Source organism: Equus przewalskii, chromosome 2 (genome assembly GCF_037783145.1).
Source record: "Equus przewalskii isolate Varuska chromosome 2, EquPr2, whole genome shotgun sequence".
NCBI lineage: Eukaryota > Metazoa > Chordata > Mammalia > Perissodactyla > Equidae > Equus > Equus przewalskii.
Genome location: NC_091832.1, coordinates 35940473 through 36219529, shown reverse-complemented (window position 1 = coordinate 36219529; position 279057 = coordinate 35940473). Strand labels below are relative to the sequence as shown.

General features: G+C 56.7%; 3 protein-coding genes and 1 long non-coding RNA gene across 48 annotated transcripts in view; 2 read left to right on the top strand and 2 right to left on the bottom strand.

Moving 5' to 3' along the window:
• The window catches only part of PADI6 (peptidyl arginine deiminase 6), a 21759-nt gene extending 1656 nt beyond the window's left edge, over nt 1-20103 (top strand). Inside the window, exons 3-16 of the mRNA XM_008541923.2 lie at nt 1166-1238; nt 3304-3371; nt 3983-4097; nt 4886-5011; nt 9065-9243; nt 9494-9597; nt 13341-13452; nt 14756-14863; nt 15074-15228; nt 15761-15917; nt 16022-16145; nt 17280-17350; nt 18503-18664; nt 19631-20103. Of these exons, the coding sequence (XP_008540145.1) occupies nt 1166-1238; nt 3304-3371; nt 3983-4097; nt 4886-5011; nt 9065-9243; nt 9494-9597; nt 13341-13452; nt 14756-14863; nt 15074-15228; nt 15761-15917; nt 16022-16145; nt 17280-17350; nt 18503-18664; nt 19631-19864 (1788 nt within the window). The 3' untranslated portion in view covers nt 19865-20103. The remainder of the gene's footprint in view (nt 1-1165; nt 1239-3303; nt 3372-3982; nt 4098-4885; nt 5012-9064; nt 9244-9493; nt 9598-13340; nt 13453-14755; nt 14864-15073; nt 15229-15760; nt 15918-16021; nt 16146-17279; nt 17351-18502; nt 18665-19630) is intronic.
• Nucleotides 20104-21398: 1295 nt separating this feature from the next.
• On the bottom strand, nt 21399-46603 carry RCC2 (regulator of chromosome condensation 2). 3 transcript variants are annotated; one of them, XM_070601388.1, is made up of 13 exons: nt 46395-46603; nt 45069-45357; nt 39483-39576; nt 36067-36210; nt 32791-32922; nt 32372-32460; nt 31084-31198; nt 29026-29192; nt 27689-27869; nt 27283-27388; nt 26318-26390; nt 24510-24587; nt 21399-23767 (listed from the first exon to the last, which is right to left on the bottom strand). In XM_070601388.1, the coding sequence occupies exons 2-13, from the start codon at nt 45348-45350 to the stop codon at nt 23663-23665; spliced, it is 1566 nt and encodes a 521-aa protein (XP_070457489.1). In that variant the 5' UTR covers nt 45351-45357; nt 46395-46603; the 3' UTR covers nt 21399-23662. The 3 variants fall into 3 exon arrangements, with proteins under 3 accessions (XP_070457489.1, XP_070457469.1, XP_070457478.1); XM_070601368.1 differs by having other exon boundaries at nt 46513-46563; XM_070601377.1 differs by lacking the exon at nt 46395-46603 and adding an exon at nt 45655-45797.
• Nucleotides 46604-90227: 43624 nt separating this feature from the next.
• Nucleotides 90228-243812, top strand: ARHGEF10L (Rho guanine nucleotide exchange factor 10 like). 43 transcript variants are annotated; one of them, XM_070601109.1, is made up of 29 exons: nt 90306-90471; nt 140554-140633; nt 145729-145914; nt 146730-146763; nt 157045-157136; nt 158844-158927; nt 162634-162803; nt 167386-167502; nt 170266-170374; nt 172896-173002; nt 175252-175329; nt 176330-176509; nt 177465-177581; nt 179019-179111; nt 179838-180011; nt 184360-184505; nt 186228-186242; nt 186483-186664; nt 189604-189719; nt 190188-190315; nt 191745-191845; nt 199764-199885; nt 205146-205232; nt 206526-206752; nt 208336-208490; nt 214727-214875; nt 233818-233992; nt 241336-241458; nt 242734-243812. In XM_070601109.1, exons 2-29 carry the CDS (start codon nt 140597-140599, stop codon nt 243270-243272), a joined length of 3843 nt encoding a protein of 1280 aa, XP_070457210.1. In that variant the 5' UTR covers nt 90306-90471; nt 140554-140596; the 3' UTR covers nt 243273-243812. The 43 variants fall into 43 exon arrangements, with proteins under 43 accessions (XP_070457312.1, XP_070457277.1, XP_070457356.1 ...); XM_070601073.1 differs by having other exon boundaries at nt 191742-191845; XM_070601096.1 differs by lacking the exon at nt 90306-90471 and adding an exon at nt 91333-91551 and having other exon boundaries at nt 191742-191845.
• LOC139080507 (uncharacterized) lies at nt 135907-151347 on the bottom strand. Its single transcript, XR_011535064.1, has 3 exons — nt 151053-151347; nt 143184-143287; nt 135907-137213 (listed from the first exon to the last, which is right to left on the bottom strand). It is a non-coding gene; the product is annotated as an uncharacterized lncRNA (long non-coding RNA).
• Nucleotides 243813-279057: the final 35245 nt, after the last annotated feature.

The following is a 279057-nucleotide window of genomic DNA, read 5'->3' as shown; positions in this document are numbered from 1 at the left end:
CTCCCACCTCGGAGAGCAGGCCGTCCCTCAGCCTGGGTCAGGCGTTGGCGGTGGAAGCAGAGCCCTCTTGCAGAGCGATTAGAACCACCAGGGACTTCGTGACACTCAAATCCAGGCCACACCCCCTCCCGATTAAGTCGACCTGTGGGGGTGGGCCCTGGCCTCTGCAGTTCGCAGACCTCCAGGTGACCCCAAGGTGAAGCTGAGGGTGTGACCGCTGGTGAGGCCCGTTCAGGACGGGGGACTCCTGTGGGCGGAACCTGCTGGAGTGGCAGAGGGTTAAGCTGGGGTGACAGATGGGCGGTTACACCCCGTTCTGCACTCAGTGCCCAGGGCAGGCAATTCCCTGAGACGAGTGGTAACTTGGACGAGACCTGAGCACTCACGCGAATCGAGGCTGTGACTGACGTGACCCAGCTGAGCCCAGAGGGCGGGAGGAGCAGTCACTGCCCAGGGCTCAGCGTCCGGCACCATCAGGGGCGGCCCACTGAGCGCGATGCTGGACCTCGGAGGACGAAAGCTTCCATTTAGGAGCAGGTGTCAGGTCACACATGTCAGTGTGGCCCTAGATAATGGTTGGTTCTCTGGTTTGCGGTGAAGGCCTTGTGGTCAAGGCCAATGGCTGCAGGGCAGGTCTTTCCAAACTGCCCAGGGTATAAAGGCCCCTCGGAAGCAGAGGCTGGTGTGGGACCCAGCAAAGACTGAGTCCCAGTTCCAGGCCCCACTTCCTTTGAGCGAGTGGCTTCACCTCCTGCAGGCCCCACTGCTTCACTGCCCACCTCTCGGGGCGACAGGTGAGACCCCAGGAGGGCAGGTGGGGAAGACAGGTGAACACTTGACTGTAGAGCCGGACAACCTGGCTCTTGAATCCAGTGTCCCGTTTCTGGCTGAAGACGGGGGGCAAGTCCCTTGCTTTCTCTGCCCTCGGGGGTAGAGCCCCCAGATGGGTTGCCGTGAGGCCTCAGTGTGGAAGCGCTTGGGGGACCCTGGCATGTTGTAAACAGGGGTCATTGCAGCTTGGTGACCCTGTACCCGCTCACAACGAGACACTGGAAGCTCAGAAGCTGTGACATGAGACCGAGGTCAAGCAGCTGGACTCGGGTCCACAGCCCTGCCCCTGTCCCCGCCCTCCAGGGTCTCCTGGGTCACGGTGCTGTCTCCACAGGTCTTGGTCTCGTACCACCAGCCCAATGAGGAGGTCCCGGTGGCCACAGCTACGCTCTACCTCACTGGCATTGGTGAGTGCTGCCCCCATGGCTAGAGGGAGGGGGGCTCCCTGTGTCCTGGAGGGACCCGCTCGACACAGCCACTCACATGGTCCCTCAGAGCTCAGTCACTTCTCTGCCACCCTCCCTCCCTGCTGACCTAACTCTGAGAACAGAGGCCATCGGAATGTGTCCCATCGTCCACCCCCTGCCTGTGGCTGGTGCCCACCTTCTGCCGCCTCTGCTACAGTGATGACGTGTCTGGTCTAAAGTTAATCCTGTCACACTGGATCCTTTCCCCTCTCATTCGAGAACATTCCTTCAATTCTTACTGTTGTAGGAAGCAATTACCCCTCCCCCCTCTCTTCTGGAGTGTTCTGGAACAAACTATAATGTCTATTGTCTTGATAAGAACAAGCTGTAACGCCTGTTCTCTTAAACCTGATTCTGTACTATCTTCAGACTCCACTTCCCCACCTCTCTGCCCCTTAGGAGCCACCTCTGCGTCCTCAGTTCCTCCTCCCTTTTCTCCTGAACCTAGTCAAGTCAGATGCCCACCCCCAACACTGCCCTCATCAAGGACCCTGACGATTTCTTCTTCCCGAGTCAGCGGTCGGCTCCATCTGCACCACCTCCGCCTGTCAGCATTTTACACAACTCGCTGTCCCTTCCTGGTGCATCTCAGCAGAAGCCATTCAGGGTCCTCTACCTCGGTGTCCCCTACCTGGTGGGCTGTTCCTCAGATCCCTTTGCTGGATCCTGTTTCCCACCCCTGCCTCCATCCCTCTAGCTGGTCAGGCCACAACCCCTGGGATCATCCCTGCTCTTCTCTTCGCCGTGTCAACCCATGAGTCTTGTCAATGTCACCTTCAGTTTAGCTGGAACCCAGCTGCTCACCTCCCCTGATGCTCTCTACCCGGTCTGAGCCACGGCCATCTCTTGCCTGGGTCCCTGACAGGCCCCCTGGGGTGTTCCCCACTCTGTCCTTGCCCCTCCAACGTTCCAGTCTTGATTCGGCCCCCGGAGCGGCATATCTTTAAAAGGCTATCGGATAACATCTCCTCGGGTCCAAGCCTCCCACTGCTTCCACGTTATCAGATTAAAGCCAGCGCCACTGTTACTCTCAAAGCCACCTGGGCCCTGTGGCCCCTTTCTCTAGCTCACTCTGCTCCAGCCACGCGGGTCTCTTTGACCCTTGAACTGCCGCCTGGACTTCCTGTTCTGATTTTTTTTTACCCCGGATATCAACACAGCTGCCTTTCTTGCCTCCTCTGGACCTCTGTTCACATTGCAGTTTGCGAGATTGATCACCTAAAACCGAAGCACCCCACCCCCCGCTTCCTTGTTTCCTGCAGCACTTTACCATTGGGCGTCATGTGAATTTTACTTATTTCTTCGTCCCCTGCTGTGCATACACACATGCCCCTAAATTTGAAGAAGATGGGGCCTGTCCTGTATGCTGCTGTGTCTAGGACCTGGAACAGTACCTGGTCCGTGGTGGGCATCCGGTCCCTGAGCATCTGTGCCAGATGCTGAGTGTACAGCAGCAAACAAGGTCTGTTCCAGGGCCCTGACATTCCAGTTGGGATACAGCATGTCAGAGGATGAGCTATGAATGATGATAAAACCAGGGTGAAGCCATCCAGTGGTCAGCTGTGGGGGGAGGGGGGCCACAGACAGGAAGAGGGGCCTGCTTGGGCTGATCCTGGATCTAAGCTCTAGAGAGGCTTGGAATTGGTGTGTACTGAGCCCTTCCTATGTCTTAGAGCGTCAAGAGCTTTCCAGAAGGCTAGGCAGGTGGGCCTTCCAGGTAGGTATCACCTGAGTAGAGGCCAAGAGGCAGGAGGTGACGTCACGACCACAGTGGCCTTATCTGGTGAGCTCCCGAGAGGCTGGGGGAGACACGTGAACACTTGGGCCTCTCCAGGCTTGCTCATAAGCAGTCTGCCTCTGAGGAACTTCCTTCTGCTAAGCCGACAGCAAGCCCAAAGGGCCAGGTGGCCCCAGTACCAGCCTTGGGCAGCCTGGGGGTACCTGCAGCCTCGAGGCTCCATCCACAGGTCTAGGTGCTGAGACCATCCCCCCCACCCTGTTGCAGCTGTCTCCCTGGACGTGGATGTCTACCGCAGAGGGCAAGTCGAGATGGCAAGTGACAACCGGGCTAAGGTGAGGCTGTCAGGGGGCGGGTGCAGGCCAGGGGCCTGAGCCAGGTCTGCCCACAGACCCCCTATTTGGACTTCAGAGTGTCTTAAGTCAAACTGCTGCAGTACAAACCAGAACTGCTGAAGTCCATTCTAGCTTTTCCAAAGAACTCGAATGTGTGACGACACTGGGCTCATGTCCTAGCCTGGCTGCGTCATTGACTAGAAAGAGGGTTTGCTGCCCCCTCCAGATGGGACGTGCCTCCTGCAGGCTGCCTCAGTGCCTGCTTCCCCTGACACTGAAACAAGACGGGAAGCCGGGAAGCCACACTGGCACAACTTGCCTGCCATGCCTGAACCACGTGCCACCCAGGCCACAAACACATGTGAGCCACGCCTGAGCAACACCACAGACATGCATGAGCCACACCTGAACCATGTGTGAGCTTTTCTCCCTTCCCGAGAGGCCCACGTGTCTGACCTTCCTGGTCCCATAAGCGCTTGAGTTGGCGAATTCTGATCAAGGTCCCTGTGGCCCTGGAGGAGGGCTTGGCTCTGCCCCCGATGTGGGGTAGCATCTGGGAAGCGGGATTTACCCAGCTTCTCTCTGAACAAACATTGCCGTCTTCTTTGCAGAGAAGCTGGGTCTGGGGCCCCAGCGGTTGGGGCGCCATCCTGCTCGTGAACTGCAGCCCGGCTGACATGGGCCAGCTCGCAGACAGGAACACCACGAAGGCGTTCTTCCCAGAGGGTAGGAGAGAACTGGCCACGGACCAGGGACGGCCACCTTTCCTCCTTGGGCTCTGCCTTGCCCTGGGGCATCACTGCCCCACCCCGCAGCAGACACAGGTTCCAGGCTGAGGTCCCCTCTCTGGGTTGATCCAGTCTCTTGTCATGGCTTAAAGCTTATAACTGGGAAGAAACGGCCACGTGGCCCCATGGGAAGAGCACGAGCTCTGATGTCAGATAACAAACAGTTACTTCCTAGCTATCAACTTGAGTGTGTTAACTTCCCTGGTCTTGTTTTGCGATATGTAAAATGGGGAGGATACAGTTGGCCTCACAAGGTGGCTGAGAAGACTAAATGAAGACACAAAATGGGTATGCGGGACTCTTCCTAAAAATCTTCTCGTAGCCGGGGCAGGAACACTGACACTGTCAGGCTCTGGTCCTGACCTAGCTTCTAGGTCTTAGCAGCAGAACGGGATGGCCTGGTTCTTACCACGGCTGGAGGAGACCCCTCGCTGAACTGACCGTGCCAGGCCCTGTTCTAGGTGTCTGTGGGGACCGTGGACTCCTTACAACCGCATGGGGTAAATGCCAGCCTCGCTCAGAGTGGACCCTGGGGATGGCAAGTTGCCTGTGGCCAGTAGGGAGCAAGTAGCACAGACAAGATGCGGACCTGGGCCAGAGCGGGAGCCAGGGGGTCCTCACAGCTCCGACATACAAGCCCCCACCCCAGCCCCTGCTGCTCCTCCCTCCACCCCGGGGGCGCTGGCCTCCAGAAGCCCCTGAACCTTTGCCTTGTCTTTTGCCCAGAGATGAAGAATCTGTCCCAGATGACGCTGAGCGTTCAAGGGCCCAGCTGCATTTTAAAGAAACACCGGCTGGTCCTCCACACCTCTGAGGAAGAGGCCCAGAGGGCGAGAGTCTACCGGCCCCAGAGTGAGTGTTGAGCTTTGTCTGCTCTCTCAGTGTACCAGGGCAAGTTGTGGCCACACCTCCTCCCAGCAGTGTCCCCGTCAGAAGCCTGCTGGGCACCTAGAGCCGCAGGTCAGGGTCTGTTGTGGCTGGCCTTGTGTCCCTGGGATTCTCTGGCTGCCAGCTTCACCACAGGCTAAGTCTCTGCACGTGGGGGAGGTATTTTACCTCCAAGCCCCTCTCCCCAGTGGAGGCGATGATGGTGCCTATCCTGCAGGATTTTCACAGCTGGAAGAGAAATTCCTATTAGCTGAAATGGCAGCTTTGCCTTATACAGATTAGATGACATCTTCTCCCAATTACTCCCACCAGAAGGAGCCATCTTTTCTTAACTGACACCCCACTACGTTAAGTTTCTAGAATTCAGAGGCCAAGGAGCCAGAGTAGCAGCTATGTCAGCGCATCCCTCCCTGGCACCACACCTGCCCGTCTTCGGCCCTAACCAATCTGGCAGACAGGTGATGTGTCTTTATTCTATAGATAAAGGTGTAAGGCCGTTGGTACATAAAGTGGACATGTCCAATTCCCGCAAATTGTCCTTGAACAAACAAGTCTTTTGACATCGCTTAACTGGTTCAGTATTCAGTAACTCTAAATTCCTCAAATTGAGTCTTAAGTCTTTGTCTCTGGAGGCATATGCCAGGATGCTGCCTTCTTTTAAAAGCCAAGCTGAGCTTCCGCTGGGCCATTGGGAGCCCTTGGTTTGCGCTGGACCGTCTGTCCACCTCGTAAGGCCGCCTCGCTGCTGCCTCCCTGTGCTCAGGGCCTTAGCTCCACGTCTTCCACTCCATCTCCTCCGCAGACCAGAGGTCACGGCTGGACTTGGAAATGACTGGAAATAGCCAGAAAAGGCCGCCCAGGTTGGACGTGGTCCTTCTATATATAGGCTAGGAGTGAGCCTTAAAAACCCGAGTCCAGGCCTGGTTCAGGCCACGATGGCTACTCTGGCCTCATGATGCCCACCGAGTGCAGACCACTGAGGTGGGCCAGGCAGTACTTGGAGCCCACCCAGGAGGGCAGCAAGTCAGGGAGCCTGCTAAAGATGCTGCACTGCATCCCGTGCATCGAGCTCCCTACTGCCTCCCACTTATCCAAGGTTCCAGGGCAGGAATACACTGCACACTGTACGTCAACATGCCCTCCAGGTGATCCTGAGGGGAGCTGCAGTCTGAGGACCACCAGTTGAAAAGATAAAGCAAAGGGGCCTGAGAAGAAGTTTCCAGAGAAATGGAAAGCACGAGGTTCTAGAAACAAAAGGAAGCCTTTTGCAAAGGCAGTGATCGGCCATGACCAGTCTGTTGAGAGACCAAGATGCCAATCAATGGTGATGTCTTGGTTTTCAAATTAACGGTTCTTAGTGAGTCTGATAAGAAGGGTGGGGCTAAAAGCCAGACTGAAGTGGGTGGCACAGCGAACACTGGCCAGGGAGGGGTTTTCCACAGAGGGAAATGTGTGGAGGTAACAACTGGGGGCTGGCACGGGGGGGCAGCATCTGAAGGCGGCAGAGCAGAGTACAGCTGTGTGCAGACGGGACTGATCCAATGGAGAAGTGGACCCAGGGGGAGAAAGGTGTAGGCACGGGTGATAATACTCAGAAGAGAAGACAGGAAGTGGGAGAGCTAAAGGACCCGAATGGAATAATAGTGTTTCTGAGGTGTGTTGGGGCCTCCCTCTGAGGTTTGGTCATCTCCTGAAAGGAGTTCTTTCAATGTGGTGGTTTCTCAGCTGCTCAGACACAAGAGTTTCACAGACTCGGTTTGACCAGAGTTGAGGTCTCCAGGTGGGAGCTGACGGCCTGTGCAGGGAGCGGTTACAGTAACGCATCTCGGGATGGGAGGAGGATGAAGAGGAGAGAGTGGAAGGCGGGAATCCACAATGGGAAGGTTTGGGGCTGGGTTGAAGAATCGCTGAGATGGGAGTGTAGATGAGCTCAAAGACTGGAAGATGTCAGATCTGTTCTAGAGGTGATTTCTGGGCCATGAGCACTGAAATCGGCATCTAAGATGGCGCAGAATTCCAGTTCATTGAAATAAGGGTAAAGAAAAGAGCAAACAGTCTGGATGGTCTGGTTGGTTTGGTTATGGTGTAAATAGCAATGACCACAAGAGTGATGGAGATAAGCCAGCACCAGAACAATCCACAAGGATGGTGAGGATGGTAGTGAGGTGCAACAAGGAAGGGGGCAGGTGGCATTATTTGATAGTATGCCCTTCAAGGGGTCTAGGATTCTTTTTTTTAAAGATCTTATTTTTTTTCCTTTTTCTCCCCAAAGCCCCCTGGTACATACTTGTATATTCTTCGTTGTGGGTCCTTCTAGTTATGGCATGTGGGACGCTGCCTCAGCGTGGTTTGATGAGCAGTGCCATGTCCGCGCCCAGGATTCGAACCAACGAAATGCTGGGCCGCCTGCAGCGAAGCGCACGAACTTAACCACTCGGCCACGGGGCCAGCCCCTAGGATTCTTGAAGAATGAAGGGATGGTCTGGAAGTGCCGAGGAGGAACAGAGGGTACCTGGCCCACCTCTAGGCCCAGTGGTATGAGCAAGGCAGAAAAAAAGAAGACAGCTCAAATCAGCGTTCACTCTCTGCCCTGAGCTCCAGCTCTGGGGGAATAAACACGTTACCTGCTCTCGAAGCCTAGGGCAGATGGAAAGAGAGATGGACAGACAGCCAAGGACCAAGCAGGGGCTTCTGGTCTGGAGGTAGGGAGAGTTAAGAGGGAGCTGAGCTGAGAGCTGAGTGGGAGCAGGGCCAGCCCTGTGAGGACGAGGTCTGGAAGGGCCTTCTAGATAAAGGTAACCATGTTGTGCCTGGGTCACAAGGCTTCTGGCTGCCTTTTCTCCCGCCTTTTCTGTGTAAGGGGGATATAATTACAGCACCTGCCTCAGCGGGTGGTGAGGATGCAAATGAGTCCACAAGCTTCCATCGCGGTTCCTGGGATATGATGAACCCACCATGGAAAGTCGACCATGCTTGAAAACAAGCAATGAGGTCAGAGAGAAGGCCCCCAGAAGACCTGCTGGTAAGGGGCCTGGGGCCGGTGGCCTTGGGATGCCCACCCCACCACCGCCCCGTGGTGAGTCACCTTCAGGCAGAGGGGCCATGGGGAGCCCAGGGCCCTGGCGCAGTTGAAGGTGCTGGGCCTGTAGCAGCTCTGGAGGGGCCAGGTGGTGGCCAGCCACAGCCCAGTCCGCGCAGGGGGAACCCCACGGCACACCAAGCACGCCAGCTGCAAACCTCTGCGGCAAGTCACAAGGCCTGTGCCGCTGCGCTGGGGAAGTGCAGGGATGGGGGTGCTGGTGGAAGACACCCCCGTGTCCAGTGTCACCCCCTCGAGGCCTGGCTCGGGGCCTGCAGTGTGACCTCCAGACAGGCTCGAAGCAGAGTCCATGCCAGCGCCCTCCCCACCGGGGCTGTCCGGCTGGCCCAGCCCACAGGGCCGGCAGCAGAAGCACGAGGACCGCGGCAGCACTCCCAGGGCCGTGCAGAGGCTTCCTGCAGAACCGCCAGAGCCTGAGTCCGCCTGGAGAAACACAGCGCCCACTGGGGCCACGGTGCCGCCAGCCAGAGCAGGAGTCCGGGGAAGCGGAGCAGGGCCCGGCCTGTGTCCAACTTCTCCGATGAGGCTGCCAAGCCCGCCTTCGCATGTGGTTTCTCACCTTTAAGGCTTTTTTGTGACATTCCCCCAAAAGCTGGACGAAGCGTTGAACTGCCACTACGAGCCTTCAGAGAGCCCCTGGAAGGCAGGCGTGCTCATCTGAGTTCCAACTCCCGATGTGTAATAGTTCTCTGAAGCGTATTGGTGGGTGACCGGCCCTCATTTGTGAACAAGTGTCTGGTTGGCCACTAAGCCCTAAACTCCAGAAACGTAGGGACATAAAAGCCAGCTTGGCTCCCGCTCCCCTGGAGCTCCCGGCCTGGCTTCTGACCTGAAGACGAGCCACCAGGTGTGGCTTGACCATCAGGGGTGGGGACTGGCATAAGCCCACTTCAGCTGCTCTGTCCCTTCTCTCCTAGAAGATGGCTCCAGCACCTTCGAGTTGGTGGTGGGGCCCGGCCGGCACACCTACACCCTGCCCCCCCTCGAGAGCCCCTTGAAGGAAACCTTCTACGTGGAAGCTGTGGAGTTCCCGTCCGCCAGCTTCTCGGGCCTGATCGCCTACTCCGTCTGCCTAGTGGAAGAGCCTCCGGACCCAGTATGTCCCTGAGTCGACAAGACATTCCTGGAGCAGGGAGGTGTGGGAAGGAGACACTCACGGCGGGAGGAGAGGGGAAGACAAGGCTGGTGGGCAGAGCTGGGGCTCCAGGCCACCTCTGGGAGAAAGAGCTGCAGGGGACAGGTGAGGGCCCGGGGGTGGGCTGGCTGAGCAGCTGGAGGCCTGGAGGGAGCCGGCGGAGGGTAGATGTGGAACGAGGTCACCAACAGGACCTTGTCTTAAATCGCAGTCAATTCCAGAGACCCTGGTGTACAAGGACACCGTAGTATTCCGGGTGGCTCCTTGCATCTTTATTCCCAGCACCCAGATGCCTCTAGAGGTTTACCTGTGCAGGTGAGAACCCCTCAGGCTGCTCGTGTCAGGTCGTTTCCATGCTGGTACTGTCTTCTGTCTGTCTGCATGGTGGGTGGTGAGGACGACTAGACTTCTCACTAGGACAGTGAAATCCTTCGACTTGAGCTGCCTGGTCCCCAAGACAGTCGTTCGCTGCGTGTGTGAATACTCACAATGCCAGGTCCTTATGGGGAGGCAGACAATAAACAGCGTGGCTTCAGGGAGCATCAGGGGCTCTAAGGCAGGGTAACGGGGAGGAGAGGCAAGGACGAGAGTGTGTCCAGAGACAGCAAGGAGGCCTTAGAGCCGGAAGAGACAGGTGCGAGGAGGAAGGCGCCAAGGTGAGCAGGGCTTGGGGGCCTGTGAACCCGGGCATAGCCTCTGGGGCCGTAAGAGACCCCAAATGCAATGGTTTCAAGTCAACTTCCTCTGACCTGGGTGCCCGCAGGTAGGAGGGTGGCACTGCTCCCCCACTGTCACTTAGGGACCCTGGTTCCTTTCAGTCTTGTGACAATGCTCCCCCTGAGGCAGCACCTTCCTCAAAGGGGAAGGGTCACAATCCAGACAAAGCTGCCCATCTGTCGCTGCTGGGGTGTGGAAGTCTCCAGAACCACTGCCTCTCGAGTGCCAATGGCCTGAGGAGGCACAGGGCCACACCCGACTGCAGGGTGGCCGGGAACGGTCTCGAGCCAGGTGGCCATGTACCCCGGGAGGAGGGGAGGGAAGACCCTGGTGGGCAGAATGGATGGGGAGCTGTCAGGTTCTGTCTACACGACGACTCCGGCCACGTGGAAAACCAGGGGCACAAACGAGAGGCAGGAACCAGGTCAGCTGCTGCAACTATGCAACCAGACACGGCAGTGGCACGGGTGGGCGGTGGGGCACAGTGGTTAGAGTCAGATTGCTTAGAAGGCAGACCTCCCACCTGGTTAGTTGACGCAGAGGGTGCAGAGAAACAAGGGTACCCCTGGTGAATGGTGGTGCCATGGTTCTGGAGACTTAAAGCTGGACGCCCCCACTGGGGTTCTACGCATCTGGAGCCCAAGGGAAAGTCTGGAAGCTGGAGGCTAGTCGTAGGGCCCCTGGCACGTGGAGGGTGTTCAGAGCACAGACCTAGCTGAGCTCGTCTGAGGAGTGAGCGTATGCGGGGAGACCCTGAGAAGTGAGCTCTGAACAAGAATCCAGCAAAGGTGGGGCGGGCCCCGTGGCTGAGTGGTTAAGTTCACGCATTCCGCTGCAGCGGCCCAGGGTGTCACTGGTTCTCATCCTGGGCACGGACATGGTACTGCTCATCAGGCCACGGTGAGGTGGCGTCCCACATGCCACAACTAGAAGGACGTGCAACTAAGATATACAACTCTGTACTGGGGGGATTTGGGGAGATAAAGCAGGAAAAAAAAAAAAGTGGTGACAGTTAGCTCAGGTACCAATCTTTAAAAAAAAAAAAAATCCAGCAAAGGAGCCTGGGAAGGAAGAGGAAGTTAAGATCCAAACCAGGAGCGTGGAGACCCGGAGGCTAAGGGAGGGTGATGCTGGGTAAGGGCCTCCTGGGTGACACCCCGAGAGAAGACTAAGTTGTTCCCAGTTTGGGAAGATAGAGGTCACTGTGCGGAGGGAAATCGTGCATGGTGGGTGTGAGAGCATGAGGGGTTCAAGTGCAGGAAGAATGGGCAGGGCGGGCTTCGCAAAACTCCAAAGAGATGGTCTGAACGAGAGAAGCTAGAAAGGGCTCTGGGGCTGAGCGAAGGCTGGTTTTTTTGTTTTGTTTTTTTAAGATTTTATTTTTCCTTTTTCTCCCCAAAGCCCCCCGGTACATAGTTGCACATTTTTAGTTGTGGGTCCTTCTAGTTGTGTTATGTGGGACGCTGCCTCAGCGTGGCCTGATGAGCCGTGCCATGTCCACGTCCAGGATCTGAACCAGCAAAACCCTGGGCCGCCAAAGCAGAGTGTGCGAACTTAACCACTCGGCCACGGGCTGGCGCCCCAGCGAAGGCTGTTTTTAAGGCAGGGAGCAAAGAGTAATGCTAACAGGATGACCTGGCAGAGAAGGGAGGATCTGATCGGAGGGAAAAGGCAATTGCAAGAACCGAGCTGGTAGGATGGGCGTATGATGGGGATCCAGGTCGAATCGGCCTTCATGGCTATGGGGGCAGCTCACCTGGACGTCCCCTTGACTGGGGAAATGTTAGTGGGATGGCTGTCCGGTGCTAAGGACTCATTTAGGTTGAGTTCGAGAGAGACCAGTCACCGTGGGCTTTTCTGTGACTATTTTCAGTGACTTGAGTCGTAGGGAAGAATAAACATGGAACTGAGTCTAACCGGGCTTGAGGTTTTGCCAGGTGAATAGGCTCAAGGTGGAGGGACAAGGGTCTAATTTCTACGATGCATCATAGACTCAGAGCTGGGTAAGGAGGAAGGTGAAGAAACAGCATGATGGGAATAAAAGCAGCCAAGGGCCAGAGGCCCCGTGAGGTCAAGCTGCCCGCCCAGGGACTAGACGGAGCGAGAGGAGAGGCAGGTGAGGCACCAGGAGTTCCATCAAGATCTGCGAGGCGGCGCGACCGCTGGGAGGGGAGGCTGAGCTAGAGTAGAAAATCAGACCTTGTCAAGTCAAAGGGGCCACGACGGCCTGGGTGCAGCAACACATGGCAAGGGGGACCTTTACACTTCCACCAGGCCCAGTGGGTAAAGAAGAAAGTACAGCTCTTCCATGCGGGCTGCTAGGGAGGGGGTCCTCAGAGGAATGCCAGTTTTCAGAATGGGAAGGTAAAAGGAAAGAGTTCAAGGAATTTTGCTGATAAGATATTCAAACACAGATCTTCTTTGTCTTTTGTATCTGAAAACAGAAGTTCACTCACAGGAGGCACCTGCTGAAACCCTAGTCATCTAAGACTCTCCCATAGGAGTGGTATTCAGGCATGGCTTGACCCAGCTCAGCCAAAGATGGCCCATGAGACTGGGGCTGTACCCTTTTCCCCCCGTACCCATCCTCAGACTGTTCCAGACCTTGCTGGGCTGGTCAGCTCCCTGTTGCCTCGTCTGTGTAGACCTGAGAAATAGGTTCTTTAGAACAGTAGCATAAAAGAGTAGTGTAAGTTTTGGTCCTGGAACTGGACTGGAATCCCAATTTTGACACTTCCCAACAGTGAGACCTTGCTGGCATCAACTCCTGGGTATCTGTTTGTAAAATGGGTGGTCTTAACGTCAGCCTCAAATGTTACTGTTTGTCCCCAACAAGGGGCAGATGGCTCTTGTGGTCCCGTGAGCCTACTGCGCGTGACAGCACTGAGGTCCCAGGGTTCAAGACCCACCCCTGCCACCCACGCAAACGTAACCACCTCATTGGCCAACTCAAGGGGGCACCCAGCTGCTTGGCCTCTTGGGAGCATACGGCCCCTCCAGGAGAGAGCGAGCCCTCTTGGGTAGGCTGAGGCGGGAGAGCCTGGGGTAGTTCCCAAAAGGCCTGGGGCAGCGTGACTGCAGGGTGGGGACAGCAGGGACTGACACTGGCAATTCTTGTCCTGACTCTGCCATGAGCTAAACCGAGTGACGTTGGACAAGACACACTCTGAGCGACCAGCTTGTGCTCCGTGAGGTGGGGGGACAGCCCCTCTGCTTACCTCACGGGCGGGGACATAATCTCTTCTGACCAGAGGAGGTGTGCCCCTCCCCTGAGACAGCAAGGTCGCGACAGTGGGGGAGCCTCGAAGGCACCTCCAGAGCCGGCTTTTCTCCCGCGGCAGAGAGCTGCAAGTCCAGGGTTTTGTGAACACAGTGATGGAGCTGAGTGAGAAGAGTAACAGCCAGGTGGCATCTGTCTACGAGGACCCCAGCCGCCTGGGCAGGTGGCTCCAGGTAATGCCCCACCTGGGGAAACCCACCTGTGGGGGCGGGGCAGGGAAGATGCGGCATGTGGTGCCTACGATGAACTTTGCAGGCTTCAGTTCAAGCTTCCGGCCAAACTAAGCCTAGACAGAGGCGTCTTTGCCTTTAGGACTTCAGCTGGAAGCTCAGCCAATAGGACTTGCCCAAGTCTTAGCCACTAAGGGATAAAGCTTAGAGTCCAACTTCCTCCTATTTCATGATGCCCCTGTTCAAGGCCACAGAACAGCTCATCCTAAGCCCCAGGCGTCGAAGGGTCTGACATCTACAGCTAAAGGCTGTCGGAGCCGGGCCCTGCTCCAGGGTGCAGCCCGACTCTGGCAGAGCGGGAAGCCTTGAGGTCTGGTGCTCCGTTCTGCCCCATGTACAGCTGAGTGGTTACCATGTGCTAGGCATCATTCTAAGCTCTAGAGGCTAAAGGGACCAGACTGGTCCTGCTTTGGCAGTGAGAGAACTGAGCGCCAGGAAAGCAAGCCTGCCCGATGATACAGTGAGTTCCTAGACCGACTAGGCGGTTTGGGTGGTCAGGAAAACCTTCAAATTCGGGAAACAAGGAGCTGGCGAGACAAAGATTGGGGTTCAGGGGGTAGATTAGAAGCAGGAGCCCTTCGGGCGCAGGAGAAGCTGACTGAAGCTCACCATGTGGGGTGTTCTTGGAGGACGTGAAGAGAGCCCAGTGAGGCTGGATCAGAGTGAGCCAAGGTCAGAGGTGGGTGGGAGCCCAATTAGGTAACGGGACCTTTTAGGCCAAGGTGGGGAATAGAGAAGAATCCACAGCCAGACGGGATGACCTGGACAGCATGAATCAGGGGTATGAATGTTCTGATTTCGATTTTGGAAAGACTCTCTGGCTGAGAAATACAGAGAACAGGTCTGAGGAGAGGGCAGGAGCAGAAGAAACTGGTCGTAGGGCATTGCAGGACTTCGGGGAAGAGCTTGTGGTGGCCTCCCCCGAATGGGACGAGGGAGGAGTTCCCTTGGAACGCATTTTGGAAATAAAGCCAATAAGGCCAGTTCCTGGATTGGGTGCAGAAGATGAGAGAAGAATCCAGGTGACTCAGTTCTAAACTTGAGGAAGAGAACAGGTCAGGGAAAGCTCCCAAGGAAGGGTGATGTCTGAGCTAAGTCTTGAAGGCCGAGCAGGAATTGGCAGAAAGAAGGGGCTTCTGGAGGCAGCGCGTGTACAGGCATTGTTGTGGCTGGCGAGCCAGACGCAGGCAGGAAAGCAGCTGGCGGGGCGGGGAGAATTCTCGCCTTGTTTTCCTGTCTCCTCCAGGATGAGATGGCCTTCTGCTACACCCAGGCCCCCCACAAGACGATTTCCTTGGTTCTCGATACCCCTCGGGTCCTCAAGCTCGAAGATTTCCCCATGAAATACTCACTGGTGCGGGGCTCGGTTTGGCTGATCTGAGCTCAGTCTGGCCTGCCAGGCCTGGTGCCTGCCCAGAAGGGCTGGGCGCCAAGGGAGAAGGGCCCAGGTGGCCTCTGGGGGAAGCGGCTGAGGGAGGCGACCTTAGAGTCGGGGTTAGGAGTAAGCCTGGGGCTTGAAAGCTTGCCCCTCCTAACGTCCCTGTCCTGGCTGCTCTCCTTCCAGAGCCCTGCAGTTGGCTACAGGATCCAGCACACTGAGGACCACAGGGTGGCCAGCATGGACTCCATTGGGAACCTGACAGTGTCCCCACCTGTCACGGTCGGAGGGAAAGAGTACCCCCTAGGCAGGATCCTCATTGGCAGCAGCTTTTACCCCAGGTGAGGCAAGGAGCCAGGTGGTGGCCAGACGCCTTAAAACTAAAGGGACCCTGGTAGTTTACCTGGCTCCCCCCGACTCCCGTATGACTCGGCAAGCCACCTGCTCTGAACCATTCCTTAAGCTGTCAGGGAAGGACATTTGAGTCGTCTGATTCATGTAGAAAGGTGGAAAAAGCAGACACACTCCTCATTCCTTGAGTGGTGATTCTAGGGTTTAAATTTAAGCACCCCAAATTCAGCTGGCCTATTGACCCAGCAGGATGTCATTTCCACAAGATGTGTGGCTAGACTTCTTGGTAGCCATTAATTTAAAGCCAGGAAATACTTGTGTCCCAGAGTTCAGTCTTTATCTAGAATCACTTGGCTCAGTCCTAAGTTGGGCCAGAGTTAAGGGGATCCCATTAACACCCCCCAGGGGACCAGTCACGAGAGCCAGGGCAGCCAGTCACCTGAAGGTAGCCGGACATTCACCGAGTTGGCAGCCAACCTGGGCCATGCTGGCTCAAGGGCTGTCCTTCCATCTTCTCCTCAGCAAGGAGGGCCGGGACATGGGCAAGGCCCTCCGGGACTTCCTCTATGCACAGCAAGTCCAGGCGCCGGTGGAGCTCTTCTCAGACTGGCTGATGGTCGGCCACATAGACGAGTTCATGTGCTTCATCCCCACCCAGGACAAGCGTGAGGGTGACAAGGTCTGTGCTGGCGGCTGGAGAGGGTGCACCCCGCCTTCATTTGGGGCCCCTTGGAAGCTTCTGGAGGGGAAGCTAGCGTCTGACCCGAGTTCTTCGTTTCCCAGGGCTTCCGGCTGCTCCTGGCCAGCCCTAGCTCCTGCTACCAGCTGTTCCAGGAGAAACAGAAGGAGGGCTATGGTGACATGCACCTGTTTGAAGGGGTCAGGGCAGACCAGCTCCTTTCTAACGGTAAGGGATCCGGGGTCCCCCCGCAAGAGAGCAGAGGCCAGTTGCGCCTTCCCCAGACGTCCTTCCTAGAGAGGCATTTTTCCTTCATTCTTCTTGGTACAAAGGATCCCAGGGAAGCATAAAAGTGTAACATGTACCACATTAGAACATCGTCTTCTACTTTGGGGCTGTTCTAGGGATGCTGGGAGCATGTAGGCTGATCAGCCGCAAGTTCCGGGATGGCTGAGAGGCTGCAGAACGTGTGCAAAGGGGACTTGATGAGCACACGGATGGCTCCACGTGTGGCACAGAGCTGGATGACAACAAGACTTCGTTCTGGATTTATTCAGGGAATGTTGGGTTAGGCACCTGGGCCCTGGGACCTCAGGGGTCTCCCGGTCACCCTTAAGGAAAACACAAGTGGACAAGCAGAAATTGTAGCTGGTGCGACAGCGGTTCTGTTCTAAACGCGGTAGGAACCCAGGAAGGGAGGGAGGTATCAGGAAGTTCTCTAGACCCTTGATAGATACTCAGCGCGGTCTGAGGACCAGCAGTTCAGCGTCACCTGGGAGCTTGTTAGAAATGCAGAATTTTGGCCCTGCTCTAGAACTCCTGAAGCAACCATTGGGGGGGTGGGCGGTGGTGGCCAGGAATCTCATGTCCTGGAAGGTTATGAAGGTGACACTGAGCATGACCCACGTATCACACACCACACGCCAAGACTCTGTTACCCCGGCTGATGACTGAATCAAGCACCCCTGTCCTAGAGAGGAAGCAACTGAGGCCAGAGATATGTAGCCTGGTCCAGATGACAGGCAGAAGGTAGCCAGGTTGTACAGGTGACGTAATGCACAGAGCTGCCCAGGTGAGAGGCGAGTGGGGCTGAAGCCGCCTGCTAACCTGTTTTAGGCTGCCTCCCCCTCCAACCAGGGACAGAGTGACCAGTGGCAGTCTTCCCTGTGCTTTCATGTTTCATGGATCCCTGTCAGTCCCCAGGTGTAACATTTGACCGAGGTGGGTCCCTCGGCCACCAACCATAGTCACTGGCCCGATACCCGCAGTGGGCCGTGCCTAGGGCGGAAGTCTGCCCAGCCCTCGACAGTGTTGTCTGCTCCCTGGCCCACAGGCCTGCCCATCCCCTCCTCCTTCCTACAGGGAGGGAGGCCAATACCATCCATCAACTCCTGGCTGATGAAAACATGAGAAGGCAGAACGACTATGTGCAGGTATGGCCCGAGGATGTGGGGGACCTTCTCTAGAAGGCAGGGGAGGCACTGACAATCTAGACAAGTGCCTGATTGGACAACTACTATGGCCTAAGCATTGTGAGACCCCTTACTATCATCCTCGAAATAACCCTGTGAAGTAAAACCCATCTCGAACGTGAGGACAGTGACGCTGGGACTGTCACCAGCCCAAGCAGCTGAGCTGGGGAGCTGGGTTTGAACCCAAGCGTGACTCCAGGTTCATGCTGGACCCACTGCTACTCGAGGTGTCTAGTGTCTGCTGCTCAGAAAACGGGGCTCAGCAGCCTCCTGGCAGGAGACCCTCACCCCCGACTTCTCGAGAAGCTGAGTGCTGGAGCCTTGGAACTGGACCAGGGCCTCCTCCCTGCTTCCCGGAGGAAGCAGCCATCAGCTCAGCGTTCAGAATCTCCCACATCTCTTAAAATGTGAATCAGTGGCCGTGAGAAGCAGAAGAGTTCCCAGAAGAGATTAGCCAGCTTCTAGTGGGGGAGCCAAGGCCTAGAGAAGGGCAAGACCTGGCCAAGGTCACACGGTCGGCGTAAAGCCACTTTGCCCACTGGGTCCTTAGTGCTCCTGGCTGGGCTGTGTTCTGTGCCACAGTGCTCTGGTGCCTCGACCTTTTTGAAAACAGGGAAGTCCTCCTGGCACGGCAGGGTGGGTATCGGCCAGGTACGGGGCCAAAATGGCACCCCTGAGCCCCGGGACCCCGCATCCTGGGTGTGGTGGTTGTGAGCCGTGTCAAGACCTGGGAAGCACTCGGATGCCAAGCATGTGTTGTTCTGAGCAGGGAAGTGCCCCGAGGTGCCAGGGCTCACGTCCCTTCCTACTGGAAGCAGAGTGCCTGGTCTGAGGACTTATTCTTGCCCAGGTCCCCCGCTCTGGCCAGGACTGAGGGCCAGAAGAGCCACAAGTAGAGCCAGGATTAGTAGCTGTCCCAGGGCTGACTAGCCATGGGATCCTGGCCCCTCAGGATCAGACCTTTTCTCTGTGCCCCGACTTCCCTCAGAAAAAGGGAAGTGTGCCGGCTTTATCAGAGGGCCAGGATGCCACGAAGGTTGCTGGCACAGAGTGAAGACGGGCTCCTCCGCGACCGATGAACCCACTCCCTTCCTGGCCCTCCCCGCCCCACAGAAGTGCATCAACCTGAACCGCGATGTCCTGAAGGCGGAGCTGGGCCTGGCCGAGAGGGACATCATCGACATCCCACAGCTCTTCTGCTTGGAGCAGCTGACCAACGTCCCCTCCGACCAGCAGACCGGGAAACTCTTTGCGAGGCCATACTTCCCCAACTTGGTGAGGGGCGCGGAGGGGTGTCCCCGGTAGGGGTGGGGGCGTTCTGCCAACTCTGGCTGGCCCCTTGACGTACACGGGGCTGGACCACAGAGGTGGGGGCACAGCAGACAACCGTGCCCAAGAGGAAGTGAGGTGGACGAGTTGGAGGAAGACCCTTCCAGGGAGCGGGTGCGCAGGGCCCAGGCTGGGTGACTCACCAGTTACTGTGGGCCGGGCCCTGGGCTAATGGCCAATCACTAGGTAATCCCCAACCTTAAGGGGTAGAAGCCACGAGGCCCACCTCACAGATGGGGCCTTGTGCTCACCCACTGAAGGTGACCCCGCTATGCCAAGCCTATTCCAACGATGGCCCACAGCTGACCTTTCCCACGCACAGCTGTGACCCACCACGTGAGAGTGAATTCTGAGACACTTGAGCTCAATTCCTTGGACACTTGCAGACCCCTGAGCCCTAGGGACACGGGCCCTGCATTCATCCATCATACACGGGCATCTTTTAACTTTCCGTGACCCTCTGGGCATGGAACAGGAGCCTGTCACAAGCCACAGGTGTGGGCAGTCGTGGGAAAAGCTCCTCTGAGGCAGATGCTGGAGATGTGAAACACGACAGACGTCGACTGCCAAAGCTGAGAGTGGGGACACCGTTCCTGGAGAGGCACACAGGAGTCTGTTCAGGACTAACGGCCAGAATAAGAGAGAAACAGTGCAGAAAGACACCAGGGAAGGTGGCAAGGCCAGACCTGGCCGGACAGGATTCTGGTTTTGCTATTGAGAAACACACTGGGGGTGGATTGGAGGGTTAAGCAGAAGTGAGTTGGCTTTGCTCTGAGGTCGATTAGAGATCCACACAAAGGCAGCTGGCTTTTCCCTTACAAGGAACCCAGTGGCCCTCCCTACCTGGGGGGAGGAGCAGGGCGGCTTTCTCCCATGGCTCTGACCCTGCCTTGCCCACCTTGTCTCTGACAGCTGCAGACGATTGTGATGGGCAAGAACCTGGGCATCCCCAAGCCTTTCGGGCCCCAGATCAAGGGTACCTGCTGTCTGGAAGAAAAGATCTGCCAGCTGCTGGAGCCCTTGGGCTTCCAGTGCACCTTCATTGATGACTTTGACTGCTACCTGACTGAGATCGGAGACTTCCGCGCCTGCGCCAACGTCCGCCGGGTACCCTTTGCCTTCAAATGGTGGAGGATGGTGCCATAGGCCCGGACGTAGAGCTGCCAGCCCTGTCGCGGCATGAATGGCCCAGTCTCACCATGCCCCAGCGCTCTGATTCCTTGCCTGTTGGAGGACTGGAGAGTCGAGGCCCAACACCCCTTCCTCATGTTCACCCGCCCTGGGTATCGAGGGGGCGAGTGCTGCCAGCTCGGACCCCACGGGGAGCTATGTTCAGCTGAGAAGTGGTTACCAAATGTTCATTAAAGCTCTAGCTGTCTCAACGCACTTTGGCTGCGGCCTCGTTTTGGAGACGGGGTGGGGACATCTAAGGACAAAAAGCTGAGCCACTGGGGCACCTGTGGTCAGGCTGTCCTACTTGCCGGGGGAGGGACCAGGCTAACATTGAACGGCTGCTCCTTCCTCACCCTTAATGTCTTTGTCTGTAGCAGGAAGTGGTTGAACTCAGATTATTCAAATTCTTCTCTTGCTGAAGCATCTGAGACTAGCTGGGTCTAGAGTCTCCAGCCGAATGTGAGACTCCAGGCTGGGGGAAGGGAGGGGGCTCCCCTTGGGCCTGGTAGGAGCGCAGCGGGCTGGTCCAAGAGGAGAGTGGCAGGGCGCCTTGTGAGAGAGAGCGGCGTCAGCTGGAGGCTCCGGTCCCTTCGGGGTCTGCAGGTGCGGCCTCCCCACAGGACGAGGCACAGCAGGGGTGGGCCTAGCCAGACTCTCCTTAAGCCTCAAGTGCCCAGAAAAGGAAATGCCTGCTCTAGGACCCAAAGCCACCAGTTGCCATCTGCCTGCCAGCCCTGCGTTAATGGCACAAAGATGCTATCACAGCAAAGGATTCTCAGGTTGGACAACCACTGCCGCCCCGACCCTGCCCCGCCCCGCCACGGACAGACAGGAAGCTCTAAGCAGCCAAGGCCCCTGGAAACCAGGAGGGCAGGTCTGATGACACCAGAGGGTCCACAAACGGTGACCAGGATTGGAGATGTCTGTGGCCATGTGTGGTGGCCCATGCAGAAGACGGCTCAGTGCAGAGCTCAGCCCAGTGAGCCTGGAGGAGCAGCGGCTGTCCACTCGGGCAGAGCAGTGACCGTCTGGCGGGTCTGAACACGGCTGGCCTCCTGGCGCCCCCTGGTGGGCAGCTGGCCACACTGCCTGTAAGGGCCGGTGCTGGCCTGCAGGGTCCCAGCTGGGACCAGGGCTTCAGTGGCACCAGGGCTCCCTTTTGAAGAGCGGGAAGGAGAATGTTTCTGGGTGCCACTGTTTTGGTGCTTTCCAGGCCTGCTCTCATTTCATCCTCTCAAAGCCCCACTGTGATGAACGGGAAAAAGTGAGTTGGGCAAGTGAGATGCTGCCGCCTCCCCAGGGTCAAATGTTTCAAGGGACAGAGTTGGGAGCTCCACTCGCCGCCACCCCCAGCACGGCTTAAGCCTAGAAGCTGAAAGACCCCCGGCCCGGCCCCCGGGGCCCCTTTGCGTGAGCTTCCACTCGGGCGGGAAGGAGATGAAAAAGCAGAGCCACCGTGTTCCTGGTCCCGATCGACCCAAACAGAAGCACGAAAGCCGAGACAGAGTAAACAACGATGTCATTTATTTAAAATGTTTACTCCAAGAAATATATATATAAAAAAAAAATAAGACAATTACAGCACTAAACCAGGCACCTTCGACCAAATCACAGCCTCTCCTTGGGCTCCCCTTCACTCTAAGCCTCTTCTTCCTGAGCTGGAAGACATGTCAGATGCCCGAGGGGTCAGCACAAAGCACACGCCCAGCCCGTGTCACCGTCCCTTTCTCTCAGAGTGCAGGCCGCAGCCCAATTCCTGGTTCTAAAGGATTTTCTCTACCAGGAAGTGCACTGTAAAACTCTAGGCCAGAAGGAGTGATCGTGGGCGAGGGGCAGGCTCCCCAGGCAGGTCCATCCCTTTCCTGCGCCAGTCCCTGGCAAGGGTTCCAGGAGGAGCTGGCAGTGGGCTTCAGACTAGAGCACGGAGGATGGAGCCCCGCGCAGCCAGGGCAGCTCCTGCAAAGGCCAGGAGCCGGGCCACAGCTCCCTCAGCCCCCTCGGTGACCGCACAACCCAAGGGAAGCTGTGCGGGCACGTGCACCTGAGCTGCGTTCCAGGACAGAGACCTGACCGGGGAAACTGATGGGTTCCACACATGGAAGCTTGAGTCAGAGATGGTGGTTGGGGGGTGATTTGGACAAATTAGGTTCGTTTAACAGAAGCTCTGGAGTTGCAGAAGCTTCTCCCCTGGACTATTGACGAACGCAGGACAGGAGCAATGAGCATAAGGTCAGACTAACTCTTAGAAAGATGCAGGCCAGTCTCCTTACTCGAGGCCTCGGGACTGGCCAGGACAGATACTGTTCCACACCGGGCAAAGGCAGAGCCACCATAAGGACTGACGGGGGGACGAGTAGGGAAAAAAGCAACAACGACTAGATCATTTTTGGCATTTTAACATCGAGACAATGACAAGTGGTAACAATAGCAAAGCAAAAGAATAAAAATAAAAAAGACCAGTATTTAACTTTCCCATCCACCCAAGTCTCACACTGAATTCTATCCCCGTCTCCCCCATAAGCACCACTGAACTAAAAGATCTATTTTAAAGCACCCAAACCAGTCCAGACCCTCTCAAAACCAAGAGCCCCAGCCAGAGCTGTCGCCTCTTTTGGGTCCAAGTGAGAGGAGGGTTCCGGGAAAGGCACCTCGTAACTCACGCAGGGCAGCGCCATGCCAGCGGCGAGCTCGGCGGGGACCGGGGCGACATCGCGGCATCCGCGCCGACACTTGGGCAAGGGGGACTTCTTCAGGAACCCCTCCTATTTGGTACCACAGCCAAGCAAACGTGACTAGAGAGCTGCGTGAGCAGAACAGGAGGCCGCGTCCAGGATAGACCGGGCCCTTCCGGGAGGACCCAGCCGGTGGGGGAGCAAAGATAAGCACAGGCGACAGAGGCAGGTCCCCGGGGGCTGGCCCTTCCTTGCAAGGACTCCAAGATGCACTTCTTACTGCTGGCTGACCAATCTCTAATGGCGAGTGCTGGCAAGGTGGGCCTGGCTCATGGCAGGAGCCTTAAAGCCAGGTCCTGAACCAGATGCACTGTCCCCACGTCTGCCACCCCGAATCCCCACTGATTCCACGATCACCTGATTTCCATTTGGACTTCTTTTACAGCTAAAGTAAATACAAATGGCTAAACACAGACCCCGGAGCCCCCACCAGGGGGGAACCGTAGATTCCATTAATGCCGCAGCCGGAAGGCGGCGGGGGCTGCCGAGGAGCCAGGGGAGAATCAGCACACACACCAGCCTCAGTCAGGCGACAAGAAAAGCGGGTGGGAAGTGACCCAGACGCTCCCACAGCACACGCACGATTCTGGATAGAGACCGACCACCAGGGACCATCTGCCTGGATGCTGCCGGTCCCAGAAAGGACGTTTTTTCTGAGTAAATGGTGACTCCTCTCCAGGCAGCACCCACTCGGATCACAATGCTAATAAGTATAACTGGAAAGGGGGGTTTTGAGAAAAAGGGGAAAAAAACAACTTAAAAAACCTACATTGCTCAAAGTTTCTGCCTCTTTTGTAGGAATGGTAAGTCAACTATGAGCAAATACTTTAATTAAACATTAAGAGAAAAAAAAACACTTTGGAAAGCATACAGAAAAGGTAGTTGACGTTGGATCACTGATGAAACGGAACCTCAGGGAGGCTAACGCAAATGCACCTTCGATCAGCTTCCGCTCTTCCCGCTTCCTCCTTCGACCTCCCGTCCCAGTGCACACGGAATGACAGCTGCCGCGAGGGTGAGTTGGAGGAGATGCGGAGAATCAGAGGGTCCGCGGGTTATACTCTGGCAGTTTCTTGATCTTCTCCTTCTCGGTCTCGCTTTCGTCTCTCGCTATCACCAAGGAGTGCGAGTAGCCCATGGCGACCTGGGGGAGCGAAGAGCGCTGGGTGTGCAAGGACGCCCCGTGCCAGCTGCTCGCTGAGTCTAGAGCAGACGAGCGCAAGGCCGACACTAGTCAGCTGGGCTGGCAGACGGGGTCAGCAGGGAGGCCTGCTGAAAAGTGCATGAAACCCTTGCTGAAGGCCACCCGTGTCCACGGACCCGTCACAAGCCCGTCCTGGCTGCCACGGGGAGACGAGGCAGAGGGTAGCCTACCGGGCAGGCTTCAACACCGCCGTCGGGGGGACTGGCGGGGACCCGGGACCTGGCTCCCTGCCCCCTCCGCCTCTCTGGAGCGCAGGCGCCACGTGTGAGGGCGCGAGCCCCATCTGCACCTCAGCAGACAACGGCTGGCAGCTGGTGGACGGAGCAGCAGGGGCCTCGCCTGCCATCTGCCCCATGGCCTGGCGGTGCGTAGTCGAGTGAGGGTACGAGGCAGACATGAGTGGTGCACCCCCGAGCTGACTGCCCTGTGACTGGACTGTGGCCAGTGTCATCCAGGGTGCAAATGGCCACCGAGCCCGCCCAGCAGGCCTTGAAGCTTTCTCCTGCTCGTGGCCATGACCCACCAGAAAACTCTGGTGTAAGGTGGCAGGGAAGCTGCTCAAGAAGATGTCACACACGACTCGAATGGGCCCCCGAGACCAGAGGCAGGACGAGCGAGGTGTGCTTCAGCACGTGCCCCGCTCCCAGCACCTCCAGCCCTCCCGGCGCACGGCCTCACTCACCTGCTCCGTGAAAACGCCGTCCAGCGTCTTCACCTCTTGAGCTGCCGTGGAAGACTTGGGCTTGTGGTCCCCATAGCCCTGGGGGGCAAACAGAGGGGGCGCTCAGAACCGGGGGCCCTGTGGCACAGTGCGCACGGGGGACGAGGGCGACATTCCTGGGCTTCCGTGACCCAGGAGCAGAGCTAACGACCGCCTGTGACGAGCCTGTCGTTCTCGCAGGAGGGCCAGGCCGCCAGCAATTCAACCCCAAGCAGGCTGCCGACGAAGCACTAGTTCTCAACTGGAGGGAGCCTGGGACGCCACAGCGTAACCTGTGGGGACCTATGTGACGACGGGTACCTCTTACAGAGTGTCACTGATGAGGCGACACCATCGTGGGCACAGGAAGAAATGGCAGCTGCAGCCCTTCAGGGCTACAAGGTCACAAAGGACAGTGGCCGTCGACGTCCCTGCCCGGTGGTCTGGAGACCAAGTAACCACCATCCACTGTTAGTAGTGACTCTGGGACACCAGAGTCCCCACCAGAAGCGGAACGGACTGGTCAAGGACTGCTTAGCGGAGTCCTGTGCAAAGGCGTGGGGACGGGCAAGTGAGGCCGCCGGAGCCCTCGGCTCAGCTCAGGAGCCCCCAGGGCGGGCGATGAAGGGCCTCCTCCAGCTTCCCCTGCCACCAGGCCCACCTCCAGCTTCCCAGTGAATGTCCTCCAATTCCTCGCCCCCAAGAGGCTGCCCCTAAAGTCCCCCTCATTCCACTCTAGTTTCAAAATTGGTATTCACAGTCTATTTCTGATGGGCCCTAAACACCATCTGTCCTTATCTAAGGACAATCCACAAAAGCTGGGCCAGGTTCTCAGGCTCTTTCCAGGTTCCACGTGGGGCCTCCCTGAGTGTGCGCATGTGGGGCTCCCTCTGAAGCCTCTAGACCGGCTGTGCGCAGGGCACCAGGCAAAGGCACCTTCAGCCCCCGAGTCCTGGCGATGGCTCACGGGATCAAGCCCTTCCTTCTCTCTCCACCAACCCCATCAGCTCCCACCCACGAGAGAAAGAAAGACGGAAGGGAAACGGACAGCTTCTCTCAGAAAGTAACAGAAACAGCCAGGCTGAGGACCACGTCACAACCAGGACGGCAGACCGTCAGCACGCGCCGAGCTGCTCTTCCTGAGGAAGAGGGCTCATCAAGCACCAGGCCCTGAGAATCAGCCCTTTGGCTGGAGAAGATCTAAGTACGAGGGAGAAATCGAGGGCCGTCACTGCTAACCACTCAACTGAGATTAAGGGCAGACACACAGGCCAACTTGATTTAGGAAAAACTTGACTTAAGACGACTATCCCCCAGTGACCTCAGAAGCAGGCAGGATGGCGCAGTGGTCTGCGCAGTGCGAGTGGCTAGGCTGCTGACTGAGCCAACACAGGCCTGGGAAACAGGAGCCTGGATGCGCACTCACACCACCGCCACCAGGTTTAAAACAACATGCTCTTCCTGTGGCTTTAAACCCTCCTGGGGAGGGGGAAGAGGAGCAACCATCCCCCTTCCTAGCACCCGTGTAACCACGACAACAGTTTGCAAACAGAGAGAAATCAGATCAGAAGCGTCCAATTTCTCTGTTTTACGATGCAGACAGAAAAGACATGCACAATTACTTGACGAGCACAGAAACGTCTTTGAAAGCTGATGTGACCCAAAGATTAGGGAACACTGCAGACCTCAGTGCAACAAGGGACAGACGAAAGACACTCACTGAGCCTATCTTTGGGAGCAGCAACAGAGCCCGGATCGGGGCTACCCCCACCACACAGGCGCCCGCTTACCAGCTCCCCGAAGGTCGGCGACGGGCCCCAGCTGATGGTGCTCTCGTCCGCAGCCACGAGGATGCTGCTCTTCCTGCAAACAGGCAGAGGCTGTCGCGGTGTCCACACCCCAGCCCCGTCCCTCACCCAGCCGCCACGGACGCTTCCTGTGGGCTACCGGCTCCAGAGCGCGGTGCCACTACGAGCTTTAAAACCGAGTACGTCCCATCGAAAGCTCCATGACACTCTCGTTTCCAAGTAACACAACACAGGGCCAGCAGGCTCCTCCTGAACCCCAAGGCTCATCCCGTGCAGAGCCAAACTGCAGAGCCCTCCATGCCAGCAACCACAGGGCCCTAGACCTCGCTGCCCTGCCCCAACCCGGGTTCTACGGCTCTTGGGCGGGAGTGTCATTTTTGGGTGAACACGCACAGCGGGAAAAGAAGAGACCAAATCAGAATGAAGTGAGAGCTCGCAGCAGAGGGTGGAAGCTGACGCTCACCTGGACAACGGCTGGAGACTTCAGCAGACTGAAGCCACACTGTGCGCCCGCCACACTGTGCACCCACCACACTATGCCCCCCACAACCTGGCGGTTGATTAATATAATCAAACTCCTCACCAAGAAGTGCTAGATAGCTCAATAGGTGTCCTCAAAATAAACTGAAAATCACTGATTTGACGATGATTTCTTCTTCCCAATGTGTCGGAGTAACTAAAATTTCCTAATTATAATTTTGAACCTGCAATGAGCAGAGCACACCAAGCCTTTGAAGAATAAAACCCCTCAATGACTTGCTTTTGGTGAAGGCAGGGGAACGAGCCGTCCTGTCCAGGCTCTGCCAAGCCCGCCTGCCTGAGCACAGTGCTTCCCCTCCTGGCTCCAACTCAGGGCACCTGACGCCCAGACTGAGCGCCCGGGGCCCTCTCAAGAGGAGAGGCAGCTCCAGGTGCCTCCAACACACCCAGGCGACACTGCCACGTACCCACAAGCCAGGCTCCGGATTCTCCAGCCACAGAGGTCCTGCACGGCCTTCGGGTACATGGTAGATTCACGAGATGTGTTCGTGGCCCCCCAGAAAAACAGACCACCTGGGGACAGACAAACATGTTCCCACTGAGAGCAGACGTCTCAAGAGCCAAATTCTCATCTTCAGCAACAGCAAGGAGAGGAGACGGGACGGGGGCCCGAGCAAGGCGCTGGGCACGTGACCACAAAGGATTCTTCTGTTCAAAAGAGCCCAGGGACGTCAATGAAATCGAGGTTCCTGGTCCTGGAACAGGACAGTGGTGATGTGGCCCCCACGAGAGCACTCATCTGCCAGGGAGGGAAAGACTCTGACTAGGTTCTGGACACGTTCCTCCCGAGGCCCAGACAGGGAAAGCACTAACCCACTTCGCTGACTGCAAAGGAGCAGGTGTAGCCGGCGTAGATCTGGGATGCCCCACGCCCAGGAAAGTCGAACAGCTTCACCAGGCGGGGTACCATCTCGTCCTTCTGCTCGGCGTGGCCCAGCCGGCCGTAGCCACCGAAGCCCCAGGAGAAGACGCGCTTCTGGGAGTCCAGCACCAGCTGTGGGGACAGAGAGGACTCAGGGCTGGACCCACTGAGGGACAGAGAGGACTCGGGGCAGGACCTGCTGAGAGGAAAGGCCGACACGCCCCAGGTGCTGCTTTAATGACCACCCCATACACACAGGTGACCTCCCTCTGGTCACTGGTGACGTGAGCACATCGACGTTAACAACTTAAAATCTACCTTCCTGAGCTAGCCCTGATGGCCTAGGGGTTCCAGGTCAGCATGTTCCATTTACAGGGCCGGGGTTTGGTTCCCAGTCACGGAACCACATCACTCATCTGTCAGTAGCCACGCTGTGGCAGTGGCTCACGTAGAAGAACTAGAAGGACCCACAACTAGAATATACAACTACGTACTAGGGCTTCGAGGAGGCAAACAAAAAAAAAAAAAAAAGAGGAAGAGTGACGACAGATATTAACTCAGGGCAAATCTTTCCCACCAAAAAGAAAAAATCTTCAGGATCCCTTTGACGTCTAATGTGTGAACCGTGTGACTGGAGAACCACGAATACAATCTGACAGAAGAGGCCTAAATGAGATCTAGCCTCCCCTGGCCAGTGTACGAAGGCCGGTCTGTTTCTAGACTCGAAGGGCTGGAATCCTGGGCCCAAGTCACTGTGAATGGGACAGGGAAGAAGATTCCAGGAAGGAGCTATACCCGAGGCCCCTCAGCCAGTCGACCACACGCCAGGACAGCAGTGCGGCCTCCAGACCCCCAGCCCCGTTCTCTTTCAACAGACGAGAGAGGCAGGTTTACCCACAGACGTCCTCGGGCAAAATATCCACAGAAAGATAAAAAGATGTACATATAGAAACTTCACTGCTGTTTATCAAGTAACCTTTAAGGAAACCACCTTCATGATTAAAACCTATTCCACTCCCCCAGTACGGGAGATTGTCTGGAGACCCAGAAAGATGGCCACGACATTGTTAGACAAAAACAAAAGCAGAAAAATGCTTACTGCATCACCCTAACCCAAAACCCCTGTCCCTTCACTGTCTGCAGAAGTGATGGCGAGCTGCTTAAACGCCAGGCCCGAGGAGGCCAGGTGTGCAGGGCCACGTGGGCTCAGGTGCTGGCAAGGAGCGCAGATGCCCCTTCCACTGAGGGGACGCTCAGGAGGTGAGAAAGTCAGGCAGTGGGGCCATACCGTGTGGTTGGCGCCGCAGGCCACGTCTCGGACGACCACGTTTGGGACGGGCAGGATCTGCCCATCTTTCGTCTTCTCGATGAAGATGGCCACGCGCCGGGGCACCAGCTCGCAGTCGTACTCTATCCGCTGCGCCCGGGCAATGAACTTCCCGTCCGAGTTGTGCCCTGCAGCGACAGAGCCAGCCGTCAGCAGCAGCTGCAGCTCGGAGCACGCGTCCCAACCTGGCCAGCCGGGCCTCACCAGGACACTTTTGTCAACCAAGGCAGCACTGTCCAGTCTGAGACACAACTTATTAGTGACTCATGAATTCGATTTTGTGGCCTGAAACTAGTTATTTTAAAAAAATGAATAGAACCGAATGAGAAGGCTGTTATTTCGTGAAAACTCTTATGTGTGGCTCCACATTTGGAGCTATTTCTTACTGCGGGCTGCAGTCCAAAAAGCTGGAAGCTACTGATCCTAAAGGGATGTTCTATAAGGTAGTCCGTGCCCCTACCTCGGGGGGCCTCAAAGAACGCCTGGATGGGCCAGGAAAAGTTCAACGTACGATTATGGACGTGCGTTCTTATGGGTTACACGTAACCTAAGTCTATCGTTCCAGTTGCTGAAACACTGGTCAGCGGCACATTCTCGTCTCCACCTTGCCTGGCCCAGTCAACGCGCTGAGAGAGCAGGGCGAGCGTGTGCTGGTGACACACTTCTCCGAGGTCACACCCGTGCCCTCATTCGGCAAGGGATCTCCTCTGGATTTGGACAGTGAGACTGAAAAGAGGTTTTAAGGCAAGCTGGCAAGTTAAGAATTACCCGGTTCTATAGATAAAAATCAAGCCGAGTTCTCAAACTGCCTCTAAATGAGTGTAAACTAAGCCAGTGAGACTCTGCATGAAGTGCCTAGATGCTGACTGGTCCACACAACCGCTAAGCGTCAGCCGTGATCATCGTCACCAGATCGCTTAATTTCCCTGAAGGAAAATCAACCTGCTACGACGAGCGGTTTGTTTGCAGATCTGGGGCAGCCACAGGCAGCAGGGGAGCTGCACAGGTCCGGAAGCAGACCAGGAGCACACTTCCGGTGCTCTGCCCCGGGGCTGGGCTGCGCCAGGCCTGTGGCCATGGAAACGGTTTCTCCGACAGCCTCCGGCAACTCCCTGGCAACCAGCAGTGAATGTGCGTAAGGGGCTGTGCTCTTCCTCACTTCGGACTCGCGGTATATTTAGTTTCACAAAGTCACTGTTCCCCAATGTCTAAGGCCAGTGAGAGGCTGCTCATTCTATTTATAGTCTCCCATCTGCCTGCGTTTAATGACGAGACCCAGCAACCCAGATCCGGGGGTGCGGTAGATCCGGAGTGGCATGCAGCAAGGAGCCAGCAGAGGGCACCCACTCCTCACCTCCTACTCGGAAGGGGCTGGCGTGGCGGGGAGGCGCCAGGAGGGGAAAAAAACACTTTGGTGTCAGATGGGAAAAGAAAATGGAGCCCTTGTAAAATGAGGATGGAGAGACACTTTCCACTGCCTGAGAACTGCTTTCTGAATCTCTTTTCTACTCAACGACACGTAAGTAAACGTGTTTCGGGAAGAGGACATTCTGTTTAGGGATGCGGGGCAGGGAGGTATGGCAGTCCCTTTGATACGTGGTGGCTCCTCACGCGTCTGCCTGATGACCACCCACGCCAGGGCGTTCAGAACACCTTCATCTTGTGTCATTTTCTCAATTTCAATAAAGGCAAATCTTTAAGTACAAAACTAAAAAAAGGTGGTTGATTTTTCCTTCGTTTACAACTTGGAAACCCTTTTATATATATAAACGAATTCTCAAATCAGGAAAAAGAACCTTTTGTCAGAATTGAGCCCCGACTTTCTCATTAAGGCGAGTCACTGTAATGTGCTCCGTGTCTGAGTTATGACATGCTGTTTCACTAAATGTGAGAGCCACTTAATGGATCAAGGCCATTATCTGCGATCAATTACCCACGTCTCACACGCGTGTGCAGCCCCACACTGACTTCTGGCTCTAAACACACGAATAAGAGAGCTTTTAAAACATCCTTCCATACCCAGCTGCCCGTATTCAGGGCACCCGAAGGAATAGAGGTTCCCCTTGCAGTCCATTATCATACTGAATTCAGCCCCACAGGCCATTTTGGTAATTGGCTGGCCGTTGTACATTATCTGAAAAGGAAAGACAGTACATTTTCAGAATTTTTTTTAAAAAGATTGATAAAAAGTCTACCTCTCTGCAGGTTGGTATGAAAGTAGTACTCGGTTACAAAGGAAATTTAATGGACTCAACCATTCTGAAGGCAAAAGCTCAGAGCACATGTAAACACACACCCTCACGGGCCCCACCTTCCAGCACGGAGCCAGGGTCAGAGACAGGCCAACAGCACCCAGGTCTCAGTGCCCCTCAAAACGCCCATGCTGCGCCCCGCAAATCCTGGAGCCCAGCGAATGCTGGACTCAAGCGACCAGTGTGGGCACGAGGGCGACAGAAGACAAACCAGCCACGCTTAACCCCAAATCTCACCTCTGTCACTAGTGTTGCCATCAGCCCCAAATTTAAAAAGAAAAGCCTGCATAAGCATTCTTGCCAACCCGCCAAACGAACTGTTTTACATTCTCCTTACTGCTAGAGATACTTGATTTATTAAGTCTTAATTGAAGGTGCGACTAAGAAATAAAGCCGTTCAAAATTCGGAAGTTAAAAGGAAGACAGCAAAAGCCCTGAGTAATTTACTGTGGGATGTGGAAACAAATCTAACTTAGAAAACTCGCTGCTGCCCACCGACGGGCCCAGCACGAGCAGCGTTCCACTGCACAGCGGAGGCCAGCCACACGGGACGCCTCAAGGCCTTCCAACCACAGACAAGCCGGGCCACTGTCTCTGTCTGAGACCAAGAAACGGAGTCCCTCCCTCCACCATCTAAACCACTAATCAGACGCTTATCAGCATCCTGCTGCCTCATGTCAGCAGCTCCTTCTATCCTACTCCCCAACTTCGTCTTCAGTCTCTCTAGAACAAGGACCATGACCCATCTGTGTTCTGAGACCTGGAGGGCGACTTCACGACAGGGTCAAAACTCAGAGTGTCTGCAGATAAAGACTAACCACATTCGGAACATTCGTCCCTTTCTTGAAAATAAAACAGGCTTACAACAAGGTTTCTACAACAAATTATTCCACAGAGAAAATGCGTTTCCAAGATGCTCTTCAACTGTGACCACACACTAAGCCTGTTCCACTCAAGCACACAGACACCCTTTTTGACAAGGGATCAGCTAACCCAAACAACAGGGGGCAAGCCACAACCCCACCCCCGGAATCAGCCCCGAGGCCGGGTGGCACCTGTGCAGGGCTCGGGACCGCGTCCGTCTGGTTGCCGAGGCCCAGCTGCCCCATCTTGTTCTCTCCAAACGCAAACACGGAGCCCGTTTCTGGAAGGAAAGACGGACGTTACAAACGGGAAAGAACTGCTGAGAGTTTTGAGTTAGATTTGAAATCAAAGGTACCAAAATAATAAAAACAGCTCATTTGTCAGGAAAAATGCACGAGACAGCATTCCAAAAGGTGGTGGAGCAGAAGCTGAGTGTGCAGAGAAACCAAGGCACTGGCCGGCCTCCGCGGCCCACAGGTGAGGCTCCCAGCAACCGAAGGAAGCCACTCACCTGGGCTCTCGGGGGCATCTTTCTGATTGTGACCAAAGCCACAGGGCAACTCCACCCCGGCGCCCGAGGTGGACCAGCTGGCCTCTTGCCCTTCCTTACCTGTCAAGGCCAGGGTGTGGTTCCGCCCACAGGCCGCAGACACAATCACTTCGTGGCTGAGACCCTCAATGAGTCTGGGGGCTTCAACCCTCTTGGTGTCGCCATGTCCCAGCTGCCCCTTCTCATTTCGACCTGCAGACCAAGAGCAAGATCAATTGGGAGGGGAGGGACACTCCTGAACCAGGCAAAGCTGGGACCCTAGAAGGTGCCTCCCAACTCAAGAGCCGAGAAGAGGTGGCAGCAAGCTCCGGCTTCTCAGTCGAGGGCCAGCCACTGGAGGGCTGCCTGAGTGGGCTCGGGTGATGGGAGGACATGCAGTGCTGGCCCCAGAGACGTCTCCACAGACACCCGCCTGCCACTCCTCCTGACCCTCTTTTCTGGGGCAGCAGCAGGGACCCAAGTGAGCGCTTTCCGCAGCTCTGCCACCCAGGGAAACGGAAGAAACGCTCAGTGAGGCCTGGTGTCACACCAAGCAGTCAAGCTCATGGAACGCAGCTCTCACTTCTCACCTACCCGCCAGACAATTCCCTCGTTCCCTTCACTCCGAAAGGTGTTTTAAGACAGTAACCGTTTCTGACACCTGCCTTACAGGAGTTTCATTACCTCAGTGTTCTGGGCATCTACTGTGGACCATTTGGTTTCTCCCCATCATTCCTCTTCCTTTCATCTACCCTGCAAATGGTGCTCACAGAACAGTGCCAACCCCACCTCCCACGGAGCACCCTCCACAGGACCCTCAGCCACGTGAATCCTGGCAACAGAACAGGGACACACCTGCTCTGGACATCAGCCCTCCCAGCTGACGGGGCCACCGTCACCTCTGGAGCTGTGCAGGCTGCAGAGTCGGGGGCAGGAACACCTGATGTGGCCAACCCCTGCCACTGAGCCCTCTGCCACGCACAGGCCCTCTGGCAAAGCCCTTCAGCTCCCAAGCAGCCATGGCGAGTTGGGTGGGCCAGGAGGGTGGACGCCCGAGTCCTACCTAGTTTCTAACACAGGCCACAGCAGTTCCAAAGAAACAACTCAATGGGCCACTCCCAGGTCCCTCTAGCTGAGACAAGAACCACACTTGTGACCCAACACTTTGGGAGATTTGGGGAGATTTTACAGGGCCAAAGTCAGGGCGATTTCCCATAGGGGGTGGGTGCAGAGGGGCTGGTTTCGCCCGTCCCAACGATGAACTTTTGATCTTTTGGTCACGAGAAACGCGGACAGCAGAGCCCCAAAGAGCACCAATCGTCCTGGAGGGGGCTTGAGGAGGAAGTGAACTGGCCATTTACATGAGGAAAACCGTCCTGGGACCAGCGAGGCGATTACGGCCCTCAGGCAGGAGGGGCAGACGCAGCTGCTAATGGGAGCTGCCCAAGTTCAGTGCGAAAGGCACTTTAAACACAGAACGAGCCCTGGGCGCAGGTTTCGGCCACACGAGAGGCCCGTGCGCTGGCAGGTGCAGGCCCCTCGGGAGTAGTGCGCTGTAGCACGGACGCTGCCTTCAGAGGGACTAACAGTGGGCTCGTGACATCCTCACTGGCACGTCACTTCCTGGGGCATCAAGTCTGCTCACCGGGACACACACATTTGCTCTGGGGCTTGGTTAGGTGCCGAGCCTTCAGAAGCTCTCCCAGGCCTGAGAAGCAACACAGGGCCATTTTTAGCAGCACCACTGTAAGTGAAATTCAGGAAAGAGATCAGAAATAAGCTACGTGAAGTCGGGCCCTCGACACAGGCTGCTGGGCTCGGTGCTGGAAGTGTGCGTGGACGGTGCTTAGGGGGGACACACCTCTCTGCCAACAGGAGAAAATGAACACGATGGCAATGTCAGCAAGAGACTATAAAGTATAAATGTGGGCCAGCCACACTTGTTAGCTTATTTTCAACAGAATTACAAAATTAGCAGAGTGCAGCGAAGACAACAGATGTTAATATATTTGGGCTTTGGTACAGCAGCTCATGAAACTGCAAAAATGGCTTAAACAGACTGAAATAAAAATGCAGTCACATGGGCGAAAAAGTAGCCAAAGGACCAGAAACAAAGGGCGGGACAAGTGCCAACAGACCCAGCCGGAAGGAGAGTCCAGGAGCCTCCAGAGGGCATGGGGTAAACTGAGGCTCAGTCATCACCTGGATTGATGACGTGGGAGAGGACAGGGGCAGAAGGCAAGGAAGGCTCTGCAGAGGACAGGGGGACGGCCGGAAGGGAGGCTCCAAGGAAAGCACAGGGAGCCCTCCCAGGTGCCCGGGCAAGGGAGTCCAGCAGCGAGAAAACAGATCAACTCGGGAAGGGTCAAGTCGACTCTTGGGCACGTTATAAGAACAAACAGACCAATGTGACGAGCCACGGAACTGGCAGACCTGTGTGACCCCCAGAAACAGAGGGGCAGGACTGCAGAGACACAGGGCTGTCATGACACAGCTGTTATGGGCTGGGAGAGTTTCACGTGGCAAGAGCAGAGCTGACATCACACTGTGCCGCAGAGCGAGCAGCAGGCATGTCTGCCGGAAGGACGGCATACCCAAAGCAGGAATTCAATTCTAGGCACCTCGATATCGGAAAGACCCACATTCAGTCAGAATGTTCAGGAAAAGGTTGCTTAAAAAAGAGAATTCAGGGGCTGGCCCCGTGGCCGAGTGGTTAAGTTTGCGCGCTCCGCTGCAGGAGCTCAGTGTTTCGTCAGTTCGAATCCTGGGCGCGGACATGGCACTGCTCATCTAAACCACGCTGAGGCAGCATCCCACATGCCACAACTATAAGGACCCACAACGAAGAATATACAACTGTGTATTTGGGGGCTTTGGGGAGAAAAACTAAAATAAAATCTTTAAAAAAAAAAAAAAAGAGAATTCAGGGCCGGACTGGTGGCGCAGCAGTTAAGTGCACACGTTCCGCTTTAGCGGCCCAGGGTTTGCCGGTTCAGATTCCGAGTGTGGACATGGCACCGCTTGGCAAGCCATGATGTGGTAGGCGTCCCATGTAGAAAGCAGAGGAAGATGGACACGGATGTGAGCTCAGGGCCAGTCTTCCTCAGCAAAATGAGGAGGATTGGCAGCAGTTAGCTCAGGGCTAATCTTCCTCAAAAAAAAAATAATGCAAAGAATGAGGGGGTATGTACAGACCAAAAAATAGCAGAAAAGTGGAGGAAGGCAATGTGTTCATAGGGCACAGGCAAGACTAGCTGGGGATTCGAGAGAGGGGATGGGGGCTGCAGGTAATGGTGCCTGAGCAGATGGAGGACGTCACCCCCGGGGTTGGGGGGGGGGGGTGAGCCCAGCGCTTACCCCAGCTCCACAGCTTCCCTTCTGTGGTGATGAGGAGGCTGTGGGCAGCACAGGAACCAGACACCACCGTCCGCACCCGGACCCCCGATAGGCACCCGTATCTGTGGGGCCCCCACAAGTTCTGACCGAGGTTGCGGTAAGCAGCTGCAAAGAGAACAAGAAAGCAAATCAAACACCCATCCAGTGGTGCAGGGAAAATTGAGAGCACCCCCAAAAACATCATTAGCCACCAAGGGTCCACGCCCTTATGTCCAACTACAGGGGCTCCCCGGGGGGCCACACCGGCCTGGTATCGGGAAAAAGTGCCCAAGGAGAAAGTGTGCACCTCGGACCAACTGCCCCGGAGCCAATGCAGACCTAGCCAGTGACCAGTCGATGCCAATGCTGCTCCTCCTGTCTCTGGCCCTGACCCACGGGGACCTCGGACCCTCATGCAATGCTACTGAGCGTGCCCACATGCGAGTGGCCAGAAGGCCAGGCGCTCTCCCTCCCGCAGGCCTGTTGGGGGAGGGGCCAGCTCATGAAAGCTGGCAAGGGACCCAGGTGTCGGCCACAAGGCTCTTCTGGAGCTGACTGAGCGTCCCCCTCCTCCACAAGACCCCTCCCTCCCCGCACATCCACCAGCATCAGCACACTCCCCTCCCTCACTCCTCCCACCGTTGGGGTCCTCCTTTCTCAGGGGCCCACTGTGTTGGCCAGGTCATGACCCCTTGCCTTTGCCCCTGTATTCGCTCCCCCAGAATGTTCCCCTCACCTGCTCCCTGCTTGTTCTTCAAAATTCAGGCCAAGCACCCCCTCCTCTAGGAAGCCCTCCCTGCCCATCCCCCTTTTAATTCGTTGATCCCTGCACCCTGTGAGTCCTACCACAGCACTGACCCTACCAGCTCCTGTGCCTGCCTTCCCACTGTCCTAGCACCTGAGGGCCCTGGCTCCTTCTGGCCAGAGGGCCTCACAAATGCGGCCTGGTCCTGGTGCTTAGTAAGCACTCTGTAACTAAGTACTGCATAACTAAGTACTCCATAACTAAGCACTCCATAATGTTAGAGTGTTAGAGGCAGCATGGGAGAGAAGAACAGGCGCCTCCTTCAAAGTCTCCACTTCACCCATTCGTGGACAGGGCATGGCCAATTTTTTGCTTAATATTTTCAACCTGGGCTCTCAAGGACAGAAACACGAGCACGTTTCTAGGCCTGTGGTGACGATTATGAAACGCCAGCCACGGCCACATCAATTGTGCGGGGTTGACCTGGATGTAGGAACGGAGGAAGAGGCCGCTTTCTCCATCAATTAGCCGGCTCCAGGGAAAAGACCTGACAGTGCCCAGCGTCAGTCCCCAGCCAGCCCACCCCGCCAGCAGGGGGCGCCAGGCGCACCCCCTCATTTAGTTACGGGGCCGCCAGGCAGAGGCGCGACCTCCCCCACAGACTCAGGATTGCAGGTCAGGTCTCTCAGCACCACCCCCGAGCTGCTCCCCCTGAGGACACCCCTCTGCTACCAAAAAGAGGAAAAACAAAAATGTCCCGGGGAGAGAGCAAACCCAAACTGAGAGCCCTCACAGGTGACGCCACGGTCTGTCTACCAAGAAGGGAAAGGCAGGCGGCGTGGTTGACCCGCATCGCCTCTGAGCACCACGTGGTGCAGGGCACCCCAGGAGTGCACGGTGCCATGGGGACCCGGCTGACTGCACCTTCCCTGCAGCAGTTCCACGAATGCCAGAGCCCAGGGCGCCATCGGCTCGGGAGAGGGTTCCCCGCCTCCCAGAACCCTGTCCCATGGACCCCAGGAAAGCAGATGCCAGCAGCAGCCCTGGGCTTCTCGGCCAGGCTGGTGCCCATCAACTCCTGGGGCCAGTCCTGCTTGGAGAGGGAGCACACATCACTCCCTCCCACGTCCCCCTGAATTTATAAAATCCACAGTAACATGCATCCAAGAGCCACAGGCCCCCGGCGCACTGGGGGAAGGCAGACTTCAAGGATGGGAAGAGACTGGAGGGCGAGGGTGGCAGGGGAAATCGTCCTTCTCCTCATGTTCGGCACCAGTAGGAAAACAAATCCCCCACTTTATGTCTCCTGGCACCAGCAAGGGGGCCTAAAGACAGTTACAAATACTTTAAAAACATACAAAATTTTCATTTGGAGGGAGAAAATGAGGGCAGTGAGGTGGGAAGGGAAGACAAGGCACTCCTACGTGAGCCCAAGTAGGGCAAAAGTCACTGTTTTTAACCTACGAGGCGGCTCCCCACTTTCTGCAGCTCCGAGGTGGTGGGGAGCTCAGCTGACACTGGGTCGGCCCAGCCGAGCAGCTCCACCCGCCCCGCACCCCAGGAGGCACCCCAGGCTCTGACGCCTGCTCTCCTCTGGAACTTACTTCCCCTCCCCGGGCCTGAGTGTCTGTCACTGCGCGGCGGCCACTCATTTGAAGAGCAGCTTTGAGAACCGATGTAACACACACACACACACACACACACACACACACACACACACACGGCTGGGCAGACTCCTCTCATGGGGGGGCGGGGGCTCCAGGTGATGCCAGCTGCCAGGCAAGCGGCAGACTCAGGCCCCGATGGCTGGGTCCTGAAGGCGGGGCACCTTGCACAACAGAAGACAATGGCTCGGACCCATTTCTAACTCAGCTGGACTGAGCGCTGCCGAAACTCCTGCTGTTCTCATGGATAAGATGATCCCCACCTCCTGCCTTGAGGCACGAGGAGTGTCAGTGTGCAAATATTTGTTCGCTGGGCAATGCTGGAAAGCACTTTGGCAATCTTTCCAAATGAAATTAAGACGCCATAAAATGTGGCGCCGTGCCAGCCTCACATCTCTTGGACGGGCCAGTATCCTCCTGAGCAAAGACACCAGCTTTCTAAAAGCACCTGGGGACAGAAAGTTACTTCATAGGACTTCTTGGCTCCCCCCACCCCAGACTGTTACTTGCTCTGTCAAACCAGTTCCTGCACAATTTGGCAGCTTGCAAAGAACTGTGGACTGTTCCGAAATGCCTAACAGTCTGACATCTGGTATGTGACAAATGTCTAGGACATTCTGACATCCCACAGGACCCGTCTCTTCATTTTAATGAAAATAGGTGACATGAGAAGGAAGATGGGAAGAAGGTGTCAGTATTCCTTTGAGGCTACTATTTATATTTTTTCTGTTCCATCTTAATGGCATTGGTCTTTTAAAGACAGAATTGTGAAGTGAGAGACTCGCATAAGACCAGAGTTCAAATCCGGCTCCATCACTAGAGTCGCTGTGTGGCCTCAGGCACGTCATCTGGCCTCTCTGAACACTTCTCTAATGAAGAGAACACCTATCTGGTGGGCAGCCACCAGACTGACACTGGCCCCCAGTGCACACACAGGAAGCACCCAATCCACAGTAGCATCTTACGTTTCCAGGAACAGTTTCTCATACCTTGTTGCTTAGGCACTTCTTTCCGACCAATCAAGTCCCAGTTGGTGGCCCCAAAAATCAAAAGCTGCCCTTTGCACTTAGACCCTTCAAGTTTCTACAGAGACAGAGAGAGGGAAAAAGAATTAGCTTGCAATGCTGCTTCCAGCTTTCCACGTCTGTCCAATGACAGCAAGAAACAAAAGAAAAACGACTCATTCATGGCGCTTTCACCCGGCGCCCACCCAGAGGCCAGCGGCCCAGGGCATCGCCGCCGCATCAGCCCACCTCCCAAACCTGCCCCCCAGCTCAGCTGTGATGCCCGGGCTTGTCTTTATCCTTTGACTTCTCTTTAAAATATCTCTCGCAAATCACTATAGAATAAGCCGCCAGCATTGTCCATGCTCTGCAGACTGCCTGCACAGGGACAGCAGGAGGCCTGTGGGCCACACACAGGTGTCACACCAGCTGTCCGTGGGGCCCAGCGACAATTTCCCACCGCATGCACGCTGCCCCGACGGACTTGAAGCCTTAGGAGCTGCGTCGTCCCTGCTCAGACTTCTGCCCAACCTCCCTCCATGTGCGGCCCGCGGGCCAAGCCCATCCAGGGGACTTCAGCGCACCGAGGTCAACCCCCTACCCGAGGGAGGGAGGCATGGGAGTGCGAGGCTTTGGCAGGGTGGGCGGGTCTGCTCCGGGCAGCCTCCGATGGGCTCATCCTCACTGCTGGCCCTGGAGCCAGGGACCAGGGGTGAAGGGAACAAGGGAACTCCCTGGGGCCGGCCCGTGCAAACGAGCGGCCGCCGTCCCCAGCCAAGACTTGTCACTCCTCACCCTCAGTTTCTCGACACAGAAGGTCACTAGGGCCACACACTCTCAGACCGGCAACAGGGATACGTGCCACTTAAAACAGCCACTGGCCAATTCCGGTGGCGCTCGTCATAAAACAGTCTCAGCATTCTGCTTTATGTCTGAAATGCCCAAGCAGACTTTGGAAAGTAGACTTTTAGTCAAGGATTCAATTCTGAACCACCTACTCGGTTCCAGTCAGGCAAGGGACGTAGTAACTTCCCGTTCTGCTTTCACCCTTTCCATCATCATCCCAAGACATTAAAAGGAAAGGAAGAGGTTTCCTTCTGTTTACAGAATTGTTCTTGGAAGAAAAAAAGGCCAAACAGCTCCAGATCCAGGCACGCTAACCTCTGCGCGGTGACTGCCTGGCGGGACCTGGGGGCACTGTTAGCATGACCACGTCTTCCCGATGCAGGAGTCCATGTCTTAGGGAACGCTGCCCGGCCCAGGGCCGCCAGCCCAGGCACGCCTGCAGAGTAGGGCCTGTAACGCTCGCCTGCTCGGCCACGTTCACGTGGCTGGAAGATGGTCCATCTACAGGACTCATCCCGCAGTCAGAAGCAAGGGGAAACAAACCCGCCAGGAAAGGAGGCTGGCTCTGCCACACTTCAATTATTCAGAGAATGACCTTAATCAGAGGGTACTCCTACCCCGCAGCACCCAGACTCGGATTACTTGAAAGGGAGCCTGGTTTCCCCTGGTTATCTCCCTTTCTTTAACTGGCGGCCCTGGCTGGAACATTCTATAGGTCTACTGCAGAAGGAGAACAGCCATCAGTGAGTGAGTTCTGTCGAGTTACCCGCGGAAGGAGCAGCCCTGGGTCTCTGCCCGCATCACCGACTAGCTCTCCACTGTCCCTCAGGTCCACGTGCAGGCGGCAGCACAGACTCAGGCAGGAACTAAGGCACTGTGGGATGAGCTGCCAGGCCAGAGAACACAGGGAAAAAGATCCTGGAAAGCCTGTAACTCGGCCGGGGCATCACCCCTGCCCTGGCAGACCCCCTCCTGAGCCCCTCAGGCAGGCAGAGGGCTCTCAACCACTCCACACGAGATGTATTCACGACAGCGACAGGTGCCCGTGCTGCTGGCTCCTGCAGGACTTGCAGCTCCACCAGACTGCCAGACCTTGCTGCAACCACCCTGGGCAGGCGCAGGGTTTCCCTTGTGACCTGGAGACGTCAGCATTTGCACGGGTGGTCAAGCAAGGGCTTGTGGATACTGGCCCATCAAGCCAGCTAAGCATTTACATAAAAATCCAGACATAACCTTTGAGATATAAGGTGCTGGCAGAAATGAGTCTACGCCAGCGACAGTGGTCTGACTGCCATGCAAGGCACTGAGTGTTGTCTTACTTAGGTTTGTATGTCCTGGGCCCTATTTCCTCACGCTTCCGATGGAGATACCTGACTGCATTTCAGTGCTGTTATCTACACAATTGCTTGCTGTAGGCCACTTACCCTTGTTTCTTTATCATTAAATTTGTCCCTCCATCTTACATAAAATAAGGAAGAGAACTAACACAGCTTAAATCACAGCCCATGTCCCTCTTTGTCACAGGCCTGAACTGCCATTGGGTAGGAGACCCCCCAGTGCCTGCTGGGTCCATCCAGGACTCCAGTGACGGCTGTCAGGACTGAGAGCTGGAGGTGATGGGACCCTCCAAGGTGTGATCCACCTTCACTGATGGGCCGAGACTGTGTCTGGATAAACTCGGTGTCTGTAACATCGCATGTGTCTAAAGGCCACGTGGAGAGGCTGGGAAAACAGTGAGTGAATTTCATTTTACCTGCTGCCTCCTGACAGCCCGGTCACGTAAGCTGGGCCGGGATGAATGGCCACGGCAGAAAAAAGCACTGAGCTTCTTCAATCAACAAAATGGGGTTTCTGCTCCAAAGCCATTTTTGAATTATTGCCCAAGTGCAAGGAGCATGTTTCTGAGGCCGCGAGTCAACCTTTTAACACACATCCATTTAGAAGGCTGCTACTCTCGGCGAGGGAAGACGGGTCAGAGAAACGCCAGCAGAAACAAATTCCCTCGTGGGCTATCAACTGAAACAGACTGCAAGCTCGGTTTTCAGTGGTATTTACTTGGTCTTTTCAGATGGGAGCGATCTGTCTCAGGTCCACAAAACCTCAGCAACCTAACACTGAGAAAGCTACAAAGACCCGGACAGTGTACGACACTCCCCTATTTTCTCGGATTCAGCCAAGGCCGCCTGCTCTATCTTCAGGGTTAGGAAGTTTCCAGGGAATGCCGGCTGCAGCAACCCCCAACAAGCATCAAATGCTCACCCCTCACAACTACATATAAACCTGAGGTCTTTAGAGAGAGCATTTTCCGAGACTGAAATCATAAGAGTGTTTTATAAAAACACACATCTCTTACTCAAGGCCACTTCGCCCCTTGACCACACAAGTCTCTGGGGTTTGCCTTCCACAAGCCCAGTGTCTGCAGGTCTGAGTGAAAGAAAGGCAACATGGTTTCAGACGATTCCTGGCAGCTGCTCTCACACAACCACCTTCAGGCAGCCGGGAACAGTGGCGAGGCTTGCAAAACTCTCACTAAAAAGCTCCCTTCTAAAACAAGCTGGGGGTTGCCGTTGGCCTGTGGCAGCAGACAGGATCCCCAGAGCTGCTGAACCGGTGGAGACCCTGCGCCTCCCCTGGAGCCCAGGAACCTGGGGCCAGGGATGTGGGGCAGAAGGCCCACCAAGGACCAGGGGCAGTGCCCACCTAGGCCTGTAGAAGGCAATGGGGCAGCATGGGCCCAGCCTTGACACTGGACCAAACTCGACGATGCTAATAAGAACTTAAAACTTGGGGTGTGCACTTTCCTCGAAGCAGGAAAGAGCATCATCTGTTGACCCTGTCTCCTGGACGCGCTGAGCCGAGGAGGGCGTGCTGACCAGGCCAAAGGAAGCTGCTTGACGGGCCTTCCTGTTTTTTAAGGGGCAGGGGAAAGGGAAGTCTGTATACCCACATATATGTACCCCAGGAATTGAAGGGAGAAGTGACTTGTAAACATAAAACAAATGTCAACTGCGATGGACTGCTGTGCCTACTCACAGAGAGCACGGGAATCTCCTAGTAAGACGAAGAAAGGTGCCATTTCCATCAGACAAGCCAGCTGCGCGCTGTGCTATGGAGAGCCTGGTGTCCCTTGGGCCCTCTCTCTCCCCGGGTATCCCTTTTTAGGTACATTTCAGCATCGGAGTGAGACTCTTCTACTTCCTGACAACAAAACACATCCTAACAGTCGGACTGGAAACAACTGAGAACCCACAGCAGAGGCAGAGCCCCCCCTTTCAGTTTTCTCTCCTAACACCCGTGCTTGGGGGCAAGTGTGGGAGTCTGGCGTGGAGGATGAGCCGCGCTAAAGCACATAGTTCCCGTGCTCCAGTTTCTCAATACTGCAGCCATTTCCCTGCCACCGGCCTGGTCGCGACCCTAAGGAAGACGTTCCAGGCACACGGGCTCTCCTCCGCCATCTAACACGTCGACCCCATCGCTGGGAGCGCAGGAATAAAGCATTTTCGCACCAAGGTGCAGAGGCGTTGAGGCCGTCGCCGGAGAAAGCCTGAGCCCTGTGATCCGGGGTTGGGCCCTCAAACGGATGAGGAGCTGTGCCCGCTTCCTCATCTATAAAGTGGATGCAGAAACGCATCGCTTTAACCATTTACACGCTGCCTGCGCTCCACTAGGCGAAAGCACGCCGTCCTGTTAACCCTTCCACCCCCACCGCGGAGAGGAAAGGACCTCTCCAGAAGGCCAGACTCTGGACCCTGCACCAAAGCTCTCTCTTCTGGGCTGATGAGAACCTGGGGACACACGTCCCACACTAAGCCCGCGGGTTCTGAGGCTCACAGACCCCAGGGTGAGACCTCCGGCTCCGCAGGGTTTTGCGGGCACATGAGTCGGTCACGATCTTCGCTGAGGTTTGAAGGCCCAAGTCTCAGGAGCAAATTCAAGCCCATTCGGACCAGGAGGGATGCTTCCTCCTCGGGGGGGCCCGCACGGAGCGCATCCCGAGCACCCGCGCCCTCGGACCACAGCGGAGAACAAAGCCCAAGCCCCTCTCCGCCGGGGGCGGCCCGACCTCCGGGGAGGTGGGGGGGCCCTCGGAGCATGCGCCCTCGCCCCCGCCCCGGCCGCCCCCGCCTCCCCAGCGGCGCGAGACGGTGCAGGGCCACACGGGGCATGCGCGGCGGCCGCCAGGCCCCGCCCCCCCGGAGCGCCGGAGCCGAGGCGGCGGGAACCTCAAAGCCCCGGCGCAAACCGCCGCGCCCCGCCGCGCGCCGGCCGCCCCCTCCCCGCGGCGCCCGCGCGACCGGCGGCCGCGGGGGGACCAAGGGGCGGCCGGGGGCACGCGGCGCCACCTCTGCGCCCGGCGCGCGCGCCCGCTCCTCCGGCACGAGACAACTTGCAAAGTCTCCTTCCCGGGGCGGGGGAGGGGCGGCGGAGGGATCGGCTCGAGCGGCGCCGGGGGCGGGGCCATGACCCCCTCGCGCGGGCTCCGGCCGCCCCTCCCCAGGCGGGCCCGGGGCGCGCGCCCCAACCGCCAACGGCCGCGCGGGGGGCAGCGGCGGCGGCGGCGGCAGCGAGGTCGGGTAGGCCGCGGCCCGCGCCCGCCCCCGGCCCGCGCCCTTTTGTTGCGCGGCGGCGGCGGCGGCGATGATTCAGCCCGCGGCCTGCGCCCGCCCCGCCGCCCCCGGCCGGGACCCGCCGCGGCCCGCGCCCCCTCCCCGGCCCCGCACTCACCACGCGCTCCTTGGTGTGCTCGGGCTCGGTGATGACCACGGCCGCGCCGCCCGCCTTGGGGGCCGCCGGCCGCGCCGCGCGCTTGCCCCCGCCGGGGGCCCCGTCGAGCTCCAGGCCGTCCTCGTCGCCGCTGCTGCCGCCGCCGCTGCTGCTGCTGCAGCGCTCGGGCCGCTCGCGCTTCCTGCCGGCCGGGCCGCCGCGCTTCCTGGGCCCGGCGCGGGCCGTGCCGTTGCCCGAGCTCGGCTCCTCCCAGGCCGCCGCCGCCGCCTTCTTCCTGGGCATGGTCGCGCTGGAGGAGACACGGGGCAGCGGCGCACAATGGACGGGTTATAAACTGCGCGGGGGGAGGGGAGCCAGCCGAGCCACCGGCCTCCACTTCCTCCCTTGCCCTCCCCAAAGTGGCGGCCGCGGGGTGGGCGGAGAGGGGGCGAGCCGGGAGGAAATCGCGCCCCTCCCGGGCCCCGGCGCGCCTCCTCCGGGGAATCCCGCACGGGTGCCCGGGTCCCTGACCGCCATCCGCTCAGGGAAAGGAAAAAAAATGGAGACCTCCCCCCACCCGGCCCATGCTCAAGTTAGGTTTGCCTACATCGCATCACATTTGCAGCCTGGTCCCCAAAAAAGTAAAGGGGAAAAGAAAAGAGCCTCCGGTCCTCCAGGTTCTAACGAGAGAAGGCTTCGGGACACTTCAAAGATCCTCCTTTGGCACCCTGGTGATGGAGGAGCTCCCCCCTCCCCGGCCGCCCCACCTGCTGCTTTTGTCTCCGCGGCCCCCTCCCCAAGCCCACTTAAATGCACTTCTCTCCGAGCCCCCAATTCCCCCCCAGCCTGGGGGTTCCGACTTCGGGCTCTAATTAGCCGAATCCCTCGGGATGGGCTGCCCCCGCCGTGGGGGGGAAGGGGGCAATAAAGCCGGCCCCCAACCCCAAACACCTGCTGGCACAGACAGGAAAAAATAAAAACTTTAATGGTGCCCAACTCTCTGCCGGCCCCTCCCCGAACGTGGGGCCCGGCGATCCTTCCGATCCGGGGCTGCAAAGTGCCCGGCTCCGCCGCTACTTTCCCCCGGTCCCTGCGCTTTCGCCTGTCTGCTTTTTTTTTTTTTTTTTTTTATTGATTTTGAACAATAGGATCTCTGTCTGTCTCCGATTAAACCACGTGGATCCGCCTTCCTTCCCCTTTTTATTCATTCAGTCCCCCAACCCCCCTTCCCCAGGTTTTTTTTTTTTTTTACCTTTTCTCCTCAAGGGAAAAAAAAAAGGAAAAAAAAAAAAAACTTTCCCAGACCCCGCAAACTGATCATTGTCGATTTTGATTTTCAGCCCCTACCTGGTTGGAGTGATGAGAAACCGGAGAGAAAAAGGAAAAGGAGCAACTAAAAGACGAACCGAAGGGCTTTTTTTTTTTTTTTTCCTCCCGGCCCAGACGAGGGCTCCAGCCCACTCACCAGATACACTTAAAATGTAAATACGAGCTTCCAGAACAAATGCTACAACACAAAACAGAAACACATGTGCGGCCGGGCGGCAAGCGAGCGCGCGGCGGGGCGAGCGGCGCGGGGCCTGGGGCGCGCGCGCCCCCTGCCGGCCGGCGGACCCCGCGCCCGCGCCCGCGCCAGGCGGCCCGACCCAGCGGAGCCTGCGCCCGGCGCCGCGCCGCCTGCCTGCCTGCCTTCTCACCGGTCCTCCGCGGGTCCCCGCCGCGCCGCGCGTCTCGGGCCGTATGCGCAGCGCGTCCTGCGCGCCCGAGATTTCTTAGGGGGTTAGGAGAAGGTTAGATTGTTTTTCCCGGGCACGTCTAGACAGGTCACCTGAGGACACTGGCTGGAAAATACTTTGCTCACGCATCTGCCAGCAAGGGACGTGCCCTAATTGAGTGATTGGAGGGAAAGAGGAATGCGATGTGAATAGTTGTCTCCTGTGCAGAGAGGAGCTGTGTTCCGTTTGCCTACGGATGGATCCAGCGTGCAGTAAGGTGCTGTGACGGGGGAGGGCTGCGCCAGCGTCTGCTGTATTCGTGAATTACCTAGCCAGTAATTCCGAGGCCCAGGATGCACTGGAAGCTAGTTTTGATGGGAATTTTTCATTTTTTGACAAATATTTCCTGGGCCCCCAGTCCAGGCAAGACACCCAGTTCTAGGCGCTGGGGGTACAAAGCTAGAGAACACGGTTTCTGCCCCAGTGAAGGCACAGTCTAAGAGGAAAGATAGATAATCAGCAAGTCATTGCAAGTGTCGTTAAGTGATGGCGTTTGGGACATGCTACCCCAAAATATGGCACCTTGGCATATTGAATATTTTAAACTAAAGGAGTTTTGAGAAAACAGCAGGTCTGTTTTCTGCCTAAAGAAGCAACTTCCTTGTGTCAGTGTGCCTAAGAAAAAAGGAAGCCGGTAAAAATTTTTAGTAGGAGACCAAGTGTCACTCTGACACCTCCCCCCAGCCCTTCTTCTCTAAACTGGGCCTTAAACCCTCAGGTGACAGGTGGCCTCTCTGTCCCAGGAGGGAAGGGACATCCCGATCTCCAAAGACAAAGGGTCACTAAGAAGAATCCTAATAAACAAGCTTTGCTAATTTTCCCCCAGTCTGTTACACGGACCTCATACCCCTTACCCTATCCTAGTCCTCAGGACTGTCCACTTTTCATGAAACCTAGCAGAAAAATACACAGATCTGTCTCTTTGGGTCTTCATTTCCTTAGGAAGCCTCCCGTGTCACGTAAAAGTTATATTAAAATAAATTTGTAGGGGCCGGCCCCTTGGCCGAGTGGGTAAGTTCACGCGCTCCACTTCAGTGGCCCAAGGTTTCGCCGATTCGGATCCTGGGTGCAGACATGGCACTGCTCGTCAGGCCATGCTGCGGTGGCGTCCCACATGGCACAGAGGCACCCACAGCTAGAATATACAACTATGAGCTATATGTACTGGGGGGCTTTGGGGAGAAGAAGAAGGAAAAAAGAAAAAAAAAATGATTGGCAACAGTTGTTAGCTCAGCTGCCAATCTTTAAAATAAATTTGTCTGCTTTTCTCCTGTTAAGCTGTCTTTGTATAATTTTCAGACCCAGCCAGGAGCCCTAAGGGGATGGAGGGCAGCTTTTTCCTCCCCTACACTGGCAAAGCAATGCCTGTGTAGGACCATTATGGCAAGGGAATCCATCCTATTCGGGGTCAGGGAAGAAGGAAGGCATCCCTGTGGAAAGGTAAGCTGAGTGGCTTACAGATGGATAAGACTCACCAGATGAACAGGGGTGGGAAGGCTATCCCAGGGCGGGTGGAGGGAAGAGCACACGCAGGAGTCCAGGGATCTTGAGTGTCCTAAGGGGCTGGGCGAGAAGAGCAAGGTGGCTAGAGCCGAGGGAGTAGACAAGGACCATCTCTTGTCGAGCCTGGTAAGCCATATCAAGGAGTGATTTTTTTGTTTTCTTTGTAAAGATTGGCACCTGAGCTAACAACTTGCCAATCTTTTTTTTTTTTTTTTTTTTTGCTTTTCCTCCCCAAATCCCTCCAGTTGTGTATTTTTAGTTGTAGGAACTTCTAGTTGTGGCAAGGAGTGATTTTTGCTAGAAGATCTTGCTGGCTCATCCTGGGAGGGAGGTGAGCTACTGGTCTCCTCTGCTACATTGTGAACTCAATATCACTTGGTCTACCAAAGATTTTTTTTTTTTCTTTGAGGAAGATCAGCCCTGAGCTAACAACTGCTGCCAATCCTCCTCTTTTTGCTGAGGAAGACTGGCCCTGAGCTAATATCCGTGCCCATCTTCCTCTACTTTATATGTGGGACGCCTACCACAGCATGGCTTGCCAAGCGGTGCCATGTCTGCACCCAGGATCTGAACCAGCGAACCCTGAGCCGCCGAAGTGGAATGTGCGAACTTAACCGCTGCGCCACCGGGCCAGCCCCCAAATCTAGAGAATTTGATCAAAGTCGGAAGTCTGCATGTCCAAGGAACCAGGAGTGCTTCTGTGAAGGAATGTGGAGACTGAGAAATCATCTGGTACATTTCGGAGGTCTTCAGAAAGGTCAAGAGAGGGAACAGAAGCAGCCTTTGAAAGCTTCTTAATAGACTGATATTAAAAAAGATTTAGGAGATTAAACCTCAATGCTTTGATATAAAACATAAGTAGAACCAACCAGAAAAGAATCTCGCCTAAATATGACATCAAGTCCCCTTCAAGAAATGGCGTGCTGGTGCTCGTCAGGCTGCGGCGGTTGGTTCACTGTTTATCCTCCAAACGCCCTGTGTGGCCCATTAGGAGCCCTACCAACAGCACCTTTAGATTTCAGCCAGCGAGTCTTTCTCTTTTTTTGTCCTTCCCCATCATAAAGCTTTTTGCCAGCGTGAAAGCCACGTGCGTCAGAACGCCTGATGCAAGAAGACGCTAATATCAGATTGCATCATATGATCCTAGGTGTGGTCCTCCCGAAACTGGTTTTTCTTGAGATTGTGCTGCAGTCGAAAGCATTTTGGGTATCACAGCCGAGAACTGGCCCTACCGGTCAGATGGCAAGAGTCATGTCTGCATCTCTGCACCTCAGTTCCTCGCCGCCCTTCTCCTGGGGAAAGCCAGTGTGGCTTTCCTGGCTGAAATGGGTGTGCTGCAGACATCCATCAGTTAGGCATGTCATCCTGCTGCTTATGTAACCGACGTCACCTAGGGAGGTGCACCGACCAGGCGAGCTGGAAACAATCTTTCTTCCTCTGAAATGTGCTGTGAATTGGATCTCCCTTGAATGCAGCCATTTCTCTGGGGACAGACTGGTTTGGTACAAAAGTGAAAGAGGAAAAGGGAAAGAAGGTGGCTGAGATGTCTCGGGCACTTACTAGGTGGCTGGCACTGTGTTATAAGCACTTCACGCACAAAAGTGTGGAAATGTGGGTTCCCTCCCAGCCCGCCATCCCCAGGACCCGCAGAAGGCTATGCGGCCTCTTCCAGTGTTCAGTGAAGTCACATGTCAAGTTAGACGAGGCCACATTTAAGGTTCCTCCCAGAAATGGAATGGTATTTAACTTGGCCCCAGAAAATTACACGTCCAGTTGGCAGATTAATTTCCTGGTCGCGGGTCTATAAAAACCCATCACTGATCGTGGGGATGACGCTACTGACCAATGGAGAATTGGTCCTGGCGGTCTGTGTTTGTGAGATTGGGTGCGGACAGGATAATACAACTCAGATCTTCACCATCCAACATGGCAGCCCCTGGTCACATGAGGCCGCTGAGCAGTAGAGATGTGGCTAGTGTGAACGAGAAGTGCTGTGATGTACTTATACTGGACCCCGAAGTCTTGGTGCAATAAAAAGGAATATGGACTATCTCATTAATAATTTCATTGTATCGATCACACGTTGAAATGGGAATATTTTTAACATGTTAGGTAAACGTAGGATTCAAATGAGTATCACCTGTTTCTTTTGAAGCTTTTCGATGTGGCCACTGCAAAATTTAAAATAACATGTTTAAAATTTTGTGGCTCACGTTTTATTTCTGTTGGACAGTCCTACCTTCGAAAGCGTAGCTGGAAAACCAGTCATTTGCCGTGGACCCAGCACTCGTGGCCGCCGATCTCTGGTTGCCCCCGTCTGTTAAATGGTGAGAGAGAGTTTGGGCTGAATTTCTCTTGTGGTTACTTCTGGATTGAATACTCCCTGATTCTGAGAAGAGTAGTTTGAGGGGATCCTCGTCATAGTGTTTGGAAAGATGTTTTCTGGGAGACGAAGATCTTTTAACCCTGTTTCTGCCAGGAGAGCCTTGAAATTTTAGAATCCCAAAGGTCCTTGAATATTATCATTGGACCTTTAAGCCCCCCAGGCTGCAAGCCCGTCACGGGCTGGGCTTGTGGTTCATTCATCTTTGTTTTTATAGCAAGCACCCAGGGTGGCCTGACATGTAGTAAGCTGTTCATATATGTTTGTTGATCTATATGATATCCAGCTGGAGAACTGAAGCCCAGAGAGGCTCTGAGACCACCTAAGGCCACACAGCTGGCTTGTAGGAGAGCCAGGAAGAATACAGGTCATTTCAGGAAACCCTTGGTGTGGGCCCTGGACCAGCAGCAGCTACATCACTTAGATGTTTGTTAGAAGTGCAGAGTCTCAGGCCGGGCCCCAGATGGCCTGAATCTGAGTCTGCATTTATAACAAGACCCCCAGGATCTCACAGTGTAAGAAGTGCTACTTGAAGTCATGCCACTTTTTTCAAGGAAGGCGTCGCTGTCTACGCCTTGGGGAAGCTACTCCCAAGTGTAATTCCAGGAAGAGGAGGTACAGGAGGCCAGACACCAGGACTCCCATGCTGGCCTGCTAAAGACGAGGATTTAAGAGAATTCAACAAATATTTACTGAGCCTCCACTCTGCCCAGCACCCAGAGCCAACGCACCACTTCTCTTCCTGAGGGTTTGAGGGACTTCCTCTTGCGTAGCCCCAGTCACCTGCACCTCAAGAAACAAGCCGCTAAGGCAGCCCTGATGGCCCAGTGGTTAGAGTTCGGTGCTCTCACCGCTTCAGCAACCCAGGTTCATTTGCCGGTCGTGGAACCTCACCACCCGTCTGTCAGTTGCCGCGCTGTGGTGGTGGCTCACATGGAAGAACTAGAAGGACTCACAACTAGGATATACAACCATGCACTGGGGCTTTGGGGAGAAAAAAAAAAAGAGCACGATTGGCAACAGATGTTAGCTCAGGGCCAATCTATCCCTACAAAAAAAAAAAAGCAAAAAACAAGCGACCGTTTCACAATTTTGCCCCTCGCTGGTCCCACTACTCCTGCTTGAATACAAGAGAGTCCAGGAGAAATCTGAAAGGAAAACAGGCTCACTTTAGGAATTAAGTCTAACTTTTCAGACCCAGGAGAAACAGGATCGAACTCAGTTTCCTCGATGTCTGCGTGTTAGTTTGTAACCACTAGCCCCTCCGGACTCTGTGTGGTGTTTGTGCTCCTGTTACACTTCTGGCCTGGCATAGAGCCACGGTTTGTGGACCTGGTCTCTAACCAGTTGCTCTCCGGTCGTTTTTCAGACTGTCTCTCATCCCAGCGTGCAGATAAAAGCCGTGCACTGCACAGCTTCCTTTGTCCCCTGGCAGCGGGCAGGATGAGTGCATGGTTTTAAGACTAGAGAAAGAGACAGAAGGACAAGCGGATGGCAGGCCCTACAGATGTGCATCCCGCATCCATCGTGGAATGCAGCCTAGCAGCCAGGTGACCTTCTGGTGAAGTCAAGAGACAGAGTTTGAAGGGACAAGAAAACCCAAGGCTCTGGGCTCAGCTGCAGAACTGTCATTTGCCTGCAAATTTAGCCATAAGGCAGGAAGGAGTGCAGCCTGTTTAGTGGACCAGGTGGCACTGGTGGCTGGGAACCGTTGCGTTTCAGGCCGCGTGACGTCGTGGAAAACTGTAAGAGCCCATTGGAAAATAACAGCGAAACGGACTGAGTCAGCCAGATTAAGCGAAGGAATTCCTAAATGGAACCAAGACGCTCTGGCATTTATTGAGCGCTTACTGTGTGCCGGCTTTGGGCCATATGCTCTCCCGAGAAAAGCCCCTTTAATCTTTGCAACATCCATGCAGCATGGATACTGCACTGGTCCCTGTGTTAGTTTCCTGGGGCCGCCGAACAAAGTACCACAGACTGGGGCGCTCAGACAACAGAAACTTATTATCTTACAATTCTGGAGCCTTGAAGTCTGAGACCGAGGCGTCGGTAGGGTTGGTTTCTTCTGAGGCCTCGCTCCTTGACTTGTAGTTGCTCATTGTCTCTCTGTCTTCATGCGGTCCTCCCTCTGTTCCTGTCTATGTCCTAATTTCCTTTCCTTATAAGGACTACCAGCCACCTTGGATTAATTACGACCCACCCTAATGACATCATTTTAACTAATTACCTCCTTAAAGACCCTATCGCCAAACACAGTCACATTCGGAGGTCCTGGGGGAATTCAACTTCAATGGTTGAATTTGGGGGGCAGGGAGGACCCAAGTCATCGCATAATAGTCCCATTTTACAGATTGGAAACCCAAGAGTCAAAGAGGTTAAGTAACGTGGTCAAGGTCTTGCAGGCGGAGGTGGTGAAGCCGAGACGTCAATGGAAACGCAGACCCCCACCCCTCTCATTCTTGTTTGTCAGGCAGACTCAGCCATGGGACCTCCGGCGGGCAACCTCCGTGAACCCCAGGCCCCCAGGATGGGACATGGAGATGGGAGCGGCCACCTGGGACGGGGAAAGGCGTCAAGGTCGTCGGTCCAGCAGGCAGCAGGCTCCCTGGCACACAGAACGGGTGCGCTGGAGCTCGCCCCATCCCCCTCCCTCCCTGGGGTCCTCAGCTCTCAGGTGGGGCCAGCAGTCCCTGCCCTGCCTGCCCCAGGGCGGCACTTTAAAGGGGCTGTGAAAGGGCTTCCTAAACTGTAAAGTTCTGCTCCCACGTAAGAGAAGCTCGGCACCAGGGGACAGCGTGGCTTTAAGTGAACACAGCACCCACCTACATCTCCTCTTTAGCCCTCTCTGGTGACACTCAGCAAGGAGGTCATCCACTCCAGCGTCCACTGAGCCCGGCAGAGCCTACCTCTTTGTGCCTCAGTTTCCCTGTCATGCCGTCATCAGAACACCTTAACTGAGTACCTGTTTTACTGTTCACTAGGATTCGTTATGAGCTATAACAATGAGTGTAATAATCTTTGCTGCTGACTTCAGGGGCTCCACCCGAGCCATTCCTGCACTTACCCCACTGTCCCCCGCTGGCCGTCTCCTTGCTCCTCTCTGCTGTGTCCTCCTTTGTTTTCTTAAACAGCCTCTCGCTCTTCCTGAGACCTCTGCGTCCTGTTCCTTGTCTTGCTGTCTCTGCAGGAGTCTCAGTTGGGTTCTGAAGCTGGAAACAGAGGGGGCGTCTTGGAGGGAATAGCAATAGCTCCAGTAGTCTGTGGGCTTCGGGTCTCAAGCGGAGGCACCATCTTAAAATACAGTCTCCACTGTGGGCAACAGTGATGCTGGGCAGGGAGCTGGATGGTGCCAGGGCCCAGCTTCTACTCCAGGGCCGTGCTGCTCCTGGGGGTAGACCACATGGGCTGGCAAGTCTGCAGTGTGGGCTGAGTGCCTGCTGTGTGCAGGACTGTCCCAGGCCAGGCATGTCACCTTCCATAGCATGACCTTAGATTGGGCCCCTCGACTACAACTGACACAGAGGTGTGGGCTCCATAAGCCTCAGCTTCCTGTCTTCACGCAGCAGTTCATGCAGTAGGAACAGCATGTGCAAAGGTCCTGAGGCAGGAATGCATTCTGTTCCTTTGGGCCGAGTGGAGAGAGAAAAAGAGACTGACTAGAGACCAAGTACTCTTAAGGGGCCAGCCCTGTGAGATGTGCTCTGTGTACGTACAGCAGCTGATCTTCAGAGCAGGCACGAGGAAACTGAGGCTTGGAGAGGTTCTGAGGCTCAAGGTTGCTCACCTGGTAAGTTCCAAAGTAATGATTGGGACTCTGCAATTCTGAAACCAACATTCTTTTTGCCACCCCTCACTGTTCCCCAACCCTGAGACCTGGCCTCTTCTCAGAACCTGGAGCAATTATGTTAGGCCTTGGCTGTGGGCAGCCCTCCTGGAGCCCGGGCATCTTCGCTGCAGAAGGAAGCGGAGAGATCTGTGCTCCAGGGGTGGGCACCACGAGGTGGTTTGGGCTGGTACGCAGAGGAGCACTTTAAAATTCCAATTCTACACGTTCGTTTCAGTGCATATTAGAAATATGTGTGTGTGTATACAACTAGCAGTTAAATTCACGCTTTCTGTAATGAATGATATAGGTTTTCCCGTAAGAACGATTCATTTCAGTTTAAAATAGGTGTTTATTTAAAGAAAGATGTTCAGTCAGGTGTTCTATAGACCTTGCAGAAATGGGAAGACAGTGCACAAACCACCTCGTCTCGCAAGACCAGGAGCTACTGCTCCCTCCCCTCTCCCAGCGCTGACGTCCTTCCGTCTGTGACGGACCATGGACTCTGACTGTCTAGAATAATCTACCGGGAACGAAAGTCAGGGAGTGGACAAGAAAGCAAGCCCATTTAAATGTGCACATTGAGGGCCGGCCCTGTGGCCGAGTGGTTAAGTTCGTGCACTCTGCTTCGGCGGCCTGGGGTTTGTGGGTTCAGACCCCAGGCGTGGACCTATACATCGCTCATCAAGCCATGCTGTGGCAGCATCCCACATAAAATAGACAAAGACTGGCACAGATGTCAGCTCAGCAACAATCTTCCTCAAGCAAAAAGAGGAAGATTGTCAACAGATGTTAGCTCAGGGCCAATCTTCCTCACCAAAGAAAAAAAAAAAGTACACATTGAATCATGCAGGTCTGGACCTGATCCATGGAAAACTTCCTGGCTTTGAATGTGTGGCCAGGTGTGCAACCCGTCATCAGACACCAGCGTGATTATGGGTTTAGGAAGCAGGAAGCTGGCACCAAAGGAGGACCAGCCTACAGGTGGGAACCTGATCCCGGCCTGTCGTGTCTAGTGTGTGTGTGTGAGATGTAGTCATTTCTGTGTCCATTAGGTTGCTCTGGAAAGTGTCCTTTTCCAGCTGGAATCCAGTCCCCTCTTTTGAGGAATGAGAGAACTAAGACCAGGGATGGTGCGTCTCTCCCACTAGGAGCCGAGTGGAGAGCCCCGCCTTGACTCTCCCCCACGGGGCCGGGAGCCACCCTGACAACTAAACCACTGGTCACTTTTTATCTTCTGGGTAGTTTAAACCACTGTTATCACGCGCACATTTTTCAAAAGTGCGTTTATTACCAAACCTCATTAAATTGCCTGAGTCCTGAGCTGATTCCGCCTTGGGCGGAAGGAAGGAATTTGGCTAGACACAGAAGCGTTCTCCTCCCACACATCATTACCTAATGCTCTGTGTCCCAAGTAGGGTCCTGGGGACCTCTGGGCAACCAGTCTGACAGGGAGCGGTTTCCAGATGACTCACCGGCAGCGGAGAACACAGGTGACCCCAAGAACACAGGCAGGGCCCTTCTAGGGAGGCTGAAAAGGGTGGACGGGAGTGAGAGGCAGCATGGGAGGGAGATGGAGAGCGCAGACTCTGGAACTGGCCTGCCCGCGTTCAAATCCCAGCTCTGCCACTTGCTGTGTGATTTTGGACAAGTTAAATAACCTCTCTGTGCTTCACTTCCCTCCTCTATGAGTGGAAATGATGACAACAGACGCTATGTTGGAGCCCCATTCTGTGGCCTCAGTGAACTGGTCTTGGAATGGTGCCCAGCACGTGGTGAGTGCTGCTGGGTTGCTATGATCATCAACCTTGAGAGGGCAGCCCCTGGATCCACGGAGCCTGGCCAGGCCGCAGTTCCAGCCCTACTAGCACCCTGACCTTGGGCCACTCACTGCACTCCTCCAGACCTCAGCTGTCTCCACCCTGAAGTCAGGGTTGCTACAAGGAGTCAAGGGCTCGACGCGGAGCCCAGCCCAGTGGGAGCCCTCAGGAAAGAGGAACTTACGTTCGCTGAGACTCTCGTCAGTCCGGGTATCCTGGAACCTTCTCGGCCTCGCCGCCCCCGGGGTGCTCAGATGGACCCTCGGGAGCCAACGTCTCTGACCCCATGGATGGGAGAGGCGGGCAACAGAGGAGTAAAGTGGAAAAGGCCCAGGGTTAGGACCAGGAGCCCAGGGTCTGAGCACCCCCCCCCCGCCCCCCCCCGTGCTTCCGGCACCGAGTGACCCTGGGCAAGGCCCTCCCCCTTCCCCAGCCTCCCCCACCACAGGTGCAAAGCACCTCCACCCCCACTTCAATCAGAGTTATTCCTTTTTAAAATAATAACAAACGTCTCTTGGGTCGTTATCACCTACCGGGTAGTTTACAGGCATGCCTGCGTGCATTATCTCAGTTAACCCTTGCAAACCCTGAGGTAGCTACCTGCTACAGAGGGGGAAAGGAAGCACAGAGAGGTGGTGCAATCTGCCTAAGGCCACACAGCAAGCTAATGGTGGAGCTGGGATTTGAGTGACTCCTGAGCCTGGGCTTTTGTTTATTTACTTAGAAATTGATCTCGGTACAATGTTGGACAGTTCTGTGCCCTTTTATAGCCCGTGGGTAGAGTTGCGTAATCGCCACCCCACCCAATCAAGAGACAGAACTGAGCCATGGTCACAGAGGTCTCCCTGCTGCTGCCCTTTGTAGCCACACCCACCTCCCTCCCACCTGCCCACCCTGACCCTTGGCACCCACGGATCTGTTCTCCATCTCCGTAACTTTGTCATTTCAAGAATGTTACATAAATGCAATCAGACACTTTGGCGGCTGACTTTCTCGCTGGGCGTAACCCCTCGAGATCCACGGGAGAGGCCACTGTCTCGGCGGTCACTTCCTTTTATCACTGAACTGTGTTCCGAGGTCGGGATGGACCATTCACCCAAATAAAGGACACTTTGGTTGTTTCCAGTTTTTGCCCACGACAAACAAGGTTGCTGTGTACATTTGTCTATAGGTTTTAATGTGCGCGGAAGTTTTTGTTTCTCTGGGATAAATGCCCAAGAGAGTAATTGCTGGATCATAATGTAAGCGTATATTTAGTTTTTGAACAGAAACTACCAAACTAATTTCCAAAGTGGCCGTACGGTTTTCTCATTGCCCCCAGCAGTGTAGGAGAGCTCAGTTTCTCCACACCCTCGCCAGCGTCTGGTGCTGTCACCATCTTTTTTATTTCAGCTGTTCTAATAGGGATGTTCTGAGGTCTCACAGGGGGCTCGATTTGCATTTCCCTGGTGGCTAGCGATGCTGAACATCTTTTTCTGTGTTTCTTTGCTATCCGTAGATCCTCTTTGGTGAAATGTCTCCACGACTTTTGCCCATTTTCTAATTGGATTCCTTTTTTACTGTTTTTTTTTTTTTTTGAGGAAGATTAGCCCTGAGCTAACATCTGCTGCCAATCCTCCTCTCTTTTGTTTTTTCTTGTTTTGAGGAGGATCAGCCCTGAGCTAACATCCGTGCCCATCTTCCTCTACTTTATATGTGGGACGCCTGCCACAGCATGGCTTGCCAAGCGGTTCCATGTCCACACCCGGGATCCCAACCAGTGAACCCGGGGCCGCAGAAGCAGAACGTGTGCGATTAACTGCTGCGCCACCAGGCCGGCCCTTGCTGTTGAGTTTTGAGAGTTCTTATCTATTTTAGATGTGAGCCCTTTGTCAGGTATGCGGTTCACAAATATTTTCTCCCAGTCGGTAGCTTGTCTTTTCATCCTCTTAACAGGGTTTTCCGTAGAGCAAAATGTTCTCATTTTGATGAGGTCCAGTGCATCAGTTTTTTTTCTTGGTGGATCCTGCTCTGGCATCATGTCTGAAGAACCCCAGCCCTGGGTCCCAAAGACATTCTCCTCTGTTTCTTCTAAAAGATTTATAGTCTTGTATTTTGCCCTTAAGTCCATGATCCATTATGAGTTAATTTTTATATATTTTTATATGAGGTGTGAGGTTTGGGTCAAGTTCATTTTTTGGCCCTCGGATATCCAGTTGCCCCAGCATCATTTATCAAAAGGCTATACCCTTCCTCCGCCGAGCGTGGACTTGCAGCCACGATGCTTTGCCACCTCTGTGATTTATGTATTTGGGTTTCTTGCAGGATTTTGTTTGAAGGAAAAAAACTCCACAGCTAAAATAGTTTGAAAACCGTTGAAGCAGAAGATGCAGATGGTCCCCTGGCTCTGACGTCTTATAGTTAGTTTGCAGCCCTTGGGCAGTGCGTGAAGTTCAGCGTCCTGCTCGAAAGTCCCCCAGAGAGGGGACTCGCAGGTTCCAGCCTCAGCAGGATCCAGGCCTCTTGCCCGCCCCCTTGTCTCGCCATCTGGGACCTGCTCCCCAGCTGGGGCCTCTCTCCACAGAAGGAGGGGGTCCTCTGACCGGAGGCTCATTAGGGGGCCACATGCCATCCCTGGCCGGGGCATAGGCCTGCGGGGAGGCGGGCAGCCCGCTTGAGAAGGAGCAATGATGAGCTGCAACGTGGCCGAGGGGGTGGAGATGGAGAGGCAGGAAGCAGCCTGGAGGACTCGGAAGGGGGCTTCCCAGCGCGAATTTCAATACTTGCCCCCCACCCCCCGCCCCCCGCAACGCTGGGAGAGAATTGCAGCCGCTTGGGGCCCCAGGTGATGCACGAGAAGTTGCAGAGGGCGGAACGCCCCCCCACCCCAGCCCCCCAGACATGTGTGGATGCACCCGGATTAACCTCACGGCCCAGGGACGGCCCAGATGCCTCTGCTCGCTCCCTGCCTTCCTTACCAACTGCAGTGAGACCCGAAGGTCACTTGTCAAAATCTCTTCTCTTAGACAAGAAAAGGCAGCTAAAAATAAGACGCGCGGAAGGTCCCTGCTCACATCAGTAGGACACTTTAAGGCTTTAAGATTTGCAGAGCACGTTTGTCTGCTCCCTTGGGCTTCACGACCCTCTGGTGAGGCCATGGGTCACAGATGATTATATACATTTTTTAAAAAATTTATTTATTTATTTTTATTTATTTATTTTGAGGAAGATTAACCCTGAGCTAACTGCTGCCAATCCTCCTCTTTTTGCTGAGGAAGACTGGCCCTGAGCTAACATCCGTGCCCATCTTCTTTTACTTTATATGTGGGACGCCTGCCACAGCATGGCTTGCCAAGCGGGGCCATGTCCACACCCAGGATCCAAACAGGCGAACCCCGGGCCGCCGAAGTGGAACATGTGCACTTAACTGCTGCACCACTGGGCTGGCCCCTATACTCATTTTATAGTATGGGAAACTGAGGCTCAGAAGGGTCACGTGGTTTGCCTTTTCACTTTCCTGTCACCCTCCACTAGATGGGAAGCCTCGAGAGGGAGGGCTCAGGCTGGTCTTGTTTACTGCTGTGTCCGAACTTCCAGAACCTCGTAGCTGCTCAGTAAACACTGCAGGCGCTCACAGTGACGCCCACGATGACACGGCTCCCGCGCAGATGAGCTCGGCTGCACAGTCCTGGCCGTTCTCTTTTTGTACCAAGATCCAGCAAATAACAAACGATAGGAAGGAGTTTGTGATAAACGGTCCAAGACCCTCAGGAAAAGGAGAGATATCGACAGAGGCCTAATTCGGCCTGCAAGTTAAGAATGCTTTCTACCTCTGAACTCATTAAGCAAAATGTGAGCCCCCCTCCCCCTCCCCGGAAAGAACTGCATTGCGTTCCTTGGAAGAGCTGGGTTACAAAAAATTCCACTCGGGGCTGGCCCCGTGGTACAGCAGTTAAGTTTGCACATTCAGCTTTGGCGGCCGGGGGTTCGCCAGTAGGGATCCAGGGTGTGGACATGGCACTGCTTGGCATGCCATGCTGTGGTAGGCGTCCCACATAGAAAGTAGAGGAAGATGGGCACCGATGTTAGCTCAGGGCCAGTCTTCCTCAGCAAAAAGAGGAGGATTGGCAGCAGATGTTAGCTCAGGGCTAATCTTCCTCGGGAAAAAAAAAAACCAAAAAAACACCCCAAAAATTCCACTCAATTATTAGTTTAGAATTTGCCAACAAACGCTAAAGCATCTGGGAAAATTTATTTTTTCTCTTGTTCCGTGAGTCCCCACACTGTATCCGTAAGTGTGCCTCTTGCTTCACAGAACCTCGGGTATTTACTGTCTGCACCTTTGCAGAAAAAGTTTGGCGACCCCAGCTCTAGAGGGAGGGAAAATTGAGCTTAACGCAAGCCTTGGGCGTGACCGGGGCATCCAGATAAAATGATAAGGACGTGGGTGGCAGATTTTGTGTCCCTGGGCAGGGGCGGATGGGGTGGCAGGAGGAGAGGCGAGCAGCTACACGGAGTGGGGGACAAGGCTGCTACCTCCCCAAAGACCCTGTAACCGTGACTGCCATTTACAAAGCAGCCGTCGCGCACCAGGGCCCTTCCGAACAGCTGACGTGCCGGGAAAGTGTAGCTCGTACCCTGCTGGCCTGTGAGGAAACTGAGGCAGAGAGAGCTCTCAGCCAGTGAGAGGCAGAGCGAGGACTCTGACAGCGGAGTTTGCGTGTCACCTAACTGGGCTAAGGGATGCCCAGACAGCTGGTAAACAGAATTTCCGGGTGTGTCTGTGAGCTGATTCTGGACGGGATTAGCGTTTGCATAGATAGACTGAGTGAAGAAGATGCCCTTCCCAGAGTGGTTGGATGCCATCCAAACCCTTGAGGGCAGAGGGAGGGCCCAGTGCTCTCCGCCTGAGCTGGGACGTTCTTCTCCAGCCCTCGGTCGGCAGTGCTTCTGGGTCTCAGGCCTTCAGACTTAGGTTGCGACTTGCCCGGTTGGCCCCCCCAGGTCTCAGGCTGTGGCTTTGGACCGGCCCATACCACGGGCTGTCCTGGGCCTCCAGCTTGCAGCCGACACATCATGGGACCTCCCAGCCTTCATAACCAAGTGAACTAACACTTTACCGTAGATCTCTGTCTGCACGTCTCTATACATCCTGTTGGTTCCGTTTCTCTGGAGAACCCTGACTGAAAGACTAAGACACGAGGCTGAATGCCACCTGAGCCCGGTCTCTCTCCTGGACACGAGGTCGGCTCTAGAAGGTGGGGCTGTCCCTTCCCACCGCTCCAGGTTCTGCAGGACCTGCTCTGCTGTGTCTTGCAACCACAAACAAATACTTCCTTTTTTTTTTTTTTCCGAGGAAGATTAGCTCTGAGCTATCTGCCAATGATCCTCTTTTTGCTGAGGAAGACTGGCCCTGAGCTCACATCTGTGCCCATCTTCCTCTACTCTATATGTGGGACACCTGCCACAGGTTGGCTTGACAAGCGGTGCCATGTCCACATCCGGGATCCAAACCAGTGAACCCCGGGCAGCCGAAGCAGAACGTGCGCACTTAACGACTGCGCCAATGGGCCAGTCCCCAAACAAATACTTCTTAGCTGTTTGTCATGTGCCTAGGACTATTTAAAGTCCTTCAAACTCCTATTCACCCTTCAAAGCCCTTTCCAAGTTATATCTTCCCAGAAGCCTTCTCTGGTTTATCCACAGTGATGATGCTGACAGAGCAGGCTCTGTTTTCTCGTGTATTTTTGCATTTAAGGCTCACAACAGCTCTTATGACCTGGCACTATTTTTACCAACTTCAATTTACAGCTGAGGAAACTGAAGCTCAGAGAGGTTAAATAAATAGTCCAAAGTTGAACAGCTGGTAATGCAGGATTTCAACACAGGTCAAACTGATTTCAGGGTCAGTGATCTCAACCACACACTCTGCTGCTTCCAGGTAAGAAAGAATACTTTCTCACGTCTATGTTCAAAAGTTTCACAATCCCCACCAGGTGCTTCGCAAATTACCTGTCACATAATCTTTATAACAATGGGAGGGGCGTGTGGGATCCCAGAGCCTGTGCCCTTTCCGCTGCCGCGTCACAGTTTCTCCTGGTACTGGGAGACACCTCCCTGGGAGAGTTCTCCAGGCGTGACGGGGCGTGACGGGTGGATTCCGGGGTTGCCACTTCCTTGCAGCCAACCAGCTTCCCTGGAGCCACCGCCTTCCTCCTGCCCAGCTCAGCCCGGGACGCTCTGGGTCCTGGCACCGGGGAGTGGCGTGGCTGGTGGAGGGAGAGCGAGGGGAGGGGCCTTCAGAGACACACCACGTTCAGACCTGCTTTGCCTGGCATGACCCTCGACTGGGTGGCCCTGACTTTCCAGCTGCCAGCCTGGCTGTGCCAGAGGGAGGGAGGATGCTTTGGGCAAACCCCTGCCTGAGAGGACCCGCCTGCCCAGGCTCCTTCAGGGCGGCATGTGAGAGGCACGCACCAGGGGGTGGGGACATTGGAGCACTTCTTCCGGCCAGCAGCTCTGCTCAGAGAAGGCTAGAAAATCTCTCTGTTCAAGGGTCCCCCTCAAAACACAAACCTCAGCCCGCAGCACAGACCTGCTTCAGCCTGGCACGAATCCTTGCTACGTCTTGCCTTGGAGAACAGCTCCTTTGCAAAGCATTTCACCCTTGTGTTAAAAACAACTTCTGAATCAATGACTAAACAAATCACAGAGCTTTTTTTTGTGTTTAGGAATATGCTATTCAGGCTAGATTCCCCAAAGGAGAATTACTGGGGCAAAGGGCATGAACATTTTCAAGGCTCTTGATGCAAATTGCATACAAGAAGAATAGCAGTGCTGTGCACCCTGCCTCAAGTGGAGCAGGACAGGACCCTATTCGGTTCCTGGTGTCATGGGCAGATGCGTTTTGAATCCCTGACAGTAAAGCCCCCACGTATCACTACCCTCAGCACATCTTTATCGAATGCGTGAAGGGGAGCTCCATGGCCCTTAGCACAAGCCGTATAAAGGCTTTGACGTTTTTGCATATTTTAACTTGTTTATTCAAGCGTCACAATGATCCTGTGAAGTGGGGACTCTTGCTGTGCTCGTTTTACAGATGGGGAAACTGAAGCCCTGAGGGTGAGAGGCTTAGCAGGAAGTGCCTCCCTGGCACCCTGCCCCACCATGTCCAGCCATTTCTGCCGCTCCAAAGGCTGACCTTGCTCAGCAGGACCCCCGGGCTCCGCCTGGGTTCCAGCCGCTGTGCAGGGTCTGGGGAACTGTCCCCAGGAAGAAAGCGGCAGTGGCAAAGGGTAGGGAGGTCTCCTTATGAGTTTTCCTCCTCTGGGTCTCAGGGACCCCAGGCTCCTGCTGCCTGCGGCTCATGCCTGAAAACTGTCGCTTCCTGTACTTGGTCCAGTTTCATGCTGGTTCATGACCGGGGCTTGTGTGGCACCAGTTACTCCATCACAGCCACCAGGGAAGCTCGCCTCGCTTGTGATGTTTCTTTCTTTTTTTTTTTTTAAAGATTGGCACCTGAGCTAACATCTTTCGCCAATCTTTTTTTTTTTCCTCCCCAAAGACCCCCAATACATAGTTGTATATTCTAGTCGTAGGTCCTTCGGGCTCTGCTATGTGGGACATTGCCTCAGGATCCGAACCGGAGAAACCCTGGGCTGCTGAAGTGCAGCGTGCGAACTTAACCACTCGGCCACAGGACCGGCTCCATGTTGTTTCATTTTTTTTAATTAAAATCGCAATAAAATATACATAACCTAAAATTTACCATTTTAACCATTTTTAAGTGTACAATTCGGTGGCATTAAATACATCCACATTGTTGGGCAGACATCACCACCGTCTACCTCCAGGACTTTTTCATCTTCTCCAACCCCTTAATCACTCCTCCCATCTCTCCTCTCCCAGCCCATGGCCACCACCACTCTGCCTTCTGTCTGCGAATTTCACTGCTCTAGGAACCCGGGATCAGAGGATACGGTGACGTTTCTTGAAAGTCTTTTTAAAATATGAACACAATACAGAAGATCAGTGAAGGAAAAACAGAAAGATTCAGGAAAGGGGGAGAAGAAAGATCGCCGAGGACCCACCACTGTGTAAAAGATGGTTTCCGTGGACAGCTGCTCTTTCCGGGATCCATTGCGTTTCACTGCGAGGGGCGCTAGCCAGCCGAAGCTGATGGAAGATGGGGAACTCGCAGTGGCCAGGGCTGGGCTCTTGCTGGACCTGGTGAAGACAGCTCCTGACCCAGGACAGTGCGACCTGTTTTAACCAACCGCATACAGACCTAGGGACTCACTGGGCCCTCTCCAGCGCACCGGGTCTCCGCACTTTCTCCGCACAACCCCGCGAGCCCCGTTTCCAGCCCCGAAAAGCCCCAACTCTGCCCTGGGGACCCCCGCCGAGTGTGCGAGTGTGTTCCCCAGCTGCTCTGCCTTCCCTTGCCCAGCCCGCTAGTGACTCAGCCAGGTGATGTTTCCCCCAGGTGGCCTTTATTTTTTTAAATCTAAGCACAAGCAGTTACCATTTGTCTGATTTTTTTTTTTTTTTTGAGGAAGATTAGCCCTGAGCTAACTGCTGCCAATCCTCCTCTTTTTGCTGAGGGAGGCAGGCCCTGAGCTAACATCCGTGCCCATCTTCCTCTACTTTATATGTGGGACACCTACCACAGCATGGCTTGCCAAGCGGTGCCATGTCCGCACCCGGGATCCGAACCAGTGAACCCCGGGCCACCGCAGCGGAATGTGCGAACTTAATGGCTGCGCCACCGGGCTGGCCCCTGTTTGATTTTTTTTTTTTTTTTTTGGTGGGGAGCTTTTGGAGCAGATCTAGGAGCAGTTCCTAAACCTGCTCTTCCAGGTGCCCTGGGTCTGGGCCAGTGGAAAATGATTTAGTCCTGCCCCCAGGAGATCTCAATGCTAAACACAGGCCTATTTGGGGCTGGGAATAAAGCTGGCAGACAAAGGCCCACTGTTTGGAGAAATCATCGTAATTAGAGCTCCCATTTCTTGTGCCTTCCTTCCGGCAGAGGCAGAGGGACGCTCAGAGAGGTGAACTGACCAGCTTTAGTTCACACAGTGTGTGATAAAGCCTAGATAATAGTGAAAATGCATCATTTTATTATTTTTATAGCAGCTAGCATGTATCGAGCATTTACTAAGTGCTGGCCAAGTTTTACGTACTATAGATTTATAATTTGGTATCATTCTCATTATAACACAATGAGGTGGGTGCTGTTTTCGTCCTCATCTCCATCTTACAGGAGATGAAACTGAGACGCAGGGGTGCCCCTCTCAAAGCAGCCTAGCCAGTCCTTGGGGGAGCTGGGACTTGAACCCGGGTCCTCCCCATGCTCGCAGGGGCTAACCTTTAGCTCACTCTGACCCCTGACCTCTGACTGGCTTACTGATGCTAACGCCCTCCCTCTTTGTGGCCACCCTGTCCACGGGTAACTAGCAATTTCATTATGTGCGGACCTGGGGCTGGGGGTTGAAGTGATCCCATCTGACCGCAGGCAGGGGCTGGAACGCGGGACCGTGGAATTCTGTTTTCTTTGTGCAGATGTCCAGTCTCTCATCGAATGGCACCGGCCCCAGAACCTCAGCGATTCCACCAGGGTCGGGCCCCCTCCTCCCCCTCCCCGGGGCAGAGTTATCTTTTGGCAAAGTCTGAGAGATCGTGTATACTTGCTCCTTCACAGGTATTGGCAAGTTTGGCCACACTCTCTGCTCGTGACTGGTGGAAAAAAACAGCCCCCACACGTGAATCTTGTCTGCTCTCATTAAGAGAAGTTTTAGATCTTTTTGGAAACAGCTTTTTCCACCTTCCAGTTCCTTCTGGCTAGCTATGAAGTTAACCCTGGCTCGCCCATCCTTCTCTTTTTAAAATGGAATCTTTCTTTCACTCCCTGCTTTTTGTCTTAAGACTCTTTTCTTTTTTTTTTTAAGATTGGCACCTGAGCTAACATCTGTTGCCAATCTGGTTTTTTTTCTTCTTCTTCTCCCCAAAGCCCCCAGTACCTAGTTGTATATTTTAGTTGCGGGTCCTTCTGGCTGTGCTGTGTGGGATGCCACCTCAGCCTGGCCTGATGGGCGGTGCCATGTCCACGCCCAGGATCCAAACTGGCGAAACCCTGGACCACCAAGGTGGAGTGTGCAAACTTAGCCACTCGGCCATGCGGCCGGCCCCAGACTTTGTTTGTGGAGGTAGAATTTACATACAGTGAAACACCCTGATTGAAGGTACTGTTCGATCAGTTTTGACAATGTATGCAACCGTGTAGCCCACACTCCTATCTAGACACAGAACATTTCCAGAAAGTTCCCTCAGTCCCTTCTCTCCCTTGTGCTCCCTGGGCGAGGGCAGTCACTGGATGCCCAGCCAACTCATGGGGCAGCTCAGCAGCTCAGCACCTGGCCCTGGGCTGGGTGCGGGTCCCGCAGGGCCCCAGGGAGGAGGAACCCCCAGCCTTAGCCTGCACGGAGCTGAGTACAGCTCAGGTGGACCAGATTCGGGGAACAGGCAGTTTCAGGGGGTGGGGACCCAGGCGATGGGAGAGGCTGATGTGAGATACAGAAATAGCCCAGCAGAGGGCCTTTCCAGCTATGGGAAGGTGCCGAAGAGGAGGTCAGAGTCTAGTGAATTCAGGAGCGTGTGTGTGTGTGTAAGTCCAACCACGGCAATGTGTGCAGTTAAAGAAAAAAAATTGCACTGGACACTTGTTAAAAACTCCAAAGAAGGGCCGGCCCGATGGCCGAGTGGTTAAGTTTGTGCGCTCCGCTTGGGCGGCCCAGGGTTTCGCGGGTTCAAATCCTGGGCGCAGACATGGCACTGCTCCCCAGGCCATGTTGAGGCAGCGTCCCACATGCCACAAGTAGAAGGACCCACAACTAAAATATACAACTATGTGCTGGGGGGATTTGGGGAGAAAAAGCAGAAAAAAAAAAAAGAAGATTGGCGACGTCGTAAGCTCAGGTGCCAATCTTAAAAAAAAAAACTGCAAGGAAGATTATTCCAGAGTATGGCGATAGTGGAGAGAGACTGAAGTCAAGTCTGGATACATCACAGGCAGCTGGGGAGGTACAGGCAAGGAGCAGGGTGAGGAGGACCACTCTGCTGCAGCAGCACCCCCGCCAGGAGGAGCCACACTTGATTTATTCCCGACGTGCATTTGCCCGAGACCCGGATCCGGGAGACGGACCCAGCGCATTTTCACAGACAGGCGTCGCAGTGGCCCAGTTTGTAAATTATTTTTGGGGAGAGAAGCTGGGAGGCAGAGATAGGGGGAGGGGAAAGTGGAAGAGCAAAAGTGAAAGGTAAGAACTCGTTCAGAGTTAAGGTGAGCATCTCCTGCAGACACCCGCCCCACATCCCATTCTTCCAAAGAGCCACCTGCTGGAAGTATTCCTTTTACAAATGTTTACTGAGCATCGACTGAGCCAGACACTGTTCCTGGCACTTAGGGAACAGCAGTGACCAATTCAGACAAAGGTCCTGCGGGGGCTTCTGTGTTACTTGGGGGAGACAGATATTAAACAAGATAAAGAAGTGAATTGTGGCGTCTTTTAGGGAAAGATGCCATGGAGGGGAAGGGGAGAAAGGGTACCACGTTGGAAGGTTTACAATTGCAAACCAGGTGTGGGCAGCAGAAATTTTGCTAGGAAGGAGACATTCTGGCTAGGGAGCTAGAGAGAGAAGCAGGTGCAAAGGCCCTGAGGCAGGCACATGCCTACTCTGTCGGGGGTCCATAGGCAGGGAGGCTGGTGTGGCTGGAGCAGAGGGAGGGGGGAGCAGGAGGGGAGGAAATGAAGTAGGAGGGGTAGGGGGTGCAGGGTAGGCCATATATATGGCTGTGACCCGAGCCTTGAGGGCACTGAGCAGAGGAGGGACATGACTCCTCTGTTTTAATGGATCACTTCGCTATGTTGAGAGGGGGCAAGGGAGGCTGCAGGGAGACGGGTTAGGAGACCACAGTGAAAATCCAGAAAATCCAGGTGAGAAAGGAGCACAGGGAGGGAGGTGAGAAACGGTTGTAGTTGAGATGGATTTTGAAGGCGGGGCCATTAGGATTCATTGGGTGTTGGGTGTGGGAGGAAAACAAAAAGACTCCAATTTTCAGCCTAAGAGACTGGAAGCATGGAGTCCTCGTCATCAAAGGAGGGGGCAGACCCGCCCGGGCAGAAGCAGGTTGGAGAGGTGGGCGGAGAGGAGCAGATCAGAAGAGGGGGACCACTTGGGAGCTTGTTATGGGACACGCTGACTTGAGATGCCGCCGGCCATCCCAGGGGAGATGCTGAACAGCATTGGCTCTCAGAGTCTGGAGTCGGGGAGGTGTGGCCTGGAGATGTAAGCGTGTGCGTCATCTGCATCGGCGGAGAGGTACTATTTAGGGCCTGGAAACTACTAGGATCTTCAAAGGAACTGAATCTCGGATAATAGCCCTGGGAAGCCCCTCAGAGCTCCACTAATCCAGTGCTTACATTTCCCAGGGAAAAAAGTGAGGCCCAGAGAGGGTCCAAGGGCACACAGCCAGCTCATGGGAAAGCTAGGAATGAGACCTCCATTCCCCGGTTGCCAAGATCAGCGCCCATTCCTATATTTTTTTGGTTTGTTATTGCATTTTTTCAGGATGAATAAGGCTCCCAGGGCTCTAACATTTTGTCATTTGACCACTACGGCAAGCTCCTGAGGTCACCAGAGAGCTGAGGAGACCTCCCCCAATCTCACGGCCTGTGAGGCCTGAAGGACTTCCAACTCCTGGGCCAGTGCTCTTGGCTCTCCAGCCTCCTGTCTGTGCCGCCTCCTCCAGGAAGCCATCCGGGACCATTTTTGTCCTTTGCTCATCTCATCAGACTCTGGGGTCTGGGTCTTTGCCACTTTGTGTCCACAGCCCAGAGCTCAGCAGCTCGTGGTGATGTGGACCGATTCGGGGACCCCTCTCCCTGGTCTAGCAGGCGGATCTAACAAGCACACTGATGCCGGCTCAACACAAGGTTGACACACGGGAAGCCACATTGTAGAAAAGAAACCATATCGTCACTTTGAATGACCTCTGACTGACCAAGCCAGCTGGATTCACACCCTCCAGGAGATCTGCCTGCTCTGTAGATTTTATGACCCCTGCTTGTGCACGTACCTCCCAGCTGCGATAAGACGATACCTTTGTTCTTTTGAGTTCCTTAGAAATGCAATGACCCCCGGACAGAGTCTGTCTGGTGCGGCCACTCCCAGTCTGTGACACCAGAGGGTCAACATTCCTAACCCCTCCCCTGTAACCCACTGGCCTATATAACTGCTTCAAGATTCTGTGCCCCCTAAGATGGTTCTTTGGGACATTAGTCTGCCATCTTCCCCCTTGCTAGCAAGCTGTCGTAAAACGCCCTTTCTCTGCCACCATCTCGCCTCTTGACGATTGGCTTCTGTCTCGCGGCGAGCGGATCGTCTCCTTTGTGGGTAACAAAACCGAGTAGGCTCGAACTCAGTACAGTAACATCCACGCCGTCGTGTGAAGCAGCTTTGCCCGGCCGTCTTCAGCCTGTGTGGAAATGACCTTGGAACCCCACACCTCGTGACCAGAGACGGCTCCTGACAGATCCACAAGAGGAAGAGATAAAGGAGAGCCCACCCTCGCGTTTCCCAGCTGCGTTTCTTAGCGATCAGGGACTGACTAAGCGCCCTGGTCCTCGCCTCCCTCCACGCATAGAGAACGCCAGCATCTCTGAACTTGTTAGATGTATAACCAAGAAATTCTTGTTTATGTTACCTTCAACGTATCATCTAGAGAAAAGCCCAGATGGACTCTACCCCCGCTTTGGGACATAAATGAAATCTAGTTGTAAGTTTTCTTGTCCTCTTCCTGCGCGTGCGCTGTTCTGTGGACGGATGTAAGCGGTCCTTAAACGCACAGCCTGGGAGCAGGTCCATCAGAGCGCTCTGCTGAGCTGTTTCCCGGGGTTGGAACGCCTCACGCTGAATGTTGAATAAACCCCTTCACTAACGTCACCGGGGCTCTATTTCAGTGACAAAGATCGTCTTCTTGACCAAACTCTATTAAGCCCTGCCTTTTGGGCTTCCATATTCGTCTCTGCATCGTCCCGCGTTCTCTGCGAGAATCCTGCTCACTCAGTCCAGCCAGAATCCCCCATCCTCCGTGTCTGATCACCCTCGATATCGATTGGTTCCCCACCCGCCCCAGGTGATGTGACCGCCCGCCCTGCCTTCCACAGGGATCCTGCTGGGTCGGTGTGATATCGTGATTTATAATAAGAAATAAATATTTGGTCTTCATTTCATTTCTGGTACAGAGCTCCTAAAATCTTTGTAATTTCCTCTATAAGAGCCATAGGGACGTCTTTTGTTATAAGAATTACTTTTGTCCTCAGTTCCTGAAATAGCTCCAGAGCAGTAAAGGTGAAATGGGTGTCGTTTGTTATTCATAAGGAGCCGCTTCCAACCACACCCAAGTTTATGTTAATAAGGTGACTTCCGGAAAGCCCCTGAGGGCGGCGGCTGGTTGTCCGGGGAAGCAATTGTGTGATTAGAGGGTCGGACCTTTCAGCCCTGCACCTCCGGGTGGGGAGAGGGGCTGAAGGTTGAGTTCAGTCACCCACAGCCAGTGATTTACTCAGCTCTGCCTATGGAATGAAACCTCCACTAAAACCCAAAAGGATGGGGTTCAGAGAGCTCCCAGGGGATAAACACCTGGAGATTCGGGGACAGTGGCACCAGAAGGGGGCCTGGGAGCTCCATGCCACTTCCCCCACGTCTTGCTCTATGCATCTCTTCTGTCTATTTTTGAGTTGTGTTCTTTTATAATAAATCAATAACGGGGCCGGCCTGGTGGCACAGCCGTTAAGTGCTAACATTCCACTTCGGTGGCCCGGGGTTCGCCAGTTCAGATCCCGAATGCGGACATGGCGCCACTTGGCAAGCCATGCTGTGGTAGGCATCCCACGTATAAAGTAGAGGAAGATGGGCATGGATGTTAGCTCAGGGCCCGTCTTCCTCAGCAAAAAGAGGATTGGCAGCCGATGTTAGCTCAGGGCTAACCTTCCTCAAAAAAAAAAAAATCAATAAGATCATAAGTAAAATGTTTTCCTGAGTTCTGTGAGCCGCTCTGGCAAGTGAGCCAAACCCAAGGAAGGGGGCGTGGGAACCTCTGATCTACAGCCGGTTGCTCAGAAGCATGGGTGACAACCTGGACTTGCAGTTGGCACCTGAAGGGGGAGGCAGCGGGCCGTCTTGTCGACTGAACCCTTATACTGGGATCTGAGGCTACCTCCAGGTAGAAAGTGTCAGAACTGAGTTAAATTGTCGACACCCAGCTAGTGTCCCAGGATTGCTTGGTGTGGGAAAAACCCCGCACATTTGGTGACCTGTTCAGGAAGGAGTTCCTTGAGCACTGTGTGTGGTGTGAAGGAACACAGTGCCGTTTTTACTATTGTTTACCCAGAATCCCCCTCGCCCCTGATGTTTGCTCTTCGTCATATCCCATCCGCTGACTGATGCAGGGTCGGTGAGCCGAGGAGTCGAAAGAAAGATTTCTTGGACTCTCAAGGTCTGGCAGTAGTGCTCTTTTATTTAGAGAATAGTGTGGAAAAGCATGGGGACAGGACCCACAGGCAAGAGGAACTGCTGCTGCCAACATGGGGGGAGAGTAAGGCTAAATTTAAGGCATAGGTATGTGAGCCGTCTCTTTACAAGACAAAGGAAAGAACATGTAAAAAGGTTAAAATGGTATCAGTGCAGGTGGGGTCTGGCCACTGGGTGGTCCCACAACTTTTAGATAAGAGTCAAATCGGATTAAGTAAAGGCCAGAAGCCACTACCCTAAATACTATCTTTAGCTAAAGACAAAGGAGGATATTGGGGTGGGGGGGTGGTGTCAGTTACATGAGGTTGCCAGACAGTAACCAACTTAAGCTCTTGCCTTTGGCATTGATTAAGAGTTTCTAGAGATAAGGTCATCTCCCTTATTCCTGGCACAGAGAGGGAGGCATATTTACAGATGGAGGTTTCCCTTACAAATGTAAATGTTTCCCAAGAAAGGGCAAGGGAACTCCGCTCCTCCAGCCTGCTTCTCATCTGCAGTTTTAAAAGTAACCAGCCTAAAAATCCTCCTCACTGACTACCCGCCTCCTCCCAGCTCTGGGGCTGTACATTCTGCTTTTCCTTGTTATCTTCAGATCTGAGCCTGTAGGGGAGGAAGACGAATCTATCCTCTAGGGCCTTCCGGCTGGACTATGAATTAAACTGACGTGAGACAGAATAACAGGAGAAAATCAAACAAAGCTTTGTATCATGTAAACATGGGAGACACCCAGGAAAACTGAGTAACTCGCCAAAATGGTGGAGCTGCCAGCTTAAATGTCATCTTCAGCTAAAGACAAAGGAGGATGTTGGGGGTAGTGCTTTGGGACTTCAAAGAGGAGCAAGGCCATTCACGTGGAGAAGGAAAAGCAAAAGTTTGGTAGACAGAACTTTGATAAGAGTGGGCTTAGCAAGGACCCTCCCAGTCTACCGATACCCCGAGTTATCTATGGTGCCGGCCTATCTGTGGTGCCGTCCTGTCGTGGGGACAGCCTCCTATCTTAAATACTTTTAGACAGGGGGAGGTCAAAGTTTCTTTCAGAGTCTTTTGTTCCTAAAAATACTCAAGCCAAAAAGACACATTTTGAGGTGGCCAGTTCTGATCCCCCACGAGCCCAGCCTCTCTCCCCTACTGCAAAACCCCATTGCAGTGGTCCCTCCATCTATTGCAGTGGTCCCCCTAAAAAAGCCTGCCTGATGTTCTTTAACAAGGGCCATGAATAATTTTTTTCTTTTACAGTGGAAACCACTTGGTAAGAGGGATATCTGTCTATGACCATCTTTTTGTGGGAATAACCTCCCTCGGGGGCCGGACACTTGTGCTTTGCCATTTCTATAAACAGCGCCAGGCCTGGCCTGGCTCCTGGGACCTGTAACTGACTCAGGAAGATTGGAAGGGGTTGGGCGGATGGCTCCACCCGCCCCGTCTAATGCTCCGTGTTCACGCCTTTGAGACGATGCACCTGCAGCCCGTGGTGAAGGAGGAGACGTCCAGTGGCCGTTCCCATCCCAAAGGCCAAGGTTTGGGTGTGAGGGTAGGAATTTTTGCCTCTCATTGTGTATAAACCCAGATCAGCTTCCTTCCACGCAGGACCATTCTCTTTGCTAACGAATTTTCCTCCCCACGTAGCTTCTGGAAATTACCATCTTTCCTGGGTCTGCAAACAGCCCTTCCTCGTGCTTGTGCCAACGCAGGGTTTTCAGGCACCACTGACATTTGGGGCCAGGTAAGTCTTCGTTGTGGGGCCGTGCTGTGCACTGTGGGATGGTTAGCAGCCATCTCTGGACCCCACCCACTAGACACCGGTAGCACCTCCTCTCCCAGTTACGACAACCCAGATGTCTCCGGATGCTGCCAGATGCTCCCTGGGAGCAAAGTCGCCTGCTCCCAGGTGGAGAACCACTGAGTTACTGGAAAGACTTGTTTTCAGCTGTGGCAGCAGGCGGGGGGCCGGAGGGCCCCTTGAGGGGGAGACGACCAGAACCAGATGTATAGCTTTGATCACTACACTGAGGCCCACTTGACGGCCACATGTTTCACATCCAGAGGGGGCCTCGGAGACGCTTTTTCCACTGTTATATACCGTCCTGGGCGTGGGGGAGGATTCTGAGAGAATCGCCAGCCTTCCTCCGGGCACGGAGAGGTGATGACATGGAAGCCAAGTCCTGGTTAATGAAGAAAAATCCAATTCTACAAAGGGAAGGGGAAGAAGAGCGAGTCTGGGATCTGCTCCTGGCCCAGCTCTACATGGCTGTGTGACCTCGGGCTAGTCATTTAACCTCTCTGAGTCATGAGGATCCAATGTGCCAGGGATGGGAGGTGCCCAGAGCGTGTGGCCTGCAGCTGGCTCCCCAATAAACGCAAATTTTCCATTTTAGCTCCGGACGAGGATGCTGAGCGTGACTGCGGCGAGTTTCTTAGGAGCCTCATGATGTCGAACCTGGAAAAACGAAACCAAGTGTCAGGGTTGTCCCCGCCCCATGGTAGACGGGAAGGCAAATTCATATTAACTAATTATGCTTTGCAAGCAGCCTTGAGAGCCAGACGGTGCCTATTTCTAGAAAGGAGAAGAAGCAGAGGGTTAGAGGGAAGCCCCAGAGGTCATTTCATGACTTCTTGCTTCACGCTGAACTGGCTCAAATGTTCTTAGAAAGTTTGATGTTTTCTCAAAAATGTCTGGGGAAGATTAAACACACACACACACACACACACACACACACACGGTAGCTTTTAAAGGAAGCAGGCTTAACTGCTAAATTCCATGTCCTTTATTTGCAGAGCCAGCATGTTCTACCCACCCAGGCCCCTGCAAACCCCTAATAAATCTATATAATAATGATGGGCTGGGGGGGGTCACACCCAGATTTGCAGATGGCGCAGTGACCATGGGGAGAGTGGAAGCTGCTGGGAACAAGCACCCAAGAGAGAAACAGTTAGGTCCCGACTTGACTCACATTGACTGAGAGGAGTGAGCCAGACCCGCCGGATCATGAGCCACCCAGGGCAGGTATATTGGAGGCCCTGTTCTCCTTTGGGTTCTGATTAGATGGCCCAATGTTTTGGTTTGTTCTGGAAAGTCCCAGATTTGAAGATCTGAAGGAGCCAGATTCCTTCCTTCCTTCCTTCCTTCTTCAACCTTTAAATTAGTTGCATTGCCAGGACACAATTTACAGTTGAATGTAAGAATTATTTGCATTCCTACCGGTTTTCTACGATTTGCAGAGTTGTAAATTACCTTAAAAAGACTTTGAGGGGCCGGCCCGGTGGCGCAGTGGTTAAGTTCGCGCGCGTTCCACTTTGGCAGCTTGGGGTGCACGTTCCACTTTGGCAGCTTGGGGTTCGCCGGTTCGGATCCCAGGTGCGGACATGGCACCGCTTGACAAGCCATGCCGTGGCAGGCGTCCCACATATAAAGTAGAGGAAGATGGGCATGGATGTTAGCTCAGGGCCAGTCTTCCTCAGCAAAAGGAGGAGGATTGGCAGCAGATGTTAGCTCAGGTCTAATATTCCTAAAAAAAGATACAGCTCAGACAACATTCTTGGCTTTTCTATCACGGGCAGTGTGGCCCATGCCAATTGCCTTGGCCAATTAAACCTAAATTGCTTTGGCCTCAGTGAATTGAATTCCTGAATCAGCTACCCATCGCTCAATGCAGATCACCTCCTCCAGGAAGCCTTCCAGGACTGCCCAGCCTTGGTCAGGCATTTCTCCTGAGCCCTGTGTTTATTGCTGTCATAAATGGTCCATTTCCTGTGAGGGGACTGCGAGCACATCAGGGCACGGATGATGCCTTATCCATCTCAGCATCCACGTCCTCTCCGTGTTCTTTTCAGTGAGGCCAGCAGAGGGAGCCTCAGCACCACGATTCTGCCCAGCTCGGTCCAGTCTCGGGGGTGAACAGCCCGGACCTTCCTGTCGTCAGGCGGCCTCAGGACCAGGCGAGGCTTCCCTTGTTCTTTGAGAACCAGGTCCCCAGTGCTTAAGAGGCCGGGGCTTGGGCCCAGACGTTCCTAGCTGTGTGGCCTTGGGCTTTGTGACAAGCCCATCTGACCCTCAATTCTCTGGTCTATAAATTGGCTACAATGCCTCTTGGGAGTCTGTATTTAACAGGATGATCGTGTGACGTGCTTAGCCCAGCCTGGCCCAGGGGTCACACGTCCACCACTCACCAGCTGGGTGACCGTGGACTAGGGATTTCACCTCCCTGTGCCTCAGTTTCCTCATCTGTAAAATGGGGGTAATTTTAACTCCTTCCTCCTAGGGCTGTGGTGAGAATTAAGTGAGTTAATATATATAAAACACTAAGGGGGTTGGCCCAGTGGCGCAGTGGTTAAGTGCACATGTTCTACTTCTGCGGCCCGGGGTTCGTCGGTTCAGATCCCGGGTGCGGACATGGCACCACTTGGCAGGCCATGCTGTGGCAGGCATCCCACATATAAAGTAGAGGAAGATGGGCACCGATGTTAGCTCAGGGCCAGTCTTCCTCAGCAAAAAGAGGAGGATTGGCAGCAGATGTTAGCTCAGGGCTAATCTTCCTCACAAACAAAACAAAAAACAAAAAAACAAAAGGCCAGTGCCGGGCATGTGGTCGGCGCTGTTATCATTTCCCTTTATTCTTCTTCCATTCTTCTTCCTTGGGACGACGGTAATCATCAAGCTCCGGCTCCCACCTGGCGCATCGCGGCTGGGCATGCGCCCAGGGTAAAGTTTGCTCCCCGCTGCGTTCCTGGCTCCCTGCTCCCCCAGAGCCCTTCGTCCTGGTGGGGGAGGCTCTGTGTCCTGCTTTCCCCAGCAAGGGTCAGTTGGGGCTTCTGAGCGGGGTGGTGTCTGGACACTTGGCTCCCCTGAGCCCGGCTACAGCTGAGGGTGGGAGTGGGAGTCCAGGTGCCCCCAGGATGTCCCCACGCCTACCCTGCAGAAACCAAGACGGCCCTGGGGCCCTGCTGTCTGGGGAGGGAGGTGAGGCAGCAGGGGCGCTGGTGGTGGGCTCAGCCTTACAGTTAAACGGGGTGGGGGGGGGTTCCAGGGGGCGGGTAGCGTGGACCACCACTCTCTCCCCTTCTCCATCCACACAACGGGGACCTCTCAGGGCAGGCTGGTGGAGCCTCTCCATCCTGTGGAGCATCTCCATCCTGTGGAGTTAGACGCAGGGGAAAGCCAGTACTCTGGCCCTGATGATCTCCCATTGAACCCTGACTCTGCTTCCTACCAGCTGTGTGACATTGGGCAAGTGACTTAACCTCTCTCAACCTGTTTCCTCATAGCAATGCTGGGGGGACTGACAACGTTATACACTCGTGTGTGTTTTACCCTTGCCGTTGTTATTAACGTTAGAAACCAAATGGGTTTCTGTGTAATCTTCAATTAAACAATAGGAGATTATATTCTCCGGGCAAGCGCCTTGACACTAGCGGTGGGCCTGACCTTGAGCTTCCCGTCGCCTGACGTTCCTGCTCCTGTCTCTGAGTGGGGGGTGGAGCTGCTGCCCTGCGGGGTGGGGGGAAACGGCTTTGCAGCATACCCACCAGCCACCAGCTCTCTGCATCTGTGGCTTCATTGATTCCTCACAGCGATGGTGAGAGGCCAGCAGCATCCCAATTTATACATAAGAAAACTGAGGCCGCAGGAGGTGGAGCGACTTGTTCAAGATCGGCATCTGCAAGGCCAGGTGGCTCGGGGCCGCCTCTGGGGTGGAGGCGCGGCCTTGAGAACACAGCACAGCCCTGCCCTTGACATAGTCTGTAGACCGGACGGTCCTGCTCAGTGCACACCGCCAGGGACCACCACGCACATTGCGGAACCTCCTGGTGATCTCCGGCCTTGGGGCTGACCCTCTGAGCTGCAGCTGCGACGTCCAGTGAGTTCCATGAAGACAGTCCTGTGAGGCCAGCATTGCAGCTGGGAATGACCGATTATGCCCATCACCGGCCCCCAGGGAACAGGGCCCCCTCCAAGCCCTTGGCTCCAGTGCCCTCTGACTTGCCTTGTGTTTCTGCAATGTCTTGAGGGTGCCCCAGCTGTTTGTGCTGTGAATTTAAGTCCCGGGATGGGCCCAAGCTGGCAAAAGATGGACACCATAGGAATCTAGTCAATGTGTGGACAGCTGGGCAAATAGATGGCAGTAAGCCGTGCCTCTGAGCCCCTGGGTAAGGTAGCTCGTCCTTAGAATACTGATACTGCCTGAGGGCCTGAGCTGGAAAGGGAACAGGCGCCAGTTCTATACCCGACAAGGTGGGTGTTGGTAATTCGAACGGGGACTAGAGACAGGATGGCCTAACAGCGAAGGGACAGGCCTGTGTTCGGATCCTGCCCAACCACCGTATAAGTGACAAAAAAGGCCACCGTGCTTCATTTCCTCCATCATTGTGGAGTCTGTCTTTCTGCTCCTTGCTCTGACCAAGAGAATGTGGCGGAAGTGAGGACCCGTGACTTCCAAGCAGGGTCTCGGGAGGCCTCGCCCACTTGCATGTTCTGTCTCCTGGACCTTCGGAACCATCACGTGACACGAGCCTGGGCTGGAGTGCGGGGGGAGGGACCCCGTGGAGCAGAGCATCCCAAGCGGGTCCACCCTGGACCAGCTGACGGCAGACTCACGACCCAGCCAAGTCCAGCTGAGACCAACGTAGTTCAGCCCCGGCCAGAAGGACCGCACAGCTGACCGTGAACCGTCACAGATGCTCGTTGTTTTAAGCCTTTAAGCCTGGCTGGGTTTATTCTGCAGCGGTAGTTTATTGATACAGCCGCTTATAGTTAAACGATCACAGGCAAATTGCTTACCCTCTCTGAACCTCAGTTTCTTTATCTGTGAGATGGGCATGATAATAGCCCGTGTCCCGAGGGTTCATGTGAGGAGTAAATGAAACGCCATAGAGTGCCGAGCACAGTGCCCGACGCAGAGAGGGAGCTGGGCTGGGCCGGGTTGTGCTGCTGTAAGACACAACCCCCAGATCTTTATTTTTTTTTGTAAAGATTTTAGTTTTCCTTTTTCTCCCAAAGTCCCCCCTGGTACATAGTTGTGTATTTTTTTTCAGTTGTAGGTCCTTCCAGCTGTGGCATGCGGGACGCCACCTCAGCATGGCTTGATGAGTGGTGCCGTGTCCATGCCCAGGATCCAAACCGGCAAAACCCTGGGTCACTGCAGCGGAACGAGCACACTCAACCACTTGGCCACGGGCCGGCTCCACAATCCCCACATCTTAACGACTGAAAACAACAGGGGTCTACTTCTTGCTCTTACTACTTGGTTTTTTTTTTTTTGAGGAAGATTAGCCCTGAGCTTACTGCCGCCAATCCTCCTCTTTTTGCTGAGAAAGACTGGCCCTGAGCTCACATTCGGGCCCATCTTCCTCTACTTTCTATGTGGGACGCCTACCACAGCATGGCTTGCCAAGCGGTGCCATGTCCACTCCCGGGATCCGAACTGGCGAACCCCAGGCCGCCGAGAAGCGGAATGTGCGCGCTTAACCGCTGCGCCACCGGGCTTCCCCTTAATATTATTTTTTGAATAACATGATTCTTTTTAAAGATTGACTCCTGAGCTAACATCTGTTGCCAATCTTTTTTTTCTTCTTCTTTTCCCCAAAGCCCCCCAGTACAGAGTTACATATCCTAGTTGTGGGTCCTTTTGGTTGTGGCATGTGGGACGCCACCTCAGCATGGCCTGGTGAGCGGTGCCATGTCCGCGCCCAGGATCTGAACCAGCGAAACCCTGGCCCGCCGAAGCAGAGCGCGAACTTAACCACTCGGCCACGGGGCCGGCCCAGGGAGAGGCCTTTTAGATGTGTCACTGCGTCCTCGTCTCCACTTTATGGAGGATGTGGCTCCAGGTCCACGCCAGAGCCCGAGTTTGGATCTGGGCCTCGAAAGCTCACTTTCTTCGACTGTCGTTGCCTTCAAAGTCCCCCAAAGGCTGCCCTGGTGGCTTTTGGGTGGGAGCCCCGAGTTAAGGCCAGGAGCCGGACAGGCTCTCCATAAACAGGGCCAGCCCGGCCAGGCCGTCCCCGGACTCCTCTTAGTTACGATCAGAAATCAGAAGAACCGTCTGATTCTTTTCGCACTTTCATCCCTCCTGCCCCTCCGGTTTTGTAATACATCTTCCTCTGAGGGTCCCAGTGTCGTCTGAGGCGAGCCAAGGGCGCAGGGTTTTCTTACCCTGGCCAGACTCAATGCAGGCTCTTCCCCTTTGAAAAGCCATTCACAGCAATCGCCATCGTTGCTTGCGCTCTTGCTGTTTACTTGCATATGCTAGGTGCCTCGTGAGCATTTTCTTATTGAAACCTCTCTACAACCCTCTGTTATCCATTCCCCTTTTACACAAATGGTAATGGATGCACAGAGAGGTTAAATGTTCTGTCCAAGGTCACACAGCCAGTGAGGAACTGGGATTGGAGCTCGGGCAGCCTGGCCCCATGTCTTCACTTTTCACCCCTAAGCTATAAAGGGCTTTCACATCCTTGAGCTCATTTGATCTTCCCCTAAACAAACACACACACATGACAACAACAACAACAAACCTGAGAGATGGGCCAAGTGGGTATTATTACTCCATCTCGACACATGTGGAATCTGAGGGCTGGGAACACGTTCAAGGTCACAGGACTGGTCACCTGGTTTCTAGAATAATGCCCTTTCCAGACTCAGGGCTCGGGGAGGACACGGCACAGGTGGTGGTGTCCCCACCCCCTATGGCTGTGGAGCAAACCGCCCCATAACCACAACTTCATGGCATGAGACAACCGTTTATTCTGCTAATAGGCTCAGGGATCTGGACAAGGTACAACGAGGACAGCTTGTCTCTGTAACGCCTGGGGCCCCAGATGGAAGACTTGAGGCTGGAGGTGACCCGAGAGCTGGGCGCTGGGGCATCTGGAAGCATCTTCCCCGACATGTCAGGCGGTTGGTGCCGGCTGGGGTGGGGACTCAGTCTGGCTGTTGGCCGGGGCGCCTGCACAGGACATCTTCGTGCAGCTTGGGCTCCCTGGTGTGATGGCGGCCTTGGGGTCACTGGTGTCTTACATGGTGGCTCCAAAGACGAGTGTCCCCGCTGACAAGACCGAGACCCCATGGCCTGTTCTGACCCGGCAGTTTCACTTCTGCAGCGTTCCGTTGGCTACAAACCAGCCACGAGCCCGCCAGATCCAGGCACAGACCCCGTCTCTCCACGAGAGTGGCGAGTCAGCGAATTGTGCACAGGCTTAAACACTGCTCCAGGGGGGTGGCGTCCCTGTCGGCCGGCCCCAGGGCCACAAACAGTTGGGACAGAGAGCGTGGAACCCCACTGGGGTAGCGCAGAGGCTCGGCTTAGCATTGACCTCCGACACGGGCATTGACCTCCGACATCCCGTCATCGCCCCTTGGCAGAACTCTGAGCGTCCTGGGTGTCTAGCTGTGGGAGCTTCCTGTCTTCATCTTGGAGGACATGCCCCTGGTGGCCAGCAGGGGGCGCCCAATACCCCCTTGGGGTTCGCAGGTTAGGAGGGGGCGCTGGTGGAGGAGAGAGGACCACACTGGGGGCCTCACTGAACGTAACCGTCCTCCGCTGCCCAGCAAGGAGCCCTCGAGGCGACTCCGGCCGTGTCCACACTGTGTCGGCCGCTCCCACAAACTCCACAGTGGGCTGTGGATGCTTTTCCTGCTTCACACCAGCTGCTGGGGTGGGCAGGAGGGCCGTCCAGCCCCGGAGGCCCCGCGGGGAGCACCGTAGGCAGGGGGCCAGCACGGGCTTGGCAGGCGGGGGCACACCATGTCCCCAGGCAGACCACGTCCCCGGTCTGGGCTTTGGATTCCAGGATGCAAGAGTGAGGGGCTCGGGCTGCATGTGCCTCCAGTTTCCGGAACCCCAGGGAGCGCCTGAATTTCTTCTCAGGTGCGAGTCTCCCCTTCCAAACCTGCCTGCAAGCTCCTGGGCGGCAGACCACGTCTTCTAGACTCCGGGCAAGGCACTTCCCCACTCCGGGCCTCGGTCTCCTCATCTGGAAAACGGGGACGCCAACAGCACCTGCCTTGGGGGGTTGGTGGGAGGCAGAGAGCCTTACGAAAGCAACTGGCGCTCAGTAGGTGGTCAAGGACAGCTTCTTGCCTTCCTGCTTTGCTGCGGGTGCTCCCCGAGCCCACGGAGTGGGTTCGCGAGTCATCGGTTCCCTCGGGCCTCCTGGGGGCTGAGGGCGAGCAGCCGTCACAGTGCTGGGTGCTGAGATCCAGGAGCAGCCTCCCGGGGCCGCCCTCCTGTGCCTGCAAAGGGAGCTGAGCGAGGTTTCCGAGGATTCCACTCCTCTTTACAAAACAACCTGCTCGCCCCAGGCCCCCTGCTGTCCTGTGTGGGTACCATGTTGGGTTGTGACGGTCGGTGGGCATCAGGCCCAGGGTCCTTGGGAGGCACTGAGGTCCAGGGAGAGGGTTGGGGACCTCTCACAGGAGCCGTGACAGCACCTCTCCTAGGAATGGACACCTGCCGTGACCAGGCCCGTCACCCGTCCCTGTGACGGGGGCACCGCCATCTGGTTTGGGGATGAGGAACTGCCTTTTCCGTTGGCCTTCCTGCTCTTCGCCCCTCTGCACTCAGGAGCTCTGAGACATCAGGACGCCGGTAACTCCTGCCCTGCCCCCTTCCCCCATCCCCTCCCCCCGACACCCCCTCTGCAGAGGCCAGGCCCTGCTCGCCCTCCCTCCCCACGTGCCCCATCACGGCGGGTGCAGCACCAAGGAGCGTTGACTCGGGACCCTTGGCTGGCTGACATTTGCCTAGAGAGCAGGGGCTGTAGTGTCATGGGGCCCCAAGCGAAGAACTTTCTTGGCAATAGAAATCACTTACCGTTTTTAAACATTCCTTCCTCCCAAGTTTGATCTGTGATTTTTTTTTTCTTTTATAAGCACTCTGGGTGATTTCACAATGTTCCTTCTCTTTCATGCTTTTTTTGGGGGTGGGGTGGGATGAGGAAGATTGGCCCTGAGCTAACATCTGTTGCCAATCTTTGTCTTTTTTTTGCTTTTTTTTTCTCTCCAGAGCCCTGGTACATAGTTGTATATGCTGGTTGTAGGTCACTCTAATTCTTGTATGTGGGATGCCATCACAGCATGTCTTGATGAGCGGTGTGTAGGTCTGTGCTCAGGATCCGAACCGGTGAACCTGGGCTGCTGAAGCAGAGTGCGTGAACCTAACCACTTGGCCACAGGGCCGGCCCCTGGCCTGTGATCTTGAGGCCGGTTTGGAAGTCTTTGAAGAAGCATCTCTTGAAAGCACAGGATTCAGAGAGTGAGGCCTCAGGGAGTGGGGCCTCTGGAATGAACTGTTTTTCAGTGAATCAGTCTTTAAACTTCCCAGGACTTGGGGGAGTCTCTCCTTTGGTGCAGCCAGGGGGCCTGTCGTCAGGGTCGCCACATTTAGGCTTGTGGGCCCAGCGCTGCGTGACTCCAGGGGCACTGTCCCGACAGGCTGTATGTGACAGCAGCCCTGCCTGTGGCCCTGCCAGTGCGGGCCTGGCCCCTGGGTCAGCACCTCTGCCTCCCAATGAGGGGGAGGGAAGACCTTCCATGTCCGCCTTGCCTTGCCTGTCCTCTGTACCTGGGCACCTGCCTCAGTTTCCCCGGGCTGAGCCTTGATACTCTGCTCATCCCTCGCAGTAGAGAGGGGCTGGAGTCTCCTTCCTGGGCCCAGGCGGCTGGAGAGATGGCCCCAAATCGCAGTGCCACCAGCCTCCTAACACTGAGGAACACTGCCACCTGATGTCGTGGTTGAGACCCCAGCCTGGGCTGGACTGCTGACGTGCTGACGTTTGCCCAGATCAGGCCCAAACTAGAACAAAACAGACGCTTCAAATCCCTCTCTGCCTCTTTCTCTCTGTGTATCACGGGCAAGACTCCATCTTTCTGAACCTCAGTTTTCTCGTCTGCACACTGGGGGTAACACTCATAAACCTGTAACAGGTCTTCGAAGGTGAGTCTTGGAGGCACAGTGATGGGTGGAGCAGACACTCACAAGGCCGCTTGTCAAGTCCTCTTGCCCTTGGGGGACTTTATCCTTCAAGATAAGGTTTCCCACCTCTGTCCCGCCTGGACTCGCTTCCCCTTCCTCGTCGGCTCAGGACAGTCAGTGTAGCCCGGCAGCTGAAATCTTGAACTCCAAAGGGAGAGTTTAATCTCTTCTATGCTTTTTTTTTTTTTTGAGGAAGATGAGCCCTGAGCCAACATCCACCACCAATCCTCCTCTTTTTGCTGAGGAAGACTGGCCCTGAGCTAACATCCATGCCCATCTTCCTCTACCTTATACTCGGGACGCCTGTCACAGCATGGCTCATGATGAGTGCTGTAGGTCTGCGCCCAGGATCCGAACTGGCGAACCCCAGGCCGCCGAAGCAGAGCGTGCGAACTTAACCTCTGTGCCACTGGGCCGGCCCCAATGTATTTTTAATAAGTTGACTTGGCCTAGTAGAGGTTTTCAGTGGATCTGTTTAAATGACAGATAAGAATCATTGGCCATTAGCCTGGCCATCATTAATGTAAATGGGGCTTCCATGTATTCACTTTGCTTTCTTAAATTTCTTACATTTGTTTATTCATTCAATACACGTTAATTAAGCCCCTACCATGTGCTGGGCATTGGGTTAGGTGCTGAGGATACTGGTGAATCAGACAGGCTCCTGCGTGGGGTTTGTAACACAGCTGAGGGTACAGATAAAATGCAGGCAAACACACTGATATGTTACATAATTACAAATTGCATAAGTGCTTTGGAGGAAACGAGCTCATTTGCTTGTTAAAGTTTAAACGACACAAAGGTGAGTTTCAGTGTAGCCCGCGGAATCTGAGGTTTTCTAGGACACTGTGAAAAAAATGGGAGTAACCGCCCCACAGTCTCCATGTATCTCACTGGCCTGCCCGGGCTCCGGATGTAAATGAGAGCTTTATATAAATGAGCTCCTTCAGTCCTCACACAGCCCTCACAGTTGAGTGTCATTATCCCCATTTTACAGATTAGCATACAGGGGTCAAGGGGTCAAGTGACTTGCCCGAGGTCACATGGCTGCATTTGTTTGATCCCTCGCTGCTGTCATTATAGACCTTGTCCCTGCAGTGCTGGCCCGGGATCACGCTATACTATTTGTCTTCTTGTTGGCCTGGGCTTGGAGCTCCTAAAGCCCCGTGGCTGGAGGACCAGGAGGGAGCAGCAGAAGGGAACTGACCAGCGGGCTTGTCCCCTCACCCCGGCGCGAGGCCTCCCCTCTGAGCCGGGGCTGGAGGTTGCTAGTGTCAAGGCCCAGCCCAGAGGCTTGTCTCACAGCAAAAGGGAGCAAGTGTTGTCTGTGGCCAAGAAACATTGGCAGGCCCACTTGGAAAACGGCCTCGGCTTCAGTCTTGTTTGCAAAAGCTGGATGAGGATGGTGGGGGGGGTGGTGGAAGCCCCAACTCTGCATCCACGCAGCACCTGGTGGCCAGCCTGTCTCATAGCCCTGATCTTTCACACTTTAAAGGCTGTGGCAGGTGGCTTAGGAGGTTGGGAGCCAATACAGAGGTCCCTAAGCTCAGAATCTGGACTCCGCGATTCCAGTACCGCCTGCCGTCGCCAGGCCCAGTCCTGTTCTCTCCGAGATTTAAGAGCCTGGGCATCGGAAATGAAAGGACCTAGATTCAAATTCCAGTTCTTCCACTTTCTAGCTGTGTGACTTTTAGCAAGTTACTTAACTTCTCTGAGCCTCATTTTTCTTATCTTTCAAATGGGCGTAATAAGATCTGCCTCTCAGGCTGTTTGGGAGATTAAATAAGATGATTACATAATGCATTTCACCCAGTTCCTGGATGATGGTACAAGCAATGAGTCAAATCCTACTCTTCCAGGAACTTATGGTGTTGGCGTCTCCCCCAGCGATGTGCAGAGTTTGCAAAAGAGCGTGATCCACAAGTGTTCTTTCTCTGATGTTGTTTTACCCGCACGACTGCTTCCCTGTGTAAGAGACTGCTGTCCCTTCAAAGCAGCCACCTGTCCACAGGCTCTTCCAGGAACGTGGCTCTTTGAATCGTCCTCAGAGCCGGGGGCAGGGCTCGGAGTGTGCTTGGTGGAAGCGCATTGGCCTCTGAGTGTTAGGGATTAGCGAGGAATCTTTGAACCCATGACCGCTGATTTTGGGTGGGGATTTGGGCTAGAAAATGCTGATGAGAGAAAAATAGAATTAAAAATGCAACGGGGAGAGTGGAGAAACGTTTTCTCCCACCGGAGGCTGTGGATCTGACTGAAGCAGCTTTAAGACGGATGTGCGGAGGATGGTTCTGTTACGGGCCAGGAGGGGCAGCTTGGGGTATGGAGGCCCCAGCCCTATTCCGGGGCTGTCCTTGGGCAGAGCACGATGCCCCGCCAGAAACGACTGTTCCCAGACACCCCTTCGAGATCCTTTCATTTGCAAGTTCAGAGCCCTGGCAACATATTCTGAGGGTTCAGCCGTGTCTCAGAAACCCAGAGAGCTGCTCCGGCTCCTGAGGGGCTGAGACCAAGCGCCGGACAAGGGCTGGAACCCAGGCAGGGCCTGCCTGCCTGTCTGTTTCTATTCCCATGGTCTCTCCGTCCTTTTTATTTTTTGAGGAAGATTGGCCCTGGGCTAAGATCCATGCCCATCCTTCTCTCTTTCGTGTGGGATGCCACCACATCATGGCTGGACAAGCAGTGTGCAGGTCCTCGCCCAGGATCCGAACTCGTGAACCCCAGGCTGCCAAAGTAGAGGGCATGAACTTAACCACTACACCACCGGGCCGGCCTCCTCTCTGTCTTTTCTAAAATTGTGCTAAAATATACATGACATAAAATCTATTATTGTAATCTTTTTTAAAATTTTTTTGAGGAAGACTGGCCCTGAGCTCACATCCGTGCCCATCTTCCTCTACTTTCTGTGTGGGACACCTACCACAGCATGGCTTGCCAAATGGTGCCATGTCCACACCCGGGATCTGAACGGGGGAACCCCGGGCCGCCAAAGCAGGACGTGCCAACTTAACTGCTGCGCCACCGGGCTGGCCCCTATTGTAACCATTCTTTTTTCATTTTTTGAAGATTGGCACCTGAGCTAACAACTGTTGCCAATCTTCTTCTTTTTTTTTTTCTGCTTTTTATCTCCCCAACCCTCCCCCCTTTACATAGTCCTATATCTTAGTTGCAGGTCCTTCTAGTTGTGGGATGGGGGACGCCACCTCAACGTGGCCTAATGAGCGGTGCCACGTCTGCACCCAGGATCCGAACCCTGGGCCGCCGCAGCGCAGCGCGCGAACTCAACCACTCGGCCATGGAGCGGCCCCTGTAAGCATTCTTTTTTTCTTTTTAAGATTTTATTTTATTTTCCTTTTTCTCCCCAAAGCCCCCTGGTACATAGCTGTATATTCTTTATTGTGGGTCCTTCTAGCTGTGGCATGTGGGACGCTGCCTCAGCGTGGCCTGATGAGCAGTGCCATGTCCGCACCCAGGATTTGAACCAACGAAACACTGGGACGCCTGCAGCGGAGCGCGCGAACTCAAGCACTCGGCCACGGGGCCAGCCCCCCCTGTAAGCATTCTTAAGCGTCCAGTTCAGTGGCAGTAAGTGCATTCACAACGTTGTGCAGCCATCTCCACTCTCCATTTCCAGAACTTTTTCATTATCCTGAACAGAAACTCTGACCCCATTAAACAGTAGCTCCCTATCCTCCTCCCCAGCGCCTGGGAGCTGCCATTCTGATGAGGATCCGGGCTGCCCCAGGGAGAGAAGCCCAAGGCGTCCTGCCCTACGTGCTGACCCATATCATCCTCCAGGGAGCATAGGACATCCTGATCGGATTTGTATCCAAAGTTATAGGACCATCTGCCAACCAGACGCCACCTGCTCTACCATTTTAACCATTTTTTACCATTTTAATGACTTTTTTTCATGATCTTTCCTTTGTCTTGTAAAGAAAACTCACATACCTGTGCCTTATAAATTTAGCCCTACTCTCAACCCATTGCAGCTCTTCAGTGCCCACAGGTCCTGTCCCCACGCTGTTTTCTGAGTAAAGGAGCACTACTGCCAGACCTTGAGAGTCCCAGAAATCTTTCTTTCTACTCCTTGGCTCGCCAAGCCCACATCGATTCTACTTTCCGTCTCTATGGATTTGCCTGTTCTGGGTACCTCATGTAAGTGGCACCATATAATGTGAGCTTTCGCGAGTGGCTTATTTCACTTAGCACACTGTTTTCAGGATTCATCCATGTGTCAGCATTTTATTCCTTTTTGAGGCTGAATTATTATATGCCATTATATGGATGTACCACATTTAATTTATCCCCTCATCCACCAACAGGCATGAGAGTTGTTTCTGCCTTTTGGCTATTGTGAATAACGCCGACAGCATAATCTTATCTCTGCATCTCTCTTCGCATCTGGGACTGGATTTCTCCGCCTCTCTGGGCACATGGCAGAGGGTGGCTACCCTGCAGCTTTTGAGTTGCAAGTGCCCAGTTCCAGCCACCAGCAGAGTCCCGGTTCCAAATTTCTGAGGCAGAGACTATGACTGTCAGGTGTGCACGCCAGGGCATGGAATCACGTGGTGTCAAAGTGGCTGCCGGGATCCGTCCTTGGGAGAAGAGAATGGTTCTTGGAAAGGAAATAGGAGTTCAGGATTAGGCAACCTCCTCTTCAACAAGAAACTAAGCAGGGACCCCCCACCAAGTAGAAATAGTTCCCCTTTGATAAACCTATCTGGTTTTTTTAAAAAGCAGACTCAGAAAGATGCTATTTTATTTTCTGCATACGTGTGTGTTTTGTGTCTTCTGGCTTATTGTTTTTGAGAAATGTGTAGAAGTCTCTACAAGTCCTCCTGGGCCCTGGTTAAGCCAACGTCTTGATCTGGCTAGGGACCTGCTTGCCTTGCAGACCAGTTGGCTGGAGGTGTGGGAGGAGGGAGCGTCAGCCAGCTGTTGCTTCAGAACCCCTGGGCCGGTGTCCCCTGGTCCAGCCTGCTCTGCCCCAGCATCCTCACTCACCCTCTAGAGCAACTGGGATCTTTTTCAACTTCTGTTTTGTGAGTATGAGCCAGTAACTGTTTGACATGGGACATCTCTCTTGATATTACTAAATCTGTTTTCTTATTGATAAAATGGCTGAGAATACCCTTTCTGTTTTCTTCAGAGAGTTGGTGCAGGAGTCACGTGACGCTGGTGACGTGTGATCTTGGGCAAGCTATTTATCTCTCAGAAGCCTCAGTTTCCCTCTCTGCAAAAAGGGGGACACTTTGTTGTGAGGCTTATACGAAACTAAGCATGGAGAGGTTTTTAGTGTATAAAATATGAAAGAGCCAAACCCAGGATTATCATTATTATTAGTATCAACATCTAAGGCAGGGGTGAGCAGACTCTCTCTGTAAGGCCAAATGGCAAATAGTTCTGGCTTTGCAGACCGTGTGGTCTCTGTCGCTACTCAGTTCTGCTGTTGTCTTTCCCGTGGACAATAGCAAATGGGCGTGCCTGTGTTTCAATAAAACTTTATTTAAAAAAACAATTGATGGGCCGGATTTGGCCTGAGGTAGTTTGCTGACCCTTGATGGAAGACCGTGAGGCTTGATTGCCAGGGTCCTGTAGCAGAAAGGGGAGCAGGGCTCACGCCGGGTTTGGTGTGAAATCCACGTGTCCACCTGCAAACTGCTGTCTGTGGGTGTTTTGAGAGCCCCTCCTGGGTTCCCAGGGGCAGACGGTAAGGGCAGAGTAAGTGTTTGTGGTTAAATGACTTCTTCCTGATGTTGAGATACTTCTGCTCTTAGTCGACTCAGCAGATGTTTGGTTAAAATCTAGGGGTAGTTAACACGGACAATAAGAATGCAAACAGGGCCGGGCTCCTCAGCACCCCGGGCTGCCCAACTGAAATGGCGTGTGTGTGATCAGAGCCACGGTCACTGTCTACCCGCTGGGAGCCGGGACTCTGGAGCCCTGTCCTGACAGTCTGATTTAATTCTCATGAGAACCCTGCCATAGAGGACCAATTATTACTCCAGTGGAACAAGGGGGAAACTGAGGCTCAGAGAGACGAGGCCATGCTGGAAAGGTCAGGGAGTCAAACCTGAAACTTTCTGACTTCAAAGTATGTTCTTTTCCACCTTCTCTGGTTAAAGGGTCGTAGTCCACGTGACCCTCCCCTGTGCCCGTGCCCAGCCCCTTCCTGGGCCAGCTGGCAGCCATCGGCGCTCAGCCCCTCCGCTCTGCTCCCCTCTTAGAGGCCCCCACTTTTGTTGGCGCTCCTCCTCCCTTCCTCCCCCTTGGCAACTTCCTGGTCCTCCCAGGCCTGGCTGATGGATGGCCCAGCCCGGCCCAGCCCTGACTCAGTCTAGCCTTCCTGTGGGCGGCCGGGGCCGCCTCCTGTCCTGCTGCCTGGCAGGTCTGTCAGGTGAGTGACTCACGCACTGGGGCCCTTGTACGCCCAGCACGCGGAGCTGGTGGACTCGACTCCTGGGCTCCTGCCCGCCCTGCCAGCTGCTGCGACAGACGGAACCCTTCCCTGCCGGTGGGACCTGCCCCGTCTCTGTGCTCCTCTCCCCGAGGGCAGAATTGGACTGCACGGAATCCAGGTCAGGGTTTGGGTTTTTAAGCATCTCTCTCCCTCGCGGAGTCGCAGGAGGATCCTTTGGAGGTCATTGGGCGTTGGGGGGGGGGGTCTCGCCATCATTGACACCCTTGGGCTCCAGGCCCAGGGACGGACACCCTGCTCCCTCCCAGGGGACAGTGGGGCTTGGGGATGCCTGGTGCTGGGCTCCAGGAGGAGAGCTCTGCTGGGAGCTTCAGTGGGGGAGACCCTGAGCCTCGTGGCCCCCTTGTGGGGCAGGTCAGGGCATGTGGGGCGAGGAAGGCAGAGGGAGCCTTGTGGGGGTGTTCGTGCGGTGGGAACTTGCTGCACTCCCTTCCTAGGGTCACAGGGTTTGATGGTTGCAGCTTCAGATGGCCTCAAAGGACACCTAGTTCAATGGCATCGTTTTATAGCTGGGAAAACTGAGGCTCAGAGGACAGGGAGGCACTCAAGGTCACACGGGGAATCGGTGGCAGAGCGGGAGCTGGAACCCAGAACAGGTTGCGGAGTCCTGCCCAGGGCTCCCTCCATGCTCCTCAGCGTCCGCTCCTCTGCTTCTGCGCCGCCCTGCCTCCGCCATCCCGACAGCCGCCTCCCATCCCAACAGTCCCCTCTCATCCCTACAGCCCCCTCCCATCCCCATAGCTGTCTCCCATCCCGATAGCCCCCTCCCATCCCGACAGCCGCCACCCATCCCGACAGCCCTCTCCCATCCCATAGCCTTCTCCCATCCCCATAGCCCTCTCCCATCTCTTGCCATCCCTGCCCAGCTGGAGGGAGGAGTGCCACGCGCACAATTTTACAGGCGTGACGTTATGGGCTCGCTGTTGGAAGCATTTTAAAGGTCACTCAGGCAGCCCGGGCTGTGAATCCCTGACAGGTGGCTGTTTTAGCCACAGCTTGAATATCTCCGGTGATGGAGCGCCCACGGCTTTGGGAGGGGGGCAGCCTCTTTCATCTGTGTGGCTGATGTCTGGTGAATGATGAGAGAAATCTTGTTTGGTGCCCACTTTGTGCCAGACACTTTGCAAACGAAGCATGTTACATGTATTAACTCATTGAATCCTCCCAACACCCCTATGAGGTAAGTATTATTATTATCATTCCTGTTTATAGCTGAGGAAACAGGCCCAGAGAGGGTAAGTAACTAACTCAAGATTTCACAGCTTGAAAAAGAGGAATTGAGATTTGAAGCCAGACAAGTGTGGTTCTAGAGTTGACCGAGCTTTTTGCTCCTTGGCTTTTCTGCTGCCCTGTGAGAATGGGGCTGCGGGGTCGGGGTCCGCCTGGGCCCAGCGAGGCTGAGGTTGTAAGGGAGACATTTATATGGCTGTGTGTCCCTCTGGCTGGCCTCCCAGGGTCCTGGGGCCACAAATGTCACTGTTGATGCTTTTCTCCCTTAACCTGCTTCAGCTCTGTGTCAGATCACCCTCTGCCTCATGCAGCCCCCCAGCTGCAGAGTCCAGGACAAACGGGTAATGACTTCCAGGGTGGTCTCTGTTGAGCGACTGAAGGAGGGTTAAAAGCAGCTGTCCCAGGATTTCAACCCCAGACACCGCTGTCAGGGGTTTCCATGGAGTCCAGCCGGCTGGGAGGCAGGAGGTTGGGTGGGCACGGCAAAGCGAGCAGGAGGGGCCTGGGGCCTGAGTCTGTTTGCTTCTTTCCATTATCACCTTCTGGAGTGGCCTCTGCTGTGCCGCACCTTGCTTTGTCTGTCTATGAAGGGTCCTTTATTTTGTTTTAAAGCCTTTTTTTTTCAAGATTTAAAAATTTTTTCCTTTTTATCCCAAAGCCCCCCAGTACACAGTTGTGTATTTTCAGTTGTGGGTCCTTCCAGTTGTGGCATGTGGGACGCCACCTCAGCATGGCCTGATGAGCGGTGCCATGTCTACGCCCAGGATCCGAACCGGCGAAACCCTGGGCCACCGAAGCAGAGCACGTGAACTTAACCACTTGGCCCCGGGGCCGGCCCCAACAAAGGGTCCTTTGGTGATGAACAAGGGCAGTGCCTCATCCTAAGGTGCTTGACAGTTTACAAAGCAAGTCCATGTTGATTGTCCTGATGGATCTCGCACTAGCCTGGGGAGCGGGTAGGGCATGAATTGTGATCCCCATAATGATGGTCCCCAGAGAGGAGGGATGAGGCTCAGAGAGGTGAGGTGACCTGCCTGAGGCCACACAGTTAAGAGATGGCAGAGAGTCAGGCCCTCCCTCCTGGCTCCTAACAGAGTGTGCTGCACGCCAGGCCAGCCTCTCTCTCAGGGGCCTTTCCTCCAGAGGATCCTGGTTCATCTGGAACAGAAGTGGCTGCTTCCCCAGCTTTCGGCCCATGAGTTAGGGTCTCCTGAGGCTCGGCGGGGGGCCACCACCTCTCTTCTGTCCCTGTGAAGGCTGAACTCCTCTGGGAGTAATGCCCCCAGTACTTCCAGCTGGGTCTCCTTGGATAGTGGGAGGGGGGTCCTCGGGGGGGCTTCTGGTCTGGCCCCATTCACATCCCTGCCACCTAGAAGGTGAGACGAGTCCCTGGTGTCTCATTTCAAGGCTTCCTCTCCAGGACAGTCGTGTGGGCAAGAGGCTCTCAGGGTGATTCCCTTCTGTCCTCTCCTCCTAGTAATAACAACGATACTAACAGCGATATTGACTACTGGTATAGCCACCATTCCTACATTTCCATTTATGGGGCACTCACCGCATGCTAAGCTCTGTGCCAGCCATCCTGCATGCCATAGATCCTTTATTCCTCCTGACAACCCCCATTTCACAGATGTGGAAACTGAGGCTCAGAGAGGTGAAGTCACTTGCCCAGAGTCACACAGCCAGCCAATGGCACTGAAATCCTCAGTCTGAAAGCTCACATCTCCCAGAGTCACCATCCGAGGTTGCATGCTGAGTTCATGTCACAGGCAAGACCGGGTCCTGCCCTGTTGACTCTGGATTTCAAGCTCTTCCCACTTGGTGCCTCTGGGCTGGGCTGGGCTGGGCTTCTGTGGGACTTGTGAACCATAGGTTCTGATCTTGTTCTGTCTCTAAATACTACAGGACCTTGGGCAAGCCACTCAGCCTCCCAGGGCTTGGGTCACCCCATCTGGGCGCAGGGGCTGATGGTTTCTTCTCTGTGTTCTCACCGAGGGCTGTGTATTACAGTCATGGCTGGAAATGCCTTTAAAACCTTGACACAGTATGCACGCAGAGAAGTAGTATGAAGAGAGGCAATTGCCCAGCAGCTTCTCCAGTCCCCTCTGTGCCGGGGATAGCCTGGCATTTAATCCCACAACGCCCTTGGGTTGCAGGAACACAAGCTGGGCTCTAGAGCAGGGAAGCTGAGACAAAGGGAGGGGAAGTGACTCGCCCGCTTGAGGTCACAGGGCCAGTAGGTGGGGAAGCAGGGATGTGAACCTGGTCTGCGTGTTCCCAGAAATGAGCACCCCCCACCACGATGAAAGACAGCTCCTTGGGGATGGGGCTCCCCAGGGTCCCCAGGACCGGAGCAGTAAGCAGATTCAAGGTGGTCAGGGAGCAGGTCCCCAGGAGCTTAGCAGGCGGGACAGGGCAGGTAGGGTGGCGCTGCCACCAAGTGAGTCCTTGGCTTCCCTGCTCACGACCCCTCCCACTTCGCCCTTCAGCAGGAGAGGAGACCCCTCCCCCATCCTTTCTTGTCCCAGGGACAGAGGCAGCCCTTGTTCCAAGGGGACCAGGAAGATAGGGAGATCTCCTGGCCACGCTGGGACCTGCTCTGCAGGTAACCCTGACCCCTCCTCCTGGCCAGCCAAGCCGGGCTCAGCCTCTGCACAGAGATGCCCTGGCAGACGGAGCCAGGCAGCGGGGTTAGGGGGCACCTGCCCACCTCCTGCCTCCTCATCTCACCCTTTCCCCGGTTCTCCTTCTGAGCGACGTCGGGAAGAAATCTGATACCCGTTCGTTCTATCTGATCTAAAGGGTTCCAGCGTCATGGCTTGTTTGAGACGGGCTGGGGTGGGGAGCGGACCCGGGCGGGAGCCAGGAGGCTGCCTCTGCTCCCATTTTGTTCTTCACTCCCTGTGCGACCTTGAGCAAATCCCTTGCCCTCTCCAGGCCTCAGTTTCCCTCTCTGTGAACGGAGGGGGTTGGCTTGGGTCATTCCTTGGGGCCCTTCCAGCTCTGAAAGTCTCCCAGTTGCTCACATGGGTGGGTTCCCTGCCAGCTCTGCCTCCTCCCCACACGGCCGCAAAGCAGGGGGAGCGCAGGAATGTGGGGGAGGCCCGAGTTTGCTCCTGACACACGGGGACTGGCCAAGACGGGAGCGATCTCCAAAACTCCCTCTCGTGTTCTGTCTGGCCGATTTTGGATTAAACCCAAGACGCCAACGTTTGCCCAGCTGCGGGGAGAGCTGAGGTCCCTTCCACCTTGTTGTTAGTGGAAAAAGGAGGGACTTCGGGTTCCAATCCCAGCTCTGTCCCTTCGGATGGTGAACCCGGACAGGTCACTCGGTCTTAGTTTAAGCATCTGAAAAGGAAAGTAACAGTACCAACTCGCTGAGGTGTTAGGAGGGTTATGCGTTATCCCAGGCACAGCCCTGGGCCTGGCGCATAGTAGGTGTTCAGTGAAAGCAAGGGCATGTCCCTGTACCAGTGCCACCCCAAATCCCCATTTCCAGCGAACAGCTAAGTCTGACGCATGACAGGATGCCTCCCTGGGCGGACGGGGACCTCAGTGCCATGTTCCACGCGGACGAATGGTGTCCCCAGGTGTGGAAGGGAGGACGGGGGGCTTTCCAGTCTTTCCTCTTTCTTAAAGTTGCCCTGGAAACTACAAAGCTGGGCCATATCAACGCCTGCTCTCCTGGTGCTGCTGGGTTTCTGCAGCTCGGAGCCTTGCTTTCCCCGCAGGACACTGGAAGCCCTAGGCTCTGGCAAGGGAATACTGGGGAGTAGGGGAGCCTGCTTCACACCAATGCCTCCCCTAAATCTGGCTGATCAGGATTCACTAGGTATGAGGGTTTGTGGGTCAGCGTGAGATCTTTTAGATTAACTGGAGCACAAGTCCCCTAAAGCCGAAGGCTCCTGGTGGGTGCTCCAGAACCTGAGATAGCACCCGGAGAATGGGTCGGGCTTGGCTCCCACCAAACCCCAGGGCCCGGCACAGCTCTACTCCTACGCCCAATCCTGGAGCCACAGGGCAGGGGCTTCTACACTGGGCACACTGTGTGGCTGCCCCTGATTCAGAGACATGTGGTTTGGGATTGAGCAGACGAAATTCCCTGCAAAGTGGTGGTTTCTGGGAAGGGGGAGTGTGCTTGATAAGACTACCCCGCTGCTGCTTTTATTACGTTATCTCAAAGTTCATCACCCACATGGCGCTCTTTTTTTCCATCTCCCAAAAGTCAGCATATTCTTCTCTGATTTCCTGGAATCCTGGCCAGGGATTTTCCAATTAGCAGAGAAACTGCATCCAGCTTCCTCCTGCTTCGCTGAGGGGGTGGGCGACTGGGAGTGGGTAAGGTCCTCTAGTTCTTTTCCTCTTGTTTTTCCGTTGTATTCATCCATCCATCATTCATGCATCCATCCCTCCATGTGTCCATCATCCGTCCATCATCCGTCTATGATCCATCCATCTGTCCATCCTTCATTCATCCATCCATCAATCCATTTATCCATGTATCCACTCATCCATCCTTCATCCATCCATCCATGCATCCATCTATCCATCCATCATCCAATGATCCATCCATCTATTTGTCTTTCCATCCACTCTTCCATGCATATATCCGTCTATCCATCTAAAAGACTTTATTGAATGTCCACTCTGTGCCAAGCACTATATTCTGGAGATACAACTCTGTGCAAAGCAGACATGCTCCTGCCCTCAGGGAGATTACAGTACAGCAGGGATGACAGACAATTTCATAAGGAATACAGCACTTTGTGCCACGGCCTTATCGTCTCTGTTTATCAGTTTCCTTATCTGTTGCATGGGATGATAATAGTACCTACCTCATGGGATTATTGCCAAGATTTGATGAGGTCATAGGGGTAAAGGGCTGGCCCAGTGCCTGGCATGTAGTGAGTGCTCAATAAATGTGAGCTACAATGATAATGACCATCATGATCATGACGTAGGTGATGATGATGAAGAGTACTCAAAGCAGCGCCTGGCACCAGCTAAGTAACTGTATGTATCTATGAGTTGTTTAGGGGCAGGCTGGCTTCCTTGGCAGCAAAAGAAGGTAACAGGGGACTGGTGACCAAGCCAGCTTCTCAGGGTGGGGCAGCCTATGAGCAAATCATCTCAACAAAGGGGCTGTGGGTGCTGGCCATGCCACCTGGCGCCGGGGTGTGTGGGTCTGAGGGCATCTTGGGGGAGCCTGAGCCAAGGCAGCTGCCTGTCTGGTTTTCCCAGTTAGGAGCTGGTTGTGAAGTGAAATAAGCCATGAGACCGGGAGCTGTAGACTGCCTTCGCGGGGCTGGGGGGTGGCTCTCTGGAAAGCTCGCAGAAGCTGAGGGGAGGCAGGGGGCACGGGCGGCCGAGGTGGGGATGAGCCATCGTGTTGGAGGGTCCGGAGAGGGGGCTGTGGCTGGAGCTCTGGGGAAGCAGCCGGAAGTGGTCAGGGGGTCCCTGGTGGTGCCCCATGGGGCTGATGGGGACTGAGGCATTCCAGTCTTGTTGACCACGGTCCCTCCAGCTCCTGAAATGGCACCAGGCCATCTTAGGCACTCATTTGGGGAGTATCTGGGAGCACAAGTTGAGTGCACGCCAAGACTCTATTGGGGTGGTCTGATTGAACTGTCACGCTGGCTTCCCCAGAAGAAGCAGTGGGTCTGGAACCAGACAGAAGTAGGTTCAAATCCTGACACCCCCACTGACCAGCTCTGTGGGTCTGTGGATAAGACACTTCCCCTTTCTGAGCCTCAGTTTCCTCATCTGCAAAATAGGAATTGCCGTATCGACACTGAGGTTGTTGTGTAGAGGGGGGACGGTGAAGGGATTTAGAAGGTACCTGATACAGAGCAATGGCTATTGTCATTATCCACACATCTGGGGTGACACCCAGAGTTGTGACCCAGGACTGTGGGATTGGCCCAGTGTGGATGGAGTGTCTGCTGAACCCCACATTGTGAGGTTTGGGGGAGGTGTGGTGGGGTAGAGTCGGATAGATTTGGAATCCTTTGTTTACTTGCTGTGTGACCTTAGGCAGGCTACTTACCTCTCTGTGCCTCAATTCCTCATGTGAAAAAGGGGATCTTGAAAGCAGCCATTCTATAGAGTTCTTGCAAGAGTAAATGGGATCATGCATGAAGTGCACAGAGCCTGGCCTGCTGTAAATGCTCGGTAAGGGGGGGCTGTCTTCATTATCGGTGGTCTTCAGAGGAGGAATGGGGTGAAAAGGCTTTGGGAGTGTGACTGCGAGAGAAGCGAGGGACTCTGGGTCCCGTCCTAGGGAAGCGGCTTGGATCCCTCCCTGATGCGCTGGGGCTCCCTTCTGAAGTGACCCACCTCGGTGTGTCTCTGCTGACCCACTGGGTAGGTCAACAGGGCCACTCTGGTGAAGGCGTTGAGGTCTCAGGAGATGCTTGTTTCCAGGAGGAAACCTAAGAAAACCATTCAGCTTAACCTCTTGAGTTCCGTGAGGCAGGACTCGGGCGATCTTGACCAGAGGCCACACCATACGGGGGAAGGAGCGTGGACTCTGGAGTTAAATCCCAGCTCCTCCACTCTCCCGCTGTGTGACCCTGGGCGAGTCACCTAACCTCTCTGGGTCTGTTTCTTTATTCATAAAACTGGACAAAGCCCCCTTCCTTGCAGGGTTGCCTGGAGGCTGAGCAGAGAGTGGGCTTCTGTAAATGGGAGTGATTTGTGCAGGATCCCTGGAGGGCGAGGGAGTGGATGTTAATGAACGCTGGGGCTGGTCCAAAACTCCAGTCTATAAAACTCCTGCGTGCAGCTTCTGGTGCGCTGCTGATGGGAGTTTCTGTGAAGGACGCACGGGGATAAGGGCCCATTGTTCCCAGCGAGCACGGTTTTATGGCTCTTAGAAAGCGTCTTTCATCTCCGAGACCAGGGAGCTTATGGAACCGCCCAGCCCTGGGTGGTGAAACTGGGGGACGCTGAAGGTTTCTGGGGCTGGTGCCAGGCTGTAGGCATGGCCAGGCCCTCCGGCTGCAGCTCGGGGCGGGCGGGCGGGTGGGGGCTGGGTCCCGTCTGGAGTCTGGAGTGTCACTCCAGTCTCAGGGCTGGCAGCTGCAGCGCCTCCTTTCCCCAGGCCCAGAACCTTCCCTCCTGGAGACCTTCTGTCCGGACCCCCAGTCCCCGGCCTGGTCTGCCTGGCAAGGCTGGAGGCTCATGGTATCTCCTGGGCGCCCTCTCTGCTCCCCCTCCCAGTGCCACATCCGCTTCATCCTCATGACTGCTTCTAGAACAGGCCTTGGGCCCAGTCGGCTGTCAGCTGACCAGCCCCTCTCATGCTTGGGAGCTTTGCCTGGCACCCCGAGCCCCGGGCAGGGGCAGTAACCTGATGCCAGGAAGCGAAGACCTTGTCTCCTTGTCCTTTCTGGCTCCTTGGCCAGGCCCCAAGCAGGGAAACCCGATCTTACCTTGGCTCAGCAGACAGCCCCACGCCCTCTGCCTGCTTATCTCAGCAGAAGCTGCAGATATCCCAAGGGGTGGGTGAGGCTGGTCGCTACTGTAAGATGGCCTGTGCGGGCTGGGCTGGTGGGCAGAGTATCTAGAGGTGTTTGGCGCCCCTGGCCCACATTTACCCCAGGCTGTGACTTTCCCCCTTCACCTTTTCCATTGGGGGAGATATAAGAGGCTTGGAGCAGGATGTTGGGGACACCTGGTGACTTAATCAGTCTCAGAATCCCCCCTCATCCTGCACCAAGCCAGTAGCCGTGGGCAGCGGACACCACCTGAGTGTCAATCTTTCCTCTTGTCATAGGAATAAAAATCCACTCAAGTGAGTACCAGGGGAGGGGCTCTCCATGAGGACACAACAGGTCACTCTGATGGCCAGCCAAGGCTAGGACAGAATGTCTTTGTGCCTCAGTTTCCTCATCTGTAAAACAGGGCTAAAAGTACCTACTTTTATAAAATTAACTTTTTTTTAAAAGTCTGGCACCTGCCCCGGAAACCTTTATGGGGTTATTGTGAGGATTAAGTGAGTTAATACGTATAAAGCGATTAAACAGAGCCTGGTGTAAAGAGAGCGTCATGGAGGAGCTTGTTATAATTATTTCTATTATTTCTGCTGTGAACGCCTTCCCGGCCTGTCTGGTCTCTGCCTCGCTGTCTTTTACTCTGCATTCTTTATTTATTTATTTATTTATTTTTTGCGTTTCTAATCCCCTGGAACCGCAGCTTGAACTTGGCTGGGGTTCGCTGGAAGGTGGACGCAGCCCCAGCTCCGCACCATCTCTCAGGCTCGGTGTCCCCCGTCATTTGGCCAGGTCCTCCTCTCTGCTGCCTCTCAAGCGCTCAAATTCCTGGGAGAAACCAGCTGATTGGCCCAGTCTGGTCAGATGTTCGCCCTCTCCACCAATCAGCTGTGCTGGGAGGCGTGGCTACCGCGCTGGGGGCGTGCCCGGAGGCAGCTCCTGGCAGGCGCACCCCAGCCCCTGCAGAGGCTCTATGGGAGCGGCAGAAGAACCGTCAGCAGTGGTTTGGTGCTTTTTGTGTCAACCCACAGGGGCGTTTCCACGTTTCTAAGTGTTCAGGACAAGCTTTCAGAACTCCTCCTGCTGCTGGCGCTTGCAATCGTTGGGCTCACTCAGAATTTGAAAGATTTGTCAATATGAAAAATCAGGGGATTTCTTCTAGAAATCTGGATCGCTGGCTTCTCTTGGAAAATAAAAAGAAAGCTCTGGAGACACTGGGCATGGTGATGCACCTCCTAGAACCGGGTGGTGACGGCCCCCTCTTCTGGGGCATGCGCTTTCCTGGCCTCCAGGCCCTCTTCCCGTGGTGTCCCCAACTTTGAGACCTAGTGTCAGTTATCATGGCTCATCCTTCCTGATTCTCCCATTGCCATCCCCTCCCTGGTCCCCTGCTCACTGGGGTTTGTCATACCCTGGCACTTTACCACGAAATGGGAACTGCACAAAGAAAAAGAAAAATTACACAGCTCTTCAAAATTTTGCAATATGTATATAAGCCCGGTTCTGCACTAAATAGTTCACAAATATTTAATTCTCTAAACTACCCCACGAGGTAGGTATTATTACTTTCACCCATACCATACAGGGGATGAAACTGAGATGCAGAAAATTAAGCGACTTGGTCTAGATTAGCAAGGCCATCTGACTTTAGAAATAACTTCAAACTCACAGAAAACTGCAAGTACCATACAGCTCACGTCCTTTCCCTCCAAGGCATGTGAGAGGAAACTGCTGACTTGATGTTCCTTTACTCCAGATCTTTAGTATGTGTCTCCTACACGCAAGGACATGCTCCCACACAACCATGAGACAGCCACCCAAATCAGGAAATTCACACGATACACTTCTACCATCAAACCCTCAGACTCCATTCAAGTTCTGCCAACTGGACCAAAAATGTCCTTTCCTGCAAAAAGGTTCAGAACCACACCTTACCACTGAGTTATCGTGTCTCTTTAGTCTCCTTCAATCTGGGAAAGTTCCCCAGTCTTTCCTTGATTTTCGTCACCTTGGCATTTAGAGGAATGTCCCGCCATTTGGGTTTCCTTGATGGTGATGTGAGGTGTGCATCCTGGGCAGGAACATCATGAAGGGATGTTGTGTCCTTCACGGGGCATCACAGCAGGAGGCTCAGGAGGTCAGATACCCCCTGACGGGTCCTGGGAACCCACTTTGACCACGCTGCTGAGGAGGTGTCTGCGAAGTTTCTCTACTGTGGGGTTGTTCTTTCGCCCTTTGTGGTTAATAAGTATTTTGTGGGGAAGTACTTTGAGATGAGGTAAATAGCTATTCCTAGCTTTTAATTTATTTACACCAGTAAGGACTCTTGCTTTCCTATTGTGTTCAATGGGATGTAAATCCTTACAATCGTTATTTATTTTGATGCTTAAGTCGCCCTGGGTTTGGCTAGTGGGAGCCTCTTTGAGTTGGTTTCTGTGTCCTCTTGCTGTGTTCCCATCACTTCTTGAGCAATGTATTAATTTCTGGCTCAAGAATAGATTTCAGGCTCAACTTGTTCTTTCTCTGGACTCAGCAGTTTCTCGCAGGAACTCTTGTTTCTTTTAGTAGAGAAGAGTGTTTGGAAACCATGGTCTGGCTGCTCAGTGTGCTCGATGCTATGAGCCTCATATGTCCCCAGGCCTCTTGGTGGACAGAGCTATGAGCTCACACCAATACCTCCGATTCCAGTCCAACACCAACACTTCCAGTAGAAGTAGGGCTCGTTCTGCTTTTCTCCCTTGCCATATTTGTAATTCCTTCTCTAACAGTGAGAATCCTAAGAGTTTGAACTCTTTTTTTGGAGGAAGATTAGCCCTGAGCTAACATCTGCTGTCAATCCTTCTCTTTTTGCTGAGGAAGACTGGCCCTGAGCTAACATCCCTGCCCATCTTCCTCCACTTTACATGTGGGACGCCTACCATGGCATGGTTTGCCAAGTGGTGCCATGACCACACCTGGGATCCGAACCGGCGAACCCTGGGCCATGAAAGTGGAACGTACAAACTTAGCTGCTGTGCCACCAGGCCGGCCCCAGAGTTTGAACTCTTGATCACTACTATACTAGGTTGTGTCTCATAATGTTTGTGACTGTTTATGATAATATAGTGTCAAATAGTGCATTAATCTAATTTTGTCCGTGAGAGGCTGAAACATCTGTTAGGCTATACTGGATTGGTCCTTCAAAATCCTGTGTGATAGAAGAGGGCTAAAGATTGTTCCCACTTTACAGGCATTGGGCCCGAGTGGAAGACGGTGAGAGCTGTTCGTAGGGCCCTTCAGAGAGCTCGGGGTGGCAGAGCCCTGCATTGTGTCCGTGTCCAGCCCACTGGACGTGAGTGTCCACCCCCCCCCCCCCACCACCATGGTTGTTTTGGAAGAACTTTGAGACTTCATCCCCAAGAGAAGGAGCTACTCAGACTGGCCCTTCCCTGACACCAAGGCCCATAAAGTGGCAGCTCAGAAAAGTCAAGTTTCCTTCTCCCCCTGAGCCCCCAGAACCACCTCCACCTGTGGCTATGCCTCTGCCCTCAGCTTGCTCCCCAGAAATGCAGGTGTTGGGCTGTGAGGAACCTGGGAGGCCATCCCAGCCCCCTTCAAAATGCCCGTCCTACTAAACAGGGGCAAGGGTGTCACGGGGAAGAGGGTGTCATCTTGTAAGACAGACTCTATCGTCCTCATTTGTGACCAAAAGGTGATCCAGCCTCTCCTGGATAATGGCCTGTTCGTGACTGGTTAGATGATACAGTCAATAATGAGGACAAACTGCTTCCTGCACGCTCTCCCTTCGTGCGCCTGTGCGAAGGCGGTTTATGCTCTTGGGGAAGTCCACTTTCCCACCCAGGCAACCTTGGGCAAGTCACTTAGCCCCTCTGGCCGATGGAAGATATGCCCCCTGCCCCGCCCGCCTCCCTCCTTCCCAGGTCATTGTCGGTGACAGCAGAGAACAGAGTTCCAGTCTGGTCCAGATGGATCCTTCATGATCATGCTTACACAAAAAATCCTGCCCCACAGAAAGCTCAGTGAGTGGGAAACTCTAGTTAATCAAGGGTTCTGGGACGTGGAAACATTCCCATGGAACAAAATCCTTTCTGTTCCTTTTGTGGTTATTGAAACCCATTCGCTCATCTATTTAGCAAATATTTGTCTCGTGCCTACGCTTGATCAGACTCTGTCCCAGGTGTTGGGGATTCCACCATGAATGAGACAGGACAGTCCCAGCCCCCGGGACTCACAGCCCGGGGGAAGACATGGGGCAAATACACCGCACAACGCGGCAGGATGGGTGCATTGACAGGGGGACAGGAGGATGCTGTGGGAGCCAGGAGCCCAGTCTGGGGACACTAGGGAAGAGATCCTTGAGAAGGTGTTATCTACGTCGAGAGCATCCAAAAGCAGTTAGCCACGGTGTCTGGGAGCTGGAGCAGTAGGGGCATTCCAAGTGGAGGGAGCAGTATGAGCAAAGGCCCAGTGAAGCACCTCGTATGTTGCATTGTGCTGTGCAGCTTAGAACACGAAGCTGGGGAGGCAAGAGAGCAAGGCTGTGTGCGCGTCAGGGAGCCAGATGGTGGAGGGAACAAGAATGCGGGAGAACGTTGCCTGGGCTGGGGCCTGACCTGGCCTGGGAGGTGAGGGCTGCAGGCTCATTTATTCTCCAGTCTGTGTTTTGTGATATGATTTTTTTTCTTGTAAGAGCAGAACATGGAGGGAAAATAAACTGAAAACACTAATTCAGCGGAGGGACCTCCAAGTCAGTTGGGTGACACAGAGCTGAGAGGGATGGTGGCAAGTGGAGGAACACAGCTCCTCGGGGCCTGCAGAGTGTGGCCCCGGGGGGAACGAGGGCCCGGCATGACCAGATCTTCACATTTGTTAAGAGAAGCTAGGGGCTGGCCCCGTGGCTGAGTGGTTAAGTTCGCGTGCTCCGCTGCAGGAGGCCCAGTGTTTCATTGGTTCGAATCCTGGGCGCGGACATGGCACTGCTCTTCAAACCACGCTGAGACAGCATCTAGAAGGACCCACAACAAAGAATATACAACTATGTACCGGGGGGCTTTGGGGAGAAAAAGGAAAAAAAGAAAACCTTTAAAAAAATAAGTAAACAAAAGAGAAGCCAGAAATCTGGCTTTTCATGGGAAATCTGCCAATTGTTAGGTGTTGGTAACTAATTAACAGTAACAACAGGACCTCTGTGTATAAAACAAAATGCTTCTGGGGCTCCATTGGTTTTATGAGCTGGTGGATTGCAATCCTGGACCCAGAAGCCTGAGAATGTCCACTTGGAATCCATTGGATCCACTTGGATCCTCTGATGGTGAATGTGCCCCTAACATGCGCTCGGCTCTGGCGGCACAGGACGGCATGGGGTGTGGTCCCTGCTCTCCAGCCTGGTCACAGCTGCCCTCAAGCCGGAGACAGTTCCAGTCAGCATGTGTCCAGAGCCAATTTAATCAAACAACAAAAGAGCTGACAGTGCACCTTACCAATGCAGGAGGTGCTGCAGAGCTCCGAGGAGAGGTGGTCAGGGAAGAGGCCACGCGGGCGGCTTCCTGGGGATTCAGGGCCTTCTGGCAGTCTGGAGCTGGGGGGTCAGCCTTTGTGCAACCAGAGAGGGGTAGGCCTCCGGCCTGGAGGACTCAGGAGGGCTCAGGTCCTGGAGAGAAATGGGATCGCCAAGGAGGGCGGTTGGAGTAGGTCTGAAAAGCTTCGAATGCAGGTCCAGGGACTTGCACTCGGCTCTGCCACCCCAGCGGGACCCGAACATCTAAATTCTGGTCCAAGGCTTAAGGCTCAGAGCCCTGAGGTCACTCGATGGACATCTGAAGATGTTCTTGCTGCTTTGCTGGCATTCTAGAAGCCTTCTGCTCTGTTATCACAGCCACCATTTATTCACCGCTGGAATGGAAGCTCCACCAGGGCAGGGGTCATGCCTGTATTTTCACTGATGTCACCCGGATGGCTAGAACGATGTCTGGACCACAGTAAGTGCTCAACAAATATTTACTAGCTGCTTACTATGCGCCTCGTTGCCCTCGGCCTGGGGCTTTGGACAACTCTGAACAAGTCTGAGGACAGGCTCTATGGCGCTTATGTCTTGTGCGGGGATGGACAATACACAAGCAAACGGACCAATGAATACGATGATTTCAGCGACCGTGGCCTGGCGTGGCTTGTCTTGCTGCACTGTAGTGGCCTGTTCATTCCTGTCTCCTCCTGGCCTAGGAGAGCCGAGGGGGCAGGGCTGGGGTCTGTCTGTTCCTTGTTTCATTCCTAGCCCCTCGGGCTGGTGCCTGACAGATAGGCAGTATGAAAAAGATGTTTTTGCCGGCTGCATTGAATGAACGAACACAGGCGACAAAGATTCCAGCCTACACACACCTTTGCCCTTCGGAGGCTGCAGAACTCATCATTATCAACCCAGGAGTAATTGCTGATAAGCAATTGCTGATAAGCCTGCTGCATGAATGTCGTTGCAGATAGAGAGGTAGCAGGGCAGTGTCTAATAACAACAGGGATAATCTTCATTAACGAGCAGATAACTATAATTAATTGCATCATATCCGGAGGCCCTCTTTGGAATTCTGGGAGGGAGTAACTAGCATTTGGCAGCTTGGGGACTGGAAGGGAGGGGCGTGCTGGGATCTGGGCTCCACCACTTCCTTCCTGGGGAGCTCTGAGCCTCAGTTCCCTCATCAGGAAAAAGGGCCTACATGGCAGGGCTGTCGCCAGTGCTGATGCTCTCAAAGCCCTCAGGTACCCAGCCCCCAGAGTCATGGTTCCTGAGGTCATTATCGGAGGCCAGGGTGCCAGGCCACCGAGGGGCTGGAGGGCTCTGAGCTGCCTACAATGGGTGGGGGCCCATCTCACGGCCAGGGTTTCCCCTGGGGCCAACCCACGACTCTCTGGCCCTTCTGGGGAACCCCTGGGCAAACCCCTGGAAGTGAGGGGGCAGAAGCGCGCGCGCGCGCGTGTGTGTGTGCACGCGCGGGACCTTTCCAAGGGAGAAAGAGGGAAGTGGGAGAGTGGGGGAGAGCTTCTTGGGGGGAGAAACGGGCAATTGGGAGGGGACACTGGGAGTGATGGAGTGAGGGGTCCTTGGGTGACCCGGGGCAAGGCCTCACCCGCTGCGGGCCTCAGTTTCCCCAACTGCGTGTTGAGAGGTCGGGTCAGTGTGGCCCCAGCTCGCAGCCCCGACCTGCGGGTGGTTGGGGAGGGTCCTCCCCCCGGTGCCCATGCCCTGGGGCGGGGGCGCAGGCGGGGCGGCACGGCGGCCGCAGCCCGGCCAGCAGGGGTTAATCGGTGACTTCAGCCCGGAGCCGGCCGGGCGGGCGGGGACGGCGTGGCGCTGCGCGGCAGGCCGGGCCGCTGGGCGGCGGCGGCGGCGGGCGCACTCCCGGCCGGGCCGCGACCTCGCGGGGGGCGCGCGGCGCGCCATCGGCGGGGCGGGCGGCGGGGCGCGGGCTGGGCCGCCCGGCATGGGCACCCGCGGCGGCCGGGACGGCTGAGCGTGGGGCGGCCGCGCGCCTTTGTGAGCGGCGCGGGCGACGGAGGCGCGGCCGGCGGCCGGAGCCGGTGAGTGCGGCCGGGGGGGGGGCGCGGGGCGCGGGGCGCGGGGCGGCGGGGGCTCCGTGGGGTGGGGGTGGGGGTGAGGGTGGCCCGGGTCTCCCCGGGGCCGCGGGCGGCCCGGGACCAGGGTCGCTGAGTCCCTGAGAGGCCGGGGCCCCCGAGGCCGGGTCGTGCCGGCCCCTCCGCGCGGCGCTGCTTCTGCGTGGTCTTTGTGTGTCCCCGTGTCCGAGAGAGTCTCTCCAGGAGCCGGTGGCTTCTCCGTGCGGCCCTGGGTGTGTCAGCGAGTGGGTATCTCTGTGTCTCTGGGTGCGAGAGTCCCCGAGCCTGGATCTTCCCCATGTCCCTGGTGTGAGTGTCTCCCCAGGAGCTGGCGTCTTTCTCTGTCCTGTGTCTCTCGAGCCTGTGTAGTGGGGATGTGTCTCTGGGTGTGTGAGGCCCCGCAGCCTGGGTCTTCTCCCTGCGCCTGTGTCTCTCCTTGTGTCATTTGAGTGTGAATGTGTCCCCTTCCCCCCGGGGGGGCGGCCGGGAGTCTCCATGTCTCTTGGGTGTCCTGTCCCTTTGCGTGACTCCCGACTGGTCTTTGTGCGTCAGCATGTGAGTGTGTGTGTGTGAGAGAGAGACCCTGTGCCACACTTCCCTGTTGGGTCACCAGGCCTTCGGGTCCTGCTGTCACTGTGGTCCCTGGTCCCCTGCACTGACCTTGGGGGTCCTGGGATTACACGAAGTCAGGGAATGCTCCTGTTGGCTCTCTTCTGGGCCAGCCTCTCTCTGCTTAACCCCCTGCCCAGGGGGCAGAACAGGGGCAGCCTCCCAGAGGAGGGGAGTGTGGGAGGAGAGGATGCCCTGGTCAGCTGGAAGGCCATGACCGCAGAGCCCGGTCAGGCCTGGACACTCCCTGAGGCAGAGAAGTGTGTCCTGGGTGGGCCCTGCTCAGGATGAAGGCCGGCCTCCTAGCCTCCAGGGAAGGTCTCTGAGAGGGGGTCCAGGCCTGATGGAGGAGAGGCTGGGGGTAGTTCTTCCTCTGTCTCCCAGGGTAGGGTCCTGGGGCAGGGGTCAGGAATCTTCCTTTAGTCTTAGAGCCTGAGGACCCTGTATCAGGCCGAAGCAGGAAAGTGGTGGGGGGTGGGCTGCACTGCTGCCCACTGCCTTCCCCAGGGATTCAACCAGGGCAGCCCCGCCCCGCCCCCCCGAAGCCCCATCTGCTCCTCCTTGGATGCTGGGGAGAGAGGACAGGTTGTGCAGGTTCATTAAAATGCTTGGCACTTCCTGCAGGCCCTGCCCGAATGGCCAGCAGCTGCAGCGTCCATCCTTCCGTCCAGCCAGCACTGCGCCCCCACAGTGTAGGTGAGCCCTCGCTCCAGTGGGGGGGCTTGTTTATACCTCCCAAAGGGCCGTCAACCTTTGAGAGCAGGGACCATCTCTGTGCTGGATCACCAGCCCAGAGCAGTTCCTGACACACAGTAGGTGCTCATAGTACATAGTAGGCCTCGGGCTCACAGACCGGCAAGGAGGCTGCGGTCTGGACATCTCCAAGCTCTCTGTGACTGTGGGTTGGGGGCCGTCCTTCCCCTTCCTCAAGCTCTCAGGGGGAAGCTCAGAACCCTCCTCGGGCCTGTGAGGCCTCAGGTTGTGCCCATGTCTGATGCTCACTCTGCTCTGTCACAGTCGCCTTCTCGAGGGCCCCTGCTCCTTCCTTGACCACCAACACGCCTTCACCCCTGCTGTTCCCTCTCTCCAGAAAGTTGGTCCCATCCTTCACCTCTTCACTGCTCACTCGGGCATCTCTTCCTCTTTGGCCGGCCAGCCTGGCTCGAGTTCTTGTTCGCGATGCTCTCAGAGCCCGCCCTCCAGTCTGGGGGCTTGTTGATACCTCCCAAGGGACTGTAAACTTTTGAGAGCGGGGACCATGTCTGTCCTTGGTCAGCAGCCTAGAGCAGCGCCTGATGCTTTGTAAGTACTCGACAACTAGTTGCTGAGCAATTGGATGTCCGGTTATGAATGGTTCCTAGACTCTGCTGTTTCAAGTTTTGACTTTGGAGGAGTCTAGGGAGAAAGCTAGTACGTTCCTTGGGGCCCAGGTCCCAGGGTAGCGTAAAGGGAAGGCCTTCTGTTAATGAGATAAATAGTAAATTAATGAACAGAAATGTATCTGGTAAGTGCCAGATGTTGGGCTGGCTGCTTCACATATGTGATTTCTTAAACAGTGGGAAGGAGCAGAGTGGAAAGAATATAATCTTCTTAGATAAGCTTTGAAAAGATAGAGTCGGTGATGTATAAATGTGCGATAATAGTAACTTAGACTTCTGTTGCTCTTTCTTGTCCACCAACTCTTTGTTTCTACAACAGCCCTGAAAATTACGCAGGGAAGATGGGTTCATACTCATTTTACGGATGAGGAAAATGAATCACAGCTTTTAAGTGTGACTGCCTAAGGACACAGCTAGCCAGTCAAGGACTCGAGCCTTGGTCTCCCTGACCACCTGGTCCTTGCTTGGTTTTTTTTTTTTTTGAGGAAGATTAGCCCTGAGCTAACTACTGCCAATCCTCCTCTTTTTAGCTGAGGAAGACTGGCCCTGAGCTAACATCCATGCCCATCTTCCTCTACTTTATATGTGGGACGCCTGCCACAGCATGGCTTTTGCCAAGGGGTGCCATGTCCGCACCCAGGATCCGAGCTGGTGAACCCTGGGCCGCTGAGAAGCGGAACGTGCAAACTTAACCGCTGCGCCACCGGCCCGGCCCCTGGGTGCTTGCTTTCTTCTGCAAGCTTGTCTTCAGGGACTTGTTGGTATTCTCATCGCCCATCTCGTCTCCACAGTGGTGAATGAGCCATTCTCCTTGCCCTCGAGGGGTGTGCAGGTGTCCAGGAAGGAGAATCAGACCCATGGACAACTGAGTGGGCCCAAGTTCTCTTTCCACCCGACTGTGCTGTCTCGGCCCCAGCTCAGCTCCTTCCTGGCCAGGCAGCCCTGGAGAGCTCCTTGGTCTCTCTTTGCCTCCGGGGAGGGCATCAGAGCCACCTTCCTTTGGGGTCCTGGTCTGATCGAGCTCCCAGGAGTGACCGTCCTTGCCGAAGCTGTGCCGGGCCTGGCCGGGCTTTGCTGGAGCCAGTTTGTGCCAGAGCATGAGTGCCGATTGCTAAATTTTAGGGATTTTTGTGAGCTGGCCATTAAACACAGCCATTATAAAAAAACTCTAAATAAATAAATTTACAGTTAAATACATTATACTAAAAACAAGGGTGATAAAACTCAAAATACAGTGCTTCCCATTTATTTCACTATTACCGACGTGTTTGTGGGTTTTGTGTCTTTCGTGTGTGTATATACATGTAATGGACATCCTGGCACGCTGCTGCGTTTCTCTTCCCAGCTCTGTGTTCAGTGATGTCACCTCGGTAGCTTGAAGTTGGCCGTAATGAGAGTATTTACACCACAGAAACTGGGAAACACTGCAAATCAGGGTTTTCTTTTTCCCCCTGAAGAGCCAGTTGTTAAACATTTACCAGCACATGGTTGGGGATCCAGCAGTGGGCAACTCGGGCGCAGCCCCTCCCTGGAGCTTGTGTTCTGGTGTGACACCCCTCTCTGGCTGGTTTAGGGTCCTCACTGGGGCAGAGCGAGAGGGGCAGGGGTGGGGCTGGGCCTGCTGTGGTGGTAGGCGTTGTAAATTGCCCTGAATTTATAACAATTTATAGTGTCACTCAATTTATAGTGACAGTGGAGCTGTGACTCCAGAAGCTGAGTTCTGTTACCACGCACCAGGAAGAGGGGAAATGGGATGACAGTCGGGTTCAGTTCACTGAGAGCCTGATGGCCATTGGTTGAATAACAACACTCAAGGGGTTTCAGGCATGGTGGTGCCAGACCAGGGTGGCAGGGGTGCCTGAGGACAGACTGTGGACAGGTCAGATGGCAGGGCGCTGTGAAAGTATGGTGTCCCGGACACTGGCGGCTAGACTGGTCCAGGGGTGGCTTAGGCAATGGTGGGCATGACCCGTCCGTCTGGATTCAGGGACAGCCTACGAGAGTAGAGCCAGACTGTGGAATGGGCAGGCCGTGGTAGTTCCTGTGCAGCCCCGAGCTCTGGTTGGGAAATGGACCTGTGTGCAGTCATGTCCAGTGGAGGTGTATGCGGAGTATAGCAGGAGCATGGGGCAGGGAGAGGGGAAGGGTCTGGGTAGAAGGAACAGCATGTGCAGAGGCTCAGAGGCGTGAGCCGTTGGGAGTTCAGTCTGGCTCCGTATCAGTGGACCAGGAGTCTGCAGGGCTCGTGGCAGAGCAGCGGAAGGGCTGCGCCCTCCTCACGTCAGGGGCACAGCATCGTCCCGGTACCAGCAGAGGAACCTGCCCAGGCTCGCCTGCCGGGGCATCATGCTCTGTGCACCACCATCCCCGCTCCACATCTTTAAGATTTCTTATTATCCCCCTAGCTTGTTGCTGCTGCAGCCCTGGCATCTCAAAAAAGATTTCCATTTTACTGTCAAGCCAAACAAAACAGAATTGGGAAGGGGAGTCTGCTGCTCCCCCCGCCCCACCCCCCCAATAATACCAGAAAAGCCAAAGCTGAAAATGTAGCTAGGGTTTAGTTTACCCAGTGTTTCCGGTCCCTCTTACTCCTGCCCTTCATTTAGGCAGATAATTGAGGGCTGATTTGTTTAGAGACAACTCACGTTTACCTTATGCCCATACGTGCCAGGCATTTGTCAGTTCCTCTAATTTCCGTACCCATCCTGCAGGTAGGAGCTGTTCTCCCCCCCCCCCCCCCCCGATAGATGCGGAAACTGAGTCACAGGTTGAGGGACTTTCCCGAGGCCACACGTTTGTAAGTGGCAGGATTCGAACCCGGTGGGCCCTGAGATCTTTTCCAGTCCTGTTTCCCCTTTCCTTTTGAGGAGGGGAGGGAGGGAAGATTCAGCACAGGTGGTTTTCACCCTCAAGGCTGGTTCCTCGCCCTGTGGCTTAGGGGCAAGGCTTCGAATAGAACCCAGCATCCAGATGGGCCCCTTGGCCTGGGTCAGAAAGAGCTAATAATAATGGCTCGTATTTACAGAGCACAGGCACCTTGCTCCTGGGGGCTTGCTCAGTCAGTCGCCTGAGAGGTGGGCTGTGTCATCCCCGTTTTGCCCCATGAGGCAGAGCCCCACGTCAGTTATCTTGCTTGCCCAGCCTCGAGGGGTGGCTGCAGCACGGGTTAACCCGTCCTGTCTGCCCCACAGCCCAGCTGTCACCCTCCGCACCCTGGAGCAGTGCCTGTCCTTCCAGGGCCTGGCCCCACTGCGCTTTCGATGGCCCCTGGCAGCAGGACCCACATGCTGTGGGAAATAGGAAGACACTTGACCACTTGGCCGGAAGCACAGGGCGGGCCCAGCTCTTGGTCAGAGCCTGGAGCTGAGCCCCCTGCCGAGGGCCTCATCTTCCCACCAACCTGTCTGTTGAAAGGGTGGTCTTGGCCCACGCCCCCCTACCTTCTTTGCAGGTCCAGGGCAGTGCAGGTGGTCTGGGGTGGGTCCTGCCTGTGATGGCACCCAGGGCCCTGGGCGAGGTGGCATGTCTGGGTCTGGACCCCTCCTTCTTGAGAGCTGGCCTCCCTGCAGAAACCCTCTCCCCGAGGCTGCCTGATTGGTATTCTCCCTGAATTCCGGCCGACCAGCCCCCGCGACTCCCCTTGCTGCACTGTTTGAAGTGGGTGGACTTGGAGCAGAGCTTTAAAGATGCGGGCTTTTTATTCAATTTCCCTAGAAAAACAATGGTTTAAATTAAATAGAGGAGTAACAGTCACTGGAAATTGAAGAAAAATATTCCTGAACCCAGACATTACCCAGAACCTTTAAATTTCTTTCGAAATAAGAGTTTGTTTGACTTTAAATTATGCAAGTGTTGCCTGACCATTGACAAAAACTTGGAAAATACAGACAGAAGAAAATTAACATCACCCTTTATCTCGCCACCCAAAGACAACCTCCCAGTGTTGTGGGGTGTCTCATTCATTTGTTGGGGGGTTGGTTTGCTCGTTTGGCGAGTATCTATTTAGGGCCAACAGAGGGCCAGGCCTGTGCTGGGCTGGGGGGTGGATGGTACCCTGTTCCCTGTGGCCCCTCTTTCTGTGCTGGGCCTTGGGCGGCTCACCTGCCCTCTGTATCTCAGTTTCCTCATCTGTCAAATGAGGTTAATACTAGCGACTGTGTCACAGGGCATGAGGGCTTAATGAGAAAGTCCAAGCAGGCTGCTGGGGACCGGGCCTGGCCCACGTAAGAGCTTAGCAGTGTTGGCTGTTACCATGGGGTGTACCCTTGCTGTTATAGATCTTATGTGACAGCGGAGGAGACAAACAAATCAAACAAATTAATAAAGTAACTGTGTTCAAGCAATACTTCCTGAGAAGGAAACAACCTAATGTGGTGTGAGGGGCATACCTGGGGGGGCCGGGTTGGGGGTGGCGGGAGGGTATGTGAGGGGTAGTGGTGCAGAATTTGTTAGCTGGAGGGGTCGGGGCCTCTCTGAAGAGAGACATTTAAGCTGAGACCTGAATGACAAGGAGGAGCCCTCTTCCCCCCAGGCAGGGAGTCAGCACATGCAAAGGCCCTGAGGCTGGAATGACCTTGGCCTGTTTGAACAACTGAAAGCCTCGAGCCTGCAGCGGGAAGCGGGGAGAGGGCAGTGTGAGAGGAGGCTCTGCAGGGCAGGCAGATCCGGGCAGGCCATTGGGGTGGTTAATGGAGATGCAACGGGAAGCCACTGCAGATTTGTTTTCTTTTTAATTTCACATAAATACTTTTATTAATGAAATGCAATTCCAAGATTTCAGCTGTTAATAACTCTGTTGGGAAGTTTCCCCTTTCCCAGATGATTTATTCTGTAACTGACTGAGCGCCTGGTCTGTGGAAGCCCTTGGGGTAGGTGCTGTGGGGTGAGGGACGGACACAGGGTAGGTCAGATGGGGCCTTGCCCGCAGGGAACCCGCGCTGCCTGCCTCCGTCTCACTGATGCCCCCCAACCCTGGCGCCTTGTGGGCTCTGACCGGATCCTCAGGGGACAACGGGCTGCAGGGCCCGGAGGAGGGGATGGCGGGTCGGGGGCGGGGTTCGGGTTTGAGTTGTGGCCGTGGGGTTGGACAGAAGGGGTTGGTTTCGGGTTATACATCAGAGAGAGGATTGGCTGGAATTGCTGGTAGATCGTTCACAGTGGGTGAGGGGAAAAGAGGACTCAAGTGTGACTTCCAGAATCTTCTTTTGACTATCGGGCTGGGGGGGTGGTGTCATGAAGCGAGATGGTTAGGAGTGGGCGGGAGCGTGGTTTTTGGCAAATCCAGGAGTCCAGTCTGGGACTGGGTCACGTTGAGAGACTGCTTCGAAGTCCAGGGGAGGGATTGGGGCTCCTGTGCTGAGATTCAAACTGGGGCGTCATTGCATAAAGATGGGGCAGGGGGACCTCCCAAGGTCAGGTGAAGGGCAGGAGCCAGGAGAGGAGCCCGAGCAGGGGCAGCCAGGATGCTGGGAGGAGGAGGGAGCGTGGGGTGTCAGGGAGCTGATGCGGGGGACCGTTTCAGATGGGAGCTAGGGGTCAGCAGGGCGGCAGGCCGTTCAGAGTCCGACTAAGATGAGACAGAAAAGTGGCCACTGGTTTTGGCGACACAGAGCTGGTCTGGGCCTTTGGTAAGGGCCGTTTTGGAGGTGTGATGGGGCTGGAGGCCGAGGTGGGAGTGGGCTGCGGGGGTGGGAAGTGAGCTAGGAGACAGCGTCTGAGATGCCGGACAAGGGAAAAGCAGCCAGGAAAAGATGTCTCGGTTGGAGGTGATGTCGGGGACCCAGGAGAATGGTTTGTGCTGGTGGCCAGGACTGTTCCTGGAGAGGGAACGAGACACATGGGGCAGCCACAGGAGCCGCACCTTTAGGTAATTGAGTGAGAGTGGTACCCAGCTTGATGGTGTGGGCGTGACGGGGTGAGGGGTTGACCGTGATGGGAGCAAGGATGCTTCTTAGGAAATGGGGGAGGATGGGGTAGATTTGGATTATTTGTGATGGGACGTTGGGGACCGTCCCATCTGATAGCCTCGTGTTTCTCAATGAAACCTTGACCAGGGGATAGTGGGGTACATTCCCACCAAGACCGCCCACCCCGGGAGAGGCCATTCTGCAGCCACTAAGAGAACGGGTAGAGATGGCTGTGTCCCCAGGGCGGTGAAAGCAGGTGCTCCTTAGCACCTTTGTATAGAGGAGGGAACAGGATCAGAGAGGTCAGTGGTTTGTCTGCAATGGCACAGTGGGGCCAAGCTCTCGTGCCTCGACTCCGAGGGGCCCATGTTCTCCGGCGCTGGGCTGCTGGGGCATGGGCCGGGCACTGACCAGCGCTCTGGGAGAATTAGCGCACTGAGTCCCCACGATCAGTGAGGTGCAGGTGCTGTTACTACCCTCGCTTTACCCAGGGGAGGGAGGCCCCGGGAGGTGACGTGCCACCCAGCAGGCACGCACCAGCTACGAGAGGACATCAGGGAGACCTTTAGAGGCTGTTCTAGCCTCTTGGATTCCTAGGTCATTCTGCGAACCCTGCTGTTTCTTAGTGCTTCCCAATCTCTACTCTTCTCTCTTTTCTAAAGAGGTTCCCAAGACTCAGAGAAGTCAAGCAACTTACCTGAGGTCACACAGCTTAACAGGGTAATCCAGGCTCAGTCTGGTCCCTTGAGTGAAATATCCTGAGTCTCCAGGGTACAAGCAGGTGGTGGTGAGTAACCCATGGAGGGGCTCAAGGGAGGCTCCAGTTGGATGTCGCCATCCCCAGGTCCCCTGTGCCTTTCAATGTTACCCTTTTGCAGGCTCGGAGAACGGGTGGGGCCTCCAGGCAGGAGGAGCCTGGCTGCTGGAGGCTGGGACACAGCCCTACTGGAGCCAGAGCCCCATGGGCGTGTCTGCAGCTAGGTCACGGGTGGCCAGTGAGGGAGGCGGTCCCCGCTGGGAGGGCAGCTGTGTTTTCCAGGTGCCAGGCGGAGGCCTCGTTCTCGGCGGGGGGGGGGGGCCAGGAGCAATGGGGAGTGGCTCCCAGAGCCCTTCCCCTGCAGCCCTGCCGCTTTGGGCAGGTGTCTTGCCTCTCTGGGGTCCTGGTTGCGTCATCTCTGAAGTAGGGACAATTTAAATGTGATCACGAACGATTGAAAACATAACCGGTGTTTGCTGAGGGCCCAGGGTGTGCCGGGCACCACATGTTATCTCCTTTCAGTTTTCTGTGGCAATCTTGTGAGGTGTATATGGTTATTATCTTCATTTTATGAAGGAGGCAGCGGAGGAACAGAGAGGGTAAATAATTTGCCCAAAGTCACACAGCTAGTAAATGGCAGAACTTGAACTCCGATCCATGTGACTCTGGAGCCCTCTCTTGAAACCCCTCTGGTCCCTGTTAAACTTTGTTCAGCCGAGCCCTTCCTTGGCAGATCTCCTGAGAGAATCTTATGGGGCTCCAGCATTCTGCCTGCTCCACTTTGGGACACCCCATCTGGTCCAACCCCTTAAGTTTTATCAGGAAGCCTTGGAGCTCCAGTGGGCCTAAGCCCCTTGCTCATCATCCCACAGCCACTTGGGGCCAGAATCCCAGCGTCTCGGACCTTCTGCTCTTTTCACTGCCCCAGGGCCTCAGGGAGAGCAGCGGACTGGGAGCCCAGCACCTGGGTTTGAATCCCACCTCCTCCTCGGACAACCAGGAGAGCTTGGCGACATTTCTTCCTGTCCCTGATTTCACCCTCAGCCTCAGTTTCCTCTTCTGCAAAATGGGCAGCCTGAGGGGCTGGCCCGGTGGCTCAGCGGTTAAGTGCTCACGTTCCGCTTTGGCGGCCTGGGGTTCGCCGCTTTGGATCCTGGGTACAAACATGGCACCGCTTGGCAAGCCATGCTGTGGCAGGTGTCCCACATATAAAGTGGAGGAAGGTGGGCACGGATGTTAGCTCAGGGCCAGTCTTCCTCAGCAAAAAGAGGAGGATTGGCAGCGGATGTTAGCTCAGGGCTGATCTTCCTCAAAAAAAAAAAAGGGCAGGCTGAGAACCTGGGGTCTCAGTTCTGATCATCCGTGAGTGTAAGATTTCAGTTTCCCAGGGGTCCGCAAGAGTCAGATTCTTGCCGCTGGTTCCTACTTCCTGTCCTCTGTCGCCCGGGGGACCAGGGGAGGTTGAACTGAGAAAACCGTTTGGAGGGCGCTGGTTAGGCAGCAGATCGTGATACCAGCGTCGGTTCAGTGCCGCTGCGTGCCGGGCCCGCGCTGGCTGCTTCGCCTGTCACGTAGTTGCATGCTCATCCGGGAGGTGAGTGTCGTTAGCTCCGTGTCGACGGGAGAACTGAGGTGCAGAGAGGGCGGCGAGCTCTCCCGAGGGTCCCGTAGAGACTCACCTTTTTGTGAGAGCCCAACTGGAAAGCCCAGAGGTGATGCCGGGCGTGTGCGTGCGGGGCGCACCCCCGATCACGTCCCATCGCTCGGGGCTCCCGGCCAGACCGGCCCCGGGGCTCCAGACGGGGAAATTCACCCCATCCATCCACCCTTGAGAAATGGCGACGAGGGGCCCGTGTGGAAATGCAGGATGGGTGGGTCGCGGTGAGGACGGTGAAGGGACGATGGCAGAAGAGCAAAAGCAGCGCTAGTCCATCGCTGGCCAGGGATGCCGGCCGGCAGCCCAGCCCCGGAGCGCAGGCCTCCGCTGTTCCCAGAGAAGGGGACTTGGGGGCAGGGAGAGGTGGCTGTCGGGGAGGGAAGAGGAGCTGAGGGGAGGCTGATGGGGTCGGAGACTCATTTAGAGCTGGGAGGGCCTTCTGGGATCATGTCATCCACGCGCCTAGTTTTCTGCATGGGCCATCGTCCTGTCCTCTGGAGAGGGGCTGTGACTTGCCCCAGGTCATGCAGCCACTGGCGGCAGAGCCGGGAACAGAAGAGGGTTCCGGAAGCTGGGTCCTCAGCCTCACCTCCTGGCCACTCTCCTGGGCGTGACTTCCTGCCCAGGCCCTGCCGCTGCCCACCCTCTCCCTCCCATCAGAAGAACAAGAACGACAACCATAATAATAAACGAGAGGAATCATCTCACAGAAGACTAAGCACGTTGGTCACCAGCGTGGACTCTGGGGGCATTTGTCTTGCTCTTGTCTTGCTCAGGTCCCACTGCCCCCACTTCCCAGCCTTGCGACTTTGGGCAAGGCACATGACCCCTCTTAGCCTCCAACTTTCTTCATCTGTTTCATGATTTAAGCAGACACTGAAATTGCAGGACTTTACAGTGCCTTTAACATGCTGAGTATTGTTAAACTCCGGGAGGGAGATTTCTGCTAGTTTTTCCATAGTCTTTGACCACTGAACCCTTTTTTCCCCATAAGCCCCTATGGCATATTTCAGGACACGTGTTCCCCTAAGCGTGCAGATTCACTGACGTCAGTGGTCGCTCAGGACTGTTTAAACATTTAAACTCAGACACTGGACTGATCGTGGAGTTTTGGGGAGACATCCCTACTGCACTCACTCTTGTGACTTTGGGCAAAACACAGCCGTCTCTGGGCCTCAGTTTCCCCATCTGTGAAAGAGGCAAGGGGTCATGGTTTGTTGGTTCCCTTCAGGGCCGATGTTCAGAGGAGTGGGCACATTGCCGTCTTTTGGCCTCACACCCTGGTTTGCTGGATTTCTTGGAGTCGTCCAAGATGTCTCATCAGGAGCACTTCTCTCTCAGAAGGCCAGGTGTGCGTGAAGGTACCAGACACAAGCAGGTGGTGCCAGCGCCCTGGGGAACCCGCGAGCCAGTAATTCCCATCCATTCGTACGTGTTGGGGTCGCCCAGACAGCCTGCGAAGAATGCAGATTCTCGGGCCTCGCCCCAAGAGACTCTAAGTTTGTAGGTTGGCGTTGGGACCTTGAAATCTATTTTTTTTTAAAGATTTTATTTTTTTCCTTTTTCTCCCCAAAGCCCCATAGTTGTACATAGTTGTATATTCTTTGTTGTGGGTCCTTCTAGTTGTGGCATATGGGACGCTGCCTCAGCGTGCTTTGAGGAGCAGTGCCATGTCCGCGCCTAGGATTCGAACCAACGAAACACTGGGCTGCCTGCAGCGGAGCGCACGAACTTAACCACTTGGCCACGGGGCCAGCCCCAAAATCTACTTTTAAAAAGACTCTCCCTCACTCAGGTGGCTCTGAAGTTGAAAGTTCAGGGGCCACATTTGGAAAAAGGCTGTTAGACTCTTTGAACTGAAAAACGTTTAGGAGAGTGATGGCCTGTGGGGGGGGGGTGGGCGGGGGGTGCTCTCTGTGCCCTGTTCTGAGATGCCTCGTGCGCAGGCACAGCCTTCAGCCCCCAGCCACTCCTCTTCCCCACAAGCTGGTGTTTCCCCAACCTGGCTGATGGCTGGAATTGCCAGGAAGCTTTTGAACAAAGTAGGAATTGTTGTGTCTCACCCTTACAGATTCTGCAACAGCACACATCGGCTGGGACCCAGAAATCTCCATGTTTGAAAAGCTCCCCAAGTCTTTTGTTCATTTGTTTGTCATTCATTCAACAAGTGTTTCGTGCAGCCCCTGATGGCCCAGGCCCAGGGGAAGGCATGGAAGACGTGATTGTTGGGCCAGACACAGTCTCGGACGTCATGTCACCTGTGCGACACCTGGTGAAGGAGATAGACAGTGATCACTTGGGAGTGTTCGCCGGGTTGGGAAACGTGTCTAAAGGATGGTTGGGTCAGACTAAATACCTGGGGCAAAGCTGGATTCCTGGGTAGCTGAGCTCCAGTAAATTCCACATCGAAGTGAAGCCCTGAGCCCACTGACCTCTGGCCACTATTTATGGACTCCTGTCATTTGTTCATTTGCTTATTCACTTATTATCTACCCACTCACCCACCCACCCACCCACCCATCCATCCATTCCTCCATCCAACCATCCATCCATCCACCCATCCATCCATCCATCTGTCCGTCTGTCCATCTGTCAATCTATCCATCCACCCATCCGTCCATCCATCTATCCATCCATCCACCTGTCCATCTGTCTGTCCGTCCATCTGTCCATCCATTCATCTATCCATCCGTCTGTCCGTCCATCCATCCATCCATCCATCTATCCGTCCGTCTGTCTGTCCATCCATCCATCCATCCATCTGTCTATCCGTCCATCCGTCTGTCCATCCATCCATCCATCCGTTCATCCATCCGTCCATCCGTGCGTCCGTGCGTCCGTCCGTCCATCCATCCATCCATCTGTTCCATCCATCCATCCATCTATCCGTCCATCCACCCAGTCACCCATCATTTCCTGAATCTCTACCGTGTGCTGGGATTGCACTGATTATTAGAGAGACAGAAGTGAAAGACACTGTGCCTACCCTCAAGGAACTCACAGTCTGGTGAGGGAGTCAGAAAATGGAGCAAGTGATTCCAGTCCAGAGTGTGAGGTGCACAGAGGGGTGAGGGACCCGCTCTCCCGGTGGGCATCGTGGAAGATTCCCTGAAGTCGGCTTGTGTTAAGGCTCAAAATGTAGGTGAGAGTGTCCCAGGAGACGCAGTGGGGCACGGCTTCCAGGCCCAGGAAGGGTCGTGCCCCTGGGAGGGCGGGCCTTGTGCTCAGGCCCTTCTACTCCGGGAGCTCAGCTCTGTCTTTGGTTTTCCATCTCTCTTCCCCCGAGAGCCTGGTCCACAGTAGGTGCTCAGCAAACATTTGTCATTGGTGAATGGGGACATGGGGGGTGGGGTGATCCATCAGAAAGGATGGCCTTCTGGACCATGCTGAGGAGCTTGTGCCCCTGTGGGGCCCTGGACAGGGTGCGGGGGGGGGAATGACACTGTCACCTAGGCTCCCTCGGCTGGGCAGGGAGCGTGGCAGGGGACACCGAGGGGGCCTCCCCAGGCCATGGCGTTTGTGACACCTTGGCCAGTCCATGACTTCTTCCCAACAGTGGGTCTCTCCTGCAGCTCAAGGGCGCTGCCTTCCTCGGGGGATGAGGGACATGGAGTAATGTGGGGGGGTGAGTAGAGGCAGTGGTGGCTAAGAGCCTTGGCCTCTGGAATCAGACTGCCTGGTTCTGCTTCTCACTTCTGCCTCTTGTCAGCTGTGTGTCCTGGGGCAGGTGTCTGAACCTCCCTGTATTTTAGTTCTGTTTCTCAGCTCATCAGATGGGGTAGCACCAGCCTCTGCCTCGTCCGGCTCTTGGAATGATTTAGAGTGTGGTTGTGTGTGAAGAGCGGTGCCTGGCACTCGGCAAACACCCGTAAACGTTCTCTGAAATGTGGGGCTTTGGGGGCGTCCTGAGGGGTGGTTAGATGTTTGCTGGCCCGGGAGCCAGAAGACCTGGTTCGGATCCCACCTCTCTCTAATTATAGAGACCCCAGCAAGCTGGCTCAAGCTTCTCCTCTGTGAAACGGGGCCTGATGCCCCAGAGGGTGTCTGGGAGGAGCGCTGGGTCTGATGGCTCATTCTCCGCGTTGGCTTATTACTGAGGCCGGAAAACTTGGGTCCCAGCAGGTAGAGACATCGCCATTTGCTGAGGGTGGTGTGGACAGGCTCCGGGGCCCAGCTCCCAGTCTGCAGGGCCGCCTCTCCGGGCCCCAGCCTTCCCTTTCACATGCCCTCACTGGGTGCCGGGATCCCGTGCAAGTGCTTGTCGCATGACTGGGGCTCCGGGGCTGCAGAGCGGGGCTGCGGCCGAGGGCTGGACTTAATCAGCAGGGGCCCTGCGGGAAGGGGCCTGCTTGCCCAGCCAGGCTGGGTCTGGGTGCCCCGGAGAGACCCGGCTTCTAACGCCTGTCCTGGACTCAGCGCCCCTCCCCTCCCACCGCGTGTCCCTGCTTGGTTTGCATTCTCAGGGCCGAGTGACTCGGGCATGGCTGATGCCCCAGAAGATTTGAGTCACAGCAGGTAAATATTAACCCCGGAAATCCAGCTCTGAATGTAACCCTGTTTGGGCTAGCTGCCCGGGGGACTGCCAGCTTCTGAGCCTCCCACCCCCGCTGATGGCCAGGAGAAGCAGGCGCCTTCCAGGGGGAGAAAGGCCCTGCTCCTCCATGCCAGGTGACCGTGTTTAGTTGCCATCACTGTCCACGGTCAGGGGCTGCTGTGTCTGTTTTACAGCGGAGGAAACCGAAGCACAGAGAGGGCAGGAGGCCTGCTCAGGTCTGCACAGCTAATGAGGCTGGACCTGAGGTTGGAACCAGGAGGGTCTCCCTGCACCCTGGACCCTCAGCAATCTCCTTGCTGCTGTCAGGGCCACACCAGGATGCTGTGTGTGTCACAGGTGCTGAGGTTTGCTTTCTGGCTCCTCTTGGCCTGGGCCTCAGATTCCCCTATTGCAGGGTGGGGACAGGCCGGGTTGGCAGGCAGACCCAGGCCCAGGACACCGGGGTGCAGCAGGCTGCAGGCAGAGCATGGAGAGCTCTCCCAGCTCAGGATGTGTGAGGCTCCCTGGGCCCCTGGGTGGGGTTTGGGATAAGCACCTGCCCGACCCAACAAGCCTTGTCCTGAACACTGTGTACGAGGCACACGGGGGCACCCATGGCCCAGCCGCAGTCCCCGTCCTCTGCGAGCTGATACGCAAGTGGGAGTGAGAACACAGGTTCAGGCTTCAGGCCTGGGGTTCGAAGCCTTGTTATCTGTGTGATCTTGGGCGGGTGCCCTCGCCCCGCTCGGCCCCAGGGGCTCCCCTGAATGATGGGAATGGTAACTCCTGCCTCATCTGGCCGTTGCGGGGGTGAAGGGAGCTGGTATTCCCAAAGACCCCAGGACAGAGCCGGTGCTCGGTGGGGTGACGTCCCTTCTCAGGCCCTCAGTCTTGTAAGGCTGAAAGTGATCAGCATGTCTGAAAGGTGAGTGGACGCTGCTCCCCGTGGTGCCTGCAGCCCAGGAGTTGCATGGGTGGGTCTGCAGGCAGCCGGAGACCGGGTGGGCTGGCTGTCTGCTCCACAGCGGGGCGTGTGGGGTGTGGGGCTGAGCTTGGCTGGGAAGACAAGGAACTACCCGCTTTTCCTTCATCCCCACTCCGCCCAGCCCTGTAGGCAGAGGCAGCCCCAGCACGGCCCTGGGCTGCGGTCAGACAGGCAGAAACCTGGGAGGGAGGTGACTTGTCTGATGCTGGTGGGAATTGGTGGCAGAGCCAGGCTGACCCCCAGCCCGAGGCCCACCTGACCCTGATCGTGCACCTTCAGCTGCCTCCAGGGGGTCCCTGGGGCCGTCGGGCCCCCTGGCCTCTCCAGCCTGCGCAGGAGCCAACTATGAATGGAATATTCTGGGTACATGACTCACAAGCCTGGCCCTTCCTAGCCAGGGCACTTTTTATTTCCTTCCTTCTACTTTTCCCTAATAAGGTCTCATGTGGCACTCACCTCGCCTTTCTTGGGGCCTGGAGGAGCAGTGCCTTCTGCCCTGGGAAGCCTGCTGGGGGAGCTCCTGTCAGGCAGCTTCTGGACAGCAGGTGCTCAACCGTGGGGAAGTTCCGAGGGAGGCCCAGCGTGGCATCACAGCTGCACGGACCTGGGTCTGTCGCTCGGCTGGCTGCCTCTCCAGCCGCGTGACCTTGGGCAAGTCACTTTACTTCACTCAGTTTTCTTACTTGTTTCATTCCAATCAATACTTAGTGAAACCTGTTAGATGCCAGCGATGGTGCTAGATATTGCAGGAAGAGCTGCAGACAGGCAGGCTCACACTGGCCTCCGGGAGCCTCGAGGTTGAGTGGGAGTCAGGTGGGCCCTGGATCTCCACCTCGAAGCATCGAGGAGCTCCTGAAATAACACGGGGGGCTCCCCACACGGCTCCTGGTTTAATAGAAACTCAGAATTTGGTGAGCGTTAGTCTATCCCGGCCGGTCAGAGCAGGGCCTGGGATTTCACGTGAATTACTGTCCCTTTGGTTGCACACTTAGCGGGAAAGAGCGTAGGCTCCCTCTGGAGGGACAGCGTTGATTTTCCCGTGTACGTTGGCGATGTGAGTTAGCGTCCCTGGTCGTGAGCTGAGGGTGCCACGTGCCCACATGTTCCCCAACCTTTGTAAGGAGGAACTGTGACCCAGGCGATGTCCTGGGGTCGTCCACCACCGGCACAGAGTGGACACCCAGGATGTGTTTGCTGGACTGATAAGAGGGACAATGGCAGCCTGGGGCACATCTCAGTGGGGGTGTGACTGGCATGGGGAAGGAAGGACAGCTGGCGGGTTCCTGTGCGGGAGGCGGGAGCTGTGTTCTGAGAAGCTGCAGGGGACGAGATGAGGGCAGGTCTCAGACCTTTTAATGTGGGACAGTGACTCTGCCAGAGGAGGAGTGCAGAAATGGGAGTGTGACATGGACGGTGACTCAGGCACTTTCAGAATACCCACTCTGCGCACAGGGCTGAGCTCAGCAAGCTCCCCCAGGGAGGGGGCCCTTTTCTTTTGTCAGCTGATGTCTCCCATGCGCCTGGAATAGTATTTGACTCGTGGGGGTGCTTCATTAATGTGCGTTGAATGAATGAATGAGTGTGTTACTTAACTGGGTCTCGGAGTGTCCTTACATCCAGTTTACAGATGAATAAACTGAGGCTTGGGGAGGTCAAGTCATACATTTTCTGGTTATGGGGCTGGGGTTTGGAGTCAGGGCTGCCCGGTTTCAAAGCTTATGCTCTGACTCACCCATTTGTTAGGATCCTTAAGGAGGAATTCTTGGGGACCAGTCCCGTGACATAGTGGTTGATTTCACGCACTCTGCTTCCGTGGCCCAGGATTCACAGGTTGGGATCCTGGGTGCAGACCTAGCACCTCTCGTCAAGCCACACTGTGGTGGCGTCCCACGTAAAATAGAGGAAGATGGCACAGATGTTAGCTCAGTGACAATCTTCCTCAAGCAAAAAGAGGAAGATTGGCAACAGATGTTAGCCTAGGGCCAATCTTCCTCACACACATTAAAAAATAAAAGAAAAAGAAGAAGGAATTCTTGCTCTGGCTGACAGGTTGGATTTCAGCCTCTCAAAGATCCCTCTCTTCTGAGAGTGACTGATTGTGGGAAAATACAGAATGCCTGGCTCAGAAACAATGGCGGGGTCAAAGCTGCGAATCTCAGGAGGTACCCCAGCCATTAGCTGCTGCTCGGATCAGTGGGCGCCCTTTTAAGGAGCCAGGTTAGGAGAGGAATCAATGCCCCAAGCCCAGGGGGTCCCTCCAGGCTTGGTCTGACGTCATGGTCACCCTCTGCCACAGCAGGGGGAGGGCGCTGGCTCAGGCAGTGGCTGGCACGCGGCCATGCCCGCTCTGGTCGGCACAGTGAATCTCAGGCTGCCCCTGCCCGGGGGCCTTCTCCAGGGTGGGGGCTGGAGTGGTCTGGGTGAATCCCGGGTGTTCGTAGGAACCCGGGCCTGCCTCCGGTGGTTCCAGACTAGAATGTCCTCTGAGACCTAACGGCTGTGCATTCAGCTGCTCCAGGAGCCCAGGGCTGGGGCCCGGACAAAGGGGCTGCTTGTTGAGGCTCTGTTGGGGGCAGCGCAGCCAGAACCCTCCCCGGGGGCCGCTGGGATGCAGCGCTCTGCCTGCCAGTGCCCCAGTTCTTGTCCTGGTGTGCTGCCCCGAAGGGGCCCTGTGCCATCAGCTCCCCAGGAGTCAGGTCCTTGTGGTGCTGTCTGCTCATCCCGCTGTTTCCCCGGTGGCACAGGAGCTGGCTGGTGGCTGAGCTTTGAAGGAGCAAATACTGCGGGAGTTCCAGGCACAGCCCTGCAGCCCGCTGGCCTGGGTTCCAATCCTGGCTCTGCCGGCTGTTGACTGTGTGACCTTGGGCAGTTTTCTTACCCTCTCTGTCGTTTCCTAATCTGTAAAGTGGGGATGATAATCGTTCCTCTCTCAGAGGGTTGTTGTCAAGATTAAAATAATTATAGGGGTGAAGGGCTTAGAATAGCTCTGGGCACTTAGCTAGCAATTAATGAACGTTAGTTGTTACCATTGCTGATTTTGGCACTCACTCCTTGGTGGCATTGGGCAACCCGAGGAATCGTTGCCTTTTCTCTGTGCCCAGCGCCTGGGCTCTGGCTTCCACCTGCTCAGCACCATTTGTCGTGAGTGAATGTGTGCCTGGGCCAGGGTGCTGGGGAGAGAGGGCGATGGCAGTGTGCAGGCCCCTGACTCCCGTTGGAAGCCCCCTTTCTCCCTTCCTCCCTTCCTCCCTCCCTCTGTGCTGCTCACATCTTCTCGTTGCTGCGGTGTCCCAGGCCCTGCAGACATGAACTATTCGTGCTTTTGTTCACTGTTTCAAGGAGCTTTAAACGGATGGATAGGGCGGCCCCCCTCCCTGGTTAGGTTCAGGGCCTCTCCCAGGGAACCCCAGGTTTCCCTGACTGTGAGCTCCAGGGGGTCGGGGCCGGGTCTGCCTGTCTCCCCCTGGGGCAGCTCAGCGGGGCCTAGCTGCGTGCCCAGCACTCCGGAGAGGCTCCAGTAATAAATGTTGAGGGTTGAGCCCTGAGCTAGGCTAGGCTGGGGGACCCAGAGGGGAGTGGGCACAGCGCCTGGCCTCAGAGGGCACACCATCTGGCTGTGTGTTCGTTCACTCAGGAGACAGCTGCTTGGGGCCAGGAACGGTGTGGGGGGCGTCGGGTGCTGAGGACAGGAGAGGCACAGACGTGGTCCCCGCCTCGAAGAGTTTGCAGTCTGCCTTCCCTCCCCCTCCCTCCCTCCATCTCCCTCCACCTTCTGTATCCCAGATGCTGGGCCAGGTGGTGGAGACGCACAGAGAAGTAGGTCGTGGTCTCTGCCCCCACAGTCTAGCGGGGAAATCCACAAAAACAAGTGCCCGCAGCATAATGCAGTTTCCTGAGAGCCTTGTAGCCTCGTATTTATCTGCCATGGAAACCAGTGGCCATGACTTTGGTCTTTGTGTCCCGCTGACTAATAACAGTAACACTACCCTGCATTAACGGGCCAGTATCTGCTCTCCATCCTCAGGGGACTTGACCAGATGCCCTCGGACCGGGGCTTCTCCTCGGCGCTGTTGACACTGGAGCAGGGTCATTCTCTGTTGTGAGGCCATCCTGTGCACTGTAAGACGTTTAGCAGCATCCCTGGCCTCTACCCCCTAAATGTCAGTAGCGCCCTTCCCCCACACACTTGTGACAACCAGAATGTCTCTAGACATTGCCAAATATCCCCCAGGGGGGAGGGCGACGACAAAATTGCCCCCAAGTTGAGAACCATAGCCTTAAATGGATCAGTAAAACTGTGGCTGCATAAATCAAGATGGGATGGAAATTTTGAAATCCAATACTGCCTCTCCCAAAAATAGTCAAGAAGTAAAAAGAGCCCGCAATGTCCTGTATTCCTTGGGCGCAGAAGATCTGGTTTGGCGTCAAATGCAAACGTCCGCTGGGAGGAGGGAGGGCCTCTGGAGGCCAGAGCAGTTGTGTGCCTTGGCACAGGCCACACGGAGGCAGAGTCCCTGCAGAATTAACCGGATCATCGCTGGGTCTCCGTGTCCCCTCGCCCTGTGTGGGTACGATGGAGGGCAGGTCATCCAATGACCACAGGGAGTACACAGGACCAGCATCAGTCCTGGGAGAGTCGAATCAGAATGTTGGACCGTCTGCCTGAATCTCAGTGAAGCCCTGGAATTCTCTCTCGCCTCATAGTACTCATCCTGGTTTATGGCGATGGGTGGATTTGTGTAATTGTTTGGTAGCTGCCTCCCTGCGGGATTCTGGCCTTGGGGAGCACAGGAACCAACACTGTCTTGCTCCTCAGCGAGTCCACAGAACCTTGCCTGGTGCCTGGTGTGCAGTAGTGCTCAGCAAATATTTGTCGAATGATTAAGGGGGGTTGTTGGATCGCAGAGGGATCCAGAGAGACGAAGACCGGCTTTTCGGTGCTCCCCTGGAAGGCTCTTGAGCTTAACGGTTCCCAGAGTGAGGGAGTGGGGCTGGAGACCTCAGTTCTAACACAGCTGGTACCCATGTGGGAGATGTGACCTCGGTCGCTCACTCCCTGGTTTGCACCCTAACGTGGAAGGAGATGGTGTCCCCGTCCTCTGACCAAGACCCTGGCCGCAGGACACACCTCGTGTGAGCCCGGCAAAGGCTCAGTCTTGGCGGGGGCGCACAGGAGCGTGCATGCATCCGCCCTCCGTCTAGCCTTGAGCACCTGTTGGGTGTGCTGGTTGCCAGCGGGTCAGAAAGTCCTGGATCCCGCCTCCCCAGGCCTGGTCTCTTTCTGCAAGTCACTTGAGGATGCTCCTGGTGCCGTGTTGGGTGACAGCCGTGGGCATGCGGGGGTCACTGTAAGTTTGCTGCCTGCAGGGCGGTTGCTGTCCCTGAGTTTAGCAGAACAGATTTGAGTGGAGCAAGGAAATGGAAGCGCCCTAATATTTGCAGCTCTCTCCGGGCTGATTCTCCGGCCAGAGTGCTTTACGTAAAGGGGTACACCTGCAGCCGGCTCCGAGGCCCCCCTCTGCTCGACTGCATGAGGTCAGAGGATGGTGACGTCTCCCTGACTCCACGCGCTGAGCCTCGGTCATTGCCATTTGGGGTCCTCCCTTTTCCTGACTGTGAACCCCCTCCCTGGAATCTCGACTTTCAAGGGGGCAGGAGGTGGGCAGAAACTTTGGGGGGCTTACACAGCTGAGCGTTAGCCACAGGGTCGGGCCAGCTGGTGACTGTCCCTGAGCACATCCGTGGGCACCCCATGCCCTCCAGGGTGGGGGTGCTGCATGGTCACATGCTGCAGGAGAGGCTGCACCCCTGTAACCTCTCTTTTGCTGACCCAGGAAGGCTCTGGAGGGCAGTGGTGGGGAGGGCTGTGGAGTCACTCAGCTCTATCTTCTTGTAGGCCAGGGCTGCTGTCCAGTTAGAAAGAGGTGGTCCCTCGTTCATTCATTCGACAAACATTTATTGAGCACCCACAGTATTCCAGGCTCTCAGAGAGGCACTTTATGTGGATTGTTGTCTCATTTAATCCTCATAACAGCCCTGTGCGGTGGGCATTCTTAGGGTTCTCCTGCAGAAGAGGGCATCAGGGATCAGAACGGTGAAATGACGTCTTAGTGTCACAGTGAGTAAGTGGAGAGCCAGGACCCAACCAGGTTTGATCACAGGACTCACTCTCCTTAAAGCCACACCCAGGGCATGTTGGTGGCAAAAAGGGGCACCCGAGGGCCCCCCGCAGGACTGGAGGCTGCTTCAGACCCTGGGTGCAGTGGGCCCCCCATTTTCCATCAGGCAGGCAGCCGCATCCCGGGCAGCGGGACGTAGGCAGGTGGGCTCACAGTCATGGCACCCGGTGTGGTTTCAGCGCCCAGGGCAGAGGGCGTACGAGGAGGGAGCTTAGGGTCTCTACGTAGGAGCAGCATCTGTGTGGGCGGCATCTGAGTTATCCGGTTCCTCGTGAGTCTCATTACAGGGCTGGTGGGCACCAGTTAGGTTCTCGTTAAAGTTGCTAATGAAAGAGGACCCGTGTTTGGGATGGGTTCCCTGTGCTGGTCATGGTCCTGGATGTCGCCCCACCCCAGGACAGCAAGATTCAGGACAATCCATTGCAGGGTTGAAACCACCTGTCCACTCTCCCCGCCCCCAGCCATGCCAGCCCAGGCTCCCCTGCTCCCTCCTGCGGCCCCAGGCAGTGTCTTCTCAGAGGCTGAAGTTAATGTGAGGGGATGGGATGGATGCATTGGCCCACGGAGGGAGAGGCAGCCAGCTCCGGGAAGCTCCAGGAGAAAGGCATGGACAGACCTTGGGCCTGGTCCTGGATCTGCTTCTGATGAGCTTCTCGACCATGGAGAAATCTCTCTGCCTACCTCTCTGAGCCCGTGTCCTCCTCTGGAAAGTGGGGCTGCTCCCGCCTCGCCATGGGATGGGCCTTGCAGGTGTGGTGGGACCTCACATGGCCACATCTCCCTTACAGGTGCGGAGGACAGAGGTGGCTGGAATGACGCCCGCATCTGGGGAGGGCAGCACGTTGTTAAGGGGAAACGGTTTGAATCCAAGTGCTGGCCGCTGTGAGAGGTCAGCCAGAGCTTTCCTGGACCATGTGGCTGAGGCTGCTGGGTCCCCTGCAGCTCTGTGCGGGGCTTGGGTTTCAGGAGACCTCGAGGCTGCCTGTCCGGCTCCCCCTGCCGTGGTCGGGTGGGCTGAGCTATCCTTCGCTCTGAGTTTTGTGAAGATGATTTCTTCCTGCCCAGAGCTCTCTGTGGGACGAATTGCACGGCCCCCTCCCCAAGAGAGGCAGAGCCTGGGCCTGGAGAAAGAGACGTAGCCAGCCTGGGCCCCAGTGGACTTTAAAAGGGAGGCCCCTTCACTCTCGGTGGCCAGCCAGCCTGGGGCACCCGCCCCTGGCCTTGCCCCGTGGCCACAGCTGGAAGCCGTTTGCCCCTTCCTTGGAGAGCTGGACGTGCTCCAGGCTCCCTCACCTGCCTGTGTGGTGGGGCCGGCGTGTGCACCTGCCTGCCAGAGTGGCTGCGGCTGGCAGCCCGTGGGGCTTGGGGGTTCTGTCCCCTCTCCCGGACGCATGCTTCTGACTCATCAGAGCAAGAATGTGAACTTTTTGGGAGCAAGTTTTTAAAAATAGTCCAAGTCCCTCCTCCTGCCCTGCCCCACCCCCTTCTTCTGATCCCAACCTGGCGATGGCCCCAGACCTCTTCCCACACTGGTTCTGGGGAGCCGCCTCTTGCACAGCTTGGCAGCGAATCTGTTTGTGAAGCTGTCCTGGGAGGAGCTGTCCGGGCCGCAGGCTGACTTCAGGCCGGAGGAGGCACAGCCCGGAGTGAGTGCCCCACGGGTCCTGGCCGCCTGCTCCTCTCCCCGAGGGTGGTGGCGGGACTGGCCCTGGGCCGCGTGGCGCCAGGGATTCCTTCATTCCTTCAGCAAGTGTGCGTTGAGGTCTCCTGTGAGCCAGGCACTCATCCAGGGCCGTGGAGAGAGTGATGAGCAACAATGATAATGCCCCGGCCTTTGTTGAGTCCACCTTTTAGTAGGAGGAGACTGATACAAACAACTAGAGTACACAGATGTCTGGAGGTGTTACATACCACAAAGACGGGAAAGCAGGGTCAAGGGAAGAAGCCCAGTGGAGATGCGTGTGCTGTTTTAAGGAGGGTGGCTGGCGAAGGCCTCTCTGATATGGTGACCTTTGAGCAGAGCCCTGAAGGAGGTGAGGGAGCCATCCCTGTGTATGTCTGCGGAAGAGTGTTCCGGGCAGAGGGAACAGCATGTGCAAAGGCCCTGAGGTAGGGTGTTTGAGGAGCTGCGGTGGTCCTCGCGATGAGGGTAGAGTAAGCCATGGGGAGAGAGGATCCGAAGTCAAGGAGGTAGTAGGGAGCACGTCCTATAGGGCCTTGTAGGTCAAGGTGAGGACCCTGGCTTCCACTCTGAAGGAGGTAGGAAAGCATTTGAGGGTTTGAGCAGAGGAGTAACCTGGCTGCTGTGTCGAGAACAAAGCATGTGGGGTGGTGGGTGGAGGTGGAAGCAGACGAGTCAGGGGCTAGTGTAACGGTCCAGGTAAGATGTGATGATGGTTTGGAGCAGGGCGGCAGCAGGGGAGTGGCGAGAAGTGGTCAGATTCTGGACGTATTTGGAAGGTAGAGCCAATGAGGTTTGCTGATGGGCAGGATGTAGCTGTGAGAGAAAGCAGGAGTCAAGGACGAGTCCGAGGGTTTATCCTGAGCGCCTGGCAGGCTGGAGCTGCCCTCGGGTGAGAGGGGAGCCTGGGAGGAGCAGAGGTGGCCATCAGCGGTTTGGCGTGGATGTTAAGTTCAAGATGCCAGGAGACCCCGGAGCGGACAGGCTGAGTGGCTTGCTTCTGGGCAGAAGTCTGGAGCTCAGGAGGGCTGGCGACATCGCTGTAGAGATGGTCTTAAAAGCCACAAAACCGGTGAGATGGCCCAGGGAGGCACAGGGCCAGACGAGGTCAGAGTCCCGAGCCTGGGAGCGTTTGGAGGTCCTGAAGATAGGATTTGAGTAGAGTCTGACCTCAGAGCCCCTGCCCTCGGCTCTGATCTGGAGTGAAACACAGGCCTGGAGTCCACCGCGCTCCTGTGGGCTCTGTGCCCTCCTTGACCCAGGGGCACTGCCCGGTCAGAAATGGGGGCGAGGCCCTCATCCCACTTTACGCGCGTGGAGTCACCTGCGGGCCAGCCCTGCCGTGCAGGTGCAGGTGCAGGTGCAGGTCTGTACGTCCGGCCGCCTGTTGTTTGCTGCTTGAGGACAGGGACCTGGGACTCTCTTTGGCTCCTTGGTCCCCAGCAGCGCAGCAGGTGTGGGTGGCCTGTGTGTTGAGTGGCGGAAAGGATGAGCGACGGTTTCTGTGAGCTGGTGGAGGTGAGCTTGACCCCTGGAGCTAGGGAGGGTGAGTCAGAGTCACAGAGGGGCTGGACGCCAGTCTGCGTGCGAGTCCTCCAATGGTGGGACCTGGTCTCACTGTGCCCCAGGCCACTCAGGGACCTTAAGTGCTGCTGGGGTGGCCACTTGGGCTACCCGGGCGTTTGAGGATGAGGCAGTCCTGCCTCTGCCTGGCTCTCCTCGAGGCTTTAGGTCAGCTCGCTGAGTGGCCGGGAGCAATCCTGGGCCTGCCTTTGGCTCCCTGAGATGCTTGGGGTGGAGGGGAGCTGGGGAGGTGGGTCCCACCTGTGCCTGCTCCCCTCCCACTTCCAACTGCAGGCTTCCCCTTGAGGCGCCCTCCCTGTAAGCCCCCGCTCCTTCTGGCCTCTCTGCCTGCGCCTGGGCCATTTCTGCAGCCTGGACCATCCGTCCTGCCCTTGCAGCAGCTCTGTCAGATTGCATGGAGTCATTTCCTGGTCCCACCTCATCCTTCCCGGGGGACTTTGGGCAAGTCGCTCCGCCGACCTGAGCCTCAGCTTCCCTGTCTATGGAATGGAGGGAACACACCCAGCTCTTGGGTTTGGTTCCAGCATGAAAATACTAGAGCCGTGCTGTACGGAAATTGCTGAGAGGTGGGCTTCAGATGGGGAAACTGAGGCTCAGAAAGGTGAGGCGTGTCACAAAGTCAGTGCAGTCCCCTTCCAGCCTCCAGGTGTGTGTGCCATGGGGCCCCATCACAGTGGCCACTCAGGATGTGGCCGAGGATCTGGGACCCTCCGGAGATGAGGGCGGGCAGCTCAACCAATAGTAGGAGGGTGTCACTGGGCCCTTCAGCTTCCTGACTCCCCTTGCCTGGCTGGGTCGCTGGGGACAAAGGGGTTAATGTGCCTGGGGGCTGTGACGAGGAGGAGGAGGAGAAAGAGGAGGGGCTGGGGTCCAGTCTGGCAGCAGCCCCCTTCACAGGAGTCCAGCAGCTTCTCCAGGCTGGCTCTGGTTTCCCAGGCAACAGCCCCCAGGGGTCCCCTCTGCCCAGAGGCCTCCTCCTGGGGGCTGCTCCCCACCTGTCCTGCCTGGGCGTCATTGACCCAGGGGCACCCCTGGGAGGTCGAAGGGGAAGGGGAGGTGGGCAGGGGACGCCAACTCTGGGCCCTGGACAGAGCCTCCATTGTCTGAGGCTTCAGCCACGGCCCGCAGCCAGCAGGGTGCGCCTCTCAGAGCCTCTCTCCCCCTTCCCGCCTTAGGAAGCCCATTGAATGGTCTGGCGCCCACCAGGCGAGGGAAGGAGCTGGCCCTGTCGTCCCTCTTGTGTTCGGAGGCTCCTGCCCTGGGCTGGGGAGGGCCTGGGAGAGTGCCCCCCCACTCACCCCTGCGCTCACGCCACTTGCTTACTCAGCACCTGCTCTGTGCTGGGGTCCCCTGAGGACCAGCCGGAGCCTCCTGCCCTGGCTTCCCAGCTCGCAGCCCGGTGACTCCCCGTGCAGGAGCTGGGCAGCCTTGGGAATGTCCCTCAGTCTCTCAGCCTGGTTTTCCTCATCTGCTATGGGAATTAAATTAACAAAAACTGAAAAATGTTCAGCACAGGGCCTGGTGCATGGCAGTGTCAGGAGACGTCAGCTATTATCATTTCGAAGATGATAATTTTGTGATCTCAAGGGAGACAAGGGTCACAAAGGTCAGGGCTGGTATTCTGATGGATGGTCGGCCTGCACTCAGTTGAGAGTCTGCACAATGGCATAGCCGTCTTCCTCCAGGAGCGGCAGGAGCTCTGGGAAGGGAACGAACCTTTGTTAAGAACCTACCAGCATCGTCAGACGTCGTTTCATTTACATCCGCATCTGATGGACAGGACAGGAGGCAGGGAGAGGTTGAACGCCTGCCCGGCGTCTCACCACTGGGGATTCGGCGTCTGAGCTGGATCTCTCGGACCCCAGCCTCAGCCCTTGCCACGCATCTCCCATCTCTCTGTCCGGGGCTCTGAGTTCTGGTCGTGTTCCTCCTGCTGTGGCTCCACCGATGTTTTCTGGGAGCCATCTCCCTCCAGTCTCCAGCAGGCGGCCATGAGGGCCTCCGAGGGCAGAGCTGGGGGCGTCCGGCGCCCTGCACACAGTAGCTGCGGGTCCCTCTTCCTGGTCGGGCCCACTGTCCAGCTTGCATCCCCTCTGCTTCCTCCCCGCTCTGGTTTTCCTGGACAGGGCAGGGAACACCTGGGAGGGCAGAGGTCCCCACTGGGGCCCGTGGCCCTCCGTCCTTCAGGCAGGAAGCCCCAGGCCCGGGGACGCCCAGCCTCACGGGTTCCACGGTGAGCAGATCCCAAGCAGATGAAGGTTCTCAGCTTCTGGGTTTAGTTCAGTTCAGCAGCTGTTGTCTGGTGTGTGGGCCAGTGCTCCAGACACTGGGATGAGAAGAGGCCACAGTCTAGCGAGGGGACAGTTATCACAGGGGCCATACGTGTCCCAGAATCACCTGAGCTCTTTGAAAACAGAGTTTTCAAACTCTGCTACTGAACCAGAATTGGGGGCTGGGACACTTTTTTTTATTTTTTTTTATTTTTTAAAGATTTTATTTTTCCTTTTTCTCCCCAAAGCCCCCCAGTACATAGTTGTATATTCTTCGTTGTGGGTCCTTCTAGTTGTGGCATGTGGGATGCTGCCTCAGCGTGGTTTGATGAGCAGTGCCATGTCCGCGTCCAGGATTCGAACCAATGAAACACTGGGCCGCCTGCAGCGGAGCGCGTGAACTTAACCACTCGGCCACGGGGCCAGCTTCGCAACCAGGCTTGGGGACCACTGCGTGAGATGGATCTGGGGAGGCCTCACGGAGGAGAAACCGGGCCTGGGTTTTGAAGGTTGAGAAGGAGTTTGCTTGCTGGTTGTGTGAGAGAATTCTGCTTGGACAGAACAGACAGCCTGAGCAAAAGGTCCAGAGATGTAAAAGAGGTCGTCAAGGTCATGGGCCTGAGAGCCGGGCACGGCAGGGCTGGGACTGGAGGTCAGTGGGGAGGAGGGGAGTGTCGTGGAGGGCCTTGCTGAGGACCTGGACTTCCTTCTGAAGGCGAGGAGGGAGAGTCCGGGGGTGTGTGTCGTGGAGCGGTCACTGTGGCAGCAGAGATGGGGTCGGGTCGGCCAAGCGCACATTGGCCAGGGCTGGGAGCCAGAGACCTCTGGGAGGGTGCACCCCCTCGTGGAGGAGCTCCGGTCCTGACCAGCGCAAGCCCTGGGCCTGCTCCCCTGTCCTGTGCTTTTTCCCTGGCTTCCAGGAATCAGACACGGGTGCCTCTGAGGCCTGGTTTGGGATGGGTGCCTGGGCCCGAACCTGTTCCTTGTCTCCCCTATGTGAGGCTGGGTGGCAGCCAGCCTTCTAGTGAGGCTGCCCGGCTCGGATGTGCCAGCATCTGCTGCTTTCCCAGCTTCCGGGACTGACTTCTTGCCTGCCTGGACCCCCACCGCTCTCCCCGGGCCCCACCAGCCTCTCCCCAGAGGCCGGCCTCCCCGCTCCTCCGACACCCCCCAGGTGTGTTTCTCCAGGCCGTGCTCAGGAAGAGGGACTGGGGTGGGGGATGGCTCAGGATGGGGGAGTTTCACAGGCTAGGGAGGAGAGGGAGGGAGTGGGGCCGGAGCAGGCTGGGGAGCATTTCCTACTGGGCCTCTAGGCTGGTGGACTTTGAACCCCCGAGGGAGGAAGAACTGATAAGTGCTTGCTTTCTTAAATTAGAGCCAAGAAGACCCCTGCTGTGGTGAGCAGGGCTGCGAGGGTGGAGGGAGGTGCTGATGCTGGGTGGTCAGGGTCACTGAGCTTATCCTCTGGGGCACACCCTCAGCCCCAACCTGGGGGCTTGCTCCTCTGCGTCTCGCCCTGTCAGCGTGGTTGAAAAGCTTCCTGCAAGTCGCTCTGCAGGGTGTGGCTGGAAAGAGCACGGTTCAGTTCAGGGGCTGCCTGCCCAGCCGGTCTTGGCTGTCCTTTTTAAAGATTTTATTTTAGGGGCCGGCTCAGTGGCGCAGCAGTTAAGTTCGCACGTTCCGCCTCTCGGAGGCCTGGGGTTTGCCGGTTCGGACCCTGGGTTCGGAACATGGCACCGCTTGGCAAAAAGCTATGCTGTGGCAGGCGTCCCACATATAAAGTAGAGGAAGATGGGCACAGATGTTAGCTCAGGGCCAGGCTTCCTCAGCAAAAAGAGGAGGATTGGCAGCAGTTAGCTCAGGGCTAATCTTCCTCAAAAAAAAAAAAAAATCATAATAAAAAATAAATTTAAAAAAAGGAAAAAAAAAGATTTTATTTTATTTTATTTTCCTTTTTCTATCCGAAGGCCCCTGGTACATAGTTGTATGTTCTTGGTTGTGGGTCCTTCTAGTTGTGGCATGTGGGACGCCGCCTCAGCGTGGCCTGATGAGCAGTACCATGTCCGCGCCCAGGATCCGAACTGGCGAAACCCTTGGCTGCCGAAGCAGAGTGCGAGAACTTAACTACTTGGCCACGGGGCCAGCCCCTTGGCTGTCGTTTTTAAAGAGATGACCCCTAGGAGAAGAAAATCTCTTATAGCCCTGCCACCCAAGCACAGCACTGTTAATGTCACAATGACGACAGAGCTCCTGTTCCCGAGCGCTCACTCTGTGCGGAATACCTCGCACACGGCACTCCGCCCTCGTTGCATCGGCACAGAGCCCTGCGCACAGACAATTGTGAGAAACGGGTTAGTGAACTGCCGGCGCGTGGCCGAGCTGGGATTTGAACTCAGATCTAGCACCGGATCGCGTCCTTTTAACCACGGCCGTCGCGATTCCACCTCTCCAGTACCGTGGTGCTGCGGGCAAGTCCCTCCCTCCTCTGGACTCAGTTTCCACATCCGTGAAACCAGAGCTACACTGTCTTGTAGCTGCTTTCTGGTTCCGACACGCTGTGATGCTTTTGGGATAGTCTTCTTTCTAGAAAGGAGGCTGCTTATTTTCATTCCTCTCATCATAATGCTCACTGTAGAAGATCTGGAGAATTCGGAAAAACAGAAAGAAGGTACAGAGAAAATCTGTGACCCTGCTCCTGGAGCAGACACTGTTAACATCTCAGTGAGGCTCCTTCCTGTCCTCCTCGTCCGCGTGCTTTCAAACACAGTGGGATGCCCGTGGTTCTGTCCTCCCTGGGCCACTGCTGGCTTCCGTCCCTCTCTTTCACCAGCTGGACGGCCTCTTTCGCCACCGTCCCGGCAGGAAGGTTCTGAATTGCTTTTCAGAGAGAGGTTCCTTTCAGGGGCGTTGCAACACACTTCTTTTGGCTCAGACTCCCACCTTGGAAGCTTCTCCACCACGCCTAGCTCAAGGAGACTTAAAAATCAAAATAAGAAAGGAAACAGCTGAATGACTTCTCCTGTCTGCTCAGCGCTTTCGCACCCGTGCCCCGGCTCCGTGCGTGTGGCGGCCTGTGGGACCGACTGGGCAGGGGCGGGATGCCCACTGTGCCCGGATGGAGGGCGGGTGCAGAGAGGCCTGAGCTCACACGGGGAGGATGGAGAGGATGGGGCAGAGCCCAGCCAGCAGGTGGACCCGCTGCCCAGCCCGCTGCCCCCAGGTCCCCACAGCTCGAAGCTTTAGGCTCTCGGGGTCCCCCCGTGAACCTCCCTCAGGGCTTACACTCCTGGGGTGCAGAGTCCAGACAGAGGGTCCTATTTGCTGTCCTGCATTGTGGTGACCAGTGCTGCCTGGGGCTTTGCGGTTGGCCTCAGGTGTGCTGCTGGGAGCCCCGGGGGCCGGGTTGTGGGACCTCCACTTTACAGACGAGGACACTGAGGCTCGCCTGCCAGTGGATCTGAGATTCCCACCTGGGTCCCCAACTCCCAAGGCGGAGCTGTGGTCCTCACAGCTGTGCTACGAGTGTAATGACAGTCATAGACCAGTGTGTCCCAGGGACCCTTCCGTGAGCTTTACACGTGTTCACTCTTAATTTTCTTAATAACGCTGTGAGGTGGGTACTTTTTAATCCTTGTTTTGCAGATGAGTAAACTGAGGCCTGGAGCTGGCGTTAAGCAGCTACTCAGTTGTCAAGGTGTCATAGCCCCTGAGTGCGGGGACCCTGGTGGTGTCAGGTCCCTTGAACTCTTTCCTGACTATTGGGCCACCAGGGCCTCTGGCGGTGGCAGTGGGCTGCTCTGAGCCATCCCTGCTTCCTCACCCACATCCTTCTGAGACTAGGGACGTGTTTGTGGAAAATCGTGGCCACAGGCCCATGAGTGAGCACGGGGCTCACGGGTCTGTGTCTGTGCTTGGGGACCTCCCAGCCCCAGGTTAACTTGTGGCAGGTGCCCCCAGATTCCAGCCCCGAAGTCCAGGGAGGCAGTGATTAAAAGGAGTGAGACCGTGTTTGGGGTCAGTGCCCCTCATAGAATCCTACTGTTGTCACCTTGTTCCCTTGTCTCTGTGACCTTGGGCAAATCCTCACTTCTCTGAGCCTTGGTTTCCTGTCTGTAAATGGAACGATGCACATATGGCTTCGAGCTCCGATTGTGTTGGTGTCTCCCTTCCTTCCTAGGGACAGCCCTGGGCTTGGGGCGGAGGGCGGGAGTCGGCCCTGAAGGGTGCGGAAGAAGGGCAGGACACCTGACTTTCTGGCTTGGAGAGAAGTCTCCTGGGTTTCCGCATTATCAGAAAGTTGTGTTTAAGGAGCAGTTTGCACATGAGCCTGGGCTGGTGCCTCCTTTTTCTTTCTGTAAAATGGCTCTGAGTCCCCGGCTCCCTCCAGAGTGGTTCCGAACGGGCGCACGGGGCTGGGGAGCTGCTGGAGGATGCCGCGCACTCTCGTTTGAGCTCTCCACTCGCAGGGGTTCCGCGGACATTTTCGTTTGCTTTTCCAAGCCCTTTGCTGAAGATAACATTTCAGTCCTGAGAGTTTTCAGTGTGGGGCTAAAAGGCACTGTCACACGCGTAGTGGAGAGCAGTGTGCCTCTGTCAGAAGGGAAATGCAGTTCTGTTCTCTGACCCAGCAGATCCGTCTCTAGGAACGCGCCCTGCAGGTTCACGCGTCCGTTCGCCGGAGGCCCTGTGTGTGCAGGACAGTGGTCCCTGCCTTGTTTATACCACCAAAAGCCTGGAGAATCCTCAGCGTCCTTTGGCAGGGATTACGTCAATCATGGCGTATCCCCCCAAAATACCTGCAGCAGGTGGAAAACTGAGACTGATGCCCATGTTCTGAAATGTCGCCGAGGTTCTTAAGCAAAAAACGTAGCCGCAGCACAGTGTGCTTCCTCCTGCATAAAATGAGGCACATATCCAGGTGCGAGCTGGTGATACCTGGGATAGTTCTGGAAGGATCTTAAGGAACCAGGAACAGTGGTCACTTCCAGGGGATCAGGGCAACTGGGGTGGGAGGGAGACTTCCTTTTCATTGTACCCCCTTTGTCTTGTTTGGGTTTGGGGAGGCACTAGACATGGTGGTTGCTTAATGAGCACAGACTCTGGGGCCCATGGCCTGGGTTCAAACCCTGGCTCTGCCACTTCCTAGCTGTGTGATCTTGGGCAACTTACTTTAACCACTCTCGGCCTCATTCTCTCATTTATAATTTGGATTAATATATGTTAATATTATTTGTAGGGGCCGACCCTGTGGGTGAGCGGTTAGGTTTGCATACTCCGCTTCCGGCTCCGGGTTTTGCCAGTTTGGATCCTGGGCGTGGACATGGCACCGTTCATCAAGCCATGCTGAGGCGGCATCCCACATAGCAGAGGCAGAACGACCTACAGCTAGAATACACAACTCTGTACTGGGGGGCTTTGGGGAGAAGAAGGGAAAAAAAGATTGGCAACAGATGTTAGCTCAGGTGCTAATACTTAAGAAAAAAATTATCGCTAAAGTGCTTACAATAATGTCTGTAGGCATGTAGTAGGCACTAAGTGAATATTTGCTGTTAACAATTAATTGCTATTTACATGCATTCCATTTTTGTTTAGGAAGCCAGTTAATAAAAGTAAAGGTGGGCCGGTCTGGTGGCGCAGTGGTTAAGTGCGCACTTTCTACTTCAGTGGCCTGGGGTTCACCAGTTCGGATCCCTGCAGCCCTTTCATTCCTTCCACCCGTGTGCCATGGCCCGGCGGCCCCTTGCCAGCTGGCCACCCCCATGGGGCAGGATGGGGAGAGACAAAGAGAGAGTGAATGGCCTTCAGCGAGGCCGCAGGCGGGGCCTGGTGAGAGCGGCCGGACTCGAGGGAGCCGTGGTTACTGGGCAGCCAAAGGAGGAAGTGTCCGGCCATGACGGTTCAGGCGTGATCCAGCTTCTGGAACCTGGGGGCCTGAGTGTGATCCTGGCCTGGAGGGGGCTGGAGCCTCACCTGTAAGCCAGAGGGGACGACGGGGGTAGTCTAGCTGGACCCACCAGGCTCCCGAGGGTCCCTTAGCTTGGGGCTTTTGCTTCCTTTTGGAAGATCTGAGGCTGCGGGGCTTTCTGGGAAGATGGGGTTATGGTCCCGCAGCTTCTGGTTTTCTGGGTTAATGATTCATGATGAGTGGGGGCTGGGCCCTTTCCGGGGCTGTCCTGTGCTCCCAGAGCTGCTGAGAAAGGAGTGTGAGAGTCGGCAGGCGGGAACGCACAGGTCGTGAGCTGGTGACCACCCTTCTCTGTTGCCAAAACATCAGCCTTGAATGCCGTTCGATTCGATCTCTGGCTTCTTTTCACAGGCGAGCGGCTGGGACGGCGCTGGTCTGAGCTCGACCTTGTCTGATGGCTTCCTCCAACCCTCCTGCACAGGCTGCCAGAGGTACGGTACCCCAGGCTTCCTGCTGTCCCTCCTCCAAATGGGCCACTGGCTCTGGAGCAGGCCGACCCTTGTGAATCCTGGCTGCGCTGGCCGCTAGCTGTGTGCCCTTGGGCAAGTGACTTCACCTCTCTGCCTCTGTTTCCTCATCTGCAAGGTGGAAATGGTAATTTCCTCCTCACAGAGTAGGCTCCAGACGGGGCTTGATTCTTTGCCTGTCTCCCAGAGATCCCCAGAGAGAGGGGCAGAGCCCATCTGGGGATTGCACTGTGCTGGGGGGTGAAGCTTATGAATTGGGGGTGGGGCCCTGACGGTTGAGGGGAAGGGGCTGGGCTGTCCATCTCCATCTGTTAAGGTACAAGGTCAGGTCGACTAGCAGTGGTAAGGTGGCCAGAAACGGCAAAAAAAACAAAAAGCGAAAAAAAGAAGAAAGATACCTACTTATGCTAAAAAAGCGATGTCATTTATCTGAAATTCAATGCGATGTTCTGTATTTTGTCTGGCAAGCCTAGCAGTGGGGCCTTGCAGGTGGAATCCAGGCCCCACCCTGGAGGAGCCGGACCCCTGCCGTTTCACCCACTGGGCCCAGCTTCCTGTCCTCTCGTCCCCCCTTGGGGGAGGCAGATAGCAGAGTGGTCACGAGCCAGGGCTTTTTCACCAGCCTGATGCTGCCACTGACACTGGGAGCTTAGCTGAGTAACTTGGTGTCTCTATGGCTCAGTTTCGTCACCCATAAACACAGGGTAGTAATGACACCCTCTCCCCTGTTGTCGCAAGGTTTAAATATATGTAATGCCCGGTGTGTGGTAATCAATCGCTCAATGAATGGGAGCTGTGATCACTGTGGGGTGTCGGCAGGACAGGCTGTGTGTGCTCTGCTCTGAGCCCCGGGCAGAATCCAGGGAGTCGTGTCTTCCTCCGGGTTCTTCTCCAAAGGGTGGGGGGCCGGCATAGTGGGCCTGCCTTCTCCACCATGCTGGGTGGCCTCCCAGGTCCCCTGCCTCCTGGACTTGCTGGGGCTGGCTCTCCCAAGGATGGGGCGTGTCCAGGAACGTCAAAGGCGTGTGTGGCCAGCTGCAGTGGTGCCACCTGCACAGATGGGTGGGACGGGTGCAGTTCAGCTCTCAATTATCCAGGGAGGGGCCTCCCGATTTTTCCTTCTGATAAGGATAGATGTTTGACTGCCTGCGTCTCTGGAGCCTGGGAACAGAGCCTTGGGGACGAGCGCGTCTCCTGATTCATGACCGTGACTTTGGGGCCCAGAATGCCCCCCCGCTCTGGCCCCTGCTGCTGTGAGCACCCTGCACCCTTTCTCCCCCCCCACCAAGAGGGCCAGACATGGAGAGTGAGAACAAAATCGTTTTGTGATTAAATGGATTCAGTTCCATTCAGCAAACATGCGATGAGCATGTATTTTTCCAGCTGTGTCTGATATTGCCGCCTCGTATCATCTGGTCCAACCAGGCCCTTTGCCATTTTCCGATCCTTTGAGAGCTTCTCCTGGTCTTACCAAATGAAATTCACATTCCCCCAAACACCTCTTCAGCCACCTTAGAGCTCCCTTCATCCTTACTCCCGCCTTCAGCTCCGCTGGGTCGCTTGCTGTTCGTTCTCTGCACCTGCTGTGGCATTTAGCCTGGAACGCGGCCCCATGCGAGCCCGTCAGACGTTTGCTCATCCTTCAAGGCTCTGTGCAGGGCAGCCTTGTGCCTGAAGCCGCACGCAGTGTTGCGGCGGGCTGAGCCCCCTTGTCTCTTCCGGCACCGGCTCAGTCTCTGGGGTTTTAGGTTTTCCTCCTCCCCTATCTGCCTGCCTCACCACGCGTTGAGCTCCTTCCTGTTAAGGGGCCATATCTGACTTCTCCTGGACCCCCTGGCGCAGGGGCTGCTGGGGACAGTCCCTGGGATGCGGGCATGGCTTTGTTGATGGATGTGCTCGCTGGAGCCACCGTCCTCTTAAAGGGACAAGGTGCAGAGGTGACCCGAGTCCCTGGACACAGCCTGTGGGCCGGGTGGCCTGTGAGTGGGGAAGGCCTGCCCACCTCACCCAGAGTCAGGGGCTGGCCTGAGACTCAGGACAATCATCATAATAATAGTGATGATGATGATGATGCAACGATGATGATGATAAGCAGAGTCATCATCGCAAGAATAGCTGCCCTTTAGTGAGCCTCCCCCTGGCCCCAGGTTTATGGGTGTTGATTCATTCCGTCCTCCCAACAACCCTGTAAGGTGGGTACTATTATTGTCCTCATTTTACAGATCAGGACACTGCAGCTCGGAGGGGTGGATGAGCTTGACGCTCACACAGCCGGACTATGGGAGAGCTGGAGTCGGGACCCAGGTGGTCTGACTGAAACTGTAGTCACTACAATGGTGCCAGCCAGGTGCAAAGGGAAACCCTCCCCCATCACCTGCCCCGCAGATTCCAGAGGGCAGGGACCAAGGCACTGAAGCCCCCCTTGGTCAGGATGGGCCAGTTTTGGTGGTGGCAGCCTCACAGGGAGATGACATATAGTAAAGACTGGAAGAAGGTGACAGCAGGAGAAGATACCTGAGGAAGAACATTCCGGGTCCAGAGATTGAAGGTGCAAAGGTCCTGAGGCAGCAGCACGTCTGGTCCATCCATGATACAGCAAGGAGACCCATGTGGCTGGACTGGAGGGAGTGAGGAGAGAGCAGTAGGTGATCCTACACACACATTATGTATCCATAACTGAAACAGGTGTCAAAAACCATGTCAAAAGTAGTACCAAATGTGATTTCATTAATATTTTAATACAATAAGTTAAAATGTCTCAAATAAGCAATTCATAACAAAAGAAAATGCTGCCTGGGAATCCCCTAATTGATTTCATGACCCGCCAGTGGGCTGAGAACTGTGATTTGAAAACCGCTGATCTGGCTTCCGACTCAGGGAGCCCCTGGGTTCCTTGTTGGTTCACCCCCACGGGGCCAGGGGTCCAAGGGCTCACGCGACTGGAAGGGGAGCTGAGACAGATCTGGGTTCAAGTCCGGCTCCCCACTTCTTAGCGGTGTGACTGTGGGCGTATCACCTGACCTCTGGAAGCCTCGGTGGCCTCGCTGTATAAAATAGGGAGTTGTGAGGCTGGAAGTGGCAGCCGCGTGGGGCACATTTCAGAATTGGCTTCTCTGCACCCAGAGAAGGAGCCTGTGCACAGGCCACAGCTCTGCCCAGAGTCCACCGCTGCCGACGCCGGCCCCCGGGTCCCCAGAGCTCCCAGGAGGGGGGCTGGCCCCCACCTCACTGGCCCCGTGTGGTCACCATCCTCAGAGGAAGCTGGGGGAAGGGGTTTCTTGAATTTGATACATTTGTACCTAAAATGTTCTGCTCCGGAAACCCCTAGGTCCCTGTGGGGGAGGGGTTGGATTCTTCTGGGCACAGAGACTGCTGGAATCGGCTGTGTCCATCTCTCCGTCTGCTGGTCCTTCCCTCCATCTCTCTGCTCCGTCCGCCCCCCCCACTCACTCATCCACCCACCTGAGAGCGCCTGCTGGGGCTGGGTCCGCGTGGACGAGGCGGCCCTGTGCTCGAGCATCTCAGGCCGGGAGGGGCAGGAATGACAGCAGCAGGTGTTCTCGGGTCACCCTTACACGTGCCAGGCCCTGCGCCAGGTGCTATAGCTACCCCGGCCGTTCTCAACTGGGGACGATTGTGTCCCCCAGGGGACATCTGGCAAAGTCTGGAGACATTTCTGCACAGCTGCAAGGTGCTACTGGCGTCTAGTGGGCAGAGGCCAGGAGTGCAGCTTCACATCTTGCCGTGCCCCCACGACAAAGACCACGTGCCCCCATGTCAACAGCGGTGAGCTGAGAAACCCTGACCCACATCTCAGTTTACACTCACATTAGCTTATGGGGTAGGTGCTGTCTTTATTCTCCAGTTTACAGAGGAAGAAACCAAGGTTCAGAGAGGTGAAGTGACTTGCGCAGAACCACACAGCTGGTAGGCGGCCCAGACAGGACGGGCTGAGCCCAGAGCTCATGCTCTGCACCGTATGGCATGAGCCGTGACAGGATGGCCCGGGCCAGCCAAGGAGGGCTGGTCAGCCTCATAGACTGTTAAAACCAGACCACACTGCCCTTTGGTTTTGGAGCTGGTTTGTGGGAAGGGGGAGCGGCTTAGCGGACTTGAGGTTCTGTTCAGGCTCAGATTCTAGGAGAGATGCTCTTTAGAATAGATAAGCCATCTCTTCAGCCATTTAACGAGAGTCGCCTAGTTCCTACGCTGGGCCAGGCCGGGACCTGTCCCCTTAAAGGGAACAGTAGGAGGGCCTGCTCTTAGGGATCCGAGATTGGTAGGGGGAGCCCAAAGCATCCTTACACATTCTAGAAACAGATGAAGAAACAAAGGGCAAAGACAGGGAAGGGGGCCAGGACCGCCTTCACTTAGGGTGGTGGGGGCACTCCCAGCTAGAGCTGAGCTTTGAGGGGTGACAGGAGGACGTGGCCATGAAGGGGATCTCCCAGGTAGGAGAAGCAGGGTGTGAGGCCCGGCTGGGCAGACCTCCACGCTGGGAGCACGGCCCTCTATCTCTACCCCTGGCCAGTCGGCGCCCTGGAGCCTGAAAGCTGGCTTCCTTCAGGCTCCAGACTCTTCCAGGCAGCTGTGTTTCACACCGCCACGCAGACCAAATAAAGTGCAGCATGCAGAACGAGCCTGTATGTGCCCATTCCTACATCTGCAAAACGCACAGACACGCATGCACACGGAAACACGCAGGAAGGTGTGTGCCCACGTGCACATGCGCAGATGCATTGAAAAACCCCTTCTCTTACAAAATAGCAAAATAGAAAACAAGAATATGAAAGACCTACAGTCAAGTTCAGGTGTGTGTATGCTTACCATGGATGCTTTCTCCCTCCCCTCTGTCCACTGCCTGTCTGCTCAGACCCCCAACCCAAACACAGAACCCAGCAGGGGCACAGGAGGGCCGCTTGGCCTGGGCACGGGTTTAATCTAGTTTCTGGGAACTGCCCTTGTGCCCTCACTCAGACCTGAGCTGCTCGCATAACCTCCCTTGACCAAACCCCGAAGAGGAGACCCTGCAGCCGGCTAACGCCTCCCTCCCTTCCAGGAGATCAGCTGGTTCCCGGAGGCCCAGGCACCTCCCCCGAGGCGGAGGACGACCCTGGAGAGGCCTTTGAGTTTGACGACAGTGACGATGACGAGGACACCAGCGCTGGCCCGGGCGTCCTAGGGGTTGCTCCAGAGAAGGATGGAGCCGCCCCACTGATCCACTTGGACTCCGCCCCTGTCACTGGTAAGGTGTTCTGGGAGCCTCGGGTGCTCCCATTTCCGGGCCTCTGGGGCTATAGCAAGTTTAGGGCTGGGTGGAAGCTCCAGGCCCCCAGTGATGCCTGTGGCCTCTCCGCTGTCCCCAGAAAGCAGGAAGGGAAAAACCGCTGGGAAGAAGCTGCATTCCATTGCTTCCCCTGGGAACCGGAGATTCCTAGCGTTCCTGTAGCATGTGGCCCACTTGGGCCCATCGTAAATGGAAGTGGCCTGGCTTGTGCTTTGGACCCAGTTGTGCCCAGGGCTCGTGTCTGTGCAGCACCCCCACCTCCCTGCAGCTTCTCCCAGGCAGTCACCCCAGCCAGAGGAGCAGGCTCCCAGAGCTGCCCCCTCCCGTCGGCCATGGGGAGCCGGCGGCCTTGGGGGCGGAAGGGCCCTGATAAGGCTGGTGTTAAATGGCAGCTTCTGGACTCTTGATTCTGTCATCTGGGAGAGACTCGGGACTGGATTAGCAGGAACTTCCCGCAGGCTTGGGGACAAGGGGTTCCTTGAGGAGCTGGGGGGGCGGGGGCGGGCGCAGGCCCAGAGCAGGCAGGGCGGCTGGTTCCTGTCGGACTTAGGATGTGGGCCGTGGGGGTGGGGGTGAGGTGGTGCAGGCAGGACAGGTAGGAGCTTAATGACAGTGCAGTGGCTGGGGGAAGGGAGGCAGGCACCCAGCAGGCACCCAGGCCACCAGGCCCTGTCTCTGCCCCCCAGGGAGGCTGGGAAAGGGGGCGGGGATGGGCTGAGTCTATCTGGCCAGCCTCTGGCCTGACGGGCTCTCCCTCTCCTCTTCTCCTGCAGACCCAGACCCAGCGGCTGCACCGCCCCAGACACAGTAAGTGAGCCTCGTTCGTTTGCTTTGGCGGCAGGAAAAAGAGGGTCCCCTGGGCGGGAGGTGTGGGAGGGGGCGCTGCGGCCCGCAGGGCCCCGCACAGGCCTTTGCCTAAGGAGGACACAGTTCCAGATCCCTGGCCCAGAGGAAAGAGGTCACTGCCTAAACTCATGCTACCCCTTCCTTTATTTTGCCCACAAGCCTGTGAAACAGCAGAATGCAGGCCTGGCTCCACAGCCTGGCTGTGCCCCTTGTTAGCTGTGTAGCTTGAAGGAGTCGCATAAACTCCCAAGTGTCAGTCTGTTCTTGTGCAAAATGGAAACAATGCAGTTCCCACCCCACTGGGTTGCGCCCCTGGTGCTTGTTTCTGCCTTCACTGTTTGTTTTGCCAACACCTCCATCCCCTGTGACTGTCGTTGGAGACTCTGCCCTTCTCTACCTGGGAGCCTGTGTGATCAGGGCGCCTAGTGGCTAAACGCCTGGATGCTGGCATGCCCGCCTCGGCCTCCAGCCCCAGCCCCGGCCGTGGGTCCCTGTGTGTCACAGTTCTCTGGGCTTTGGTTTCTCATCTGTAAAATGGGCCACTGCCTCCTCCCCAGAAGAACAAAGAACCAGCCTTGCTTGATCAAGGCACTTGCTTTTAGCATGTTCTCTGTGGTCCTGGGTGGTCGGCTCGGGGTGGAGTGTGTGTTGGGTGTGGAGGCTGTGAGAGCTGAGGCCTCTGGGAGCTTTGTTCCCTGCTGCTCGCCGCCTGGCTTTGGGGACCTGGGTGCTCAGAGAGTCTTCTTCTAAGGGAAGTGTTAGTGGTGGATCTAGGTCCTGGGGTTTATGGCCAGGGACCCCGGGGTGGGGGGAGTGGTATTTGAGGCTCCCAGTGCCTTCTTGGTGTGCGCTGAGCCAGGGGGCTAATTCTCAGGCAGGTGTGGCCCAGCTGGAGGTCTCAGAGATGTAGATTGTGGCCGGGCCACCTGGAGCCAGCAGATGGCAGTCCTGGATTCAAATCCAATGCCAGGAGTCCTGATATGTGCTCATTTGCCATCTGGAGTGGGCCGACCCTGCCACTGTGTAATTAAGGCCAGGAGTAGGGGCCCGTGGCCTCTCCTCCCTGATTAGCACCTGATGTGAGTCACAGCCCTGCCCCTGGGCTGGGGAGTTCTGAGATGGCTGTGATCTCCCAGCGATTCTAGCCCTCCGGGGTGGGCCAGGAAGGAAGCTGCCAGAAACTCAGTCTGGACAAGTGGACAGCAAAGGAACCCCAGGGAACTGGGACGCTGACCCAGGGGGCCCAGGCAGGCGTCTTGGCTGAGCAAGTGAGCGTGAATTCACTGGTGGGAGAGGGGAGGGCTGGGGAGGTCCACATGGAGGAAGCCACTCAGCAGAGGCTGGGGGTGGGGTGGGATACGGTGTGGGCAGCCAGTAGGTGCACCCCTACCTGGGGTCTGGTGCTCTTGATTCTCTCAGGCCACCCTCCTGGAGACCCTGTTCCCAACCTCGGGGTCAGGAGTGTGGCAGCATGAGCTGTCCCTGCCCGCCTTCTCTCTGTGTGTCCCGGATACCTGATGACTCTGCAGCCAGATCGTGTGCCTGGCCGGTGCCTGGTGCCATGCTGGGGCCGTGATGCAGCGGCTCCTACAGAGCTGGTGCTGTACGGTGTTGTGTTGTTTTCATTAGCCCACTGGGTCAGGACAGCTGAGAGGGGGCCGGGCATTTCCGAGAGAGGGTCGAGCCCCTGCCTTTGACCCACTGCCTCCTGCTCTGCCCCCCAGTGCCACCCTCTATCCTCACCCTGGAGCTGCTCCAGCCCCATTGACTCCATCTCCTGGGGGCATGGGGGCGTGAGCTGTGGACATTCCACTCCCTGCTCAGCCCCTCACTAGCTGGGTGGCTTTGAGCTGCCTGGGAACCTCTGTGAGCCTCAGTGTCCCCATCCGTAAGATGGAAATAATAATAACCACCTCGAAGCTTCGTGAGGAATAAGTGAGGCTGGTTGCGGGAAACACCAGCTGTTCCTAAGTACGCACTTCACATTCACTTCTGCTCCCACCTCCTGTCTGGTTTGGATGCTTCCAGTATGACGGGGCCAGAGGGGCCGAGACTGTGTGCCCAGGGCCTCGGACTCCGGACTCCAGGGCTGGGCCTGGATCACTGGGGCAGCATCTCACCATCGCCAGGCGTGAATAAGCATCGCTGGGAAGTCCCCTGAGTGGGGCCACGTTCACGGCACATGAGGCCCTGCAGAGCGTTGATCACCAGCCGTCCTCAGAGGCCTCCGTTCCAGCCCCTTAATTTGACAGATGGGGACAGTGAGGGGCGGGCTTGCCCAAGGTTGCACAGTGAGGCTCTGGCGGCTTCCTGACTCCCTGTCCAGTGCTCTCGCCGCTGCTCCCGGCTTCTTTCCCTCCCTCCCTGGGCTCCATTTACTTAAGTTCCAGCTGCTTCCCTGGGTGATTCCTCTGGGAGAGAATCAGTCCAGATCACTTTCCTTCTCCTTGTTTTCGAAGAGAAAGGAAAAAAAAAAATCTTGATTTTCTTTTTCTTTTCTTTAACTTCCCCAAAGGTAGTCACTAAGCAAACACTGCTTTGCAAAAGGCAGTCTCCAAGAGGAGGACGTTTCACCTCTTGTCACTGCATTTCCTCCACGGCTCCTGCCCTGAGGTTTGGAAACGGCCCTGGGCTGTCCTGGCTGCCCACCTGGCCTCCAGGGAAGCGGGCTCGGGTCACAGGCACAGTTAGAACAACAGCCCACATCCGGGCCGGGCTGCCTGCCGCCTCCAAGTGACCTCCCTCCCATCAGGCTCATCTTTGCCTCCAAGTGACCTCCCTCCCATCAGGCTCATCTTCGGCGGTGGCGGGAGGGGAGGGGGCAGGGCCAGGCCTCATCCCCACTTCCCAGCGCCCCAGGCAGGAGCGAGGTGGGGAAAGTGAGGGCTGGAGTCCGAGTCTTCCAGGGCCTCCAGGCTCGGTCCCTGAGCCACACAGAGCTGGCTCCAAGTCTCGCTCTGCTCCTCACTAGCTGTGCGTCACTGGGCAAGCTTCTTCCCGTCCCCAGCCTCACTTTCTTAATCAGTAAAATGGGGATAACAGATTTGCTTTCTTGCCCGGCTCTGTGAGGTGTACGTAGGTTAATGTTTACGCAATGCTTAGTCCGGCCGGCGCGTTCTGGCTGCTCCAAACCTATTTGCTGTTGTTTTTCTGGGCCCTGGTTTAGATTCGTTTTAGAGGGAGCTGGTTGGGCAGACAGACAGACAGACAGACCTGGGTGGGATGCGGCTCTCCCTGACCCGCTACGCCACCTCTCTGAGTCTGCACAGGAAGCGAATCCCATCTGCTGGGGGTGGTAGAGAGGCTGACCGAGGCTGACCGGCAGTCCAGGGGACCTCGGCAGGGGCATTGGGCCCACCTGTGGCTGTGAGCCCTGTGGACTTCCCAGTCCCTTCGCCTGCTTGGCTGAGTTGCCCAGAGGAGGCAGCCAGGCTGCTGCGGGGTGAACAGAGCTGCTGGCAGTTGCTGGGGGCGTGTGGTGCTGAGGCCGGTTGGGGGGGGTGTGGGCAGTTTTAGGGTTGGGCCACCCTGCTAAGCAATCCCAAGGAGTGAGGGTGGCTGGGATGTCGTCTGTCCTGCTGCTGGGCACAACCAACCTTCCAAGTGCTCAGCCTCCAGGTGGCACTTTCCCTTTCCTCAGTGGGAACATTGGTTACCAGATAACAACAACAATGGCAAACAATAATAGTAAGAAGAATGATCTTGCTTGTCTGGGTACGAGACACCGAGCTACATGCCCAGTCCCGTTTGCTCCTCCTGTCTCTAGGATGTAGGTACTGCCATCACCCACATTACAGGAGGGGAAATTGAGCCTCAGGGAAGTTGAGGGGGGCCACGGTTCCATATAGATAGTACCTGATCATTCAGAACAGAGACCAGAACCAGGGCCTCGCCGACCGGAGGCCAGGCATCTGACCACTACGCTACCCTCCAGGGACACGCTGCGGACTGCAGGGCCAAGCCCAGGCTTTGGCTCACGGGGGAGGGTGTGGCCAGCTCACAGGAATAATCCGACTGTGTGTGTGTTTATTGGGGTAAGCATTCTGCCTGCTAGGAGACGCTCTCTGAGCTCTTGGTGGAATGTTCCACAGACCCCACCTGGGGAGCCAGAGTGACTTCACTCTGCCTGTGTGTGATCTGGGTGAGGCCCCTTCCCTTGAAATGGGAGCAGCCCCCTAGGAGACGGGGACTGTTGATTATGCTCGTTTTGCAGATGAGGAACTGAGGCTTAGGGAGTTGAGGTACTTTACCTGAGATCTCGTGGAGCTGGTCAATGGCAGGGCTGGAGCTCGGCTGTCTGGCCCCACAGCCATCTGGCGGAGCCGGCAGGGTTGGCCTTTCCCGGTGGACTTTGCAGCCCGCACACTTACAGCCTCCCCGCGCTCTCGCTGGGGGAGTCGTGCCTAAAGAGCAGTCCTGAGTGCCCCGTGCTCGCAGGGAACAAGGGCGTGCGCGTCACCGGCTCCCCGTGTTTTCCCTGGACTCAGGCTGTGCCTCTCAGCTCTCTGCACTGGCCGTGGACTCCGGCGCCCTCTGGAATTGTTTGTTTTTGCTGCCCAGTTCTGTTGCCATCCCAGAGGGCCCCCCACGGTCTCAGCATTCCTGGTGGGTCAGGCCTTTGGCTCCTGGCCCTGCTGTGGGTACTCTCAGAGGCTCCCTGGAGAAACCAGTCTTCCTCCTTCCTGGCCTTGTCCAGACATGATGGACTGTGCTGTCCACTGGCCAGCGTCTCGCACCTGGGCCTGGATCCTGAGGGAAGCACTTGGTAGCTGGACTCCTGGAAGGGCCAAGGACACCCATCGTCCCTGGACGTCCCAGGTGCTGAGAGGATCAGGCCAAGAGGAGGCCAGGCCCAGGGAGGCAGCATTTGAACAGGGTGGAAACAGGGCACCAGAGGGCCTGCCTGCAACCTGGCCGTGTCCTTGTGTCTTCTGAGGCTGATGGGCATGGGGAGCGTGGGGGCTCTTGGGAGGGGCAGCTCGACAAGGCTGGGGGAGCTCCCCGCCCCGGAGGGAGATCTCCCTGGGGAGTCGGTCATGGAGTTATGGCTCAAGGCTTTGCAGACCACTGCAGACCCAGTCCGGGTTGTGTGGAATCCAGGGCTTGTCCTAAACTGGCCGTTCCCGCCATCTGGAGCATTTATAGCCTCCTGGGTCCTGTCCTGCAGGGTCTGAGTGGGACCCGAGGCCTGGCAGAGATCAGCTCCCCCAGTGGAGTCCCGTATGGGAGGGACATGGAGACAGGCCTCTTTTTCCATTAAAGACCTGTCTCTGGCCCCTTGCCAGTCCCTCACTTGGAAAAGCTGTATTTTGTTTTTGTTTTTCTCTTTTCCACCCCTGATTTCAGGTGGTTTCCATGTCAGAGCTGTGAGCTTTGGTTCACAGACCCTTTGCGTACCCGGTATAAAAGCCACACGGTCTCTCCCCTGAGAAAGGTACCCGTGCCCCTTCGCTGCATCGAGTACCCCTTTCAGGAATCCCGTGACGTCCCTCCCTGCGTCCTGCAGGCATAGGACTTGGCCTTACTCATCTCTCATCTGTGGTGCCTGGCGCAGGAAGGCGCGATGCTGATAGTTCATATGTGCACGGACTTTACAGTTTATGCAGCTCTTTCCATACACATCTTGATTCTCGCAACTGTGGTGGGCAGAATAACGCACCCTCCCCCAAAGATTACCGTGTCCTAATGCCCAGAACCTGTGAGCACGCTACCTTATATGGCGAAGGGCCTTTGCAGATGGGATTAAGTTAAGGATCTTGAGATGGGGAGATTGTCCTGGATGATCTGGGGGCTCCGGTGGAATCACAAGGGTTCTTGTAAGAGGGAGGCCGGAGGGTCAGAGTCAGAGAGATTGAAAGATGTCACACTGCTGGCTTTGAAGGTGGAGGAGGGGGCCATGAGCCAAGGGATGCAGGCTGCTTTCAGAGGCTGGGAAAAGACAAGGGGACGGACCCTCCTCTTCAGCCCCCAGAAGGAGCACAGCACTGTCTTCTACGCCTTGCTTTTAGCCTAGTCAGACCCATCTTGGACTTTTGACCTCTACAGCTGTAAGGTAATGTATTTGTGTTGTTTTTAGTCACTAAGTTTGTGGCAGTTTGTCCCAGCAGCAGTAAGAGACTAATAAAACAGCCCTGGAAAGAGGGAATTGCTTTGGGTCACATTCTGCAGACCCAGAGAGGTGCAATCACTGGTCCGAGGGGGCTGGGATGGCAGGCAGGGGCGCTTGGGCTCAAAGCCAGAGGGCAGGGGCTCTGGTTATCTTCCTCTGCAGTCCCCTGCCTACCCAGGACAGTGCTGGGGCCCACCCTTGGCTAGTATTCTGCCAGCTGGCTGGGACTCCCCCTGCCCTTTGCCTCCGTCCTCCATCCTTCCATCCTACACATCTTTACTGAGCGCCTCCAACATGCCAGGCACTCCAGAGCCCCAGGCAGACAGCTCCCGTCCTCGGGGGCTGACATTCCGGGTCAGATTGTACTATTTGATGTGGCTGGCTGTGTGTACGGGCTCCATAGCCACATAGTAATACATGTATTCAGCACTTATTATTCACCAGGCCCTGTTCCAAGGGCTTCACCTGCCCCATCTCATTAATCCTCACGACACTCTTACAGGTGGGCACTATTGTAATCCCCACGTTACAGATGTGGAATTGGGCACAGAGAGGACGCATCTTCAGCCTAAGATCACAGAGCTGAGATGAGGCAGAACTAGAGTGAAACCCAGTTGGCTTCCAGAACCAGTGTTCAAACCCCCTGTGCTCCCGTCTCCCGCGTGGATCTGGCTTGGATCTGCCCCATCTGTACCTTAGCTCCCTGACCAGGACCCGCCCACGGCTGCATCTGCCTCACCCTCCGTTTCTTCTCTAGAACGGGAAATCAGATGTAAGGATCAGATGTCCGTCAGTGAGCTGCTCTTTGTCACTGCCCCCAAAGGGTGCGGCCTGTCTGGGGCAGACTGCGGGGCACGAGGGCCCCCCACTGGTGGGGGCATTGCTTAATGTTTCCTGAGATGTGTTTTTCTCTCTTTCTTTTTCTTAGTCATATAGGTTTATTGTAGAAAAATTGGAAAGTACGGAAAATGATGGACTAAAAGCAAGCTCTCTTTCTGCGCTGTGTGTTTCTGTCCAGCTCCTTTGCTGTGCACGTGTACGAGTGTACATAGGTTTTTATAGAACAGTGGTTTTATTGCACATGCTGTTTCGCGGCTCGCTTTTTGACCTCATTCTCCATTGTGAGTATTTTCCCACGGGAACCTGTGTTCTACGACACCCCGCATGGCTCTTGATATGTTGTTTCTGGGGATGCAGTGCCTGTCCGTGGTCTGACTGCCGAGCCTGGGCCCTCGAGATGTCAGCAGGGGAGGTGGCGAGCCCAGAGCAGAAGGCCGGATGGGGTCTGGGTGGGCATCTATGGCTATGGGGCCAGGCTCTTGTGTTGAGATGGTGAGGGCCTTGGTGCTCACTCCCCTTTGGGAGGACTGTGTTGTGGGTACCAAGTCAGGGACCTCTCCTCCCCTGGGGCTCCTCACCCCTCTAGCCATCCAGTAAGTGGATTTGTGACCATGCGTGGGGTGGCATAGGACAAACAGACTGGCTCCCCAAACCCTTCTGTATGTGAGCGATGGCCGGGCTGCAGTGGGAAGAGGTGAATGCATGCAGGTGGGAGGGACCCTGTAACTGGGGAGGGGGAAAGAGGTACCCACCAGGAGGATTTATCGTATGCTCAGACCCTGTGCCTTCTGTATTTACTCCTTACTAGAACCCTAAGAGCGAGGTACTGTTGCCCCATTTCACAGATATGGGAACTGAGGCAAAGAGAGGCGCTAAGTGCCTTACCTGCCTTATCTCGTCGTATCTTTGCAACAGGAAGTAGAAACGATTATTCACCCCGTTCCACAGCAGCTCTGGGACATTGAGTGACTGTCCTGGTACCCAGAGCCGGGTGGCAGAGCTGTGGTTTTATCCCAGGTCTGTTGGCTCCAGAGTGTCTGCTTCTTGACGTGTCAAATTGGGCAGCAGGCTCCATCTGGGCTTAAAGTTTTTGCTTCTTCTGTGTCTCTTGGATTTAGGGGTGGTGGGGGGTGATGCTCTGAGTAGGGCCACCCTGGGCAAGCCCTGCTGCCATGGCCCTCTGTACGCTACAGATTGGGTTCGACTCAGGCCTTATAAGGCAAATGTTGTTCTGGTCCTTTCTAGTCCTCAAAGGTGGAGTTCTTTCTCCTTTATATTTTTCATGCCTCGTCCTGGAAAAGGCCCCCGGAATGCCTCGTGTGTGCACGTGTGGGCCCCGCTGGCTGGGAGCCCTCAGACTGTTCCGGTTTTGGGGGTCTTCCCCCTGACTATTGTGTAGCTTCTGGGAAGGGACCCTGTGGCATCTGCTGTCCACGGAGACTCGCTGAGAAACAGGCCTGTCCCAGCAGCGGCAGGCCGGGCACTGCCATTCTCCAGAGTGGAGCATTGGTCGTCACTGAGTGTCCACTGTGTGCTGGGGCTGACGGAATGGGGCCACCCGGACAGAGCAGGTCCCTGTTGTCCCAGGGTACTCTCTCTCCCCTCGTCCCTGGCCGCTTGTCTCTAGAGAGGAGGTGGGCGCAGAGGGTGCCCTGAGTCTGGTCGCGAACACTGTCGCTGAGCTGGGGGGCCTGGGAGAGATCCTCCCATCTGTCTCCTGCGTCCTCTTTATCGCGGAGCTCCTCCTTCTCTGCTCCCCTCCATAGACTCGGCTCCTTTCCTTTGCATCTAGGTGGCAGTGGCCTCACCTTCTAAGTCTGGTGTCATCCTAGTTCTCTGGCCTTTCCTCTGTAAGCTGAGAGGCATTACAAGTGCAGGAAGCTCAGATAAGAATGCGATAGTGGGCCTCCTACTGCTTTTTATGGCTCTTTTCTTACCTGGAACCTTTGAGGAGGCCTGGCAAGGAAGGAGCGTTGGCTCACAAGGAGAATTACACTCTCCAGCCAGGCAGCAGCTGGGAGAGGCTGCCCCCCGGGTGGGTCGTGGCCTTGGGCAGTGGGAAGGGGCTGGGAGCAGGAGGGGCGCCGCCAGCCTCATCTCTTGCCCTGTGCTCCTCTTCCCTTGCCTGGGAGGCCTGCTCTCCATCGCGGTCGCGTCTGCTTGGGGACACCTGCTCCAGTCGGGGGCAGGAAGTTCAGGTCGTTCTTGGCAGCAGTGGCCGCCTGGGACGGTTGAAGGCCTCTGCCCTCGGATTGGCAGACGTGGCCTTTTTTTGAGCCTGGGCTTTAAAAAGAACAAAGAAAAGACTTTCACCTGGAATAGTTTCAGATTTGCAGAACAGTTGTAAAGGTAGTCCATATGCCCCCGTCCCCCGCCCTGCCTGTGGTTAACACCTTACACAGCCACGGACGGCACATTCGTCAGAACTGGGAATACCAATTGCCCAACGCCACACTTTGTGCAGATTCACTGGGTTTTCTACTTGTGTCCTTTTTCTGTCCCGGGACCCCATCCAGGATCCTGCATTTAGTTGTCATTTCGCCTGCCCTGCTCTGTGACTCTCTCAGTCCTTCCTGGTTTCCACGATCTCGCGAGACTTGGGGAGCAACGGGCAAGTATTTTGTAGAATGTCCCCCGATCCGGGCTTACCTGGTGTTTTTCTCGTGACTAGACCGGGGTTACGTCTCTCAGGGGTGCACGATGTCCCCGTGATGTCACTGGAGGTGTTCACTTGACGGCCAGGTTAAGTGGTGTCTGCTGTTCCCCAGCTGTCTCCCTTCTCTGCGTCCCGCCCGTCCTCGTCCTCCGGGGTGTGTGCGATTAAGCTCTGCCTTCCTCGCAGGATCTTGTGAAGCTTGGCAAGTCCTTGCTTCTCACAGGAGGTGGGGTCCCCAGCCCTAGCCTCCATCTTGCACGTGGGAGAATGAGGGAATGGGGATTCCATGGGGTCTGTCCTGGAGGAAAGATAGGGTGCCCTTGCCCAGAGATTCTCCATCCTTGTCGCTGTGAACACATTGGATCTTTACGCTCTTGGAAAGCAGAGGTCAGCCCTGCATGCCTTCTAAAGATGAGGAGACGGAGCGGGAAGGGGCTGGTCCAAGGCCCACCCAGCCGTGGCCTCCCCAGCACTGCTGACTCACCGCCCTCATGGGTGCGTGGCTCCTGGCCCTCAGTGCCCACTGCTGCCCTGGTGAGGGGCTGCCGGACGCTTCAGGGACCGCCATCCTGTCCCTGCTGGTCCCCGGCACCCTCCCTCTCCCTCCCGGTTCACTGGCATTATTCTCGGCCCGCAGGGTGCCGGCTGTGGTGAGCAACGGGGATGCCCTGGACACAGCTTTCTCTGGGGTCCGGTGTTCCAGCTGGAAGCGGAAAAGCTCCCGTCGTAGTAAGTCTGCCCGCTCCAGGTCCAAGCCCCAGGAGGGTGGTGCTGGGATAACCTCAGAGTGCCCTTGCTTAGGCCGAGAGAGCTGGTGCGGGCTTATGTGAGCCAAGGGGTCGTCCTTACTGGGTGGGCTGCTGTGGGCCTGGTGGCAGCTCCACAGTGGACCGGCCACGGCTCGCGCTTGAGAGCTGCCCCAGTTTGCCGCCTGCTGAGAGCCGTGGTCCAGGAGTAGCTCACACATTCTGCTGTTCGTCCATTCCTCAAATGCTTCCGAAGCTCCTACAACGGGCCAGGCTGGTCTAGGCGGTGGGTGTACCCTGCTGACCAAGACGGGGTCCCTCTGACACAGGCAGGCAGCTACCGTGCAGAGGGCAGGTGCCAGGATGGGGAGCAGGACTGAAGAGACTCCGTAAGGCGGCAAACGAGGGGCATGGGGCCGGTAGGTGTGTCCAGGCAGAGCGGCCAGCTTGTGCAGGAGGCCAAGGGCGAGGGGTCGCCTGGCGCCTGGGAAGCAGCAGGCGTCTGCATGGTGGAGGGTAGTGTCTAAGGGGTGGACGGGGCGGTGTGAAGCTGTTGTCTCCTCAGTTCCTCCCAGGGCCTCGGAGGCCATGCTTTTCCGAAGGCAACAGGGAGCCATGAGAGGCAGTGTGTGGCCGCATCTGCATTTCAGTCCAGTCACTGTGGGGTGGGGAGAAGCCACAAGACACAGTGGAGTGGCTGGAGCCCAGTGCGGAGGCATCCAGGATAGGGAAGCTGAGGGCCGAGACTAGGGACCTGGAGAGAGGGGCTGGTCTCTGAGCCATGTGGGAGGCAGAATCCGGGAGGGGAAGTGGGGGTGAAAAACAAGGCTCCCACAGGGCTCTGGGGGCCCGGGGACTACGGGAAGCAACGTGCTTAGGACAGAGGAGACTTCACAGTCCATCTGGTCCCACGCCTTCCCGGAGGCCTGTGGGGTGAGGACAGGCCCATCAGGGTGAGGACTAGGCTTCCAAACCCTAGCTCTGCAGGACCCCGCGCCCCTCAAGGGGGCAGAGATTGGGCACACAATTTCACGGGGAGACCTCCTTAAATTTTGCATCCAAGGGGCTGCTAACGTGGGCAGGCTGTGTGCTCTGCCCCGTGAAATGTTAGGCGAGCGCTCTGCTCATTTGCTGAAATTTTCACCAATCAGGAGCTGGCTGAGCTTTGGGGGCCTCTCCTTAACCCCATTCTCCAAGTCCATCCACCAGCCCACTCATTTCCTCTACTCACTAGGGCTGCTTTTGCCCCGACTCCCAACCTCTGGGTGGGAGGTGGCTCCTTTTGGGGTAGTGCTGGGAGCCTAGGTGACTTAAGATGCTCCCGGGCCCCAGGACACAGGTGCTGGGTCGGCTTCATGCTCCCAGCAGGTGAGGTGAGCGGAGCAGCTGCCACATCAGCCAGATGGGCAGGGCTGTGGGTGGCAGGGAGGCAGGTCGGGGGGGTCTGCCGCGGTCACTGGGGGGCCTCCTTGGAGTGGTGAGGGGCGGGGAGGAGCAGTGGAACCAGCGTCCTCTGAGAGCAGCGTCAGGCAGGGGCTCCCCAGGGGCCGGGCTGGGTGATGCTGGCCGAGGAGCCAGGATGCCGCGGAGGGAGCTGCTGGCTGGCGCAGCCCTGATGTCAGTCTGGCAGCTGTTCCCGCCCGGGCTGCCACGGCCTCAGTCCTGCTCTTCTCCTCTCTCTTCCCTCCAGTCGACCGGTTCACTTTCCCCGCCCTGGAAGAAGATGTGATTTATGACGACGTCCCCTGCGAGAACCTGGATGCCCATCACCCGGGTAAAAGCCTCTTTCACGGTTCCCTGCTTCTCTCCAGCGACCCGGGCAGGCGGGGCGGGGCCCGGGGAGGGTCTTCTCCGTCCATTTCCTTCCGCGCCCCGCCCAGCCCATTGCTCCTCCTCCTTGCTTTTAAAAACCGCTGCGGTCCTGGTCCTCTGGAGAGTCAGGAGCTGGCTGAGGGCGTGGCCAGGCTGGGGCTGGGGAGGGGTTAAGGCTTCACCGGCTGGAGGACGCTCCAGCATGGTTCCCCCGGCGAGGCGTTTCACCCCTCCAAGCCTCGATTCCTCTCTCACGGAAATGGGGTAATAGTTCGGGCTTCCCAGGGCTGTCAGGGAAAATGACAGCTTGTTAAACCCGAACTGTGAAGCAGGGAAACTCAGGAATGCCTGTGCCCTGCTGGGGGCGAGGCCCGCGGTGGGCTGAGAAGGTGGGAGAATGTGGCTGCCGAGGGGAAACGGGGGAGGGGGTGAGTCCAGAGGGAGGGCTGCCCAGGGTGGAGGAGTATTCAGTAACAATCCACGTGAGAGCCATCTTCTCTTGAACACATTTGGCCAGCGACTCTTCATTTTCTGTCTCCTATAATCTGTTTCAAAACTCTGATTTCAAGAATTCCATCCTCATTCTGCAGACAAGGAAACTGTAGAGGTAGGATTGGCATTCGAACCCAGGTCATTCTGATTCCAAGGCCAGTGCTCTGTCTGCTACCCCAGGAGGACTTGGGCAGTATTTATGACAGATGAAGCACATTTGTTCCCACTATTCAGTAGACCCCATGAGGTTGGCAGGGCAGGGCTTGTGGCTCCAGTTGACGGTCATATCAGAGAGGTTAATCCACCAACCCCAGATCACACAGCCAGGATTTTATGGACAGCTACCTGACTCTGCTTTTTCTACTACACTATTCTGCCTGCTTTCAGGGGCTCCCCATCTGGTGGGGGAAACGCAGCCCCTGCTTTTGAGGAGCTGCTAGTCTAATAGGAGTGGCTGCAACCATCCTTGGGTTGTGCACAGTCCTATGGGAGAGACACACAGATAACATAATAAGGCCTGAGGGCCCCAGAGCCACACTCCTGACTCCTGTCCCAGGAATGGGGACAGATGGGCTAATGATACCCGCACCCATTTAGCAAGCCCCAGACGAGCCTGGAGCACATTTCTGTGTGTGTGGCTCATTCCAATCCAGGAGAGGTGGGAAGGGCACGTTGTTGGGAGGCAGTGGGGGCTTGTGGGGAGGTCCCAGAGCTAGGACATCTGATTGGCCTGAGCCCCTTGTTTGACCCTGTGGGCTGTTTTCCCACCTCAATCAAATCAAGCAATGAATTACTTGGTCCCAGTCTTCACTGAGCACCGTGGTGTCCCCAGGGCATGGGGATGTGGCAATGTCCCTGTCCTCCTGCAGTTTACCCTGGGGTAGTTAAAAGCAGGTGGCCTGGGAGTCAGCTCTGAGCCTGCAAATTGAGGACCAGGACTCCCACCCGCAGCGTTGTGGGAGGATCCAGGGAGAGCAGGCTGTGGCCAGCCCTCAGCATGTTTGCTGCCTGAGGAAGGTTGTTAGTGTTACACCCCCAGGGCCTGGCACTGACCTAGGTGGACTGACGGGGGCCCCGCCGGTGCTCTGTGGGGAGGTGGTCAGCCGAGGAGAGGCCACACGCACCAGCGGACACGCACAGTCCTGGGTTCAGATCCTGGCTCTGCCATTGATTAAGGCACAGAGCTCTGTGCCTTGGGGCCTTGGCTTCCTCCTGTAAAATCAGAATATCATCCTGACCTCACGGGACTTCGGGGAGGGTCACACCAGAGAACTTCTGCTTCCTCTCTCTGGGCCTCAGTGGATGCATCTGTAAAACTGGGGTGGTAATAGCCTTGTCCTTGGGTTGTCGTGAGAATGCCATGAGATCGTGGACAGCAGGCACTGAGGAGTGGTGGTAAGTGGTGGAAGGGGGCCATGATCTTGAGCATCAGTGAGGCCTGAGGCCCCAGAAAGGAGGGCGTGGGGACCAGGACCGCTGGGAGACCCCCAAAGGCTGAGGGTCTGGTACAGGCTCAGGAATTTGGTGACACTGTCTCCACCGGAGAGAGTATTTCTAAACAAGCCCGGGTGATCAGCAGGACGGTGGGGACTTGTCAGAAGGCAGCGTGATGAATGGATGGAGCCGGCACAGGAGTCTGTAGCCCCCTCCCCGTGTACTGCCTGACCTTGGGCAAGCCACATCGCTTCTCTGGGCCCCCGTTTGCTCATCTGTCTAATAGGAGGGGGTGATAATTTGCACCCTGCTGACCCCACAGAGCTGCTGGGAGAATCCAGTGAGAGATGTGGCATGTAGATGTAGGCAGCAGGGGGCCAGTGGCCCTTGCCATTGGAAGCGTGGAGAGGCAGACATTTGAGATGCCCCCTTCTTCCTTGGGGGGAGCCCCAAGAACCGGGCTCTGCCCCTTTGCTCACAGGTTGTGGAGCTGCAGTAATAGGACAATCAGCCCAGCCTTGTAAAGGTCACAGCCTGGTCACCAGCTGCTCCATTCCCTGGAGACATTAGTCACTATTATCTTTTGCTTAAAAATAACCCCGAGCTCCCCCCACCATCCTGGGATGTGGGTCTCCAGCTAAGCCTCAGGGCGTCTGTTTTGTTCTTTGGCTGGTGACCTCCCAGGCCCCTCGGCCCCCAGCTTTCCTGTTGGGTGGAGGTGGGGGCTCTGACACTGAGCCCACCAGGGCTACCACGAGTTAGGATCAGCTGCTCTCTGCTGAGTGCCCGCTGGTGCCAGGCTCTTTGCTAGAGTGTTCTCTGTGTCTTTTATTTACTTGACCTTTCAGCTTATGATTATCCCCATTTTGCAGAGAGCCCTCAGAAAGCCAAGGCTCCCTGTTGTCTGGCACACGTGCTCTCTGAGCAGGTTTCGGGAACCCTTCCCCGTGCCGTATTCCTTCTGTGTTGACGAAAGCATTTTGGTCACTCTGTGAGGCCTGCCGTTCAGTTCTCCTCGAGGTGACAGATGGGAAGTGAAGCCCAGGGATGCAGGGGAAGCCCTAGATCTCCCAGAGGTGGAGCTGGGGCTGGGCCGGGACCCCGTGTTCTGCCCGGGAAAGTGGCTTTCCCGGAAACCTCAGCCTGGAAGCCGCATCTCCCAGCCAACTTGACGGGGACCCCAAGAGTGCCAGGCCCTGGTGGCCCCTGCTCCTCCAGGCCAGTGGACTCAGGTCTTTGTCCCCAGTTTTCTGTCCAAGGCATGTCCTGTGGGGTTTTGGAGAAGGGAATGCTCCTGGATGCTGGGCCAGGCGCGCCCCCTATCGGACCATCCTGGACCCACACGGGAAACTCTTAACGCTCACGACCATCTCCGTTTCACCCTCGAGGATGCTGAGGTCAGGACTGGGTGTCACATCTTCTCTTTTCCACTAAGAAGTGCCAAGGAGGCCCAGAATGAGCACTCAGACCCCAGCAAAGTCATGCTGACAGCGGGAGGAAGTTAGCGTGCCTTCGTGACCCCAGCACATTTCTTGTGCTTTTCTGCATTTTTCGTGTCCTCCTCACTCTGTGGGGTGGACTTTGTGTTGTCATCGCCTCCTTCTTATGGATGAGGAAGTGGAGCTGGGGCCCCAGGACCTGGGCCTGCACCGCCCCCCACCCACCTGCCGGGCCTCAGAAAGTGGGTCTGGTGGGCTTGGCCTCGGGGCCTGCGCTCACCAGCCCTGTCCCTTGGCCGGCAGGGGTGGAGAGGAACCTGCTCTATGAGGATGCGCACCAGGACAGGACGCCCCGGGAGGCGGAGGACCTAGGCTGGAGCTCCAGTGAGTTTGAGAGCTACAGCGAGGACTCCGGGGAGGAGGCCAAGCCGGAGGCAGAGCCCGCCAAGCACCGAGTGTCCTTTCAGCCCAAGGTGAGGGGCGGGGCATCCCTCCTCTGGCACAGGTGCTACCCCCGCTCCATTCCTGTGGCAGACCCTGGCATTTGGTCCTATGCTCCTGGGCTCAGATCTGGCTTCAGAATCCTCCTCAACACCGTGCTTCAGGCAGCCCAACCCCTCTGATTAGAGCTGGCACTTGGATTGAATCCGCTCGATCTCCCTGCCCTGCGGGATGCCTTCTCAGACCAATCTCAGGTCCACACCACCCTCTGGGCTGCTAAGACCATGCTTCTCTCCAGGGCCTTTCAACGTGCCATCCGTGCACCTGTCTCTTCCGGTGTTTCTGCCTGGAGCCGGGCTCACTCTGCCGATTTCACAGAGGGAGCCAAGGAAGCCGCAAGGAAGACCAATTGTCTGCTTCCGCCTTTCCTGTGGCTGCCTTGCTCCTCCCATCTTTTCTGTAGAAGCCACCAGAAGGCAGATGCTATCCATGCTGAGATGTGGGGTTTAATGGGAGCAGCTGCTTGCAGACAGGCCCTGCCCCCCAACAGGTGACTGGGTCCTTCCCAGCTCCTTTGAAAATGACACAGACAGGCAGGTGGGCTCACCCTTCAGCCAGTCCTGCCAGAAGGTGGGGCAGGGACAAGGCGGGGGGCCCCAGGCCTGGGCTGGGATTTTGGGGTCCTCCAAGTCTTTCCTAGTGCCTCCTGCCCCTTTCTGAATTTGGGGATCCCCTCTGAGAGAGGGATGCTGGCCAGAGCAGCACCCACACCTAGGAGTGTCGAGGTGAACTTTCCTCAGATCAAGACGGGCTCCCCAAGTCCGTGGGAAGCCTGGGGGCTGAGCAGGTCTCTCCTGAACCCTGGGCTCCACATGTCTGGGCCTCGTGGGCTGGGCCACAGAAAACAGCCTTGATGTCTTGCTAGCGAAAAAGCTGTGCATCTGTGACACCTACTGTGCCCCCACCAGGCCCATGGGGTGTGGGCTGGGGTACCCGGGGACAGGGAGACCCGACCCAGGCTCCGGGAACCCTTGTGGTCTAGGAGGAGATTTGAAATATGAAACAATTTGTCAAAAATGAAGACAAAAATGCCTTTCTGTTAACACAAGCCCGGGTACCTGTGGCCACCTGTCTGACATGGGTGGGTGCCAGTCCAAGGGGTTGGCAATCCAGGGTCCAATCTGAGGATGCTTCTGAGAGGTGAGTTGGGAGCTGGGGTACAGAAGCCAGAGGAGCTATTCTCAGTCCCTGGCTGTCCCTCCTAATCACCCACAGCCGCTTCTCCAGGCCCCTGCCTTCTTGCTGGGACCAGGAGGGAACTGCAGGCCCCTCTGAGAGGGTAGGAGCCATGGGGCACTGAATCTGGGCTCTCCAGGGGTGCTCCTCAGACTGGCGCGGGCATCAGGACCACAGGGGAAGTTGGTTGCCATCGCAGACGCCAGGCCTTGCTCCCAGGGACCCTGGTTCAGGGTTTGGGTGGGGCCCAGCAATCTGCTTTTTAACCAGCGCTCTGCCCCCAGGGGATACAAGGGGCCCACAGAGAACCCTGACAACTGCTGGGCTGGCCCTCCTGTGGCTGGCCCCAGGGGTGGGGTCTCTGGGGGCTGCTCCTGAGCTCCTGTCCTTCACACCCTCACGCTGGGGGCTTTGGGCTCTTCCCCAGCAGACAAACAACTTGGCCGAGTTTTTGGAATTTCTGACCACGAGGACATTTTCTCTGGCCGTGGGCCAAGCCCCTCCTGCTCCCCGGACAGCAGGCGCCCAGGGAGACGGGATTGTGGAGGGGCCTTTCCTCTGGTCCGCTCTGCCCGGAAACCCCGCCGGGCCCCACCGCAGTGCTCTGCCCTCCTGAGCTGCTCGGTGCACCTGCTCCCGCACCTGGCGCTGCAGCCGCTGCATGTTTCAGGCCACCGCTCTTTGGCTGTGTTGTGTGTGCTGTGGGGCGCCGGGCAGCAGAGGTCTGCGGAAGGGTTTTGCCCTGTCCTTGGAGTCTGACCAGGGCCCTGGCACCCTGCCCAGCTGCCAGAGAGCGAGTGGAGCCCCTCCTCCAGATGTCTCCAGAGGCCAGCCCTCAGTCCGCAAATTTTTGCCAAAGAAAGTGACTGAGGGTCTGCAGAGGGCCCTCCTTGGGAGCAGCTGACCCAGATGTGAGCAGGAGCCCGGTCCTCTTATGTGAACGAGCTCCTGCTGGCCGCTGCTCATGGTCAGTGGGAGGCGGTTTTTCCAGTTGTGCAGTGGGTTGCGTTGAGCTCTTCCACTTTCTGATTATGATCTCTTCATAATCAAGGTCACCGTGTCCAGCTGGCCAGCAGACTGGGCATGAGTGTCAGCTCTGACCTCAGCCTTGTTCACTCCCCTGGTCTGATCTGGCCAGTTCTACAGTTTACCTCCCATCCCAGTTCTTCTGACCCTTAGAGCAGCAGAGGGGCATCAGAAGGCCCAGGGGCTTTCTGATTTTATTGTGTCAACATCTTATTTATACATGAAATAGGACTTGGTACAAACCCCAAGCTCCCCAGTTTTTTGGGAGTCTGAGTAACTCTCAGAAGGATCCCTGTCCTGCTCTTTCCTCACATAATAGTGAACACTTGCCTCGTGTGGTATAGTTTCCAAAGCAGTTTCGTTTAATGTTTCTAATACTGTTGAGTGGTTAGAATTATTTGCATTAAGAGTCTCATTTTGTTGATCAGAGAACCTAAATGGCAGAAGCTCAGAGAGGTTAGATGATCTGGTTAGGGTCACACAGCCAGCTGCAACTCCACATCACATATGCTTTGAGGGAAAATACCTTGTCCATCTGTCCGTCCATCCATCCATGCATCCCTCTGTCCCTTCATCCTTCCATCCTTCCATCCCTCCATCCAACCATCCATCTTTCCGTCCCTCCATCCCTCCATCCTTCCATCCTTCCGTCCCTCTGTCCATCCTTCCTTCCATCCACCTATCCATCCATCCATCCATCGATTCAACCATCCAACACTCCATCCAAATAACTATCCATCTATTCAACAAATAATGACTTATTATTTGAAAGATAGTATAGTAATAGCTTCCTTCATTTTTTTTCTTTCCTGAGGAAGATTTGCCCTGAGCTAGCAGATGTTTCCAATCTTCCTCTTTTTGATTGCGAGCTGCCGCCACTGCCTGGCCACTGACAGACGAGTTGGTGTAGGTCTGTACCCAGGAACCAAATCCAGGCTGCTGAAGTGGAGCACGCCAAACTTAACCACAAGGCCACCAGGGCTGGCCCAGTGGCTTCCATTTTTTGAACATTTCCTAAGCTCTGGGCTTTATGTGTATTGTCCGTTTAATTTTCTCAATAACTGTGTGAAGCTGTTATTGTGGCCACTTTACCTGTGAGGCAGCTGTAGCTCAGAGAGGTAAAGAGACTTTTGCAGCTGGTAAGTGGGGAGCGGTGATTTGACTCTGGGCCCGGCTGCCTCCAGAGCTCATACTCTTGATTCCTCTGCTTGTCGACGTCTCTAGAAGTAGTACCTGTCTCCGTCTTGCGTGTACTTCACCAAATGTCACTATTGCTCATACAGTTCATGCATTTGAATGTCTATCTGCTCATCTGTCCATCCGTCTGTCTTCCCAGGTCGTATGTAAGGTAGTCACCCCTCCATCCTTCCATCCTGTTGCCCACCCCTCCATTTCTCCCTCCCTTCCTCCGTCGACTCCTCCCTCTGTTCATCCGCCCTTCCTCCAGCGGCGTGCTGGAGCCAGCGCCGCCCAGCTCACGAGAGCCCAGGAGCCAGTTGTGTGCCTCTCCTTCCGACTCTACCTTCAGTCATGTCGCTAGCTTGAATTGGCCAAGGTGGGAGCATTCACACCGTGGAAATGCTGCAAGGCAGGGCTTTTTCTCCTGGAGAACTGGTCGTTAAATATTTACCAGCACAGCACTGCCTCTATCCATCCACCAGTCCATCCATCCTTTTATTTATTCATCTGACTCTTCATCCCTCCATCTATTTGCCCTGCTACACAGTCACCTAACTAAATGTATCCGTTTGCCCACCCAGCCATTTGTCTGTCCACCCATCCCTCCATCCATGAGCCTGTCCATCTGCCCATCCATCTTTGCGTTGTCCAGCCATCCCTCTGTTCATTTACCTGTCTTTCTCCGCGTTTGCTCGTGCATCCATTTATCCCCTTGCCCACTGTTCCACCCGTCCATCCATCTCACAAACTTGCTGAGAGCTTCCTATATCACGAGCCCTGTGCTGGGCCCCCGGGATGGGGAGATGACTAAGACACAGTCCGAGCATTGTTCCCCTTCCCTGAGAGACGGGGGCCTGGGCTGTTCCCCTCCCAGCTCCTCCCCAGCAGCAGGATTCCCTGCTGCAGAGACCAGCACCTGGCTGCCTGGCATGTTTGGGTTCGATGCTGCTGGAGCCGATTCCATGCAGGATCCGATTCCAGGCAAGAGCCTGGCCGGACTGCTGCTTGGCCCTGGTCATCCCCAGGTCCCAAATCCTACCTGTTCCGAGTGGTCCCTCTGCCACCTTACCTGACTCTCCTTTTTCCTCTGATGTCCATGTTTTGTCTCCTCCCTGTCCCGCCTGCTCCTCTCACCTGCTGCTCTCCTTCTGCCTGGCCGCTTGGGGGCTCCAGCTTTCTCCAGACCTGACTAGGCTAAAGGAGAGATACGCCAGGACTAAGAGAGACATCTTGGCTTTGAGAGTTGGGGGGAGAGACATGCAGGAGCTGAAGCACAAGTACGATTGTAAGGTATTGTCTGTCTGTCCCTCCCAGGTCCTTTCTTTCTGCTCCTGGGGCCGCAGAGGGTGGGCCTGAGTCCCAGGGCTGCCCCCGAGACCTGGCACTGGCCGCATCTCACATCTCTGCGGGAACTGGTCCATGCCGTAAGCCGGCTCTGTTCCTGTCCATGTTCTTGCCTCTTTCTTTCACCCTCAAGTGAAACCTTCGCCATCTACAAGAATTCCTGGGTGGGTTTTCAAACTTTAGGGTCCTCAGAATGGCCTGGGGGTGCTTTGGAAAATGCAGATTCCTGAGCTCCACCTGCAGAGATGCTGATCTGCAGGTCTGGACCAGGGCTCAGGAATCTGCGTATTTGATAACTATGGCAGGTGGGTTTGGGTTACGCTTTGAAAAATGTGAGTGTTGGTGACCTTGGACACTCTTCCCCCTCCGAGCTGTTCAGAGAGATCCAGGGTAAGGAACCTGTAGGAGAAATCGAGTACCCTCTCCCTACATGGGACTCAGACTTCTGGATAATGATATTGACAGCAGTGGCTTCCATTAATTGAGCAGCTACTGTGTGCTATGGATTTTTTTGGGGCCCGCAGTCCTGGGTTTGAATCGCAGTCCCACCGCTTCCTCATTGTGTGATCCTGGGCAGGCCTCTTGACCTCTCTGAGCCTCGGTTTCCTTGTCTGTGAAATGGGGGCATTAACAGGACCAGCCCCCGGGGTGGCTGTGAGGATTAGAGGAGCCAGATCTGTAGGGTGCTGAGTGCTGCTCTTGGCACAGCCTCAGAGCTCAGTGGATGGTGGCATTATTATTTGCACACCTGACCGTTTTGTCCCCAGGGCACCTGGGAGGCAGCTGTCTTACTGCTGTCACTTAGCCTTAGTGAGGCTGGTGACTGAAGTTCCTAGCTGGTGGTCACCCCAGTGGTCAGCGGCAGAGCTGGGGCTCAATCCTGGGTCTGTGCCAAAGCCGGCGCACCCTCTGTCCTGTAGGCTCTTTCATCAGAACCTGAGGAAGGCACTTCACAGTTTGCATGGCCCTTTTACAGACTCCCCGAGAGGCCCGTGACCCAGGGTGGGGGCTGGTTTAACTTCTCAGGTGCCCCGGCCCTGGCCTCTTCACTGTGAAGCTGGGTGGAGGTGGCAGGTTGACTCAGGGACACCTTCCACAGTGTCTGCCAAGAGAAGGGCCTCCGATGGTTCCCCCAAAGATCACTTTGGGGGTTCCTAGGACAGCCCCTTGATGGCTTTCTGCCAGGGTAGGAACTGGGCTCTGGACCAGTGGTTTCCAACCTTGAGGTTGTGAGCCCCCCGGAAGAGTTTGAGCACCTCTGTGCAGTTTTTGGGGTCGACATCTCTCCCTCTCGTTAGATTCTCCTGGGCAGTCGTGACCAGCCTACGAAAGGCCGAGCACCACTGCTCCAGGATTGTGCCATCCAGACGCAGGGAGGGGCTAGAGGACTTCCCTTTCCCCCGATGATAGTTTCCAGAAACTCGGCCTTGTTCCTGAAAAGCCGCCCCCTGCCCGCAGCCCCAGCTCCTGCGGGGTTTTCGGCAAACCTTCCTCGCCCAGACCCCCAGGAGGTGCCCGGGCCCTTAAGTGGGGACCAAGGGGCTTTTGGGGGAAGGTGATGGTGAGCAGAGACCAGAGACCCTGCAGCCGAGTGCTCCCACCCCCTCCCAGCAGAGCTTCAGGAAGGAGAGTGTTTCCCCAGAACTGCACTATCCGTTATGCCAGCCATGTGGCTATTTAAATCGAAATTAATTAAAATTAAACATAATCAGGAATTTGCATTCTCTCTTACACCAGCCAACTTTCCAGTGTCCAGAAGCTACGTGTGGCTAGTGCCTGCCGTACTGGACAGCACAGATAGAGAGCATTTCCATCATTGCAGAAAGTCCTATCGGACAGCCCTGGCTGTGTGTCGGGGAAGATGCCAGGGCTGGGCTGGGGGCTGGAGGCTGAGGGGACAGAAGAATGAGTTAGGGGACAGCAGCTCTGTTTGCAGGCCCGGCCCCCCCCGCCAGCGCCCAGGATGCCCGCTTCTCCCTCCTGGGCATGCCGTCCCCCCCGTGCCTCGAGCTCTGCTTGGCTTGCTGTGCTGGTGTCCACGGGTCGCTCCCCACCCTGCATTTCTGCCTCCCCGCTCCTGGGCTCAGTAAGAAACCTGGTGTTTTGGGGGCAAGGGACAGGCTTCCTCACTGGGGCTCAGCAGGTGGGATGGGGTCCTCCCTTCTTTTCAGTCACCCCTGAAGTAACCACTGACATTGGTACAGCTCGTTTCACTGCTCAGCACGCTTTCCCAGACCCTGTCAGTTTCGTCCTCACAGACCCTGGCGAGTCTCAGTGGGGAAACTGAGGCTCAGCAAGGTTAAGACTTGTCCAGAGTCACGCCGCTGGGAAGTGGCACAGCTGGGATTTGACCCGCACCTAGGGCTCCAGGCCTCGAGCCATTTCCTCAGTGTCACACCATCTTCTTAATTTGGTACCTACCCACATCATTTGTCCCAAAGGGAAAAAGTCAGTAGGACCTCCCCTTGCTCATAAAGAGGGAAATCCCCTGGGTATGAACGCCCCTTCTCACCCCGTCCAGGAGGGCTCGGGGTGCACTACCCCGCTGTCTCTCTTGGCCTCTGCTGCCCACCTCCCTGGGGGAAATGGGCCATGGAGTCCTGATGGCTGCAGGCTGGGCCAGGAGATCTGGGTGGGGATGGTGGCCCTGGCGGTAGGTGTCCCAGGGCCTCCCTCAGCTCCTCTGATGAGCCCTCTGCCTTTGCTCAGATGACCCAGCTCATGAAGGCCGCCAAGAGCGGGACCAAGGACGGGCTGGAGAAGACGAGGATTGCCGTCATGCGCAAAGTGTCCTTCTTGCACAGAAAAGACGTCCTCGGTGAGGCTCTTGGGCCCAACTGGGAGGAGGGTCGGTGCTCAGCCCTGTGACAGTGGGGTCACTTGGTGTCTGGGCCCCTCTGGCTATGGGGGTGGGAACTGGTCTCATCCTCTTCCCTGCTTTGGCAGGGTGGCCCTCTCTTCTGGGAGAGGTGGGGCCTCTCTCCGTTCTGCATCCCTGCCCTTGCTCCTTGTTGTGGCCTTCTGCCTCAGCCTGCCTCCTGCTCTGTCCGACTCCCCTGGCCTCATCTTTGGGTGCTCCCATTCATTCCTTCCGTTGTCCATCCACCCATCTCTCCACCATCCACCAGCCAATATTGATTGAACACCTAACAAGTGCCATGCCCCTTGCTGGGTGCAGGGCCACTAAGATGAATTAAGCAGCATTTCCTCCAGGAGCTCCTGGTGCAGTGAGGGAGACAGGCATGTAAACAGGAGATGACCATAGTGATCCATGAGCCGCATGGTGGGGTACCATGGCGGGAAGTGGGGTACCATAGCCGAAGCACGGAGGAAATGAGTATGGAATGTGAGAAAGAAAGGCCAGGGAAGGGCTGAGAACATAAGGAGAGGGAGACCCAGGTGAGTCAGGCAGCGGGAAATGGCGCAGGGAGCAGGTGCTCCGGATGGAGGAGGGAGCATTTGCAAAGGTCCGGACCTGGGGAAGTATGAGATGTCCAAGAAATGAATTTTGTGATAGTCACCATCTTTCGAGTATTTAGTGTGTACCGGGCACCCTGCTAAGAGCTTTGCGATTCCTCACTTTATCCTTATAAACACTAACAGGTACAGAGGACTGTCCTGATCCCATTTGGAGGTGAGGAAGCAGGCACAGAGTGGTTCAGTGACTTGTCTGGGGACACACAGGCATGGAAGTGATGGAAGAGGCTTTATCTGGCTGGAGCGAGGGCAGGGGCGAGGGATCAGGGCCAGGTCAGCACAGGCATTCAAGCCAGGGAGAACTTTGAGACTCTGTGCCCTCTTGAAAAGTTGTGTATTTTACCCTGTCTGTGCCTCAGTTTCCTCATCTGCACAATGGGGCTAATATGACATCTGTCTCAGGGAGCCATGGTGGGGATGACCAAGGAAGTGCATGGAGAGAGCCCGGCACAGCTCTCGGCCCCTGTGTGGCAGGCGGTGTTCTCGGTGGGCAGTCACTGAGTGGAGGTGTCTGGTGCTAGGACCTCATCGCGCTGACCCGGGTCAGATCTGGCTCCACGCCTCCTGGCTGTGTGACCTTGCACAGTTCTTGCCCTCTCGGAGTGCAGGTTCCTTATCTGTGAAATGGGTTTAACCCGCCACCACCTGCTCTTGATGCAGTGTAAACCTTTGGGGGAGCCCTGGCTCCCGAGGAGGGAGATGACAGGCCGACGAGCCACTCCAAACTTAGTGGAGTGGCTGGAGAAAGGACGGGGTGGACTGGCCAGCTGGGAGCTGTTGCTGGTCATCCTCCCCACCCCCAGGCTGACCAGGCGGCCAGCGGGCTCTCCCTAGGCCCTCCCCGCCTCCCGTTAGCCCGGAGCCTTTCCTAAGTCACCCTCCCACCAGAGCGTTATTAATAGCCTCAGCAGGGCTCGAATCACCGGCCAAGAATGTTACCCAGCGGCGCATGGGGGAAGAGGAAGCCGCGGGGCCGGCGGCTGGGGTGGGTGCGGAGTGATGCCCGGGGTGCCATGTGGGCCAGGCAGGAGGGCCTTCACCACCCCCACCCTCACACTGTCGTCCGCTGTCCCTCCTCCTCCTCGTCCGTCTCCTGCTCAGGTAAGGGCCGGCCTGGGTGTCCCGGCTCCCTCGGCCCCCTGGGGCTACTGCCACTTCTTCTTTCTTCCCAGCCTCCCCGCAGCATCCACTTCCTGCTGCCCACGGCCACCGCCGCCGGGTTTCAGAGCCGAGAGCAGCCGGGGGCCGTCTCCCTGGGCCTGTGTCTCTCTGTCGTGGGGGCTAAGACCGTCAAGGCCGGGTTCCCGCACTCTGCCCAACCTCCCCTCTTCCTCTCTGCCCGAGCCTGCCTGTCCCCTTCTGTCCTCCATCTGAGACACCCCCACTCCTGCCCACATGTCCTTCTTGGACACCAGTGAACTTCGTCTCTTTTAAATCTTTGCCTTTTTTTTTGAGAGATGAAAACACAAAGCCAAACAGCCCAGTTCTTCTCTGGGCTTCCTTTCTCCCTTTTTTTAGGCATCCAGAAAAAACTATTTTTAGTGCCTAGTGATGGGGACATGGGCAGCCTGGCCTTCGCCAGGCCAGAGCAGGCGGGTGTGAGCAGGGACAGTGACTTCTGGCAGATGGACTCTGCGAACTGAGCCCCCGTGGCCGCGGCTCTGTGCCCTCGCTCACTTGCCCCCGTCTGCTTAGGGACGGACAATTCCCACGGGGTGTAGCAGTGGGAGGCTCTGACCCCTGTGGCCCCGGGAGCTGCTCCTCCCCACGACCCTGGTCTAGGGAGGGTCCCAGCTCCTGGAGCCTGAGCAGGGCGTGTCGTCCTCTCCTTGCACTTATCACCAGCCCGTCTGCCTTTCCAGGTGACTCGGAGGAGGAGGACATGGGGCTCCTGGAGGTCAGCGTTTCGGACATCAAGCCCCCAGCCCCGGAGCTGGGCCCCATGCCCGATGGCCTGAGCCCTCAACAGGTCTGTGAGCAGGGAGGTTGGGGGGTGGGATTTGCAGGGGAAGGGCAGATGGGGGTCCGAGCCTGCTCTCTGGGGCCACAAACGTCTGGGTCTTGAAGGGGAAGTGATGATCAGGGGGCTCCTGGGTCCCTTTGCAACCAGCTGCATGGACTTCTCAAATGGACTCCACAGGTTCTGTGCCCTTGTCCTGGGGGGTGGTGGGCCCCAGCTTTTAGAGCATGTGTTTCCCATCGCCATGGCAACCAGAGCAGCTCCTGTGTAACTGTTTCAAATGAAGGTGTTTGAAGAAAGGGACTGCAGGAAAAAAGGGTTGAGAAGCATTGAGCTCATCCAACTCCAGGGAGACTCTGGAGGTGCCCAGCATCCCCTCCCTCCACGTGTCATCAGGTTGGGCCTCAGAGTCACGTGGGCATCTCCCAGGAGCTGGGGCTCTTGGGGCAATGTCTTCCTTCCCCCAGAGCATCACACTGAGATCGGGCGGCTTTGCTCTGGGACCTTGGCAGAGTCACACTTGACTCCCTCCCAGTGTGGGCTTTCCCACCCACAGGACAGGGTGAGAGATCCCCGCTTTCCTCTGGGTGTGAGGGCACTGAGCGCGACTGGTCGGGGCTGCAAGCTCAGTGAAGGGATTTGCCAAGTTTTTGGTTGGCAGAAAATCCTGATGTTTGGCTTCTTGAAAATCAGGGAGCTGTGGCTACCACCTCCCATCTTGGGAGTCTGTCCACCTGCTTCCGTCGTCTCTGTTGCCTGCCTGGCCCCTGACCGGCACTGAGATGCTGACACACCCCTCCTCCCCAGTGCAGTCCAGTGTCGCTGTTGGAGCCAGGTGAGACCCCGGGCTTCCAGCTCATCGTCCAGGGCTCCTCTTCCTGGTGCTCGCCGAGTCTCTCTCCTCGGGAGCCTTTTGCATTTCCTGGATCAGGCAGTATTAGTTACTCCAGGCCAGTGGCTCTCAATCAAGGCGATTTTGCCCCCCAGGGGACATTTTTTGGTCTGGTCACATTCTTGGTTGTCACAGCTTGGGGTGCTACTGGCATCTAGTGGGTGAGGCCAGGGATGCTGCTGACCGTCCTGCAGTGCACAGGATAGTCCCCATGACAGAGAATTAACCGGCCCCAAAGGTCAATGTGCTGAGCTTGAGAACGCTGCTCTGGGAACAGCTGGGGCACCTGGGGATGGTTGACAATGCATCCAACTGTGGGACAGCGTGAGGGACAGCAGCCTGGCCCATCACACGGCCATGGGGCTGTGTGGGCCATGGGCAGGCCTGGGCCACAGGCAGGGCAGTGGAAAGGGAGGAGAAGGTGTGTGGAGGCAGGAGGGAGGGGGCAGAGGGGAGCAGGGGAGATGGTGGTGGGCGTCTGGATTGATGCTCTCTGGACGGCTGTGGGTGGCGCACTGGGGGTCAGGCACTCTCTCAGCCCTCGACCAAGGTGGACAGGCTCCCAGTTGGACAACCCTCACATAGGACAGCTTTCATGAGCTCTGTCCCAGCTTCGCTGCACAATAGGATCACCTGGGAAGCTTTAAAAACCCCCATACCCAGGTTGCACCCCATACCAGTGCAGTCAGAATGTCTGGGGTGGGAGCCAGTGGACAGTATTTTTTAAAGATGCCCATGTGATTCCACTGTGCAGCAAAGTTTGCTGCCTCCTGCCCCCACTCCCCTGCCGTGTCCAGGGGAGGGCTTCCTGGCTGGGAGCTGGTCAGGCTGCTCCTGAGGGACATGTTGATTCGTGCTGAAGAGAGATGGGGATGGCGAGGGGGCAGGGGAGCCCACTGGGTCGGTGGGGGGGGACTGTCTTTTAGGAGAAGGATTGATTAAGGTTTGGATCAACGAGTGCTGGGAGTTGAGATTCAGTTCTATCTAAGAAAGAATTTTCTACTCGAGTCATTCAAAGATGGAGAAGGCCGCCTGTCCTCATGGCAGATAGGTGGCGATTCCCCCATCCCTGGCAAGCAAAGGCTGGGCAGAGTCTTGAGTCCCAGTGCCCCCTGCCCGCATCCTGCAGTCTGGGGAGCACAGGTGTTTCTCTGGGGCGAGCAGGGGCTCTGGGAGGACGTGCGGGCCCGCCAGGCCCCAGTGGTCCCAGGAGCGGGCTCTGGGAGGGACGCGCCCCTTCTGCCCTCAGCTGTCAGCTCCTCTGGGCATCGCGACTCCCCTTCACGTCACCCGGGCTCTGCACACGCAGGGGCTCACTCTGTGCCGTGGTCGGCTCGGGTGCTGACCATGCTTTCTGCCCGAGCAGGTGGTGCGGAGGCACATCCTGGGCTCCATCGTGCAGAGCGAGGGCAGCTACGTGGAGTCTTTGAAGCGAGTACTCCAGGTACAACGCCGGGGCCTCTGGGGAGAGGGCAGGGAGGACCCTGGAGGGACACTGCACAGGGAGCCTTTGGGGACTGAGGGCAGTTTTAAGGGGAAGGGGCGGAGGGCCAGTACTTTCATAGGGACAGCAGGACCTCCAGGTGGAGGACACCGAGAATTCCTGATGCTCTGGTGTCCATGGGAAGACTGCCTTTTCTGAAACAAAGTTGGGGTTCTGTGCAACGAGGGCTGTCCCGGATCGTCGAGGGCTTGTGGGCCTTGTGCCTGGAAGGGACCTTGCCTTCCTCGGCACTCCAGGAGGCCCCTGGGGCGGGGCCAGGTCTCCCTGTCACCCTGGAGCTCTCCGAGGCGGGGACGTGCCATCTCGTTCATCATCAGGGTGTCCAGGGGTTGCTCAGTAGATGCTCTTGTGACCTGAGTAAGGCGTGCTGACCTGGTCTCGGGTTTGCGTTCCTGAGACGGTGACTCTTCCAGGATGTTGGGGGCTCTTGGAATGAGGCCACCAGGGAAGGGAATTGTCGGGGTTGGAGAGTGCTAATAACACCCTCTCTTCCCTCCCGTCCACAGAGGGGAGGCCGGACATCAGGCGGGTGGAGATGACAACATCGCGTGTTTCTGACAAAGCCGGCTGGAGAGGGGGGCTCTAGTTCCGGGGGCCAAGGGAGCTTTCTGTGACGTCGCTGTCACTGCTCGATTAGACGGACTGGCTGGGTTGTAGGCAGAGCAGAACAGGGCCCGCCCGGACCCTGGGGCCTGCCTCCGGGGGCTCCTTGCAGGCAGGTGTCTTTCTCCCGTCCCAGCTTAACACAGGAGTCATGGCGGTGGGTTGTGGGTGGGCAAAGAGGGGTCAGGGGTGTTAAATTCATGGAGAGCCTTCCGGAAGGACAGGTGGGGAGTGAGGACAGGGCCACCCAGGGCCCTCTGAGTTCTGCTTGGCCTTGTCCGGGCTGCCTTGAGGGCGGGGGGCTGGGAGGGGCGCTCACCCTTGCCCACCCCGGCAGGATTACCGCAACCCCCTGATGGAGATGGAGCCCAAGGCGCTGAGCGCCCGCAAGTGCCAGGCAGTGTTCTTCCGCGTGAAGGAGATCCTGCACTGCCACTCCATGTTCCAGATCGCCCTGTCCTCCCGCGTGGCCGAGTGGGATGCCACCGAGAAGATCGGGGACCTCTTCGTGGCTTCAGTAGGTGTCCCTACCCTCTCTTTCCGTGGCTCGCCAAGGGAGAAACCACGGCCCTGAGCTGGATGTCATCAGCCAGCCTCCCGCCTCCGCCTGGTCACCTTGTCTAAGCCAGTGGGGTCAGAGGGTGGCAGGGCCACAGTCAGCCTGGCCTAAGCTGGCGTGGGCGCAATGCCTCCAGTGTGTCTTTGGGGTGTCTGCAGGTGTGGTGAGGCCGGCGCACGGTCCTGGCTCTGTTCAGGTGGCAGCACTTCTGGGAGGCTGGCCACCGTGGGCAGCTGCCGGGCCGGTCTGAAGCCCCTTGCCGAGCCCTCGCAGAGTGACTGCTCTTGGAGATGCTCGCACGGCCTCGGCCTCGGCCCCCAGAGGCCGCCCCAGGGTGTCGGGGCGGGAGCTCTGGATGGTGCTCCAGGAGGCCTGGCCTGGTCCCAGCTCAGTCATGCAACCTCAGGCGGCTCCAGGGCTCTCTCCAGCTCAGGTCTCCATCCATGGAAGGAGGGGTGCACTGGACTCATGGTTTTTCAAACCGAAGTCTGTGGGCCCCAGAGAGATTCATGGGGGAGGGGATCCAGTCGGTGGAACTGCACCTTGATCTGTTTTAGGTAAATTAACTTTTGCTAAAAGGAAAAATGTATGTTTTGAAACCTCGGCGCTCAATAGAGTCAACGCCCTGGTCGGTGTGTCCAAGGGCTCGGGCTCAGGAGCGCCGTCCTTGAGGGTGGAGGGCTGGGGCTGCCGTGCCAGGTTCTCCTTGGCCCCACCTCTGCCTCCCTGCGACCTCGGGCATCTCTTCACCTCTCTGAGCCTGGTTCCCTCTCCTCAGTGGGGTCACAGGTTCCTGACCTCCAGGCTCCTTGGGATCTCCAGGTGGAGGAGAACAGTTGGGGCCGGCAGTTGGGGGGGCTGGCCGCCCTGCCCCTCACATGGATGTGACCCCCCCACTCACGGCCCTTTTCAGTTCTCCAAGTCCATGGTGCTAGACGTGTACAGCGACTACGTGAACAACTTCACCAACGCCATGTCCATCATCAAGAAGGCCTGTCTCACCAAGCCTGCCTTCCTCGAGTTCCTCAAGGTGTGCCCGAGGGTGGTCTGGGTCCCTCTCAGTGGGGCGCTGGTGATGGTGGGGGCAGGAAGGTTTCCCAGGAGAGAGGGGGCATTGCAGCCCAGCCTTGGCCGTCACGTTGTCACTTTGGTCTGGACATTGCCCCTCTTTCCTTTGGGGCACCCCTGGTCCTGTGGGGAGATAGGGGGTCCCTCCTGCTCCCCAACAGGAGCGTGATAAAGATTGAAGTGTCTGTAAGCTGCTTTGCATCCAGAGTTTTGAAGGCGGGAGGGGGAGGCCTGTGACGTCTCTGGGGTGGGTGAGAAGGCGGTGGGTCTGGGGGGGTAGACCCAGCAGTGTGCGGCCCCGTTCCTCTGGTTGGGGGGGCTTGGGTGGGCCTCCAGGCGTGGCTCAGCTTGTCACTGGACTGATCCCTTTTCCTCATTTGTAAAAGGGTGAGGAAATTCCTCAAAAGGGTGACTTGGGGGTCCCCTGGGAGAATAGAGGTTAAAGGACCAAAGGCCTCGTGCAGCTGTGGCCAGGCTCCCCGCATTTCCTGGGGTGCGCAGTCAGGTGGATCAGATGAGACCCTGCCTGCAGGGAGCGTGCCGCCTAGTGGAAGGCGCAGGTGGGCTAGGAGCTGGGGCTCAGCCGAGGAGCCCACTGCCCCGATCCAAGAGGCTCGGGGGCTTTCTCAGTGGGGTGCCATCTGACATGGGTTCTGGGGGGATTATAATGGGTAGAGGTGGAAAAGAGGGTGTTCTGGGTGCAGGGGTGGTGGGGCAAAGGTCAGAGGCAGGAGGATGGGGGCTGGCGAGTCGGGTTGGATCTGGGAGACGGGCTGCCTTTTGGGGAGGCCCAGAGAGAAGGGTCAGAGGTGGCTGAGTCCAGTCTGGGCAGCTCTGGACCTCCAGGCCCAGGGGTGAGGATGTCCTGTTTCAGGCAGTGGGGAGCCCCTGAAGAGTTCTGGGCCGGGGCAGACGGCAGTGGAGGTCGATGGGGGAGTTGTGGCAGCAGCCTGGGTTGTAGGGGACAAGGCCAGGGATCCAGACGACAGCTGTGTGGATGGAGTGGTGGAAACAGATGCAAGAGACAGGACAGGGAGAGACGCCCTGTGCCCTGCCCCTCACGCTGGCCTGGACTCGGCTGTTCATTTAAGCGGAGGGAATGGTTGTCTGACTACTTCTAGAATGAACTGCTGAATTTCCCAGTTACGCGTTTAGTCCAGAGACACTAACAGGACTGCTGTAGTCTCCCCAGGGTGAGGGACTGTGCGGGAGCCCCGGTGGTGGCAGGGACCCCTGGCTGTAGCACCAGGGACCCCCCCCGGGCTCTTCTCTCAGTCATGAGACCGAGCAGAGACCTGGGCCCGGGGAGAGGAGCCCAGGACGGGTGGCGTCTGTGCCCCCCGGGCTCTGGCCCCCCCGTGCAGGGGGTCAGCGAGTGACTGCACCTCCTCTCCCGCAGCGGCGGCAGGTGTGCAGCCCCGACCGCGTCACGCTCTACGGGCTGATGGTGAAGCCCATCCAGAGGTTCCCACAGTTCATCCTCCTGCTTCAGGTACCACTGGGGTTCCGGCAGCCCCTGACCCCCAGGGCGCAGTGTGGGTTGGGCCCCAGGGCCTCGCGGCTGCTCAGCCATCAGCCACGGCCCATGTGTACTGTGGACTGCGGGCCTGGCCTCGGCCCCCTCTTTCTCCACTCCCGCGGTGGAGTCGCTGGGATCCAACAGCTTATTTCCCACCTCCCCCAGTGGGGGACACAGAGTGGCTGCTGGTGGCCTGAGCCCAGGTGGCGGGCAGGGAATGAAGGCCCGTGGAATCCTAGAGACTGTGGGCTCCTGGCAGGGACGAGCAGCTCAGTAAACGAGCTGACCATGGCCACTTCAGGCTTCCTGAGGGAGCCTTAGCCCCATGCAGGGCCCAGGAGCCTGGGACGCCTCCAGATGGCCGATGGCCCTCAGTGAGGGGCTGACCCCCTGCCGCCGTGCTGGGCGGAGTGACCGAGGGCCCCAGAGCATTTTCCTCTGGCCCTCAGAGCTGCCAGCTGCGGGAGTGGACTCTCGTCTCGCATGCCGTTGATCGGTGCCTTGGGGACTGGTCTGCAGGTTCATTTTATTCTCTTTCGTTCATTAGCCGCTTCTTGGGGCCTGGCTCTAGGACAGGTACCGTCTGTCCAGGCTGCAAGCTGGGCCCCTCTCAGACCTGGTCTCCGTGGGGGTTGTGGGGGCTGAGGGTCGGCTGGGCTGGGGGGGGGTTCTCAGCCCTGGCTCTCTGGGCCCTGACAGGACATGCTGAAGAACACCCCCAGGGGCCACCCGGACCGGCTCTCGCTACAGCTGGCCCTCACGGAGCTGGAGACGCTGGCTGAGAAGCTCAACGAGCAGAAGCGGCTGGCCGACCAGGTGGCCGAGATCCAGCAGCTGACCAAGAGCGTCAGCGACCGCAGCAGCCTCAGCAAGGTGCGTGCCCTCACCTGCTCTGCAGCCCTCCGCACCTGTCGCCCGGCCTCCTGCCCCGCGGCCACCCACCAGGTGGCGGTGTTCTCTGAGGGAGGGGATTCTTTGCTTTGAGGCCACGGACCTTACCTTGAGGGTTAGTCTCCAGTGGACGGATGCCCACATGCATTACTATCCACGTCATTTTAGGATAAAAGCTGATTTTCTTCATTAGCGTAATTGCCAGTAAAGACATCAGAAATCATAGCCTGGTACTGTGCTCAAATGAATGCACTCTGGAGTTAGAGTCTGGGTTAGAATTCAGATTTTGCCACTGGTGCTTGCTGTGTGGCCTCAGGGGAATCGCCCAGCTTCTCTGAACCCCACTTACTCCCTCTCTAATGAGAAGGGTTCAGTGGCATCTGACCCCCAGGGCTGCTGCGAGGCAAATGAAGGGATTGGCAAAGCGGCAGGCTCGGAGTCCTTAGTACAAGGTGGCTGTCATCATTATTAGTGGTTTTTTTTTTTTTCCTGAGGAAGATTCGCCCTGAGCTAACATCATGCCAGTCTTCTTCTGTTTTTTAGTATGCAGCCTTCCAGCACAGAGTGGCTGCTGACAGAGCGGTGTAGGTCTGGGAAATGAACCCAGGCTGCCGAAGCAGAGCACACTGAACTTAACCACTTGGCCACCAGGGCTGGCTCATATTAGTGGTTTTTTTTTTTTTTTGAAAAATATATATATATATATTTTTAGGTATTATTTTTTAATTGAGGTCATAATAGTTTTATAACATTGTGAAATTTCACTTGTACATTATTATTTGTCCATCACCATACATATGTGCCCCTTTACCCCTTATGCCCACCCCTTAACCCCCTTCCCCTCTGGTAACTACTAATCTGTTCTTTTTGTCCATGTGTTTGTTTATCTTCCACATATGAGTGAAATTATACAGTGTTTGTCTTTCTCTGTCGGGTTTATTTTGCTTAACATAATATCCTCAAGATATTAGTGTTATTTTTAAAGAAGAAGAAAGACGAGAAATTCATGCCATGTTTTGGGGTTGCAACTTAGGAACATTCTAGCAAAAAAATCTTGAAATGCTTTCAGATGCGTCTGTAGAGAACCCTGTTTTTAAAACACAAAGCCCGTACTGAAAAATAGTCACCCCTAGGGTCCCCTGTTGGTAAACTTTAGTCCTCTGATTCCCTAGTGACATGTGACATGAGCTCCCGGCAGCCGCACCAGATCTGGGAGTCCGCAGCCAGGCCCCACCCTGTTTCACCCCCCAGAGGGTAGAGCTTGGCTCAGATGGTTCGGGGTGAGGTGACCCCGCCCCAGCGCATGCTGGTGAGAACATGGGTTGTTCTTTGGGGAAGGGATGTCGTGTGGGGTCAGAGGGAGGTCTTCAGATCTTTTGGGGGAAAAACTGGGAGCCTTCTGGCTCTGAGGGCCACAGAAGCAGAATTAAGCCCAGCGACTAAGGCCACTGAGATTTCAGCCCCGTGGGGTGGAACTTTCTAAGAGTGCAGGAAGGATTACCAGGAGGACCACCACCCTCTCCACGTGGACCACGCTTCAGAGTCTGTATCGTTCTCTGACCTACGTTGCCATCTCTGACCTTCACCACAGGCCTGTGAAGCTGGGCTGGGACGAGATAACCTGCAGGGCCCCTTGCAGTTTTAAGCTTCAGGTCCAATGTCTTAAGACTTCAGGCCAAATTCAGGCTGTATGTGTGTTTCTAGGCCCACACAGTATTTTTAAGAAAATGGAGTTAGTTACCAACATTTAGAAGTGGAGAGATGTCCCATAAAATTCAGACTTGTGGATCGTCTTGAACGGTTGGAAGAGCTGGCATGCTGGCACCGGTCACCTGAGTAGTGGCTGCCCGTGCCCCCTCAGTCCCCACTCACGCCTTCCCACTGAGGTTACCTGCCGGCCCCACAGGCGTCTGCATTTGCTTTGCCTGTTCCAAGAGGATGGTGCTGGGAAGAAAAGACGGGCAGGGCATGGAGCCCCCTCCTGGAGGCATGTCCCCATCCAGGATTGCTCAGAGTGGGCGCGACAGGTGGGGATCCTCTCTCCGCCTCCAGGCAGCCAGTCCCACCCGAGCCTCCTGTTTTGGAACCACTCTCGAGAAAAAGACTTCAGCTCAGTCAGAGCCACCTGTGCTGGTATTTGATGGTCTTTGTACTTGGGAAGTGTCTTCCTCTGGTCCCTCCTTTAGCTTCTTTTCTGTAACCAAGAGGGTTTCTCTTGCTTCGGCTCACACACCTGTGCAGCTGCCGTGGGACGAGATGGCTCAGGACAAGGACGCCCTTCTCCAAAGCAGTTGCTCTGGGAAGAGCCGTCTGTGCTCTTCTGCTCTCTCCCCCGTAGGGATCTGGGCAGGAAGGAGCAGTGGTTGCTGGCTGGAGGTCAGGAAGACCTGTTTGGTGTTGGGCAAGGCACTGAAGTCTCTGAGCCTCAGTTTCTCCACCTGTCAAGTGGGGGGCGTGTTTGGTATGTGTGGGATGTTGTGGTGGTGGCTGCATCCCGTGCCTTCCCCCACCCGGGGCCCCCCTGGGACAGCCTCACCCAGTCCTACGACCAGTCGAGTGATTTTCCTTTTGCCGTCCGTCACCAGGGGGGAAGCGGAAACGAAACTGGGTGTTCCCCCAACGGAACCATGCCGGCTATTTCAAAATGTGCCTGCTCAGGACCCTCCGGGGTGTTTGTGCAATATCCGGGCTTTCTTTGTCTTTTCTCTTTAATCTGCCTCAGGGGCAGGAGGATGGTTGCCAGCAGCCCGGGGGACTTTCCTCTCCTGAGTTTTGGGTCATGGCACACTGGGCAGCCTTCTGCGGGCCCGCTGTCTTCAGGATCTCAGCTGTGTTTTCAGGAGCTGGCAGTCAGCTTGTTGGTGCAACTAGCGGGGTGGGGAAGCCCGGCCTTAGCAGTTATGGGGGACCCCGGAGGGACCCCCAGTCCTATTTTGTGTTGGGAGCAGCGGGGCCTCCCCTGAGTCCTGTTGTGTGCAGCCAGGTGCTAGCGGTGCTGCCTGGGGCTGGGGGCGGTGCTCGTGGCCTGGCTCCATCCCGTGCTGCCACTTCACTGGCGCTGGCCTTGGCAAGTCGCTTTACCTCTGGATCTTGGTCTCTTCCTCTGGGAATGGGGAGGGCCTCCGGGGACTGCTGAGTTGACAAAATGCGAGGTGCCTGGCGCATGGTGGGCCTTTGGTCCCCTGCGGGCTTCTGTGTCGACTTGAGAGATGTGGTTCTTCGGAGAATGACAGGGCATTCTCTCCTGGGAGGTTTTGGGGTGACCCAACCCTTTCCCAGCAAGGATGGAAGGAAGGAAGGATAACTGGAGTCATCAGAGTCATGGGTTTTAGAAATGAATTTTGCTGACTATTCTCATCCCTCCAAAAAAAAAAATCCCTGTTAGTAAAAAGATATTTTCCCAGTGGGTCCCCGGGCTGGATGGTGGTCCCAGTACTGGCAGGGGTTCTTGGTGTTCAGAAGCCCCCCGGGTTCCAGGCCGACTTGGTGTCCAGCCTGAGACTGGCAATGCCTGCTTGGATGCCTGCGGCTGGAGGGTCTGCAGCCTCCTCAGAGGGTCCCTCACTGACCAGCAGATCTGTGCTACCCCGTCACGAGCCCTTCCAGGAGGCGAGCCTGGCTGAGGCTGTCCCACAGGTCAGGGTGCGGGACAGCACCTCCTTCCAGCCAGGAGTCCCCGTGCGTGAGGCCGCACCTCCTCATGTGAAGCCGTCACAGGCAGCAGCGGTGGGGACAGTGGCTGCCTGTGGAGTGTCCACCCTGTGCCACGTGCAGGGCTAGCTCTGTGGGCGTGCGACCTGCACCATCACACAGGGCCTGTGCTCTGAAGGGCCCCACGCTTGGTTTAATGCTCTGCTGTTGCCATCTGGAAATTCTTAACAACCTTTGAATGAGGGCCGCGTGTCCATCTTCCTCTGGGCTCTGCAAATTACGCAGCCAGACTCGGTCATGCATTACCTTGGTGATCTGAGCGATGGAGGTTATTGCCCCACGTGCGCGGGAGCACGTGTCTGTGACTCCAGAGCTTGTGTCACTGGCAGTGATGGTCATGCGGGATTGCCACAGGGAGGTGCTGGCCATGGCTGGCTCACCTGCTGGCGGCTGGGCAGAAGGGGCAGCCGGAGAACCCAGCATGTGGTCCTCTTGTGTCCTCCCCAGTGCCTCTTGTCACCCTGGGGATGGAGGGTGTGGCCCTGCCTCGTCCTCCGCCTCTCCCAGCCTCGGTCCCCTTTGTGCACGGCAGAGAATTCTGGGTCTTGGGCATGGTGCTGTCTGCGTAGCAGCCTGCGTGTGATGCTAGCGTTGACCTTGCTCTGCCTGCCTTCCCCAGCTCCTGACCTCGGGCCAGCGGCAGCTGCTCCTGTGTGAGACTCTGACGGAGACCGTGTACGGTGACCGCGGGCAGCTGATCAAGTCCAAGGAGCGAAGGGTCTTCCTGCTCAATGACATGCTGGTCTGCGCCAACATCAACTTCAAGTAAGCGGGTCTGGGCCGTCGCCCCTTCTTGGGGACCCACTCCTGTCCTGTCCCGGTCCCTTGGCCGGCCTCTCTGTGACAGGGTTTCACATGAGCTCTGCTGAGGTCTCCGAGATTCTGACTTCCTCTCGCGTCCCTCTTGGTCTGCTCTGTCCCTGGTCCCCAGAGCTGAGAAGCACCTGGAGAGGCCACTGGGGCAACTCCTGACCTCGGGGCAAACAGCTGTCCGCTGTAGAGCGGTCTGTTCTGGAACTCTGCCATTGGTAGCTGAACAGCCTCCTGAGTTTTGACCACTTTGAACTTTAAGAGATTCTTCTTTATGTCCAACCCAAGCCCCTGCTGCTTTAATCCGAATCGGTTTGTCCTCTGGCCAGGTCTCCCTGTTCTTGGCAGGAGTCTCTGCCTTTCCCCCCATGCCCACAGCATCTTCTCCCTACAGGAGCCTGGTTTCCTGGTTCTGGGTCAGAGTAGAAATGCCTTCAGGCCATGCCTGAATGAGTTGGAGCCCGGAATGGGGTGAGGGCAATCTTTTCGATCAGAGTCTGCAAACTCGTGGCCCATGGGTCGCATTAGGCCTCTGGAAATCTTACGTTTGGCTCACAGGGGGAGTTCACAGAAGGATGGAGACCTTTGGCCTCTCTTGAAAATTTGGACGATCCCACGTTGCCTGGGGCCACACGGACGGAGAACTGGGTCACGTGGCCCGTTTCCTGGGGCTGGTGCTCTGCCCATTTTCTCAGTCCCCACCTGGCGTGGTTCACTCCCTCGCGTCTCCAGCTTGGCCCTGTCGGTGTCGGGGGCTGGGACCCTTTACCGAACGAACTCCAGCTGGGACCTTTCCAGCCGGACTGTTACCCGTTCGAGTGGAGGAGAGTCTCTGCTCTTCATATTTGACCACTCTTTAAAAAACATCCCGGACAACAATATGGCAGCAGTAACTCCGCTTCAGAGGGGCATCACCCAAGTTGATGTTCGTGCATCCTGGCTCTCCCAGCCCCCAGCTGGAGCACCCGTGGGGTGGGGGGCGCCTGGGGGGCCTAACTTAGACTCTGCACCCTGAGTCGGCTGGGTTCACAGCCATGGAGCAGATTTGGGGATTATCCGTGGTTGTGGATCACGCATCCTGGAAGGGGAGCAGGCAGCTGTCCGTGGACTCGCACACTCCCTCGGCTCCACACACCTGTCCATCGTCTGTTCATCCATCAGACATTTATTGAGCCCTGACTTTGTGCCAGTTCACAGCTCTGGGCAAGACCAGGCCCTGGTAGGGGACTCAGGCAAGGAAGCCTCTGTCCCAGATCACGTGGCGGTGCTCGTGGCTGACCCATCCGCTCACTCACTTACTCAAGCACTCTAATTTTTAAGTCCCGTTTGTGTCCTACACACCAAATGTGACCCACACCCCCTCTGCCCTCCTGTTTCCCAGGGTCTCGCATGTGTGAAAGTGTGATAGGGATGCTAGTGGCCCAGTTTTGGGGGATCATTTTGGGTGATTTGGGGTAAGTCACATGACCTGTCTTAGCATCAGCGTCCTTGTCTGGCCCATCACCTCTGCTTCCCACAGTCGCCCTGCTAGGAAGCTTGTATTATTCCAGACAAGGATGAGCCCAGGGAGAAGGCCCTCCTCGTGGTCTCCTCTGGCCCCCAGGGGTCTCAGCCCACTGAGTGGAAATTGTTCAGTAACAGTAATGACCTTCCCTTCCTTCTTGTCTTTTTCCTCAGGCCTGCCAACCACAGGTAGGGGTTTGGGGACCTGGGGGGCACGTGACTCTGGATCTGGGGCTGGGCCTGGATGCTCCCGTGCTTCTGCCTCATCGACGGCTCCCTGCTCTGCCTGGCTTGGTTTTGGCCTGAGGTCTTGTGCTTGGGCTGCGAGGTGCCTGGCTGAGCTGGTGTGCCGAGGAGCGGCGCTCTGGGCTGGCCCTGGGGCTGGGGTGCCGCGGGCTCTCCAGGGCCTCGTCCTCTCTGTGCCGGCAGGGGCCAGCTGGAGATCAGCAGCCTGGTGCCCCTGGGGCCCAAGTACGTGGTGAAGTGGAACACGGCGCTGCCCCAGGTGCAGGTGGTGGAGGTGGGCCAGGAGGGCGGCTCCTACGACAAGGACAACGTGCTCATCCAGCACGCCGGCGCCAAGAAGGCCTCGGCCGCGGGCCAGGCCCAGAGTGAGTACCGGCCCCACTGCCCCTGCAGAGGACCTGCCTAGGCTGCTGGGACCTGTCTGGGGACCCTCAGGCTGATGGGCCCCTTGGCTGAGAGGCTCTTGCTGGTTGGCAGCCCCACCTGCACACGTACACCCCACACAGTCACACCTCCGCCCCACACTTGACATGTCCCTACTCCCCACCTTGTACGCCCTTGTGCACACCCGTGCACACGCATGCAACAACTGAGTCAGAAAGTGTGACTTCCAGATCCTGCCTAGCCCTTGCCTGCCTCCCTGTGGGACCTCGGCAGGTGTCGCTGCCTCTCTGTGCCTCAGTTCACCCCTCTGAGCAGTGAGGGGCCCAGGTGACACCCTGGCCCCTAAGCCCTCAGGGACCAGGCTCAGGGCTGTCTGGCTCTGTCTGAATCCTCCCCAACCCCTGTCCTTGCCTGGTCATCCCCTCAGACTCTGTCGGACAACGAGGAGAATGAGAACTCAGAGTGGCGCTCGGCAGCCGTGCATCTCTCTCCATCTCTGTGGTGGCCGTTACCATGCGCCCGTGCCGCTGCAGTAGCTTCCTGGCTGCTGTCCTGCCCCCTCCCCCTGTCCCCCTTCCTGCCCATCCTCCACCCATCCCCAGAGCCACTCTTCAAAATGCAGAGCAGATCTGTGTGTGGCACCCACCACCTGAAACCTGCCAGTGGCTTCCCATGGCTCTCAGGATAAGGTCCCAGGTCCTTGCTCAGCCCACGTGCCGGTCTTGGGTGCCCACCCTGCCTCAGCCCACTCCACCCTCACTCCCTGTGCTTGGTTCCTAGGGGGCCGTGCTCCCTCCTGTCTCACAGTCTTCTCCTCTCCTCTGCCCTTTTCCAGAATGTTCTCTTGCCATCCCAGTTTTGACTAGTTTGTCCTCACTCATCTTAGCTCAGATGGCACCTCCTCAGAGAGGCCTTTCCTGGTGCCTTCAGACTCGGCCACTCCCCCATCCTGTGCTCTCCAGGCCCCATTGTATTCTCGCCTTTATGGTGATGGCTTTTTTGCCGTCTCTCCCCTTGGCGTGAGTGTAGCCCTCACCCCAAGCCCGGAGCGCAGTGGGCGTTAACACACGTTTGTTGAATGAACAAAGGATGCTGAACTGCTGCGCTAGCAGAAAGGAGCCGTGAGCCCCCAGCACCTTCCACAGGCTGGGAAGGCATTTGGCTCTCCTCCTCCTCCCCACTGGCCAGGCTCTGTCCATCACTGGACCCAGGAGGTGGCCTCACGGGGCTGCCGGCAATTCTGGAAACTGAGGGAACCATTGCACCACACACTCTCGCCCTCGAAGGGCTGGGCCGGCCGGCTGCACCCTCTTCCAGCTGCTGTGTCTTCCCCTGGCCTGTGAGGCAGGAGGCGCTGTTTTGCCTTCCTGACTCTGTTGACAGAAGCCCCTGGCAAGGGCTCCTTGGCCGCTTTGCCTCCCTCGGAGCCACCTCCGTCCTGGCTGCGTCCACTCTCCCCCCACCACTCGGGGGCCTTGCTCTGGCTCCCGTCCTTCAGCGACCGCTGTGTCTGTGGCCACATTCAACCTGGAGTGATAGGCTGCCAGACCTCCTGGACAGGGGGGAAAGAAGTCCTGGCTGAGCCCCAGTTGGCCTTGAATGATTTTTTATTGTATTGTTATTCAAATATGTGCAAATATAAGACTAGGTGTAATAAACTCCTTATGCTTATATCCCTCGAACAACCATAAAACCAAAACAAAATCACAAGTGGAATAAAAATGAGGCTACAGAACGGTAAAATTCAAATCAACAGCATTAATTTAACGTGATGGATGATGATGTTTTGCTGGAACCAAATTGCTCCCAATATGGATGTGGCGCAATTGCGGGGCAGGTCCTTATGAATTCTGTGCACCCTGTGGGTCACAGGGTGCCTTGTGGTGGCCGGCATTTCCCGCCAGCTCACCCCATTTCGGTCACTGCCGAGCCCTTCTTTGCCCATCGTTTCGTGTGACTGTGTCACTTACGCCTGTGCCCACCTCGCTCCTTGCTCCTTGGTGGCCATTCACGTGGCCCTGCTCAGGACCAGAGTCCACGGAAGCCCTGATTTTGCAGCAGCACGTGGCTTTAAAGTCATTATGTCCAGGTGTCTTGGGATGAGCATCTGCTTTTAAGATCATCATCTAAATCAAAACCTGTAGTAAGGCCTCCCCATCCCCCTCCCCTGGGACGCCGTAAGACCTCAGCTTGAGAAACCAGGGCCTAGAGAACAGAGCCCAGATTCCCTCGCATGGCAGTCAAGGACTTCCCCATCTGCCCCTGCTGGTCCCTCCTGCTCTGTCTCGTGCTGCCCACCCCTCAGGTCCCCGACACTCCATTTGTATTATCACCAGAGATCTGGGCAGCCCCGACCCCCATCACTGTCCCATCTCCCTGATATCTTCCTCCCCAGCACCTTCCACCATCTGCAGTTGTTAATTGACTGCTCCCCTCCCCCACACCCTGGTCATAAGCTCCATAAGAGCAGAGAACCTGTCTGTTTGGTTTACAGCTGTCTCTCCAACTCCTAGAATAGAACCTGGCACATAGTAGGTCCTCAGTACATCTTTGGACAGTTTGCTGTTCAAGGGCTTCCTTGAGCCACAGTGCCTTTGCACGTGCTGTTTTCTTTTTTGGCTGTGCCCACCACTCCCTGGTTCTGTGAAGGCACCTCGGCACTCTTGCTTCTCAGTCTTCTGGTTTCCTATGACCCTTTGTGTAGCCTGAGTGTGGCGTGCATCCCAGGGACTAGACTTTACCTGTGATTGGATCTGTCCCCCCCCCGCCAGGATGCAAGAGACTGGTAGTGTTTCTTTCTGTATCTCTAGTGCCCTTTCTCCAGGGCGACAGCTCTTCTTTTTTGCAGTGAGAGGATGCGTGGCTGCTTCTTTGCACCGTCCCCACCCCTGAGGCTGAGTTGGGTCTCTTCTCTGCCCAGATAAGGTGTGCTTCGGCCCCCCGCGCCTCTTCCAGGAGCTGCAGGACCTGCAGAAGGACCTGGCCGTGGTGGAGCAGATAACCCTCCTCATCAGCACGCTGCACGGCACCTACCAGGTACGCCGCAGGCAGGCCGGGCGGCTCCTCTCGGCCTGGGCGCCCCACGTCCCCTGGCTTCTGAGCTCCCAGGGGCAGCAGGAGTGGCTCAGCTCCCTGTCGCTACCTGGACATCTGGTTTGGGTTACGCGGGGCCTTGCCGTGGGGCATTGTTTTTGTCCCCTGCACAGTGGCCAGTCAGTCTCACAGCCCCTTCCTGGGCCTCGCCCCAGGCTGGAGAGGAAGCTGACTGGGAGGGGGTGTCCCTCTCAAAGGTGCCGGGTGGGGTCTGAATGCGGGGCTGGGTGGCCTGCCCTCGGCCTGGGGCGTGGGGGGGTCCCACTTGTGGCCGAGTGAGCGGTGCAGGCTGAGCTCCAGGACTTCTCCCCGTCCCCCTCCCCCAGGGGAGCCCCGATCGCCGTAGGGTCTGGCGCGGCTTTTGGGGAGCTAACGGGCCATGTGTGACCTCCTTGGCGTCCTCAACCCTAGAACCTGAACATGACCGTGGCTCAAGACTGGTGCCTGGCCCTGCAGAGGCTCATGCGGGTAAAGGAGGAGGAGATCCACTCGGCCAACAAGTGCCGCCTCCGGCTCCTGCTTCCCGGGAAGCCCGACAAGTGAGGGGGCCGCCGATGAAGTGGGGGGACTCGGAGGGGTCCCGGAGCCGTCCCTTTCGTCAGTATCGCTGTGATGGGAGTGGGGGTGTGCGCACTGCAGGCCATGCTCAGCACAGCGATTAGCGCTGAGTAGATGCTCATTGTTGAATGAATGAATGAACGAACAACCTGTTCACACCGGGGGTGAGCCCCCTCCTCTGTTAGGACCCTTGGACACTCTGCTCTTGGTTGGATCCATTTGTGCTGCGTCCTTTTCCCTCCCAGCAGACTGTGCCATCCCCTGGGGTCAGGCCCCGGGTCTCCCCTCCGTGGACCTGCCTCCCCACAGCGTGTCCCCCGCCCCCGATGCCCCCACGGGAGCTTGTGTTCAGTAGACTCCCAGCTGATGTTTGTGGCGTTGATGACAGCCCGGCAGAGATGGGGAAGGGTGTCTGTCTGGCCCTCCTGCCGCTCTGTAAGAGGGCGTCCTCGCCCCCATTTTACAGATGAGAAAGGTCAGGCTCAGTTACGTGATGGCCCAAGGCCACAGAGTAGGAGGAAGAGTTCCCAGGGGGCCTGACTCTGAAGCCTAGGCTGGTGCTGTGAGGGGCTCAGAGCCCGGGGTTTGGCCTCCTGGGTCGGGGGAAGGTTGGGGCCAGAGGGTTGCAGGGAAAGGACCATCAGAGCCCTGTGTTTGAGGCTCAGGACTTGCGCCTGAGAGCCAGCAGCTTTGAGCTCTAACCCGAATTGGCCACTGCCCGGCTGGGTGGCCTCACCCAGCTCCTTCCCCTCTCTGTGCCCTTATCCCTGTGTACTGTAGAGAGGTCATGCTCCCGGGGCTGGGGTGGGCCATGAGGAGAACAGGCCCCAGAGAACTCTGAAGGGGCCCCCGCTGCTCCGGGATGAGAGGACAGTGTAGTGACAAAAGTGACTTCAGCTGTCCCAGCCTGTGCACAACTCCATTCATTCATTTCTTCATTTCTTCGTGTGTCCATTCACATTTACTGAGCAACTGCCCTGTGTCAGGTGCTGGGAGGGGCCCCGAGGGAGACCGGTCCCTCCCCGCAGAGGCTCTGCTCTGACCTGTTCAGGTGCCCGAAAGGCCTGGAGAAAGCTGACCGGTGGAGCCCTGGAAGGCCTCTTAGTTGCAGCCTGCAGAGGGCCCGGCCCACTCTGGCTTCGCTGGGCCCCCGCACCGAGGGCCCGGGGCTGGGCTGGGGAGTGTGGCCTGGCCGCTCTGGGGAGGTACCTCCCTCCTGGGGCCGCGGTGGGTCGAGGGACTCCTCCCCCAGGGGAGTGAGGCTTCCCAGGTCACCGGCCCCTCTGGTTCTGATGCTCTGAGCAGACCTCGCCCTCCCTCCAGAGCACATGGGTTGAGGGAGGAGCCGGGTGCCTGCCCGGGGAGCTGGGCCCTTGTTCTGGGCGCTCAGGCCTCGCCTTCTCGCAGCAGGTCCGGTCGCCCCATCAGTTTCATGGTGGTCTTCATCACCCCCAACCCCCTGAGCAAGATCTCCTGGGTCAACAGGTTGCACTTGGCCAAGATCGGACTCCGTGAGTGAAGACCCGGGGAGAGCATGTTAGGGGCCAGGGGTGCGGAGAGGGGAGGTTTGGGGGAGGGGGGTGAGTGCGTGGGGGGTATCTGGGCTCTGGGGGGGGGCTAGGGGGGCTTTGGAGGTGGAGGGAGGAGGTGCAGTGGAGGAATGACTGGAGCCGAGTTCTGAGTCCTGAGGCTCTGCTTAGTGACCGTGGACAAGTTGCTTCCCCTCTCTGAGCCTCAGTTTCCCCATCTGTAAAATGATGGGGGTCGGCAGGAAGTAAACTAGTGGTTGGAGGGACCTGGGGGCGTGGGGAATGAGAGTGACTGCTAAGGGTTTTTTTTTTCAGTGGAGGTGATGAAAATGTTCTAAAATTAGATAGTGGTGATGATTACTCAACTCAGAATGCGCTGGAAACCGGTGACGTGTACACTTTAAAAGGGTGCGTTTTACGGGAGCCGAATTCCAGCTCAGTAAGGCTGTTACCAAAAAAGATGCTGCAGGTTGGACTCAACTGAGTCTCAACCAAGACCTCTTTATTTTTTTCTCCTGTGCGTCCCTAATAATACAGATAAGTCGTGGACATTTATATTTACAGCACACTCCACCGGGGCAGGCATTTTTCTAAGCATTTTTTGCAAATCTCTTTCATCTCTCATTCACAGTAACCCTAAGAGGTACATCTGTTGGGAACCCCCTTTTACAGATGAGACTTCTGAAGCCCAGAGAGGTGCAGTGACTTGCCTGAGCCCACACAGCAGGAAGGGACAGAGCCAGCACAGAAATTCCTTCCATTCTGCTTCCTCAAGTTGGCAGGTTTCTGCCTGGCCAACCACTTTCGTTAAGTTATAGTTACTTTATTTGTCCTCTTTTTGAATGGACCAACGGCCCGGCGCCTTGCCCATCGAGCTGTTGTCCCCTGAGATGCACTAGAATCTCGTGTGCTGTATTCCAGGCCATAGCAGGGACTGTCTTTTTGTTCTCTTTTTCTTTTTTTCCTGGTGTGATCTTTTTAGAGGTAAATATGTATTTCCAGTGTGTTTTGAAACATTTCTGGAAGGAAGTTTGGACCTTTATCACTGGCTTTCATCAATTAAAAACTATTGAGTCTCTACAGCGACTTTAGGTGTAAGGGAAAAGGGCAATGACGAAAACAGAAATATCTCTGCTCTCAAGGAGCTCACGGTTTATGAGGGGCAAGCTGACATTACCGGGGAGCAAATCAACAGGGAGGGGTGTGGCCGTGAAGGGGATAGAGCCGGGTGACGGGACTGGCGTTGAACCCGGGGCCCAGGATTGCTGTGAGGGAGGGTCTCTGAGGAGGTGACATCTGAAGCCCTGCAGAGATGTGCGCAGAGTGATCCAGGCTTCAGGAGCAGCAAGTGCAAATGGCCTGAGGTGGCCAGAGCTGGTGAATTGTGGGGAGAGAAGTAGGTGGGTGGAAGGGGGGCCTGGTTTCCCAGAAAGCCAGGGTGAGGTGTATGGAACTTGTTCTGGACCTGGTGGGAGGTCTTGGTTGTAGCACTGAGAGCTGGACAGTGTCCTGATTTGCGTTCCACTGAAGTGGATCATTGTGGCTGCTGTGCAGAGAGGGCATCGGAGGGGCAGGTGTGGAGGGCAGGGAGGGAATGGGGAGGATGTTGTGGCTTTGGAGGACCCACAGTCAGAGGCTTCTGCTCAGCCAGCCCCTTGGATCTGGTGCTGATGTTGCATAAGCCTCTGCCGATGGAGAAGGGATCGAAGCAGAAGCTGGCCAGGCACTGGCAGAGGACAGGGGAGTGCTGGCCCGGGGGAGCGCTAAGGAGGCTGCCCGTGCCCCCGCCCCATGGGGCAGGTGCGTCTTGGGCAGGCACCCGAGCCCTGTTGGTACACCTGCTCTAAGGGCGGGTGGACCTCCTGTTGGAACCGCGGCTGCTCTGCCCAGTGGGGCTGGGTCTCCGATGGGGAGGAGTGACTGACGCCGGCATCTCCCTTCTGGGGTCCTGGGAAGACACTCAGCCGCTTTATCTCCAGCACTTTCACTGCAGCCAAGTTTTAATGGAAGGAGAGTCATTCAAAATCTTATTTGAATGCCTGGGTTCCCCTGGGCCTTGAATAATTTGTTCCTTTTATTTTGCCAGTTTGTTTTTTTATCTGCAGTGCCCGGTGCCGGGAGAAATAATATGAGCCCCCTAGAAGGAGCCGTGAAAAACATTTATTCAAAAGATGTTATTCCTTTAATTTTTTCCCCTGTATCTTCCTCTCTCCCTGACTACAGTGTGCGAGATCATAATCTCCTGAAGACTGAGAAAGGAGGGGGCTTGCGTGGGGGGTGCCTGGGATCCTGGAAGTGGATCAGTTCTGTCCCTTGGAAGGGTGGGGGAATCTGGGGACCCTGTTCACATCTTAGCGTGGCCACCGGCATGTGTGTGGTCGTGGGAAAGGCTGGCTCCCTCCTGTAACTGGGACTGGAGCTCCGTGGGCCCTTCCCCTGTTGCGTTTTGGGGTCTTCGAGTCACGTGAAAGGGAACCAGACTAGGGTCAGTCCCCAGCTCTGCTGCCCACAGCACCGAGATCGCGGGTGGACGATTAGCCTCTAGAAACCTTGGGGTCTCTCTCAGCAAATGGGGAGGATGCCAGGGGCCCCTCACAGGGCTCTTGTGAGCATAGGGGGAGGGGTTGCCTGGGCGGCCAGTGCCTGGCACGTGGGACAAGCTCATAGGACAAGGGTGCCTGCGTCTCAGATGGGGAGGTGACCGGCCTGAGGTCACATGATTTGGTGCAGAGTGGGGCCAGGATGCCCTCCGCCCCTCTGCCTGTTAGTCTCCTGTTCTGAAGGCCCTGGAAGAGGGTTGCAGGTGGGAGGCCCCAGAGAAGGAAGAGGTGAGGGCCCTTCCTGAGAGCTGTGTCTCTGGCCCTTACACTCCATCGGCTCCCGTAGCATCTCCCACCCACAACCCTCCTCGTGCCCACCTCCCCAGTGGACCTGGGCCGCCAGGCCACGGGCTGACCTCCCGCTCACAGGGACACATCCACGGGGGATGCGGCCCGGGGGCCCCTCATGGCCTCTGACGTGGTTAGTTTTCCAGCCCTCAGCCCCACGATGATGCCAGCACTCCACTGACAGTGGACCCGGTTCCGGGATCCTGAGTGCGGCCCAGGCAGCTGGCAGCGTGTGTTCGACTCCTCGTCTCCACTCACCCCTGCCAGCTTAGAGGCCGTGCCGGGCCCTGCCCGAGCTGTCAGCCGGAGCCGCGGGTCTGCCCTCCAGGATGGTGCCCAGGAAGCCCTACTGGGGTTTATCCCCCCACTGACCACGGCCAGCCACCTGGCTTCCCTGGACACCAGTGTCTCTGCAGCGGAGGGTGTTTGGAGAAGACATGTACAGAGGTCTCGCCAGCCCCGGTGGCTGTGGCCGTGGCCAGCAGCACCTCTGTGGCCCTGCAAGGTGTGGGAGGGCCTTGAAGGCAGCCTGGGTTTGGAAGATGGAGAGGGCAGTCGGGCTGTCCCTTGGGCGGTAGAGACCGGAGAGGCACGGCCCTGGGACTGAGCACAGGAGGAGAGTGGGAGGCAGGGCGGGGGTGGGCTCAGCCTGGTGGTGAGGTGGCCTCGCGGGCAGCCGCCCTCAAGCACAGTAATAGACACCCCTATTTGATCATCGTGGGCACTATTTCCCAAGTGCCTGGTGTATGCCCGGCATTATATGTATTCTTTCCAGGGCTTACACCTCCAAATGGTTGGAATTATTTCCCCTATTTTCCAGATGAGGCAGTAGGCTCAGAGAGGTTAAGTGTCCTGCTCAGTGTCACACAGTGAGCTGGAGGCTGAGTTGGGATGTGCCAGGGCCCTTCTGGCAGTCAGCCTGCTGCGGCTGGGGGGTTGTTCTGAGGGCTCGGAGGTGGGGGAGTGGAAGGGGACGTGGCTCCAGCCCTGGAGCTGCTGCTGCTGCCCCACGGGTGCTCTTGTGTTCACTGGGTGCTGGCAAACTGGGGGGGGTGCTAAATAAGCCCCCACTTAATGTCAGTTGGAAATCACGGCTCTGCCGTCGGTGCCAGTTCTTAATGTCTCTTCTCCCAAGCGGGCTTTCAGTTTTCAGTGGCAATAGCCTTCTGATTCAGTCTCAGCCGCTCTGGTTTTGTGACAGGAACAATGGCAGTGGCAGATGGGGAGCGAGAGCTCCATTTTCTCTGAGCGTTCCCAATCACAGGCAGGGAAGGCGCCATCTGGAAGGAGAAGGTCAGATCATTAAGAAAATATATAGTAATAAGGTGCCAGGACTTGATGGGCTGTGGGTGTGTGGGGGGAAGAGAGAAGATGAACCTATGGTGACGTGGTGACAGGAGGGGGCTCCAGCGGCCGCTGCAGAGGACCTGGGCTTGAGTGCTCCAGCGGGCTCTTGGCTGGTAGAGGCGGGGACTGCATGACTGCAAGCTCTGCGAGAGCAGGGCAGCCTCTCAAAGCTCACCCGTCTTTATTCGCTGCCCAGGAGGCAGCGCTCAGCCGCGCTCTGAGCACCTGCTGAGGAGAAGGGAGCCGGCCCGTGGGGCAGGCATTGCAGGGCAGTGCAAAGCGCCCCCCTGGGCTAGCGCCTTCGCTCCTGGGCCCTGCCTTTCACTTCCCCCAGCCTCCGTTTCCCCCCCGGGTAGAGCCAGGATGGAAAGACTGACCTCTCCTGGTGGCCCTGAGGGTGAAGTGAGACCACGTGTGAGACAGAGCTTTGTAAACTGTGAAGTGCGGTGCACACAGTCATTCTGTTGCCGTGATGCCGTCCTCCGCCGTGCTTGTCCTTTCCTTGATGTCCTCTCCTCCTGGTGGCAGGAACCAGGTTTCGGGCGACTCGGTCTCCAGGGCCCAGTGAGTGGAGGGCCCGACACGGGGGACATTTCTGAGCCCGTTTAGAGTGAGCTCCCCGCCCGGCGACTCTACTGCTTGAGGGAGGGGGGCGCGGTGCGTGAGCGTCTGGCGGAGCGGGCTGCTCACGTAGCAGGGCCTGACATTTGCGAGTGGTTCTGACTTCTCAGAGCGTCCACACCTGCTACTTCCTTCCTGTGCTGTGACCGATGCCACACGCCACCTTTCCCTGGTGGCAGTGGCCTTTTTACAGCCACTTTACCGAGGTGTGATTGACACACAAGAAGCTGCGCCTATTTGATGCGTACGGGTTGATGAGTGGAGATAAGTGCACACCTGCGAGCCCGTCACCACGGTCTATGTCATGAGCAAATCCATGCCTCTGAGAGTTCCCCCCGCCCTCTTATTAATTATTATTTTTTTGTGATAAGAATAGTTAACGTAAGATCTACCCTCTTAGCAAATTTTAAGCACTTGATACCGGATTGTCAACCATGGGCGCTGGGATGCACGGACGATCTCTAGGATTTATTTGTCTTGTGACTGAAGGTCTGTGCCCACTGACCGATTGTGCCGGTTCCCACTCCTCAGTGACGGCCTTTCTCCAGCACTTGCTCCGTGCTGGGTGCCGGGTTGGGGGGGCCCGCTCTCCTGGCTGGTTCCCATTGGGCAAATCCGGAAAATGAGGTTCTGAGAAGAGACTTCGTTCATGCCAGACACAGGGACCGATGGTCTGTGGTGTGTCTGGCACTGTGTGAGGGGTGGCGTGTGGTGTAGAAGGAGATGGTGGAGACGGTTTCAGACTTCGCAGAACACGGCGTGGTAGGGGAGCGTGTGGGTGCACACGCACACATGCACACACAATACACTCATGTACACACACACACGTACACACGCACACATGGATGTGCACACACGCACACAGAGGGAAAAATAGACAAGCCAATAAAACAGCTGGGAATTGTGGTAAAGGCCGTGAGCCACAGCAAGAGGGGCCGAGACAGAAAGGGATGGAGGGAGGGCTGGGGTGATGGTCAGTTAAGGCCATGCCCAGGAGGTGGGCGCTTAACCTAAGCCTCCGAGAGGAGCGGAGCTGGCCCTGGAGAGAGCTGAACACGGCGAGGCACGCAGAGGGCACGTCCCAGCTTGTCCTGTTCAAGTTGCCGAGGAAAGCCTAGCACGGTGGAGCCTGGGACCGAGGCCGGGCAGGAAGGCGAGTCCGGCAGCCCTTCTGGAAGCGTTTGGATTTTATTCCACGTGGACTGGGACTTGACTGACGATTTTAGGCAGGGGAGCGGCGAGGTCCAGCAAAGGTCAGCAGGGTGGCGCTGGCTGCTGGGGAGGCCTGACTCTAGGGGCAGGAGTTAGTGCGGGATGACTGGCCAACATCCCCATGTGGCTGAAGGACACTTGCAACCTGAGCTGGGCCTGGGTCCCGGCTTTCTCGTTGCCACAGCAGCTGCATTGCTGGCAGGAAGGCTGCCGTCATGACAGTTCAATCGATGCGCGCTCCTCCCGTCTCCAGAGCTCTGGGCGCCCCTGAGCTTGATGTCGTTCTGTTGAGTGGCCCCTGTCACCCAGGGTGCCCCATCCAGCGCTTCCGGCTCTCCAGGGCAGGGCTATCTCCTCGTTGTGCAGCGTTGCCATGTCCAGGGTCCGTCATCCACACGGGCTCCATCGGGGGCCAGTTGCTGGAAGACCGCCTGGTTTAGTGCAAAGAACCCTGCCTTTGAGTCAGACAGACCTGGGTCCCCTTCCGGGCTCTGCTGTCCAGGCGCGCACATGGCCTAGTCACTTACTTCATCCCCGGGTACCAGCTCATCACCCATAAAGTGAAAATCATTATTCTGACCGTGCTTGGGTGTTGTGAAAACAAAGCCGGGAGCGTGTCTGTGGCACTCAGCGTGTGCCTGACGTGTGGGCACATGGTGGGTGTGTCCCAGCCGTGCCGCCCCTGCCATCAGATCCCAGGAAAGGGGTCCTCCTTCGGGTGTGCAGAAGGGAGAATTCCGGGGGCAGATGGTGGCTCGCTCGCTTGTCCTCTTTCCGTTCATTCTCTCTGCCCGCGTTTGCTGAGCATTGCTAGGTGCTGGCAGTGCCAGGGTGCCAGGGAGACAGCAGCGAACGGAAGTCCGGGTCCCTGCTGCCTGAACTGACATTCTAGAGATGCATGGAGACAGACCCTAAACAGGGAAATAGGCAGAATGATTTTGGATCATGGTAAAGGCTCTGCGGAATGTAAGACGAGGTCTTCCTAGCCGGGGTCTTTCCCCCTGAGAGAAGGGGGCCACCATAGCCCAGGTGGTCAGGGAGGTCTTCTTGGAGGTGGTGGCGTGTGAGGGGCCCTGACTCGTGTGAAGGAGCCTCCGTGGAGAACGTGGTTGAGCAGATGCTCTTTATTGCAGAAGTCTCCGGATGTGAGTACAGGGTCTGGGCTCGGGCCTGGGCATCTGCACTTGTAACAGGTCCCGGGGGCTTCAGTGCCCAGCTGGACTGGGGGACTGGGAAGTGGTGATTTCCTGGGTTTCATGGTAGCCTGGAAGGAAGCAGGAGAGAGACTTCCTCTTTACCATCACCCTCGCAGTCAGGTGTAGAAGCAGCGTGGCTGCATGTCACAAGCCAGAATCGTCTTGTCCACTTGCGTGTTTGTGGCCGTCTCCACCTCTCGAAGGGAAGGCCGAGGCAGCAAGGGCCTGGACTGAGTTCAGCGTCATGATGGTTTTTGAGACCCTTTCCCATCGATTATTTTGCTGAATCTTCAGGACAAGCACAGGACGAAGGCATTTCTATCGTCTGTATTTCACAGGTGAAGAAATCCAGGCTCAGAGAGTTGGGGTGATTTGCACAAGGTTGCTCAGTGAGAGGTGGTCAGGCTGGGACTCAAACCTTAGGTTTCCCAACCCTCCGCCTGGGGCCCATGGCCATGACTGTGGAGCGACGGTGGATTTCATCTCAGATGGGCAGGAGCGGGGCTGGGGGAGCGACTGGCTGGGTCAGTCCGGGCCGCGGTGCAGGCCGGGCCTCTGGCCTGCGGTGGCTACTCACTGTCCACTTGGTCCTCGGACTCTGACCAGCCTCCCCCCCCCCGCTTCCTCTCGCTGTAGGGGAGGAGAACCAGCCGGGCTGGCTGTGTCCGGATGAGGACAAGAAGAGCAAAGCCCCATTCTGGTGCCCAATCCTGGCCTGCTGCATCCCCGCCTTCTCCTCCCGGGGCCTCAGCCTGCAGGTGAGTGGAGCGCATCTCGCTGGGCCCACCGCCAAGGTGGCTGTGGTTCCCTTTCTCCTGGGAGGACCAGAGGTTCTAAGTCTCGCCCGCAGCAGGAGGGGCCCAGGTTCCCGTTCCAACTTCTCGATTTCTCATTGACAGAGTTGGCCAAGCCTTTTTCTTGCTCCAGGAGTTAGCTTTCCCACCAAAAAACTGGGGGTAGATGCCCTCTGTGGGTCAAGTGAATGGAAAATTCCATTATTTTGAGCTAACAAATAGCAATGATCTCATCAGTTGATGGCATGACTCCAGCTCAGAAGATAGGCTGGAATATGCCCACAGTGCTGTGCCAGACCCCGTGGGTTCGGCTTTTATGATGCTGCCAGGCGGGAGCGGCTTCGGCCCCACAGCCAGTGTGGCTCCCCTGTGTCGAGTACCTGCTGTGCTCCCCCAGGGCTTTGCCATTGCTCTCTTCTTTGAATATTTATCAGAACCCCTTAAGTGGATGTTTCTAGATCTGTTTCACAGGTAGGGAAGCAAAGGCTCAGACAGGTGACACCATTTTCTAAAAACGACACAGCTGGTAAGGACAGGTCCAGGAACTGGAGCCTCGCTCTACCTGATTCTGATGCCCGTAGTCTTAACCACTAGGATGCTCAGCTCCACTGTCACCTGTCCCTGATGTCCTGGCTGAGCTCACCTATCCATCTGGAGCAACCTCTCCCATCCTCCTCTCAAGGAGATGAGGTCATCTGAACTCTGGGAGGGGAGAGCAGGCTTGGGACCCAGGCGCAGATGCGTAAGCCCCAAGAGACAAGCTGATGGGGCTGTAGATTGAGGCTCTAAACAGCTGGAAGAACGCTGGGGACGTCAGTTCATTCATTAGTTCATTCATTCATTCATTCATTCATCTGCATATAAATTTTGAGCCAGGCCCTGCGCTGGACGCTGGGAATATAGTGGTGGCCAGAACATACCAGGTCCTTGCCCTCATGTAACTTGCAATCTAGCAGAGAGAGACGGGCAATACTGCGGCAGACAAAAGGAGCTAGAAAAGAACGATGTGTGTTATAAAGAGAAGAAATCAGATGTAATAGATATAGAGATGGGGCCACGTAGTTAGGGGGTCAGAGAGGGCCTCTTGGAGGAGCTGGCATTTAAACTGAGACCCGAATGGCAGGAAGGATGCGTGAGAGCCCAGGGGAAGAGCAACCACAAAAAGACAAACCAACGCAGACAAACCAACAACATACGAACAGCAGTTGGGGAGGCCGGCGCGGCTGCAGCTCCGCGAGCGCGAGCGGGAGGAGGAGCTGGGCCATGGGGGTGGGGGCGGAGCGTGGGGCTGAGCTGGGCTACGCCGTCCTCACAGGCTGGGATTTGGGTTTGGATTTCATTCTCAGAGCAGTGAAAAGCCAAGGACGGCTCCAAGCAGGGGACTGGCTTGGATCCAATTTATATTTTAGAAGGATCATCCGATCCTTTTGGCTGCTGTGTGGACATGAAGGGGGCAAGGCGGGTACCGACGCTGAGCCTGGTGTAGGGGTCCTGCTGAGATGGGGCAGGACTCGGGGCAGGAGGGGGCCAGGGCCTGACCAGGGGGAGGTGAGGGAGGAACTCATCTTGGTTGCCCCAAATCTCGGTCATCACAATAAGTAATATTTTAAGCAATACTGAAAAGAAAAAAAAAAATCAAATCAGTAAACTGTGGCCTTGGTTCAGCTGCTTTTTTTTTTTTTTTTATCAGTAAAGGGCCAGGATTAGGGTGAGGGAGGGTCGTGGAAGAGTGGAGTCGGGTCCTGTCTTTATTTAAGCTCTTAGTAATTGTTCACTATGGATTTTTTGGGGGTGTTATTTTTGATTTTAAAAAATTACGTTAAAATACTTTTCTTGATATCTGTGTGTTTTGGCCCCCCGAAGGTTTGCACCCGAGGTGAGGGCCCCACTGTCCTCACCCTAGCCCCTGCCCTGGTGGAGGCCATGGCCCGGGGGCACGGGGACACATTCGGGGAGTCCTGGGGTAGCACTGGCCAAATTGGTGAGAGATTAGACAGGGGCTGGGGGTGGAGGAGAGGAAGGGCGTGCCCAGGGCTTCGGCTTGGGCGCAGGGAGGATCGTGTGTAGGGGGTGGGGGGGTGGGGAGCATTCCCCGTGCTGCAGACGGGTAGGGGTTCGGTGAGAGAGACACCGGGTCAGGTTCCAACTCGGAGCCTGACTCATGGCCGGTGGCCAGTGGCCAGGATAACGACAACAACAATAATAATAACAACAACAACGATATTATTTAGAATTCTTCAGTCTTGACAGTGTGGTAGCAGGTTCCTCTGTGAGGCATCTGGTGCCAGGCTGTGTTCTAGGTGCTTCCCAGCGACTAACTTTCTAATCCTCCCTCAGGGACGGGGCCGTGAGGCCTTGAGCTGAGGGAAGGGAGGCAGGAGCAATCACTCGCCCACGGTCACCCCAGAAGGAGGGTTTTCTCGACTGCTTCCCCATCCTGCCCCTTCCTTGCTTCCACTGGGGCTTGGCTGGCATGTGCCATGGCCTCGATCCCCACCCCCTTGGCATTTCCAAGGGGGAGCCTTTGTAGGGCTTTAGTTCTTATTGATTGGTTATTGATCAGCAGGGAGGCCTGCTGAGTCTTCGGAGCTCCTTCCCAGCATGCGGGGTTACCCCTGGGCCTCGGGGCGGGGGAGTGGGGACTGTTCAGGGTCCACCCTGCCTGAGGCTCGCCTGGCCCTCGCGCATCCCGTGGAGAAGGCAGACCTGGGGCCACTTCCAGGATGAGGAATGGATTCTGTGGTCGGGGATATAGGACTCAGGCTGTATCCTGACAGGTCACACCAGGGTGGTGGAGTCCCAGACAGACTGCTGCCTGGGGCCTCGTTGGAAGAAACTTCCCCCTGCAAGTGGGGAGCTGTCTCCCACCTCCCACCGGGGGGATGAGGGCTTGAGAAGTTTCTCATTTGGAGCTCTGGGGCGTGATGATGAGTCTGGAAGCATCCTGGCCCCCTGCCGGCCATCTCCTGTGGAGCCCCCTGTGCGAGCCAAGGGAACCGTGAGTGAATCTCTGGGTCATGGGCCTGTGGGGCTCTGAGGGACGGAGCAGAGCCTGCACGTCTCATCTGCTGGGCCTGAAGGCACTGCTCCTGCTCTGCCCACGCCTGCCCCTCACCCCGGACCAGGCCTATGTGCCCATCAGCTCCGCACTGGCAGCCAGATGAATGAGGGCCCCAGAGTGCCGGGCCTTGTCCGATGACTATGGGAGCAGATGGGAGGGTGTCAGCCTCTGCCTGGGCCGCCCTCCCAGACCACCACCTGGGCCCAGGACTCGGGCTGTGCGGCTGGCCTAATGGGAGCCGGCAACTGAGTCTGCCCTCCAGGAAAAGCTTGCTGGTCCCCACCCCGTCCCAGTGTAGACGAGATCAGCGCTCTTGTGCTGCTGGCTGGATGAGGGTGTCTGTCGGGCTCTTTCCCCCCAGGGAGCAGGGTGCCGGGGGCTGAAGGAAGCAGCCTTTCTCTTCTCAGTGCTGACGGTGGCTGGGGCCATGCTGGGCTGCACCAAGGCCCCCTGACTCAGAAGGGAACTGAATCGGGAGAGTGAAAGGGCGTCGGCGGTGCCGCCCTGCCCTGGGTTTGAGGCCCGGCTCTGCATGTCCCAGCTGTGCCACATCAGGCGTGCTGCTTCAGCTCTCAGCATCACAGCTGTGTCTTCAGCGCGTAAACTGGGGTGGCCACCATGGCCCCCTGCCTGAGATATAGTGAGGATTAAATGACACGACTCATGTCCACTGCTTGTTAGCCTGCTGCATGGTGTGTGCTCAGAGTTGGAGGACGTTTTGGTCCCCAGGAAGGAAAAGCTACTGGTGTGTGTTTTGGGGGAATTTCTGAAGACCTGACTACTGAGGCAGCGAGAGGTTCTTCTTGGACACCTGGCTCCATCCAGGCTGGAGACCTGTCCCTGGAGGGTCCTCAGGAAGCCAAGGGGAGGGCCCACCCCGAACAACAGGACGGGGAGCAGGGGCCTGAGGGCGCCCAAGAGGTGGGGTCGGGGAAGCATCCTGCTCTGGGCATCTAGACCCATCCTCCCAGCCAGGCAGAAGCAGGAGCCTGGAGGGCCGAGGCCTTCAGCATGGCAGCCTGGCCTCTGGGTAGAATTCAACCAGAGTAGGAAGGCCACTAGGCCTGGGAGTCGAAGCTTTGAATTCCAGCCCTGACGGGGCCACTGACCTGCTGTATGACCTTGAGCCAGTCATGTCCCCCACCCCTGACCCCTGAACTTCGGGTTTGCTGACTTCAAAATGAGGGGCTGGATGAGGTATTCTCTTTGGATCCTGTCACCTATGGCCATTGGAAATTTTGTTAGAATATTCCAACAGGGCCGGGGCTGGCCAGGGCCTTCAGCACCAGCAGAGGGCAGCACCTGCCTGGCAAAGGTCCTGAGGAGGCCAGATTCCTCCATGGGGCACAGGCACGTCCAGCTGCCCCCACTCCGCCTCCTTTCCCTTCCATCTGGCCAGGGGTTCCAGCAAGGCCCCTGCAAGGGCCATGCCGTCCCCCTGCATTGCTGTCCTGGCCAGAGAGACAGACAGGCCGAGTCTTGCTCAGGAAACAAGCCCCAGAGAGCCGCCCGGTCTGGGGTTGGGGGCAGCAGACACAGGAGGAGCACGCAGCTGGTTGGCTCTCGGTGACAGCCCGTTATAGACGGAGCCCCCCACCCCCACGGCAGCCTGCACGGGCCACCCAGCCCTTTGGTCCTGCTGGGCTCGTCTGCAGAGCGGTTCTGTTGTTCAGTTGGGCAGAACCCAGATCCCCAGCCCCCTTCTGCCCTCCATCGTGTTTCTCTGGAGGAATGCAGGAAGGCCAGGGAGGGAGCCCTGTCACTTGCCTTCCCCGGGGCCTAGGCCAATCGTGTGTCCTCGGTGGACCTCAGTTTCCCCATCTGTAACGTAAGAGGGGTAAGCGTTAGTGGTTTTCGACAAATCTGATCTGCAAGTTGCTCAGTTTGAAGAGTGCTTGGCTGGCCCAGAGTGTCATTCAGGCCGCCTCTGACTGAAAGGTTCTAGGAGAGCCATGGTCAAATGTGAGTGCAGAGGCACAGCCTGGAGATCCTGTGGCACCCGCCACTTTCCTGGCCCCACCCCCAGGGGTTCTGTTACGGGCCTGAATGGGGCCCAGGAATCTGCAGGTTTAACGACCACCACAGGCAGTCCAGACAAAGGTCCTGCTGCCGGATGTTGGCACCTTGACACTTAACCCTGAGTGTGCATCTCTGTCTCCACAGCTTGGGGCCCTGGTCCACAGTCCCGTCAGCTGTCCCCTGCTGGGCTTCTCGGCGGTCAGCACCTCCCTTCCACAGGGCTACCTCTGGGTGAGTAATCCCCACGCTCAGCCAGGGGTTCTGGACTCAGGACAGGAGCAGGGAGTGTGGACCTGGGAGGGGGTGTTGGAGAAAGCCACCAGTCTGCTGGCCCCTATTTATGCACCTGCACCTGGCAAGGTCTTCCTGGGAACCTCTGTGCCGGACTCTGCTCGGAGTTGGCAGGTGCAACCTCACCAGGGACAACAGAAAACCAGGGGACAAATAAGTGAGCGTGACTCTTCCATGTAGCACTGGTGCCATGAAGGAAACGAACGAATGGGGAGCTGTGCAGAGTGCCTGGGTGGCAGGGCCTTCACCCCGGGGGTCAGGAAGCAGGGCTGCTTATTGCCCATCTCTTGCAGAGATTGAAGCTCACCTTTCTGCCCCCGAGGTTCCTGGCAAAGCCTCTCTCAATTCAAATAGGTACCCTCATGCTCCTGTGCAGACTGTGCCCTCCCATGGACTCCCCGACGTTCCAGCCTCACCACTCCTCTGGCCATCCCCTAACCCCTGCTCATTCCTGTCTTCAGGCACAAGGCAGGAAAACTCTGGCTTACCCTTCAGAGTCCAGCCCAAATGTCCTCTCTGAGGATAATTTGTTCTTCATTGTGTCCCTAATATCTAGCATATAGTGCATCCATCCGTCCATCCTTCCATCCATCCATCCATTCACCCATCTATCCATTCATCTTCTATTCATCCATCCTTCCATCCATCCTTCCATCCATCCTTCCATCCATCCATCCTTCCATCCATCCATCCATCATCCATCCATCATCATCCATCCATCTGTCCATCCATCTATTTATCCACCTACTCTTTTATCCCTTCCTTCCAGCCATCCACTCATCCACCCACTTTTTTTCATCTCTTCCATCCATCCATCCATCCATCCATCCATTCAGCAAGTATATATTGAATGCCTACCATGTGCTAGACACAGAGATAGAACAATGAACAAGACAGAGGGGGACATTTTAAAGAGATAGAGTTTATGTTCCCTACTTGTTGGTTGAAATTCACCCTACAGACAGGGAAATAGAAAGCTGACTGGTTATCTAGTCCACCTTAGCTCCTTACCTGATTTCCTTTGAGCACTGAATCTGACTTGTTGCCATGGCAGCTGGGACGAGTAACCTTCAGTGACAGCAGGACATGAGTGGGAAGGAGAGGGGAGGCTCCTCTCAATGTCTAACCTCAGGGGCAATTAGACGTTTGGGACAGGTTGCCGGGGAGGCAGGGGCTGTGCTCTGCCTCTGCTCCCATGGTCCCACCTGACGGCCTTTCTGGGTCTCTGCCCAGGTCGGGGGCGGGCAGGAAGGCTCAGGGGGCCAGGTCGAGATCTTCTCTCTGAACCGGCCCTCGCCCCGCACCGTCAAGTCCTTCCCACTGGCGGCCCCTGTGCTCTGCATGGAGTACATTCCGGAGCCAGAGGAGGAGGAGAGCAGAGACGGCGACGAGAGCCACACGGCTGCTGACCCCTCGGCTGCAGCGCATCCCACCATCTGCCTCGGGCTCCAGGATGGCAGGTGAGGGGCCTGGGCGGTAGGGGCCGAGAACGGCCTGCGGAGGGGCCTGGCGGTGAGGTGGAGGCTGTCCCTTCAGCTTTCCCGGTCAGCTTGTCCACCAACACTCTCCACCCCTGGTGGGGAGCAGGAAGGTGGGGACCAGGGATGCCCAGTGTGGGAGCTGGAGTGTCAGGAGCTGCTTGCACTCTAACGGAGACCCTGCAGGGGCTGCTTCACACAAACTGGCTCCCTCCCAGGTGGTGTGGTCCCATGGGTGAGTGCTGGCTTTGGTGTCAGCCAGAGCTGGGTTTGAATCCACTGTTTCCTCTCTGTGGATCCTTCGGTGCACCATTTAACTGCTGAGCCTCAGTTACTCGTCTGTAAAGTGGAGTTAGAATCCCCCCATGCAGGGCTACTGGGAGATGCCCCAAGACGTGGGTCATATGAAGCCACGACCACAGAGCTAACATACGCAGAACCAACCTGGAGACATTAGAAGCTCCTTGAAGCCTGGGCCTGGGTCTGCCCAGCCAGGGCCTGGACTTGGAAGGGGCCTGGTGAACTACTTTTTTTTTTTTTTTTTTTGTGCTGAGGAAGATTAACCCTGAGCTAATATCTTTTACCAGTCTCCCTCCATTTTATATGTGGGTCGCCACCACAGCATGGCTGACAAGTGGTGTAGGTTCACCATGCCCGGGATCTGAACCCACAACCCTGGGCTGCCCAAGCAGACAGTGCCAAACTTAACCACTGGGCCATGGGGCTGGCCCCCTGTTTTGTTTTTAATGGGATAAAAATTCACATAATATAAAACTCACCATTTTAACCATTTTAAATTCAAGTGTAGAATTCAGGGCCGGCCCCATGGCCTGGTGGTTAAGTTCGGCATGCTCCACTTTGGTGGCCAAGGTTTGGTTCCCGGGTGCCTCAAAAAAATAAAAATAAAAATAAAGGGTACAATTCAGTGGCTTCTGGTATGTTCACAATGTGCAACCATCACCACTCTTAGTTCTAGAACATTCTCATCCACCCAAAAAAGAAACCCCGTACCCATTAGGCAGTCACCCGACTCCGTGCCTCCAACCCCTGGGAACCACGCATGTGCTTCCCATCTGGATTTGTCTCTTCTGCACATTTTGTATAAAAGGGATCATACGACAGGTACGATGTGCGGCCCTCTGTGCCTGGCTTTGCTCACTCAGCATGGCCTTTCCGAGGGTCATCCGTGTGGCTGTGTCGGTGCTTTGTTCCTTTTCATGGCCGTGAGAGGGCATCATTGCCCGTTTTGTGGAGGGAACTGAGGCTCAGGGCCAGCCCGCTGGCAGGGGGCACGTCTGGATTTGCACCTGGGTCTGTATGGCCCTGGAAACAGTCCTCTCGTGCCTTTATCATGCCACCTCAGAGCCCCCACCTCAGTACTCTATGGGACAGGGGCCCAGGAGGGCACTGTCCTCAAAAGGTCCGAGCTGCTGAAAGGTGGGACGACAGCCTGGTGACACCGCGGGAGCCCTGGCTGAGGCGGGGCGTGGGCCCCCTCCCCCTGGGAGGCAAGTGGGGCAGTGGGGGCTGGGGGGCGAACGAGTCACCTGGGCCTCTCCCCGCAGCATCCTGGTTTACGGCAGCGTGGACACGGGCACACAGTGCCTGGCGACCTGCAGGAGTCCAGGCCTGCAGCCCGTGCTCTGCCTGCGGCACAGCCCCTTCCACCTGTTTGCCGGTCTGCAGGATGGGACCCTCGCCGCCTACCCTCGGACCAGCGGTGAGGATGGGGAGTTGGGGTGCTGGGGGCTGGATCCTGTACCAGAGTGGTTGTGGGATGCAGGCCAAGTAGGCAGCTCAGAAACGAATCAGGGGATCTCAGTGCTGGGGGGATTTGGAGATCCCTGATCCCCAGTGGGGTCCTCTCAGGAACGGGGTGCTCACTACCACACAGGCAGCTTAGCCCGTTGGCAGGAGAATGTAGGGGATAAGAGTAAGGACTCTGGGGTCAGACAGGCCTGGTTTCACATGCTTCCCGTCTTGGCTCTGCCCGGATGACAGCTGTGTCCATTGGTGAGCGGCTTCTCCTCTTTGTGCCTCGGTCTCCCCATCTGTAAAGTGGTAATAATGGTGGTACCCAGCCCTCATGGGTACTGGTGGGTTAGACAGCCCAGTAAAGGCAGAGCCTACGGCCTGGCACAGTGAGCACCCAGTGGAGAAAAGCGTTAGAATCTCTGTTATTGTCTTGGTCCCTCAATGGCACAGATTATGATGCCTGGAGGGCAAGGCTAACAGTGTTGGTCCTGCTGTCTCAGGACCGTGTGAGTGCTCAGCGCCGGCGCATCATCTGAATTCTTGCCACAACCCTGAGAACTGCCTCCTCTTTACGGACGCCCGTGCTGAGACTAAGGGAGGGGACGTGCTTGTCCACAGCCACAGGGGTGTGGTCCCCTGTCCCCTTGTGGCTTGTTCAGCTCCCAGTTCGATGATGAGGACTGGGCAGGGAGGGCACCCCAGTGCCCCAGAGCGGGCTGGTGGGCTTGACGCTCTGCGACCGGTCAGTCCCTCCATTCTCCTCCCACAGCCTCACGTTGCCGCGTCATCACAGCCTGTTTCAGGGTTATAAACGGCTATTCGTACGGAGCTATTTTTTTTGCCACTTGGCACCGTGTTGGTATTTTTAATTAGCTTTTGATAAGGCATTTATAGTTTTTAATTAAAGGGGGAAGGAGGAGGGAACAAACATCCCTCTCGCCGTCAGACAGAGTGTGTGTGTGAGTGTGAACGTGGCCCAGGTCCTCGGGGATTTAGACAGGGATCCCAAAGGGACCTCCACCGGATCCTGAGCCTCCCTGCCCCGCTCTGGCCTCCCGGTCCCCAGCGTGGGCTGCCTTTGGCCCTTTCCCTCTTGGATCCTGACCCGTCAGTTTGGGCGCCTGGCTTGGGAGGAGGTGAGGGGCTGCCATGACAAAGTGTCGCTCACTGAGTGGCTCCAACGACAGAGACTTATTGTCTCACGTTCTGGAGGCCAGAAGTCCAAGACGAGGGTGTCGTGAGGGCCGCACGACCTCGGAAGGTGCCAGGAAGGATCTGTTCCAGACGCTCTCCCAGCTTTGGGAGCATCCTTGGCTGTGGCAGCATCTCTCCCGTCTTCACATGGCCCTGTCTCTGTGTCCAAATGTCCCCTTTGTCTCAGGACACCAGTCAGATTGGATTCAGGGCCACCCTCCTCCGGGATGACCTCGTTATAACTAATTACATCTGCAACAACCCTTATTTCCAAACAAGGTCCCATTCTGAGGTACTGGGGGTTAGGACCTTGACATGTGAATGTTGGGGGGGCACATAATTCAACCCATAATAGGGGCTTTGGGGTCTGACCATTGGCTTTCAGCCAATGGGGTGGGAGCCTGGCAGTTTGTCAGAACCAGAGGGCCGTTGGGGACCACTGGACCCCACACCGTCATTTTCTGCATGGGAAGGGACTCCCCAAAGCCCCTGGGGGAGCCGAGACCTGGCCGCGTGTCCTCTCTCTGGGGCCAGAGCCCTCTCCAGGTGTGAGGGGCTCAGGCTGCTGCGAGCAGAGCCGACGCTGTTGCGCCTGGAGGAGGAGGCTGAGGTGCTCCACCTTCCCGCCTCGCACACACGTGTACTCCAGGTGTTTACTGAGCACCTACTGTGTGCCATGCACACGATGGGGCAGCAAGACGGGTGTGATCCTGCCCTCGCTGAGTTTATAGGGAGACGGAATTAGTCACGTGGACAAGCAGGAGGCTTACGACTGCACGTCATGCTGAGGTCCTGAGGGAGGAAACAGGGTGACAGGGAGGGCCTGACCCCTGGGCGTGGGGTGGCCTGGTCGGCGAAGGCCTCTCCAAGGAGCAGGATCCTGAAGCTGAGACCCGAAGAAGGAGAAGCGGCCAGGCGAGTGAAGAGTTGCAGGAATGGTGTTCACAGCAGAGGGAACAGCGTGTGCAAAGACCTGGAGGCAGGAGAGGGGCTGGTCTGGTGGAGTAATGCAAAGAGGAGGCTGTTGTGCTGGACGGCAGCCAGAGGGGTCAGTGGCACGAGGCAAGGTCTGGAGTGGACGGCCGAATCCGCTGGGCTTTGGGTTTGTCTCAGTTTGTGGGAAGTAGAGGGAAGTGTGGGAGTGGCCGAGCACCGCGCCCCTCTGGCTGGCGGACAGGGGTGGGGGCAGGGAGGCTGGTGGGGAGGCTGCGGCACCTGGCCTGGCAGGTGAGTCCTGGCCACTCTGTCCTCGTGAGCCCGGCCCCTGGGTCTTTGGTTTGGCTTTGGCCTGGGAGGCCTGTGGGACCCCCGTGGTGTCCTCCAGAGGTGGCCGGGCGTGAAGGGGACCCCCAGGGCCTGCTGCACAGTGTTGGGGGCGATCCCTCCCATCGCCTTTCCCCTGGGCGGCGTGTGGCTGCTCTGGAATCATCAGCTTGGCCGTGACCCGGCTGTGGGGCCTCCTTCACACTCACCGAGGCCTCGATACCCCTTGACACCCCTGACCCATCCCGGCCCAGAGCTGGAGCTCAGAGCGGCTCCTGGCCAACTGCCCGGCCCTGTGCCCCTAGCGCCCGTCTCTGGTGCCCCCTGGTGGCCGGAGAGTCTGGGGAGGGTGCATGATCCGGACCCTTATCCTGGGCTTGGAGCCGGTATTGGACGAAATATTTGTCAGTGTTTATAGTGACAGGCTTCCTGTCCTGCCTGGGTGTGGCTGAGACCAAGGCAGGATAACACTGGCATTCGGGGCCCACGCTTTGGCTCCTTGCAGAAGGGCAGGACCAGAAATATTAAGTAAAACAGGTAGAAACCAGCCTGGGGACTTGCCTGTATCCTGGAGGACCTGTGGGACCAGCAGCGGGGAGGTGACTGTGAGGATTCCAAGGCCACTGGGCCACGTGGAGTCCCGGACTGTCAGCTGGAGGGGCCTCAGAGTCCAACCTCCAGCTGACAGATGGGGAAACCGAGGCCAAGAGCAGTGTGGCCATGACAGTCAGTCGGCTGTCCCCCAGGAGCCTTGCTTATCTGCCTTCATCCACTCATTCATTCATTCACTCATTCACTCAGCGAATCTGTAGTCAGTGCCCGTGGGGAGCCAGGCACTGAGCAGGGCGCTGGGACGCAGAGATGAGCCGGGTGGCCGCTGTCCCTGAGCAGAGCCATCTGCCCCATATCTGTCAGGCACAGGATCATGACCAGGCCTGGGGGGGTGGCGCAGGAATGTCCCTGGTTAGACGCTGGGGATGAGGGCCAGGGTCACCCCCTGGAGCAGGCAGGTGAGGGAGTGGGTAAGGTGGGGGCTGGGGGTCAGGCTGCCCATCATTGAGTTGCAGCTGTCAGACTGGGGCTGTTGCTTCACCTGTCGGAGCCTCAGTGTCCTCACCCGTGAAATGGGGGTGAAGCAGCCACCCCGATAGAGAGGTTGTGAAGGCCAGGTGCCCAGAACGGGGCCTGGAGTGTAGACGTGTGCCTTATTCCATCGTCATCGTCCTGACCAGCATTGTGACCTGCCGGGCACGGGCTGCGCTTTGGGCCCCTTGGTCTCCGTGACTTTCACTCTGTGTCCTGCCTTCTGGCTCCGGCTGGGTATGGACCCCGAGGGAGGCCGGCTGGGCTCCCCGCTGTGGGCTGGGGAGGGGCCTCCAGCCTCCTGAAGGTGCCTTTGCCGAGACAGGGCCTTTGTCTGGCGTGTGGGCCGGTGCCGGGCCAGACAAATGGGCTGTCACGCAGGGGGCGGGTGTGTTTGTGTGCGTGTGTGCGTGTTCCGGAACACTGCGAGCTCTCTCAGAACCTCTGGAGGGCAAGGAGGGGGTGGAGGGATCCCCCACCAGATACGGGGGGTGGGGGAGGTGCAGCTAGCCCTGCCCGGAGCTCACAGTGATTGCCTTTCAAATCTGAGAATTGTGGTTCGTGAGGGCTGGGAAGAACCTTGGGGGTCAGACTGCTGTTCCCTCGTGGTGCAGATGGGAGGAGTCCCAGGCACGGGCAGCCTCTTGTTCAGGGTCTCCCCGTGGGCCCTCTAACTGAAGACCCCTGTCCAGTGTCCTTTTTGATGTAACAATAACAGTGTTACTAAGTTTTATCTCAGTTCTGGGGGACATTCTGTCCTGGAGTGAGGACTTCTAGAGGATTTCTGGAGATGCCCAGCAACTGGAGGGGTGGTCGGCGCATGTGGGACCCTCGGAGGTATCAGCCCCTCGCCCCTACCCCAGGCAGCCACGGCCTGCTCTGTTCCAGGAGAGTGCAGGACAGAAGGTGTGAGGGCTTCGGTGGCCATCATTGCTGCACCCGTGGGGAAGAGCCCCCATTCCCCTCTTTTTGGGGTGTGGTCCCGCCGTCCCTAGCTGCTTGCTTCCTGGGAGGGGCCGCAGCTCCCACCTTCTGGCCCTAGTGGTGGGAGCCCCACAAGCACTACTCACCTCTAGCCACCGGGGGGCGCTCAAAGCCTTGCATTTTTACATTTTTGAGGCTCTGATGTCCTGGTGGGGTCAGCGTCCCTCCTGGAGGCCTGGCCGCTTCGTGGTCACTCGCCCCTCTTGGACCCCAGTCCTGGCCCCAGAGCCCTTCAGAAACGCCTGCTTCCACTGACTGCTGTGTCGTGGCGAATGACACCAAACAGTAAGGGCTCGTGAGCTCCGGATGCTTCCGAGATGTGTGATTCGGGCTGGCTATTTAAGCTCGCCGTGCCTCAGTTTCCTCAGTTGTAAAGCAAGGATAAGAATAGAATCCGCCACCCTGGCCTGCTGGGAGTTGAGGACATAATTCAGGGACAGAGTGCCCGGCGTGCCCACACCTGACGTGTGTGGCAACAGCGCCCATGCTTCTCCCGTGTGCCAACCTGTGCTAAGTGTTCCGCAGGGGTCACCTGATCCCTGTGGCATCCGGTGAGGTGCTGGCACAGTGGTCGTGCCCATTTTACAGATGAGGAACCGAGGCTGGGAGGCGGGGTCACCTGTCCAAGTTCATGCAGAAGCTTGGGGGCCACAGCCAGGGGCCTGCCAGCCTGCTTCCCACGTGCCATGTTCACGGGCTGGAAAGAGCTGGTCGTGTGTCTGGAGGGGGGTCCCTGCTCCCCAGCTCTGGGAGTCTGCCAGTCTGAAGGAGGGGTGGACGGGGGGCTCATTGCCTCTCAGGACCCCTCCTTCCATCCCTGGGAGGGGTGCGGCATCTCTGGAGGAATAAGGTTATCAGAGATCCTGGTAGAGGTGGCAGAGTGCTTTGGAGTAAGCAAGAAGATGTGTGAGAAGGCGAGAGTCAGTCTCAAGAAGCTACATGTCAGAAAAGTCCTCAGAGACAACCTTGGTGGCTCCACCCTTCCCTGTTTTACAGATGGGGAAACTGAGGCCTTGGGAAGGGGAGAGATGCTCAAGGCCCTTAGCGAGTTGCTAGCAGAACCTGGGCCAGACCTCAAGTCTCTTGACTGGGTCTGGGACACTCACCATGTCCTGCTGCTTTTTTAGCAGAGCTGTGTGGATGCTGCCTCTTCTGGGAGGCCTCCCTGGATTTCCCTGTGTGGAGTTGGTTCCTTCCATCTCGGCAGTTCTCAAGGCCCCCTGTGTACACCTGGTCATCCGTGCTTGGCACATGGTGTGGCAACTGCTGATTAACCTGCTGGTTTCTCAGGACAGCCAGAGTTTCCTTGAGGGCAGGGTCTGTGTCTGATTCATTTCTGTCTTCCCAGCACCCAGCACATGGCCTGGCATGGAGTAGGTGCTTACTAAGTGTGTGTGGAATGCGTGAACAGGAGCGGGGGGCGGGAGGGGAAGAAGTGAAGGGGGAGAGAGATGGGGGGAGGAGGGTGAATTGGGGAGTACAGACCCCAGAGAGAATGAGACACAACAGAGGCAGATGGGAACACCACCATCCCACTGGCAGGGGCGAGGGGCCAGAGAAAGGGCGAGAGGGCTGGGTCCACCGCTGCGGGCCGTGGTTCCTGAGGGTTGAGGGGCCCTGGGCCCCTGGCCTGACTGCCACCCCCATCCCTGACGTGCTTCCTCCTTCCCCCACCAGGAGGCATGCCCTGGGACCTGGAGAGCCCTCCCCTGTGCCTGACTGTGGGGCCAGGGCCTGTCCGCACCCTGCTGAGCCTGGAGGACGCCGTGTGGGCCAGCTGTGGGCCCCGGGTCACCGTCCTGGACGCCACCAGCTTGCAGACTCAGGTACTGGACTTTCTTCGTGGCTCGTGGCCCCCAGTCCTTGGGGCAGTCTGCTGGGCATACTTCCTGCCTCTTGCTGGCCTTTCCTGCCTCTTCCTGGCTCTGCTCTCGGCGCTGAGCTGTGTCTCGGGTCAGTCGGAGTGTGTTGGGAAGCAGAGGGGCCAAGACCCCCGCTGGGCCCCTCCCCCTGCCCGACACCCCCCAGGGCTGCTGCTCTGGGCCATGATCGGGGTCCTGAGTGGTGTCTGTTACTGTCTGTGGAGGTGAAGCTGGGGTCCCTCTCCTCGCGCTGGTACCCAGGGTCCAGCTGTGCTGAGGGGACGGCCATCCTGGATGCCGGGCTCTTTAAACAGCGTGGGGGCGGGAGGCTGCTGGGTCCGGCCTTGCCCCATTGCGAGCCCTGCCCGCATCTCCACCCGCCTGGCCACACCCCAGGGTCCATCCTGGGCAGCCGGCGTGAGGCTTGGGCATGGCCCCCAGCGGTATTTTGGCGACATTTGCCATCGGTTTCGATTTGGTTGGATTATCAGTTTGGGACAAGCTGCCACCAGGCCTGGAGTGGAGCTCTGGGACAGGCTCGCAGTCAGGCAGGCCCAGGGTGAGCTTCCACGCGAGGGCCATCCTCGTTCGCCCGCTTGGTCATCTCTCTTACGGCTGTAAATCGGCTGCTCGACAGCCAGGCGAGAACAGCGATGGAGTCTGGCCCTTGTAGCATCTCAGGTGATGGGGGCTGAGTCCCTGGTGACACGGCCCCTGATTGGCAGATTGGGAAACCGAGTTCTGGGGGACCGTGGGGGGGCCCTGAGCCTGGGTTGAATGTCAGGGTCGCGGCGCCTGCCTTGCTGTCTTCACTGGAGCGCGGTGCGGCCGTGGCGCCGGCTCTCCGGGCTCTGCTGCGGTTCTGCCTCTTGCCCGTGGGTGCCTTGTGAGCCCCGCTTGTCAACACTTGTTGTCCGTCTGTCAAAGGGGCATCCGCGTCCCTTCCCTGGGTCCGTCCGCGCACTGGCTGAGAGAAAGCTGGAGCCTCAGTCCTGGGCAGGGCCAGCGCCCGGGTGTTCCACCCGCAGCCCTTCCCGGCGCCGGGACGGGAGGTGGAGGCATGAGGCCTCAGCACCTCGGCCACACGAGAGGCAGCGCCTGGGCAGAGCCAGAGGGTTTGGCTTTTGAGCTATCCTTGTCTTTTGAGCTATCCTCGTCCTTTGAGCAGAAGAGGGCTGGGGGCTGAAGGTGACGCCTGTGCTGCCCCCCTTCAGGGGCTGCTTGGGCAGCACCCGCCCCAACGCTCGGTCGTGGCACTGAGGACCTTTGACCTCACCCGTGCTGCTGGGCCAGGCCGGTGGGGTGGGCTCTGGGGAGGGGCCAGGGAGGAGCACCTGCTGTGTCCGGCCAGCGTTCAGGGTTTCTTGGCCCTCTTTCTCCTGGGTGAGCTGGAGCAGCTGCAGCCACGCTCCTTTCCCAGCCCCTGTCCCAGCTCTGTGGGGGCTTCCCTGCTACCCCCCCACCCCATCCCTCTCTTCCTCCAAGGGCCTCTCACCTCGGCCTTCCGGGAGGAAGATGAGCAGGGAGAGCCGGCTCCCCAGGGCCTTTGGGTCCCTGACCAACCTGGGTCTCAAGCCGTTTGGCAGGAAGAAGGACGAGGAGTCTCCGACCCCTTGGCCTGTCCCCTGCAGCCCCTCCCCAGGCGTCCCTGCCTTGTCCTCGCACCAGGCCCATGTGCCCTCCCAGCTTCCTCCTGCTGGCACCCTGCACAGGCTCTGACTCGGCCTGGGAGGGGAGCCGTGGTGAAGGGGTGCTCAGCCAGTAGCTGAGCTGGGGCCCAGTTCAGGGCAGCAGTGGGAGGGGCAAGGGGTCCCAGCCCTGCCCTCGTCTATAGGGGAGACACAACCTGCCTTTAGGGGGGCGTCCAGTCCAATGAGGGAGAGATAGCCTGCCCCCGGAGACCTGTAGTCTGTGGGGGAGACCCAGCGTCTGTTCTCCATCTGGGGAAAGTGACTCCAGTGACGGGAAGAAGCCAAGAGCAGACAGAGGATGGACAGGAAGGCGCTGAGCTCCCTGTGCCCCAAGGACGTTCTCAGCTGCAAGAGGGAAACGGGACACAAGGCGCGGGGAGGGGGCAGCTGAGGAAACTGGGAGGGAGGATGGGAGCTGAGAGATGTTTCCAAGGAAGGATCTTCTGAGGAAGGGTCTAGAAGTCTTAGGACCCGGAAACCACAGGCCTGTGGGGGTGGAGAAGGGGCTGGTGGAAGCCCACCCAGGGCCACGAGCCTCTCTGGAGGGGGAGGAATCGAGAGGCATCATCCAAGGCGGCAGCCCATCCCTGTCCCAGCCGTGCCCACCTCGGGTCCCCTGGGCACCCCACTCCCTTGGAGGTGTGTGGTTTGCCAGCAGGCTGCTTCAGATGGGACCCTGGCTCTGCCCCTGCCAAGCTGTGCACCCTCAGACAAGGCGCCGAGCCTTCCTGGGCCTGAGTCACTTCATCTGTAAGATGGGGTGATGAAAGTACAGTGTAGACTTCCCCGGAGGACTGAATGAGAGCGTCTGTGTAAAAGGGCGGTTGCGCCCTGTGCCTGCAGAGTAAGCGTTTGAGGCACGTTAGTTACCACTGTAATATGTGCCCAACTTGAATCCTTATCACCGTTCATGTGGTTTGTTTGGAAAATCGAGCTGCTCCCTTAGAGTCCGTGTTGTCGGCGGGTGTGGGCGTGTGTCCGCATGGCGGGTCTGCTATCCTCTCGCTTCCCTGGCGGGACGGGACGCTTCCTCCTGCCACCAGCGGTCCTGGGAGCGTGAGACAGAGGTGCGAGGGCAAGGACCGGGGCCCAGGCCGGGCCCTGCCCAGCTCTCACCGCCTTCACCCCTCACCAGCCACAGTGCGTCCTGCCCAGGCCTGCAGCTCAGCGCTGGCCCCGCCGTCCCTGGGGCCGAGCAGCCGCCGGGCTCCAGGCAGGGCCGTGATGATTTCAGATTAGTTCTGGACCGGCTGCTCTTAGGAAGGAGATCAATATGGCCTTTCCCTTGCTTTGCACACCGTGGAGGGCGTGGAGGGCGTCAGAGGGCACTGGGGCAGGGGAGGCGGGATGGAGGCGGGACGGAGGAAGGGGTGGTGAGGGGGCTCTGCGGCTGGGCCAGAGACAGCGGGCGCCCGCTCTGCAGCCGAGAATGGAAAAGTTTGTGCACCTTCGGTACAAGGCGTCCCTCGCACGGTAACAGGTGATGGCCATGCATGTTTAATGAGGCCACCTCGATGCTGCCTGGAAGGGAGGGAGCCCGCCCGCCCCAGCCCAGGGCCCTGGAAGCGGCTTGTCTGGCCACTGCTAGTGACCACCTGGCCCCGCCATCAGCTCCATGCTTGCCTAGTGCCCGCTGCCCGGCCACCCAGGCCCCGGGGAGTGGCCGAGAGACCTCTGCTGTGCTGGCGTCCGTGTGCCAAGGGCGTAGCTGCGGGGAAGGGCCTGACAGGGTGAGCTCTGCAGCAGAGCACCTCGCTTCGGGGGCTGGGCTGTGTGGCCGAGTGGCTGGGCCCCGCCTCCCCAGGCTCGAGAAACCCCCAGGGGAATCTGAGATGCTCAGAGTGGCTGAGTGCTCCAGGCCAGGGGCCTGAGGTGCTGTTGGCTGAGGGTGTGGCTAGCAGGGCTCTGGCCCAAATGCGAGGACATGGCGGGGGTTAACCTAGGGACTGCCTAACTCTGAGGAGCTGTCCCTGGTTTCTCTGCCCCCAGGAAGTAGTAATAAACAACATACATTGAGTGCTTAGCGTGGCCTAGATGTGGGTTAAGGCACTTCTGTGTATTAACTCATTTAATCCTCCAACTACTCTCTGAGATGAGTACCATTATTATTCCCACTCTACAGATGAGGAAACAGAGGCACAGAAAGGTTAAGTGACTTGCCCAAGGTCACACAGCTGGAAAGAGGCAGAGTTGAGAGCTGAGTACCGGCTTCCTGAGTCTGCTCTGTGCCAGCCGCCTGGGTAGGCACAAGGTCCAGTCTCCTCTCGGCTCCGTTGTCCCCCGCAGTTCCTGTCCTGTCATATGTAACCCTTGGGACTCTCATTTGTTTATGGGCCGGGCTTGTCCACCAACATGTCTCCCGGGCCAAGGATGGCATCCTGCTCGTCTTGGATTCTCCCGTGTCCAGCTCACACAGAGGTGCTCTGAGTAAATCGTTGGGGTGGAGGTACAGATGGGCGTCCTGATGTCCGGGCCCTCCGTGTAGGGTGCTGGAAGGACAGGAATGGGGACGAGCTGGTCTCAGCTCTTCCAGAGCTCAGAGTGCAGTGTGGGGAGCAGACTCGGGACGCTCAGTGTCAGCCCAGTGTGAGGAGACCTGGGGGCGTAAGCCTGGACCTGGTGGGAGCCAGGGGATGAGGGCCAGACCCAGACGGAGGAGGGACAGGAGCAGGGGTGGTTCTTGGGGGTCAGGCCCGCTGAGCTAGGCCGGGCAGGGAGGCGGCTGTGATGGGCGAAGGGAGAGAGGAGGCGGGGAGGATGCTCCGGGCAGAGCAAGCCCAGGCCAGAGTCAGCCCAGTGGTGGACGGCCCCCCGGGAGGGGCCTCTGAGCTGGGCCCGCCCTGGGCTGTCTCCGTTAGGCCCACTTGCCCTCTGCGGCCACGTCTGACCTTGCTGAGCCCGTTCCCCGCGGAGCGAGCGCCCGCAGCCAGCCTCTTTCTGCATTTGATACCTGCCCCCACCTGCTTGTTCAGCTCCTTGATCCCAGCGGAGGCAGCAGTGTGGCCTGTTAAATAATAATGTAGCTCACCAGGGCCTGTGTCAACACCGCATCCCCGTGTTCATTATCTAGATCGCCACCTTCAAAGTCTAATCCAGTCGTCTGGAGTTCATTTCAACTGATCGCTGGAGGGGAAGCCGGCTCTGGGATGATTGTTGCATCTTAATTTAAAAAAACTTACTGGGGACAGGCCGACAGGAGGCTGTGGCGTGCAGGGCGTGCCCTGCTGAGTCGGGGTTGGTCCGGGCGCCTGGGCAAGACTGCTCTCCAACCCATGGGCTGGGGTCTCTGTCACCCCCGCTAATGGGAGGGCGGCCGTAGCGACGGGGAGGGGTGGTGGAGACTGGGCCGGGCTGTGATGGTTCATGGTGCTGTTGGATCCTCCAGTCTCTGCAGACAGTTCGTCCGGGGCCATTTTCCAGATGGGCAAGTGGACCAGAAGGCAGGCCTTTTGACCTGTAGTCTGTGGCCTCTGCTTCCCGGCCACGCCGGCCCCTCTGTTGGTCTCTGAACACGCCAAGCTCTTCCCACCGCCGGGCCTTTGCCTCTGCTGTTCCCCCTGGCTGGTACGCTGGTCCCAAGGAGCTTCGCTCGGGCGGCTCCTTCTCATCGCCCCGGTCTCAGCTCAGCTGCCGCCTCGTCTGGGGCCTGCCCTGATGCCTCCTTCAGAGTCACCTCCACCCCCCGTCACGGTCTTGTCACCTCCCCCGGCAGAGCATTGACCCTGTCCTCGCCTGTTGTCCCAGTGCACCCACTGGGCTGTAGGCAGATGAATATGGGGCCTCGTCTGTTTGTTCGCTGTGTACCCCACGGCTGGTGCCTCGCCACCTCTCGCCAGTGTCGGTGGGACGCCCGCAGGCTGCCCCTCCTCTTGGGGCAGGTGGAAGGTGGGCTGGCAGGAGTGTGCCGTGCCACGGGACACATTCTTTCTGGGTGGAAGGGTGAAATCTGGGCTGGAGGAGGCTTGCGCACTGGGCTTGGGGGGAGCTGTGCCTTCGGGGACGTGGGGCAGGGAGGCTGCACCCGGAGACGGCGGGAAAGGATTGGGGTAAAGGGCTTGTCAGAGGGTCTTGTGGTGGGGAGGGCTCAGTCCTGCTCCACGGTGGCCCCCACCCCAGGGCACAGTGCTTCAGGCCGGTGGGACAGCCGTGTCACATCAGGGCCCATGTCCTGCCTCTGACCTCCTCCCCCACCCCCAGCCAGGCTTGAAGTGTTTCCATGGCAACCCCCTGTGCCCCAGAGCCTCCTTGGTGCAGTTGCAGGAGCACGGCCTGGAGGCAGGGCTCCCGGCCCTGTCTGGAAAGTGCCAGAACACAGAGCAACTTGTGTCAGCATTTGGGCACTGGTCCGGCTCCCGCCCCACAGGGCTGTCGTGAGGGTTAATTGGGGCAACACCCTCCCATTAGACCCCAGCTCCCCACCCTCAGAGAAGCCTGTCTGGACCACCTGCCCCTCCTCCACACGCCCTGCGTTACACCCTCGTGACCCCTGCCGCCATTCTTCACAGCGCTGGCCACAGCGACATGGGCATGTGTTGGGGAACCCTCTGTAGGGCAGGACCAGCCTAGTCAGCTCTCACTGCTCCCATCACATGCCCGGTGCTGAGACCAGGCCGACGCGTGGTAGGTGCTCAGCGAAGAGCTGTGAAGGACAGAGGGCATTTCCGTCAGGGATGGGCCGTCTGTGTGGGTCCGATAATTGTGGAAGGGAGATGTGGGCAGGCGGCCTGCAGAAGATTGACTGAGGGCTCGATTCTAACCAACTTCAGAGCTGGGCACTGAGCACACGAAGGTGTTTCCCAAAGTGCAGCCCGTGGATAATCCTGTATTGCATCAGCGCCTTGCATCATCTCTGTGCATCGGCCCCGTGTGTTGGCCCTGTGCATAGGCTCCATTCACTGGCTCCTGTGCGTCGGCCCCATGCATCCACCCTGGGCATCGGCCCCATGTATCCACCCCGTGCATCGGCTCCGTGCATTGGCTCTTGCATCGGCTCCTGCTTTGGCTCCATGCATTGGCCCAAGCATTAGCTCCTGCATTGGCTCTGTGCCTGGGCTCTGTGCATCCACTCCTTGCATCAGCTCCTGCCTCAGCTCCGTGCATGGGCTCCCACACCACCTGCTGCAGCTGCTCCCCCTGCACCTGGGCACTGGCCTCTGCGACCGGCACTAATACTTTTTGTCACCAAGCATGCCAGAAAAGAAACTTCTCTGGGTTCCTGAACGCCAATGGTCCCAGATTTCCCCCACCCATCCCCACATACACCCGCTTCCCCGCCCTCAATTTGCACGTTTAGTGCCTGAACTTCGTTTGCATGTATTAGCTGTTGTAAATCTATCACAACAGTGTGACGCAGCATGAATAATGCATCACGGGGCTGTATTAGTTTTCTGTCTCCTATCTTATTTATGACACGAAACGGGTGGGAATTTGCAAAAGCAAAATCCAGGCGCACAGCTTCTTGGGTAATGGTATGCAAATTGGCGTGAGGGCGGAAAGATTCCCCAAGTCCTCAGGCACCCGGGAGCTGCCAAGTGGGAGCCCTAGTGTTCAGGCCACCGGAGCATGCGGGTCAGGGGTCACGTCACTTGGAGTTGTCTCTGTTCAGCGGTTTTGTCTGAACTTTTTCTGTGTGTCATTGTTATTGTCATCATCCTGTTATTTTTTTAAATTAAAAGTTGGCAGGTGGAACTTGAGAGATGGATTCTCTGAAGGTTGTGGAGACCTCCCCGGAGGCTCTGACAGTAGCAAGTTCCAGAGGAAGGCGGATGTTTTCCAGCAGCAGGAAGGACTGAAGTTAGATGTTTAGAAGAACTTCCTCTCCGGAAGCTTGTGAAAGATAGGGAGCAGGGGTGGGGTGGGGATCCTGCAGGACCCCCTTTCCAGGGGAGTGTTGAGGGGTTAGGAGTCACTCGGGGCGCTGGTTCCCGACTCTGCTCTGAGGCTCTGGGGGTTGTGAGGAGGTATTTCAAGGGATGTCTTGTGGGGCTGGGGATGGCTAAGGGGCAGGGCTCCAGGCCCCCCTCTCCTCACCCGGAAGAGCTCAGATCTTTCTTGTGTTCCATATTTGGTCTCTTCCCGTCCCAGAAGATTTAGGTTGATGAAAGGATTTCATGGTTTGAAAAAAAAGAAAAAAGTAGTTTGAAGCCGTTGGTTCAGGGAACAGGTTCTGTGAAGCCGTGGAGGAGAAAAGAGAGACAGCAGAGGGAAGGCAGGTGGGAGGGGACACTGGGGGGAGAGCAGACGGGGACTGGAGGTGAGGGGGGCAGACGGTGGCAGCAGGTGGCAGTTCTCCTCCGTCTGAGCCCCCGGCGTCTCCGGCTGTCAGTCTGTCCTCTCCTCCGCGTGTCCCGCCCTCCTGGTTCCTCTCCCCTCTGAGCCTGCCTGCAGGGGTCCAAGAGGACGGACGCCAAAGGAGCAGCTGCCCAGCCCCCTGAAGCTGGCAAAGACGCACGGGGCCACGGATGGACCCCAGGAGGGCCGGGCCCTGCACGTTAATCTAGGGCGGGCTAGAGGCGAGCCCCAGCCAGACTCTAGGGTCTTTGCAGACTGAGTGAGACCCCCCCAGAGGTTTAGGCTGGTCCCTCAGGCGGTCATGTGATGGCCGTCTCAAGCCTGGCAGCCGGGCTGGGGAGGGTCCTCGCAGTGGGACCCTCTGAGCGGGGCATTCCCGGCTGCCCCTGCCACCTTGTCTGAGCGGGCTCAGATGGTGGTCAGCGTGGGCTCCGGAGCTGGGCTGGCTGCCCTTGGCCCCTGGCTCTACTACTGATTGCCTCAGTTTCCCCACCTGTAAATGGGGATAATTACAGAACCTACCCCAGGACGAAGCAGCTTGATGTACGCAAAACAGAGTTAAGTGTCAGCAGCTGTTTTGCAGTCATTACGGGACTGGGTCGTGATCACAAGGACACCCCCATAGGTAGTGGAGCCAGAATCTCGGGGGGCTTCTGACTCCGGGGCCCCGGCCTGGCAGCGCTGTCCTCTGCCCTATCCGCAGGCCCGTGGTCCGTTGTGTCTGGTAGATGTGTGCGCCTGCGTCCTCCCACAGGACTGCAGGTTTCCTGTGAGCAGGGATGGTGTCTTGTCCCTCTTGTGCTTTCCTCTGGAGCAAGTGCAGACAGTGAACCCACGTCTCCGTCTTGCTCTCCGTCTCCCTGCCCTCATCACCCCTCCCTCCTGCACCAGCTCTTCCCTTCTGCTTGGGCTCCGAGCCTCCCAGTCTCCCAGCTACCCCAGCCCCCTCGCCGTGGCCTTCACATGGCCGCTGGGCTCTGAGGTGGGGCTGATGACCAGAGGCCCAGGGCGGGCCGTCGGCTCCCTCTGAACACCTGGGGAGAAAAGGGAGCTTCGTGGTATGGGTGGTGAGACGAGACCAGCGGCCAGCACAAGTCCAGCCCGGCTCAGGACAGACACCCTGATGTGGGGTTGGCCTCTGTGCACGTGCTCCGCTGTGGGGCAAAGACACCTGCCACGGAGCCCAGGAGCCCAGGAGAGGAGGGAGTGTGGCCAGGTGGCAGACCAGGCCTCCTGGAGTGGGTGCAGTGAGATTGGGGTGGGTGGAAAGGAGTGACGTGGATGCATGGGCCTGGGGACAGCCTGCATGTGTGTGTGCACAAGAACATGTGTGTGCACATGTGCATATGCATGTGAGAGAGACACTGCGCTGATCCTGGGCGCCTGCTTGTACAGGGCGAGGCTGGAGCAGCTGCTGGCACAAGACTCAAGCCAGGTGCTTGGTAGCCCCAGGTGGTCGACAGCCCAGCGTCCTTCCTCAGGTGCGGCTGGCTCGCATAATTGAAGAAAACAAAGCGAAATTAAATAGTACTAATGAGGAGAATATCAATGGCCCATGCTTTGAGATGCTTTTTATATCCCACTTCCCCCAGAATAGCCAGATACATGATGGATCTTAGTTTAGTTTTTTTTGGTGAGGAAGATTGGCCCTGAGCTAACATCTGTGCCAGTCTTCCTCTGTTTTATGTGGGATGCCACCACCCCATGGCTTGATGAGCTGTGTTAGGTCCATGCCCAGGATCCGAACCTGTGAACCCCGGGTCACCAAAGCGGAGTGCGTGAACTCAACCACTATGCTGGCCCCAGTTTAGTTTAGTTTTTAAAGGCAAATGCCGGTGTGGCTGCAGTGGGCCAGCCTTCCCTGCGGTGGTACTTTCTGTACCTTGGTCTGGGTTGTGGTTGGGGTGGCCAGGGGGTCAACCCCAACATGTGTGACCACCTTGTTATGTGCCTAGTGACAAATAGGCTTTAATGCAGGCATTTTAACGTCTGGGGTGCCAAGAGTGGCTTACAGATTCTTTTGAGATGGTGGCAAAAACAATTGACCACCTTTCTAGAAAAATGTACCAAAGACACCAAATTTTACACAATAAATTCCAAAATGGGTTGTTAAAGGTTTGGGACGGGCTATCAGTCTTGGAGCTGGCAGGGATGTCCACTCTCCTTCCCTTCTAGCTTCACATGGTGGCCCTGAGCTAGGGGACCCCAGCACCCGATGAAGTCTCCTGTTCGTCAGAAATGGCCTCACCCCCACTTTACAGATGAGTAAACCGAGACCCAGAGACATTAACCGACTTGCTGGTAAGAAGTGGAGGTGGGCGTCTCATCTTAAGCCTCCCCCAGAAATGCATCAGGAAGGACAGACCTGCTTCTGGCCCCAGACCCCTTGGCCCTGACCAGGTCAGATCCCCAGCGTGAGGCGTTGCACGGGGCCTCCCATGAAGGTGTCTGTCCACGGCTCAGAGGTCAGGTGTGGGCTTTGGAGGCCCGTGAGGGTGACCAGCCACCCCAGTTTGCCCAGATGAAGAGCTGGACTTTCAGTGCTACGACTGGGGCCTCCCTAGGCCGACCGGGGCGCCTCCGTCACCCTAAGTTGGGATCCTGGCTCTCTGCCATTCCCTAAACGTCCTTCAGCCCTGTGTGTTTCCTCAGCTGTGAACTGTTGATAAGAATAAGGTAGATAAGAAAGGGAAGGGAGTTGCTGTGCTAATTGCCTTTAAGACACGGCCCCTCTGCCTGCTCAGTGCAGCAGCTCGGAGCCTGACCTCTGACTCTCAGTCTCCCGCCCGGCCGGGGTGACCCCACACCCCTGATTTCTCGGAGCTTTGGTGACCTGCCTCCTAGATGAGGATGGAATGGTGGTGCCTCCCTCCCGGGTTGCTGGGGCGTTAAGCAGAGGCAGCGTTGTTGGCAAGGTGCTGGCCAGTGCTCTGTGGGTCGTCTGTGCCTCCCGGGGCCATCGTGGTGACGGCGCAGGGAGTGGGGGACCAGAGCGCCTTCAGGCCCACACTCTGCTGGGGCGCTCTGCATGACAGTGCTCAGGGGAGAGCGCTGAGCATGGGGTCCACAGCTCAGGCCCACCCCCCAGCTCCGCCCCTGCCCAGCAGGGTCACCTGGGCCCGTTCCTCTGTTTCGCAGAGGTCTCTGAGAGTGACATGCTGCCCGTGGGGAAGGAGGTGCCCAGCAAGCAGCAGCTCTGCCAGCCTTGTGCCTCCTTGGCGGCCCCCAGCCCCCCAAGCCCCAGCGCTGTTTCCCGGCTCTGTGGCAGCATCTCAGCTCTAATGGCTTTGAGTGCTGAGCCGCTCACCCTGGGAATTTATAGAAACCAAGCACAGAAGTGTCACCTGGAGGTACATAAATATTGTAGGACTGGAGGCTGGGCTGTGTCAGCACTTTTTGGGGCTGTTTCACTCACCTAAAACCGTCTGTGCAGACGCCTGCAGCCAGGAGAGGGCGGAGGGGACGGGGCACCGTAGGCAGGTGCAGCTCCCGCCAGCTCCTAATGGCCTCCGGCTGCTCCCGCGGTGTGCCACTCTGTCCGTTGACCCTGCCGTCAGACAGGCTGTCCTCTTTCCACTGACAGATGAGCAAGGAGACCCCGGTTCCCTGGCCAGAGACCAGCCGGGAGCTGGGGGTCAGACCAGGCTCTCCCCTCTGACTGCCAGCATTTTTCTTTTTTTCATAACTTTGCTATTTCCCCCAACTTTTTATTTAAAAAAATTTCAAACTACAGGAAAGCTGAAAGAATAGGACAATGGACACATATATCCTTCACCTGGTTAACGAATGGTTACCATTTGCCATAATTCTCCCCCCATATTATATGTCCACACAGGTAAACCATTTGAGAGTCAGTTGTAGACATCATCTCCCTAACCCTAAAGACGATTCAGCATGGCTCTTCTACGAGACTTCAGTAGTGTTACCGTCCCCGGGGCTTAACATCAATACCCTGTCCATAATTGTGTTTTCCCAGTTGTCCCCAAATGTCTGTCATAGCTTCTCCTCCCAGCCCCCTCCAGGATCCTGCTGGGATCCCATGTTGCATTTGGTTGTCAAGTCTCTTGAGTGTCCTTTTAATCTAGAATAATCCCTATGTTTTGTTTTTTTTTCTGGTCTCCGTGATAACGACTTTTTTTGAGAAGTCCCAGCCAGTGTCTTATAAAAGGTGCCACAATCTGGAATTGCCTGATGTTCCCTCCTGATGAGATTCCAGTGTTTGGCCAGGTTCCTTGGAGGGAGCCCAGGCACCTCCCACCGCGTGGTGCGAGGAGGCAGCGGGAAATGCAGGCTGGCCAGTCCTGTCCTGATCGTCTCATCCTAAAGGCACCGCTTTCCCTTGGCAATTACCAGGCGGACTGCAGGTGAATATCCTGTTCCTCGGCAAACTTTCCTTGTTAAAGAGGAGTTTCTCTTCCACTTGATCCCCCTTCCTTTACGACCGCTACAGACGCACAGATTCTTTTCCAAGTCCAGTGTGCTATAATCCAGGACCCTCACTATTGTTTTTCATGCTCATTTGCCTCAAATTTGGCCTAGGAGCCCCTTGTGCTGGCTCCTGGTCCTTTGGCCGCTTCCCCATCATTCCTCGAGCACTTCTCTGCTTTCCTGCATCGGGAGAAGTTCTAGGCTCACCTGTACTTCCCCGCCCGAATCAGCCGCTTCTTCAGGGTGTCCGGCTGGTTCCCTTTGGTGGGGAGTGGTGTTCAGAGATCAAGACCTCGTGTGCTCCCTGCTGCCGGGGAGTCATTGCTTCCAGACCTCTCTGTGGACAGAGCCAGGAGAAAGGATCTACGTTCACGCTCATGGCTCTCATCCCGATCTGAGATCGTAGGGCTCTCCCTGACTTCTCTCCACACTTGACTCTTTCCTCGCCGTGAAACCCCGCTTCCCAGTGATAACATCAGGCTCCTTCAGTCACACCACGCAGTTTCAGAATCGCTGTACCGCTTCCACCCCCACCATCCTGCCTCCTGAGGAAAGTTCTGGATGTCTTGGCAGATCTTTTCGTCCTTAAGTGCTGAGTTCCCGGCCTCCTTGAATGGACTCCTTTCTATGTGGATGTGACCATGTTCCAGTAAAACGTGGTTCACCAAAGCGGGTGGCAGGCCATTGTTGCCCGAGGGCGGTTGTTAGCAGCCCGCTGGTCCAGAACATCATCCTAACGGAACAGTTCCTGGTGCATGATAAGCCGCCAGTAAACAGCCATGCCTGGACCACAGGGGCCGAGAGGGCAGGAAGCACCGGGCCACCCCGACGAGCAGAGGGGCACGACTGGGCTGGCAGCGGGTGGGCAGGGGGCCTTCCTGAGGGACAAGGGGGAGTGAGGCCCATTAGAGGGTAAGGCGGCCCCCACTTTGGGCCCCCAAGACCAGCCAGGGGTTAGAGGAGGGGTCCAGAGGTGAGCTATGGGAAGCCGTGGCCTGGAGTTGGGGTGCCAGGTGGGCAGCCTTTCACCCGACCCTGGTTGGGAGGAAAGAAGAGCTTGATGGCCTGACAGGGTCCCTTCCAGTTAATTCTGAGCTCCTCCCTGGGCAAGTGAACACTCCACATTTGGGAAACAAAATGATCTGCGGGCTTGTCAGCAGCGAGCCCAGTGGGCAGCAAGTGCTGGGCTTCACTGCTGCCTGCCCCCACCCAGGGGTGCTGTGCTCAGCTCCCTCGGCCCCCCACCTCCCTGTACCTGTGTGCCAGCATGCCACCCACTCCTGCCCGGTGTGCCCAGGAGGCCAGTCGGGACTCCCAGGACCCGGCTCCCACCATCAAGCTCTTGGTGTGGGGAGGGGTCCTAAGGAGCCCGGAGGTAACTGAGGCCTGAGGGCTTGGGGCTGGGGCTGGAGCTGCTGCTGTGTATCTGTTCCTGCCTCTTCCCCACCCGCCCTGCCCCTGGGCTTGGCAGGTTTGCACAGGCCTTGTGCAAAGCCCTCCAGGCCTAGAGACAGACTTGTTATGCCTCTGGAGAAATGAGCCTGGATTTCTGCCGCTGACTTCTTGTTTAATTAGATTCTGACGGTGGCACGCAGGGCTGACTGGCTGCAAATTCAGGGGCAGCTTTCCATGGTTCCAGGCTCTCAGTTCCAGCGTGGCTGGCTTTTTCGGAGTCAGGAAAAGCTTCCGACCTTCCCGCGGGCGTGGGACAGCAGTCTCGCTGCACCCGTGTGAGCATGCACTTGCCTTCCTGTGAGTGCATGTGTGCATTTGTGCATTCGTGTGCACGTACAGGCATGCTGTTTTTGGGAAAAGTCTGCAGACAAAGCAGGTTGGGTGCCCACTTGCATCCCGCCGCCCCAGCCCTTCATCCATCTGCTCCTGACGGCGGGCACTGCGGGAAGTGGGATACGGCCTCAGTGTCTCATCCGTGACTGGGGTGGGTGGTTCCAGGGCTGGCCTTTCCCAGCGAGGCCCCCAGGAGGTGTCCTGTTTGAACCAGGACTTCTGCCTGAGTCAGGCCTTCAGGAAAGATGTCTCCGGTGCAGGCTGGTTCAGGAAGATAACACCACCCCCCCACCCCCACCCCATGGGTTTCCTTGAAGGAGTGCTCCTCTTGAGAAAAGGGAACTGAAAGCTGGTGCTGCCAGGCTGTGGGCAGCAGATTTGGGGGCGAGAGGCCAGAGAGAGGAAATTCCGCCCCTCCCCCTGCACTGCATGGCCTCGGCCTGGCTTTGTGGCGGCCATGACGGGGCTGGCCCCCCGAATCCCAGAGGCTCGCTGGCTGAGCCTCTAGCACCTGGGCCTTCACTGGGGCCGGGGGAGGGGTGCTGAGGAAAGAGGAACAGTGACCCCCACCCCCCAGGAGGCCCTAGTCTGAACCCCCAGTCCGAGGGAAGAAATAGCTCCCTGCCCTCTGAGTGTCCAGCCCAATATGAGACCCCCTCCTTGCCCCTGGGGGCCCCCAGTTTGATGGGGACCACATGCTCCTGCCCTTGGCAAACTTCTGTCTGAGAGGCAGCTGCAGCTTCTGCTCTGGGGTCCCCCCAGTCAGGGGCGAGCTGCGAGCTGGGACCCGCCTGAGAGCAGGCTGGCGTGAGGGGAGAAGGGACTTCGCTCTGCCTCTCGCTGCCCCTCCTCTGGGATCCCTAACCTTCCTATTCCCCCAGCCTGTTGGGTCACCCCACCCTGAGCCACAGAGCTCAGGCACTGGGGACTGGCTCAGAAAAAGTGATTTCCTTGGCCGTCCCACAGTCTTGCCCGTCTGGGCCCCGCATCCTGATGGGGATGAGCACCGGGTTCGTTGGCCTGGCTCCCCATGGAGACCCCCGCAGCGTCTTTATCTCGGGGGGAAGCTCCTGGTGATTTGAGCCGGGATGGAGTTGGGACTGAAGTCCAGGTTGCAAGAACTTTGCGGCAAAAGAAAGAGAGTCGTTTTACTGTTGCTTCTCACTTGCTAAGCTCAAGCGAGACTCAGAATTCCAGCCTCCTGCCACACAGCTGTGGAACTGCACTTTCCAGGGTAAATCTGATCATGTCCCTTACCAGCTCCGCCCCCTCTGCACCTGAACACAATCTATGCTCTTCACCGTGGACTTTCAGTCCACCTGGCGTGATCCGGCCCCTGCCCACGTCTCCCACCTCTGTCTCAGCATCGTGCTCCCCTGCACTGACCCGGTTTCTGGTTCTCAAACACAGCAAGTTCATTCCTGCCCCAGGGCCTTTGCACTTGCCGTGCCTTTTGCCTGGAATGCTTTCCCCCTCCCCACCCCATCATCCAGGACTGATTTTTTATTTCTCTGACTAAATGCTCCCTCCCAGAGGCACCTTCCCTGAGCCCCCAATCTTAGTGGCTCCCAGCCCTTTTTTCATGCAGTGGTCATCACTATGTGGAGTCACCTTTATCTGTTTATTTGTTTTAATTGTCTCTCACTGGGAACGGGTGCTCCACGAGAGCAGGCCCCTTGGTTATCTCATTCATCACTATACTCCCAGCACCTAGACCCATGCCCCACATAGTAGGAGCTCAAGAATCTGTTGAATAAGTGAGACCATGTTAGGAACCGGCCTGTGCCCAGCTCTCCCTCAGCCAGGTTCCTATAACCCTCATGACAAATGGGGAAACTGAGGCCCAGGCCCCTGAAGCTATTGAGGAAATGAGATTTAAAAGCAGGTTTAATTCCAAATACATGTTCTGTCCAACAGCTTCCTGCATCTCGGGCTTCCACCCAAGACATGCTTTTATAGAAAAACAGAAAACTGCAAAGGAGGAAAACCACCAGGTCCTGCCCCTGGAATAATCCTGTTGTGGGTTTCTCCTCCCTGCCCCTCCCCCTCCCACAATTTGGGATGTGGCCTTTTTTTTTTCCAATTTTTTTTTTATTGCGTTCATAATAGTTTACATCAGTGTGAGATTTCAGTTGTACATTATTTCTTGTCTGTCACCACGCAGGTGCTCCCCTTCACCCCCTGTGCCCACCCTCCCACCCCGCTTCCCCTGGTAACCACTGAGCTGTTTTCTTTGTCCATGCGCTTGTTTATACTCCACATATGAGCGAAACCATCTGATGTTTGTCTTTCTCAGACTGGCTTATTTTGCTAAGCATAATTCCCTCCAGGTCCTTCCAAGCTGTTGCAAATGGGATGAATTTGTCTTTTTTTCTGAGTGAGTAGTATTCCATTGTATACATATAGCACATCTTCTTTATCCAATCATCTGTCAGTGGGCACTCAGATAGTTTCCCTGTCTTGGCTATTGTGAATAATGCTGCAATGAGCATAGGGGTGCGTATGTTACTTTGGATTGTTGATTTCAAGTTGTTTGGGTAGATACCCAGTAGTGGGATAGCTGGGTCATATGGTATTTCTATTTTTAGTTTTTTGAGGAATCTCCATACTGTTTTCCATAGTGGCTGCACCAGTTTGCATTCCCACCAGCAGGGTATGAGGGTTCCCTTCTCTCCGCAGCCTCTCCAACATTTGTTATTTTTAGTCTTAGTGATTATAGCCATTTTAACAGGCGTAAGGTGGTATCTTAGTGTAGTTTTGATTTGCATTTCCCTGATGATTAGTGATGTTGAACATCTTTGCATGTGCCTGTTGGCCATCTGTATATCTTCTTTGGAAAAATGTCTGTTCATCTCCTCTGCCCATTTTTTGATTGCGTTGTTTGCTTTCTTATGGTTCAGTTGTGTGAGTTCCTTATATATTGTGGAGATTAACCGCTTGTCAGATCTATGATTTGCAAATATTTTCTCCCAATTGGTGGGCTGTCTCTTTGTTTTGATTCTAGTTTCTTTTGTGGATGTGGCCTTTTTTTCCTTGCAGCCTATAACATTCACGTTTTTCCACATTCATCACACATTCTCTGCAAACGTGATTTTGAGTGGATGAGGGACGGTACCCTGTGGATACAGCAGAGCTATCCGACTGTCCCCAGTGGTTGGGCGTTTAGGTTGTTTCTAGTCTGCTGTGCTGGAGCTTCTGTACTGAGTAATGACTGGATGTCGTAGATGGAATTCATCCATTCATCCTTTGACCGAATTTTCCTGTGTGCTGGGCCCTGTGCCGAGCAGGGGGGTGTCAAAGGGCCTACGGCTCAGTGTCTGTCCTTGGAGTTCATAGTCCAGTGTGGGAGCGGCTGAGTAGAGCCACTGTGGTGTAGGTGTCGCCAGACGAGAGGGTGGAATATGGCACGCAGAGCAAAGTGGCTGGGGTCTCGGCGGCTGGGGCAGGCCTCATGGAAGAGGGACATCGCCCTGAATGGGGGTCTTCAGATGTGGTAAAGCTGTTCCCAGGAGGGCAGTGGGCGATGCACGTTGCAGACAGGTCATCGTGAGGGCGGAGGTGTGGTAGTGTGCTGCATCCTGAGCATCGTAGTCCATCCTGAGCATTGTGGTCCATCCCAAGCATCGTGCTGCATCCCGAGCATCGTGCTGCATCCCGAGCATCATGGTCCATCCCGAGCATCGTGGTCCATCCTGAGCATCGTGGTCCATTCTGAGCATTACTCAGGCCCAGCTCCGGTTGGCCTGGAGCACAGGGAGCCTTGAGGGAAGGCAGGGGTTGGGGCAGACCTGGGGCCTGGAATGCCGAGTTGGAGAGCTGGAACTTTCTTCTGCAGTGGATGGGAACCCTGACCATGTCTCTCCTCTCTTTAAAAAGGAGTGTTTTTTTAAAAAAAGATCAAAATTATACATACGCCGGTAAAAAAATAAAAAATCAAATCGCATGGAATGATTTATCTAGAAAGGCCCTTACCATGCCCCGGCCCCAGCCCTGCTTCCTGGGGGAGAACCCTTCCACCCGTTCTGTTTTCATCCTCCTGGCCCTTTCTTTCCTCGTGACTCTGACTTGTCTGCTCTGCTGTTTCTTTTTTTGTTTTTTAAAGATTGGCACCTGAGCTAACAACTGTTGCCAATCTTCTTCTTTTTTTTTTTTTTTTGCTTTTTCTCCCCAAATCCCCCCAGTACATAGTTGTATATTCTAGTTGTGGGTCCTGCTGTTTTTTGACTTAATCAATGTTGGGCATCGGGTGTTACCTCCCGCTGTGAAAGATGAGGATTTGGTTCACACGACCAGCCTCCCGTCCCTGACAATTCTGTTAGCCGCATTTGTAACTTTGGATAATATCCTCGCGCTCCCACTTCCTCTTCCACTGACTTTCGGCTCTGGTTCCCTCGTGTCACAGTGGCACACTCGAGCCTGGTCCTGTCACCTCCCGGGAGCAGAGTGTGTGGGCACCTTCCCCTGCTCCTTGTTCAGGGGTGTTGTGCAGATGGCTTGAGATGGGCCACGTTAGAAGTGTTTGCACTGTGGGAATCGGCAGACCCGGCAAACCGGGACCACTCCCAGCTGTTAAACATTTGCCAGCATGCTGTTGCTGGGCTCTCCGGTTTCCTGACTCTGGTCAGGCAGGGGCCGGGTTAGCTTGGCCCCCAGAGGCTCGGCTGGCAGGCCCTGGCCTGGCACCAACACCCATCCCTCTGTGCTGCAGCAAAGCTTCGAGGCACACCAGGACGAGGCCGTGAGCGTGACACACATGGTGAAGGCGGGCAGCGGCGTCTGGATGGCCTTCTCCGCCGGCTCCTCCATCCGCCTCTTCCACACCGAGACGCTGGAGCATCTGCAGGAGATCAACATCGCCACCAGGACCACCTTCCTCCTGCCAGGTGAGGCTGCTACTGGGGCGTCACGTCCCGCCGTCCCGGTCTGTGGAGGGAGGAGCTGACGTTCCGGGAGCACCTTCCACGGCCAGGCAGAGGTGCGTCCTGGCCAGCCCAGCTTGTTAGTCCTCGTGGCAGCCTGCGGTCAGCCTTGAAAACTGGGCCTCCAGGAGGGGGGCAGCGGGGTCAGGATTGGAACCCAGGCCGGTCATTCTGAAGCCCCTCGTGCTGTTGTCACGTGCTCCCTCTCACCGCATCCCCGCAGGCTGGGCTCGCAGGAAGTGAGGCTCCGAGCTCAGCCGGTTCTCCCATCAGGCATCTACGGGAACCCAGGCCCGTCCACACCTGCCACTCCTCAGGCTGACCAAAAACCGGATTCTGCCTCAAATCACCTTCAGAATAAGGTGAAGGGAAAGAGAGAAGGCTGATCAAGATCTCTTTCCTTAGAGGTTTTTTAAAGAAAGTTTGCCGGCCGGGGTTTGGAGGTACAGGGAGGTCGAAGGGCCAAGACAGCATCCCCTTGGGGCCCTTGCTTCCGCCTGCATAGCTGTTTGGGACGTGCGGTGCGGAGGAGTGACGGAGAAGGATCGAGATCAGAGCTCACATGCACACTGCCCTGGCCCGAGGCCCCCGTGGACCTGGCTGCAGTCAACTCCCTTAGCATCTGCTGCCCGAGACACTGCCCAGGCCCCCGCAGGCTGTGGGGCAGGGAGCTGGGTGGACGCCTGCTCAGGGCCTGTTCCCGCCCCCGCTGGCTGCAGAGTGGCCCACAGGGCCAGCAGGTGTCGGCTCGCCTTTCCTGCCCGCTGGGCCCAGCTTCCACCAGACAGACAACCTGACTGGTGGCTGATCTGGGAGGACGCAGAGGCTCCATCCTGTTCAAGCCCCGGGGGCTGGGTGGGTTCCACAGCTAGGAGAGCTGAAGGGCCCCAGGGCCCGGGGCACAGAGCGGGCGCGGTAGGCTGGGCCTGGAGCTAACTGTCACAGGAACTCAGCAGATGGGCTGTGGCGAAGTCTGGAAGCGGCCGAGTGCTGAGCTGAGGCCTGATCCCCCTGTCTCCTGGGGCTGGGCCAAGTGCAGGCACGTCAGCCAGCACGTCAGGGGCTGGGGTAGGGGCCTCTGTCTTACCCCAGAGACCTGCTCCATAACTCCAGGTAGGGCGCCCAGAAATCGCTCCTGCTCCTGCTTCCTCCTGGCCAGTCACCACTGTCCTTGAGTCTGGACTGGTGGCCAGAGGGGGTGGTGGTCACTGTCAACAAGATCATCCACAATAGCAATAGTGTATAATAGATGCCTTCCTGCCACGAGCCCTACGGGGAGCTGGGTCCCATGTGCTTTACGTACAGGGTCTCATTGTCCCCATTGTCCAGATGCAGAAACTGAGGTTTGTTTGGGAGGGTAATGTGGCTTGTAGCGGCCCAGAGGCGGGACCGGGAGTCACATGAGGTCAGACTGACTTCGGAGTCTCTGTGTGTAACGGGGGAGGAGGAGGTGGCTGGAGTCCTGGCTGGGCCGCTGGGGGGTCTCGGGCAGGTGTTTTGACCTGGAGCCCCTGGTCTCTCTATGGGATGGGAGACAGTTCCTGACTTGGGGTTAATGCCATCAGGCATGGCAGGACAGCTTGCCCGGGCCTGGGGCGTGGCAGGTGCCCCAGGAGAATACACGGCTCCCTGACACAGTCCCTAGGGGTGTTACAGGGGCCTGTGGGACCTGGCTATGCGTCTTTTCTCTCTTTCTCTTTCTTTTTTCTCTCTCTCTGTTTCATTGCGTTTCATAGTATTTGGCCATTAGTCAAGGTAAATACATTTTAACTACAATAAAAATTTCTTCATATCACAAAAATATTTCCATATTTATGCTGTTAGCTGAGTTATTTCAAGTTAGTGGAACAGCATAAAAACACCGATAATCTTATGGGCCTTTTTCATCTTCTTGGCCTCACCCCTGGGGGCAGAGGAGGTGAGAGGGAGCGGCAGCTGATCCCGCAGTCGGAGGCAGGATTTGTAGACAGGCCCGGCTGCAGGGGAAACATCAGCCCCCAGCGGCGGGATGGACTTCGCTGTGTGTGTTTAAAATGCGTCTGCACGTCCGTCGACTGACTTGTTCTTTCTAGTTACCCTTTACAGAAGGAAGGGCATTCGTTATCATTACCATTATTTCAGAGCCAGGTAAACTGAGGCCCAGGAGGTTCAATGACTGGCTTGAGGTCACACCGCTGAGGAGCCCAGAGTCAGGACTGAATCGCAGCTCTCACAGACTTACTGGGCAGCTTCCCCATTCCCGGGCCTCAGTTTCCCCATCTATGTAACGGGGAGCTGAGATTTGAGTCTGAGCTCGGCCTTCCAGCTCTGTGACCGGGATCAAGTGGGGACCCTCTCAGATCCCTGGTCCCTGCCTCAGGGAGGCGTGGCCTTACCTGAGATGGTGCAAGGACAGCGCCCCACCGTCCCTGGCTCAAGTGAGTCCAGTCCACGACGGTGCGGTCACCTTCATCTTCATCATCATCGCCTTGGCCACCCTGCCCCTCGTCGCACTAGCCCGTTGGCCGTGCATCTCCTTCGGGCCTCCTTGCTCAGCCGTCTCCCTCCAGTCAGTGCCCCTCCCACCGTATCAGCTGCATCTGAGCAGACAGAGGCCGCCCTGGGCCTGGACCCTGGCCACGTCTGGGGCGGAGGCTGAGGTTCTCAGGTGCCAGGCTTCCCAGAGGTCCCCAAGGAGTTACTGCCCTGGGCCTCCTCCCCCAGCCCTGAGGGTTCTCAGTCAGCATCGTGGGGGAGGCCAGGGCCCTGCCAGGCCAGGACCCCAAACCCGGGAGGAGGTGGCCCGGGCCAGCCCACGCTGCGCCTGGCAGAGGAGCAGCAGAGCAAGTTCTTAAATTCTTTATCAGAGATATTTTTTAAAGGTTTTTTAGTATTTTTACTTCCCTCAAGCCATCAAATGAAATAATTGCATAATTAGTGATAAATTTGTTCTTCCGCTAAGTGTGGATTTTTTTAAGGGCATGTTAAAAATTTATCACGCATCCTTCCCCTCGACCCGCCCCGACCCCTTTCTTCCACTCGCATACCCGACTCGTATTAATGCGTTTTTGAACCCAAATTCCCTCCTCCTCTAACTAGACAGGTCATTAATAAAATGTTCTCCGGGAGCCCGAGCTTTTTAAAGTTGTATATCTCCAGATAGATGGCTGGGGTGAGTCGAACACGGCTGCATTAGGCCCCTGTGATAAAATATTTATCCACCATTAGAATTTTTTTCTGGCTTTCGGACTGTTTGTGAAGTGCCTGCTCTTTTCCTCGAGGCGGAAGGGGAGGTGGAAGGGCCCCGGAATGAGGTCTGCAGATGAAGTCATTTCTCCGACTCCGGCGTCCCTCGCTTTCTCGCCGCCTGCCTTCCACTTGCCGTGTTTGCCTGGGACGTGGGGGCCGAGATTCTGCGGGGGCATCGGGAAACGGGCTCCTGCTGGTCTCGAGGCCCCAGGGGCCCTGGAAAAGGAGGCAAGGCACAGGAGATGAGAAATTTGCCACGTTCCCTTTCGCGGCTTTATTATTTTTGTGGGTTTATGGCTCTGATGGAGCTGATCTTAAGATATTAGAGTCCAGCAATAATCACAAACATTATCCTAATAGCCTCCATTTATTGGCTGTATACTATGGGCTAAGGGCTGTGCTCAACTGTGTGTATATTACATACACTCATATATTTATAGTTACTGTGTGTGTAGTATATACACAGTCATGCGCTGCATAACGGCGATGTGGTCGATGGCGCACTGCATAGACGCTGGTGGTCTCATAAGGTTAGTGCCATACAGCCTAGGTGTGTAGCGGGTTGTACCATCTAGGTATGTGTGTGTGCAAGCGCACTGTGTGATGTTCGCACAACGACAAAAATCGCCTGATGACGCATTTCTCAGGACCCATCCCTGTCGTTACGTGACGCGCGACCGCGTGCACATATATAATTCTAACGATCATAAAATCGAGCAAGGTAGGTTAATAATACCCATTGACTGATGAGAGGAAGAAAATGACCTGTCATTCACACAGCTAGTAAGTGACATCAACCCCTTCTTTTTCACTTGTCTTTCGTCATTCACTGGCTCATTCAGTCTGAAGCGTCTGCCCCGGGACCAGCTTCTCAGCCAGGAGCCGGGGACATCAGCTCTGGGCACACAGGAGCTGCTGCCCTCCTGGAGCTCGCATCTGGGGAGGCAAACAGGAAACAAGCAGAGAGAAAAGTGGAGGCCTGACAGACCTTGAGCAGGTGGTGACAAGAGGGGGCGCACAGACTGCGCCTCTTGCTGTCTGGTTTCACAAGGGCTGGGAGCACCACTGCCAGATCAGAGGCGTCCTTGGAGCCTGGAGCCTGCACTTTCTGAACTGACGCAGGCGTGGGGCAGAACCCAGCTCCGCGGACACCCAGAGCCTGCTGTGATATTGTCCCCATTGTCAAATGATGAACCAGCATTTTTTCAGTGTGCTTTGCATTTCCACTGAATCAACACCGTGAATATGACTTTGATTTGCATCACGTCGCCGGGCTCGTGTATCCCCCGCCTGCTGACAGCTCCACTTGGATGTCTCATGTGCACCTCAGACCGCACAGCCGTTAAAGAGCTCAGGCTTCCTCCCCGAGCCTGCTCCCCGCCATCGCAGGTGACGGCACCACCGTGCACCCAGCAGCTCGAGGCGAAAACCTCGGAGTTGTCCTCGCTGCTTCTCCTTCTCTCCTCCCACTCTAGTCTGTCAACAGGTCTGTTCTTCTGCTTCAAAACAGGTCTCAAATGTGGTGGCCTCTCCTCATCTCCCTGCTGCCACTGTGTCTCGGCTGCCACCATCTCGGCCTCTCTGGTCTCCTTGCCCGTCCCCCCATCCTCCATCACTGCAGCTAAAATGCCCCTCTAAAATCAGGTCACATCGCTGCCCTGCTTAGACCTTCCAGTAGCTTCTGATCACACTTGGAATGAACAGTCGCAGTCCTGACCTTGGCCCATCCTCTCTTCTGATCTCCCCCCGTTCATCTTGAGTTTACCTCTGTCCCTAAGCTGTACTGGCTTTACTGACCCGCCAAACTCATTCTTGTCACAGGGCCTTTGCACGTGCTGTCTCCCGGTCCTTAGCTCAGGTCTTAGTGTCGCTGCCTCCTCCTTGTCATCCAGATCTCGCATCCTCACATCTGCCTCCCCATCCTTCTGGAAAGCAGAGTGAGGCACAAACCCAGGAAGCCTCCTGCCCTCTCTCTGCCCCGTTGCCCCATTTGAATCTTCTGCCCCGTATTTAGGTTCCTCATTTCTGTTTTCATTTCCTTTCCCCTCTCCAGGGCTATGCTGTCCAATACGGTAGCCACGATTAAAACTAAAATGAAATGAAATAAAACGTTCAGTCCCTGAGTCCCACCAGCCACGTTTCAAGTGCTCAGGAGGCACAGGTGGCTGACGGCTACCGAATCGGACAGCGTGGTAGAGAACATTTCCATCATCGCAGAAAGTTCTAGAGTGTTTGCTCCTCGAGAGCAGAACTTTGTGTGTGTGGTTCCCACTGTGCCTCCAGCACTGAGTGCCGAGTCCTGCACACAGTAGGTGCCGAGTCCTGCACACAGTAGGCACCAGGGATGTTCCGAGTGCCGAGTGAACGGTAACGGTGTAGCTGGCTGCGTTAGACAGCAACCCCCCTTCCGGTGACCGCGGAGCCCTACCGTTCTCCTCTGAGGCTGTTGGCTCCGCACAGGAAGCCCATACGCCTGGTTTGTGCAATGGTGGGGAGGCGACAGAAGCGGTGGGGCGTCATCGGCGGCAGGCCTGAGCGCTGCCCCTCCCCCTGCGCTCACCAGCGGTGGGGGGGGATCTCTTTGGACCTCAGTCTGCTCATCTGGGAAATGGGCGTGACATCCGTGTCTTGCTACCTCTCAGCTGTTGCAGGGCCTACGTGGGAGCAGAGCAAGTCCGCGGGTGCTTTAGACACGCTGGAGCAGAGGTTCTCACAGCACGGTCCCTGGGCCAGCCACATCCGTGTCACCTGGGGACATGCTGCAAGTGCAATTTGGGGCCTCCGCTCTGGGGGTCGGCCCCTCGGTCTAAGCCCTCCTGGGGGTGCTGCTCACGCCCAGGTTGAGAACTGCTGCCCCGAGCGTCGTTTCTCGTGTCACGCGGCACTGCTATTGCCGTGATACGTGGCATGAGTTTGAATTTCCTTCGAGGGGAGAACAAGCCCCTCTCAGAGGGGCCGAAAGATTCAGGCAAGAAGCGAGAGAGCCCTTTGGAAAGGCCGAGGCCGCTCCCAGCCTCTCCCTCACACCCGTTCCCGGTGACCGGAACTGTTATCAGCAGAACAATGATGGCAGACAGCACGTGTCTGTGCGCGCCACGTGCCAGGCGCTGGCCCAGTGATTCACGTGCATCGACTCAGTTAATCCTCGGGACGAGGCTGTGAAATACCATCATTTTTCCATGATGATATCGCCCCCTTTTGCAAGTGAGGAAACCACGGCACAGAGAGGTTTAGGGGCTGGCCCCAAGTCACACAGCTAGGACGTGGTAGAGCTGGGGTTTGAACCCAGTGCCTGGCCCCAGAGCCCTGCTTTCAGCCGCTGTGCTGTGCAGTCCACACTGCTTCTCCCTGCAGAGCAGGGGGAGCCCACCCTCCCTGCCATCGCTGTGCTCGCTAAAATGAAGAGACAGCGCCCAGGGGATAGGCACACAAGGGCTGATCTGGGCTGACATCACAAACATGCTAGTTCCTGGCACTGGGTCGTCCCTGCGCCGTGAGGCCTGGGGCCTGTAGGGTGTGCTGTGTGCTCACTGAAGCAAGGGCCCACATGGCAAAATGTCAAGCCAGGGCAGGAAACCCTGGGGTGGCAACAGACTGCCATGCCCCCTGCATCCGCCTCACCCCGGCCCCCTCCCCATGCATGCCATCTGCACCAATATTTGCCTCACCCTCAAACCTGCACCACCCCGGGCCTCCCTGGCTTCACTCCCCAGCTGGTTGGTCATGTCCCTGGCACGGGCTGCCCTTGGCCTACGCTTTGTGCCATATAACTTGGCCACTGAGTGTTGAGAGTTCACATGGCCAGCACTGGGAGCTATGGTGTCACCTCTTTGCAGCCTCACTTTACACAGGAGGCAACTGAGGCTGGGTTGGGAGAGCGCTCAGCTGGGGCATCCAGGGCCCAGGCCCCAGCCAGGTCAGCCTCCCAGCCCCACGTCTTAGCCACAACCCCATCCAGCTTCTTGCTCATCTCACGGGCGGAGCCCGGACTGTGCTGTTTCCTCACCTTGAGTGGTACCCAGAACCCACTGCATCCCTAAGGAGGGTGCACTGCTCACGCTTGGCCTCTCTCTCCGCAGGCCAGAAGCAACTGTGTGTCACCAGCCTCCTGATCTGCCAAGGTCTGCTCTGGGTGGGCACCGACCAGGGTGTCATCGTCCTGCTGCCTGTGCCTCGGCTGGAAGGCATCCCGAAGATCACAGGTGAGCCTCGGGGAGCCGGTCTTGGCAGGGCCAGGGAAGTTGGCTGCAAGTGGCCAGGAGAGGGTGAATCTTGTGCCCAGATGTTTACACTCTCTTCTTATGTGGGCGTGGGGGTCTGCTCTCCAACATCCTGTCATCGCAGGTGGCACTGTGGCACAGTGGAATTAAATCATCCCAGCCCCACAGGCTCCCACCTTCTTTCTGAGTCGCAGTTTCCTGATCTGGCAAATGGGGACAGTAGTGCATATTGGCCAGATGGTTTGAGGATTGGCTGGGACACCTGACCAATGATAGTGGCTCTGCTGGGCCCCTTTCTGCTCCCTCCCATAGCAGCTTCAAAACGTCCAGGCTCCAGAGACGGAAATAACTGAGGGCTCCTGGGGATAGAGCCCATGCCCACAGGGGTCTGCATGGATTGGAGGCTGTGCCCTGCCCTGCTGCACTGGGCCCAGGAGAACAAGGGCCGGGTTCGGGAAGACCCCGGAACCTGGCCCTCCCCTCCCGACTCTGCCTCTGCCCCAGGGTGGTGATGAAGCAGCCTCCTGCAGCTGCTGCCTGCGGGAGAGCATGGTGGGGGCTGGGGGGGGGGGGCGGGAACGGGAGGGAGAAGCCCTGAGGGCAGAGCAGCCCCGGCTGGATCTTGAGTTCTCTGCTCAAGGAGATTCTCTTCCTAAATCCGAGATTTCCTGGTTTCATCACATAGGTCATCGTCTTCATGCCAGTCTCAGTCCTGGGGACGCAGGGATGCGTCGGGCAGAGACCCTGCCCCTAAAAGCCGACAGACAGTCTGGTGGGGCAGCTGTAGTCCAGGGTGGCAGGTGCTGTGAGGGCGGGTGTCCCGGGGACCGTAAGGCACAGAGACAGGAGTGATCAGCTCCCATGGGTGAATTCAAGAAGGACGCGCTGTGGAGGAGCTTGAGCTCGGCTTCAGAGGCTGGGCTGCCGAATCAGGTGGGTGGGAAAGGCTCTCTGGGTGGAGGCGACGGCTGGGGCAGCGGCTCGGGGGCATGAGGATGCTCAGACTGGGAGCTGCGGGTGCTTCCCCACTGAGCTTCCCCCACCTGGTTTATAAGGCCCCTCCCGCTTTCCAGCCTCACTTGTCGGGAGAAAGTAGCCCTGGAGGCCAGCAGAGCCCTCCCCACACCCAAGGCGTCTGGAGGTTCTAGCAGACTTACCAAAAAAAAAAAAAGCCAGAAAGTTCTCCAACAGAGATGTGTGAGTGCCTCCCTTAATGCTCTGGGCCTTCGGGCCCTTCTCCCTGCCCCATTCTTGCAGGGAAAGGCATGGTCTCCCTCAATGGTCACTGTGGGCCTGTGGCCTTCCTGGCTGTGGCTACCAGCATCTTAGCCCCTGACATCCTGCGGAGTGACCAGGAGGAGGCTGAGGGCCCGCGGCCTGAGGAGGACAAGCCAGATGGGCAGGCTCCTGAGCCGGTGCCCGTGCCCTCGAGCCCTGTGGCCCGCGAGTTGACCCGCAAGAAGGGCATCCTTCTGCAGTACCGCCTGCGCTCCACGGCCCACCTCCCCGGCCCGCTGCTCTCGGTGCGGGAGCCGGCGCCCGCTGACAGCTCAGCCCTGGAGCACAGCGAAGAGGACGGATCCATCTACGAGATGGCCGATGACCCCGACGTCTGGGTCCGCAGCCGGCCCTGCGCCCGCGACGCCCACCGCAAGGAGATCTGCTCGGTGGCCATCATCTCTGGCGGGCAGGGCTACCGCAACTTTGGCAGCGCCCCGGGTGGCAGTGGGAGGCCGGCCCCGTGTGGGGAGACGGACAGCACCCTCCTCATCTGGCAGGTGCCCTTGACGCTATAGCCCCCCGCCCGGGGCGCACAGCTGCAGGCCTGGCCACAGCCGGGCCGGCTCTCTGCTTGCTGTGGGCCCTTCCGGCCGTCTGGGGTCCCCTGAGGAGGGCCTGGTGGAATGGCCTTCCAGGGACCTGCATGGGGATGTACAGACGAGCCCGGAAGTCTGGTAACTACCTTGGCAGAACAGAGGAAAACCTCTTCCCTTTTTAAAAAAAATTATTTTTCAGAGTGTTTTGGGGGAGGGCTTTTGGGCTTGGGGAGAGGGAAGACACCTCTGGAGGAAATGGCCTTCTTTTTAAAAGCAAAAACACACAAAACCTCACAACAGCCTGGCAAGCCCAGCGCCTCTCGTCCAGGCCCGAGCAGGGCTCAGAGGTGGCCACGCGCCCCTCCCGGCAGGGCGTGTGTGTGAGTGTGTGAGAGCGTGTGGGCTGGTGTGTGAATATATATAAATACGTATATATGGTGTACATTATATGTGTATAAATAAAGTCTGTACATATTGGAGCTCTGGGAGATGCTGGAATAAAAGGCAAGAATAATGTCAGTACTTAGATCGGGGTTCTTTTTCTTGAGATGTGATAAGGAAGAGACAGAGAGCAGCTGTGACTAGAGAGGGATTGTTCTGGAACCAGAAGTGACATGGCCCTCAGCAAGAAGGATGGCAGCCAGGCACCAGGAAGGTGCTGCCACAAGAACAGGTCCTAGAACTCTGCTGTCCAGTGTGGTCACCATTGGCACATGCGGGGATTTAAATTTTTTGTGTGTGTGCTGAGGAAGATTGTCCCCAAGCTAACGTCCATGCCAGTCTTCCTCTATTTTGTATGTGGGATGCTGCCACAGCATGGCTCGATGAGCAGTGTGTAGGTCTGCGCCCAGGATCTGAACCGGTGAACCCCAGCCCCTGAAGCAAAGTGCGTGAACCTAACCACTATGCCACCAGGCCAGCCAGCGCTATTTAAGTTTTTAATTAATTAAAAGGAAATAAAATGACAAATCCAGTTCTCAGTCCCATTAGGCACATTTCTAGTGTGGCTTGAAGAGCCCAGGGGGTGAGAGCCGACCATACCGGACAACGTGGATATGACTGTTTCCGTCATCCGAGAAAGTTCTGCTCGAGAAGGGGCTCTTGGGAGCCTCCTTCCTGAAGGTTTTTTGAAGAAGAGGCTGGGCCCTGCTCTGGAAGGGTATGGAGGCAGGAGGCCTTGGCGTCAGTGCCAGCCTGGGAGGGAAGGAAGCTGAAGGGCTTCCCCATGTGGAGGGTGGGGGTCTGGGGCAGTTGCTGTGGGCAACAGAGCGAGGTGGGGAGGGGGCTGAGGTCCTGGGTCTGAGGGAGGCAGGGGTGAGTTCCAGATGGTGGGAGCAGAGCCCAGGCTGTGGGGCGGGATTGGCGGCTGGCGCTGCCTGGGCCCTGGCTTCCCTCTTCCGGCTCAGTCTCCATCCTTAGATTCCCAGAGCTGCCTGCAGGGAAATAACCAAAACCAAAACCCACCGCCCCAAAGGGAAGTGTTTTCTCCATCTTCTCATCCATCCGCCTCCCTGTCATCCATCTGCGCGTCTGTCCACCCAGCCGTCTGTCCTCCCTTCCACACTTAGCGGCAGCAGCACCAGGTTGCAGGCAGAAGGAAAGCGGAGCTCGGCAGAGATGGGAGGCAAACGTCAGCTGGACCGGCCGCATGGTTCCGGCTCCGTGAGCTGCTGCATGATGCTCCGGGACCCTAGCGGGAAGAGCCACCCTGGAGAACATTTCAGCCCCTCCTAACCGCCTGGTGGGATCCCGCCCGCTGGAGGGCTCGCTGACTCGCTCACTCCTTTCCCAAACCCCTCGAGCTCCTTTCTTCTCTGGGCACCCTGTTAGTTGCTGGGCCATGGAGGTGAGCGAGGCGGCCATCCCTGCCCCCAGGAAGTACATGGCTAGAGGGGAGGGTAGACAGTGCCAGCGGGCCAGGGCTTGGGGAGGTGAAGGTGCTCCAGAGAAAGGCGGAAGGGCCTCGCGGAGGGAACGGCCTGTGCAAAGGCGGGGTGTGCAGAGGCGGCTTATTCCCCAAGGGCAGGGGGTCCAGCTGAGTCCCCAGGAGAAGGAGGAGGAGGAGGGGGCAGCGGCAGGAACCACGGCCCTGGACACGGATAACTGCATTCCGTTCCGGATGAACCCATCTTCTCTGGGCCTCAGTTTCCCATTTTGTATCAAAGGGAGACTCCCCACTGTCCCGCCCCCCTCGCGTGGAGAGGAGGGTCCTTTCCAAGCACAAGAGGGATGCAGTGCTCAGGTTGATTCCTGCGCCCCGGCGGGGCGGGGGTCCCGGGGTGGGGTGTGTTATCCCGTCAGTGAAGACTTTTCCTGGGGCGGTGAGTGGCGAGGAGAGGCCGCTGAGGACCACGAGCAGCCTGGAGTCCAGGATCCCGCAGAGCTGCGTTTAAGTCCAACTCCGCCGAAGCCCTGCCGTGGGTCTTCCAGGGCGTCCCTTCACCTCCAGGCCTCGGTTTTCTCATCTCCGAACTGGGCACGATGACGCCTTGCAGAATTGCTGAGGACGAGAGGCAACAAGTCCACGGAAAGCACCTGGAAGGGTCCTCCGACGGCAGCTCTGTGATTTCTCCTTACGTGGTCGGAGCCTGCCTTGTTCCAAACGACGGAGGCAGACGGTTCCTGTTGTGAAGTGCCCCCTTTGGTGCAGGAGTTGGCTGCTGAGAGCACTGTGCGTCTGCTAGATCCCAGACCTGCAGATCGCTCAGCCGAGGGGGACCGTAGATCTAATGGGGCCCGTGAAATCCGACACTGAGAAAATGACTGACTTGGCATCTATGGTGAAATTATCATATCAGTCAACAGCTCTTCCCCCCGAGGCTCCGACAGCAGAGTGAGGGAGGGTCTGGGCATCGGAAAAACGGCTCCCGAGATACATGGGGGACGTGCCTAGTGTGTGAGAGGAGCCCTCACTGGAGATAGTGATAAGAGTACCAATAACCACCACTGATGAGAGTAACAATAACCACGAGCACTGGGGTGCATCAGCTCGCTTCACGTTCACCCTGCTCTCAAGTAGCTGCTTTGTCTGCCCTGTGAGGGATCAAGGCTCAGGGAAGTTAACTCCCTGAGGGAGTGTCAGGGCCAAGACTGAGGTCTGTCTGCCACTCGAGTCAGACTCTTAGCCCGCACGCTGTTCTGCCTCCAAAAGCGCGTCTTTGGAGACAAATAGACCCGAGTTCCAACTGTGCTTTCCCCGCTTACCAGCTGTGTGACATCAGATGGGTGGCCTAACCTCTCTGTGTCTCAGAGAGGGGATAATAAACAGTCCTTGCTGTGGAAACTGAGTGTCATTAATTCGGTATTGACTGAAAGCCTACTATGTGCCAGGACCTGGTTCCAGTAGGCACTGGGTAGACTGGTCAAGAAGACACTGCACACACCCTTCCCCCCATTCTCCAGACGATAAATAAGTCAAACACATCAGATGGTGTTTGTGCTTTGGAGAGAGAACACAGAGAATGGGAGGTGGGAAGTGCCGGGAGGGGGCTTGTGACGTTAAACGGGGGTCCAAGGACGTCTTACTGAGGAGGTGGCACTTGAGCAAAGACCTGAGGGAGGAGCAGGCATCGGGCTGTGGAACATTCCGGGCGGAGGGAACAGCAAGTGCAAAGTGGCGAGGCAGGAGTGTGGCTGGAGCGGAGGGAGTGAGGGGCGCAGTGGGAGAGGGTCCTGGTTCCCAGCTCGGGTCATGGAGGGACTCTGATTTCCCCTGGAGACGTGGGAAGTCATCGGAGGGTTCTGAGCAGACGAGTGACACCATCTGTGTTTGGTTTTCCAACAATCCCTTTTGGCTGCTAAGTTGAGGATAATCCGTGGGGGCGAGAGTGGAGTGAGGGGGCCAGGAGACCCCTGAGGAAGCTGTTGCAGTAATCCAGGTGCGAGAGGCTGGCGGCTTGGACCAAGGTGGACGTGGCGGAGGTGATGGATGGATTCTGATGCTGGAGCCCGCAGGGTTTGCTGATGGAGGAGCTGAGAAGTCAAGGATGACCCTGAGGTGTCTGGCCTGAGCCACTGCAAGGACAGAGCTGCCACTGACTGAGGTGGAGGCAGTGGGAGGGGCAGGCCGGTTTCTAGGGGAAGACCGGAAATTGGGGCACAACACCTTTGAGCTGCCCTTGAACATGTGAGCGGAGATGCAGGGAGCACGGTGACTCTGAGCTTTGAGCCCAGAGTGGTGGAGGAGACGGAGGAGCTGGGACCTGAGCACAGGAGGCAGACGTAGGTCTGGGAGATGCACAGGGAGCTAAGGGGACCTGAGAAGCGTGTCCTGGGATGAAGGCGGGAAACCAAGAGGGCGCGGCGTCCTGGGAGCCACGTGGAGAGTGTGGAAGGCAGAGGGAGCCATCTTCCATGTCGGATGCTGTGGAGACAGCAGGACGAGAGCTGACCTTGGATTTAGCCACATGGAGCCCGTTTGTGACCTTGACAAGAGGAATCTGGGCAGAGTGGTGGGGGAACAGCCTGGTGGGAGTGGGTTCAAGATAGAACAGGAGGCCAAGAGCCCACTGGTCTGGAAGGAGAGCATGGAGCAGCAGGGTCCGGGCGAGGCTCTGAGGCCCAGGGGCTGGGTGATTCTCCGGGCTCCTGTGGTTGGGTGGAGAGAGTGACAGGCACGGATGCCACAGCTCAGAGGGCCCCAGGTTTATTAGCCTACGTGCCTTCATCCCTTTGCCCTTGCCCGAGATGGAGACCCCTCTTTCTTCACCCCGATGAGCAGGCACAGACTTAGATAAGCTGCTTGTCAGGAGGCAGCTTCGAGCCAGACCCGTCTCGCAGGTGGGATTCTGCGCAGCTGCGGACTGGGAGTCTCGGGCTGATGGCAGGCTGCTCACCCCCCACTAGTGGGCAACCCAGCCTGTTGTCCCCATCCTGCTGCCAGGTGGCTGGCAAAGGCCTCTGTCCCATCTCTGTGCTCAGGGCCGGGGAGGGGAGACCCCATGCCCCCATGTCTCAGAGGAAGGTGGAGGTTGTCCCATGGGCACCCAGCCCCAGGCCATGGACTCCAAGGGTGGGAGAGAGCCCGGGGCCACCCTCATCCTGCAGCCCGGTGGTCCCCCAGCCTCGGAGCCCAGCCCTCGGAAGCCGGATACTGCCCGTGGGAGGTGGGATTTGGCCATCACGGCTGGGGCTCACGGGGATGGGACTCGGTCTGTTTTCCAGCACCCGGTCTGATTTCAGTCTGGAGATCCCATGGCACAAAAGACCTGCTCCTAATGAAAGGTGACGCGGTCATTTCTGAGGCTTAAGCTGCTTCTTTGGGGCTAACTCTGTTTAGGGGAAGAACAGTCCTTTCGGCTTATGTCCTTCCTCTTCCCTCCCTTCCGACCCCCTCCTGGCATCTGGGCCCAGGGGATGCTAATAGGATAAGGGGTGGTGGCAGGGGTACCAGGTGTCCGCACGGTGGGCGTGGGGATATGTGTACTCTGCTCTGGTCCCTGGCTGGTCTCCTTCACCTGGACGTCCTGCCATGGTGGTCTGTCCTGTCCTTGGGTGTCAGGCTGGTGTCATGCAACTGTGCATGTGGACCTCAACCGCCCCGGGTCTCGGGGCTCCTCTCCTCCGCGCCCTCCTCAGCCTGACCTCAGGTCTCCCCCGGTCCAGCAGGGCTCCAGCCCTTCCCTGCCCCGTGCCCCCAAGACACTCACCACCTGGGGCCTCTCAGACGTGCAGGTCCACACCCTCCTCTGCCCTCCTGGCCCTGCGCTCTCCCACGCTGGTGGGTGTGTTGGGGACACAGATCCCTGCCCATGGCTCTCAGTCTCCCCTTAACGATTCGGCCTCCTCCTGGACTTGTGAGGCCCAAGGTGTGTGTGGGGTGCCACTTCCTTCCGCCGGAGCCCTGGTCGAGTCCCACCTCGGGCTTGTCCCTTCCGGTCTGTCCTGTTTCCGACTCGCTGCTTAAAATGGGATTTCCCACCTGGGCAAAGCTCTCTGCAGCCCGTAGGAGTCTGCTCAGGCATGGAGCTTCGCTCTTGTTTCGTAACAGGAGGGTCCCCCAGAAGCAGATCCTGAGATAAGGGTTTTGATTAGAGTCATTTATTAGAGAGGCGAGGCCAGGAACACTGATAGGGGACATGAGACAGGGAAGGGCAAGAAGCCAGGATGGCGCATGTTCTTGAGCAGGTGACCTCGGGCAGCTCCGGGAGACCATGAGAGCATGGCACAGAGTCACCGCGGCTGCGGGCTGAGCACGCTGGGGTGTTTGTCCCCGACTCCCATCAGGAGTGTCCCTGGTTGGGGCCGCTCCCAGAGGCATTAGTTCCAGGCACTCCAGCCTGCCTTGCTGGTCAGCCAGAGAGGACCTTAGGCGGAGAGAAGACCTCAGGCGGAGAAAAGACCTCAGGCGGAGAGCCTGATACCCCGTGTACTGCCTGCACTGCATAGTGAGTGCCCAGGAGAACGGGCTGCGGCTTTCATAATTTTAAATTGTTCTCTTCACAACCAAGCCAGGCTTTCAAGAGGATAGTCTTGCTATGGACACAAAAATATCTAATTCGGAACTCAAAGCTGGTTGTTCACTCTAGGGGGTATCCCCCCATCTCAGTCAGCTTGGGCTGCTGTACAAAACACCATAGTCTGAGGGGCTCAATCAGTTAGTTTCTCACAGTCCCAGAGGCTGGGAAGTCCGAGGAGACAGTGCCGGCTGATTCGGCGTCTGGTGAGCGCTCTCTTCCTCGCTTGCAGATGGCCGCCTTCTGGCCATGTCCTGGAAGCACGGAGAGATGAAGCTTTGCTCTCTTCCTCTTCTTATAAGGGCACTAATCCCATGAGGAGGCCCCCACCCTCATGACCCAGTCACCTCCTGAAGGCCCCGCCTCCAAATACCATCACATTGCGGGGAGGGCCTCAACACTCGAACTTGGGAAGACACGAACATTCAGCCCATAACGCTCCCCCCTTGCAACACACGCACATGCATGTGCTAGCTGGCATTGACCCAGTGGAGCGGGGGTCAGGGAGAGGCCGGCTCATCAAGATTTATGGAGAATGAAAATAAACCTCGGGCTCATATCTCAATCACCCCACTACACAACTGAGCCGCTTTGCACTGGGGTAGAGTCACTGAGCATATGAGATTGTCCCTGTCCTCACGGTACATACAGCCCAGCAAGCAAGATGCTGGGGCCAAGGAGACTCAACCAAGGAAGGCTTCCTGGAGGCAGTGAGGTGTGGCGCAGCAGATGAGGGCTTTGGAGTGATGCAGACGTGGGTTTGAGTCTTGGCTCTCTCACCTGCTCTGGGTAGCCTGAGACAAGTGACAATCTTCCTTGCTTCCATGTCCTTAGCTGAACATATGGGCTGACCATGCCTTCCTGGCCAGGTAGCTGTGAGCGCTCAGTGGGTATTAGGTATAAGTTATTACGCTTACTGCTACGTCTTCTAGTCCTGCTGCTCTTCCTACAAGCAGTATTTCAGTGAATCCTCAAAACTAACGGAAAGGAAGGCAGATGAAGAAATGAGGGCTCCGAGGGTGCAGTAACTTGCAGAGCACACAGCCTGGGGAGCGGGACAAGGACGGCGGGGGCGGGGAAGGCCTGCAGTCCTGGGGGATCTCGTTCTGGGAGGGGCTGGGGCTGGGTTCTGGCCCAAGCTGGCCTGGCCTGTTTCCAAACCCTGGGCCTGGGAGGAAACCCCAGCATGCCTCCCTGTGGCCAGAACCACATCAGGCTCCCGGGCACAGGCTTTCTGCCTGTCGGAGGGGAACCAGCCCTCCTGCCACCAACGTGTGTTGTGTGATCCTGTGACAGCCCAGCACACACACACATAAGCCAAGGAGCTGCCCCATGGTTCCATGGAGGTAAGAGAGCCTCGGAAGCCTGCTTTCTTGTGGGCCCGATGCCTGCTTTCTTTAGCCTGCAAAGCATGTGTGCGTGTGTTCATGCAGGTGGTGGCTACACGGGATAGAGTCTGAGCTTCAGCCACAGGACATGGGGACACGAGCAGCACTGACCCTACCAGTCTAGCGGGTGAGGCAGAGCCACTGACCTGGAATGTTCCCCGTCTGATGGGGGAGAGGTCCTTGCTCTTGGGGAGCTCCCAGTCTGATGGAGGAATCACAGCCTCCTCACCCAGTTTGATGGAGGAAGCTGCTAGTTGATAGGGAAACATGGGCCTGCCCCAGGAAACCCCAATCTGATGGGGGAGACCCGCTCAGCTCGGATCTGCCAGTGTGATGGGAAGATAGAGTTTCTGCCCAGGAGGAAACCCTAGTCTGACGGGGGACGTCTATTCCTATTCTCAGAGGATTCTCCAGTCAGATGGTGGAGACTCCCGGGCTGAAGCAGGAGATAAATCCTCTGCCCTCCATGAGCTCCCAGTCTGAGAGGGGAGGCAGGCCCCTTGACAGTGAAGAGACCTGATAACAAGACACACACAGAAACTTTTTAACAACGTGCACCTAATTACAGCGCCACCGAATACTCTAAACTCCTCATTTACACTTTCCTGGGGAAACGGCAAATAGCAAGAACGTGTAAATAGGGGAAAATTAATACGACTGCCTGAGCTGTCGCCTGTCATCTTTTCACATCAACAGAAACCACAAACCCTCTTCTGGCGGGAAGTGTGGTCACCGTGGGCTCCATCCCCGTGGCAGACAGTGGCCCCTCCTCTGCAGGGACAGATTCCTGCAGGTGCCCATGCACGAGTTCTGGAAGCCAGTCCCGACAGACGGGCGGCTGCATGGTGGGAGGGCGCGGGTCCTTGAGTTGGGAGATGCGGTCCGAGTTTTGGCTCTGTCCCTGGTGTGCCTGTGATCCACAGGTCCCCACACACCCCTGTGAGCCCGAGTCCTGCCGTTCCAGCCCCATGTTAAGTGCACTGTAACCTTGATCGCAGTGAACCATCACAACCACCCCCAGAGGAGGTTCTATTATCATCCTCACTGTACAGATGAGGAAACTGGGCTCAGGGAGGTGAAGTCACTTGCCCAGGGTCACACAGCACAGAAGACCCCTTACCCTTAACCCTGCACCCCCTGCCGCCCCTATTCTGGGCTGTAAAAGGAGGCCCATTTCGCAGCCCCGCCCAGTCCGCTCTGCTGCCCGACGACCCCGTGTGAGAACAGGTGCCTCAGTGCCAATAATAAGCCACAGAATGTTTGCAAACCCTTAGCCTCGGTTTCCCCTTCTAGAACTGGGGGATATGAATAGCACTGCCTGCCTGGGCTGTTTTGGGGATGAAATGAGTTAATTCATGTAAAATGCTCAGAGCAGCTCCCGGCCCATTGTGAGCCCTCATTAACTCGATGATTATCGACTCACGCAGGAGCCCTGCCAGGTGTCTGCATCCGAGACGCTCCTCTGTAGAACGTTCAACAGGCATGTGGCGAAGACCGTAGCCCTTTCTTTAGAGAGGCGCAGCTCTGCCTCAGCCAGCTGGAGAACCCAGCAGTCTGTGCAGAAACTTCTCTTAGTTCTATTGACTTAGGACACACAAATGCCGGCGCCACTCCCCAAGCATTTTGGGAAAATAAGGGCAAAGTGCAGTAGACACCACACTGTGGGGTAGCCATCCCTCTGGGGGCCTTTTAACGGGTCCAGAAAATAGGCAGTGTGAATTTGCCAAAAACATGCTCGTGTTTGAGCAAGCGGCACCCCAGAGTAGACTTCGTTCAATCAGCAGGTGTCTGCCACTGGCGGCTGCGTGCAAGGCTCCGGCCGGGGCTCTGGGGCCAGGGCAGCGCATGAGCAGACATTGTCCCGGCCTTCCTGGAGTTGAGCTGCCAGCCTCGTGGGCAGCCCAGGCTTGAAAAGAGAAGGTTCTTGGAGACCCAATGTGTAGGCAAGAGAATGCTGGTTTTGGGGGTCTCACAGATGTGGAGTCTCCCACTTGCTGGCCTCAGTTTCTCCTGCTGTAAGATGGTGAGAACAGTTTCTTATCCCAGGCTGCTAGCAGGAGTAAAGGAGCTGATCTGTGTAAAGTGCTCAGCACAGCGTCTGCTCACTCTGTGTTAGCTCTTTTTAACGATGATGGTATTAGTGACAAGCCTGACCAGCAGTGAGCACATGGCTGTATGTGGGCGGGGAGCTGAGGAGCATACTTTTCCAGGGTCCCATCTGGAGGGAAAGGAGATCAGTGTGCTCAGCTGCAGGGGCTTGGGCGCCACTGTGGAGCTGGACTCTGTTGGCAAACCCAGGGCTGGGGCTCCTGCTCCCAGGGATTGGGAGGCTGTGGCCCAGGGTGGCCAGGGATCCCTCAGCTCCGTTCCGGAAGGTCTCGGGAGGTTTTTCCAGCCTGAACCTAACTCTGACAGACAAACACAATCTTCTCCCCCTGTTATTTCTGCTAAATTAGGTGACCAAAGCTTTTCCTTTGGCAAATCCAGAGACATGTATTTGCATGCTGTTTTGTATAAATCAGGGACTCATTTGCATCCATTTGCATGTTTCTCTGGATGTGAGGTTCAAGAGGCCCGAACTCCATACACGTAAAATGAAATAAGTGTGTCGAGTCCAAGCTGGCCTGAACCGCACAGGCAGGGAGGAAGGAGATCAGAGAGGCCAGTGGTCTCCACGGGATGGTCAGACCCGGGAGGGACCCGCGGCCAGCCCTCCCCGGTGCTGCTCAGGACTGAGGGGGGAAAAAGAGCGCTGGGCATCTGGGTACAAGGAAGCCAAAGAAGCTGAGATGAAACCACAGGGCAGGGTGTCCTCGACTGCCCAGCACAGACCGTGGAACAGGTATGGACGGGGGAGTGGAGGCCCTTCTCTCAGGTCCCCATTATGCAGTACCTACTATGTGCCGGGCACCCCACTAGACTTTTATGCCTGCTAGTCCATTTTCTCCTTAGAGCCTCATGAGCCGGGTTATGATCAACTCCCTTTTAGAGATGAGGAAACTCAGGTGCAGGGAGCTGAAGTGACCCATCCAAGGCCACATGACTGGTCTTTGGAGGCCCTGGACTCCAACATAGGCCAACTTGGTTCCAGAACCTTTCTGCCCTGGTTAGGGAGAGTGAGAAATCCAAACTCTGACAGCTCAGAGAGCCCCCCCTCGGAGCCCCCTGAGCATCTCCCTCCCAGGGAAAGTTCTCCTCTTCTTTTCCTGAATTTCAGGGGATTGCCTCACAAGGAATGAACCCTAGGCGCTCCTGTGCCACCAGAATGGCCTGGTTTCCATGGCAACAAGTGCACGCCTAGTCACAGGCTGCCCCCAGGGAGGGGGTGGTGGGGTAGCTCCCTCAGGGGAAGGAAGGTTGGCCCCAGCCCCAGGCACAAGGCCTGGCATGGAGCAGAACCTTCACGAGGGTCTCTTGAATTAACTCATAGATGAATGGACCACAGGTGGCACACCTGCCACCATTGTTTGCCCGGCCCTCCTGGGGTGAGTTGAAGATGGTGAAGATGCTTCGTCACTTCCCCCCATTGAGAAGTGGAGTTTATCTCCCTTCCTCTTAAATCTGAGTTGGTCTTTAACAGTGGAGTATAATGGAAGTGACACTATGCCAGTTCTGGGCCTGGCAATTTCTGCTTTCACGCTTTTGGGGGCCCTAAACTGCCACGTGAGGAATGTGGCCGCCCTTGGGGAGAGATGACCAGGATGGACCCATGGAGACAGAGACCACCTGAGAGCCTGTCCTGGCCATGGGCGCCATGCACACGGTGAGCCGTCTCGGACAGTGCTGCCTGGTCAAGTCCCAGATGACGCATATCCAGATGACATCACATCGAGGATAAGAACCACCTAACTGAGCCCAGCCAACAGAATCATGAGTGATCACAACAAAGCGTGTTGCTTTAAGATGCTAAGTTCTGGGGAGGTTTGTTTTGTGTAACCACATACCTCTTGTTCTTCCAGTGTAAGAGCATCCTTTTGGGATGCCCCCTCACCTGCTCACCTGGTGGGGGTGCCAATCATAGTAATACCCTGTTCCTTCAGTCACAGCAGTGGGGCAGGACTCAGGCCTGGTCAGGATAATGTCTCACCCCTGGCAATAGTGACTGGCCCAGAGATGGGCATGTGACCCAAAATGAACCAATCAGAGCCCTTCTCTGGGCTTTATATATTGACACTGGGTGAGAGAAGATCTGTTTTTTCCGGGGTTGCTGAACTAGGGGGACACAAACTCAGAAGCTGAGTCACATTCCCCGCCCCCTTCCCTGTGTCATCTCAGTATGGAGCAGTCCCAGCTGCCGTGGGAGAGAAGGAGATAAGGCACGGACAGAAGATGTGGTGTGGTGACACAACTGGGCTCATGGCGTCTCTGGGCCAGTTCTCCCTTGGGACTTCCCAGTTTCATGAGCCAATAAATGTTCTTTTCTCTTTAAGCTGGTTTGAGTCAATTTCTGTCACTTGAACTGATGGGACACACATCACACTGACTCCATTTCTTTGCCTTATCAAACTTAGAAAGAGCATGAGCTGTGCCTTCTCTGCCTCGGAGGCTCAGTTCTCATGGGAAAGGAAAGAAAAGATACGGGTGCTCTGTCTGAAGCCCCGGTGCTGGGCGCTTTATTCTATTCTCTTACTGAACTCTCACAACTGCCTTCGGGGGAAGTGGCTCCTGGCCATTTTGCAGGGTGGGAGCAGGTCGGAGGCCGAGAGGCAGAGCCCACTGAGGTGGGGTCAGCGGCTCAGAAAGCCACAGATCCCCTCTCTCTCTGCGGCGGCTCCGCTCTGGGGCAGAGTGAGGCAGACACCAGGCAGGGGAGGAGGGGGGAGGCAAGGGAAGCCTATTAATTTTTCCAGTCCTAAATCAATTTAATGGGAGCCTCCAATGACTCTGATTTGATTTTTCACTTTCAGTATTACAATTATCAGCTGCTATGACCGGCAGCGCAAGCTTGAAACGGGACAGCACAGCAGAGGCTGTCAAAAAGGGAATAGTACCAGATTACACCAATTATCTAATATTTTGCTAATTAGACACCCAATGCATCGCTCTCATTTGCAGCAAGGGAAGAAAAGTGCTTCGCACTATCGTTGTTAGTCTTCTTTGCTGATGGGCGGTTGTCACATATCCTGGCTTGGGCATGTTACATCGCAAGGAGAACTTCCGTTTTCAGGAGCCTGCGTCCCCACGATACTGCCCAATGTTGAGTCAGGGGGTCTCTGAGGTCTGCCCTTGGTCCTTCTTGCTGCTCTGTGAGGAGATGGAGCGCAGGTGGGCCCAGTGGCCCCGGCCCCCGTGGGGTGGCACTGTGTGGGGTTGCAGGGGGCATGGTGAGAAACTTCAGGCATCCCCAAACCAGAGGGCGGGTGCCTCTGAGGAGGATCCGTGGGGCACACTGGGCTGGAAAGGTGTTCAGAGTCAGAAACCTTCACAGATGGGGAAAGAGGCTCAGAGAGGGATGTGACCGGGCTGAGATGCCACAGAGAACTGTGACAGAACCCCATGTCTCCTGACCCCCATCCCACACTCCTTCCTCCCCCCAACTGTGGCCAGCGTGAACTCAGGTTGTTTGTCTCCCGGGCAACCGACCGGTTTGGTAAGCAAATCCGGATCAGAAGGAAGCAGAATTATCCAATGTTTTCGGGCACTGGGACAGCCCATTTGTCTGCCCGCTCACACACAGCCGCCCTTCCTTAGGGCATGGTGTGGCGGTGTTGGGGCCCACGGCAGGCCACCCCAAAATATCCCACAATGGCATATTGATTATTTTGAATTAAAGCTACTTGAGAAGTGAAAAGGGCATTCTGACTCTCCTGTCTCTGCTCCCCGAGAAAGCAGGAAATAAATCTCCCCTCGGAAAGATGCTCTCCTCGCATCCTTATCACCAGATCACCCAGCTCAGGACCCAGAAGCCTGCAGAAACAAACCTTGCTAATTTACTACCTCCAGCCTAAACTCTGCTTAAATTCCTCACTATTTATGTACCCCAAAGCTAAGTTTCTCTGTCCTGTCAATGCTTCACAAATTTACTGTTTCTTTATGTAAAAGAAACACATACTGCCTGCTTTGTTCACTGTCCGAGCATCATTTCTCTACGATCTCCAGTACGTATGTGTTAAACTGGGTTTTTCTCCTGCTAATCTGGCCTTGTGTCAAATTTATTATTAGTTCAGCCACAGGCGGGAAGAAAGGGGATTTTCCCCACCCGACAGTGGGAAGGGCTTTGCTTTGGGGTCAGAAGAACTCGGTTCAAATCCCACATCTACTACTTACCAGCCGTGTGACCTTGACCACATTCTTCAACCCTTTGAACCCCAAAGGGAGCAGAAGGCCCAGAACCCGAGGGCTCATGAAAATCAGGAGTTAATGGTTTACCCAAAAGAAGCATTTTGCAAGTGGACACACAGGTTTTGGTGAGGGAGTCTTCCATTATTTTATTTTAGTAATAAAAATAACCTGCTATTTATTGAGGACCACTCTGTACTCTGGGCATTGCCAAATGCTTTATGTGGATTATCTCATTTAATCAGCGCTGGGAGGTGGGACGGTCATGCCCACTTTACAGCTGAGAAAACCAAGGCTCTCAGAGGCTAGGTGACCTGACTCCTGTGGCAAAGCCAGGACTGAAACCCGGCTTGTTTCCAGAGATCTCTAGGACGAGATGGGTCCTGGGGTCCTTCAGCCTCCAGAGGATGAAGTGCATGGGGGCTGAGGATAACAGGGGAGGGACCATGTGCCCTGGAGCCACCGCCCCCAGACCCTTCCCCCTTCTCCAGATCCTCATTCCTAGAGCTCAGGTCTCGGGGCAGCTGCTCTCAGAAACGTGGTCAGCTCTGCTCTGCTGAACTTCATTATCTTTATCAAATTAATTTACGCGAGCCAGTGTGGCCACCTAATTAAGACGTTTCCCGGGGCCCTGTGCCGGCTGCTTAATGAGGTGGGAGCGGCTGGACTCGGGTTCAGAATGTCCTGTGGTGAGGAGGGGAGGGGGCGTCAGAGCGTGACCTGGGCGCTGTGGGGTTCCGGCTCTGCCACGGTCCAGGGCTGGGAGTGACCACCGTCCCGGTCATCTCCTCCGTCCCCCTGCTGCGGCACGGGCTCCGCACTCCGGGGGACTTCTTGGCAAGGAGGGCGTGCTGCGGCCGCAGAGCCTGAGCTCCCCATGGTTAATTTTGTGAGTGACTGAGATAAGACTCTCTTTCGTGCCTCATAATGGCTCAGCCCTGTGGCAGAATGCCCCCAATTTGGTTAATGAACTTCTTTTCTTTCTGTAAATGAGATTTTTAAGATGGGAGGGGAAGAGAGGAGAGGGGGCCAGTCAGGGGGCTGTGGCAGCAGCGCTCCAGGGGAGCAGGGGGGGCTGTGGGGGGAGGCTGACGGGAGAGCTGCCCATTGGGAGGCATGATGGATGGGAGTGAGGGAGAGTCAGGGGTGGCATCCTTGTTTCTGGTTTGGGCAACTAGACAGAGAGCAGTCAGTCCTGCCAATTCATTCATTCATTCATTTGCTCATTCATCCAACACACACACAAGCACACACACACACACATTGCTCACCTATATGCACTTAACACACCACATCCCTGTCCTCACAGAGCTGACAATCGAGTAAGAGTCAGGGTCAAACTCATAAACACTTAGAATCTTACCATTTTGAGCCTTGGGTTCACTGAATCTTAAAATCAGAGCCTCTTCACCATAACTCTATTCCCTCCCATTGAGGGAGTGCTGACCGCACGCAACGTCTCATTCATTCTCTGCCGCGACCCTGAGAGGTGGAGTCTAGGGTCATCCCCATTTTACAGATGGCGCCATTGATTCTCAGGGAGACCAAGTTTCGTAACACAGCCCCTACATGGCTGAAGCCAGGATGTGACCAGGCCTGTCGGACACTGTCCCTTCCTCTCCTGTCCCCCTCATCTTACGAGCTGTGGTGACACCCAATAGGCATGCTGAGCACCCCAGCGCATCCTCCGTGCCACTTTGAGTCTTGAATGAGGTCGTGCAGCCCCCCTAGGCTCCTTGTTGATTCTCGTCCTGACCCCCGAGCCCTCGCCCAGGCCCCTCCTCACCACCCGGCTTCTCCTGTCGGCCGGCTGCTTCTCTTCCTATCTCGGCCAGGTTCTTGTAGCAGGCGTCCTGGCAGCCCCTTGGCCTTCACCCTACTTCCCACCTGCTGGGTCAGCTTATGTCGCCCGGAGAGCCGTCTCTGGTGGAGTCAGGAGAGAGTGATAAAGACAGAAACAACAGCCATTGCCGGCCCTTGCCGTGGGCTTACTGTGTGCTATGCCCTGCCTCAGGCAATCCTCCCAACAGCTCCACCAGGTGGCTACTGTCCTGTCCATTCTCCAGATCAGGAAACGAGGCCCAGGGGCACACAGCTGCTGAGTGGCAGAGCTGGGGTCTGAACCTAGGACTGCGGCTCCGGAGCCCACACGCTTCACCTGTGTTGTGCGGAGCTGGTGGGGGAGCTGGGTGAGAAATCCCCCGGGGCGAGGCCGCACGAGACGGATCTGATCTGCAAACAGCGCCCGCGTGCAATGGAAGGAGGTCGGGGAGAGAAGGCTGGAGCCGCCTGCAGATGGAGCAGCCAGCCTGGCGGGCAGCAGCAAAGACTGAGGCGAACGCTGCCCTCCTCACCCAGGCATGAGGGGGGTGTCAGCTCACAGTGATCCCCCATCTAAAGTACGCAGCCCTCCGAGGCTTGTTTTGTAGCTCTGATCAGGATCTAAGACGGTCATGACATCCTTGTACTTGTTCTTTCTCCCTCCAGAACGTAAGCTGCAGGGGGCAGGGGCCTCCTCCTCTTCCCCTGGGGCTGAAGCCCCAACGCCTACCATCCCTGTCGGGTCCCCTGTTCCCCTCCAGAGACGAGGATGGATTGCTTTTGGAGGAGACAAGATACCCGCCCCCTTGACGGCGTACAGTCTAGATGTGGGCCTGTTTCCACCAGTTACTTCCGGAGAAACGATTACAAAACAAATAAACAGAAGCAACCATCAGCTGGGGCCAAACCGCCCCTTCTACGTGCCCCCTTTACGCCGTCTGGGGCCTCCTCCGGTCCGCTCCGCACAAGCCCCGCCCCGGCGGTGACGTCAGCGTGGCTGCCCGGGGATCCCAGCCGCATTGGCCTTTAAATTTTACAACCTTGTGTACGCAGCTCCAGGCCCGGGCGCCGAAGACCAGGTGCTCCGCTGAGCATTTACGGCTGCAAACGGCTCTCAGCGTGGGCAGGGGTCGGGGCTGCGCAGTTGGGGCCGGGCGGGTCCAGGGGAGGCCGGCGGTCCGCCTCCTCTTCTCCCTTTCGGGACTCTTGGTTTGGCGGACTCGCTAAATCTTTTTCTTGTTGGCATCACTCACTGCCACCGCTCAGCCGCACTGACCCAGCGCCCCGTGTCTGGGCCCTGCACTAGGCGCGGGAGGTGTCTTAGGAGGCTGGGGGAGACGAGGATTCGGGTGCAAGGGAGAGAGGGATGCAGGGCGGGGTCGGGGCGGCCCAGCCAGCGTGTGATTTCAGGCAAAGCTCCACAGAGAGCGGCCTCAGCCTGATCCCAGGGGACTCTGGTCCTCAGGGTTGGTCCCGACTGGCGACCTGTCCGTCATCAGCCAAGGGCCGGCCTTGGGGTTGTGGACTCCCAGACAGCTCAGCTCCCTGTAGACGTGGGCGAAGGAGCCCCAACCTCTGGGGAAGAGCTGCAGGTGCAGACGCTGGGCGGAAGGCAGGGTCGGGGGTGCTCCCAGAAATGCTTCGAGGGCTGGGGAGGCGGGGCGGGGGGCGTGGGGCGCGGCGTGGGGAAGCACAGACAGTCTTCATTACAGGTGCTGATGAGTTCACGGGCAGGTGGCTAAAGACGGTCAGGCATACGAGACAATACTGCGCGGTGCTGTGGACCACCAGCAAAAACCGCCCAGTCTGCGAGCACTCATGATGTGCCTGGCGCCATGCTGGGTGAGACACTGTCTCCGGACACTTCGCAATGATTCTCCGTGGCGGACACTGTTCTTAGTATTCTCGTTTTACAGGTGAGGACATGCAGGCACAGAGAGGTTATGTCACTTGCCCAAAGGCACACAGTCATCACAGAGCTGAGGCTTGAACCCCAGAGCCTCTCCTCTATGACTGTTTTACAGTTCTGGGCACCAGAGGAGCTGGCGTGAGGAGCCCCTAGTCTGGTCCAGGGGGACGATCAAGGAAGTCTTCCTGGAGGAGGGGGTTCCAGGCTGCAATTTCAGGGACCCTGGTTCTCCCTGTTGGCTGGTCAGTCGCTCAACAGTTATTCCCTGAGCTTTGAGAACTTGCCAGTTCCTGTTCTAGGCCCTGGGAGAACGATGGAGAACAAGATTGGAGAAATGGTGGCAGAGGAAGCTGACATTCCTGACTCTGGGTGCTGGGAAGACACCAGGGGAAGATAACAGGCAAAGGGGACAGTGAGCGTGTCCCTGGAGCCCCGCTGGCGTGTGGTGGGAGCCCCGAGCCTTTGGCTGCTTTTCCTTAGGGAAGCAACCCACGTTACTGAGCCCTGACATCCTGAAAACAGTCCTGTGGGCGTTGCCTTAACTGCGGTGTCGGATGCAGAGACAGGGGTTCAGAGAGGTGCCGGTGCCGGTGCAGGCGGCACAGCTGGTGGGGAGCCGAGCCGGCTGGGAGGTGGTGCTGGGAGGGGCAGAGGGGACCGTGGTGGATCGATACTGTGGCAGGAAAAGGAAGGCTGCAGAGAGGAAGGAAAAGAAAATTAAGCTGCTTTCAGAGGCCCTGGTGTCTGCCGAGATGGTGCCCTGCCGTCCCGAGGTGCTTGTAAACTGTCGCCTCTGCCTCCGGCAGCTTGGAGGAGGAGAGAGTGTCTGGTGTCACCCCTGGTGTTTCCACGTCCAGAGAAACCCGGCTGCCGGCAGCAGCTGAGGGCCCTCCTGGCCCCGTCAGACCCTCAGGCCCTGCGGGGAGGGGCCGGCCGCCTCCTCTTTGCGGTGGAAAGTCAGAGTGTGAAAGTCACCCAGGAGGGACCGGGGGTGGGGACAGACCTGGCTTCTGACAATACTGTTAATAAGCAATAATGATAATTTCTCGAGTATTTCCTGTGGGCTGGGGACTGTAATAGGCTTTACTGGATTTTATTTTAATTCTCACAAAAACCTGAGAAGGCAGACGTTACCATCCTCGGAGAGGTGAAGCCGCTTGCTCTCAGGGTCCCACGGCAGGGCCCGGAGGAGATGGAGCTGTTATTTGAACCCAGATCACTCTGCTCTATCCCTCTGTACACACAAGTGTGCACGATGCCATGGTCTCCTGAGCGCCCTCTATGGGCCAAGCCGGGCACTGTCCCTGCAGTAAGATCCGTCCTCAGTGCTGCGATTTGGGTTGCAAGTAACAGAAAACAAGCTTAAATAATAAAGGGAATTCACTGGCTTACATAACTAAAAAAGAGGTGGGGTGTGCTTCAGGCAAGGATTGATCCAGCCTCTGTGCACTGATTGGTCTGGAGAGGACCAGTGCATTTTCCCTTTCTCCTTCTCTTGGCTCCACTTCCTTAGGATCGAATCATTCACAGTAGGCCCGTCCCTCCTGCCTGTAGGGTGGCCACCAGCAGCTTCCTCCTTCACATCTGTGAGTAAATAAAAGTCAACTTCACTCAGTAGCTCAAACCCAGTTCTCAGAATGTGGCCTGTTATTGGCCAGACGTGGGTCATGAGTCCATTCCTGCACCAATCACTGTGGCCAGGGAGATGGAAGACACTGATTGGTGTAAGCCAGCCCCTCCTGTGGCCAAACCACGTGGCTGGAAAATTAGGGCAATGGGAGGGAGAGGGATGAGGGAAGAGGACGCCAAGAAACCAAACCATGACATCCTTCCTACAAGGTAGGTGTGATTCTCTCCATTTAATGGATGAGGACACTGAGGATCAGAGTCACCAGGTGACCAGAGGCTGCTCTCCGATGGGGCAGGGAGTGTTCCCAGGAGAGGAGAGCCAGCTCGCCATCGCGAGTGTCTTATGTCAAAAATCCTGTACACATTGGGGCCAGCCCGGTGGCACAGCGGTTAAGTGCACATGTTCTGCCTTGGTGGCCCAGAGTTCGCTGGTTTGGATCCCGGGTGCGGACATGGCACCACTTGGCAGGCCATGCTGTGGCAGGCGTCCCACATATAAAGTAGAGGAAGACGGGCACGGATGTTAGCTCAGGGCCAGTCTTCCTCAGCTAAAAGAGGAGGATTGGCAGTGGATGTTAGCTCAGGGCTAATCTTCCTCAAAAAAAAAAAAAAATTCTGTGCACACACGTGCTTAGCAAGGTTCTTGTGATCCTGACACTTCCGACTTCCCCACACTCTAGCACCTCGTTCTCATAACCTCCTGAGGAAACAGCGAGACTCTCATTTTTTCCGATCAAATTGGCAAAGGTGAACAACACGAAGTTTTTTGGTGCTGGGGAGTGTGGAGTGGGGCAGGCCGTTCCCCGCGGCGGGTGGAATAGAGATGCACGAGCTTTCTGGAAGAGAGCGCTTCTGTACCGTGTTAAGAGCCTTGAGCAGTTAGTGGCCTTTGACTCCCAGCAGTTTCACTTCCAGGAATCCATCCACAAATGATGGGAGATGGGACTGCTCACTGATGACATGTAAAGTGGTCCACAGCCGTGTGACTTGTAGTGGGGGAAACCTGGCGACGCTGTGATCGCAGTTTTTTCACACGTTAGTCTTTGATATAAGTCTCATCTACCAACGGCCATGTGCAAAAAAGGCGACTCTCTGTCGTTCTAAAACTGAGCTTAATTTCTCTTTCAAGTTTCCATCTGACCGGGGGCAGAAGCTAGTCTGTCGGCTCAGGCTCCCCACGCCCCTGCTCTTTCCCCTTTGGCATCTAAGACGTGCTGAGTCTTCGTGGTTATTAGTTGTTGATCCGTTTATTCACTGCTTGCGCCTCGCCTCCTTCCCCATCCTGCAGGCTCTCCGGGCCCCGGGGTGTCTGTGTGGGGAACGGTCTCCCTCTGTGTGCGGGCACCCGGCAGACAGCTGGCTCAGGCCCTCCGCCTGGACCCCGCAGCCAGACATTCCTTCTGCCCCCGTTCTGGGTCGATGCAGGGTACTGGGGGCCTCCTTGCCTCCCTGGGAGCGGCAGCCGGGGTCCTCTCTTAGATCCCCACGCTCGGATGGAGGTTCCCCCCGACTCTCAGCGTCTTCTTGCCGTCTCCGATACCCCGCGATTAGTTTTATTCCTCAGCTGGTCTGGGGCGAGAACTCGTGCTTTCACACCCTCCTGCTTTCTTCCACATCTCCTGCCCTATGTCAGAAGCCAAGGCAGCACAGTTGCTGGACTGGAGGTGGGTTGAGGGGGAGCCTGGTAAGGGAAGGAGGACTCTGAGGGGAGCCTTGGTTAGATCCCCAGATACGCGGATGTTTATTGAGCACTTACTGTGTGCCAGACGCTATTCTAACCGATTTACATCAATTAGCTCATTTATTGGTCTTAAAACCTACTTTGATAGTTGAGGACATAGGCACGAATAGGGGAAATAATTGACCCAAGGTCACACAGCTGGGAATGGTGAGGATGGAGCCCTGAACCCAGGCAGTCCTGTTCCCAAACTCCTGCTCTTGACCATTCCTCCCGTGGCCAGCAGGGGGCGGGGAGGGAGGTTGGTAGTGAAAGGCGGTTGAGGTGGTTAGCGCCCTCAGGGCTGGTCAAGGGCAGGGGTTGGGGGTGGAGGGTGGTGGAGTTCAGGATCTCCCCCCTCCCTGCTGCCATGAGCTGCTCTTCACCTGGGAAGGGCTGAGCTCCCCACGGGGATGTGCGTGCCCCAGTGTCCTGCTGTGGTGACTAAGTCTTGGGTCCCCGGTCTTGACCTCGGCTCTGCCTGTGGAGGCACCACCGGAGCCCCCTCTTGAGGCTTCCAGGAGTGGATGAATTTGCATGGGAGCCTTGGAGGCTAGATCCTTCCATAGTGGTCCAGGAAAATCTAGCCGCCTCTCGCCCCCCCATCCAGCCCCACTCCAGTCTCAGCCGGGGGTGGAGCCCTAAGCACCTGCTGTGCCCTCTCTCTGTACACTGTCTCACTGGACTTCACATCAGCCCGATGTTACAATTCACCTTTTATGGTTGAGAACACCGAGGCTCAGAGAGGTGAAGTCACTTACCCCAAGTCACACAGCCAGTCAGAAGGAGAGCTTGGGGTTGAACCCCACCTAGCTTTTGCTCATCCCACTCCATCAGGGGTACGAATGGGAGATGTGGTTTCTACCTTGGAGTTCTAGACCCAACCTGGCTTTGGTATCACATGGACTTGGGCTGGAATCCCAGCTCTGTGGTTTGAGACAAGTCCCTTATTCTCTCTGAGTCTTGGGCTTCACATCTAGAAAATGGGGATACTGATGCCTCCCCTGGCCCTACAGAGATAACGATGTACCAAGTCCACACATGACCTTAGCTGGATTCACTGAGTGCTTACTACCTACCGTGCACCGTCCTAACCCTTCACACCTCTGACTTCGCTGATCCTCACCACAACCCTATGGGGTGGGTACTCAGAGAGTTGAGTGACCTGCCCCAGGTCACACAGCATGGAGGTGGCAGAACCGGGACTCCGCTGGCCTGTCCCTCGCCCGTCTCTTTCTCCATCCCTTTTGCGCGTGGGCTGTGGCCCTGGTTCTTCTACCCCGTGGAGGCGGAAGGATTGCCTCCGGAGGAGGTCTGATCAGCGTGTTGCAGGGATTCTCTAGCATCTTCCATTTTCTCCTGGTGAGCGTGGGCAGTGGTGGGGTGAGGGCGGAAGTCCTCGTGATTCTCCCCGAGACCTGAACAGCCGCTGGCCTTAAACCTTTCTCCCCTCCCCCACTCCCCAGCCGTCAGGTCTTCCCTACTGTGATGGCCATGCTCTCCTCCAGCTTGCCCAGGAGCCCTGCTTGGAGAGACCTTCGGTTGGTGCCCCCAGCAGATCCCCACCTCCTGCAGCCACGTGGTGGCAGGTGGCTGGCTTTGGGCCCTGGGGTAACCCCAGGAGACTCCCCGAAAGCCTGGCCAGCAGGCAGCGCCAACAGGCTGCTCACTGCAGAGACCGTCTCCTGGAGCATTTCTGTCTCAGCTTGGGCCCCTGAGACAAGGCTGGGTACTGGTAGTTTATCTGGGATCTGATCTCAAGGACCAGGGGAATAGAGTAGAGATGGGGGAAGCATTATTAAGGGGTGCTGGGGACTGCTGTTCACCTGTGTGCGTCTCTGAACTGTCCGTCTGGGGACAAAGGGAGAAGCATTTACCCATCGGCTCCTGTCCCCTGCTGGTTGAGGTGGCCCCGGGGGTCTTAACTTTCATTCTTCTGGTTTTGCGGTGAGTCCCACTGCAGCTCCAGAGAAGGGCCAAGGAGTGAGCGGTCAGCATCCTCGGTGCCGTGAAGTGGCCCCTGCATGAAGCTTCTGGAAGCCTGCAGCAGTGGCTGGAGAAGGGGGTGGGGTGGCGAGCGGATGTGCAGAAACAATGAAAAGGTGTCCCATACCAGCATCTCTGCTCCACCTGGTCACTCCCTCTCCCCTCCCCAGGCCCAAGGGAGCCAAGGGGTACCCTGCTCTGCCAGTGGTCTGGAGTCAAAGGCCACAGCTGGGCTTCCATCATCTTGTGCCTTTCTTGGTGTGCACCTGTTCTGTTCCAGGCCCTGCGCTCGCACCTTAACAGCTATTTGATCCTCACGAGGAGGAGGTTCTGCTACCCTCCTCATTTTACAGGGGAGGAAATGGAGGCTCAGAGAGGTGAAGGCACATGCCCCAGGTCACACAGCTGGGAAGAGTGGGGTTGGGGTTGGCAGCCGGACCCTTTCCTGCTGCACCCAACCAATGGCCGGCTTGCACTCCCTGCCTCTGTAGCTCAGCCTTCTGGGCCAGTTTCCTCCCCCCGTCCCCACCCTCCCTGTACCTGGGCCAGACCACCCAGGGGGAGGCAGCTGATGGATTTTACAAGGGAGGGAGGTGCGGCGAGGTGCTGAGCTGGAACGAGGGGAGGAACAGGTGGATGTGGGACGCTCTGCCGGGGGAGTGGGGCAGCATCCTCCCTTAGTCCTAACACGCCCTCCACCACGCAGCCCTCCGTCTCGTCTCCCCCGACCTTTCCTCGCCTCCTTGGACTTCCGGAGTGTCTTCCCGGCTCATTCAGTCTGGGCTTTCGGCAGATTCCTTGAAAGCCTTTGTTGACATGACATCTTACGTGGACTCCCAGCACATGAAGCAGATAAAAGTGGGTCTGGTCTGGTGGCAGCTGGGGGTCAGGGCCAGAGCCCCACTCTCTCTTCCTCCCCTTCCTGGGGCTCTTCCAGGGAGCCTTGGGGTCCCAAGGAATACACTTCGAAAACCGGCAATCTTCCTGAGCAGACAGTGGCCCAGAGGGGTCCTTGACTTGTTCAAGGTCACTCGGGGGGTCAAAGGCAGAGTCGAGGCCTGGGCTGCTCGGCATCCATGGCAGGTGTCCCCCGTGTCCTCTACACTGCCGGGGGCTCCGTGGAGCCCCCCCAGACCGCACTTTGTAAAATTCCCTATGCAAATGCCACGTGTGCCCCTGGTGCTGTTTGCTCACTGTGCAGGGCTGGTGCTTCCGAATCCTTATCGCTAAAGCGGGGATCATCGTGCCGCCTTCCCCTGCCTGCTCTCCGGGCGAGATAAGGGGCGTATCTGTTTCAGCACCGAGCTCCAGGAGCCGGCGACGTAATGAATGTGTTTGCTGATCGGCACTGTGCTCGGCTGAATCTCCTTGAAGAAAAGACACAGAAATAGCTCAGGGAGCCCAAGTGCCCCAGGCCTGACTTTCCCCGGAGCCTGAGGACGAGGCAGTTGGAGGCCTCCTCAGACCTCCATCTTCGCTGGGCCCCCTTCTCAGTGGGAACCCTTAGGGAGGTCCCCAACTTGACAGAGCGATGATCTGAGTCACCAGCAGGCAGGAGGAGTACCCAGGGCTACTTGCCTCCATCCTGCTGTGTCAGCTTACGTCCCTGCTCCTCTCTGGGCCTCAGTTTCCCCAACTGTAGCATAAACCCTTGGCCTGGATAATCCTTAGTGCCTGAGTAGCTCAGGCAGCCTTTGTCCTGTAAACCCCAAGCTGCCTAGGGCCCCCCAATGCAGGCGAAGCCTGTGGGCTCCCTACCCCTTGCCTGCATGCCCAGGGACCAGCTCCACGCTGCAGCCTTCCCTCCACCTCTGTGGCTCCCACCTGCTCCCCTCCCGGAGGACCAACTCCAGAGGAAGCCTGTCCTTTGTCAGCAGTGCTGCGGCGCCCGGCAAAGGGGCTTTCATCTCTGTGAGCAGGACTTTCTGCCACATCAGCAGAAACTTCTGGCTGGGGAAGAAACGGGCCCCTGACTGTGGTGGGAGCCTTCAGAAAGCCCAGCCTCTTGTCCTCTGGGATGTCGGGGCTGGAGCTGGCTGTAGGAGGCTGGGCGTGCTGGTGTGGCTCAGCGGTTAAGGGCATGGATTTTGGAGTAAAGCGGACCTGGCCTTGAATTCTGCTCTGCCACTGACTTGCTGTGTGACCGTGGGCTAGTCGCTTAATTGCCATGTGACTCAGTTTCCCTAACTGGATTATGGGGGCTAGTAATATTACCTAATTAAATTATAGGACTGGCTCAAGAAATGAGTGATAACAAGTATAAAATATCCATCATGTGGCCTGGCGCATGGTAGAGACTCCATCGCGATAAATTGATTGCATTAGCAACCCCAATTTTTAGTCTTTCTGGAACCTACATCCTCTGCAATGAGATCTTGCAGTTTCTCTCACTTGATAGGCAGTCGAGTGGCAGGCAGAGTCTGTTTCCCCATCCCTGGTACCTGCTCTGGCCTGTGACTTGCTTTTGGCTGGGTGGGAATGTGGCGGGAGCCACGTGGCACCAGCTGCAGGGCCACCTCGTACACTTGCACGCGTCTGCTCCCACAGTCTCGCCCGTGCCGTGGGCGCATGCCCGCGCCAGCCTGCTGGAGGACAGAGACCCACGGAGAGGAGCCAAGTTGCCCGAGTGCATCAGCCAACAGCCAGCCAAGCCCGGATACGGGAGCACAGCCCACACCAGAGCCGCTCAACTGCCCCACAGACTCGTGAGCGAGATAAACGCTTGTTGTTTTAAGCTGCTGAGTTTTGGGATGATTCGTTACTCAGCCTGACTGCGGCACTCAGAACTGAGACAGACGTTTGCATTATTCAACTGAGAATGTCAGAGGCAGCTCCGTGTGCTAACTTGCCGTGTGGCCTTGGGGAAGTCACAGCTCCCTGAACTGTGTGTTCTATTTGCTAAATGGCAGGAACAACACCCAGGGCTTCTGTGGTGACATCTGTAGCTTAGACGCTCGAGTTAGACCGCGTTTGAACCCTAGCTGCACCACCTTCTTAATGCCTGACCTTGAAATACCGCTTGACCTGCCCGAGCCTGGTGTTCTTCACTTGTAGGGGAATAAAACTGTCTCAAAAGGACTGTTGTGAGGGTCAGAACTACTTGTATCAACAGCGAGGCCAGCGCCTGGCACGTGCTGGTGACATGTTCAGTTATCTGTCGCTACGTAACAGACACCCCAGATCTTAGTGGTTTAAACAGCAACTATTTACTATTTCTCTTGATTCTATGAGTGGGCGGGTTGCTTTTCCTGCTCCATCTGTTTTCAGTAGGGTGACTGGGGTGGGGCGTGTTCCTTGGCAGTGGGACTTTTTCGTGTTTGGGCAGACTGGGGTGACCTGGTCTCTGTTGTTGTCTGGGTCGCTCATGCGGCTGCAGTGGCTGTGGGCTTGACTGGGTTGGGACGTCCAGGATGGCCTCGCTCGCGTGATGGGCAGTGGGCTGGCAGTGCGCTGGGAGCTCAGCTAGTCTTCTCTGCTGTGGCTTCTAGGCCCTTCCCCACAGCTTGGGCTTCCATGCAGCTTGGGAGTCTCAGGCAGCATCCATCCCACGAGGAGGTGTTCCGAGAGAAAAAGCCCCAACGGGCAGACGTCTATACAGCCAGACATCTATACAGCCTCGGCTTGCCCCTGCTTGCTCCTGTCCCATTGGCCGCAGCAAATCGCAGGGCTTAACCCAGAGCCGTTGTGGGCGGCGCCTCTACAAGGGTAGAAAGGCCAGGAGGTGCAGTCCCTGGGGGCCGTCAATGCACTGCTCTGCCGTGGGCCGCTTCGGTGGTTTGGGTTGTCGCTGTGATTCTTATTGATATAATGAAAGGCCTGGATTGATGATCTCTGAGGTCCCTCCATCCCAGCTCCTGTTTCTCGTGATCCAAGAGGATGAATGACTTGCCCAGGGCCACACAGGGAGATGGGGGCAGAACCAGATAAATCACGGGCGCTCACATAAGCAGCACTATTGATAAAGCAATCAGTAGTGGAGAAATGACAGAAACGTAAAGCATTATACATCTGAGCATTTGTTAAGAGTTTTAAAGGTGGCAGGACCATCGCAAGGGCAAGCTGGTCCGTGCCTGCATTATTGCAGACAGTGAAGGGTTGGGGAAAGAGTCAGAGGGGGCCTGGGGCGGTAGAGGTGACTGTCATACAGACCCTAGCCCCTTCCCATGACTGTGCAGAGGCCCTGCTGGAGGCGCTGTGTTTTTAAACCAAGCGTGAGGGTATGTTTTCAAACTGAGGCTCAGAAAGGTTAAGTCACTTGCCCAAAGCCACACAGCTAGGACATGACAGACCAGGGATTTGAACTGGGACTGTCTGGTTGCAAAGCCCAGGGTGTGTTTTTCAGCCAGGCTGCCTCTTGACTTCATCCAGTAGCATCCCTTCTCTAGGAGTCTGGGTCATGGCAGATGCTCAGGGCTGGCGCTCAGACGGGCACCAGCCTCCTGGCTCCCCTCTCTGGAAAAAGAGGAGGGCCAGACTGAAATGAAATGGGGCCCCTAGGGACTGCACCCAGTGGGTCTACAAGTCAGGAAATCCCATTTTCTTGTGTTCTTGACCCCAAAGCACTTCTGACAGGCAGGCTGGTGGGTGGGTAAGGTCAGACTTTGGAAGGGCTCAGCCGAGTCTCTTACTGGCTGTGGGACTTTGGTCAAGGACCCTAATGTCTCCGGCCTCAGTTCCCCCAGATAGCTGAAAGGATGAAATGAGAGGGTACACACTGAGCCCAAGCTTGGCGCCTGGCTCCCAGTAAACCCTCCATAATGCTCCCTGGTGTCCTGCATTGAAACTCTGAGATCCTACCTGGTGGTGGCGGGGACAGGCTGACACATGACCTCTCTGGGTCTCTTTCAGATAGGATCCCCCCTACAAGGCCCAGTAAAGCGGCGCAGACATGTCTGCCTCCCCCACCTGTCGCACCCCCGGCACCGGCGGACAATCGATCGGAAAGGAAAGCCAGCAAAACGGATCGGCTGGCTGGCGGCGCCAGCTGTTGATTTATTCCCGGGGAGGGCCCCCCCCCGTCCCCTGGAACAGTGACCTCTATTAATGTTGACGTCTTCAAAGGCCGCATATCGGGATGCAGCGTGCCGCTCCTGTCCCTTTAAAGAACCTGCTGTTAAGTTTCAAAGACGCCGGCCGAGTGTGGGGAGTGTCTGGACGTGCAATTCCTTCAGAGGAATATTCCATCAAACGCCGCGTGACAAATGGGAGCCCGAGCCACAGCAGACACTCACTCCGACGAGCGGCCTGCACGGGAGACTTCACTCGCTGGGATAAAAGGAGAGTCATTCCAAACGGAATGCCTGAGCACGCCGCCCGGCGCCCGGGTGCATCTCTGCTGTCCCCATCCTTTGCTGCAGCCCCGGGTCCCCCCGCCAGGACTGGTTGGGGCTCGAGGAGGGCCAGCTCCTTGTCAGAAGCAGAATCAAGCTCAGGTACCTAGGGGCCACTGTGTGCCCAGGACGTGCTGGCTGCTTTGCATAAGCTGTCTCATTGTAGGCCCACCATTTTTGGCCAGGTGGGAGTTATTTTCCCCATTCTGCAGAATGTGAAGCCCAGAGGGTTTAGTGAACTTGCCTAAGGTCTCACAGCCCAGTAAGCCAGGAGCCAGGAATATGACTCCGAAATGGTTCTTTGCGCTAACTGGATGAACCCTTAAAGGCAAGTAGTACCCACCGTGGCATTTTATAGGAGGGAGACAGAAGCCCAGAGTGGGGATGTGACTTGCCCAAGGTCACACAGCCGATTCAGTAGAGAGGAATTTTCTAGTAATCAGCAGAGAAAGGAGTGCAGCTCCTGGCCCATGGTTGGCGCTTACCAGATTTAAGTCCATTTCCTTCCTCCTTTTTTTAGCCCAGGCCGAGGGAAGGAGGGGCAATAACAGTGATGAGAACTGAAAACTCAGAGAGGTGGGGTGAGTACCTCAGGTCACACAGCCAACCTGGGTAGGAATCGGGCTGTGCTGAGTCTCCCTTTCACACGCACAATTCCCTTCATCTCTGACCTCAGGCCTCGGGGTCAAGGGTGGCGCTCTGAATCCTGGGTTCCGGCAGAGGTCGTGCAGCTTCCAGAGGGCTGGGCCCCGGAGATTCTGGGGTTGAGCAGGACCTTCCCAGAGCCCAGGATGACAGCCTTCCCTTCCATCTCACCTGCTCTCCCAGCCAGGCCCCTCTCCAGAGAGAAGGTCAGAACTGACGCTCTAAGTGTCTTCAATGCCCCCTCATGGCTCACAGGATAACACCGGGACCCCCCTCGCCCGGCGGGATGGCTGCTAATCCCTGCGCACATCCCCTGCTCTTCACTGCCTCTGGTCCTTGCTCATGCTGTTCCCTTGACTGGAACACTTTTCCCCCCTTCCCCTGCCTAACGCCTACCTCTGGGGCTCAGCAGAGGGGATGCCTCCTCCCTGGCCTTTGGCCTGGGCCTGTGGCCCTCCTCTGGGCCCCGGCAGCCCCTGGGCTCTCTGATCACATCACCTGTGCAGTGATTCCCAGACTGGACTGCGAGCCCCTTGAGGGCGGGGCCTGCGTCCATGCCCCTCAGGAGCTCCAGGGCCCGGCACACAGTAGGCGCTCTGTAAGCACCAGTGTAACTGGATGGAGTTGGTGAGCTGCCGTCCCCAGCCTGCAGTTGTCCATGGGACCTGGGCATGGGTGTGTGTGTGTGTGTGTGTGTGTGTGTGTGTGTGTGGAGGGGCCTTGGGTCCCCGCTGCTCCTTTGGGAAAAGGCCCAGGAGTCATGGTTCGGGTCCGAGGGTCCTGTAGCTTCCTCCCCTGAGCCCCACTGCAGGGAGTAGCCGTGGGGCCTGCCGGGTCAGGGCCTGGTCTCCACGGCCTCCGTTCATCACACCTTCTGAGCTCCCCATCAATTGCACTCCTAATGTGCCCGAGGATTGATCTTCCGATCGATTCCTGTCTTAAAGGCACCAGCCTCCCGTCAGAGCCATCCGAAGGGCATTTTGTGGAAGTGGTTATTGAAAAAAAACCCAGCACCTTTCATTTGTTCTTGACCCGGAAATGCTGCGGGCTCTCCCTTGTTGACCCTGGGCACAGGGCAGGCGCCGTGCTCCGTGCTCGGTATGGGTCATCTCATTTAATCTCTCCATAACCGTTTGAGCTGGGTTATCATGATCCCCTTGTGGATGAAGATGCGGAGGCTCGGGCTGGTGTGGTAGCTTGCCCGGGGTGGGAGTGGGGGGCAGAGCTGGGACTGGCGTCCCGTTTACCTGATGCCGGGTTCATATGCATAATGGGGACCTCACCTAGCTCAGGTGAAACCCTGCCTGGCAGCCCCTCCCCATGCCAACAAACGGTCAGGGGACATCCTGGAAGCCCTCAGTACCCTGCTGCCTGCTGCATCCGTGTCGCCTGGGCCCCAGGCCCAGTCCTGGGGGTGGCTCCCTCCCTCCCATCCCTCACGCAGTCTCCTGCCCGCTTGATTGCAATTAAGGATGAGAGCCACTGAACAGGGCTCTGCCGGTGAATTAACAGCCTCATCTCACCCCAGCCAACTCTGGGGCGGCTGCACACCTCTGGCCTGGGGGCCGGGGAGGAAGCCTCAGATTCTCCTTCTTAGGCAAGAGGACACAATGACCTCCCCTGCTGGCTGCCTCCTGTCCCTGCCCCCAGCTGTGATTGCTGGCGCCTGGCCCCTGCCTGGGATTTCCCCAAAGCCTGGGGCTTCTCTTCTGAGACTCGCCCCCGAGTTGCTGGTCTGAAATCTCAGGGCCATTCTAGCTCCAGCGACCGCTGTGTGCATTCCTGCATCACCGTGCCGGGAAGGAAGGATGGAGTTTCCCTGGAGGGGCAGCGCTTTGTCTAGCTTTGTTTGGGGGGCGCTGTGAGTCCCTGCAGGGGCCACTGCCAGGCCGTGAGCTCCTACCTGCAGAGACAGGGACCTGCGTTGGCCTGGCTCAGCACATGGTTAGTGCAGGACAGAATGGGACCGCCCAGGCTCCTCATAGGCGGCTGGGTCGTTTTCCTCCTAACTGTGCTGGAGAGGGAGGGTCTCTCCCTCCAAGGGGACCCTGAGGGCTCTTGTCTTGAAGGTTGTATGTTGCCCCCCAAAAAGTTTCTGCCTCCTCTGCTGACTTTGGCTGGTTCACTTGCCGCAGGGGGAGACCCTCGTCATTGGGAAGGGAGTCAGATGATGCTGGAGGGAGAGAAACAGCCAGACCCTGTACCACGGGCCCAAACCTCACGTGCTCTTCTAGGTGTCTCGATGCAGCAGGAGGAGCGTGGAGTCCAGAATCGGACAGACTTCCTGGAACCCTGGCTCTGCCTCCTACAGCCAGGGTCTTTGGATGAGCGATCGGCTCTGCCCACTTGCTCCTCTGTGAACTACGTAGTACGTACATCACGGGTGGTGGTGGGAAACACACGATCAATCTGTGTAAGTGCCTACAACACAGCCTGGCCCACAGTCAGGGCTGTGTAAGTGTTTGTGGTCATTATTTTATTTCATGTTTGTGTGAGAACCCTCTGAGAGGTTATCAGGACACTGAGGATCAGAGAGGGGGAGTAACTTGTCCAGGGTCACACAGCTGTAAAGGGAGAGCTGGGATTTAATCCTTCAAATCCTACCACCCTCTAAAGTGCTGTCCCTCTTTCGAAGGCAGAGGCCCCGGCCTCGGGCCTGCCCTCTGCCCCTGACTCCTCATGTGGCCTTGGGCGAGTCACTTCACCTCTTTAGCCTCAGTTGTTCCATCTTTAAGATGGTCATATTCCTTTTGCTGCATGAAGGCAGACGGCTGGAGTAGATGGAATGGATTAGACTAGAAGCGGCTTCAGAATCAATCCAGTCTCATTCCATCCTTTTAAAGATGTGGTCACTGGAGAAGACCAGAGAATTTCCAGAATCACACAGCATTTGGGATGGACCCAGGACCAGAAGTTTCCAGCCTCCAGGGCTAGCACCCAAGGGGTGACCTCTGGTGGCCCCCGCCTCCTGCTGAGACCTCTGGGTCTCCCCAGCTGGCAGGTGTGAACCCATGTCCCCCCGGCTACAGGCTGCTGTTCCTTCTCTCCCCTCTTCTGCCTCTTCCGATGGGTGTAGCCAGTTGGAAACTGTGCGCTTCTGTCGAGAGCTGGGGTTCTGGTGCCTGGGCCTTCGCCTTCCGTGTCCCCACCCAGAGCTGGATGGACACACCCCGAGGAAGCCAGCATTCTCATCAGATCATCGTCAAAATAGTGGACCGACCGTGACGGGACTTGCAGTTTCGCCAGGCAGTCACCTACCCCTGCTCTGCCACGTTAGGAGCCTGTCAACAACTTGGCGGGGCAAAGGGGGAGCCTGTAGAACCCCCACTGCATTCTCCCCTGAATCTCAGGGGCTCGAGGAAAGACCCGTGGAACAGGCCCCACTTGGCGAATGGGGTGGGAAGATGGGAAGGGATCCCATAGGAAGTAGAGAGAAATATCCTGGAAATAAATGACGTCCTGCCAGACCTAATGTTGAAGGGGGCCTGGAGCCCCTCCCGGGAGGCTGATGCTCCAATCCTGCTGGCCTCCTACTGGATTATTGACACAAGAGAAAGTTAGTGCCCCAAGAGCGCTGACAGTTAAAGATCACCGGGGCCCCAGTCTCTGGAAATTACGACAGTAGGAGTGTTAGTCACCCAAGAATACTGTTACCCCAGAGGTACTGGGTCTCCCACCCCAGGAAGTTGATCCTCCCAGAGTACTGACTGCACCATGCTGTCGATACCCAGGAACGTGGCCTTCCAATCCCCAGGGCCTCAGCACCCTGACTTTCCTGGGCTCTCATTTCAGGCCTGATGGGGTTCTAAGACTGATTTCCTCCCTGGAGGGATTTTGCAGAAATACTTCTAGAATGCGGCTCTCACCCTTGACCTGGATCACGTTACCCAGTGGGCTTCTTCAAACACACCCTGCTGGGCCCCCTCCAGAGTTCCAGATGCAGCAGGTCTGGGGTGGGGCCCGAGAGTTTATATTTCTAACAAGTTCCCAGGTGATGTTGCTGGTCCGGGGACCAGACTGTTCTGGAATTTAGATGGTGGGTTCTCCACTCTGGCTGCACCTTGGAATCACCTGTGCAGATTGTAAACTGACACCAATGCCCAGGGCCCCACTCTGAGACATTGATTTAATTGGTCTGGGGTGGGGCAGGTAATTTTTTTTTTTTTAAGATTTTATTTTTTCCTTTTTCTCCCCAAAGCCCCCCGGTACATAGTTGTGTATTCTTCATTGTGGGTCCTTCTAGTTGTGGCATGTGGGACGCTGCCTCAGCGTGGTCTGATGAGCAGTGCCATGTCCGCGCCCAGGATCCGAACTAACGAAACACTGGGCCGCCTGCAGCAGAGCACGCGAACTTAACCACTCGGCCACGGGGCCAGTGGGGCAGGTAATTTTAAAAGTTCTCTAGGTGATTCTAGAGTATGGTCAGGAGCTGAGCATCACCAGGCTCAGCCGAGCTTGGGACGGAGTGAGTAAGCGGCAGCTGTGTCCCGCTCGAGGTTCTGAGACGGGGAGGCAAACACACACACACTGGGGCCTTTGGGGGGATCCTTGGGCTTAGCTCTCAGCAGGGGCCACCCCCCTACTGGGGGCTCAGGCAGCTCAGGACCCTCCTCTTGGCGCTGCTGAGGTGGTTTTTCCTGAATCTGGTGCTGCTAGGGGTCTCCTCACTCATCCACCCACAGTCAACAGATACGTATTCGGCACCTACCGCGAGCACTGTTCTAGATCGTGGGGCGTACAGCTGCCAGTGAACCAGGGATCCTGGCCTTCCAGAAGCTCGCGTTCGAGTTCATGGCACCCACACCGCAAAGCGTGGTCCACAGATGCCCTGGCACCTGAGCATCTCTCTGTTCATACTCGTTTCTGGCAAAGTGATGGAACCCAGAGACTGGGGCAGGCAGTGGGATCAGGGCTGGGCACAGGGGCAAGGGGGAGGCTCCCAGCATGCTCTCTGGGTAGCTTCTCCAAAACCCGGCCAAGAAGGAAGTCAAACTGGTTCCTGGGTTCCACCTCCTGCTGGCAGATCTTGGTTCAGCTTGTAGATGACAGGCACCTCAGGGTCACCCCGTCCATCCGCCTGCTTCCAGCAAAGATGACAGCAGGTCTCCCCCCGGGCCCTGCCCCATGGCGATGGGTCTGGGAGCCCTTTCTGTCCTGTGTCTCTGCCCCGCTCTGTTCCTTCTTTGGTTTTATCTTTTTTATTCACTTCTGTCTCAGCCTCCTGGTTTCGACCTCTTCTTTCTGCTTCCCTCTCGACTTCTCCTTCGTTAGCCAGTCTCCGTCCCTCCAGGGATCAGACCCCTGACCACCTTAGGACGCTGGCAGTCTCTCTCCTGATTGGACCTCTCTTCTCCCACCACACCCCTTTCCCCTTGATGAACAAGCTCAAAGCTTCAAGACCCCTCGGGCACCTTGACTTGTTTCCCTCCCTCTGCCAATGGACGCAACGTTCCCCCCCTGGCCAGGGCACGTGGAGCAGACTGCAGCATCCTGCCTCTCTCCTCCCCACAGGCCTGGAGGGGCGGGGGCTCCTCAACCGCAAGAGGCCCAGTTGAGCGGGTTCGGATCTTGGTTGGGTCAGGAAGCCCAGCCCTCAAGACTGGTGGGGCAGCAACTCGGGTTTATTCTCTGATACTTTAATTCAGTGGACATTTATTAGCTGCCTCTGATGTTTCAGGCACTGAGGAAGGGAGATAAATAAATCACAGTCCTCACCCTGAGGAGTCAAGTGAATGTTTAAAGTGCCATCCATCTACGCTTCCATTCTTTCATCATTCACTCGTCTCTCCATTCACTCATTCAATAAACAGTGATCACCTGCTATGTCACAGACACTTGGGGATATGGGAAGAAACCTGAGACAGTCCCTGCCCTCAAGGTCACCCCCAATGGGGAAGATGGACAAACAGACAGACAATTAAGGGGCTCTGAGCTCTGAGCTCTCACCAGATTCCAGGTCCGGGCAGGAGACCTCTTCTTGAGCCAATCTGGCGGCGGTCTGGGCAGGCTGGGCTGGGACAACCACCGCAGGCCTGGCTCCAGGATGGGGTGGGGCTGCCTGGACCCAGCTCGGAGGGGTTCTGTGGTCCTGACCCGCTACGAAGTCTCCTGAGCTGAGAAAGGGTTAGGGGCGGCAGCCCAGAGCCACTATAAAGTGCGCTTCCTAATACCTTGATGATGTCGTGCATGAGAATGCAAACCGTCTGCCAGGGGGAAGGGGAGGAAATCCATTTCCCAGCTAGGAAATTATTGAATATTTAGGACCCAGAGCAGATCGTTTAGAGGGGGAAATGAATTTCTGCGGCTTCCTCTGGCTGAGATAAATCAGCTCAGATGCTCTTGTACTTTCATTTACTCGCGTGGAATGGGTCCGGATGGGTGTTTATGCAGCGCTCAAGTAATCGTTCTTCCAGAAACGGTAACAATTGCTTCCCAAGCCATCAGCTTCTGCTTAATGCTGGTGTGCTGGACCCCATTGGCCGGCCCGGGGGCCTGGAGCCCAGGAAGGGGAGGTGGGGGGGCTGGCTGTCCATAGTGCCATCTTCCCTCCTGATGGTTGAAGTCTTGCTGGCTTGATGGGGCATTGAGCAAGATCCAAGACTCAG

Excerpts from the sequence above, each read along its gene's own strand:
- RCC2 (XM_070601388.1), bottom strand. The coding sequence starts at position 45,350 with ATGCCCAGGAAGAAGGCGGCGGCGGCGGCCTGGGAGGAGCCGAGCTCG. Across the intron at positions 24,588-26,317 it reads CGCCGACCTTCGGGGAGCTG|GGCTATGGGGACCACAAGCC; the intron begins GTAAGCGGGCGC and ends TTTGCCCCCCAG. Across the intron at positions 23,768-24,509 it reads ACGGCGTTTTCACGGAGCAG|GTCGCCATGGGCTACTCGCA; the intron begins GTGAGTGAGGCC and ends TCGCTCCCCCAG.
- ARHGEF10L (XM_070601073.1), top strand. The coding sequence starts at position 140,597 with ATGGCTTCCTCCAACCCTCCTGCACAGGCTGCCAGAG. Across the intron at positions 179,112-179,837 it reads AGTTCATCCTCCTGCTTCAG|GACATGCTGAAGAACACCCC; the intron begins GTACCACTGGGG and ends GGGCCCTGACAG. Across the intron at positions 199,886-205,145 it reads CCCGGGGCCTCAGCCTGCAG|CTTGGGGCCCTGGTCCACAG; the intron begins GTGAGTGGAGCG and ends CTGTCTCCACAG.